This window comes from Leguminivora glycinivorella, chromosome 2 (assembly GCF_023078275.1).
Source record: "Leguminivora glycinivorella isolate SPB_JAAS2020 chromosome 2, LegGlyc_1.1, whole genome shotgun sequence".
NCBI classification, from domain to species: Eukaryota; Metazoa; Arthropoda; class Insecta; order Lepidoptera; family Tortricidae; genus Leguminivora; species Leguminivora glycinivorella.
The window spans coordinates 1,477,751-1,735,469 of record NC_062972.1 but is presented as its reverse complement, the minus strand read 5'-3'; the positions used below and the strand labels follow the sequence as shown (position 1 = coordinate 1,735,469).

At 38.2% G+C, this 257,719-nt stretch overlaps 8 protein-coding genes and 1 long non-coding RNA gene across 9 annotated transcripts; 1 reads left to right on the top strand and 8 right to left on the bottom strand.

The window, feature by feature from the left end:
• Window positions 1-6,497: 6,497 nt before the first annotated feature.
• On the bottom strand, window positions 6,498-34,746 carry LOC125234801 (probable polyol transporter 4). The gene is made up of 16 exons (XM_048141211.1): window positions 34,592-34,746; window positions 33,156-33,317; window positions 30,878-31,040; window positions 30,301-30,422; window positions 28,623-28,857; window positions 22,014-22,140; window positions 21,053-21,333; window positions 20,515-20,642; window positions 12,585-12,704; window positions 10,757-10,918; window positions 10,224-10,386; window positions 9,458-9,579; window positions 8,668-8,900; window positions 7,875-8,047; window positions 7,216-7,344; window positions 6,498-6,656 (listed from the first exon to the last, which is right to left on the bottom strand). The coding sequence occupies exons 1-16, from the start codon at window positions 34,695-34,697 to the stop codon at window positions 6,635-6,637; spliced, it is 2,448 nt and encodes an 815-aa protein (XP_047997168.1). The 5' UTR covers window positions 34,698-34,746; the 3' UTR covers window positions 6,498-6,634.
• LOC125242181 lies at window positions 18,083-22,866 on the bottom strand. Its single transcript, XM_048150901.1, has 6 exons — window positions 22,718-22,866; window positions 22,014-22,140; window positions 21,053-21,333; window positions 20,515-20,642; window positions 19,228-19,281; window positions 18,083-18,400 (listed from the first exon to the last, which is right to left on the bottom strand). The coding sequence occupies exons 1-5, from the start codon at window positions 22,729-22,731 to the stop codon at window positions 19,229-19,231; spliced, it is 603 nt and encodes a 200-aa protein (XP_048006858.1). The 5' UTR covers window positions 22,732-22,866; the 3' UTR covers window positions 18,083-18,400; window position 19,228.
• Window positions 34,747-57,059: 22,313 nt separating the features above from the next.
• LOC125241423 (synaptic vesicle glycoprotein 2C-like) lies at window positions 57,060-121,286 on the bottom strand. Its single transcript, XM_048149907.1, has 12 exons — window positions 121,035-121,286; window positions 85,967-86,020; window positions 67,103-67,264; window positions 66,009-66,153; window positions 64,840-64,979; window positions 64,072-64,316; window positions 63,134-63,336; window positions 62,376-62,496; window positions 61,844-61,979; window positions 61,258-61,417; window positions 58,959-59,086; window positions 57,060-57,152 (listed from the first exon to the last, which is right to left on the bottom strand). Exons 1-12 carry the CDS (start codon window positions 121,048-121,050, stop codon window positions 57,094-57,096), a joined length of 1,569 nt encoding a protein of 522 aa, XP_048005864.1. The 5' UTR covers window positions 121,051-121,286; the 3' UTR covers window positions 57,060-57,093.
• Window positions 107,235-108,072, bottom strand: LOC125241427. The gene is made up of 3 exons (XR_007178742.1): window positions 108,031-108,072; window positions 107,630-107,732; window positions 107,235-107,324 (listed from the first exon to the last, which is right to left on the bottom strand). It is a non-coding gene; the product is annotated as an uncharacterized LOC125241427 (long non-coding RNA).
• A 16,743-nt stretch (window positions 121,287-138,029) lies between the features above and the next one.
• On the top strand, window positions 138,030-169,553 carry LOC125236011 (synaptic vesicle glycoprotein 2C-like). The gene is given in 11 exon segments (XM_048142696.1): window positions 138,030-138,191; window positions 154,458-154,664; window positions 157,802-157,964; window positions 162,898-163,076; window positions 163,712-163,896; window positions 164,784-164,900; window positions 164,903-164,940; window positions 165,454-165,669; window positions 166,439-166,624; window positions 167,174-167,301; window positions 169,025-169,553. Coding segments are annotated over 11 exon segments (1,587 nt in total). The 5' UTR covers window positions 138,030-138,079; the 3' UTR covers window positions 169,081-169,553.
• On the bottom strand, window positions 145,596-148,992 carry LOC125236027. Its single transcript, XM_048142714.1, has 2 exons — window positions 146,849-148,992; window positions 145,596-145,841 (listed from the first exon to the last, which is right to left on the bottom strand). The coding sequence occupies exon 1, from the start codon at window positions 147,452-147,454 to the stop codon at window positions 146,906-146,908; it is 549 nt and encodes a 182-aa protein (XP_047998671.1). The 5' UTR covers window positions 147,455-148,992; the 3' UTR covers window positions 145,596-145,841; window positions 146,849-146,905.
• LOC125236018 lies at window positions 148,995-151,892 on the bottom strand. The gene is made up of 3 exons (XM_048142704.1): window positions 151,813-151,892; window positions 151,623-151,713; window positions 148,995-150,554 (listed from the first exon to the last, which is right to left on the bottom strand). Exon 3 carries the CDS (start codon window positions 150,546-150,548, stop codon window positions 149,187-149,189), a length of 1,362 nt encoding a protein of 453 aa, XP_047998661.1. The 5' UTR covers window positions 150,549-150,554; window positions 151,623-151,713; window positions 151,813-151,892; the 3' UTR covers window positions 148,995-149,186.
• A 1,786-nt stretch (window positions 169,554-171,339) lies between the features above and the next one.
• Window positions 171,340-220,269, bottom strand: LOC125241078 (mothers against decapentaplegic homolog 6). The gene is made up of 5 exons (XM_048149391.1): window positions 219,757-220,269; window positions 205,162-205,215; window positions 185,794-185,874; window positions 180,572-180,744; window positions 171,340-173,242 (listed from the first exon to the last, which is right to left on the bottom strand). The coding sequence occupies exons 1-5, from the start codon at window positions 220,061-220,063 to the stop codon at window positions 172,898-172,900; spliced, it is 960 nt and encodes a 319-aa protein (XP_048005348.1). The 5' UTR covers window positions 220,064-220,269; the 3' UTR covers window positions 171,340-172,897.
• Window positions 220,270-245,639: 25,370 nt separating this feature from the next.
• On the bottom strand, window positions 245,640-256,849 carry LOC125240044 (heterogeneous nuclear ribonucleoprotein H2). Its single transcript, XM_048147878.1, has 8 exons — window positions 256,575-256,849; window positions 255,217-255,345; window positions 254,536-254,700; window positions 252,369-252,507; window positions 248,799-248,962; window positions 248,037-248,173; window positions 246,760-246,867; window positions 245,640-245,866 (listed from the first exon to the last, which is right to left on the bottom strand). Exons 1-8 carry the CDS (start codon window positions 256,690-256,692, stop codon window positions 245,759-245,761), a joined length of 1,068 nt encoding a protein of 355 aa, XP_048003835.1. The 5' UTR covers window positions 256,693-256,849; the 3' UTR covers window positions 245,640-245,758.
• Between the last annotated feature and the right edge of the window lie 870 nt (window positions 256,850-257,719).

Below are 257,719 nucleotides of genomic sequence, written 5' to 3'. Positions count from 1 at the left end.
TCTAGTTATGGTGGCATAGTAGTATCTATTTACGCATCGTTACATGACAATATTGTTCTTTAAGGTATGTTTCTTATCATGTGGATGGGAAATGAATAGAAATATTTTATTCAAGGACCTAGCAACAATGAACTACAATGTAATGACTATGTGCGAAGTTGTACGAGAACCTATTAATTAGACCTTAGCTTGATGAACCAATTAGCTACTTACACTAAAATTTATTATTTTGTTTATCAAGCATAGATTTAGTCATGTTTTTCTATTCCCGAGTAAAACTGATTGTAAATAAGGGTCATTCATCTATAAGCCGTCGTTTTATCCTCCAACTAACTAAAAATATAGTGTAACTGTAACAGTATTAATTTTGCAATGTTGTGTTGGGGAAACTAAAAAAATAAAGGATAATCCAAAAGTTCATATTTTGTTTGTAATTACGCTAACTCGACGCGTTTCGTGCTTCGAGCTTTTGAGTTACAGAGCCAGCAGCAGTTGTACGGGATAGGAGCAGTTGTACGGGCCAGCAGTTGCAGTAGAAAATCTACGAATTGGAGTGGCTGTCTTCGCCTGAAGCCCCTCCAAGAACATATTTGTGCAGTCAGCATCTACTACTTCGGCAGAATAAACAAGTTCAAAAACATCTGAAGAGGATCTGGATAATGAAGAATGAGACGTGGGTAATCGTTTGGTTCAGGATATTTGTGGCTGGTGAAATGTAAGATGAACATGTTACCATTTTGTAGTTAGAATACCTAAGTTAAGTGGCATAGCGTGTAGTAATTTTGATTAAAGCAATTGGCGTAACTAATTTAGCGTAAATTAAAATACATTTTGCGTAAATTTAATTGCAATTTGGCGTAAATGATTAAGCGTAATTTTTAGAGCATATAAGGCGTAACCAAGTGTAATTTTTAGAGCATATAAGGCGTAACTTTTATGGTTGGAGTAATGTGGGATTGGTTTTTGGTGATTGTGGATGGCCAGTGCATGTGCGGGGCTATGGCTTTTTTTTGAACAGCAAGTCATGGTTTCGTATGTGTAAGGGTTTATTCATGACTATCAGGAATTAATTCTAACGTTGCTCTGACTATATTTATTTTTAGCGTAATTTGTCTCAACCAATTACGTTAAACATTAAGCGTAAGCGTAAACTTTAATTATAAGTTATGTTTTGTAGTATAGTATACTATGTAGATTTTTTCAATATAAAGCACAATGCAATAAATATTTTATTAAAAAAGGAAATGGGATTAACTTTTTTTACTGTCAATATTTTGATTGTTTGCAACTTTGTATTAAACTGTATGAAAGAGCGAGTGAGGAAGAATAAAAGATGATTGAATGGAACATGTATGATATGTGTGTACGACTCAGATGATGTATGTTATGTGTAGATGTAAGAGAGGATGGATGAAAGAATTGATGTATGATTTTGTATGAGAGAGTTTATTAAGAGTTGTTTACCATCAAATATTGACAACAGTTATTGTTATTTGCAAACGGGGAAAAGGGGAACAAAGATGTGTTATCAAGAGAATATTGGTGTTAGGTTAAGGTCATACCTTTTATAGGTAAATTCTTTTTGATAACACAATACTCTACAAGAAGCTATCACTATTCGTCCGTCACACTCTCTATGAACGAGTGGGTTTGCAGAAGGAGTGTTTTGATTTAGTTTGCTTAACCTATCTTAGGGGATCCGGGGTACCGGGCTGCACAGCAAGCACGTGGAAAAAAAAAAAGAACCATGTGTTTGAACTGCAGTGACGTGGCGGTCCTACCTTTGGAGAGAAATGTGTGCCTCTGATAGACAGTTTTGGTTATTGCTATTTAACTGAAAAGCTTTCTATAGAAATGATTTTTTTTAAATCAATTGCATTGTAGATTAGTATGGCATTTTGCAGCCGATATACATCCAGATATGTATAATTTTTATAGTAATTTTTCATCGTAAGTAGGATTATGATAATAATAACTTCCACAAAATAAAATAAAGTTATTATTAATGTAATAGCAAGGCTGAGGCTGTCCAGGAGTTCCTTCCTGTCCATTTGTAGTACCAGTAACTCGGTCGAGACTTTCAAATACTTTTAAGGATGTCTTCTACATTTTTAACTGACCATTTGGCTGACTCCTGAGCTTACGTGATGTGGGGTGGTCAAGCATGTGAATTAAAACACATGTTTGAATTACTTCGTGTCCATCTATCCTGACGCTAACCTCAGATAAGGAATCTAGAGTTCGTTTGGGTTCCACACGAATAAAAAAAAATCGAGTGGAAATCATTTGAGCCATAACGTAATATATATGAATTCAAAATACTTCTAGCTTTCTTGCTTGGAAATAGAGTACTACATCACGCCAAGAAAGAAAGGAACCGGTTGTCCTGTGTGGGTTATTGACTGGAGTTATTGCCACTGGGAAAAAGTGTTGGAGGTTACCGCAAAGGTTTTTCCATTCTTTATGAGGAGGTTTTCGTTGTTTCTGGACATCTGGGCAATGTAGGTGGTGGAATCTCAATGGCTACGGTCGTAGATTCCGGATGAAACGCGAGGACTTTGCTACATAGGGCTCACTTGCCTCACAACCAAGTGTCGCATGGAGGGTGGAAATTCTGTCTGAAAACAATTGGACTCATGGGTCATAATTCTGTGGGTTTATAATTTCATGCCGGATAATTTGTTTCCTTTCTAGTATTGGTCACTTTATGCATCACATATACATCAAAGGGTTAAATAACAATATCTGATTTAGAGGTGGGAACATTTGTGCTCCGAGTCAAGGTTTACGAAACCTTTCCTCTGTGACAAATGTTGGGGGCAATTGTGACGATCCGATAATCTCGTTTCGTACAAACCTATGCATGCATAAATATAATATTATTTTCATTCCAAATAGAAACATCATTCAAAACATCGGTAGCAAAAGTTCTAGGAAACAGGTCGAAACTCGACTTGGCGTCAGGCGATGGTACGCAGCCAATCACGATCGAGATGAGCGCGTCGGCGCTGCAGGGTGCGCGTCGGATGCCCATATATGGTAATACAAGCGAGCAGGGTCGTCGGGGCTCCGGGGGGACGCTAGCGTGGCAGGTTCGGGCGGGGCCGGCACCCGAGCGGGCTATATAAGCCAGTACACGGGGCGCAGGGGGATCATTCAGGAACGAGTCGCGGGTCGAGGCAGCCACGGGGAGATCTCTCCAAAGATAAGAAGGAGTCATGTGAGTTCTTTAATATTTATCACTGTTTTTTCTTTGTGATTTCATTATGATGATCTATTGTGTTTTGTTATATGACTATTTTGTGGTACTTTGAAACATAACTGATTTATTAAGGGTTTTTATTATACACTTTGAATAATCTATAGATTTTAAATAATTCTCTGAAATTCTGGAGCATATTATATTATAATTTTATTACAATGCTTATCTGCATGTTTTCTGTGTATGAGATCCAAGGGTCTTCCATTAATTCCATTGAATGCTGAAGCAAACTAAATTATTTTATATGAGAACTTATTACAATGTTAATTATATGGCTATTTATACAAGCTTTTGCTTTAAATGGACTAAGGTTCTAAACAACTTCAGAAGAACAATGCTTAACTGCATGCTTTTGTGTTTGAGATCCAAGGGTCTTACATTAATTCCAAGGAGTTCTGAAGCAAACTAAATGATATTTTATGTGTTAATTATATGGTTATTCTGTACAAGCTTTTGCTTTTAAATGAACTAAGGTTCTTAACCAACTTCAGAAAAAGCTGAAGTCAATTATATTTTATTTATTCTTCAGAAATAAAAGATTATCTTATTTCTGGATATTTGATAATATTGTGATATTATATTTTTATTATTTATTATATCTGTAGAATGAGCTGCTAATGGGGACTATATCTTTGGAGGTTTAATTGCTGAAGTATATGGGATAGCCGGGTTTTGAGAAGCTTAGGGACTAGGTTCTGTCGGGAATGCCAGTTTGAATTAAATATTTTTATTTCGGATTTGTTTTTGATAAATTAAAGAGACTCAGGTCTTTTCTCTTGCTACTTGGCATTGAAGTTATAATGCTTGTTTGGGCAGGAGGTCCAGGCTTGAGTATATCAGCTAAGCGTAACGTGACAGTTGAGGCAAGTTTTGTATAGCAATGCGTACAAGCTTACCACATACAATGATGGCCATTAAATGGAATTGTCTTGTTCAAATATAGTAATTGTAGTCTTCATTTGTCGATATGTTGGAGGAGAGTCTGGGGTTCTATGGTTTATAAAGTTCAAAATTTTTAAGAGAACCGGTTGATAGGTTCACATTCCAGAAAAGATGATTCTAAGAAAGGATCCAAGACCTGGTATTTTAGATGACAGAATAGGCGACCTTACCTCATGCGCAAACCAGGAGGTATTTGCCTAAATAAAGCCCTGAACACAAAATAAAACAAAGGGTTCTTGGAATTCTTGAATTGCTGAGAGTTTTCCTTTAATTATCTTTGAATAGTATTAATAGTGAAGTTGTATTCTCGTTCTCGCTGATTCTCACTGATAATATAAAATAGAAATAGAATTCCAATTTCTTATTCGATTCAAAGAAAGAATTGAACTGGCAAATAGCTCTACGTTGATGGTCCAGTCTCGTATGTATTACCGACTATGTATTGTAATTCATACTAAGACGCGTTGGGGATAAAACACCTTTAAAAATAAAATTCCTAAAAATTTGACAAATAAATTGAAATTTTCACCTTAATTATTGTATTTTATTTCTTTCTACTTCACAAGGTGTATATTTGACTTTGAGAATTGAATGAACATGTTGGTTGTAATAGCTCTATAAAATAAATTATGTATCGGTACTCATCTATAGGGAATATCAGAATAGCGGAGACTATTATTACCTAGGAGGTAGAATTTCTAAATGTTAGGGGAATATCCAGTGTGTTGAAACTTCCTACACTTGAGAAAAGGATTTGTGGTTACTTCGTACAGCTTAGGCTTCCTACCTTTACTAAACGATCACATTTTATTATTTTTCTTATGGCCAAACGTTTTAAATGCAGAACAAAAACAAACAAAATAAATTGGGATTAAATTCAGGGGTAGTTATTGAGCTTAATGGGTCTTGGGTTGTTAAATATATGGGGTGCTTGTGGTAGAGTATAGGCTAGGGTAGGTAGGTCACCTTTTGACTGTTACAAGGCGATGAAAACGAACAAGAACGGATCATTTCTCTAAATTTAGATCTTAGGATATTCATGATCTGTGGTGGATCTTAGGATGTCAATAAGTGCAAAAATGGCCTATTTTTGAGCTCATGATTGTCGCTCTCAGTCGGTAGTCCAAACTCGACCCGAGATCGAACCCGGATAGAACCTGACAGAAGTAAGTAACTCGCTGATGAATTAGGCGGTGAAGACGTAGAAACAGACATGGCAACTGGTCATCATGTAGGAACCGAGGAGGTTGATGGAAATCAGGAGCTTACTCTTGCCACGATCATATTGAGACCACTGGATAAATATATCATTGTTTAGTCGGCAGTACTTACTGAAGATAAAGACGATAAAGACGTAGAAGTAGACATGGTAATTGGTCATCATGTAGGAACCGAGGACGTTGTCATATTGAGAGCACTGGATAAATATATCATTGTGTAGTCGGTAGTACTTACTGAAGATAAAGGCGATAAAGATGTAGAAGCAGACACGGAAACTTGTCACCATGTAGGAACCGAGGAGGTTGATAGAAATCAGGAGCTTACTCTTGCCAAAGTCATATTGAGAGCACTGGATAAATATATCATTGTTTAGTCGGTAGTATTTACTGAAGATAAAGGCGATAAACACGTAGAAGCAGACATGGCAGCTGATCATCATATAGTAACCAAGAAGGTTGATGTAATCAGGGAGCTTCCTAACACTACCAAACACTGAGAGCACTGGGTAAATATATCATTGTTTAGTTGGTAGTACTTACTGAAGATAAATACGATAAAGACGTAGAAACAGATATGGCAACTGGTCATCATGTAGGAACCGAGGAGGTTGATAGCTAGCAGTGAGCTTCCGCGCGCCACGATGATGCTGAGACACGAGACCATGCCGCTGAGAACATAGTCACAGATTAGATATCCATTTTCATAAGCGATTTAAAAAAGTCAAGAAAACGCCTTTCACTTTCCAAGTCATGGATTTAAAAATAAAAGTGTACAAAACGCAAGAACTTTTAAAATGGTCATGGTTTTCGAGAAGAAATGCGTCAAGTTTTGTTTAAATCAACCTTAAAAGGTTTCTTTAGAATATAGTTTTCTCCCTACACTCAGCATCACTGTCAGTAAAACTTTTTTAGTGCTCTATCAACATGTTTACCAGATATCTAATCCCTAACCCTCACCGGTAAGATGTTGGATACAGCTCAACAAAGTACGCCAACACAATCCCAATGCCAAGCCCTGTGCTCATGACCATAAGGAACAGCACGAAGCTGGCCATCTTCTCCGTGGCCACGACGAGACCAACTCCGGCTACAACGCTCGCAGCCAGCACCAAGGCCAGCATGAGCTTCATGCGGGAGAAACGGGACATCAGCACGTACAACAGAGCGAGGACGATGGAGACTCCGAGGGTGAACACGACGGTCAGGTATTCTACTTTTGAAGAGCAGGCGGTCTGCGGACAAAAGTAGAATGTTAAATGCTGGATTATCTCTAACTTAATGGTGGAATAACTTAGCCTCCTTTTTGAGAGACTGGCCAGCTGTCGCTCAAAACCAAGAGGAATGGAAGAAGAGAGAGGAGGCCTTTGCCCACCAGTGGGACTCAATAGGCTTATACTCAATCTCTAACTTTGTGATGGTAATTGGACCTTCTTCTTTCAACCAGCTTCAGAGCAGCAGAGCACGCCTGGAGAATTGAGAACTTCTGGAAAGAAAAGTTTGGAGATACCTAGATAAAAACAATCTCTAATATATTTTTTCAGCTAAGGTATTCGTTGTAGTTAGTCAGACATTATTTCTTAGCGACTTGCCGCGAGCTGCTAACGGCTAATGTATAATATGTCTTGTTAGCGTAGTTCCTGCTGAAGTTCTACTTGTCTACCTAGGGGTTGAATACTGCTGCTGGTGCCTTCACTGGATAGGATTAGTGCTAAGTAAGTATACAACGGGATCTCGAGCAGACACCATGACGCTCTAGCGTAAGTTTAGTCCAATGATTTCATTCTGACTTACTGGCTGACCTCCAGCATTCTGCGTGCCACCGTTTGAGCTGAGGATGACGTCACACACGCCGCCGGCGGCCGCTTGTCCGCAAGTACCGCATTCGCTATGAATGGGAGCCACATCAGCATGCTGTTGTTGCTGCGGGTACAAATTATTTATTAATTTAAGGCCCGCCTGATGAAAAGCGGTCACCGTAACCTATGGACGCCTGCAACTCAAAGAGTGTCACATGCGCGTTGCCAAACCATTAGAAACTTGTACGTTCCCTTTTGCTGTGTTAAATACACAGTAAAAAGGAGTGCACAAGTTCCAAGGAGGGTTCGGATTGCCAAGGACTCAAAGGACAATAGACGGAATAAGTCAGTTTATTGCACATAAAAATGTACAAGTGGCTGACTTAATGCTTCACGTTGTTCTCTCCCAGTCAACCGAAGTTTTGGATTCGGCCACAGGTCTATGACTAATAAAACCTTTTTAAAGGAGTGCTGACATTCAAGCAATAAGGAAACATTGTGGAGCATCTGTTAACTTCGGAATAATAATATATTAATCTAGGATCATTTTTATACTTCGAAAATTCGAATAATCTATAAGGAAGAGAGGGTACTTATCAAGAAAGGTACACTATCGATGTCTGGCAAGTCCAGTGCTATATGAAAGATACGTACACGCTGTAGATCACAGCAGTAAGGTAGTACAGTTGCAAGGTCCTCCACAGCATTGGAGGGCGAAAAAGCGGCGCAGTTTGGTGCCAAAGAGACCGCAGCAGTGGCTGTTCTTGTACCGGGGCACTGCCTTCATTTAGGATCAGCTTCTTTACCTGGAAGTGTTCAGCGAATTTCTTTTTTTTATTATTATGAATGAGCTAGGCGAAGACGTGGCCTACAATGGAGCGAGCTCGCCTTGTCGGCGCCTGTTCACACTTGAAGGTTGCTGGGTTATAAGAGCTGGGAGATATACGCGGGCCAGGAATTTCACTCCTTGGCATTGCGTATAAGAAAAGAAGAAGCAAAGTGTTTCATTGTTATTCTTTGTAAACTTGTTGTACTTACGATCAGGATTACTAGAGCTTATAGAACATCACTTATAGGCTCGACACTTCACTAATTCTTTGAAGATATTTTTACATTTGTATTCAGTTGTAAATACATGAGGTCCAGTGGGGATTCTATATCTGTAAGATCAGATAAAACACATATCTTATTCTTACAGATATAGAATTCATATATTTGATGAACCTCGATTTACAAAGCTATCTTTGGGTCTAATATCCCTGTTGGGTGAACCAGATTGACATCTTCTACATGGACGAATTCGCAGAACTTATTTTAGGCACACTAATATATAATTTTACATTTCATATTAGTTTAATTTGTGTTATGTGTTGTATTTTAATATGGGCTCAAGGTCTGAAATGATATATATATAATTATTTTAATAGACAAGACAAGTATAGCTTACAGGATAACGATATTTCCCGCCATTCCTCTTCCAAATCTTCCTCATCAGTTCGATCGCCTGGTCTTCCCTCCCAGCGTTGGCCAGGAACTTGGGGCTCTCGTAGAAGCAGTGCAGCGTCAGCGCGCAAATGCCCAGCGGTAGCGCCAGCGCCAGGGTCAGGAGACGCCAGGGCACGAAGCTGATGAAGCCCAGGTCGATGGAGTAGTTCATGTTTAGGAGGAAGTAGGCTATCGCTGGAATGTTTTTATAGGTGGTTTTTTTGATTTCTGGGGGGTTAATACCATGAAGTAGTAAAGTTTAGGTAGAGAGAAAGGGACACAGATATATAACTGCTGTAGCTCTGTCTCTTTCCCTCAACCTAAACTTTACGGCTTTAGTTCTTAACGATAACCTGCTGGGCTCTGTCATACGTAGTTAACATGGCAGTTCGTTTATGATCAAAAAACTGGCGCTGTAGTACTCTTTAATATGGAAGACCGATAGACAGAAATTACTGCGATACGAAGCATAATCGATTGGTTACTTGTCTGGTAATGTCTGGCCTGGTCATTTTTAGCTTTTATACTTTTTAAAATAGTAGGCACAAACACATTCAGACAGTCTTCAGATGGCCAGTTATGAAAGTCACTCATAGTAAGTATTAGTTGGGTCAACGAGATCCAGAAAATTGCGGGTCACAACTGGATGACACTAGTCCGGGACCGGGAAAATTGGCGTACTAGAAGAGAGGCCTATGCTCAGCAGTGGGCGATAAAGGGCTGATATGATGAGTGCACACAGGCAAACTTACGAAAGTAGTAAGTGGGTCCGAGCATGAGCACGCTTGTCATGACCAGCATGTAGCCGCCACGCACGTCCTGCCCGCTGGACTCTCCTAACAGCGCGTATGTCACGGACTGTGCGCAGCTGCAGCTGAAATGTAACACTGTCGTTTATAGATGTCGCTAGCTGATGGACTTTGGTTTAGTTTATGGGCTAAGGATGTCAGTTGATAGAGCAAATGGGAGTAAGAAGACATAGTAACAACATGCCCCGTAGCCGAATGGCATTTCTGCGACGCCAGAAATGCAGTCTGGCTCTGTCGCGTCAATACGCAAGAGCGATAGAGATATGCTACGAAAGAGATATCATCGTGACCATTTGTGCGCTCGGCTACGCACAGAGAAATGTAACACTAGAGTCTGTTCGGAAAGTGAAGACTGAAGAGTCGTGAAATGTATGGAGTCCAATACCTTCCACAACTCTTCACTTTCCGATCAGACTTTATCCTTCACGAGTGTCACCAGCTTTGGTCATGGGCTTTTGGTAAGGCGATGTGGCCGATGTCAAGTAAGTTGATAATGTTGATATGGCCAATGGGAGGGGGAAGATATACATTTAGTTACAAAATTATACGAAAATAGTGGGTCCGAGCATCAGGGTTCCGGTGATGTGACTACTGGCTAACTCTTATGCAAAGAGTAGTATAAAATATCTTTTATGTCAAAAAAACTGCTCTACGGCCGGATTGGACAATGAGAAAACGCTCTTACTTTGAAATTTCAACGACTACTTACCAACTGGTGCTCAAAAACTTGAGCACAGCGAGAACGATCCAGTTTGGAGAGAGAGAGCTGACGGCCGTGGCCACGAAGCTGATGCTTAAAGCTATGAGGAGGCACTTCCTGCGGCCCTGGGTGTCACTGAAGTAGCCCCATGGGTACGACATTATTATTGGCCCTGAAACCATAATTAATATCAATATCCTGTAATATCGTTATTGCGTCCACAACATTTTTGATTTTTTTTCTTTGGCTGAAGACCTTAAAGGCCGCAAATATACACTTGTGGTTACATTTTTGAGGTATTTGAGGTCAAAACGCTGGAGCCATGGGGACTAAGCGCGTCGGTTGTACCAAGATTTAGCGGCGCGCCTTATTGTTGTTGCAAAATAAAATGATTTAAAAACAAGCTATGGCAACTTCCAAGCAATCTTTAGGGAGCAGAAGTAAATTAGTTCTTCCAGCTCAGAGCTTGGAATGTCTTTGGATTCAGATTAAAATATTCGTAGGTTCTGCGTCGACCATAAATAAATCTTACTTGGTCTTACCAATAAAAGGCATGGACATGAGAGTGTTCCGCTGACTCGGCGTGAGTTGGAGGTCGCACTGGCTTCCAGCGACTACCACGGAGAATCCAAACATGTCACACACCATTGATAGGACTGTAAGGCTGAGAACAGCCATTAGACCGTAGGTGTAGCTGCCGTTCCCTATATCAGAAAAGAAAATAAGGACCGATACATATGGATAAAAGAAAAGGTTTCAGGTCGTGTCATACCAGAAGGTGAAGTAGTTGGTAGGACTGAACGAGTTGGAGATTGCTCCACCGACAAGAGCTCTTACGTTTGAAGAAGACAGACGGACTGCAACTCAACTGCTACTTTTATGGGAACTGTACGCCACCTGTAACGTTGGCGTGTAACTCTCATACAAGTAAGTAATAGTTGAATCCGTTCGTCTATTCGGTTCCTAAAATATGACAATCACTTTATTTACAGTCGCGTTTAAATTAAAATACCTTTAAGAAATTGCTGCTTTCTTTTTCTATTTTATTTAGACCTAAATCGCTTCGGCATTGTCTATTCATTAGTCAAGAACTGGCCACTTATTATGTTACGTGTTAATATCGTGACAATTGTCAAGTCACTTTAAGTTATATCAACGATGAATACCAAACCCAATTTCTATTTTGAAATTAATTAATTTTTTCTACTCCCGTACCTACTGTTATTCGTGAGTTACAAGGTCGTGCATAGAACGTTAAAACCCTACATAAAAGATGTCAGGACAAGTCTATCTAGTCTATACCCTGAAAACATTTAGTAGCAGTCGCACGATATAGCTGTTTTACAGTTCAGTAAATACATTGCTACCAACTTAACAAACCAATTCGCAGAGTCGAGACTCCTTCGTTTTCTGCTGCGTTCATTGGCGACGCGTCGAATCGCATTCAAATGTATAGAACTCGATTCAACTCGGCTCGATTCGTCTTAGTGGCCAGGCTTCAAAGAACCATACCATAGACAGTTTTATTTTCATGTTTGCACTCAAACTGCATATTCAAAATGGTAGGCGGACCACCTAGATAACTAAGATGACTGAAAGTAGGTATTTGTTGAATTTATAATTTTCTTTCAAAATAAGTGCTTGGTCGTAGAAAAAGTATTGTATGCAACGGTGTTTAACTGAGTCAAAAAATGCTCGTGGCGTCTTTATTAACAATTTTCGGCTTCGCCTCAAATTGTTACCCACGCCACTCACCTTTTTTGACCTCTTTTAACCACCAGTTGCATAAAATACTATAACATATGAGGGCTTTTATAAAATGTCTAAATATCTAAATTCACCTGTTGTGATATACCTAACCCTCGTTTTCGGGTCCTGCGTTTCCAGTACAGGCACCCTGATGATCGCTGCGTTGTCGTGTAGACTAAGGTTATTTGTAATTATAAATGTATTTAAAGTGTGTTGTGGACAAAATCGGACATTCAGTGTTGTGAGTGTTGTGTTATGTCTTGCAGATATTTCACAATAATTATTGGATGCCACAACACAGCAATATTGTTCACGGGCTCACTGAATATAAGGTAAGCGTAGGCTATAGTTATCTATACAAGTGGAATACAATAGGGTATTTTCATAATAGTTAAAACAGTTTCTTTCAAAAACTGGCAAATCAATGCACCTACTAATTTAAAATTTATATGAAAACAAATGACGTCTTGGTCAACTCATTCACTTTGTTATATTTTAATCCGATTTCTTAAATAGAAATTGGGTTTAAACATGATTAGTCCATATTTGTACTATTATTATCTAGTGCTTTAGGTATATCGTGCATAGTGTGCAAACTTTCTCATTCTACAGATACCTTACCTGCCAGAGTAATAGCCTCTTCATAAGTATAAACTTCATCTTCTTTCTTCCCAGTCACACTGCAAACTCCAAAATCCTTATTCTTATCCGTATTATAATCGTTCACATCCGCGGCAAACGCTTCATTGGTCGCCATTATGATTAGAACTAATTACTATTTTACTTTAGTTTTAAAGTTAGGTAATTCTTTATGTTAGAAATCGTGACTGAAGTGTGGTTGTTATTCTAAAAGTAATATACCTTTATCGATATTGTTCTTTGGCTGCATCATTTCTAGGAAGGAAAGAGATTTTTACATACCTACTTGCCTCCTAAATCTGAAGTGGTGGTAGATTGATGAAAACGAGTAAATAAAAACACTGCTTTTTTATGCAGAAGCCAGATCTCAGAATGCAGGTAAAAATTGTTATCATAATAGGTATTGTTTACTAGATTCACGTTTTAGTTTTAAAATATCGCTCCTTGAAAAACATAGTGACACTATCCAAAAACAATAGGTTTTTAGTTAACAACGCCATCTAGGTCGCGCGTTCATAACGAACGCAATGCAAAGACACCTATCAATTTAGCTCGCTTAGAGGCGACAGGGGGCGCTAATGTCACTATGGCGAATAGTGGAAATAGACGCGTGGGGGACGGGAACAATGTCATGTTTGCAATAATGACCTGGACGCCGATCAAAATGTAGTGAACTCTAAGACGAAAATTGTCATTTTGTGTTTAGTGACGGTGTTCCGCGAGATTGAATGGTAAGTATGACAACTTTCTTATGGAACATTGTATCAGTCCTTAAAGTGTCACTTTGAACTTGTAATAACTATTCAATATTGAGTTTCATTTTAAAGTAACAGTGTCATTTTTGCTATAATGACACTAGTACTTTAACAACTCTAAACGTTTTGAGATAGGTATAGTGACACTGTGCACGTAATGACGGTTTGGCTTTAAACTATTAGGCTTAATGCAGGTTAAAAATAAAGTTGTACTGTACTTTTACTTAAAATGACGTTATGGTCTTAACTCGCTAAAAAGAATTTGCATGAATGAATCGTCATTATCTGTTTAGTGTCATTTTTGATTGTATGAATTACCATAATTACGCTTGCAAAGAAATGGAATACCGCTGTTATGAGTTTAAAGCCACTTTAACTGGTAATGGTAGCTTTAAGCGCGTTGACTGATTATTGTCACTTTAAGTTTTATGTCATGCTTTGCGGTAATTAAAATTACAAAACAGTTAATGATTAACATGATTAATTACCTTCTAGACATATTACGTTTAATACCATTGTTCCATTTAAGTTTAGCACATAAACCTACACAATTTTGATAAAATCCTATGAAAAAGACATTTTACTCTATTTTTTTGTAAAATAATAAATGTAAAATCATTTTTTACGAAGTAATTGCTATTTTGTGATCTACAAAGACACAATTATTAATTTAAGATACAATATAAAAAATATGATTGCTAGTGGATAAATTTCTTGTGCATTAATATAATTAAATTATTAGCCATAAATAAGTATATTTGTTTACAGTAAAAAATTGCTCAACGATATTCAAGGCTCAAAAATTCAAAGCAATCATCAATAGTATAAACACACCAGCATCTACAGATCAGTAGATCACCTATTTGCTACATCGCCACGAGCATGCACATTTCAAGCGGCCGACTAAACTTCGCATAAGTTAGGGTATACCACGTTCAAAAAAAAATCGCACCTCGCGCAAAATCGTTTCAAGCAAAAATATCTCTAATCTTATTGACTGTAATCTATCAATATTTGTATTATTTCAAAGTACAATTAAAGCCCTTTAAGAGAAAATGTGTACAACTTTCTTAAAAACAATAATCGCCAATCTGCCGTGGTTTAAAAAAAAAAGGTATTGATGCGATTTTAATGGGACTCTAGGTGTGCTACCCCAGGCGGTTTTTAAAGGAGCTGTAAAGGTGTCATGTGGATCTTTTGCACTCCAAAGGTCACTGAGGACGAACGCCTGCAGAAAAAAAAGCCTTGAAGGCAATAGGGGTAAAACACCAGAAAAAGCAGCTCAAGTGGTACTGCTCCTAAACGGACTACGGCAGTAGCAAGTTGCTGAACGCCTAAGCATAATCCGTTTCCGGGTGCGACGAGTCTTGTTGGGGTTTCTGGAGACCAGTAACTATATCAGGAGGCCTAGATCTGAGAGAAGACGCTGCACCACCGCTAGAGACGACCGGTACATTGTATCGGCCTCTTTGCGGAACCGCTGTCTTATCGCTCCTGAGCTGCAGATACTGCTTAGAACAGCTCGAAGAACTGTAGTGAGTGTCTTCATGATCAGAAGAAGATTGAGGGAGAAGAAAATGTTACCCCGAAGAGCTGACAGGGGCTACCAATTGAAGCCAGAGCCAATACCCCAATCGAATTGCCATAAGGCTTAAGGATTGAACGTTGCAGCAATAGAGGAAAGTTTGTTCCCCAACGAGACGAAGGAGATCATTTATACCAACTATAGACGCAAAAGGGTGCACAGGAGTCAAGGAGAGCAGTTTACACCAGTCTTCACCGAAGAAACAGTCAGTTACGTGCATGTTCTGGGACGGCATTTCCATCGACGGCAAAACGGATCTCGTCTGTGTTTCCCGCACTGGCTGTGGTCGGTTTGAGGGGTCCTTAACTGCAGGCAGTTACATTATGGAGATCTTAGAAGAACGCATGGTCTCGTACGCTGAGTTTTTTGGACCTGATTTCCAATTCATGCACGTCTACGCCCGTTGCCATACTGCCGTGATAGTGCGGGACTCCCTGCATGAGGTCGGAATGCACCGTAATGGAGTGGCAGCAACGAGCCCCGACCTGAACCCCATCGAACATCTCTGGGATGAGTTAAAACGGCTTGTTTGGTCACGGGATCCTGCTCCAGCCACCCTCAACGAGCTAGAAGCCGTAGTTATTGAGGAATGGGAAAATATTCCTCAAAAACTGATCGTAACACTGATCAGCCCCTCTAGCACAACTTGTCTTGTCGCGCGCGAGTCCATACTTGAAGTCGTGCTTAATGTATGGACTCGCGCTAAAAAGTCTGGTCCATAACTGATCGCATGGAAGCTACACGAAGGGCCAGAGGGAGGAACACTGGGTTTTAAGGTTAGTTTTAAGTCATTTTTTTCGATATTTGTTGATTTTATTGCGTTTGATTTTTTTTTAATTTTAACCTGAATGCACTTTGGTTACTTTTTCCTGACAATATTAATTTTTTGTATAAAATGTCATGAATTTTATGGATATTAAAATAAATGTATTACTAACGCAAATGTCAAGATTGAAAGTGATTTTTGTTTCTAATATTTTTTTAGGTATATTTTATTGTTTCAGAGGGCAAGCCAGGAGTGTTTCTAGTTTTTAAGGGCAGTAATGCTAAATAGATACAGGGTTTGAGACCGAATGTCATTTAATTCAATAAATTTTAATGTATATACATAAAAGGTGGTTTGATTGCTAATTATTCATTGAAATAAAAGGTAAATTTCATAAAAAACTGGCTATAGTGTCATTTTTCCACAAAGTAAAACGAAGATATAAAATTGTCATGTGTCCCTAAACAAAAATAAATGGAAAAGTGTCACTACCATTTTGTTTAAGCTTAATTATCTTAGAAACAAAATAAAAAAAATACAATTTACTATTATATCTATCAGGTTTAGTCACAAAACTAACAAGAACTGCCAAAAAAATTACAAGTTTGTTGTAAAAATGGCAATTTTTGACAATTCAAAAATTTCAAAACTTTAAACCATTGTACCCAAAAAAGACGTTTTTCATTTAATGACACTATGTTTTTCAAGGAGCGATATGATTTAAATATGGCGTAGGTATACATTTATTGAGTCTATTTAATTTTAAACGAGTGGTTACGACTGTTACGAGTTCGGGTGACACTAATAAATGGTGGATTTTATTGCGGTCATAAATAAATAAATATTGGGGACACCTTACACAGATCAACTTAGCCCCAAACTAAGCAAAGCTTGTACTTGGGTGCTAAGCGACGATATACATACTTAAATAGATAAATACATACTTATATACATAGAAAACATCCGTGACTCAGGAACAAATATCTGTGCTCATCACACAAATAAATCTCCTCACCGGGTTTCGAACCTAGGACCACGGCTTAGCAGGCAGGGTCACTACCGACTGAGCCAGACCGGTGGTCGTCAATGAGCCAGGCCGGTGTGGTGTTTTATTATTGTATTTATTACTTTTCTACTTATTGTTATCTATGCATTTACTTACAGATTTTTATTGCTCTACCATCTCACGATTTGTGGCGTTCATAACTGAAGGGCTTTTTAGGGTTCAGTCAACTAGGAACCCTTATAGTTTCGCCATGTCTGCCTGTCCGTCCGTCCGTCCGTGGATAATCTCAGTGACCGTTAGCAATAGAAAGCTGAAATTTGGTACCAATATGTATATCAATCACGCTGACAAAGTGGTAAAAAATAAAAAGTGGAATTAAATGTTTTTTTAGGGTCCCCCCCCTACGTGTAAAGTGGGAACTGATTTTTTTTTTCATTCCAACCCCAACGTGTGATATATTGTTGGATAGGTATTTAAAAATGAGTAGGGGTTTACTAAAATCGTTTTTTGGTAATATTTAATATTTTCGCTCCTTAAGGAAAAACAAGTGCCCCCCCCCTCTAACTTTTGAACTATATGTTTAAAACATATAAAAAAATCATAAAAGTAGAACTTTATAAAGACTTTCTAGGAAAATTGTTTTGAACTTGATTGGTTCAGTTGTTTTTGAGAAAAATACGGGAAACTACGGAACCCTACACTGAGCGTGGTCCGACACGCTCATGGCCGGTTTTTTGCTTCTAGAGCAGTAAGGATGTTTTCATTTGGAAACCCAACAGAAATTCGTTCTTATTGCTGATTAGAACTATGACACTTTTGTTTAGGAACACCACATTTCATTGTTTTTATATGAATACCAGAGATCCTGACCGAAATTTTATTAGTCATTGGCAAATTTATCACCAAAAAACTACACTTATTGAGGAATTATCTCTTTGTTTTGAAAACAACATACATAATTATATATCACAATTTAAAATACAAAACGATTACCTAGTATTTTAATACGATTCTCATGACAACAGTTTCCTGTTCGTCCCGTACTTACATCAAACAAGTTAGGTATATCCCATAGCAACGAATTTGGTTGTCATACCAACTGGAGCAACCGGTACCTACTATGCGAGACCCCACAAACGTGACCAAACAATCCCCTTCTTACCCTTCCAATATCACCATACGTGACAAAACATCCGGGGTCTTTTACGGTTTTTCTCAAATGTGCTCTGATAATAACCTGAAGGGTTTAATTTCAGCAGCGAGCAACTGTTTAGTAATATTTAAAACATTATTTATTTATGACTACTGTCCCGATTTTGATGATTTCATATACTTATGTATGGAGAAAGATTAAAGAAAAAGTCGATATCAGATATGATTTCAATATTTATTGCCTATATCATCCTATTTTATTCAGGTGCATATATCTTCATAATGAACCTGAAGCATGAGTAGCAACAAACAATCTATAGACTGAGCAACTAACAAACTTTCTATACAATATTTGTATATTGATATTATTGATGTTTGTACGTTTGATAAACATCCACCAACCGTTTTCGGCGCGCGAATTCATATACAATTTTAGTTACAATGCAGATTGTAGAGTAACCAACGTTTCATCTCATACATTAATTTATACCGCAATGGAACTCGTATGCGACTTTTCGCATTGAAGAAATGGGCCTTAAGGTGAAATACCCCATAATGGACGGTGATGCCATTATGGACAAAAAAACACAAATCCTTAAAAATAAGTATCTAAAATTAGTTTTTAAAAACTGACGGCTATGTACCATAAACTATAGAGTTATAGAGCTGTTTCATTTTGAAGTTTCAATTAATTCGGTTATTTCTGAAGGATTTGGCGACAAGATAAAATTCATCAGTTCACTGAAAAAAATATCAAGACGAATTCTTTGTAATGTCGCTAAGAGAGTTGAGTTCATGTATAAAAAAATAAAAAAATAATACTCTGTGTAAACTTGAATGCGTTTTACTTACTGCATTAAGCATGAGATCAGGTATAAAACATACTAGTTTGTTGCTCCAAAGATATAAAGAAATGGCGTTATTTTGCGAGTGTCCATTACTGGAACCGAAAAACTGCCTACCTCCTATGATGGACAAGGAACAATTTACAAAACCAAAATTTACAAAAAACAATCCTATGTGAAAATAACTCAAACTAATTGTATTTATGGTATATAAAATTGACTCATTGAGTATCAGTTGGCTTTAAAAGTAAAATTTTAAACTTATTTCACTGTCCATAATGGGGGATCCATTACTGAAGAACTGCCGTCCATAATTGGAGGAAAAACACCTACTTTTAATTTGTTAAGTATGAAGAAACTAATAGGAGTATCCATTCTGCAATACGCTTGAAATGTAAAAGAAGGATAGGACATTCAAGATTTAACACGCTTAGCGGTAGAATTTTTACATTTATGAGTGAAATATCAAAAACAGGCGAAAATTTTTCTTAAACTGTCCATGATTGGGTCCGTTACCTTAAGTCTTCTTTTTTGCGTCGGAAGGCAGAAAGAACGATGCGATGATGCCGCCTGTAACAAGATTTATTTACAATTATTATCCTCCGCACAGTGCTTAATATCCATACTGATATTATAAATGGGAAAGTGTGAGTCTGTTTGTTTGTCCGTCTTTCACGGCAAAACGGAGCGACGAATTGACATGATTTTTTAGTTGAAGGGATGGAGAGTGACATAGGCTACTTTTTATCTCTTTCTAACCCCCACATCCCTAAAATGGGGGGGGGGGGTTTCTATGATAGTAGTATACAGTTATGTTATAATTATTTATATTTATGTGTATTTATTTATATTTATCACATATTTATCGTATTATTAAAGTGAATAATTAATAATTAAACAGCAGCAGCAGTCAGCTGTCGCTTTGTTGGTGGGTTGAGGAATGGCCGTCATCGAAACACGTAAAAACTATTGTAAATTCACTCATCGCCACCCGTTTCATCATTTGTCAGATAATAATTTAGAAGCTGATGAACAAAAATAAACTTAAAAAAATAAATAAAACCGCCTTCAAAAATAAGCGCATTACAAAACACGGAGAAACTAAAAAGCAAAATATGGCTATATTTCCGAGCTCATATAACCCGGCAACCTTCAAATCAAGAGTGAACAGGCATCTTCTGGGCGAGCTCACTCCATCGTAGGCCACGTCTTTGCCTTTGGCTAGTCTGTGGCCAAGAGTAAGCCCATTTATAATTAAAAAATATATATATTATATATATAATAAACCTTTGAATTCAGATTTCTTATCGGATTGCAATAATCTAAACATCCAAATTATAAACAAATCAATTATTTTTGTAGTCAGTACCAGCCCTGTTCTTGTCTTGCTATTGCCTGTTTGCCCCACCCAACCATACGCAAGCTGGCCCCGACTCCAAAAATAATTGATTTGTTTATAATTTGAATGTTTAGATTATTGCAATCCGATAAGAAATCTGAAATCAAAGCCCGCGGTCTATTAGTCTTTTTGGACTCTAGACTCTCTAGAGATGTACCTACGTGTACACATGGAAATATTAGGAACCAGATCATAACACACGGACAAACATATATTTCTATTTGCCATATTCTAACCCATTCGCCATTGTGTGCAATTTTTAATTGCGCAAATTTTTTATGGATAAAATCAACAGCGTCCTCAAGCGGAAACTTACTGGAACCAAAAATATATGCTTACGTATTTCGTGACATTTACGCTATTCTAGGTTAAGGTCTTATGGAAGTTTTAGACAAAAATCTTACTCAAGATGTAGGCTGTGTATGCGTAGAAGCACTGGTGGCAGTTGGTCATGATGTTGGAGCCAAGGATGTTGATGGCAGTGAGAGCGCTTCCCCGCGCCACGATCACGCCCAGACACGCTGCCATGCCACTGAAAACATGAAAAAATAAATTGACAAACCTATTCCTTGATACTTTTACCTAGGTACCTAAAATATTATTAAAATACAGGTAAAAATAAAAGCACTACAGTGAATTGAGTTTTTCTAAAAAAATGGTCGCCAAAATGAAACTGTAATAACCTCATGGTGTTTTTGACAAATTTGTGAAACGAAGATTTTTATAATTTTTTTGTGTACAGTTCCACTCCAACTTCCCGGTTCGCCGGGGCGCCTCTCAGAGACGCTCCGGGCCTTCAGCCCTACGCGGAACTGGGCCTTCAGCCTTCGCTGAGTTTCGAAGCTCCGCGTCGCGCCTCCTCAGATTTTTCCATATACAAACTTTTTCTCTAATTTTTTAAAGATTGGATGTACTGGTCTAAGTAGGTAGGAAAAAACTCACCGATAAGACGTGGGATACAGCTCAATGAAGTAAGAGAACACAACTCCGCTTCCAAGCCCCGTGGTCATAATCCCAAGGAAGAACAGGAAGCTAATCGTGTTGTTTGTGGTAAATATGATGACGACACCGGACGAGAAGGCCACAGTCAGGACGGTGATCAGCATCAGCTTCATGCGGCCGGCGAAGCGGGACATGAAGACGTTGATGAGCGTGAAGGATAAAGAGTGCGTGATGCTGAATAAAGTTGTGAAGTAGTCGAGCTTGGAGTAGCAGATGGATGTCTGGAAAATAATGAAGAATGAGAGACTGCTCTTTATAATTATATGGATTGCTGCTCTTTATAATTATAAGAATATGGAAGGGTGAAGGGTATTCGTGGTATTTCCCTTTTCCCGAGGAGCATGCACAATATACGTGTACACATCGTACAGTACACGTAGAAGATTAAGAAGATTTGTCTATGAACTGTAAATTTTCTACGTATGTGTGTCGTCGATACGGGTTTAATTTGGTATGTATGTAGGTACTGAATGAAAAGTGTCATTTTTCTTCCCGCAAAAATGCCGGAAGTATTTGCACGGTAAGATATCGTTTCGGCTCGTCCATTCGAACTTATTGGAAGCCGGTTTTTGAGAAAATTGCATGGTGAAAATTATAATCTACTAGCTTTTGCCCGCAGCTTCGCTCGCGTTAAATTCGAAAATTGAAGAATTCTCCATACAAACTTCTACTCCCCATTTTAGGGAAGTGGAGAGTTAGAAAGAGACAAAAAGTAGCCTATGTCACTCTTTATCCCTTCAAATATCTTCACTTAAAAAATCGCGTCAATTCGTCGCTCTGTTTTGCCGCACACTTTCCAATTTATAATATTAGTATGGATGATTGCCTGATTATTGATTGGTATTCAGCTTCTTTTATTGCTCTACATTTCTATTTTTTACACAGTATGTTATTTACTTACTTGTTGGACGTGAGAGGCGTCTTGCGAGCGAAGGATCATGTTGCAGAGCCCACCCTGGTCTGCAGAACCATCATCTGTCAGATAGGTGTTCAGCAGGAACGGGTACCACATCAGCAAACTGTTGTTTCTGTAAACAAGTTGCTCATCATTAGCACGTTAAGGGCCGGTTGCATCAAACCGTCTGTCACCGTTAAAGCGTTCGTTAAATTTTATTGTATGGGAAGTTCCATTGACGTCTGCTGCGTGACGATGATATGTTTGTCAAATGTGGTTGATGCGGCCTCGAAAGACTCCTATTGGACATATAGGTCATATAAGCTTTTCCCAAAAGCTGCAGTGGTTGGACATGCACTGCTTTGAGAAAACAGTTATTTGTGGTCATCTCTCTTGACGCTTGCTGATTGGTCCGTACTGGCCTCGTCTTATTTTCCCCTGGAATCCGATTAATATTCAAGAACTACTCTGAACGACAGCACAAGTAGTGTCAGTAGTGTGCCTTATTATGTAAATCCTTGCAAGATTCAGTTTTGGCCTCAGCGACAGGATTTGGACTGGCTATTGAGAGCGACGGTCGTGACCACTCTGGTGGCTGAGGTAGCCAATTTTCGCAGTGAATCTACGACCACATTCACGACATGTCAGCACCCCTCCGATGGAATTATGGTTTATGACCACAGGTGGTCGGGCTAAACCCTAATACATACACGGCATAAAGCATCGCGGTAATGTAGTAGAGTTGCAAAGTCCGCCATAGCAGCGGGGGGCGAAAGAGCGGGGCAGTCTGTGCCCACAGAGATTGAAGGAATGGGAGCTTTTCCACCGGAGCGCCGGAGTCTTCGTTCAAGATTATCTTCTTTACCTGAAATAAACACATAATGCTTAAATTCACAAGGTGGAGATGAACATGTGCCAGATCAAAACGAAAAAATCAGAACAGAATTGAAACTCGGAGCGTCAACCTACTTGAATAAGAGGGACTCAAAAACTGATAATCTGTACATGAATTCAGATTTCGTAAAATTAGAAGCAGAAATGTTTTTGGATAAGTACATATAAACTATAAACACTACATACAAAGTCGCTTCCCGAGTTCCCGCTGTCTGTCTGTCCCGCAACGTTTTCCTTAGTTTTTTAAAACTACGAACCTATCTTATTTTGATGCGTTTTTTTTTAATGGAGTGATCCAAGATATAGGGTATAATATCCTTGCGAAGCCGGAGCGGGTCGTTAGTGCGGGAACCTATGACACAAAACTACGACATTCACAGGAGGTATTGATAGGTTCGAAAATTACCATTTTTAGTTTTTTTAGGGTTCCGTACCTCAAAGAGGAAAAACGGAACCCTTATAGGATCACTCGCGTGTCTGTCTGTCCCTCTGTCACAGCCGATTTCTCCGAAACTACTGAACCGATTTACTTGAAATTTGGCACACGTATGTAAACCTGTGGCCCAAAGACGGACATGTAATTTAATTAAATTAAATTTAATCACAGGGGTCACTTTTGGGGGGGTAAATTGAAAATTAAAAATCAAAGTTGTTAAAACTATATTGTGTTACATATCAAATGAAAGAGCATTTTATCAGCATCTGAAATATATTTTTTTTATATTTTTTGTTTTGGTAATTTAGAAGTAATTTAAGAAAATAAGCAAAAAATTACCATTCCCCCCCTTATCTCCGAAACTACTTAGCGTAAAATTTTCAAAAAAATACACGAGATAGCCCTCTACCTGTAGATTACAGGAAAACCTATTAGAAATCTACAGTCAAGCGTAAGTTGGACTTAAGAGAAAAAAACTCAGATTACGAATTTCACTCATTGCCGCTGCAAGTAGTTACTAAACGTCTTAAAATTGTGTAAGCGAGTTGGACAGGTATAAAGAAATTCATTTCTGTCTTTTTCCTTTTAGAACTTGTTCAAGTTTTTTTCATTTGTACAAAATGACTTAAGTTCCTATTAAAAAGGAGGCGCTTAAGACCGTTTATAAATTGACTGAGCAAAATTTTATTCAAATCGGTCCAAAAAAAGGTGTCTGTTGACGAAAACATAGAATTTGTGCCACCGAAAGCCCAAATCTGAAGTCCATTTTGCTCTATCTCTTATCGTTTCCGAGATATATACGTAGTCTTGAAAGTGCGAAACGTTAACTTTGCCATCATAGTCGTTCAGGCGCTCATGAGTTCTTTGTATGGAAAAGTCGAAAACCGACTCGCACTTGACCAATGTTCATAGAACGTTGTGGTTTTTTTTTATTAGCAAAAATGACTTAAGCGCCTTCAGAAGTGCAGGTGCTTAAGACCGTTTGTAAGTTAAAGTTAGCTGTGATGGCTCAACGAAGAAAGAAGATTTCAATATCCTACTTATACATATTTCATTAATTTAACTATACAGTTTTATTACTCAAGCCAAGCGTTACGTTAGCTATTGCTATTGAAAGGAAAACTTGTGTATAAAGTTTGAAACAAATTATGGGACGCGTCTGACGACCGCGACTGATAAGCCGATGGCTTGCGTGGGCGACGGTCGCGCGACGGCGTTGCGACGCATACGAAATCAAACCTTATCGATATGGAAGTAGACGATGCGATGAGACGTGACGGCGACGGTCGCGCGACCGTCGCCCACGCAAGACACGGCGTAAGTGTGCACAGTCTTAAAACATTCAGGGCCTCAGATTGCGGTAGGACACCATCCGATTCATCCGAACGCTCAAGGCCACGTCCACGGTTTATGTCCAATAGTTTGCACAATTCAGTGTCATATTCATTATCTAGATCGCGGCAGTGGACGGCGTTCGTCGCGTTTTTAGGTGATTATCTGATTATCGATGGATTATCGCATCGATCTAAACTACCGCGCAGCAGCGCGAACTGAATTAAAATAATGTTGGTTGCAATAAGACGTAGATTTGTTTAAAAATATGCACACCTGCCACCTGCGGTAATAAAATTTTATGGCTTGCGCGATGATCACATTTATTAATGTCATAACCGCCAATTGCTTGCATTTGAAATTGAACTTTAATTACTAAGAAATAACGTTGTTTTTGTAAAAAAATTAAAGTAGTTTTTACTACATTGCGAAGTTTTCGTTTGTAAACTAGACGCACACATTTGCAACTAAGCGATCGGACTGTAGGTGACAGTGTATCTAGCCTCGTGGCGCCGAATGTACTTTCTAAAGTACATAATGGTTTCAATGGAATTTTAACTCTCATGTAAACAAATAAAATATAATTTCTTTTGTTTCTAAAATTTTTCGAATAACTGAAATTGAATTCAATCTCAAGTACAATAAGAATCAAAATTCCCTAGCAAAAATTTTGTATGGTGGGCGCCACGAGGCTAGGGAAGTTTAAATCGATGTTATCGCATCGATCTACTGAGGGGGGCGGTGCCTACAGCAGTTGTAGTTGTATGCATACCTAGCTCACGCACACAGACGCGTCCACTGGCGCCGCGCCGGTGTCCGCGTGCGCCATCGATCTAAACTACCTAGATGCACCATCACGGCTTAGAATGTGTCCGCAGCAAATTGTGCTTGAAAATGTTCTAAGCACAATTGGGCGGTCAGTAGCGCTTCATCCGCCATGTCGGCAACATGCCTAAGTGCTCCGTAAAAAAGTGCAAAAATAACACCTTATATACGTTGAAAAAGGATGACGTATCGTATTTCCGGTAAGTAATTGTTAATAATTTTATAATGTTATGCATTTGTGGTCAAAATGGCTTCCTAACTTACAAAAAACATTTATTTTCTAGAATAATTAAAGTAAATTCCTTGATTTGGTCTTACGCAGTTTGTCTCTTTCTCTCGCGCTATACTAGTAATGAGCGGACGGCGACAAAAGATGGATGAAGTGGAACATAGTTAAAAATGGAATGATGGAGTCGCTAATTTATATTTTTTGTAAAAGAAGCCTATTTCATATTAATAATGTATGTATTTATTTATTATTATGGACCAATAAGTCTGAAATAAATGATTTCAATTCAATAATATTAATACATATCTTATAAATTACTTTAATTATAAAAAGAAACAACCCGGGAATAGCAAATTCGTTTTTAAGTAATAAAAAAGCTTTTTATTCCAGATTCCCAAAACAAGACGTTGAAAGGGAAAAATGGCGCAAGATTATAGCTGAGGAGCGGAGAGAAGATTTACCCAAACAAAGCTTTGAAAGAAATTATACGTAGAATAATAAATTAATGTCATCGTTCAATTCTTCTTTGTTTTAATAGCTACTTAATTCATATTCTCCAAGTGCACCCTCACACACACCACATACAATCCCTCAACTGTTTACCTTCACATAATCGCTACACATACACTCACTACACGCACACACACACACACACACATATGTCATATATATACATACCTACACACACACAGACATATATATATATATGTAAATAAAGCCTTTTTGCTACCTATTCAGCCTACAACTCTTGTGAGTGTCTATGACATGGCCATGACTTTGACAGCTGTATTTTTCACATAAAATGTCAAAGGCTTTATTCTATAAATAACGTTACATTGTAAATCGTTTAAAATATAAAGATTGGGAATAATAGCATTAAATGTTGTTTCTCTTTTTTTAGGTAAGTGTTTTGGTTGTTACATGTTCAATGTGCATTATAATTTAAATATCTTTGTTTGTGCCTAATAAAACATTCTCTTTTTTTAGAGCAACAACTTTCGTTATTATTTTAGAAGAAGATAACATATTATATATATAATATATATATACCTCAGTTGACTCTATTTAATAATGCAAACATTGCAAAACGTGGAGATATTAATCAGTTCAGTTGCAATTGTCCCCCAGTCCAAATTGTCCCGCCGTACCTTATATATTTTTTTGTTTGAGATAATATCAATAAAAATATCGTACAGTAAAAACTCATTTTTTTTCGCTTAAAATACGCAACATCTCGAAAAATGTTATACCAAACGTTTTGTTCCTTAAGAAATTTTCTATCTAATAGGATTTTTTAAAACAGTTTTTCGCAAAAATACCGCAAATTTCCTCATTCTCGCCTTTCATCTCATAGCGCGACTCCCATGATGCCTCTGTCCATCCTCGTTCCCAATGTAAAAATGGCGTTTAGATTGTTGCAGCGCAAACGAAATTAAACTTAAGTTGGTTGCAATAAGACGTAGATTTTTTTAAAAATATGCACACCTGCGATCTGCGGTAATAAAATTTTATGGCTTTCGCGATGATCACATTCATTAATGTCATAACCGCCAATTGCTTGCATTTGAAATTGAACTTTAAATACTAAGAAATAACGTTGTTTTTGTAAAAAAATGAAAGTAGTTTTTACTACATTGCGAAGTTTTCGTTTGTCAACTGGACGCACACATTTGCAACTAAGCGATCGGACACTTTTGAGTGCCGAATTTGTAGGTGATAGTGTATCTAGAGAAGTTTAAATCGATGGCGTGCGCTCTCTGCAATGTCTCTGCGAATATGCAGAAACCACATGGTGGTCTGTGGCAGAAACTCAATAGACATTTTTAGGGTTTTTATAATAAGTACGTGAAGTAACATGGTAAATTAAAAATGATCATTAGATACTTATTTGCGGAGGTGTAAACAATTTCCTTCGTTTTGCCATATATCAATAATTACTTATCTATATTAAATTCATTAATCCGTGTACATTACATTTTTACAATTAAGTGTATTAATTATACTCATAGCTGGGCACCGTTAATCAAATAGTTAACTTCGATAATCGCTAATCCGTTACTATAAAAGTTAACTTCGTTAATCGTTAAAGCGATACATTTCAACAAATTTAACGGAAGTTAAAGTTAATCGATAATCCGTTAATCATGATAAAAAATAATTTTACTGTAGCTAGTTGCATCAGTTATCAACTATTAATTTTTTGGGTAAGTTTATTATGTTACTGTAAAAGACCGAAGTTCGCCAAAATCTCTTGAAAAATCCCAGCTGCCAATTGGTAATAGCGAAATGTTAATAAATATTGTTCTCTTTGGACTTACACCGACGTTGGTTCGGTAAATCCTAAATACAACAATAGATAATGTATTTACTAAATAATATTTATTTAGTTAATTTCCCGCTAGAAACTTGCGTTATACTATTCTGTATACTTTTTCAGCTACCATAACCAAATTTGGATTAGATTAAAAAAACCTTTAAGTAAAACTTAGAACCTTTCAGATTGTTTTACTCACCCTTTCTGATGTTTACCATACTTACTTACCCCGTTATTCATAAACGTACACTAAAGTTATCAAGCCGATAAAGTTCGTTTGTCCCTTTCCGACGTATCGGTGTGATAGAAAGGGACAAACGAACTTTATCGGCTGGATACTTTATGTTGAATTTGGTTAACATTATAAAAGACCTCACGCAAGCTGTGCTAATTAGTTCGCGAATTCGTCGAGAGGTGGCGCTAAACACAATTATGCTCATTAGAGAACCTATACTTCTAGCCTAGCCCAGTCTTTAGAATTATGTGAGTAACGTAAAAGTTTTGTAGGTACGGAACCCTCGGTGGGCGAGTCCGACTCGCACTTGGCCGGTTTTTTTATAAAACAGTGTTTGGTCGTAAACTTACAGGATACTCATCCTTGCCACCGTTCCTCCTCCATATCTTCTGAAGCAGGTCCACCGCCCCTGGTCTTCCCGCCCAGCGTTGGCCAGGAACTTAGGGCTCTCGTAGAAGCCCAACAGCGCCAGACAACAGATCCCCATAGGCATGGCCATCACCAGCACCAGCAGACGCCAGGGCATGAAGCTGATGAAACCCAGGCTCAAGGAAAACTCCAAGTTTAGGATGAAGTAACCCGCCACTGAAAGGTTTAATGTTAGACAGGTATAGTACGAAATGTTCTTCCTTCGTGTTTTCACGGAAACTTAACAACGTGCTAGTTCGGTCAAAGTTAGTATTTCTTTTTTTTTAATTATAATTGGGCTTACTCTTGGCCACAGACTAGCCAAAGGCAAAGACGTGGTCTACGATGGAGTGAGCTCAGTGAGCTCGCTCAGAAGATGCCTGTTCACCCATGATTTGAAGGTTGCCATGTTATATGAGCTCGGAAATATACTTAGGCGCCGGAAAGGAATTCCACTTCTTGGCAGTGTGAATAAGAAAAGAAAAGAAGCAAAGCGCTTCGTGCGAATTCGCGGAGTATCTACAAAGTAAGGATCTTGTACTGAGACTGATTGAAAACTAAACACGACATAACATTGAAATAACATGACACGTTTGACGTTCGTGAGTTGCCGTGAAAACACGAAGGAAAAATATTGAAAATACCAATGACTTTGGCTGAATCAGATTTTATTTCTATCTTCTTATCAATGTCTTTGAACATGTTAAAGGTATAGTTATTTGCATAAATTTTATCACAACAGACAGATGAGAGTAGTTAGTTAATACCTACAATTTCATCAAGATTGCAAAGTTCTTTCATACATATTCGAGCATGTTGACTTTCCAGTTTTATTCATTCATAAAAACGGTTATATAAATATAATTATGAATGTTTAGTTAGATAAGTAATTATAATTATAATCAGTGTTCCTCCACGTACAGGGTAAGCTGTGCGACATTACGTTTGCAATTTTTTTGTATATGTAAATACTGATAAGAGTTCATAAGAGTGTTAAAACCTTGTACACAAAACAAAATTGTTCAAAGTCATGGTCTTTTGTCGGTGATAAGATAATTAACCGACTTCAAAAAAAGGAGGAGGTTCTCAATTAGACTGAATTTTTTTTGGTTGGAATGGTATCACATAATTTATGCCAAAAGGCGTAGGTAATAGGTATAGACCATATCATGTAGCCAGAGTAACCAAACGCCTTCTAGAAGACCAATTGGGTAATCGCAGAGGCAATGGCAGACCCAGACTCAGGTACTTGGACGGCGTCGAACAGATTATTGAGAAGCGGGAGAGGAGATATTACAGAAGAAAAGCGAGCGAGAGACTTGCTGGACCAGGCTAAGTCCAACCCACGGTTGTACCGCTTCCGATGATGAGCGTTTCAACCGTTTTGACTTCGGTGGCAACACTTTCATCCCGTAAGAATCATGAAATTTTGTTAATTTAAGTAAATTCAAGTGGGACTGACTGGGCAGGCCACGTCTGCCGCATGCATAAGGATAGGTGGGCTAATAACCACCAAGCGGATGCCGACAAAGAAGCGGGGACGTGGCAGGCCTAGGCGAAGATGGCGGGACGACTTCGACACCTTTACCAGATTCACAGTTTACGTAATGAACAGTTTACCGAAGTAGCAGGTGGGTGTGAGCATTAGCACGCTTGTCATGAAGAGCATGTAACTTCCGCGCACGCGTTGTGAGCTCGACTCGCCCATCAGCGCGTACGTCGATGACTGCGCGCAGCTGCAGCTGAAAAGGAAAGGTTTTATTACAACACTTTCGCAACCAAGTACCCGCCTCGTGGGCACTCATGAACTTTGCTCAGATACCGGTAATCCCGCTGGACAGATTCTCGAGGCGAGGCGGGCGGTTATAAATTACGACCGGTTTCTGACATAGTGCGCCATTTTTTGTCGGGTAGCGAATGTGTTAAATAACTAGCTCCTGCGTACGACTTGATTGTGTGATTATGATGATTATTGACAAAATTTTCCTGTCCCGTACAGACTTTATTATTTCATTTAAACTTCGTTAGTTTCTGATTTCAATTATTGTTTCATACAAGCGGGTGTGACCAAGCACTTAATGCATCAAGTAGATATCATTTCAAATCTAATTATTAAAAATTAAAACGCATCTCAATACATCAGCCAAGTCGCTGTCATGTAAATCAATGTCAGAATAAACAAAATCAGCAGTCTTACCAACTGGTACTCACAAATCGGAGTACAGCCAGCACGATCCAGTTTGGAGATAGTGCGCTGACGACCGAGGCTAGGAAGCCACCGCTCATTGCCAGAAGGAGACATTTTCGTCGTCCCCGCGTATCGCTGATGAAGCCCCATGGGTAAGACATGACTACTGGACCTGGAGACACACGTGAATTTCTTTAGTTCCTTTCTAATTGACACAAGATAAATTATCTTCTATTGAAAATATTTTAACCTTTGCTATTTTAAAGTAGTCACACTACACTTCTAGTCCTTGGCCACGTGGTGGGCGCTACTAAGTAGTCCTTGGATAGTAGATTATTCATGTGAGAGATAATTTCGACTGCAGCAACTGTGACCTGGGTGGCCGAGCGGAAGTAGGCATCTGTCGTGATTGCAGAGTACGCTGGTTTGATTCCAGCCTCAGGCACCAGAGGCCTTGGTCACTTTTTCTTTCATATGTGTAATTTTGGTTTTAATTCTTTAGTTCCTATTCGTTTTACTACCAGTCTGGCCTAGTAGGTAACTATTTGCCGGTGAAGATAATAATTCTGGGTTCAAATCTTGGTAACTGCACTTTATATGATAAACATAGACACATAAATCTTGAATATGACTTTTTTGAGTGCCCGCAAAGCCTCATTGTTGTTTTGCGGTTCCTGTGATTTGTCTCCTACGGAATCGATTTAACCGTTTAGTGAAGTTTGCTTGAGGTGGCCTTCTTAACATAGCCAGACTATCTGGTTGCTAGTTAATTGTAGATCGAATATAATAATCTCAACCGATGGTTTCATCGGTAAAGTAAAGGTGCAAATATTTGTAAACTTTATTGCACAATGATTACACTTAAATGCAGTTAAAAACAGTTAAATGCTTTCTTGTTCGAAAAATGTTATTATTCTGTAGAGGAATTTTTAAGTATCAATGTAGATTAAGTAATTGTGACATTATTACTTTTTTTTTCTATTTGAATTCAATTTTAATTGCATGTTATGTGTTTTTGTTATTGTAGTTTTAAGTACTTTTAAGTACCTTTATATAAGATTTTTCACACACAATGTAAATTGTTCATGAATAAATGACTATGACAATGACTATGACGATGACTTACAAATGTTATCTCGCACCGGTGTATATAAATATCTCTCCCGGCCGTATCCGACCATGGTGACTGTTTTCAACTCCTTTGTTGATTACGCTGATGTGCTCGCATGTGGCTCACGTAGCCGATTTTATTTGCGAAAACCCGTGCACACGACGGGCATGACAGCACACCGTTAAAATAATTATATGGAATAACCGCAGGTGGGCGGGCCTTCAGCTCATCCCGTCGGATATCCAGTTCTAAAAGTCGACGGGACTCAAAGTCATTTGTTTTCTTAGCGACAAAAGATCTCCACCCAGGGCGGTCGGCGGCTTGCTTCTCCCAGAGAAACGGGTCAATGTCACAGCTCTTCATGTGGCGTTTAAGCACATCTTTATACCTGAGGAGTTGCCCGCCATGCTTTCGCTTGCCCTCCTCTAGCTCCGAGTAAAAGATGCGCTTAGCCACCCGACCCTCAGCCATTCTTGAAACGTGGCCGCCCCAACGAAGTTGTCGTCGCATAATATAAACTTCGATCCCACCTACTTTGGCTCTCCGCAAAACTTCGGTGTTCCGTACACGATCGGACCAGCTGATCTTTAAGATTTTGCGAAGGCATTTAAGGTGGAATCGGTCTAATGCGCGGATGTGGCGACGATATACGGTCCACGTTTCAGAAGAAAAATGTCTTTTCATACTTAGTTAGGTGCATGACTAAGTAAGTGCGTTGAAAATCTGTCCCTGTCGTGGTAGGTACTCCAAAATGAAAATCTTAAACGACATTGGGTCTAAACTCCCAAGTATTATTTCAAATTAATTTTGGTCTTACATTCTTGGCCACGAGTGTTGAACAGGTTCGAAGTCGGGATGTCTCAATTTTATCATTATTATATTGCCATCATCAATAGTAATGCCACATAGTTCATATGCACAGGTAAGTCCCAGTGTATATTTATTTACCAAGTGATCTTAATACAAAGATGCCTTACCTGCCAAAGTGATTCCCTCTTCATAACTATAGACTTTATCATCGCCTTTTGCATTATGTTTGCCAATTTTTACTTCGATTTCAGGGAAGGCTTCATTTGTGGCCAATCTGTCCCTGTCGTGGTAGGTACTCCAAAATGAAAATCTTAAACGACATTGGGTCTAAACTCCCAAGTATTATTTCAAATTAATTGGTCTTACCAAGAAAAGGCATGGAAATGAGTACATTCCTCTGGCCAGACGTGAGCTGTAGATCGCACTGGCTTCCGACCACTATCACGGAGAAGCCAAACATGTCACAGCCCATCGCCAAGATGGTGAGGCTCGCCACCGCCAGCAGTCCGTATGTGTAGCGGCCATTGCCTAATAAGAAGAGAAAAAAAGTCTCTTAAGACGCAACAGGAGGGGTCAATTCTCCATACAAACGCTCTCGACTATTTTCTCCCTGGTTTTTGAAGATAGAGCAATGATTTTTTCAACATAGATAATAATTATTTTTATCTGTGCCGGACCGTTTTGATTTTTTTGATATTCTTATTTTTAAAGACGTTAGAGCTCATCAATAATTTCCAAAAAACAGCCTTATTGATTATGGCGCAAAAAAGGTGTGCTATTCCAAATAGGTAACAATTAGCCAAAAAAATAAACGGTCGGACCCAGATTATTTCATTGCTATTCAGATTCTCAAATTTCGTTACGATTTATTAAGTTTTGAATGAGGAAACAGTCGAGGGCGGAACCTCGATTTCAAAGATTTTTAGCAGTTGTATTTTAACAGAGTTGTTTTCTTAATGGACTTTTTTTCGATTTATCTAGTTAATAACACTATTATGATTAACTAAAATTTCCATATTGGAAAGGGGGCTCCTTTCCAGTTTAGCATTTACGCTCCTGTTGCGTCTTAACACATTCAGAACCAGCAACCCGCTTCTTAAACGCTGATTTTTATATATACGCAATTTCGCATGTTGAATTATGTACGCTTGTGCTGCGAAACACGTGCTGGAACTAAATGTAAATAAATGAATAAATAAATATTATAGGTACGACATTCTTACACAGATTGACTGAGCCCCACGGTAAGCTCAAGAAGGCGTGTAGTGTGGGTACTCAGATAACGATATACATAATATACAAGCAAGTACTTATGTACATAGAAAACGTCCATGACTCAGGAATAAATGTCTGTGCTCATCACACAAATAAATGCCCTTACCGGGATTCGAACCCAGGACCGCGGCTCAGCAGGCAGGGTCACCACCGACTGAGCCAAACCGGTCGTCAATGTGTTTAGTTTAGTCTTTAAATATGGTGGGCTTCATCTTAGATTGACTCAGTGGGCTTGATCAGAAATGACTAATGTGAATCGCCACCAGTCATAAAAAATATATACATAATTGAGCAAAGCTACACTTTTTTTTGAAATAATATATGTAGAGATGAGGTTTCCCTATGCAAATCAAAATCTTCAACATTCTTGGCCACGAGTGTTGAACAGGTTCGAAGTCGGGATGTCTTAATTTTATCATTATTATATTGCCATCATTAATAGTAATGCCACACAGACAGTTCATATGCACAGTTAAGTCCCAGGTTATATTTATTTACCATGTGATCTTAATACAAAGATGCCTTACCTGCCAAAGTGATTGCCTCTTCATAACTATAGACTTTATCTTCTCCTTTTGCATTATGTTTGCCACTTTTTACTTCGTTTTCAGGGAAGGCTACATTTGTGGCCATTTTATTGACAAAAACACCAGTTTTAATATATGTAAGTAGCTGTATGTAATGCCCCTGAAGAGTCGTATTCACGACTACATTGATATTACTCTGCGAATATTATTTAATATGTATTGTATTTAGATTGTTATCACTCGTCACTATTTACATTACCTAAACATAATTTCTAATTGTGTATTTAAATATGTATTTGAAAAGATAACGTCGTTGAGATTTTTGGGAGACTTAAGAATTTGAAATAAATATATTTTCAGTACAGATGGTGTTTTTTTACGCACTAGTGCGATAAGTGGTTCATTATAGGTACGCCAGGTTGAAACTTTGGAGGCTCATCTGTACTGAAAAACGTCGTACGATACACGTGCGAAAAGGAAATTCGTAACTCGTGTCGATTTAAAACACTCCCTTTGGTCGTGTTTTAATTTATCGCCACTCGTTTCGAGCTTCCTTTTTTACGCACTTGTATCGTAATGTACTAATTTATATTTTAATTATTTTTGTTTTATAAATTGATATAAGTAGTTTTTGTACACACTGTTAGAATATTTTTCAATTCTGCTATCTAATCAGCATGACGAACTCGTGGTATCATTTGAGTTCAAGTAGGTCTCGTGCCGATCCCGCAGATCTTGTTCTAGTGCCTTTTGGCAGGCCTACGTCACTCGCTCGCGGTCGCGCGTTAAGACGCTACGGGATCGAAAATGCTAAAATGGAAAGGAGTCCCCCTTTCAATTTTGGAATTTCAGTTAAATATACTAGTGTTAATATTGTCTTCGGTTACCGCGATAGTTACTCATGAAATAAAACTATGGAAACGGATTAAATCGCGTATAATGAATTTAAAATTTATTTATTTTCCTGAGGCCTGTGAAATGTCAAACTCCTCTACAAAGCGCGGGAGTGTACAGGCTAGACTGTGAGTGCGGCCTGTCATATGTGGGACAGACGAAACGAAGCATTTCCACACGGGTGAAGGAACACATAGCGGATGTCAAGCACCGTCGGCAAAGGTCTGCAGTCTCTTAACATGTCATGGATAAAGTCAATCATGCTATAAAGTTTGACAAGCCTCTGGTTCTCGCTAAGGAGAAGCGATATATACCCAGAATGTTGCGAGAGGCCATTGAGATCAAGAAATATCCAAACGTTAATAGAGAGGATGGCTTTACTTTACCACCGGCTTGGGATCCAGTAGTACATCTGATAATGGAACAAGCACGACGAAGGCTGTGAGGCATTTGTGTTGTATGGTGTTGGACATTTGCAGTTTGTTTCTTTGTCAATTTTGTGTAGATTAATTGGTTTATTATTTTTTAGATAAGATAAGATAAGATAAGATGTTTATTTGTATAAGTCATGTACATAGGATCTTAAAATTTTACAAATAGCTTCCATGACACCCTGTCAGGGCACACAAATTACTTATATCTAGCTTAATACTAAGTTTCAGGCCACGTAGTTAGTTAATAATTTGGATATGTGGAATTGTTATATAATAATTTTTGGTAATAGCATAATATAATTCGAGTAATACGATTTAGGAATAAATGATTTCAATTAAATTCAAAATACATGTAAAAAAAAAATCGTTTTTTTGGAAATTTTAAGTTAGGTACTAAAAGGTTTCATCATTAAAAAACTCCTCCACTGAGTAGTAACATTTGTGTATGAGAAAACTTTTCAATTTCTTATGGAATAAATTGTCATTATTTTCTAATTTGATGTCATCAGGGATTTTGTTAACTATGCGGATACATAAAAAATGGGGACCGTTTCTATATATAGCCAAGTTCGAGTCAGGTGTTTTTAGCTTATTTCTATACTGGCTTCTTGTTTTATATGTGTCTACTTTAGCCTCAAACAGGTCAGGGTTTTTCCGTGCGAAGATAACGGCCTCCATTATGTATATACCCGGCAGTGTAAGGAGCTCGTATTGTTTGAAAAAGGGGCGGCAGCTATTAGGAATCCTTATATTTGCTAAAATACGTATACATTTCTTTTGAAGGATGAAGAGGTCCAGGGCATCAGTACTGGCTCCCCATAAGACCACACCATATCGGAGACTAGAGTATATGTACGCGTAATAGACTGAAAGTGCAGACTCATAATCTGTATTTAACTTTATTACACTAAGCGCGTATATAAACTTTGTCAATTTCGTCTTCGTATTCTGTATATGAGCCTTCCAGTTGACCCCCGAATCTATGAATATGCCTAGTAATTTGAATTCAGTGACTTCCTCTATTTCCGTGTTGTTTATGTTTAGGTTTAATTCTAAAGGTTTTTTCTGTGTAGGCTTAAATTGTATTATTTTCGTTTTCTTAATATTTATTTCAAGGTTGTTATATTTTAACCATTTACTAACTGAGTTGAAAGTTGACATAAGTTGAGAGTTGCATTCTATACTATCTGTAGCGCTAAACAAAAGGGAGACGTCGTCGGCAAACATTATACAAGTTATATTCGGATCTAGAATTTTTGGCAAGTCGTTTATATATGCCAAAAATAGGGTACAGGCTAAAATAGGGTACAGGCTAAAATACTAATTTTGTTAATGCTAATTTTAACAGAGTAATGGTAAAATTTTTTTGAATATTGTATAACTAGCTTTATTAATAGTGTGTGAACCTGCCTTAGAAATCTAGATTATTTGTGGTCATGGTTCGTTAATATTTCTTGTAAGTGGGTAGCTTTTGCACATTTTAATTTTTCCTCAGTCACCCGTTGACCACGAACGCTGTAAAGAGTTCGAAACGTCGGGATGTATTTTAAATTCATTATACGCGATTTAATCCGTTTCCATAGTTTTATTTTATACTAGTGTTATTAACTAGATTTATCGAAAAAAAAATGTCCATTAAGAACAACTCAGTTAAAAGATCTTGCAAAAAAATCTTTAAAATCGAGGTTCCGCTCTCGACTGTTTCCTCCTTCAAAACTTATTTAAACTGAACGAAATTTGAGAATCTGAATAACAATGAAATAATCTGTGTCGGACCGTTTAGATTTTTTGGCTAATTGTTACCGATCTTTAGTATCACACCTTTTTTTGAGCCATATTGAAAAAGGCTGTTTTTAGAAATTTTTGATTGGCTCTAACGTCTTTTAAAATAAAAATAGCAAAAAAATCAAAACGGTCCGACACAGATAAAAATAATAATAATCTGTGTTGAAAAAATCATTGCTCAATTTTCAAAATCCAGGAAAGAAATAGTCGAGAGCGTTTGTATGGAGAATTGACCTGTATCGTATTGTCTTAGGTACCTTACCTACCCGCTAGCAGTTGTCTCGAGGTATCAAGTGGCCGAGGGACGCCACGCGTCCGCCTGTGTAGTTGCGTGGCAGTGGCACGTACCTACTATTCTTCTGAGTTTTACGCAGTAACTTATTAGTAGTAGGTAGTTAAATAAAGCGTAGGTATTTGTCGTTTTGCGGGCAAGTGAAGGATCTGTTACGTTAGTAACTTATTAAACTGTCACTGTCGTGATTGGACTGTGACAATCTCTAAATGTTTTTCAGCTTTGCGTTCTCTATATAAGCATGTCGCGAAGGTCTACAGCTCACAGAGCCACTAGTTAATAATCTGTTCGAGCTTCGGAGCCGAGCGAAGGCCGAAGGCCGAGCTCCGAGTAGGGCCGAAGGCCCGGAGCGTCCCTGACCGGCTCGCCGGCGGACCGGGAAGTTGGAGCTTAAACACGACCCAATAGTAAAAGTGTCTTAGAGAAGCGAAACGACGGGTCGGAGGCCGCAGGCCGTAGGCCCGTCGTGAGCTTCTCAAGACACTTTTACTATTGGGTCGTGTTTAAGCTCCAACTTCCCTACAACCCCCACAGTAACTACGCGGAGGGCCTTCGGCCCGGAGCGTGTCTGAGAGGCTCCAAAGCACGCGAAGGCCGCAGGCCGAGCTGCGGGCAGAGTGCTCCCAAGCACGCGAAGGCCGCAGGCCGAGCTGCGTACAGACAGTGCTCCCAAGCAAAACAATAATAAAAAGTGTCTTCATAAGCGTAGCGGCGGGCCGAAGGCCCGACGCGGAGCTTCGAAACCCAGCGAAGGCCGAAGGCCGAGCTCCGCGTAGGGCCGAAGGCCTGGAGCGTCCCTGATCGGCGCGCCGGCGGACCGGGAAGTTGGAGCTTTTAACACGACCCAATAGTAAAAGTGTCTTTTGGGAACGCCGCGCGGCTCAAGGAGCCAGACTGCGTTTCGGTAGTGTCAACAATTGTCATTTTGGCTAGGCCGGCTGGTCTGCTTCCTTTTCTCTATCTCTTCGGCCTCGAATGAGCTTTTTTTTTAGAGATGACGATAATGTAACGAGTCTACTACTAGGTGGCATTAAAGAGAGATACGTTGCTGTTTAAGTAAATATCATATTTATAGTCATCATCATCATATTAGCCCTATATCGCCCACTAGTCCCACTACTGAGCATAATAGGCCTTTGATAGTATATTCTTTGTAGGTTTTCTCTTTACTTCTTCTTTTTTTTTTGCCTCGGAAGGCAGGAAAAACGACAATGTTTTTAGGGTTCTGTAGTCAACTAGGAACCCTTATAGTTTCGCCATGTCCGTCCGTCCGTCCGTTCGTCCGTCCGCGGATAATATCGGTAGGTAACCGTTAGCACTAGAAAGCTGAAATTTGGTACAAATATGTAGGTAAATCAATCACGCCGACAAAGTGGTAAAATAAAAAATAAAAAAAAATGTTTTTTTATATAGTGTTTTTTTTTCCGTTTCAACCCTAACGAGTGATATTATATTGTAGGATAGGTATTTAAAAATGAACAGGGGTTTTCTAAAATATTTTTTCGAAAATGTTCATATTTTCGGAAATAATAAGGTAAAAAGTTAAAATAAAAAACGGAACCCTACACTGTCCCCCCTCTTGGCCGGTTTTTTTTATTTCAACTAACTTTTGAACCATTTATAACCGATCTTTATATAGATTTTCTAGGAAAATTATTTTCAGCTTGATAGGTTTGACAGTTTTTGAAAAAAATACGGGAAACTACGGAACCCTACACAGAGCGTGGCTCGACACGCTCTTGGCCGGTTTTTTGAAATGTACATATTTACACACATTCGGCTACGGGGCCAGGTGCCGTAGCCGAATGGCATTTCTGCGCTAAAAGAAAACGCAACGCTGCGAGAGGTAGTTTGGCTCTGTCGCGCCAATACGCAAGAGCGATAGAGATAGATATCTACTAGCGTTTCGTTTCGTGAGCGTTTGTACCATTCGGCTACGCACCCTGGCCTGTGATACGCTTGAGAAATCCTGCGCAGTATGGTTTCAAATGAATTAGTATTTAACCCCCGACGCAAAAACGACGGGGTGTTATAAGTTTGTCTGTCTGTCTGTTTGTCTGTCTGTCTGTCTGTGTGTGTGTCTGTCTGTGGCATCGTCGCTCCCGAACGGATGAACTGATTTTGAGTTTTTTTTTTCGTCTGAAATCTGAGTTAGTCGGGAGTGTTCTTAGCCATGTTTCATGAAAATCGGTCCACTATGTCACGGTCGGGGGTTTTTCAAAATAATTTTGTGGTTAGGTTATGTATTACAGTTTTTATGTGAATAACAACTTCTTGACAGTCGCATACGAAAAGTTAAGAGACATGGGCTATCTTATCTTATCTTATCTTAAATCTGCGGGGGCCCTTACGGATACACTTCGACCCATCGGGATCTTTTGTGCAATTACCCCCTACGATCCTAAGATCCTTCAGCTATTCAGGAGCTTCTCGACCATCTCCACGTATCGGATGATGAGGCTCATGGGTAGCTCTCTGAAGTCCTTCGGTGCCAGGTAGCCTGCTCCAAAGTTCTTCATTCTTTGTCTGGCGAGGGCGTGACATTCACACATTAAATGTCTGACGGTCTCTTCCTCTTCGCCACACATGCGACAATCAGTGTTGTCCGCGTGTCCCATCTTGGCCAAAATTCCTTTGACCCCGTAATGGCCTGTGAACACCCCCGTTATAATTTGGAGTTGTCTTTTGCCTAGCTTCCCTAGCTTTTTGCTCCATCCAGAGTCTACCCTCTGCATAAAGAGCTTTGAATGCTTCAGACCAACCAGGGCATCCCACTCTTTTTGGTGACTAGCCTTTGTTTGGTCTTTCATAGCCATTCTGATGGTTCCTTGTGAAAGGCCCACATAGGGTTCCGGACCTATGAAGTTGTCTTCAGATCCGGCCTTGGCAAGTTCATCAGCGTTTTCATTGCCAATGAAGCCTTCGTGCCCCGGTATCCATACCAGTTGCACCTTGTTTTGCCTTCCAAGCTTGTTAAGAGCTTGGATGCCGTTTAATACCAGTCTAGAGGTAACTCTGGGCGATGTGAAGGCTTTGAGTGCCGCTTGACTGTCGCTGAGTATATAGATAGTCTTACCTTGGATTTGTCTAACTATATTCTCATGTACACAGGCAATTATTGCATATGTCTCGGCTTGGAAGACCGTGGCATAATTGCCCATGCTGATACTACCACTGTAGTCATTTGCATAAATGCCTGCGCCCGTACCAGATGCCATCTTGGACCCGTCTGTATACCAGATGATGGTGTTGTCATCAGGGGTGGGTGTCTCCAGACCCTCCTTCCATTCGGCTCTAGTATGGACTTTGGTTTTGAAGTTTTTGTGGAAGATGAATTTCGGTTGCATTTTGTCGCAGCCCATACTCATCAGCCTTCCCATAGAATTGTTGTATTCCATGCTTGTGTGTTTAGTCTTCGGCATGCTATCGCTCCAGAGGCCTGTTAAAGCCAGCCGGTGTAGCGATTTCAGTGCCTCAGACTGTATCACTAGATGTAGCGGCGGGAGATCCAATAGTACCTCCAATGCTGCTGTTGGCGTCGTTCTGAACGCACCCGTTATAGCCATGCATGCTGTCCTTTGTACCTTCATGAGGACATCCTTGCATGTGCTCAGTAATGTCCTTGGCCACCAGGCCAGGCTTCCGTACAGGATTATAGGTCTCACCATCATGGTGTAGATCCTAGTACCTTTGGGTTTAAACCCCATGTTTTGCCGTAAGCTGACCTACACATTCCAAACACTCTAAGTGCCTTGGCTGTGGTCAGTTCGACGTGTCTTTTCCAGTTCAGTTCTTTGTCTAGTGTTACCCCTAGATATTTCACTTCATTGGAAAGTTCAAGTACCCTTCCATAGAGCCTTAGTTGCTCCATGCCAGTAAGGGCCCTTTTCCTGGTAAACGGTACTACCACTGTTTTGCCTGGATTGATGGAGAGTTGTTGGTGGTTACACCACCTCTCCACTTGCCTCAGTGCTGTATTCATGATTTCTGACACCGTTCCCGGGAATTTCCCGTTTATGAGTATCACTAAATCATCTGCATAACCCACTGTATATACTGGGCCCTTATTTAGTTCTTCCAAAAGTGAGTTCACTACCAGGCTCCATAGAGTCGGAGAGAGAACCCCACCTTGTGGACAACCTTTTGTTGCTGTGGCTAGTAATTCTTCCCCCATGAGGGAGGACTTAATTAGCCGGCTGTTCAACATATTACCTATCCAGCGGCAGATGGTAGGTTCTATGCCATGTTTGAGTGCAGCATTATTGATTGCACCATATGTGGTGCGATCAAAGGCACCTTCGACATCCAGAAATGCAGCAAGACATAGTTCTTTGTTTTCTATGGCCTGCTCCGCTCTAGTTGTCACCAGGTGTAGTGCTGTCTCCGTGGACTTGCCCGGCTGGTATGCACATTGCAAGCGGTGTAGTGGATGTCTCTTGAGCGGACCATCCCTGATGTGTCTGTCCACCAGTTTCTCCAAAGTTTTAAGGAGAAATGATGATAGACTTATGGGCCTATATGATTTGGCTTCTGTGTAATCCTCTTTGCCTGGTTTGGGCAAGTATGTTACCTTTACTAACCTCCATGCACGTGGTACATGTCCGAAGGCAATACACGCTTTGTACAGTCTACTCAAGTGGGGTATAAGTACGTTAGCGCCTTCTCGTAGTAGTATGGGGTAGATTCCATCTGGCCCCGGGGCTTTATATGGCTGAAATGTCGATAATGCCCATTGTATTTTGTTGTGGTCTACTACCTTTTTCGACGTGTCCCAATTATGCCTGGTCGTGCGAGTGCACTGTTCCGTAACACTAATTGGTTCATCGTCTGGTACACTCTGATTTATTATCGAGCCTGGAAAATGTGTGGCACACATCACCTTGAGGGTCTCTAGCCCCGTTTCAGTCATTCCACCATCACTCCTTCTAATAGAGGTGAGTGGGACTGACTTCGTTGTGGCTAGTGCCTTCGTGAGTCTCATGCCTTCCGGAATGGAACCGATTTGATCGCAGTGGTTTTTCCACGCTTTCCTTTTCGCTTTCCTCACTGCCTTGCTATACTCTGTGAGTTTTCGCGCGTAGAGCTCAAAATCATTACTTCTTTTGGCATCGTTGAAGACAGCCCTAGTTTCTTTCCTGAGTTTTGCTATCTCCGGATTCCACCAGGGTACCTTCTTCGCCAGGATTTTCTTTTCCGGGCAGTTATTTGTCCAAGCCGTATGAACGGCTTGCCCTATTTTGTCAGCTTCAAGTTCTATGTCAATAATAGAGTTTAGCTTACCATTGGGGTTTCCCAGGTCCACCTTAAGGTCATCCTTGAACGATAACCAGTTGGTATTCCTGGGATTCCGTTTTAGTATAACTTCTACTTTGATTTTAGTGGTATACCTAAAGCATATATATCTATGGTCCGATAAAGAAATCTCCCCAGAGACATGCCATGAACTAACTTTATTACTTGCGTTGTTGGACGCTAGCGTTATATCTGGGCTATATTTTTAAACAAATTTTGTACACCCGTATTTTTACACTTGACTATACGGAGTAATACGGTCGTGAAGAAGATATCTCTTAAGAACAATGACTATGGTTTAAATATTTATTTATGATATGAGCATGGAAAATAATCCTTGTGTATACTTATGAAAGAAAATGAAAGAAAACTTTATTTTTAAAATCAGTCATCTAATCTACTAATACATTTCAGTGGAGTGAATACAGCTAGTTCAGTGACTGTATTGCACACTGTTTTATTATTATTACAGCATTCAATAGTAGGAGATAATGGTACATTCTACAACAAGGGGAGGAAGTTGAATATTACTAATGAGAGTAAGTTAAGATTTAAAGTCTCTAGTTAGTAATATTCATACTCCCCGAGTTACACACAATGTTTTTCATCACACTCGCAATGTAAAAAATATGTAATTAGATGTAAAAAAGTTAAGTACGGTACAAGAAATTTCATTATTCCCTTGGGAGAACGATTTTTCTATAACTCACGTTCCGCCTGCGTGCAATAGCACATTTAAAGTGCGGGTGTGATGAAAAAGTATGCGTCGTACTTTTGAACGAAAATTGTATAAATGTGTACCTACAGACTTGACTTATTGGAACCTATTAGGTTGGCAACAGACAGTCATAAAATGCATAATCTGAAAAATCATAATCTTATTAAAATCTGATCGAGTACACGGAGTTCTATACAATTTCGCAACTGTCCACACATACACTCTTATTTTTTATGATTATGAATTTTCAGATTGATCTGACAGATTGTATACAGCTCTTTTATAAAGATTATGAATTTTAAGACTGTCTGTTGCCGGCCTTAGAGAGTGTTAAGAGGATACGGTAGCGAAAATGCTAAAATGGAAAGGAGCCCCCCTTTCAACTTGAGAATTTTAGTTAAATATACAAGTCTTATTAACTAGATTTATCGAAAAAAAATTGTCCATTAAGAACAACTCAGTCAAAAGATATTTCAAAAAAATCTTTAAAATCGAGGTTCCGCTCTCGACTCTTTCCTCCTTCAAAACTTAATCAATCAGAACGAAATTTGAGAATCTGAATAACAATGAAATAATCTATGTCGGACCGTTTAGCTTTTTTGGTTAATTGTTACCAATCTTGAGTATCACACCTTTTTTTGCGCCACAATGAAAAAGGCCGTTTTTGATTGGCTCTAGAGTTTTAAAAAAGCAGAATATCAAAGAAATCAAAACGGTCCGACACAGATAAAAATAATAACAATCTGTGTTGAAAATATCATTGCTCTATCTTCAAAAACCAGAGAGGAAATAGTCGAGAGCGTTTGTATGGAGAATTGATACCTACCGTATCGTCTTAAAGATAAAGACCATGCGACCAGTCTGCTCGATTTCCTGCTAAATTAAATAAATAAATATTGTGTAACATAGCAAACCTCCATGTTGCAGCCGTCGCGCGCACTGGCCGCTGAGGAAAAAATAGATAAGCTTGTCTTTTGTTTCTCAGACGGAAAATTTTCACTTCGCTGCAAGGAAATTACTACTAAATTACTTGAAATTAATTATATTCAAAATATATGATTTGTGTCTGTATTTAAAAAAAACAGTGTATTTGGCTGCCTTCTTATGCAGGTACAGTCAAGTGTAAAAATATGGGTGCCTGCAACTTATCAAAAATATGTCCCATAGCACTTTATGTCGGCGGAATAAGGTCTCGGTACATATTTTTGAGCGGATAAAATCGATACGTATTTTTGCACTTGACTGTACGCTGGCTTCATTAATATCGTGGATGATATCCAGCTATTGTCAGAATAAAGTTGAAAGATCGTATTGTTAAATAAAATCTGCTAACAGATTCCTTCAGCAATTTTTTCTGTAGATTTCTCTATCGAAAAGTAACCAATGCCAGGTAACTAATACAGTATCAACTTAATTCCTGTTAAAGTAGATATTTGGAGACACGTCTACATTTTCATTGTTTCACAGGAATCGTAAAGAAATTGCCTTAAAAATATGGTATAATCTTGGTTGCCAGGTAGTGTTGAAAATTATTTAAATGCAAGTTTCGTCAACAGAAATCAAGATTTTGACAGCAGTTTGTCGCCGAATTATTTTCAGCGTTCATTTTCATTTTATTTATCTAGTTAGTTGAGATTTGCTTTTAAAAATGATTTTAAATATAATAATTTTGTGATTCTGGCAATTTGAATGGTGGAATGTATACTTAATACAAAGTAGACTAGAAATTATCCAAGAAAAAGCACTCTGAATTTGTCTAATTTGTTACGAATCAGTCCTTATGTCATTAATTATTATAATTATGTCAATAATTACTGCCGTGGCACTGGATCTTGAGTAGTCTCATGTGCTCTGCCTACTCCGTTTAGGGAATATACGCTTGAATTTAGGTGTACCTATATAATATTAATATTTTATACAAATGTCACATGTTTGAAAATAAATGGACAATAATAATAAAACGAACCATTAAGTTCGTACATTATTATTCAAGATTTTAGAGGTTATTATTGGGGGTAATTATTAACCTTATGTAAGGCTATTTTATCGATAAAAGGATTGTCGACGTTTTTATTTTGTCATGCACTTATAACTTGACGTTCGTGCCAGAAAAATATCTAGGTATAATAATATACAAATACATAGAAAACATCCATGACTCAGGAACAAAAATCTGTGCTCATCACTCAAATAAATGCCCTTACTGGGATTCGATCGAACCCAGGACTGTGGCTTAATAAAATTCTATCCTTATCTCGTAAAAAAAGAAATCTAGAACTCACGCTCGATCGCCCAGGGGGCCGATTTTTGAGTCTCACGGCGTTCGAATTCAGAAAATTGTCACTGAAAATAATAGGCAATTCACCGTTTTCAACCGGTATTTTAGTGACAGTGAGACTCAAAAATCGGCCCCCAGAGCGCGTACGTTGCTGACTGCGGGAAGCTATAGATGAAATGCCAATATTATTTTTAGCGAAAAAAAAATTGAGTATTCCATACATCCCGACTCACGACACGTGAAGCCGCTCATTTCTATGGAACAACCAATTTTTATTCGCGGAATCAGCATTCGTCCCAATATGATAGAAGTTGTTCTTTAGGAGCATTCCACGAAATGGTCAACCGATGTCCCGTACAAGCGCGAATTTTCTGACAATTGGCTGGTATAAAAGGATCTTAATCTAAGTCAAACAAAGAAAACGAAATCTAAATCGGTTCATCCGTTTCGGAGCTACGATGCCACAGACAGACACACACACACACACACAGACAGACAGACACGTCAAACTTATAACACCCCGTCGTTTTTGCGTCGGGGGTTAAAAATGATCGCCAGCTTTACAATCCGCAGATAAAACCGCAACACACGCAAGCTAATGCGTTTGTACGGGACAGTCCATGGAATGGTCCATTATGACTACAGAATATACACCTAGGTAATCAGTAATCAGTAATCAGTAATTTTTATTGCTTCCATAGGTAGTACAAGGTGTTAGTGTTACATTTTGTTTGCTCAGCTATGAAACCCTGTAGGGCACTGCAATATGACTTAAGAGGATACGGTAGCGAAAGCGCTAAAATGGAAAGGGGCCCCCCTTTCAACTTGGGAATTTTAGTTAAATATACAAGTTTTATTAACTAGATTTATAGAAAAAAAATGTCCATTTATTTATTTTATTTAATCGTATGGCAATAAATATTCAAATACAGAGAATTCATAAATCTAACTCCAGAGAATTAATCCACTTTATAGCTTCGTCTTTAAGTTCTATCAGGTCTTCCGGGGGGCCTCCAGTGTATCGAGTAGATGGGCACTCTAGGAGAATGTGTTGTATACTTTGTTTCTCGGCACCACAGTGACAGGCAGGAGAGTCCACCCAGCCACAACGATATCTATATAAGGCGCAGCGACCGTGGCCGGTTCGTATTCTATTTAAATTACACCATGTGCGCCTCGGTAGTTCCATCCCTTCCATTTTATTCTGTGGAGAAATTTCCGAACCAAACTTTCCATCCATCTCAGTAGACCATTGTTGCGTCCACACCCGCATAGCGTTGTAGTCTTCTTGAGTGAGAGTTGACGCGATACTATAGGGAGGATTTCTCGACTTCAGGCGAGTTTTTATCGGGTGTATGAACTCGTCGTGAATTGGAAGGTTTGGATTATTCCTGATTTTTGTCGACTCCTTCATCAGCGCGTCTTTCCTTCGTAGATCAGGTGGCAAGATCCCGCAAAGAACTGGGAGCCAGTGACAAGGGGTAGACCGCAGTGTGCCGGATATAAGACGCATAGTTTTATTCAGCTCGTAAAAGTGTCTTTTGGGAACGCCGCGCGGCTCAAGGAGCCAGACTGCGTTTCGGTAGTGTCTACAATTGTCATTTTGGCTAGGCCGGCTGGTCTGCTTCCTTTTCTCTATCTCTTCGGCCTCGAATGAGCTTTTTTTTTAGAGATGACGATAATGTAACGAGTCTACTACTAGGTGGCATCAAAGAGAGATACGTTGCTGTTTAAGTAAATATCATATTTATAGTCATCATCATCATATTAGCCCTATATCGCCCACTAGTCTCACTACTGAGCATAATAGGCCTTTGATAGTATATTCTTTGTAGGTTTTCTCTTTACTTCTTCTTTTTTTTTGCCTCAGAAGGCAGGAAAAACGACAATGTTTTTAGGGTTCTGTAGTCAACTAGGAACCCTTATAGTTTCGCCATGTCCGTCCGTCCGTCCGTTCGTCCGTCCGCGGATAATATCGGTAGGTAACCGTTAGCACTAGAAAGCTGAAATTTGGTACAAATATGTAGGTAAATCAATCACGCCGACAAAGTGGTAAAATAAAAAATAAAAAAAAATGTTTTTTTTTATATAGTGTTTTTTTTTATTTCAACCCTAACGAGTGATATTATATTGTAGGATAGGTATTTAAAAATGAACAGGGGTTTTCTAAAATATTTTTTGAAAATGTTCATATTTTCGGAAATAATAAGGTAAAAAGTTAAAATAAAAAAGTCCCCCCCCCCCCCCTCTCTAACTTTTGAACCATTTATAACCGATCTTTATATAGATTTTCTAGGAAAATTATTTTCAGCTTGATAGGTTTAACAGTTTTTGAAAAAATACGGGAAACTACGGAACCCTACACTGAGCGTGGCCCGACACGCTCTTGGCCGGTTTTTTGAAATGTACATATTTACACACATTCGGCTACGGGGCCAGGTGCCGTAGCCGAATGGCATTTCTGCGCTAAAAGAAAACGCAACGCTGCGAGAGGTAGTTTGGCTCTGTCGCGCCAATACGCAAGAGCGATAGAGATAGATATCTACTAGCGTTTCGTTTCGTGAGCGTTTGTACCATTCGGCTACGCACCAGTGGCCTGTGATACGCTTGAGAAATCCTGCGCAGTATGGTTTCAAATGAATTAGTATTTAACCCCCGACGCAAAAACGACGGGGTGTTATAAGTTTGACGTGTCTGTCTGTCTGTTTGTCTGTCTGTCTGTGTGTGTGTCTGTCTGTGGCATCGTCGCTCCCGAACGGATGAACCGATTTAGATTTAGTTTTTTTTGTCTGAAAGCTGAGTTAGTCGGGAGTGTTCTTAGCCATGTTTCATGAAAATCGGTCTACTATGTCACGGTCGGGGGTTTTTCAAAATTTAATTTTGTGGTTAGGTTATGTATTACAGTTTTTATGTGAATAACAACTTCTTGACAGTCGCATACGAAAGACAGAGAGAGAGAGAGAGAGAGAAGAGAGAAGAGAGAGACATGGGCTATATTTTTAAGCAAATTTTGTATATATACGGAGTAATACGGTCGTGAAGAAGATATCTCTTAAGAACAATGACTATGGTTTAAATATTTATTTATGATATGAGCATGGAAAATAATCCTTGTGTATACTTATGAAAGAAAATGAAGGAAAACTTTATTTTTAAAATCAGTCATCTAATCTACTAATACATTTCAGTGGAGTGAATACAGCTAGTTCAGTGACTGTATTGCACAATGTTTTATAGTAAGGCGGCGGAATTGAAAAAAGTCGTCTAGTTTTGAAGTTGATGTGACTGGAGAGTATACTGCTGACAAGTGGTATCGTTGTGAGCGGTAGACTTTACTGAGTACGAAATAATGACTTGTCGCATTCTCAGACTGTGGGGGGGTTAACTATGACGTCACAAAGATCGCGGTCCCGGGTTTCAATTTTTTGCCAATTTGTCTAGAACCCTTTATCCAAATTTGAAAAGTGAGGTGTCGATTGAAAGCGTATAACATGCTGATTAAGATTTCTTATATCTGAAATGTATAGTTTTGTTAGTTATTTTTTAATTAACAATAATGCAAAAAATACTTTTTTTTTACTCTCTTTTTTGATTTTTGTGACTCAAAAAGGCAATGAAAACGGCCACTTAGCTAAAAAATATGTTTTATAAATCATTTAGCTACATTATTAAGCTATCTGTTGCTTTTGAAATTTCTACGATCGGATAATAAATAACCAAACTACAAGAACATACCTGTAGGCGGGGAGTACCGCTTGACACGCGTTCCCATACATTCGGCGTCTACCAAATTACACCTCGCGCAAAATTCGTTTCAAGCAGATATACCTCTAATCTGATTAATCGTAACCTATCAATATTGGTATCATTTGAAAGTACAATTAAAGTCCTTTAAGAAACAATGTCAACCATTTTCTTAAAATCAATAATCGCCAGTCTACGGTGGTTACAAAGAAAAAAAGCGGGGATGCAATTTGACTGGTTCCCTAGGTTTGATACCCTAGACGAGTTTAAAAGGGGAGGTAAAGGTGACATATGGGTTGTTCTCTGGCCTGAAAGCTACACAGAGGGCCAGGGGAGGAAAAACTAGGCTTTAAGTATAGTTTTAAGTTATTTTTTCTTTTATTTGTTGATTTTATTGTGTTTAATTTTTTTGTAATTTTATCAAGAATACACGCTGGTTTCTTTTTGTGAAAATGCCCTTTTTTATGAGAAATGCGATGAATTTCATGGCATTTTCCGATAGAGACTAAAATTAACTTTCAAATAAGGCCACATAGTCATACTTTTACTTATATAATATTAAGGGTAATAGCCCCGGCGAAGTAGTGCAAGCGGGACAGCAGTGTAGCAATCCATAGACCTGACTTCACTGGTTCCTCAGTGCCACACATAGTCTTACGAGGCGGCCTGCGTGCCCTGCTCTCTAATATGTGGGTCAATACTGCTTCAACGCAAACGATTGAGATGTGTGATTTTTTTGACACTGAGTGTATTTGCAGGAGCTGCATGTACTTAACAAGTGTACCCCAACAACTATTTCATATTTATAACGCAATATTAATAATAAATATGCTCTTAATCTTATCTTGACTTCTGTTGAATAATTATGTTTTGAGAAAAGTGGCTAAAAGTGATGATTATAATTACTAAAACATTATAGGTAACTTCATTTTAGTGATTTAATGTGTATAACGACCGAAGTCCAATCGTTTTGATTTTACGATTACTTTTTAATACCTACTGGATCAAAAAACCGCACCTCTAAGTCATTTGAGTTCAAACGGTATTACTTGGTATTACCCTTAATATTATATAAGTAAAAGTTTGATTTGACTATGTGGGCCTTATTTGAAAGTTAATTTTAGTCTCTATCGGAAAATGCCATAAAATTCATCAGATTTCTCATAAAAAAGGGAATTTTCAGCAAAAGAAACCAACGTGTATCCTTGATACAATTACAAAAAAATTAAACACAATAAAATCAACAAATAAAAGAAAAAATAACTTAAAACTAAACTTAAACCCTAGTTTTTTCTCCCCTTACCCTCTGTGTAGCTTTTAGGCCAGAGAACAACCCATATGTCACCTTTACCTCCCCTTTTAAACTCGTCTAGGGTATCAAACCTAGGAAACCAGTCAAATTGCATACCCACTTTTTTCCTTTGTAACCACCGTAGACTGGCGATTATTGATTTTAAGAAAATGGTTGACATTGTTTCTTAAAGGACTTTAATTGTACTTTAAAATGATACCAATATTGATAGGTTACGATGAATAAGATTAGAGGTATATCTGCTCGAAACGAATTTTGCGCGAGGTGTAATTTGGTAGACGCCGAATGTATGGGAACTCGTGTCAAGCGGTACTCCCCGCCTACAGGTATGTTCTTGTAGTTTGCTTATTTATTATCCGATCGTAGAAATTTAAAAAGCAACCGATAGCTTAATAATGTAGTTAAATGATTTACATAACATATTTTTTAGCTAAGTGGCCGTTTTCATTGACTTTTTGTGTCACAAAAATCAAAAAAGAGAGTAAAAAAAAAGTATTTTTTGCATTATTGTTAATTAAAAAATAACTAACAAAACTATACTTTTCACATTTAAGAAATCTTAATCAGCATGTTATACGCTTTCAATCGACACCTCATTTTTCAAAATTGGATAAGGGGTTCTAGACAAATTGGCAAAAAATTGAAACCCGGGACCGCGATCTTTGTGACGTCATAGTTAACCCCCCCACAGTCTGAGAATGTGACAAGTCATTATTTCGTACTCAGCAAAGTCTACTGATCACAACGATACCACTTTTTAGCAGTATACTCTCCAGTCACATCAACTTTTTCCGAGACCCTCTCGCCGCTCTACTATTATCATTATTACAGCATTCAATAGTAGGAGATAATGGTACATTCTACAACAAGGGGAGGAAGTTGAATATTACTAATGAGAGTAAGTTAAGATTTAAAGATTTAGTAATATTCATACTCCCCGAGTTACACACAATGTTTTTCATCACACTCGCAATGTAAAAAATATGTAATTAGATGTAAAAAAGTTAAGTACGGTACAAGAAATTTCATTATTCCCTTGGGAGAACGATTTTTCTATAACTCACGTTCCGCCTGCGTGCAATAGCACATTTAAAGTGCGGGTGTGATGAAAAAGTATGCGTCGTACTTTTGAACGAAAATTGTATAAATGTGTACCTATAGCCTCCTTCATGCATTAGAAGGGCGCCTTAACTGCCCTGTCACTGAATACTGGGTGGCAGTAGTGACGGGCAGGAATAAATAAATTTCTGCGCAATTGTGTTGTTAGTTTGTTAAGTGTACATAGTCTTAGTTTTAGTTTTCTTTAGCTAGTTTGTAGTTATACTAACATAGTCGGTAAGGATTTTTGTGTAATTGTATCTACTAACCTATTATGGATCGTACTATGGTCTGAAATAAAGATTTTTTTTTTTTTTTTTATAGACTTGACTTATTGGAACCTATTAGGTTGGCAACAGACAGTCATAAAATGCATAATCTGAAAAATCATAATACAGTACACGGAGTTCTATACAATTTCGCAACTGACCACACATACACTCTTATTTTTTATGATTATGAATTTTCAGATTGATCTGACAGATTGTATACAGCTCTTTTATAAAGATTATGAATTTTAAGACTGTCTGTTGCCGGCCTTAGAGAGTGTTAAGAGGATACGGTAGCGAAAATGCTAAAATGGAAAGGAGCCCCCCTTTCAACTTGAGAATTTTAGTTAAATATACAAGTGTTATTAACTAGATTTATCGAAAAAAAATTGTCCATTAAGAACAAATCAGTCAAAAGATATTTCAAAAAAATCTTTAAAATCGAGGTTCCGCTCTCGACTCTTTCCTCCTTCAAAACTTAATCAATCAGAACGAAATATGAGAATCTGAATAACAATGAAATAATCTATGTCGGACCGTTTAGCTTTTTTGGTTAATTGTTACCAATCTTGAGTATCACACCTTTTTTGCGCCACAATGAAAAAGGCCGTTTTTGATTGGCTCTAGAGTTTTTAAAAAGCAGAATATCAAAAAAATCAAAACGGTCCGACACAGATAAAAATAATAACAACGTTGAAAATATCATTGCTCTATCTTCAAAAACCAGAGAGGAAATAGTCGAGAGCGTTTGTATGGAGAATTGACCCCTACCGTATCGTCTTAAAGATAAAGACCATGCGACCAGTCTGCTCGATTTCCTGCTAAATTAAATAAATAAATATTGTGTAACATGGCAAACCTCCATGTTGCAGCCGTCGCGCGCACTGGCCGCTGAGGAAAAAATAGATAAGCTTGTCTTTTGTTTCTCAGACGGAAAATTTTCACTTCGCTGCAAGGAAATTACTACTAAATTACTTGAAATTAATTATATTCAAAATATATGATTTGTGTCTGTATTTAAAAAAAAACCGGCCAAGAGCGTGTCGGGCCACGCTCAGTGTAGGGTTCCGTAGTTTTTCGTATTTTTCTCAAAAACTTCTGAACCTATCAAGTTCAAAACAATTTTCCTAGAAAGTTTTTATAAAGTTCTACTTTTGTGATTTTTTTCATATTTTTTAAACATATGGTTCAAAAGTTAGAGGGGGGGGGGACGCACTTTTTTTCCTTTAGGAGCGATTATTTCCGAAAATATTAATATTATCAAAAAACGATCTTAGTAAACCCTTATTCATTTTTAAATACCTATCCAAAAATATATCATACGTTGGGGTTGGAATGAAAAAAAATATCAGCCCCCACTTTACATGTAGGGGGGGTACCCTAATAAAACATTTTTTTCCATTTTTTATTTTTGCACTTTGTTGGCGTGATTGATATACATATTATTATTATTATTTATTAATCAGGCAGGCAGTTATAACAACTGATAGTTGCCTGTATCCAACAATTCTTTCTTAAGATGTGTTCTTTAAATTTGTTAAGTAGTTATCTAGTCGGTTCTTAAACTGGTTAACATTCAGTGCTGAGATCACGTCCTCTGGTAGTTTGTTCCATGTTTTGACCACTCTGTTGCTGAGAACGGACGGACGGACGGACGGACGGACGGATGGACAGACAGACATGGCGAAACTATAAGGGTTCCTAGTTGACTACGGAACCCTAAAAACAGTGTATTTGGCTGCCTTCTTATGCAGGTACAGTCAAGTGTAAAAATATGGGTGCGTGCAACTTATCAAAAATATGTCCCATAGCACTTTATGTCGGCGGAATAAGGTCTCTGTACATATTTTTGAGCGGATAAAATCGATACGTATTTTTGCACTTGACTGTACGCTGGCTTCATTAATATCGTGGATGATATCCAGCTATTGTCAGAATAAAGTTGAAAGATCGTATTGTTAAATAAAATCTGCTAACAGATTCCTTCAGCAATTTTTTCTGTAGATTTCTCTATCGAAAAGTAACCAATGCCTGGTAACTAATACAGCATCAACTTAATTCCTGTTAAAGTAGATATTTGGAGACACTTCTACATTTTCATTGTTTCACAGGAATCGTAAAGAAATTGCCTTTCAAATATGGTATAATCTTGGTTGCCAGGTAGTGTTGAAAATTATTTAAATGCAAGTTTCGTCAACAGAAATCAAGATTTTGACAGCAGTTTGTCGCCGAATTATTTTCAGCGTTCATTTTCATTAGTTAGTTGAGATTTGCTTTTAAAAATGATTTTAAATATAATAATTTTGTGATTCTGGCAATTTGAATGGTGGAATGTATAATACAAAGTAGACTAGAAATTATCCAAGAAAAAGCACTCTGAATTTGTCTAATTCGTAACGAATCAGTCCTTATGTCATTATGTCATTAATTATTATAATTATGACAATAATTACTGCCGTGGCACTGGATCTTGAGTAGTTTCATGTGCTCTGCCTACCCCGTTTATATATACGCTTGAATTTAGGTGTACCTACATAATATTAATATTTTATACAAATGTCACATGTTTGAAAATAAATGGACAATAATAATAAAACGAACCATTAAGTTCGTACATTATTATTCAAGATTTTAGAGGTTATTATTGGGGGTAATTATTAACCTTATGTAAGGCTATTTTATCGATAAAAGGATTGACGATGTTTTTATTTTGTCAAGCACTTACAACTTGACGTTCGTGCCAAAAAAATATCTAGGTATAATAATATACAAATACATAGAAAACATCCATGACTCAGGAACTAAAATCTGTGCTCATCACTCAAATAAATGCCCTTACTGGGATTCGATCGAACCCAGGACTGTGGCTTAATAAAAATTCTATCCTTATCTCGTAAAAAAAGAAATCTAGAACTCACGCTCGATCGCCCAGGGGGCCGATTTTTGAGTCTCACGGCGTTCGAATTCAGAAAATTGTCACTGAAAATAATAGGCAATTCACCGTTTTCAACCGGTATTTTAGTGACAGTGAGACTCAAAAATCGGCCCCCAGAGCTCGTACGTTGCTGACTGCGGGAAGCTATAGATGAAATGCCAATATTATTTTTAGCGAAAAAAAAATTGAGTATTCCATACATCCCGACTCACGACACGTGAAGCCGCTCATTTCTATGGAACAACCAATTTTTATTCGCGATTTCAGCATTGGTCCCAGTATGATAGAAGTTGTTCTTTAGGAGCATTCCACGAAATCGTCAACCGATGTCCCGTACAAGCGCGAATTTTCTGTCAATTGGCTGGTGTAAAAGGATCTTAATCTAAGTCAAACAAAAAAAACTAAATCTAAATCGGTTCATCCGTTTCGGAGCTACGATGCCACAGACAGACACACACACACAGACAGACACGTCAAACTTATAGCACCCCGACGTTTTTGCGTCGGTGGTTAAAAATGATCGCCAGCTTTACAATCCGCAGATAAAACCGCAACACACGGAAGCTAATGCGTCTACTACAGAATATACCTAGGTATTTAGTACTCTAGTCCACTTCTCAAAAACCGATGATCATATCGTAATCGTAGCTTGCTGGCTCTGTCACGCCAATAACTACAGAAGAGCGATAGATACAAAAATATAATCGTAAGCGATTGTGGTGTCACCTAGGTACCGAACACCTGTTTTGATTTTGCGAAGTTACTATTAAATTATTAAATCATTCTTATCGGTTTCTGTTTGATTTGAATTTAGTTACTATTGTTTCAGATTGTTAGGTATTTACAAACTGCTGCCGGTGACGACAATTTTGTTTATAAAAGTAAATTGAAAATCATAATTATTACGATATTTTATTAAATATTTATTTGGAATAACAGTTCAGAAGAGCCACCAAACCTTCGTTGCGTTGTTAACGTTGCTCAAGGAGTAAACATGGGAAAATGTATTTAGAGTCTTCTATACTAATAGACGTTTAGGTATATAGACTTTCCCCCTTATTCATAAACGTTCACTAAAGTTATCAAGCCGATAAAGTTGTCTTCTGTATCTGTGCTGTGGCCAAATGCACAAACGCTCACGATAATATCTGTTTCGTAGCTATCTATCTCTATCGCTCTTGCGTATTGGCGCGACAGAGCCAGACTGCATTTCTGTCGGCGTCTGGAGTCGACGATTGCCAGTCGGCTACGCCGGCTGTGCCCAGCAGTGGGACGTATATAAATAGGCTCAATTATAATTTATTAAGTAGAGACACTACTATACTGAGGCCTTAGTCACTATTTTATATTGCATTTATTTAAGTTTGCAATTTTTTATAAGTTGCATCGGTACCGGGGTGGGGAATAAAATAACGTATTACTATAGACATAGAGTTTATTAACAAATACAGTTACTGCGGCCGCTCTGGCCGTGTACTCTTTGGAAGTATGATGCAGAGTAGTCCGCTCGCTGCAACAAACATAAACAATTAATAATACGAGTAATAATTAGGCAAAAGGGGCTTTAGCCTGACGAGAGATATATGGCTACGCGCCATCTTGCGGAATTTCATTAGAACTATTTTCTTCGTACAATATTGAACTGTCACTCCATCATACACATAATTATTTAATGACATTGAGATTCATATTATCTTTTTCTTCTGTGATAATTTGATATGTTTTCTCTGAAGAAGAACGACGTATTATTAAGCAATAATATAATTTATTGAAATTAATTTCCATGGAGTACCTAGTCTGTTCATATTCTTTGATGAATACTTTTGCATGTTAAATTGTATCTTGTTATTTAATGCATGTTAATTATAATATGTAATGTTTTGAAAAGAAGTTGCCCGCCGAGTTTCTTGCCGGTCCCATAGTGGATACCCCCCTCCCAACTGAGGGGGGACTGAAATCTTCTCGAGGCTGAGGCGTAGGGTTAGAGCCGGCGTAGCTTTATTTGACGTTCATATGCGCATTGTAATATGGCTTCTTGAAAAATAAATATTTCATTTTCATTTTCATTTACAGAATAACAGCGCCCTCTTGACAACAATTACATATTTTTGGCCAGACTTTAAGTAGCTTTAAGAAGGCTTCGATATCTCTTCTCTTCATTTAATCCAGTTTAACTGTTGCGAGGCATCCTAAAATTACTAGCTACGCGCGTTTGACCAAATATATGTGAATGAGAATTTGTTACGATAAGGACGTCGCATTGTGTAGCACGGGAAAGATGCACAGTACATTGTTCAACAGAGAACGTAATCCTTGAGACTGTATCGCATTTATCATATACATGACTAAGTTGACTAACATAGATATCGTTTAAATCAGAACACTCCTGCTAGATCCGTGTAAATATTTTAGGAAAATAATTTTGAAAGATGCGATGTGACTGTGCTATAAAGGTGGTCGCAGGCACCTTCACACCTAGCTTTCGCCATAAGTTCTTAACGGTTTAAAATACGTTACTCAATAGCTTAAACGTCACAGAATATGTATGTTGAATATTTTTAGTTCTGATAGGTAAGTAACCGTTTGTTTGTTTGTTCACATTCTCTGTTGCATACCTACCTGAGTACAGTTGACTGTATGATTTTTTTAAAGTAAAATCCGATACCTATATCAGGCCTCAGTCACTCGCTCGAGGTCACGCGTTAAGCACCTAGAACCTACCCGCTAGCCGTGCGTTCGAATTCGAACGCACAAGTGGCTGGGGGCGCCACGCGCCCGCCTGTGTAGTCGCGCGGCACATACCTACTATATTTTTTCTGAGTTTTACGTAGTAAGGTAGTAACTTATTAGTATTAGTTAAGTTTGCGAGAAAGTGTAACTTATTAGTATAGTATGAATTTTCTGAGATGAACGTTTCGCTTTTGCCGTAATCTGTTAAACAAAGGTATTTGTTTCTATTATTCACGGCGGCTAGCTCCCGTTTCCACAGCACGTGCTAAAGTCTCACTGTTGTTAAAAAGCAACTATCATGATAGCAATAAGGTTCAAATTTATTAAACACTTTGCAGTATGCAGGTAACTTTTTTTGAAGATGACAAAACGTGCTATCTCCGAAAGGGCTTTTTATGGATTTGAACCTTATTACTATCATGATAGTTGCTTTTTAACTACACTACACTGAGACTATAGCACGTGCCGTTTAAACGGGAGCTAGCCGCCGTGAACAATAGACACAAAGGCCTTTGTTTAACAGATTACGGCTAAAGCGAAAAGTTCATCTCAGAAAATTCATACTATAATCTGTGCCTATACTTACATATAAGTAATGCCCCGAAGATATATATAGGCACGACGCAATGCTGATCCACTAGTGCCCCAAACACCACATTACCGACTATGGCCCCGACTCGACCGCACATCACTGCCACCGCCATTGCTGTTGCTCTGTAATACATGATTAGAAATATTAGTCCCTTGCTTGCCCTCTTTTTTTTTTTTTATTTATTTAAAGAAATCTCTGAGTCTGTCGGATGCATCCGGAGAGATGGGCCAAGGTAGCGACCGAATGGGTGCCACAAATTACCAGAGGCCGAGGTAGACCAAAGATGAGATGGCGGAAAGACCTGGACTCATTTTGTGGCGGCTGGCGAGAGCATTGACGAGTGGCGGAAAACAGGGGAGGCCTTTGCCCAGCAGTGGGACACACTATAGGCTATAAAAAAAAAAAAAAAAATTAAAGAAAAAAAAAACACAGTTACATAGTACAGTACCTTAAATTAAATTTTCGCCAAACTGTGAGACAGTTTGTTACCACGTACCACCAGTTGTGTTTATACCACGTCGGCGGCAAACAGCCTCTTCAATTCATTTGTAGAACTTATATTTGACGACCGGTCTGGCGCAGTCGGTAGTGACCCTGCCTGCTACGCCGCGGTCCCGGGTTCGAATCCCGGTAAGGGCATTTATTTGTGTGATGAGCACAGATATTTGTTCCTGGGTCATGGATGTTTTCTATGTATATAAGTATTTGTATATTATATATATCGTTGTCTGAGTACCCACAACACAAGCCCTCTTGAGCTTACCGTGGGGCTCAGTCAATCTGTGTAAGAATGTCCTATAATATTTATATTTATTTATATTTATATTTATCTTGACCGGGATATAGACCGTGATTACCTTTACATACCGAGATTGGTAAGAGAAGCCATTGAGATTCACAAATATAAAAATTTCAATCGTGAGACTCTAATTTGTAGAAGACGAATAAGTTCCCCCAAACAACAATACACAAAGACAGTGCCCCCGTGCTCAACAACGTGTAGGTATGTACAGAAGAAGATCTCTTCAGGGCTTTCTCTTGAGGGTTTGAAGTGGAAAAGCATTGGCAAACGAAAATTTAATAGATCCCTTTACACGAAGAAGAAAAGAGAATTAGGTAAGGTACAGCGGGACAAATCTCGACTGGGGGGCAAATGTAACTGGTCCATTTTTTCCATGTTTTACAATGTTTGCATTATTAAATAGAGTGTCCACCGGTTATATATCGTAGGCGTGTTCAGTGGATACATGTAGAACTCAAGATCATAGTGTAATAATGGAAAAAATGGATCAGTTACAATTGCACCCCAGTCGAGATTTACCCCGTTGTACTTTATGTATTTTCCTTCTTCTCTTACCTTACCTTTATCTCTCTATCACCAATTATCTCAACGTTTACTTGCAATAGTTTTCCATTTCTACCCTGGTAACTGGTAATATCACCGCTTCGTATCACACCCTAATACTACCCTGTAGGTCATCCACTTGTTAACTTTTTACTATACAATAGGTATTTATTTGAAAGGACATAGGAAAGAAAACCATTCTAGGGTTTGATAGCCTAATTTCAGCAGTTAGTTAGCATAAGATGGAAGAACTGTTCCTTTTTGTATAAAATCGTGTCGATACTTACGCAATTTTGGTGGGGAAGCTCACACAAATGACGATGACGCAGAAAAGTACAGCCTCCGTGCAACTAACGATGGACTTGCAGTTGCATGAGAGAATCAGGTTCTTTACCAACAAGCTCATGCCCAGAACAAATAGTTATAATGGAAGAACTGTTCCCAGTTGGTTTAAAACATGTCGATACTCACGCAACTTTGTGTTGAAAATCTCTCATGTGAGGATCAGGTGCCGTAGCCGAATGGCATTTCTCCGACGCGAAACGAAAACGAAACGCCGCGAAAGATAGTCTGGCTGTGTCGCGCCAATATGCAAGAGCGATAGAGATAGATATCTACGAGCGTTTCGTTTCGTGAGCGTTTGTGCCATTCGGCTACGTACCCAGGTTCTCAAGCGCAAAGCCGACCGATTCTCATGCCAATCTTAGTCATTTAGATGGGAAAACTGTACTGAGAGGTGTTTCAATATGATTTAAAGATACTTACGCAACTTTAGTGGGGAAGATCTTACAGATAACGTAGAAGAGAACCACCTCTGTGTAGCTGACGATGGTCTCGAATATGCATGAGATTATCAGGTTATCAAGCGTAAATCGGACGATTCTCATGCCAATAATAGTCATAGATGGAAAAACTGTACTGAGAGGTGTTTAATATGAAGATACTCACGCAACTTTAGTGGGGAAGATCTCACAAATGACACAGAAGAGAACAGCCTCTGTGCAGCTGACGATAGACTCGAAGACACATGAGAGGATCAAGTTCTCTAGCGCGGAGCGCACCAAGCTCATACCCAGGACAGCTAGGCCTGAGCTCATTAACATCAGAACTGGAAAGGAAAATGTTTTTAGAATACAAGTGCGACAAAAAAAGTAGTAATTACTTATATTTTTAAAAAGTGTTATTTAAGGATCCTCTCTCATTTTATATTATATGCAAAGTTATCTTTTAAAGCCCGAGTACAGACAACATGCTTGAACTCTTGCGAATGAAAAAGATGATGATATTGATGATTCTCTAGAGATGGCCGTTTGATATATGAGGTCAAGTTGCGGAGCTGTTAAGACATAAATTCAGAATGTACATTTTACAACAGACAAGTAAGTTTGCGGATTTTTTTTCTCCTGTTTAAACTTCATAATTATGACCAAACCAAATACTAAAATGTAAGTTGGGGTACAAATTACAAAAGCAACTAAATGTCCTTTTGCCAAACGCTTCATAAAGCTTAGTCTGCATCTTTTTGTATCCTTACCAAGCATCACTTTCTTCCCAATCATGTTGATAAAGACACCCACGCCCAGTGCTACGGGCACGCAACTCAGCGCGACCACCAATGTGTGCTGGTATACTTGGGATGCGACCGTCTGCTGACAGTTACCGTCTACTGCCTGAAAAGGAAACATTAAATATCATCATCCTCTTGTCTTTATCCCAGTCAATTAGGTTGGCGCAGCAAGTCTTGCTCTTCCATAAAGCTCCATTACTCGTCATCTTATCATTAGCTTGCTTTCATTTTATATCATGTCTCACAAGTCACACAATCTATCCACCTCTTCCTAAACAAAATGATACAAACAACATGAAAGTAAGTATTTAATTGCTAATTGCATACGGTGCATGGAATGTAAATCCATTATGATACAGGTGCAGAATGTAGGAAGTTTGAAATACCTATTCGCACCTGAAACGCTTTGAAAGTAAGACCTTGAAGGACAAAATCTTCTTGAACTTGTATTTTTTAGAGTTATTGAACTGTAGTAGATTAGTACGTCAGTTGATCTTACCTCAATATGTGAAATATTGGCGGACACCTCACAGACGCCAGCGGGGACGTCAGGGTTGGCAGCTGTGAACTGGCTGAACCGCTCGAAGAGGTCCGGGAACCACATCATCAGGGTGTAGTAACTGGAAAAAGAACGGGACGTGTGAGCTGTGGCCCTTAGCAAGTATATATTCAATTTTAACTATAAAACTCCCGTGAGACTCATACATATTTAAAAATATTTTAAGCGGGTTACTCACGTATTAAGTCGATATAGCGTTCGACATGTTTTTTAAGTATATATTCAGTCTAAAAAGCTTTAAAATAAAATACACGAGTAGGATATCTGGCGATTCTAGGACACCAGCCTACCACTCTACTGACGAAACTACTGAAACTTGTCCGCTGATCCTAAGATATTAGATTAGAGCTGCGTGCTGATAACATGGAGTCGTTCCATGTATTTACTGCCTAACTGAGAGTCGGAACTTGGTATAAGCGACGTGCCTTAAAAAATGATGAATAAATTGAGAGTCAGGAGAGCAAATGAGGGCTGGTTTGGTACCTCTTCCCCAAGAAAAATGGTTATTCTTATCTGAACATGAGACCAAAGTTCACAGAGTAGCAGATGATGAGCAGGCCGATATAGGGCTGGGTGGTGAGCATCTTCTTCCGGATCTAGAAGTTCTGCCAACGCTGACTCCGGGTCAGGTTCACTTTGGTCTCCTTTCCGTGTTTGTCTTAGGCCACTACCTCCTCAAGAAAGTTGTTTACTCTTACCTGAACATAAGCCCAAAATCCACAAAGCAGCATAAGATAAGCAGGCCAATGTAGGGCTGGGTGGTGAGCATCTTCTTGCGGATCCAGAAGTTCTGCCAGCGCTGCTTCCAGGTCAGAGCTGCTTTGGTCTCATTGCCGTTGTTATCTGCTGTCACGATCTCTTCCTCTTCGTCGCCTTCGCCAGCGCTTATCATGGATTCCACCTGGAATCCCCATCGCTAATTTTAGAGCTGGCGTAGCTACATAAATTTATTAGAAACTAGTCAGATAAGAAAATTACTCGTTTATGATAAGAACAATATATGTATATTAGCTGTATTTGTATTTCCGCATATGCTGCATTCTTATCTTATAGCACTATAAATTTCAACAATGTGAAATGAATGTTTTTGTGTTCAAATATAATGGCTTACGAGGCGACTGCGTTGGCTGGGGCATGTGCACAGGATGGAACCCTCCCGTTTACCACGCCGTGTTCTTTTAGGCGAAGTAGCGAATGCCAAAAGAGATGTTGGGAGACCATTGCTTCGCTGCAAAGACTGAGCCAAGAGGGACATGGCAGCCTTTAAAATCGACTACCAAAACTGGGAGAAGCTTGCGGAGAAGCGGACGGAGTGGCGAAAGTGCGTTGGAGATGGTCGCAAGTTCGTCGATGAGACCTGGTTTGCGGCACTTGCTGACAAAAGGAAAGAAGACACCATAGCGAAACATCGCAATCGGTTGCAAGCTTCCCTTGTCAGATGTGTGGCAAAATGTGTCGCTCTCGCATAGGTCTCTTTAGTCATCAAAAGCGATGTCTCTCGGACATTGCACCATAAATCGTCTGAAATAGCCGCTAAGGCCATTGATTGATGATAATGGCTTGAAACGTCCAAGTTTAAATATCTTCTCTGATTGAAAGTCACACAACATATACGAGTATATAGATAGATACCAACCGGGAAATCCTTAGAGTTCATCCTAGTATTGACCACAAAGATCTTCTGCAGCACCTGCAGCGCCCTCTCCGGCTGGTTCACATACAGCAGGAACCTGGGACTCTCCGGGAAGGGCAGCAGCAGCAGCACCACCAGCAGACTCGGGATACCGCAGGCGGCCACGAAGACCCGCCACTGGTTGAACTTGAAGCTCTCGGAGTATGCCCAGATGAAGCGCGGGTCTTGGATGATGACCCAGGCTATGCCTGAAAATTTACAGACAGTATTCAAATAAAGTTCAAATGACCTGGATTGAAGTCCAGAGAGTTGTGAATCTGTAATTTTATAGGGCAGATTATCTGGCGCGTTCTGTGGAACCTGATAAGCATAAGACGAGCTCTTGTTTGAAACAGTCGCGGACGTCGTGGTAAGGCAGAAATCATACCATCTCCTCTTTGAGAATCGTATTGTTAACATATCTAATGTTAGCACCATAACTCCTAATTTACAGCTACAGTAATCAAACGTTGTATTACTACAAGTACCTATCAGCTGTCTAGCTTTAACAGCAATACTGGGAAAGATCTTACAAGTAAAGTTTATAAAAGAAACTTGCATGGCAGTACTTACTATATATCCAAGCGTCCAAATCATCTCAAGTCTGCACAGCATGATGTTTCGATGCCGAAGAGACAGGATGTTTCCGAAGTAGGGAACGATAGGCCTAATGAGGTTGATCATGTCGAACCCCAAGAGGTATAAAAAAAAAGTTTTTTTAATCAAACTCACATGGCAGGAGTATACATCCAAGCGTCCAGAAAACCTCAAGTCTGCACAGCATGACGTCCCGATGCCGTAGAGACAGGAAATCCCCGAAGTAGGGGAAGATGAGGCCTGTGGCGCCGATGATTCCGAACCCGGAGAAAAACCTGCAAAAGGCCACGTCTACAAACAATAGGTAAACGGACTGCTGGGGAACTTGGACTGGACAGAGCCAGAACACTTTGCAATCTGCTGTTTAATTTCGAGAAACTTCAGACACTTTTCCTTTGGAGCATAAGTAAATCATACGAGTACCATCAGGTCTTGCATCGCATCGGTGACCACCAGGTCTAATGTTGGGTCTTACGTCTTATAAAACCTCAAGTAGTTACGTAATATAGTGCGCGGGGTATCCAAGAAATAATCTTTTCACCACACCAACTGGTAAAGGCTTTCTTTGATATTCGAAAACAGATAGCAAAATTGCATTTTATCCACAAGGGGGCAAAGTAATTTCATACAAATTTTAACTCGATGTCTTAATCTGGCTGCTAGATTTTACCTATAAATGATGATTTTGAAGCATAAATATTGAATAAATTGATGGATTTAATTTATTTTGATGTTTTATAGTCAGTATTTTGTTCGTTTTGGTGTGGTGAAAAATGTTGTGTTTCACTCGGTGGCAAAGTTTGTTTACCCTTCGTGCCTTGATACCCTCGCAACGCTCAAGATTCCACTTTTTGAACCACTCGCTACGCTCGCGGTTCAATATGGCACGTGCGGTTAAACAACTACTTTGCCCCCTTGTAAAACAAATAACTATTTAGTGTCATCGCATTCGCAATAAAAATATTTCCACAACGCAACGGCAATACGCAACGATTTTGTAAAAAAAAAATTTTTTAGTTATTTTTAGGGCTACGTACCAAAAAGGTATTATTAAGTATTAGTACCAAAAATCCAGCACAGTCAAAGATTGCTGTAGCCTTATAGACTAGTCAGAATGGAGGGACGCGTTTCATGTTGCATATGAATCATACTGGCAATGTATCCGGCAGAGTTCCTATCATATCCTTGATGGTTGACTCAAGATTAAGAGCGTCAGTGGAAGTGAAGGTCTAAACCACGCTGAGCGCACTGAGGTTACGATAATGGCCTAGTCAGGATGTCTAAGTAGAAGCCTCAATAGATACCTGCAGGCCAGGAAGGCGGGGTAACTCTGGACCACGCTGGAGATGAAGGCAGCCAGCGCGTCCAGCAACAGGGCTCCGATGATGGCCTTCTTGCGCCCCCGGGCATCCGCCAGGTTGCCCCAGAAGTAGGAGCCCACGCACATTCCTGGAACACAATGTTCATAATTATCATTAGCTTACCGAAGGACCTATCATCATCAGTTTCATACTAATCACGTTGTTATTTCTATAAGAGATACACGTACATAGATAGTAACTTAGTACTAGCCACCATTTGTTTGATAACCTGTTACTACTGGTGGTAACCTATAATTGGCTGTTTGTTACTAGGGTTATATTATTTATTCTGAATTGTAAGCTGTTGGTTCTCCAAATAATAAATAAATAAATAAGTTCGCTACGACCTCCCATCGTATCGAATTTAACGTCCACCAATTTAATGAGGTTCAAAAGAATACAAAACACACATCAATAGATGTATTTGTAAAATCCGAATTTGTTCAGATAAGTTCTGTTAGAATCTGTTTTGACCAAAGGGGTGTTTTGGCCACCGCGGCCACAGTATAATAAAGAATACTACCGTACCGCGCTAACTCCTTGACACTGCTGGGTTGCTATCCTCAAACATATCGACGCAGAATAGGCTTTCGCCGATCAAAAATCGCTCGTTAGATGAAAACGCTTACGCGTCGTCGTCACTGAACGTATGTTCAAGTTCATTACTAAAGAGCGATTTTGGTCGACGAAAGCCGATTCAGTGCTATTTTTGAGGAGCCTTAATGCACTACAGCCAAGACGTGCCTATAGTAAGATATTTTTATAGTTATATGGTGGCTGTGAGGCTGCCTTGTCCTTGGACTTGAGCTGGAAGTCGCATTCCACGGCCGGCAGCTCGAAGCTCAGGGTTGTGGTGCTGTCTCTGTCTCTCCCAGTATTTGAAACTACAAGTTGCCTATGAGTGGTGTGGCTGTGAGGCTGCCCTTGTCTTTAGATTTCAGCTGGAAGTCACATTCCGCGGCCGGCAGCACGAAGCTCAGGGTGGTGGTGCTGTCTCTGTCACTTCCTACTATTTGCACTGTGTTGGAGCTAGTTACCTATGAGTGGCGTGGCTGTGAGGCTGCCCTTGTCTTTGGACTTGAGCTGGAAGTCACATTCTGCCGCCGGCAGCACGAAGCTGAGTGTTGTGGTGCTGAGCGCGCATACGGCGTATACTGCGCCGCATGACAGCAGCAGCATCCATTGGAAACAGCCGTAACCTGTGGAAAAAGAAATTTATTCGTGTAGAAAATAAATAAGTACATGTAGGTACATACATACATACAATCACGTCTGTATCCCATAAAGGGGTAGGCAGAGCACATGAAACTACTAGAGCTTCAGGGCCACTCTTGGCAAATAAGGGGTTAAAAGAAAACGAAATTGTGGCATTGCAGTGACAGGTTGCCAGCCTCTCGCCTACACCACAATTTAACCCATATCCCATAGTCGCCTTCTACGACACCCACGGGAATAAAGGGGGTGGTGAAATTCTTAACCCGTCACCACACAGGTACCTACATTACTAGCTTTTGGCCACGTCTTCCCTAGAATTAAATTTGAAAATTGCGGAATGCTCCATACAAACTTCCACCCCCCATTTTAAGGAAATGAGGGGTTATAAAGAGACAAAAGGTAGCCTATGTCACTCTCCATCCCTTCAACTATCTCCACTTAAAAAATCACGTCAATTCGTCGCTCCGTTTTTCCGTGGAAGACGGACAAACAAACAGACACACACACTTTCCCATGTGCGTTCCTATCGCATTTACATATAGTGCGAAAACGACGGCCGGAGGTTTTATCGTTCATTCGGTAGAAATAAACTTTCCTTCTGTTCTGAACTTCTGAAGGAGAACCATTATGAGAGTGTATGTAGCGCCATAAAAGTGCCAAAAAGATGTATTGGAAGATCACGAAAAAAGTGAACTTGAAGATCAGCTGCCTTTTGTTCCGATCACAGTCTGTTGTTATTTTTCTTGTAACGTTTTCACATTTATTCTATTTAACTATTTGACCACTTTCTTGTATGTGGTGTATTTCTTCTGTCTGTTACTCTCCGTGAATCTTTCTCACTTGATGGTCTCATCGGAAGATCAGCGCTGGAAGTCACCAGAAACACGTTGAGATGAGGCCATTTCGTGGCACTTCATTCCTTTCTGTCTTGTTGTTATTATGTGTATTTTGTCTTGCATGTGTTCACGAATAAATGTTTATTGTATTCTATACATACATACATACATAACCACGCCTGTATCTCATAAAGGGTTAGGCAGAGCACATGAACTACTAAGTTTCAGTGCCACTCTTGGCAAAAAGGGGTTGAAAGAAATCCAAATTGTGATATTGTAGTGACAGATTGCCAGCCTCTCGTCTACGCCACAATTTAACCCATATCCCACAGTCGATTTATACGACACCCACGGGAAGAAAAGGGGTGGTGAAATTCTTAACCCGTCACCACACGTATTCTATTCTATTCTTTTTGTTAGTCTACGGTAAAATTTGCACATACATTTTAATTTGAGTTCGGCGAGATCGGAGTTTAATTTGCCGTTATTATAATTGTCAACAAACATATTATGTTAAGTACGGGGATGGATTACGAGTGAAAAGCTTACCTACATCATTACTAGATTATAAGTTTAGACCTTTTATGGAAATAGTACATCAACAGAAACTTCACATTCTATTATTTTGACGTCGCAATTTGTCTTGAATCAAACCGACCGCAAACATGCCTGACCTTGTCCGGCCCCGCCCGCCATTTATTAATTGGATGAGCGTTGTGACTAAATCCCATTTGGTTCTGCTGACTAGCTTCGCGGTCATTATCAGAAACCACTAAAGATACCTGTGTTTCTCCTTCATACTTACATAAGCCTGAATTTATGAACAGTTTGCTCAACAGGCTACTAGACTCATATCGAATTTGGCACAATAAATGATTGTCTTCTGTAGTATTTGACATAAAAAGATTTTGAGTATTAAAAGACTAATGACTACGTATTTTCGAATAAAAATGTGTGTAGGTAATCTTTTTTTATTATTTTGGCTACGGAAAACGCTGTCAGCGATGTAGTGACGTCATCGAATTCGAACTTACTTCATGTCAAAACAATCATTGACATAATGAACTTCATACCTCATACTTAAACGTCAAAAAATGTTGTTTTCGAGTAGAATGACCTGATGCACAGATAACCTATAGATTAACATGACTGTGTTGTTTTCGCCTGATTAGCTTTCTCTATCCGCGGTGGCCAGGGTACTTAAGTAGCCAAGTGCACAAACTCTTCGTTATATCGATCGTTCTTCCGTATTTGTGCGACAGAAACAGACTGTGTTTCAATCGTTGTTAGCGATTGTCGTTTCGGCCAGGCGGGCAGACCAACTTTCGCAAGACCGCACAAAATAGTTCGCACCCCGTTTTCCTCTACACCGTGTTTTTATTGAATTCCGTTAACTTCGGCATGTAGGTCCATTACAGAAAACAGAATAGCATAGTTAGTTTTTTTTTTATTTCGTAACATTTTTCTAAAAACACCATACACCTGCGATAGATGTTACATCAATTGCTGTTAAGAAACGGGCTTTCGGTGTTCGATATGCGATTGACATGGCATAGCTATGACACTTAATTGGTGTGACTTAAATTATAAAGCCCGTTTCTCAACAGCAACTGAAGTAAAATCTATCGCAGGTGTATGGTTTTTTTTTAGAAAAAAATACAAATTTAAGAAAACTAACTATACCTACCACTCTGTTTCCTATAGAATAGAATAGAATAGAATAAACTTTATTTTTAACAAGCAGAAACGTCTGCTAACGATTCTAAACATTGCAAATGATGCGGGTTCAAGTCCCGCCGGAAGCGTAAATTTTTCCATTTTTTCCTTTAATATAAAAGAATAAACTTTATTCGTAAACACACACAGAAGAGAAAAATATTACAAATAGGAACACATAACAACGAGAAGGTGCCACGAAATGGTTTAACCTCAGCATACTGCTGGCGACTTCCAGCGCTGATCTTCCGGTTAAACCATTCGGTGAAAAACAATCACGACAGGTAATATAATGGACCTAACTATATGCCGAAGTTAACGGAATTCAATAAAAGCACAGTGTATATCCAAAACAAATTTACAAGATAGGCGTCGGATGCTAAATATTACACAAGCAAACAAACAAACTGCCCACGTGCCACGACTTTGGACTTTGTCACCGGCGTCTATTTTCGCGCGTGACGCCGGGACGGACAACATATAGTTATATATATACGCCGTGACGGTAAGACAGACGGACGTATATTTATATATAAACCGCAAGGTTACACTAATGGAGTTCCCGCCCTGTTGTTTCCTTCCGTGCACTAAAAATTAGTGGATCAATTGGTGATTAATGTAATATCATTTGTGGTGGTCAACAGTTTTGATTGTACTCAGGCTCATGTCAGATGCCAAAAACACATGCGATTTTGTATAGTTACATTGCGAACTGTTCAGTTTACATACAATAATTTAACGCAATAATCAGATATTGAGGTTTTACTTCAAGTCGGGCTAAAGGGTCAGGTATTCAGAAAAAAAAACCTATCTTTTTTTTTTATAAACTGGCCAGTAATTGACCTTAGTTGCACCTGATGGAAAGTGACGACAACCTTATGTGTATGTATGTATCAAAGACATATATAACTCCGTATAGACAGATAAAGTCTAAGAAAAAAACGTACCTCAGTACCATACAGAAAAAGGTACGCTGGCCTAGATGGCATTACATCTTTGGGGTACGCTCAGCTAGGTGGCGCTAATATTAATATTTGACATTTTAACACATATCAAGCTAAGAATATGGGCCAAATAGTCAAAACTGAGGTTCAAGTTTTAAGCCTGTGTCAAGAGATGGCAGTCTATGCACGGTGATTACACATTTTACTTCGACAGTACCTCTCTATAATACTCGATCCTCTTTGGTATGTATTTACCACACACGTATTGATTTCATTTCGGAACACCACTCTAGCTATAATATATAACTTTGTTTCTAACGACTCATCCTCCATTCCCCGTTTATTTGTACCGACACATCATAAACCTACTTTATGTGCCCCTTAATGACCATCATGTACCTACAGCCAACGAATTAAATATACTTATACGGACAAAGTGCCAAAATTATGTATACACGACTTGCTTAATCACCAACTAATCCACAAGTTTTTAGTACACGGAAGGAAACAACAGGGCGGGAATTCCAAAAAGCGTTGGTGGCTTACTGATAAGAGCGTGCGACTTTCGATCCGGAGGTCGCGGGTTCAAACCCAAACTCCTACCAATGAGTTTTTCGGAACATATGTGCGAAATGACATTTGATATTTGCCAGTCGCTTTTGTGCTGAAGGAAAACATCGTCAGGAAACCGGAGTAATTCCAATAAGGCCTAACCCTTGGGGTTGGAAGGTCAGATGGCAGTCGCTTTCGTAAAACTAGTGCCTACGCCAAATCTTGGGATTAGTTGTCAAAGCGGACCCCAGGCTCCCATGAGCCGTGGCAAATGCCGGGTTAACTTGGAGGACGATATGCGGTAAGGTTGTAGATACTTATTTTTGACACTTTTTCTGCGTCTATATTTAACACGACTGTGCATCGATATAATTAAGTAACTGAACATTCATAAACTTTGTTAATGGGGCATAAGATCTACTAAAGGTCAGTTACTTCTACCATCATTAATACAGTTTGATTGACTTGTGATACACCCTAATTCTTGGAGATAAAGACTACCGATGGGTAGTTGTATGTGTTTCATTACGGGTGTAGAGATATTAGGATACTTGGGAGTAATAAAATGGGTTTGGAATAAACCAGCTGAACGTGTGGAATTGTACTGGGATGTAAACTCATTTGGTTAATTACGAGTAAAAATAATTATCGGTACTGTAAGTTTTAGTGCGTTTTCAACGCCGAGTGATATCGGATGTCGGACGAGCATATCCCATAAACAGGCGCCATTCTTAGTTGAACCACCGACATCCGATATCGGATCGGATAATGTGAAAACGGCCTTACGGTTCAATATCGTCACTACTTTTAAAAAATCTCGTATCTCACACTGCTCCTCAAAGACAAAACGTAAAGTATACATTTATGCATTCCATGTACTTAAACATTTTTCCCTTCATATACAGAAGAAGAAACTACAACGCAAAAAAGTGGCGTATCACCGTGTTTCTGCTTCAGACACCCCAACTGATTTTTATTCCACAGGTGGAAATCATCATTTTTAATTTGATGATTTTATTTTTAAATTGAAATTTAACTTTCTTCAAGGTCAAATTACTTTAACTCTACACTCAATAAATAAAATGCTTTCGTACCCGCTGTTATTAAAGATTAATTGTGTACGTGTTTGAACTAGTGAGGGGAAAATAATTATCGGTCACTGTAAGTTTTTAAACGTTCACATATCTTCATTGGATGTGACGCAGACAAATTTCCTAACATAAAATACAAGGCGCCATCTTATGGAAACTTTTTCCATTGAAATCGCACAACGTCACAACTCCGCGGAAAAAATAATCGGATCGGATAATGCCAGTAAAACGGCCTAAATACGGTTCAAAGGTATCAACCTCACTACTTTGATAAAATGTTGTATTCAACTGTAGAATGACAAAAATAACTAATAATACAAATGCAAAAAATTTATACATCAAGATTAGCTCAATCGATTCTACTCATTTACAAAGAAGATACAAGTTTTTTGTTAAAGTAGTGGCGATATATAGAATGCGGAATACACTACGAAATGTCGATAAGGTACAGTGGGGAAAATCTACTGGGGGAAAAGGCTATATTTAAAATAAAATATTTTATGCACTGTACGAAATAAAGCACACACAATTAGAAGAAGAATATGGACAGTACTAGTTTATTTTTAAACATAATTTCTATTTAATAAGTCAAAGAGAAATATATAAAGTAAATGAATTGACCGTGACGTCACTCCTCAGTATTCCATAGTAATTCCATATTAGCAAATCGTTTTGACAGTTCTTAAAAAGAAGCTGATTTGACTAGTAGGAAACTAGCCTATTGTAACTAATCCATTTTTTCCATTATTACACTATGATGTTGAGTTCTACATGTATCGATTGAACACGCCTACCATATATAACCGGTGGACACTCTATTTAATAATGCAAACATTGTAAAACATGGAAAAAAAATGGACCAGTTATATTTGCCCCCCAGTCGAGATTTGCTCCGCTGTACCTTAGCTAACTTTATATGAAATTTTAAATGAAAAGAGAGTAAAGTTAAAATATTTGTATCATATGTTTTATATTTCATTTATCTACTGGCTACAACATCAGGAAGAAAATAAGGACAATACATCAAATAAAGAAACGAAAAATTCCACAGTAAAATATAATTTTCGGTAAGTAATTTTTTAGAGGAATTTCGTGGCGATTTGTCAAGGATGTCTATGGTTATACATGTCATATTTAAAAAAAATATTGTTATCGGCCCCTCTATTTAGTCATTTTCGAAGTTACTTTCTTACTTATAGGTACATACCTATACTACTATGTCATATTTTCTTGAGTGTAATATCTGCCTGCCTAACCAATGGAACAATCGCTTTTGCTTCGACGAGACGTTTTGCGATTCTTCTATAAGTAATAGAGTGTTTACATACATATAATCACGCCTGTATCCCATAAAGGGGTAGGCAGAGCACATGAACTACTAAGTTTCAGTGCCACTCTTGGCAAAAAGGGGTTGAAAGAAATCCAAAGAAAAATTGCCGAGAGATGGGACAGTGGCCTCATAAAGCACTGGTCCTCTCTCCACTTATCCCTAGTACCTAAGTTAGTTATTTAAGATTATTTTGAAGTTAACCATAGTTTTGTTTTAGGTTAAGTTATACTAACAAAATATGGACCTTGTTTGTCTGAAATAAATGCATTTTATTTTATTTATTTAGTAAGAAGAGTAAGTAGGACCTATCAGTTGCGTTTCGTTCGTTACAGAGCGTAAGCAATAAAAGTACCTACATACAGGATGATTCATGAGTCGTGAGCAGGAGTGACAGGGTACTGGGGAGGGTCACGCTGAGCAACTTTCATAATGGGGCAACACTGAATTGTGATTATTTTTCTTAACTATGACTTAATTGATAAGTACTTAATTGATAGCTAATTATCAATTACGTTCTAATTATGACTTAATTGATGATTAACTATCAATTAAGTCATAGTTAAGAAAAAAACAATATCACAATTTAGTGTTGCCCCATTATGAAAGTTGCTCAGTGTGACCCTCCCCAGTACCCTGTTCACTCCTGCTCACGACTCATGAATCACCCTGTATATCACCTACGCCGACTGGAGCTATTCTATTATCATCACCTTAATTGTATTGCTCCCTTGACAACTAATTGTAAAGTTCTATTACATTATATGTGCTCTAATACTCTATGAATTTGTGATGAGAGTGAGACATGGTTTGCTGCACTCGCTGATAAGAGACAGAAGCGACGCCAAGGTGTTTCAGCGCCGATTTCCGCAAACTTCTCTTGTCAGTGCTGCGGCAGACTATGTCGGTCTCGCATTGGTCTATTAAGTCACCAAAAAAGGTGCCTCTCGAGTGTTACACCATAAACCGTCTGCAATAGACGTTAAGGCCAATGAATACTCTATGCATAGCGCATGCGCTAAAATTTTTAAAATCATTTATTACTTAAATGCATCGAGAGAAGCGATCATGAAAGTTTTCCGTTTGTCGGGGCAATGGCCGCGCCTACGCGTACGTGACACTTCAGGCGCCAGGCTTCAAAAATATCAGATAAATAATGACACTGCACACACTTTCAAAAACAAAGAACAATATTTCACACTTTGAACTATGTTTTATTATTACTATTTGTTTCTCCGTTTTTAAACTTTCGGGTCTTTCGAACCCGGTCATTTATAAGGCATGCTTGGGAATATAGATCCAACACGTAGAGGCCGTTTGGAGATATTTGATGTCATATAGAACGCCTGCTGGAATCCATTCACGGGTACATGAATAGATACCCGTGAACCGGTTTCAGCAGGCGTTGGAAACTATTGTAAATAAAATAAAATGGAGGGAATAGTTAGGTCTATGGATTGAAGTTGTTATTATAGTTATAACAACTGATAGTTGCCTGTATCCAACTAAGTATTCTTTCTTAAGATGTTTCTGTACGTTTGTCACAGCTTATCTGGTAAGAGTTTTCAACTCATCTGTTCGAAGGTTAGCTTGAAAAAGGGAGAAGTTCGCCTTTGTACTTCTATTACTATAATCTTTTGTTAACACCGTGTACTAATGTGACGCAAAGACGGATGGAATTTTGTTCCGTCCACCTACATTATTAGTAAAAAAACATTTTACTAATAAGTAGACAAAAATGTTAACTTTTATATTGTATGTGTTGTACACTTATGACACTATGTAAATCATTAGTAAAACCGTTGTACTAATAGCCGCTTAGATAATACATAAGTAAGAGACACTTGCACCAACGAAAATGATTGGTTAACCCACCATTTTATATCGAATTTGACAGATGACAGCCCACTAACCATGAGCTAAGTGGTTGGTACAAGTGGACCTTAGGTACCTATGCAATTTAATAAAACCGACTCCTTTAAAAGTCATACTTAATTTTCAAAATGAAGGCAAGTGAATGACCCAATATAAATAAATAATTAGCCCCTACAGAAATTTGGGCGGAAAAATAATAGAACTCATTAAATTATGTATTATAACCTATTTTTTAATGAATGACACATTTATTTCACTAAATAATTTATTTTACACTCATTTATTTCAGTCGTGGGATGAAAGGAACAACACTTTATTAGCGAGCAGAGTGATATGCTAAAATTTGCTTATTTTTGTGTATACGCCACAGGTCAATGACCTTTCATAATATTTAATTTATAAATAATATATTTTTTTGCTTTTAATTTATACAAAATGTGTATGTCTTCTACCTTTACCGATTCAGCTTTATGTTTTTTTAATAAATTAATAGCCAATGAACTACTTTTGATAACAAAAAAATATATATCGCATCACATATGTAATGTACGGAGCCAGTGTAAGTATGATTATTTTTCTTTAATTTCACAGCTCCTCTAATTACTCTTTGCATTTCCAATAAATAATTAAATAAATATTATAGGACATTCTTACACAGATTGACTCAGGGTCACGGTAAGCTCAAGAAGGCTTGTGTTGTGGGTACTCAGACAACGATATAAATACTTATATACATAGAAAACATCCATGACTCAGGAACAAATATCTGTGCTCATCACACAAATAAATGCCCTTACCGGGATTCGAACCCGGGACCACGGCGTGGCAGGCAGGGTCACTCCCTTCCGACTACGCCAAACCGGTCGACGGTCGTCTAATACTAAAGTAAACTGTCAAAGTAATTACTACATACTACATTCCATTAGAATGGGATTTAAGACGACGCAATTTCAAAACGAAAGTCAAGAATAGCCACTAATAGCAATAAAAAGAGCAGACAATGAAAAAGTACGTTAATTGAAGGAAAAACAATTGAAACATAACATCGTTAAACTGATGATTGCCAGCGACTATGTACTGTACGGCGGGTGTAAAGTAACTATTATACTTCTGAGTGGGGTTCCGTATAGTCTCGTAATACTCGTGTATAGGTATCGTCAAGTTTTTGGTAAATTATTAAATATACACAGCTACACTTGCTAGTTATCGAAAAAACAGGGGGCCCGCTCGGAACTTTAAGAAATATCAGAATCATAAAGTACAGTAGAATTCTACAGTTGTCAGTGTGAAAAATTGCGTTGTTATTTTTTTTAATGAAATAGGCAGTAAACGAGCAGATGGGAAGCAGTCATCGCCGTCCATGGACATAAGCAACATCAGGTTAGCCACTTATGCGTTGCCGACCTTTGAGAACCCTAAATACCTGCTTCTTGAAGAACCCCATGTCTTAGCGCAAGGGGAAAACCAATTGAAACGCATAAAATATTTGAAATAACTGTAACAAATATTTGGCATAAAATATTTGACATAATAGTGCAAGTCCTCAAAACTAAAACATAAAATGAAGAATATTTTTGGTATATCTTGCAGTTGGTAATTCAACTATCGGTACAAAGTTTATACCTACTCAAATTTTGCTGTCATTTAGAACCCACATATTTTTGCTGTTCTCGCCACCGTCACTTGTACTGGACCTGAAGAGATTTGAACCATCTATTCACCCTAAGCCACTGTAGAACTATGTCATAGTGACGTTATAAATCAGATTGTATAAGAAATATCTTACTGCTCATTATTTTGACATGGTTGTAGAGTGGCCTAGGGTTCCGATCGGTTGACTGAACGCCTGCTACGCGAGCTACGCCGTAGCAACGCTACGGGTCTACAGCCATATATGGAATTCTTTTTTCGAATTGATATTACACAAAGACGACATATTTTGAATATTTAAACTTTTCGACGCCATTGACTTGATATGAAGCCAGAACATTTCGTGCCCCGCACGCCACGATTTGATATCAAGTAGAAAAATTTAAAGAAAAAAGCACCTCTAGTTTGACAGTCGTTTACTTGCAATTTTTAACTCGGCGATGGTGGCCAGCTATTTTTTTTTTGACACGGCGGGGAATACAAATATTAGAATAAATAATTTCAAATAACAGTTACACCGAAAGAAATTCAATAGAAATGATTCTTGTTTCTTTGGATTTTTACCTTTGTTGACTGATACATATCTAATTATATGCGGATCTCTAAATAGCTTGCGCGGTTATTTTCGCCTGACAGTGCGCAGTTGTTTGTAATTGCTTCAAAATACGAGCGGCTGCTTCGAGCTCTGCAGTTTTTGCGTTAAGGCTCAGTAAGTTTGAATTCTTCTTACAAACTTGCTAAGCGTCGTAGGTCGTTGTGCTATACCCGGGGTGGTGTAACATCATGTTTTGTTATGGTACGTTTCTTTAAAAGAGAGTTTCTATTCATACTGATACTAGCTTTTGCCCTCGGCTTCGCTCGCGTTACAAAGAGACAAAAAGTAGCCTATGTCACTCTCCATCCCTTCAACTATCTCCAGTCAATTCGCCGCTCCGTTTTGCCGTGAAAGGCGGACAAACAAACAGACACACACACTTTCCCATTTATATATTAGTATATCGATTATAAATGGAAAATTGTGTATGTCTGTTTGTTTGTCCGTCTTTCACGGCAAATCGGAGCGACGATTGGCGTGATTTTTTAAGTGGACTTAGTTGAAGGGATGGATAGTGACATAGGCTACTTTTTGTCTCTTTCTAACACAAGCGAAACCGCGGTCAAAAGCTAGTAAGATATATTTTGACAAATCCGCCGGAATAAAAATTTTTTTAATCGCCACGCTTCCAATGACATTATCACACAAGAGGCTGAGGAGCGGGACAGGTGGCGATCTCTCATTTCGGAGGCCAAAATTCACTTTGGATCATTGCCAAAATAGTTAGTTTTTAACCCCCGACGCAAAAACGACGGGGTGTTATAAGTTACACGTGTCTGTCTGTCTGTGTGCGTGTGTCTGTTTGTGGCATCGTAGCTCCCGAACGGATGGACCGACTTTGATTTAGTTTTTTTTGTTTGAAAGCTGAGTTAGTCGGGAGTGTTCTTAGCCATGTTTCATAAAAATCGGTCCACTATGTCGGGGCTTTTTTCAAAATTTTAATTTTCTGGTTAGGTTATAGTTACCTAGTGTAGATCAGTTTGTTTCGAGTGTCAACAGGCTTATCGGTCTTAATTTTTAACTGGTCTCTGCTTCAACCCTTTTCCTAGTCGCTCGTATTTTGTATGTAAGAGTATGTGGCGCGGGGTTTTTCATAATCGCCGGGGCTTCCCCGTTGGCGCCACGTTGCCAGTCTTCGATGTGTGATTATTGATTAATTCATTGCTTGGATTCCATAAGGTGGATAAGGTACAGTCAACCAATTGGAACCACTCTACAACCATGTCAAAATGACAAGCAGTAAGAGATTTCTTACAATCTGATTTATGACCTCACTATGACATAGTTCTACAGTGGCTCAGGGTTCCAATTGTACATACTTGGTTGAATAAAATAATGTTGAACAAGTTTGACTTGTGCTCTACCATTTGTCGCTTTAAAATAGGATACTCAATAAGGTAAACGGCACGGAAAATGGTTTTCACTCTACGGAGAAATTAAACATCGCTTCAGAACGGTTACGAAAACGAAATTACGATTTTTTTTAGATATTTTGCCTATACGATTGGTACAGTGACTTGAAGCGCTGGTGGCCTAGCGGTAAGAGCGTGCGACTTTCAATCCGGAGGTCGCAGGTTCGTACCCCAGCTCGTACCAATGAGTTTTTCGGAACTTATGTGCAAAATGTCATTTGATATTTGCCAATCGCTTTCAGTGAAGGAAAACATCGTGAGGAAACCGGACTTATCCCAATAAGGCCTAGTTACCCTTCGGGTTGGAAGGTCAGATGGCAGTCGCTTTCGTAAAACTAGTGCCTACGCCAAGTCTTAGGATTAGTTGTCTAAGCGGACCCCAGGCTCTCATGAGACGTGGCAAATGCCGGGATAACGCAAGGAGGATGATGATGACGATTGGTACAGTCAGCAACACATCTGAGATTTCAGACAAAGTGCCAGAAGAAGTGTTCTGTATACATACTTTTGGCACTTTGTCTGCATTCACATCTGTGTTGTTGACTGTACATTTGTACAGTACAGTCAGAGTATGTTGAATAGTATGGAGTACAGCCATGGACTGACTGTTGTTTTTGCGTGGGCGACGGCTTTTAGCTAACGAAGGGAGCGTCCCACCATCGTGGGCTCGCGCCGTCACGTGGTAACATCCTAATCATGAGGATCATGTTTCGCGAGTCAATATTATTGATGGCTCGTCAATAATTTAGCGATTAGGAGGTAAGTATGTACAGCTTTTGATGGAATAATTTTTCAAAATAATTCAGCCTCTGTATAGCGACGTTTTGTATACCAGTCACGGGTCACCTTCATGTATAACTAAACAGCTATACGCGCCTTTCTGAAAATATTTAGTAAAGCCTACACAAGATTTTCATAGAACTTCACCGAAACTTCTGCCTGATACAACAATTATCAAACGCCGTGGTAAGACCTGGGTTTTACCACTTTTACCAAATCAATGTCGATGTAAGTCCGAAGTAGGTAAACAACAAATATTTCTCACATCGAGTATTTACCAATTGGCATCGGTAAGACCTAGAATTTACCGGTAATATCTAGGTTTTACCTTACTTTGGGCTTTTAGAATAACCTGAAGATATTTTAGTATAAATAGTAAATTACTTCACAAGAATAATAAACTAAAATATAAAACTGATTGTGGTTTACATGCATGGTAATGACGATGACAAATACAAATATTAGATTTAAAATGTTAATAATAATCCATATTTTTTTTTGTCCCACGTTGGCCAGAGTCGATCACTGTTGATTTTTTCATTGCGGTTGAAGTCTGCATTTATAATTTGCGATTAGATTTAAAATCCATAATTCAATCCGTCTCCGAGTTTCTGCTTTCATTTTCCTTATTATGATACTATTTCCGTCTGAGCAAAGTCGCTGGCTGCCACATTTGAGAGAGAAAATGAAGTGAAATACAACGTAGACTAAACCAAAGTTTCGTCGAAAGCAATTACTAGTAGTAAACAAACGAAGGATAGCTTTCAACTGTCTGGTCTTGACTTTGATCTTGGCCTATTATTATAACCGGACACAGTTATCTTGTGTCGATTGAGCTGCATATTTTGTTCATGGGCCGGCTAATTTTTTGACAATATATAATTCTACGGTTAAGAGCTTCTACCGTGAGGTTTCGACGTTTAAGAATATGTTACTATTGTATAGAAAATTTTAACAGCGCCTGTAAACGATTAACGTACTAGAACCAACCGAAACATACATTTTCCGAATTTTGAGTGAACAGTCAAATAATCTCACAGCCCCACCTTCTCCGCATCTTGCCCAGCAGTCTCCATAATCTATATACTCGTACGCCGACAACCCAAGAGGTGTTACATGCCTAACATACAGCAAACTCGTCGAACTCCATTCGTTTTTATCCAAAAGGGTGAACAGGCATCTTCTGGGCGAGCTCACTCCATCATAGGCTACGTCATCTCTGACTTTGGCTAGTCTGTGGCCAAGAATTTATAAGCTCATTTATAATAAAAAAAGAAAAAAAAACGATTGTCATTTTTCCACGGGCGGTAGTACCTACGTAAAATAGTAGTACGTACTTACTATCTCATACGTTTGATATACGACTTTGTCCACGATGTTCGCATGCACCTACAACGTGTCTATAAAGGTGATGACCGCTCGTTACCTTGTTTGCGAGCTAGTAACGAAGTCCGTAAGGTCACAGCCAAGGGCCGCCGAGGTTACGTACTGGCGAAATGGCCGTTTCGCACGGGGAGGAAATTTGCTCGTTGAGAAATCATAGGACAGGTTGATAAATAAACTAGATGATTTTTTTTAAATATTATAAAGTTTATTTCGCACTTACAAATGTTTTTTTCCCAAATAATGAAAAGGTACGAAACAGCCTGTTAGAAAATATGTAACAGTTAAATAAACGTTGTTTTATAAAGGAACTAGCTTTTGCCCGCGGCTTCGCTCGCGTTAGAAAGAGACAAAAAGTAGCCTATGTCACTCTCCATCCCTTCAACTATCTCTACTTAAAAATCACGACAATTCGTAGCTCCGTTTTGCGGTGAAGGACGGATAAACAAACAGACACACACACTTTCCCATTTATAATATTGGTTAGGATATGGTAAATAATATTGAGGCTTTGGCCATGAAGCTTTTAATTTATTTATTAACAATAGATATTTTACGTGTTTTCTATTTATCTTCAGCAAGAAAAGTCTCTGAATTCAATTTATTTTATGATGTCTATAGTGAAACCTTAATGCATAAGTGCCTATTTAAAATGCACTTTTTCTAGAGAACCACTATTTCTGCTTTAAATATTACATAAATTACAGTCCACGATTGTTGACCTCCAAACTTTTTGCGTCGCAACTAACAACTGAATGTCATTTAGTTGTTAGCAATCAGTAAAGTTTATTAAGGAAGATAGCGACATAATTGTCGCGGGGCGCCATTAGCGGCCACGGCCAGGGTGTGGCGAGGCCACGGAGTGGAGAGTAGTTGAGGGTGTGACGGGGTAATTTCAGAAGGCCGTGAGAGGCTGCAGCCGCGGACGTAGATGATGCCTAATCTTATTTAAGAATGAATTACGACGGCTTCGGCGACGGCTTCGGTTTCGATATTCTTAAAGGTCCACGCTGTTTCACGAGCTAAGAACGTTGTACAAGCGATCGTCAACTTTGTATCAAAACCAGTTCAACAATTTTCTAAACGTTTTTTAACTTTTGATTAGCAGAAACGTCTGCAATCGATGTCACTAGGCGTAGGATATTTTTATTATAAATGGGCTTACTCTTGGCCACAGGCTAGCCAAAGGCAAAGACGTGGCCTACGATGGAGTGAGCTCGCCCAGAAGATGCCTGCTAATGGTTTAAAATGCCTGCTATGGGTGAAAAATTGACCTAAGTGGTGGAAAATTTCGCTGGCTTGGTTGGTCTTGGTGGTTCAGAGCGCTAGAGCATCGATCCAGAAACGATTCAAGTTTCACCCAAGGAAGACATTTTTTACTTTTTAATTTATTCTAAGCCTGCTTTTCTAAACGGTTCCATTGTACGTCCGTCGCTACAGCCACACCTCGGACACTGGCGATCAAATATATGAAAGAGGCGCGTTCCTAGCACACAGTCTAATGTCGTGTAGGTGAGTGAAATATGACAGGTCAACTGTTCGCGTTTTTGACAAGCGGTAACTGTGAGGTAACCGAGAGGGGGTAGCCGGCACTTTCACCGGGGAGCGGGAGTGGCCATACTGTACGATAGTACTCTTAACTATACTGTGCTACAGCTAACATTGCTGTATGTTTTCTAGATCCTACTACACGTAGGTAACTGATTTTATTTTTAAGTTTTTTATTTTCTATACGACAGCAGACGACCTGTTAGATCAGTTTCCCCATGGCAACATTCCCTTACTTAATAGACGATAGTTTATGTCTACCTTGACCGATGCCTGAGCTCTTCCTTTTTAGTACCGATCCTTTCAAGTCATTGATGGTCAAGGAAAATATCCGTCTACGTCCATATAAGTATGTTTTGTGCCTTTAACGAAATATGAAGTTCCTGTTTCTAGTAATTTATGCTTTTAAAGGCACATTGTATTTTAATAAAGGTACAACTGATATAACTTGGGCGATCTTATTAGACGCCTGAGTTGAACGATATAAAAGATAAGGACTAAAGACAATCTTATAAAAATAATACACGCGCGAAGATGATGCAAGATGGTTTGGATTATACAAAGATGGGTGATTTTATGGTAAGATCAATACGGATAAATGTGCCGTACGGAATTCCATATGGATGTCTGGCCTTTTACTAATATTGTCGAATGGCACAATCGCTCACGAAACGCTCTTTTACTATGAAACGAAGCGCGAAATAGATATCTATCTCTATCGCGCTTGCGTATTAAAACTACAGAGCCAGTCGGCGTATCGCTTTCGTTTTCGGCGTTGATCCCATAGAAATGCCATTCTCAGCTATCGGGGCCTGGCCTTTTACTAATATTGTCATTAGATGTTTTTGTATATATATCTATCTGTATATTTTTGTTTAACAATTGACGACCGGTCTGGCTCAGTCGGTAGTGACCCTACCTGCTGAGCCGCGGTCCTGGGTTCGAATCCCGGTAAGGGCATTTATTTGTGTGATGAGCACAGATATTTCTTCCTGAGTCATGGGTGTTTTCTATGTATATAAGTATGTATTTATCTATTTAAGTATGTATATCGTCGCTTAGCACCCATAGTAAAAGCTTTGCTTAGTTTGGGGCTAAGTTGATCTGTGTAAGATGTCCCCAATATTTATTTATTTATATTTATTTAAATTTTTGTTTACTATGAAACTGTATATTATAGACTCAATATTATTATAAACGAAAATTACAACAATAAATTTCCGCCTACATTGTATATTACTGACTCTGTAACTGTGTCTCTTTTGTTTCCTTCATGTACAATAAAGCTTATACATACATACATACATAAATTTCTCTGATACTCGTAAGTAGGTTACATTAAGATCATAATATATATGTAATGAACTATTCATAAGAGCTTGTAATTAGGCCTACATGAATAAAGGTTTGAGTTTGTTTTGCGAACTCGACTGCTACATTTGCTACTTGCTATAGTAAATATGTAAACTTATAATGAACACAGATTTTTTTTTTAAGAGGCTAATTCCGAACCATAGAACACTTGCAGCAAGGTTCGATTGCAGAGTGTATCGATGGGCAGGCATGACACACTTACCCATTTTGACCAGTATTTATTGATAGGTAACCTTTTTAGTTTTAGTGAAATTAAAGAATCTGAAGACCTGCGAGTATTCTCAAAGAACCTTAAAAGTTATTTGGCTACGAGACCATTTTACAGTCTTGATGAGTATTTTGCTAAATTATATGACTAATTACTACTTAAATTACTGCTCGTATCATTGAATCATTTAATGAAATATAATTATACAGTTCTTAAAATTTAAAGCTATAAATGTGACATCTTTAGGTTAGTTAGGTCAGTTATCACCCTTTTGTCAATTTATGATATCCTTGATTTCATTTTGAATGTTATGCATGATTTAGGCTGTTTATTTTACTGTATACAATTTTGCATGATACTTGTATATTATTAAAGCAAATAAAGAAATGAAATAAATTGAAGTATTTCAGGTAATAGGCTACTTGACCCTTTTTTAAAGTCTGTCTTATATGATTAAGTATAAGTATTGTCCAATTAACCGAAATAAAATGTTACGATATTTTATTACGACCTAAGAACAGCAAAAATAGTTATTTGTTTTACAAGGGGGCAAAGTTGTTGTTTAACCGCACGTGCCAATATTGATACCCGAGCAAGCGAAAGATTCCAATATTGAACCGCGAGCGTAGCGAGTGGTTCAAAAAGTGGAATCTTGAGCGTTGCGAGGGTTTCAAGGCACGAAGGTTAAACAAACTTTGCCACCGAGTGAAACACAAAAATTTTCACCACACCAACACGAACAAAATACTGACTATAAAACATCAAACTAAATCAAATCCATCAATCTATTCAATATTTATAATTCCAAATCATAATTTATAGATAAATTCTACCAGCCAGCTTAAGACATCAAGTTAAAATTTGTATGAAATTACTTTGCACTCTTGTGGATAAAATGCAATTTTGCTATCTGTTTTCGAATAGCAAAGTAAGCCTTTACCACTTGGTGTGGTGAAAATATTTTTAAAGTATACTTTTTCGTAATCAGGCGAAAACAACACAGTTATGTTAATCTAGAGATTTTCTGTGCATTAGGTCATTCTATTCGAAAAAATATTTTCTGACTTTTTAAGTATGAAGGCATAAAGTTCAATATGTCAGTGATTGTTTTGACAAGCAGTGAGGTTCGAATTCGATGACGTCACTACATCGCTGACAGCGTTTTCGGTGGCCAAAATAAATGAAAAATTACACACATTTTTAATCGAAAATACGCAGTCATCATACACTTTTAATACCTAAAATCTATAAATATTGGTTTATTATGTCAAATAGTACAGAAGATAATCATTTATTGTGCCAAATTCGATATGAGTCTAGTAGCCTATTCTAGGTAAGTAGGTAAACTTAACATGTAAGTAAAATAGGCTTTTATAAACGATGTTGTGTACTTACCGGCGTGGTGCAGCGCGGTCTCGAAGGGCGCCCGACGCACGCGCTCCTTGATCTCTGCCAACAGACGGATTTAGATCAGCAATGTGCCAACTCGCCGGGCACAACATGCCCTAACACACGGGACAACGGGAATCTTTCTGAGCGAGTTGTAGATATACCTCTTATACCTTTAAGCGAGCAATTCTTGTATATTTATTTATCTAATATACCGACGATCTCGGAAACTGCTCTAACGATTTCGCTGAAATTTGTTATGTGGGGGTTTTCTGGGGTGAAAAATCGATCAAGCGTATCCTTAGATTCCGTAAAATGCGAATTTTCGAGTTTTCATGCGTTTTTCTTTCGAATTAGTGAACGTAAAATATGGTCGTTAATTTCGCCGGCCGCGCATCGGCACCGCGTTGTTCAGTTGTAAGAGGTCGCTCTAATGTTCGCAGACAGATCGCAGGTGTCAGGGTTTCGAATCCCGGGCAGAAATTAAGTTTTTGTTTTTTTTTTTGTATTTAATTATAAGTTTTTTTGTATCTAAAGACGTGATATAATAAAATAGAACCGAGCGAAGCTCGGTCGCCCAGATATTGGTAAATAATAAGTTTTCAAAGTAAGGTATTGTTCAACAGATGGATTTAGCTCAGCAATGTGGCGGCGGGTAAAGCCGGGTACTCACTAGCGAGCTGTAACTGTAACCGTTGCCTGCTCTGTTACCAAAAAACATACCCGCCGACAAGCCCTACACGAGACAAAAGGATAATTTACTAGCTACATCAGTTGCTTGTTTTAAATTGTTCTTTGAATTATGCTATTCTTTGCAATGCAAGATACAGGATTATATCATAGATTAAATACAAGAAGATTACCGCCTAAGAACGCGTATACACTACACCACACATAGATGACGCCATGAAAAAAAAAAGGCTTGTAGCTTTCGATTATAGCTTTAGATGGCATTAAGTGTCACTTTTTTTTCCTTTAGACATAGATTTATATTATCAAAAAACGCGCCTTTTTTTTAAATACCTATCCAACAATATATCACACGTGACGCCATCTATATGTGGTGTTGAGTGTATACTTACGCGTTCTTAGGCGGACGGACGGACGGACGGACGGACGGACAGACAGACATCGCATTTTAATGTATGGGATGGTATGATCTTCTTATACATATTTAATCTATGATTATATGGAACGATGTGTGTTACGCCGTGGCTTGCGTGGGCGACGGTCGCGCGATGGTCGCGTGACGGCGATGCGACGCATACGGAATCAACCTTATCGATATGGAAGTATGAGACGCGACGCCGTCGCCCACGCAAGACACGGCGTTATTTTTATGTTTTTTCGCTGTTATATGTTTTATTTTGTACAATAAAGTGTATTACTACTACTACTACTATATTGCCAGTTCGGGCACGTCTATAAATATTATATATATATATACATAACATTGCACCTAGAATATGAAAATACTATATGAATAATATGTGCATATTGTCTAAAATTGTAACGCCGCCCCGGTGTGCGATAGCAACATCGTCACGCCGAGTCGCAGGTCGCGGGCGTCGCGGTGCTATTTCCACTCACGCGCATCTCGGCCAAGTGCATGGCTTTTCACTTTTATAGCTAACGGCTTCATAAAAAAACTTAAAAGGACGTCCACATGTCAACTGCAGCAACATTACAGACGGCTTAATAGGATACAAGACTTTTATTTTTTGATACTGCGTCGGTGGCAAACAGGCATACCCTTCGCCAGATGGAAAGCGGTCTCCGTAACCTATGGATGTCTGCAACTCATCGGGTGTCACATGCGCGTTGCCGACCCATTAGAAACTTGTACACGCCTTTTTGCTGAGTTCTTATTTCTAAGGAGACTTTTAATCAGCTCCTTTTTATAAGCTTTTATTCAACTTGCCTTGTTAGTATGTTAGTTTGGGTCAAAACGTAGAAGCCCATTGTTGATTGACCCACTTCCCGGTTTCCGATTGAGCTGAAATTTTGCACACATATGTAAATCACGTGACAATGCAATATTATGGTATCGTGGAGCTGATCTGATCATGGAGCAGAAAGGTGGTCATAAGAACTCTGTTAGGGATTCTTAGAAAAGTCTCGGAGAGCAGTAGATGACTGGTGAAAGAAAGGTACAGTCGGCGATAAAAGCTTGTGCCAAAAATATTTTTTTTGTAAAAAAAAAAATATTTTTACTTTAAATTTTACCTGAAGCCTTCTAAGCAAAGAGTTTTAGACCCCAAACAGGGGCGGCTCACTCCGCGATCCTTTCGCCGCGCTACAAGTAACATGCCGGCGGCCGCGAGTTCGCGGCCCATTCAGTGGCGACGACCTTCGCGCGGCGCAATAGAATTCAATGTCACGGCACGCGTGCGGTCCGTTTGTTAATGTAGGTAAGAATTTAGAATGGCGGCGTTTTGTGAACATCAAAGGAGTGAGCCTTCTGTACTTGTACTATTATATATTCTGTGCCCCAAAGCAGAAAAAAAAGCAGAGACAGAAATCTTAATCTAGTTCTAACAATCTGAAATGTGCTCAGGGATTTGTAATTTTGTATAATGAACGATTGTTAGATAAGGTACAGCGGGGCAAATCTCGACTGGGGGAAAATGTAATTGGTCCAGTTTTTCCATATTTTACAATGTTTGCATTATTAAATAGAGTGTCCACCGGTTATACAGAGTGGGGCCTGTAACAAAGGCGAAGAATTGAACTCTAGGCTATTCTCCTTATACTGATCAACATTTGTTCGGCGACTTTTAAAAATAACTTGTATTTTGATTTTTATCACCCTTGAAAGTTTTTTCTAAGAGGTAATGTACTGCGAATTCTGTTAAGTCTAAAGTGTGACAGACAACGTCAATGACAACAATAATGGCGTACATTGAAGCTAATATTTATTTTGTATGAAAAATTAAAAATTTAAAGACTTCATAATTTTTAAAAGTCACTGAACAAAATAAATGTTGATCAGTATAAGGAGAATAGCCTACAGTTCAATTCTTCGCCTTTGTTACAGGCCCCACTCTGTATATGGTAGGCGTGTTCAGTGGATACATGTAAAATAAGTCATCATAGTGTAATAATGGAAAAAATTGATCAGTTACAATATCCAAACATCTCTCCGTTAACTCTTTGCGGAAAATACAGACACAACCATTGGCGGAGCGGATGTTATGAAAACATCCATGCACTATTCCGTCTTCAAAACATTTAAACAGAGTTTCTTATGGAAGTATACTTCATTGACTGCATACCTAGCTTACAGACATTTTGAGCAATCATCATTATCATCATATCAGCCCTTTATCGCCCACTGCTGAGCATAGGCCTCTCTTCTCCCGGCCCTGGGCTAGTCTCATCCAGTTGTGACCCGCAATTTTGAGTAATATTACTCATCGAGAAAATTCCCGCAAAAATACCTACGATATGAAAGTGATGGGTTTCATAATTAAATCATTCGATTTTCTACTTTTTTTTTTAATCAGCATCGATCTATACTGGTATCTAAAAAAATCTTTCGATGTGAGCAGATAGTTTTGATTATGTTAGATTAAACATGAATTAACTTTTATATCTATTTTAAATTAAAGTATATAATTCTCAATGCTATATTTTTAAGATATCAAAGACAAAGTGTCTTGTCAAGAGGTTTCATATAACATACATACTTATTTTACAAAGTCACAGATCTACAAGATAACTACAAATCACTAAGTAACAAAATGACAGTAAGTAAAACCTCAATAACAATGACAGACTAGTACCTACCACGCCACGATAGTACTCTTTATTATACTGTGCTAGTACCTACCTATTATATTTTCGTAGATATGCAAGTAATGCAAGTATGCAACCAACAATTTTGTTTTCCCCGCGGTCGTTTTCGTAATTATTATAATTGTCAACCATACAAAGTTGTACTTTATGTAAAAAACAAATTAGTATTTTAAATGTATTGTTATATTGCTTAAACATGTATTTATTTCATTTCCCACAGAGTTTTATGTCATGACGACTAATGTTACATTGTTAAATGATGTTTTGCTGAAAAGCAAAAGTTTGAAAGTCATTTAGGAAATACAATTTATTTTTATTGATGAAACTAACGCCTAAAGAGCGTGGAACTTCCACGCTCTTTAGACCGATCTATGGATATTTTGTGTCCTTGCGGCATCTGTTACATCTTTCTAATCATTAAGTTCAATTTTATAAATAAAATATCTATCAATTAGTTGTCATCTATCACATTCGTAGAAAAGTGTTGAATAAATAGTGTATGACTGATATTAAGTAGTAGAAATCTTTTGAGCGTCTCAAGTCTATCAAAGTGGCCATAGAAATGTCATTAAATTAAACTCATGTATGAAAATGATTAGGTGCGTGTCTTTTCATTCGCATTCGTTTTCCAGTCCGTTCTTACTTTTCGATTACGATTACTACGTTTGTCGATAAACGAATTCTTTCCTAACTACGGCCACAGAATATATAATAGTACAAGTACAGAAGACTCACTCCTTTGATGTTCACAAAATACCACCATTCTAAATTCTTAACTACATTAAACAAAGGGACCGCACGCGAGCAGCCGACATTGAATTCTATTGCCCCGTGCGAAGGTCGTCTCCACTGAACGAGCCGCGAACGCGCGGCCGCTGCATGTACTTGTAGCGCGGCGATATAATCGCGAAGTGAGCCGTCCCTGCTGCGGCCCAGTTTACCCCCACAGTCCTATCATTTCGCTTACGCTTAAAGATTGCTGAAGTGCGCAAAAGAGAAGCTGTCATGTATAATGATCATCCTATGAGTGCAAAAGAGTTCAAATGAAAAAACGTGACCATTTTTGATGACAGGCAGCGGCCGCTAGCGGCCTACTCAATTTAAGTTAACGGATTAATCGGACCTTTCAGTACAAAAAGTTGTATTTAGAGGATACAGTGGGTAATTTCCGTTTCGATAAAACAGTTAGAAAAGCAAATTATTCACGATATCATACATAATTTCTGAATTTAATACTCTCAATGACACTTGACATTGGTCCAGTTTTGGTCTCACTTTTGATATTCGACAGTTGTTCTTTGTCATCCTACTTTTTAGTCAACAATAACTTTACCGCAATTGATGTTATTATAAAATTTTCGCGTCTATTCATGCTCTTTCTAAAAATATAAGTTTCATTGGTATATGATAATATATAACCATATAATTAAGAATTTTGTTTGGCAGGGGTTATCCTCCAGGTCGCATAAACGGGCGCTGACCGTAGTAAAGTATTCAATATTTTTGAGGTCTTATTTTACGGATCCATATGTGAGAGGTATCGTTTGAAAGATAATTAAACCTACTATAATTGTTTACACATAACTATAGTATTAAAAGTAGCTGTTTACATAATATTTGAAAATATGTGTTTTTTATCGAGCATGAATCGCACAAGTACTGGTAAAAAATGCTTCTAAGTCAATAAACAATAACGTTACCGCAATTGATGTTATTATAAAATTTACGCGACTATTCATGAGCTTTCTAAAAATATAAGTTTTATTGGTAAGTGATAATATAACCATTAAATTACGAATTTTGTTTCGTAGTGGTCACTCCGCTGGTCGCATAAAAATGAGCGCTGACCGTAGTAAAGTATTCAATATTTTTAAGTTCTTATTTTACGGATCCATATGTAAGAGGTATCATTTGAAAGAAAATTAAACCTACTATAATTATTTTTGAATAACTATAGTTATAAAGGTAGCTGTTTACAAAATATTTGAAAACATGAGTTTTTTTTCGAGCACGAGTTGCACATATACAGATAAAAAATGCTTCTAACTTAATAAACCATAACTTTACCGCAATTAATGTTATTATAAAATTTACGCGAAATTTCATGCGCTTTCTAAAAATATAAGTTTTATTGGTGTATGATAATATATGACCAAGTAATTACGAATTTGGTTTAGCAGGTGTCACTGCGCCCTGTCACGATATTGGGTGCTGACTGACGTCGCCAAATTTTCTACGTTACTCAGATCCTATTTTACTGATAAATTTGTGAGAGGTATCATTTGAAAGCATATTATGCGTACTATCTTTATTTCTAATATTTCAAGTCGAAACTGTAGAAGTTTACAAAATATTTGATTAGTAATATGTGTATTTTACTGTGCATGAATAGCATTGGCATTGATAAGACACGCTTCTAGCTCAATAAATTATAGTTTTCCGCAATTGAAATAATAACAAAATAAACGGAAAATGTATGACTTACACAAAAAATAAGTTTGGTTTGTATTGCATAAACAATTTATTTGAATTTGTTCAGCTCACCTACTGCGCACCATCATATAAATGGATGTCCACCGTCGTTGCCTTTTTTCATGATTTTTCAGATTTTATTTCACTAATCGTATATTCATAATAAATATAATCTATCACGTATCGAATTTACTTATATACTTAATTGATCAGTAAAATAAAATCTGTAAAATGATGAAGAAATTAAGGCAACGGCGGGGGACATCCGTTTATATGACGATTGACCGTGCGCAGTGGGTATGGTGGACAAATTAACATTAATTGTTTAAGCAAATCTAACAAAACTCATTTTTTGTAAAGGCCATACATTTTGCGGTTCATTTCGTTATTATATCAATTGCGGAAAAATATAATTTATTGAGCTAGAAGCATGTTTCACTCGTATCAGTGCGAATGCTATTCATATACAGTAAAAATACACATATTGTCAAATATTTTGTAAACTTCTAACACTCTACAATTACGACTAAAATTATTAAAAAGTAACGATAGTACGCATAATATGCTTTCAAATGATACCTCTCACAAATTGATCGCTAACATAGGATCTGAGAAATACATAAAATTAGGCGACGGTTAGCACCTATTTACGTCACGGGGGTGCAGTGACACCTGCAAACCAAATTCGTAATTACTTGGTTGTATAAAAACATACATCAATAAAACTTATATTTTTAGAAAGCATATGAAATGTCCTGTAAATCTTATCATAACATTATTTGCGGTAAAGTTATTGTTTATTGGTCATGCACCAAGATACAATCTTAAAAATTATGAAAACGGCAACGAAAATGGTCATCCATGTATATGACGGTGCGCAGTGAGTATGATGGATAAATTAACATTAATTCTTTATGCAATACTGACAAAACTTATTATTTGAAAAGGTCATACATTTCGCCGTTTATTTTGTTATTATATCAATTGCGGAAAAAATATAATTCATTGAGCTAGAAGCATGTTTTACTCACATCGGTTCCAATGCATATTTTCAAATATTTTGTTAGCTATACTACAGTTACAACTAAAATTATTGAGAACCAATGATAGTACGCATAATATGCTTTCAAAAGATTCCTGTTAAACAAAATAGTATCTGAAAAATATAGAAAATTTGGCGACGGTCAGCATCCATACGTGGCCGGGCGCTGTGGCCCCTACTTAACCATATTTGTAATTACTTGGTTATATAATATCATACACCAATAAAACTTATGTTATTAGAAAGCACACGAAATTCCGCGTAAATCTTATACTAACATCAATTCCGGAAAGTTGTTGTTTATTGATTAAGAAGCCTTTTTTACCAGTAGGTACTTGTGCGACTCATGGTCTATAAAACACATATTTTCAAATATTTTCTAAACAGCTACCTTTATGATTATAGTTATTTATAAAAAAATATAGTAGGTTTAATTAGCTTTGAAACGATACCTCTCGCATATGGATCCGTAAAATAGGACCTCAAAAATATTGAATACTTTACTACGGTCAGCGCCCATTTCTGCGACCGGGCAGAGTGACTCCTGCTAAACCAAATTCGTAATTACATGGTTATATATTATCATATACCAATGAAACTTATATTTTTAGAAAGAGCATGAATAGACGCGAAAATTTTATAATAACATCAATTGCGGTAAAGTTATTGTTTATTGAGTTAGACGCATTTTTTCTAGTACTTGTGCAATTAATGCGCGATAAAAAAACACATATTTTCAAATATTTCGTAAACGGTTACTTTTGTGAGTATAGTTATTTAAAAACAATTAAAGTAGGTTTAATAGGATTAGCCACAATTGCGAATTTAATTGCGAGCGCGAATTCTCTCGGCAATTTGTCATCGCTGAAAATAACTCGTTAATTTATTATTTTTTTATGATTCGGCATTCAGTACCGGTAAGATCTAAGGATGGCTGAGGCCTTGATCTCCAGTTAAGAAAAATAAGAGCATTGTTGTTTTTAGAAATTCAATGTCATTCGCTGCTAGTGTCAAAATACACGTGATGGAAATACATATAAGTAAATGATTTTATTCTATGTATTGTTATTTTCGTAAGCATTTAACAAAGTAAAATAAAAACATAGAAAATAAACAATATAATAAGTATTGAATGCTAGGGCAAGTTAGGTAGGTATAGATTAGATTTCAGGGTGTGGGTTTATCGGCCAGAAAATTCAAAATTCTATAAAATTGGAATTATAAAGGATTACACATGACTCTTAAAGCCGTAATCATAATCACTAATTGAGCATATAATTGTTTTCGTTTCGTAACAGTTGATTATATTTGCCCCAATTTTAATTTTGGCTTGCCGTCCTTAGAACTTGCACACTCCTTTTGTTACAAGTTACACTTAGTGTACAAGTTTCTAATGGGTTAGCAACGCGCATGTGACACTCCTTGAGTTGCAGGCGTCCATAGGTTACGGTGACCGCTTTCCATCAGGCGGACCGTGCACTTGTTTGCCACCGACGTGGTATTAAAAAAAAGCAGTGAGTAGTATCACGCAGTGACAGCGTTTGAGAAATACTGTACCTAGCCAAACCGAACCGAACCTGGCTTGGTGTACCCCAACTATCACTAGATTTATTTTAATAATTGCCTGCTCCGTTAAACGGTTACAGAAAATAAGATTTTCATAAGAAAAGGAGAAAGATATCGATTTTTTTGAGCTGAAGTTATGTCATAAGTAGTAAAACACTTTGTTGTACCAGAAAATAATACAACACACAAGAAAAAGAGCTTATTACTAGTACAAAAGCGAACTTATCCCTTTAAGAAATCTCTTCCAGTTAACCTTTGAGCAATTGGACATATATATATTTGAGTAATAAATAAGTAATGAGTTTTTTACTTAATTTGTAAATTATATAGGTAGTAGGGGATGAGAAAGCATCGAAGGGACAACCGGTTGAAAGGGGCGCACTATAGTATTTTATAAAACGCTCACAAATTTCACAGACTCATCAGCTTTGTGTTATTTTTATTAATCCAGAAATTTGTTATTTGGAATTTTTCCACATATTCCTACCACTTCAACTTAAAATGTTTGTTATTAATTTTGATCTCCTAATATGCGCAACTCATAAATCTAAAGCTGCAGCCGGCGTGATAAGCATAAACTCGAAGCTTTTCGCACAAAATTTTCGAAACCTTGATGTATTATATCACAGAATATATAATAGTACAAGTACAGAAGGCCCACTGCTTGCCACGAAATGCCGCCTTTTCAAATACCTACAAAATTCTTACAAAGAAACGAGCCGCACGTGCGCGGCGTCCGGTGATAGGTTACCAATGGATTCAAACGAATTAATACTCACATAAAATGTTATACTATTATATTCAAGTCTTGGGTACTTTCTAGGTATATATACTGTATTTATATATTTTTGTTCAAGTTCCAACATCACAAGCCTTATTGAACTTTTCCGTGGGACTTAATCAGTAGTAGATCTGTGTAAGAATGTCTTATGGTATTTATTTTATTCAATATGTCTATTTAACTAAGTATTATTAGCCATTCCACACGCGGACATCGCTTAAAAAAACCTCGCGACGTAAAATAACAATAGAAAGTGCGAACGTGCATTCCGTGAGAACGCGCGCCACCCCTGAGTAGACCGTGAACTCGCGGCCGCCAGGATGTACTTGTAGCGCGGCGATAGAATCGCGGAGTGAGCCGATACCTATCTGTCCCTGAATTTTGCCTCCTTCCCTGTTATCGCACATGATAACGTGGTAATGATGAGCCTGCCGACGTCACGGTTCGCGGGCAGTGGCCCGGAGTTATCTATGTAATAACATGCGCTGTCGATGTCGGTGCGATATCTCAACGAGTACTAGTACGATTAAGGGAAAGTATTTTTAGAATAGAATAGAATAGAATAGAATAGAATAGAAAAGTTTTATTCTTAAACACACAGACAATAAACAATACTTATGAATGACATAGGAGAATAAAGTGCCACGAAATGGCCTCACCTCAGCATATTGCTGGCGACTTCCAGCGCTGGTCTTCCGGTGAGACCATTAAGTGAGAAAAATCACGGAAGACAACAGACAAAACTTAGCTTAGCTTTTTAGTTTAGATTATGATATAATCATTGTTTAACCTCCTGGATCTCTGGAAAATTTTTGTGCTTTTGAATTTAGAACTTTATTCTTGTGAAAGTTCAAACCTTATGTACTGGTACGAGGGCACCAGGATCCAGGAGGTTGTTCTTGAGTTTTGTACACATTTTTTAAAGACGCACACAACACTCACAATCGTGTCGTGCGGTGGACAATAAACATTGAGCAAACACGGGAAGATCAATTTTATTTGTCTAACTACCCTGAACATTTATAAAAACGAATATCGGGTAGTTTGGTATTGTTTACATCTCCATTGACATTTCGCTGGACGTCAGTCTTCCGCGACCACGGCTAGTGCAACGGTATCCTTCCAAACGTTGGGATAAACAGGTAAAACATGTGACGGATGCTTTATTTGATAAAATTGGAAGCATGATACGTTCGCGTTCAACCCGTGTGTGTCTTTAGAAAATATAATAATTGTATAGGTTGATATTGGAGTTGTCTTACACAGATCGACCTAGCCCAAAAGGATACATAGCTTGTAATATGGGCGCTATGCGACGATTTACATGGCGATAATATAGGTGGCCCCATTTTTTTAATACGTCGTAAAAGAAAATTGAAAAGGATGATCGAAAAGGATGATTTTGAGGTCAATTTTAAATAAGAAATACCTATGAATGTGAAGGTGTCATGTGAAGGAGTAACCTGAATCTTGTTGCAACTCAGATTTAGTAAAATGAGGAGTTCGTCTTCAATAGGTCATATTTATCTATGAAAACCTTACAAAAATAAGCTCTTTTGTAATTACTTTGTGCAACTGCAACTCAGTACAGAGAAACCTAGGCAGTGTTCTCGTACCTACTCGTATCATCATAATCTTATAACGTAACCTAGGCATTCGTATCAGGATGGTACTGATTAGTCGGTTCGTTGATCTATTATCGATCGAGTAGACTGCGTAATATATACTGACTGAGTTGCATAGAACTTGAGAAGGTTTACCTAATTTCATGTGTAAGGTACAGCGGGGCAAATCTCGACTGGGGGGCAAATGTAACTTATCAATTTTTTCCATGTTTTACAATGTTTTCATTATTAAATAGAGTGTCCACCGGTTATCATCAAAATCATCAAAATATTCTTTATTCAAATAGGCTCACAATAAGCACTTTTAAATTGTCAACAGTGTACAATATTCATCTTATTCTAAATATCAGAGCAATTTATAGGTGCAATAAACAATATTGTTTTAAAACTACATTGATTTAATAAAATGATATCAATCTAAATTGTATAAAAAAAATACTAGTCTAAAAACTGAGGGGGGACTGAAATCTTCTCGAGAATAAATTTTGACTTCATAATTGTCAAAAAAAATAAATATTTCATTTTCATTTTTTTCATTTTTTTTTCAAACTTCTAGAATAAATTCTAAATGTCAAAAAAATTGTATAAAAATACATTGAATTATCAATATCATCATTAATAAGCTATATAATTAATGGTTTTCAGCAATACTTATCCCACGGTGTTTCATCATTCATGTAGTCTTGAGTGCTATAGTAGGCTTTAGAGATCAGTATACGCTTTACATAACGGTTAAATCGATTAAAAGGCAGTTCAGTGATGGCATTAGGAAGTTTGTTATAAAATCTTACACAATTACCCATGAATGATTTTTTAATTTTATGGAGCCGAGTGAAGGGCACTGCAAGCTTATGCTTATTTCTAGTGTTTATATTATGTACATGATTTCAATCACAGGTCATGAAAGTTGATAATGATTAGTAGTATACTTTCTGGATGTGTTTAATGTAGCATTTAGAAACAAAAATGATATTTTACTGCGTATTTGATCTACAAAACTAACTAAAACCCTTTAACAAAAAAATATCTGCATACCTATACTAACCGCAATACATAACTCTTCGTCGCTAACTAGGTATCAATAAAATTATTCCTATATCACTTTGGAACACGTGCAGTCATGCAGATGTTACTATTGAGAAGCAAAAACGTACGTGCTGAGCTGTCTTGGACATTAATGCCTAAGGCGTACGACTTAGTAAACAAAACAGTTATGACCTTTTTCTTATGCATGTAATTTAGCGGCTATCCATTGTTACTTGTCGCTCTTTTGTAGCCGTTTTGTCGCTCTTTTGTCGCTCTTTTGTCGCTTAATTGTCGCTCAATTGTCGCTCAATTGTCGCTTTTTTGTCGCCAAATTCTGTCGCCATTTGAATCTATAAAAGGGTCGGAGCGAGCCGACGCGTGTCATTCTTACAATATCCACAAGACTAACAGTGTCTCTGGCTTTCGTGTGTTATACTGGTGAGTGAAGTTGTTCTGCTATTATTTCTCTGTTTGTTTTTACTTGGAATTTATTCTAAGTGATTGTAAACTTTGAAATTGTGTCTCTGTTTGATTGTGCGGGGACAATATCGTCGTACAGTTGAACCTAGACCTGTGGTGGAATTGCTTTACTGTCAGTTGTGGGGTTATTTTAGTGTTCTATTTATAGTGTAGTGTTACATTTAAATTAATGTGTATAGTGAAGTTTTCTGTGCTTTGTTTCTTGAGTGCCGTCAAGCAATACAAAGACTGGGTCGATGTATGGCTGGTGCTTGGAGATAAGTCTGAGTTTGGTTTTATAGGGAGTAATTCTTGCAAAACTAAGCTTAGATTATAGCACGTAAAGGAAACTTCACTCGTTTGTTTAGTTGGTCAGTAAAATTGAATTTAGTAATTTTCTATGGGGTTATTTTGTGAAAGTTATAAGCCAGATCATTGTTTGTGACAGACTGTTGTCCGGCTAGGCGCTTCTTCCCTTACGGTGTCAAATAAGAGGCGTTTAGGGGTCTTTTTGTTCCAAGTGGAGGGCTTGGACGCTTTTTTATACTTACAAAAGCGTATTTTCTCACCGGTCTCAAAGAGTCCAACTGTTAGATGGAAGTGAGGACTTTCACGATTGACGAAAGGCATTAGGAGTAATCCTTGCTCACTGAAGTCGGCAGTATTTGAGGCTGGGGTCCTATATATATTTATATTTATTTACTCGGTGCTCTGGTCCATGCTGGCGTTGGTCGCTGGGGATTTCGGTTGTGATCGATCCACATCTAAGTAAAGTTGATCGCAGCTGGGTCTCTCATGTGGCTGGTACTGGTGTGTCCTAGAATACTGGATATATACACGGATAGGGCGATCTACTCTCTGCTACCCTAGCCCGCGGGCAAAAGCAGAGGGGGGGATAAGAACACAAGCCTATAGGTTGCCTATCTCAGCTTCGCTGGCTGAACTGTACAGCTTATGGTAGGGATACACTTGTGCATATTCTGAACATTAGATCTATGGTAAGTGATGGTCTGTGTTTCAGATATGCTAGAGTAGGGAAAACGATAGGACTAGGGTAAAGTCACACACTATTTCTATGAAAGTAGAGTTCTTTTATGATTGGTCTTGGAATATAATTGGTCAACGTGTATTGTGGAGAAATAATTTAACTACTACTATTTATATGGTTTAAATGGACTTTAAATGTGGTGTTTACTATCTTAAAATAAGTGGTAGAACTGGTAATTTATAAAATCTCTTATTACTTAATTTATCTGAGTGAAATTAATAATTGTGGTAGCAATTTCTGATCTTTCGGTGTGGCTGCGGGACACTTAGTGTTGCTAACTGGTTTTAAAGGTAAATTCTATCAAGATGGTTAGGGAAACAAACTATTCTTTGGAATAAAAAGCATAGGTTTGTTATAGGGCCCAGTGGCATGCGAGCGCCGTCCACTGATGGAAAGTCAAAAGCTTAGAAAAGTTAGTAGACTTAGTTCTTATAAAAGTTAGCAACTGCTCGGTGTTTCGATAAAACATTAGAAAGATCGAGAAGTTATGGTCTATTAGCAGTATTGGGGAACGGGGGGTTTAGCTAGGGACAAGAAACAAAACAAAAAGGGGGTTAGTTTGTAGCAGAGATGGGCATCAATCGATTGATTTTTTAGTTAACTAATCAATCGACTAAAAATATCAATCGTCATTATTCAATCGCGATTGATTTAGTTACGATTAAATTAGTTGTGGGAATGTTCGACTAACAACTAAATTAGTTTTAGTTTCAATCGACTAAATTCCACGAATAAATCATTAAAACTACACAGTCGGCCGTTTTTGCATTTATATCTTATTTGTAACTACAAGTAGGTATATATATAACATTGGAGAATGCACAGGAGAATTTTGTGGATTATTTTGAAGTAGATATATTCGACCGATTGAGCTAAAATTACGTATACACGTTTAATTTGTAATGCTTGAATGACAATGCAATATTATAACGATATATCGGTAACGAAAAATAGCGAAAAACTGCAGTGTTCACAAGTAGCAAACAAAACAATTAAGTATGTTATTGCAATACTTTAAATTATACGATACTGAGTAAATCTTAGACATAGAAATTACCAGTATTTTGCTGTCTCTGTCGATAGTAAAACTCTTTTTAGTGGCACGTGGTGACAAAACATTGGGCTAAATGACTAATCCTACTTACCTGGAAATAATTTCATTTTGGTGCAAGGGCCGACGCATCTTCTAAAAATAAGACGTTCTATTGAATCAAACATCTGCATATTGTTTATCTATTATCTACGCGCACTATTTTGTTGTCATTAAAATATTTAAACCTCTTTGTAATGTAAAGAACTCTCAGCGTTAATTATTGTTCATCTTCCTTGCAGCATTCTACATTCAAATTTATATAATGGCAACAACTAATTTCACGATATTTGGTATATACTATACACCATGTTTTTATTGAATTCCGTTAATTTTAAGGGAAGGTTCCGTAGGTCAAATACAATGAATTGCTCTAAAAAACTAGCGACTTAACTCTTACGGTTGTAGAATTATTCAAAAAATAAGTGTGTGTGTGGATTGAGTGAGCACCTTCCGAAAATAAAAAAAAATATGCTGATCATTTAGTAAAAGTTCTAAAACAATTGTAAAACGAATCTCTGAATTTGTAAAAAGATAAATCAAAAGATACAGCCATTAACATGTGCTCACTCAGTTCTCACAAACTACCAACGAAAACAGTGAATATATTCATTTAACATATAATATTTATATACTAACATTTAGTAAAAAATAGGCCAACCTACCTCTATAAATATTAGATCACCTAGTGACGTATTAAATTTTTTACAAATAGTTTCTTATGCTCACTCAATCCACACACTTTTGAAAAGCCGAATTTTGATGAAAAACATAAGATTTAGACCGCTATTATATGTGTATAGTTTAGTAAAAGTGAAATGGGAATTTGTAAAATACAAAACGAACCACTAACGTGTCAGGTTTTTTATAATAAATTTTTGTAAGTGCTTACTCAGTCCACACGTTTTGAGAAAGTTAAAAATGTAAATATCTTACGATTTGTAGCACCTAAGACACTCGAAAGTACTTCAACATTTAGTAAAAATTTTTACTAAATATCCACCATCTAATATTTTATATTCGTTGTCTGGTTTTAAAGATATTCAGACATAACTTTTCTCATACAAATGTATCAAGTAGAGTGACCACACTATGTCGGCTCCTGATTTGCCCCACCTTCCCATTGTCATATTGAGATTGGGGAGTTTCCTTCGTTCAATTTTGATAATATTAAACTAATACCATATTAATTCTCCATCTGCAAACTGTTTTTAGGTTATGTTCTTGGCCTAGTGATGATGTGTATTGTGTAATTTTTATCGACGTCAGGATAATAACCATATCGACATGCATGCATTAAAAAGGACATGAATAATAATTGGTAAGAAACAAAGAATATAATACTTCACTAGTAAGAAACCAGAACCTGGTAATCTAATCGCGCTAACAGATGAGCGTACCGGATTTGTAAGTGGGAGCGAGAAATAGTTATTCTTTTCTCGCTCCCACTTACAAATCCGGTAAACTATTATTAAAATTGAACGAAACTCCCCAATCTTAATATGACAATGGGAAGGTGGGGAAAATCAGGAGCCGACATAGTGTGGTCACCCTACTTGATACATTTGTATGAGAAAAGTTATATCTGAATATCTTTAAAACCAGACAACGAATATAAAATATTAGATGGTGGATATTTAGTAAAAATTTTTACTAAATGTTGAAGTACTTTCGAGTGTCTTAGGTGCTACAAATCGTAAGATATTTACATTTTTAACTTTCTCAAAACGTGTGGACTGAGTGAGCACTTACAAAAATTTATTATAAAAAAACCTGACACTTTAGTGGTTCGTTTTGTATTTTACAAATTCCCATTTCACTTTTACTAAACTATACACATATAATAGCGGTCTAAATCTTATGTTTTTCATCAAAATTCGGCTTTTCAAAAGTGTGTGGATTGAGTGAGCATAAGAAACTATTTGTAAAAAATTTAATACGTCACTAGGTGATCTAATATTTATAGAGGTAGGTCGGCCTATTTTTTACTAAATGTTAGTATATAAATATTATATGTTAAATGAATATATTCACTGTTTTCGTTGGTAGTTTGTGAGAACTGAGTGAGCACATGTTAATGGCTGTATCTTTTGATTTATCTTTTTACAAATTCAGAGATTCGTTTTACAATTGTTTTAGAACTTTTACTAAATGATCAGCATATTTTTTTTTATTTTCGGAAGGTGCTCACTCAATCCACACACACACAAAAAATAAATCAAACATTTTTTTTTTTGGAAATGTATTTAAACCAGTCAACCGGGTACTTTTATTGTGTTTTATTAATGTTATTTTACTAATGCACAAACAAAGTACCCATTTTTTATTTACCCTTAGATAAGAGAAATTTAATCCAATTTCAAAGTGACTGTAGTAGCAAAATAATAGTTAGAACACCGATCTAACTCCTTAGAAATGGTTAAAATATCTTAAGTAGGTAATACATGATGATATGTTTAAACATTCGTTAAGATGTCCTAATCAGTCTGTCAACATTAGTTGCGAGAAATAAGTCTAACTAATTAGTCGATTACAAAATTTAGTTGTCCGAAATCAATCGGCAACTGATTTAGTTGCAACTAAATTAGTCGCGCTCTATACAACTAAGATTGATCATTCGTGGTTTTCAATCGTCAGTCGCAATTAAATCTTGTAATTTTAATCGTTAATCGTTAGTCGATTACATTTTGCCCATCTCTGGTTTGTAGATAGATAGCCCTTCAGGCTTACTTGCTTAGGATCCTGATAAAGTGGTTTGATCAGGTCAGGGGTCCTATTCCACATCGCAAGTTCGTACCCAAATCAGGACCACTAATAAGGCGTAGTGGATGATTAACAAAATATTTTTTAATATTTATTTCATGTATGTTTCACTCACTAACTTTTATTCTAAAAATTTCTTCATTACGTCATTAACTTTCTCACATATAACTTTCTAGGCCTAAATCTGATAAAATACTCTTCTATAACACTATATTATTATGCTACAATAACCTTTATTCTTCTTTAAAATATAAATAAGTAAAAATTTAAATATTAGTCAAAAATACAGCTGATACTCATTAAAGGATCTGTGTTATTGCGGATCACATCGAAGGGTTCTACTTATTCACGCTAGACGATCACAAGGCCAAATTTACGGGATATATTTAAAGGGGGGTTAGCTATACTGTTGGTTAGTCAAGTAAGTAAGTAAATAAGTAAGGTGAGCGGAGGATTAGTTACATTTGGTTCCGTGACCAAGGGATCTAAGATGTGCTCTATAGAACACATCTTGGATACCAAGGTTTACAAATAAATAATAGCCTTACCAGGCTACATTTGTTGTTGTGAAAACGAGTGGGTGTGCTGTATTTCTGACTTATTTCATCTCTAAATAAAACTCATATACCTAATATTTTTATTCAATCGCTATTTCATAAAAACAAAAATAACTTTATTGTTAATAAACACGTCTGTAGTATTTTCGTCCATTGTTAATTCTTGCCGCGTTCCGAGCGAAGTCATGCATCGATGCAGAATCGATTGTATGTTCATCCCCTATTTTTGGTATCTTCTGAAACATAAAATAATAAAATTAAATTAGCATAGTAAACTATGACAAAATATATTTCTAGTAAATTAGCTCATAATCGCAGTGGTTGAACTAAATATTGTCCCGATTAGGCAATTTTAGCACCATTCGGGTTGCATTGTTACGTAGCAATTGTTGGCATTGGCGCATCTTGACGTTCCCTTGCGCCTGTGCGTAGTAATATTATTTATTCTGTGTCTTAATGTATGTTTTATGGCTGTTGTATAGGCAGGGCAAGTACTGGAAATACTAGGTACTTATATAGAAAATACCCATGTATCTAAAATAATAGGAAGCGCGGAGCTGTAGCACTTTAGAAGAGTTTGCCACCTCGTGACCGGAATTGGAAACATAAGTGTGTACACAATGTACAATAGTAATAGAATTTCATGTTAAAACAAATAGTTCTCTATATGCCCAGTACATTTTCTTAGCAGGTTCTGCCATCTTCAGGGTTATTTTGAAAGCTAACATCACGTTTGCACTTCACACCGGAGATCGGATAGCTTCGATGCTGTTTTATATAGTCTATGGACACTCTGATATGTATATTCTTAGTAGGCGCCTGTTATACAGAACTTCATTCATAGGCAGGATAACTACTAGTTAGGCCAGTAAGTAGGTCGCTAACATAGTCTAGATGTAAGATTATTTTCCTAAAATAATCCAGGATACCTAAGCCCTAGATTTAAGACCTAGTAATACAAGAAGATAGGCTTTAGTCTAATGGCTATGGGGGCGCGATTATTCGTTGTCGCGCTGAAGTACAATATTATATGGGGCGTCCCGCCATTTTTCTATGAATACTGAATAGCTACACGCATGTGATACTATGACAAGTACATCCTTCGATGGATGGTTTGTTTGCATTTTAGTTGTCACGCTATAATCTACGTATTGTCTCACAGGATTTCATACATCATACAATAAATTGACAAAGTTTTTATACTGAATATTTTCACTATGAGAACAAATGTCTGTCTGTTAAGATATAGGTATTAGTCATATGTATGTATGTATGTATAAGCTTTATTGTACATAAAGGAAACAAAAGAGACACAGTTACAGTCAGTAATATACAATGTAGGCGGACTTATCCCTTAATGGGGTCTCTTCCAGTCAACCTTTGAGGAAATGAGTAGAAGCGAATTAACGATGAGTGACGAATTCAAAAATGTACAACCACTAAAAGAATTAAATGCAAATTTTGTATACACATGGTAACAAATATATACATATACAATTACATTAATACACCAACACATACATATTAGGACTAATTTAAGTTCATTAGCTTATAAGTTGTCATACATTTTCATACTACATCGTTGGTAAACAGGCATACGTCCCTCTTGATGGTGAGAGGTCACTGTAGCCTATATCTGCCAATTATTTCAATAAATTAAATCCACTGTACGAATTTCAACTTTCTATACGTATATATTTTTACTGTAGTAATACAAATAAGTATGTATGTATAAACAAGATTTTCAATAGCTTCATATGACATGAGTTCGTTATCTCACATGATAAGCTGTAGGCTAGTCTAAAATAGTAAGTGTAAAACCATACAATCATTATGTTCGGTAGATTGTGTACACAGCTTTTATACAATATTACACAAGTCAGGAGTATGCCAACATACTGTACTTCATTACAACCATGTCAAACATATCCTACGAAATATTAGAATTACCAGCATCTGGGAGGTCGTACCTCGCCATACCCTAACTCCACCACTGCTTGATCATTGTCACAATTGCTTAATGAATTTCATGAAAATTGATTGAAATTTGTAATATTCCTGTTAAGTAGGCATAAATAATAAGCGCTATTATCATTATAAAACCATATTTTACTGAGGTTCAGAAATAGTATGTGGTATGTGGTACGCATTAAGTATGTAAACTTACCTAACATGACCGGGTCCAGTCTGATTGTCGGATTACTTTGTTACTAGTAGTGCAGATTAGTGAGTCCTCAGTACACTGAAAGGAAATAGTCAGACATTAGAAATTTTCATATATTATAGAATAAGAAAAAGGGTATTGTTTAGAGTGGGGTTCTGCCAATTGGGAACAATATTATTTTACTTATCTACTCACGGGGGCGCGTCGCTTAATTTTTGGAACTAAGACACGCCCATGAGAAATATTGTGTCAGAAAAAACAACGCATACAGCAAAATGTACAAAAGGAAATTAAAAATAAAAAAGTTTGAGAACCTCTGCCTTATAGTACATTTTTCCATGAGTTAGGACATAGATGAGTTAATAATAAGTTTACTTAGCCAGTAAAGTCAGTATAAGTTAGTTCAAGTTCAATTTTCACTTCATCGCTTATAGTTATCGCTATCCCTCGCAACTAAATTTTCTAAATATAATATTATTAATGCAATGAGCTATTAACTTTTAAATTAGTACGAGCTATTATAATAAAATAAAAGTACCTTTCGTTTATATGAAGTCAGTAGATATATGGAAGACGGTCCAACCTGAAGCGTGGCCTCTCGGGTAAAACCTGAAATTGTATATATGAAAAGATTGATTAAAATAGGGTGTATGTATGTTTAAGGAATCTTATTTATAAATACGTATCATTAAGATTGTTTATATTTATCTAGTTCATTCACAGTTAGAAACAAAAAGGTACCATATCCATTTTTCCAAGTAATGCAGTTTTCCTGCCGAGTTGTGTTACTTACTAAGTAGGGTTAGTTAAGTCAAAAAGTAGCTTTTTAGTGGCAATGACTTTTGTACTTACTTGGAGATAGTGTTAAGACAGGGTATAGTCCATAAAGGACACACCGGAAAATTCCTCAGTCCACCTGCACATTGCCGACGGCTGGTTGATGTTCTTCGAGGATGGTTACCCATTTCATATACTGAAAATTAATACATACATTGTTTAAACTCAATGTAGCAGAAATAAAATCTATGCTAAGTCTGGATTTTTAGTCTACATAATTTTATTTAAGTATCCAAAAATACAAAATTAAAGTTTTGACAAGTTTCAATGCCTATTTTTAAATGTCATGACATTCATTTGAGGTCCTACAAATATTGCTTTCCATAATCCATAAGCTTGAGAAATTTTATTGGTTGGAACGGAAACAACATTACAAGTTCCAAGTACAGTTAGGAGACCTAGGTCAAGTAAATTAGTCAAAGATATAATTTTAATGCTTACCGGTTAACCAAGGTATGTTCAGTTTCTGTGGGTATTGTTTTCCATGGAATTTGTGGCAGATGTGTGGAGGTGTCGGGCATTGTGAGTTCCAATTAGATGTTGACTGAAAAATCAAACAACCATATAAACCTCTTTGAAAGTAGCAAATATATTTTGACAGTTAGGACTATTTCACGTACATTTAGAATATTTAAGATCCTCTTAGGCAATGTGAAAGTCAGAAAGTACGAGTAACGTGGGGAAATTTATTATCATTAACTTATCTGACGACAGAACAATGAAATAAGCAACATTTCACCAATATATTCGGTCTAGTCGTTGTAGTTCGCAAGTATGTTCTGCTGGGTTTCGAAAACGACGACTAGTTTGAAAACACATCAAATAATAAAACAAAAGCTTACCTTTCATGCAAAACTGCTTTTGAAGTAGGCAATTAGTTCACTTTATCAATTGAGGCATAGCCCGATAAGACATCCTTTGCATGGGCTGTTTGCTCATTAGATCATGAGTATGAGCACTAAATTCTTCTATCTTGATGAGAAACACAACAAAACACATGTCCATTGCATTCACGTTTTTTTTTTTCCAACAATAATGTCATGTCAATTTCGTAACCTCACTTTCGCTAACGGAAAATTACATTGCAATTGCAGTTCAGAGTTCAATTTGATAAAACAGGCTCACTTTGTCGACAAAATTATTTAGAAGTAACGCGTGTTTAGGGCAAATAATGTTTTGTTTGCATTTTCTTAGTTTGCTAAATGACAAAATGGCGAATATGGACGGTTCATGACCGGCGTCGGCGCAGAATTGCCTGTCGTATTGTTTAAGCAGATTAAAATAAAGCGAATATTTAAATAATTCTAGTTGTAGATCACGTAATTAATAATGAGCTAAAGAAAACAAAAATGGATCTGCCATTTTTTCGCGAACAAGCGGATTAGCGGTAAGCATGACATAGATTAGAGAAAATAATTTAACCACAGATAACATATATCTTCGCCAAAAGGTGTTCTATCGGTGACATTACACAAACTATCATTGTTTTTAAGTTGGTACGCTTGATCGGTCATACAATTTTCGACAAAAGATATTCAGTAATTCAGTAATTTATTGTCCGGTGTTGTCATTTACAAAACTTTACTTCATTTTTCTCTACTTCATTATAGTAAAATTAATACAATAGATGTATTTAAATACAAAAGATTTTGTTAATTTAATTTTCTATTGCTTAAATCACATCAAACTATTCAAGTTGTGTAGATTTTGAACGGTATTTTGTAAATAGGGCCTAACACATGTCCCCTTACAAGTGCGGTCCGACCGTCTGTTAGATCCTTAAAGAATCTCACAATATATTTTTAATGTGGTCACACTTTTGTAAACCGATGCGCACACGCGATTTCCTACGCATTGACAAATTTACACGATAGTTTTCGTTCGATTTCATTAAATTATGAAAAAAAAAAAAAAAACAATTATATATTTCTAATAACTAGTCAAATATTTGAACATTATGATAGGCTAAATTTATGATATCAAATAATTGTTTTGTTGATTTAATGTTTGTGACTACTAAAAACACATTAGTGTGTTTACAATGAAAATACGCCCATGAGGACAATTGTAAAAGAAAAAAAAAACGGTTAAGGATGACAATATTGACAGTGACAGTTCCTTACGAAAAAAAATCTGAGCGCGAAGTTATTAAATTTTATTTAAGAAAACCGATTTCACTGAAATTATAGTGTTGTGTAGCTTCCAATAATTAGTATAGTTGATTGTGTAGAAGCACGTGTGATTTTTAGTGACGTCTTATTATCAGACGAAGAGAAATGTGAACTACGGTTTGAAACGAAGAGCTCTGTTAGTGAAAACATAGTAATTTCAATTAGTTTTAGGCTATAATTAGTTAGTTAAAAAAGGTGTTAGTGCAATAGTGCAAGACTTGAGTACATGGAGACAGAGTTAGCGACAGTTTGGACGCGAAAAACATGAAGTGAACATTGAGATATTTCGTGGGACGTTCGAGTTGAAGTACCCGGCTTTTGATGTCAACTAACGGAGGAGTAAGAGTTTTTGAGCCTGGTCTCATACCTGCTCATAGGACCAATGTGTTACTGAAGATTTTCAATATGATTATGTTGTTAGTGGTGCCATATTATGCCACACTAAACAGAAGAATGGAACAGAAAATGCCGATCAAGAAAAATACATATATGTAAGTGTTCAAAACCCCAGTTAATTTACCCTATACTAGTTTTATTGAGGAAACAAGACGGAGTTTTATAGTCTGCAGTAATTTTTGAGTTAGAAAAATTAAAGTCACTTAGCGATCAGACATCATACTTGAGAAAAAAAAAATAATAATAATAATTGTAGGTGAACGTAAATGAGACGTACGTCTCATATGGTTAAAGTACCTAGATGGTCCTGCAACCTTAGTTGGCATATTTTTTTTTGGAAAATATTTTAACGCTTGTGATTTTTATTTTATCTTTCCCTCTGTTTATTGGAAGTCTTTAACTTAACTTTAGTTTTAACCTAAGATAGATTCTTACCACAGCAGTGTTCTGTCATTGAACATAGTGGATCAGCGAGGACGGTGGAGACATGCGGTGAAAACTTCAGTGTGTGTTTAAGTGCATGCTTAGTAACGCTAGTGAAATAACAAGTGTTTATGATATTCGATTTATGCAATATTTTATTTTTTGACCAATGATTGGACAAATAAGGACTAGCCAACTTTAGAGATGAAGAAATATTCATTGGTTTCAAGTTACTTGCTGTGTTCAAAAATAAGTAACTGGATCTTTTGCGGTTATGCTGATTGTGATCAAGTCTGCAGCGTGTCTTCGGAAGAGGTTTCATGGTGTCCTGGGTTATGACACCGACTGAGAAGAGAATAGTTTGGAAAATTTTGAAATATTACCAGGAGGCCAGCAGGATCTAATCATCATCATTAGCTACTCAAGAACCCATCATAGAACTAGCCAAGTATGAAGGAGAAAAAAGGAAGAGAGACACCTTTGACCAAGTTCCTCAACCCATTGTCGTGTTTGTTAACAATTTGCTAAGTTTGCTGCAACTGCAAATGTAATGAAGAAGGAATAAATTGCCCGAGGTTACAAAAGACTTTCGGGGCATGTTATACAATATTGAAGACATAGAATAGGACAATACAAGTTTTAAGCTCGTTTCAAGAAAAAAATCATTATTTTGTTATATTATTATTCAATCAAATAAAAGTATTTTGAACCTACTTATGCCATCATTTTGTATTTTATCATAAGGCAATTAAAACCAAAATAAAATTTTGCAGATAGTTTAAAAAAAAAAAGGAATATATTTTATCAAAACCACATCAAATTTGATGTTACATTATATTTTACAAAAAATATCAATACCAAATCAAAATTGATGATACATCATATTTTGCGGGAAAAAATTGAAAATATGAAAACCACTTCAAAACTGCAATTACTTTTTTTTGCAAAATTGTATTATGCGTTTATTATGAACATTACATGATGTGTAATGTAAATTTTATGAATACATTGGTTACAAGTCAATGACCTTTTAGTAAAGAGTTTTCTTTAATTGCGGCATACTTATGTGGAACATTATTATATTTTCTTTCTTATCATCATCATCATTATCATTATTTGAAATACGTTATGAATTCTTGTAAATTTTATTGAGATTCAGTGTTATTATTATAAGGGTGGTAGAAGTCAAAATTTTGTCTGAAATTAATTTTATTTCTATAGTGATCTATGTGGTAAAGGGCTTTATTGGCTAGCACATCGTATAGTTTCTCTGTCACTTAGTAGTTTCGTCCCTAGGATTATAAAATGGTGTATGGTGGATGTAAATTTATAATACGGATTTTTTTTATTATCTAGATAAAGAAGTCGGTTCATTATATGGACAACAATTTTTTTTAAAATCTTTATTTTGTAAGAAGAATGTATTGGATATACATTGTATGGTTATATTATTTTAATATAACAATAACTGGACATCATAGTATCTAGTCTACCTGGGGTAGACATTAGAAAATTCAGAGCGGTGGATAAACTATTTTTCATTTTAGTTATTACAGTTAGCAGTGATATTTATTATTTATTATTTATGCGTTATCATTTATTACATTATATAGGGTGGTATACTGTACGAAATCGGTAGGCACCAGTGCAGATCCTCGTTTCCTAAGCATAACTCGGTCAGTATTTTGTCCTACAAAGATTGGAGTAGGGAGGGCCACTATTTTATTTAAGTGACTGTACTTACTTTTATAAAATTTTTGCATTTTGTGCTATCGATGTTGCATTATGAACTGAAAAAAAAAAAAACAAAGACAGGGAAATTGAAAGTAGGGTAGTGAACTTACAGTAATTGACTCTAGTTAAAATGTGAACATAAAATATAATATTTTGTTTCGTACGAACATTTTATTTTTAGTATGTGCATCAAACAATTTTCACACATTGTCAAATTTGTTTGCGGTTAGTAATTACTTTATAAAATTAAATATAAATGTATAAAATGAAACCTATCATAAATAAAATTAATTTTCTTTGCTTTCGAGTCAGGGTAGAGTGGAGTAAAATGGGATACGTGAATTTTGAAGTTATTATGTTATTTTATTTCCATTTTTATTCTTTATTTTGATTACTTTTAAAAGCGTTGGCTTTCTGTTGAGATCGAGTGAAAGAGCGAATGAGGAAGTAAGAATGGTTACATTGTGTGTGTGTGTGTGAGTAATTTAGAGATGATGAATGTTTATAGATGTAAGAATGTTTTGAATGGGATGAATGACTGAATGATGTGTGTCTTGAATGATTTTTTTTTATGGAATGAGTGGATTGATACGGACAGACAGCGCTGGAAAGTGGTCAAAACTAGTTTGGTCGGAATTTGCGGGAACAAACAAGGGGGAATTTTGGGAACACATTAGTCATAAAATTCTTATTGGTTAGGTTAAAATCCAATGGATTCGACCCATTTCAAGGGTAGTTTTTTGTGACTACTACTACACAAGGTAATAAGACCCATACGAAAACCACACACCTCATCTTGAATGGGATGTATTTGACAATCGACATAATTAAGGGCCGATATCGTCTAGTGAGAACGAGGCTCTTTTCAATATTTGGTTCCTTGTTATGTGTTCAAATATGTGAAGTTTAGTATTATCAAATCATTTCTTCATTTGATCATGATATGGTACCGAGTTGAGGTACATGCTTATGTCATTTAAGGTTTGTTTTATAAAAAAAAAAAAAACACACATCCAAACAGATCTTAAGTCAGTATATTTTATTCAAGTATGAGACATGCGCCAAAACATGTGGCTGGAGTGATTAGGTAGAGGAATTGGTTTGAGTTCCGACAATGGAGATTGAAGGCTCTGGACTTATAATGAGAGCTCTAAAGGTTTCTTCGTAATTGCGTGGGAAGTTATTGTGAACTCGTTGAAATTATTACGATAATTATTCCGGTCCAACAGTGTGGATGGAATGAATATTCGCCGCGACCGGGGAACGAGCTAGCAAGAACGGGTTAGTAGGACCTATCAGATTCACAACCTGGTATCCCTGGCGATGCGTGGACTCTGAGGAAGGAGTTATCATGGTTCATTGTCGAGATTCTGATGAGCTGATTTCAAAACTGAGTCGCTAGCAGTTGCATAGTATTGGAAAACACACCACACTATTAGAAATGGGGGGATATTTCCGACTGATCTAGAAATATTTTTCTTTTATTCTTTTATTCAGTTTTATTGCTTCTTTTGCTAGATCAGATTGCAATTTTTTACAAAACTACTTTGTATTTTGTAAAAGAATTCCAATCTGGGGGCGAGTTGTAACAGAACAAGCGTCTATGACGAGGAAATGGACTCGTTATTACATATAAAACTTACGGCGAATCAACTTTTCCTTGACCAACTTTTTGGTGCATATTTCCTTCGGGATTTCATTGAATATTTTAACAAATAATATCTTTGATGGTTGATCACATGTTTAGTTACGTCATCACTGATAAAATTCACTATTATTAAATGTAAAACAGGTTGGAAAAACGTATTTATCAACAAACTACGTTCACATGGACGAAATACTGACACTGACAGTTGTCAGCTGCGTAGCGTTCCGATATTATGTCTTGATTTCAATCACAGGTCATGAAAGTTGATAATGATTAGTAGTATACTTTCTGGATGTGTTTAATGTAGCATTTAGAAACAAAAATGATATTTTACTGCGTATTTGATCTACAAAACTAACTAAAACCCTTTAACAAAAAAATATCTGCATACCTATACTAACCGCAATACATAACTCTTCGTCGCTAACTAGGTATCAATAAAATTATTCCTATATCACTTTGGAACACGTGCAGTCATGCAGATGTTACTATTGAGAAGCAAAAACGTACGTGCTGAGCTGTCTTGGACATTAATGCCTAAGGCGTACGACTTAGTAAACAAAACAGTTATGACCTTTTTCTTATGCATGTAATTTAGCGGCTATCCATTGTTACTTGTCGCTCTTTTGTAGCCGTTTTGTCGCTCTTTTGTCGCTCTTTTGTCGCTTAATTGTCGCTCAATTGTCGCTCAATTGTCGCTTTTTTGTCGCCAAATTCTGTCGCCATTTGAATCTATAAAAGGGTCGGAGCGAGCCGACGCGTGTCATTCTTACAATATCCACAAGACTAACAGTGTCTCTGGCTTTCGTGTGTTATACTGGTGAGTGAAGTTGTTCTGCTATTATTTCTCTGTTTGTTTTTACTTGGAATTTATTCTAAGTGATTGTAAACTTTGAAATTGTGTCTCTGTTTGATTGTGCGGGGACAATATCGTCGTACAGTTGAACCTAGACCTGTGGTGGAATTGCTTTACTGTCAGTTGTGGGGTTATTTTAGTGTTCTATTTATAGTGTAGTGTTACATTTAAATTAATGTGTATAGTGAAGTTTTCTGTGCTTTGTTTCTTGAGTGCCGTCAAGCAATACAAAGACTGGGTCGATGTATGGCTGGTGCTTGGAGATAAGTCTGAGTTTGGTTTTATAGGGAGTAATTCTTGCAAAACTAAGCTTAGATTATAGCACGTAAAGGAAACTTCACTCGTTTGTTTAGTTGGTCAGTAAAATTGAATTTAGTAATTTTCTATGGGGTTATTTTGTGAAAGTTATAAGCCAGATCATTGTTTGTGACAGACTGTTGTCCGGCTAGGCGCTTCTTCCCTTACGGTGTCAAATAAGAGGCGTTTAGGGGTCTTTTTGTTCCAAGTGGAGGGCTTGGACGCTTTTTTATACTTACAAAAGCGTATTTTCTCACCGGTCTCAAAGAGTCCAACTGTTAGATGGAAGTGAGGACTTTCACGATTGACGAAAGGCATTAGGAGTAATCCTTGCTCACTGAAGTCGGCAGTATTTGAGGCTGGGGTCCTATATATATTTATATTTATTTACTCGGTGCTCTGGTCCATGCTGGCGTTGGTCGCTGGGGATTTCGGTTGTGATCGATCCACATCTAAGTAAAGTTGATCGCAGCTGGGTCTCTCATGTGGCTGGTACTGGTGTGTCCTAGAATACTGGATATATACACGGATAGGGCGATCTACTCTCTGCTACCCTAGCCCGCGGGCAAAAGCAGAGGGGGGGATAAGAACACAAGCCTATAGGTTGCCTATCTCAGCTTCGCTGGCTGAACTGTACAGCTTATGGTAGGGATACACTTGTGCATATTCTGAACATTAGATCTATGGTAAGTGATGGTCTGTGTTTCAGATATGCTAGAGTAGGGAAAACGATAGGACTAGGGTAAAGTCACACACTATTTCTATGAAAGTAGAGTTCTTTTATGATTGGTCTTGGAATATAATTGGTCAACGTGTATTGTGGAGAAATAATTTAACTACTACTATTTATATGGTTTAAATGGACTTTAAATGTGGTGTTTACTATCTTAAAATAAGTGGTAGAACTGGTAATTTATAAAATCTCTTATTACTTAATTTATCTGAGTGAAATTAATAATTGTGGTAGCAATTTCTGATCTTTCGGTGTGGCTGCGGGACACTTAGTGTTGCTAACTGGTTTTAAAGGTAAATTCTATCAAGATGGTTAGGGAAACAAACTATTCTTTGGAATAAAAAGCATAGGTTTGTTATAGGGCCCAGTGGCATGCGAGCGCCGTCCACTGATGGAAAGTCAAAAGCTTAGAAAAGTTAGTAGACTTAGTTCTTATAAAAGTTAGCAACTGCTCGGTGTTTCGATAAAACATTAGAAAGATCGAGAAATTATGGTCTATTAGCAGTATTGGGGAACGGGGGGTTTAGCTAGGGACAAGAAACAAAACAAAAAGGGGGTTAGTTTGTATTGTAGATAGATAGCCCTTCAGGCTTACTTGCTTAGGATCCTGATAAAGTGGTTTGATCAGGTCAGGGGTCCTATTCCACATCGCAAGTTCGTACCCAAATCAGGACCACTAATAAGGCGTAGTATTTTTTAATATTTATTTCATGTATGTTTCACTCACTAACTTTTATTCTAAAAATTTCTTCATTACGTCATTAACTTTCTCACATATAACTTTCTAGGCCTAAATCTGATAAAATACTCTTCTATAACACTATATTATTATGCTACAATAACCTTTATTCTTCTTTAAAATATAAATAAGTAAAAATTTAAATATTAGTCAAAAATACAGCTGATACTCATTAAAGGATCTGTGTTATTGCGGATCACATCGAAGGGTTCTACTTATTCACGCTAGACGATCACAAGGCCAAATTTACGGGATATATTTAAAGGGGGGTTAGCTATACTGTTGGTTAGTCAAGTAAGTAAGTAAATAAGTAAGGTGAGCGGAGGATTAGTTACAACATCACAGTTTTTCTTAAATTTACAAATGTTTTTATGTACATACATAATATTCTCATAAATATATTGACAATGCACTGTCATTATATTAATGTCCTTAAACTTATCTCTAAGTGAGTCTCTATGGTTCATTTTGTATATTGCTCGAATAGCCCTCTTCTGCAGAACAAATATGGTTATATATGGTAGGCGTGCTGTTCAGTGGATACATGTAGAATTCAAGATCATAGTGTAATAAGGGAAAAAATGGCTTAGTTATAATTGCCCTCCAGTCGAGATTTGCCCCGCTGTACCTTATGTAACTTGAACAGGTAAATTTTTTTGGTCAATTATACATTAGATTGGTCTTCATAATATTTGCACTAACATCCGAGTCAACTCAAAATTTCCATCATTAACAAAACAACCATAAAATAAACATATAAAAGCCGCTAATTCCTAAAACCATCTGTTTCCAGTTCATACAAGTCCAATCCATATTTGCCGCAATGTTTTTTCTGCTCGTTATCGAACGCCTAACAAGACTGTAACAGCGACGGATACAAAAATAATGATGTGTCAAAAGGTGCCCGTCTAGCATCGCGATTTTACCCAAATGTTTCCATTACATTGCGCTCTCGGTTAGCAAAACTCATGCAAGGTTGACACAAAGCGCGTAATCTATATCAGATATGCGCGGGTGTTCGTTTCTATAGACCTGGACGCGCCATAGTTCCCTTATAACATCGCCTTGGCATTGGTGTCGGACTGTCGGTATGTTATGCAAGAATAGAATGAGAGGACCTTGCCCGTTTGTTGTGAGTTTACCTGATACACTGATGTATTGTTGATAAAAATAAGAGTAAGAATCCGATTCTTATCTATAACACTTTGGTACGGTTTCAATCTGGTTTTGATAGGACCCAGATAATTGCTCTTGGTGCAAAATTCATTATGCAACCCGGCTTGATAAAATTCGCAATAAATTTGCACCAGTTGTTAAGGAAATCACCGAAAGCCGCTTTAGATGGTACAGATACGTTAAAAGACGCAACGAGATCACGTCGTACAAATCGCACTAAACCTGCCGAAACAAAACAGAGGCAACGGCCGCAAACCATCGACTTGTGGCCCATTTCTCAAAACTGAAATTACAAGCGGAAGTCTCTTTCCAACTTCTCATATTAGACATTGACAACCACTTGTAAATTGTAGCTTTGAGAAATGGGCCCCTGGGGCCCGTTTCTCGAAAGGTAACAAGCCTTGTATTACAAGTGTGTTTCCATGACAACCCATACGATTTGACAAGTTCGCGCACTTGTAATACAAGGCTTGTACCTTTCGAGAAACGAAGATAAGAACAGAACTCAAGGAAGTCCAATTGCCAGAATCGACAACCCAAGCAAGATACAATTTCTTGGAGCAAATATGTGAGGAGGCCCGACCCCAAGTAACGGGAACAGGGTACGTAACCGAATGGCACAAACGCTCACGAAACGAAACGCTCGTAGATATCTATCTCCTATCGCTCTTGCGTATTGGCGCGACAGAGCCAGACTACCTTTCGCGGCGTTTCGTTTTCGTTTCGCGTCGCAGAAACGTTCGCGAAGGAAGAAAAAGGTGTAAACCTGATTATGCGTGGTAAAGTACTTAAGTAGAAATTATAAGAGAGTGTAAATTTTATAAAATTATCATCAAATTACATAGCGATCTAGCAATCAAGGCAATGATGACCATGAACCCTCAGACTGTCCACCATGTAAGGTTTTGTGTAGCGCTAAGTTCGTATTTTGTCCAGAACCGTCTGGTTGATATCGGCTAACCCCGAATACGCAGCCGATATCGCGGTGATTCAACCCGTGTTGTGGCGGGTGTTATGTCAACAATAACACTACTTGTTTACTGTGCAAATTGATAATTTGCTCAGTTTTAAGCTTTTGAATCTATATTGAACAATAACAAGAACTTACAGGTGGATCCTGCAGAGATACAAAAATATGATCAGACACATAATCGACTAATATGTGGTTTTAAGTTTTTTATTTGCTATCCTATGTGTTATGTTAGTATGTCACTGGTAGACGAAACCGAAAAATGACAAAGTAGCTAAGCGCAGGGAAAGTTATTTTCGGCTGAAAGAAAAAAAATACTCGCAGTCTAGTTACTCTACTACGTCACACGCTACGAGTGTAGCCTGATTTCCCTGATCGTAGCGAAAAACGCCTACAAACAATGTTGGTGAGAGTACAACGTTGACTATTCGTGGCAAACGAAACGATAACGATAACAAAAACCGGCCAAGAGCGTGTCGGGCCACGCTCAGTGTAGGGTTCCGTAGTTTTCCGTATTTTTCTCAAAAACTACTGAACCTATCAAGTTCAAAACAATTTTTCTAGAAAGTCTTTATACAGTTCTACTTTCGTGATTTTTTTCATATTTTTTAAACATATGGTTCAAAAGTTAGAGGGGGGGACACACTTTTTTTCCTTTAGGAGCGATTATTTCCGAAAATATTAATACATATTATCAAAAAACAATTTTAGTAAACCCTTATTCATTTTTAAATACCCATCCAACAATATATCACACTTTGGGGTTGGAATGAAAAAAAAGTCAGTCCCCACTTGACATGTAGGGGGGATACCCTAACAAAACATTTTTTTCCACTTTTTATTATACCACTTTGTTGGCGTGATTGATATACATATTGGTACCAAATTTCAGCTTTCTAGTGCTAACGGTTACTGAGATTATCCACGGACGGACGGACGGACAGACAGACATGGCGAAACTATAAGGGTTCCTAGTTGACTACGGAACCTTAAAAATTGATTAATGAATAATGATTAATTATTACAATAAAACTATTTGAATATCTGTATGCAGCGTGCAGCGGGCCCTGACAATAACATAATTTATTAGATTAAACTTTGCATGTTGAGGAAGCTGTAAGCTTATAAAATAAACTTGTAAAATAAACAATATCCCATTCACCCGTTAATTGTTGTATACATCCAGGAGGCTGCACGACCAATTGAGTGTAGCTCTCAATAAAGTTTATTAACGCATCAATAACGCTTATCTATCGACTGTTACGTATTTTTATTTGTAACTAACCCTTTAACTATCGTGATGCGAATTTCTTTTACAACTTTTACACCTAGGTTTTATATGGATGTGGAATAATTGTGGAAATATTTTTTTTCCATTCGTAGTCTGCGAAAAAACAGAGTATTAAGTAATTCGTATCACAACGTGCTCTTGAAAGCAGTATGTTACATTACAAATTGGTATGACATCAAATCTTTACTCGCCTGCTGGTATTCGAGTTGGGTCGTTCAGTAAGTAAGTCTCGTTTATGAGCAAAATAAAAGAATAACGAGCATTTGACCACCCGAGTTCATAATTTAATAATTTATATTGTGTGAAAAATAGGAAGTAAATGTAACTATGATTTATTATTCAAAATCGCTGAATAAATGTTACGGTCAATTTGCTCGTATCACAGGACCCGCTCGGTATCTACGCCTAAACCCACAGCGCAAAAACAAACTTTTGATTAAAATAATGCGATAAATTCAAGAAAAACGCGAACGTTTTAAATTTCAACCAGACGGTGCCAATACTACATATAACGGCGGCTCTGCCAGAGCTTCCGATGCTTCTACCAAAACCCGTGTTGTGTGGATGTCATATTCTCACAAGTGTTGCGTGAAATAACATTTATGTGCGTTAGAATCATAGGTGCGCTACGATATAACAACAGAATGTACGAGTACAGATATGACCTATCTACATTCCAAAGTTTTGCAAACTCGCTGTCTTTGAACCCACACCCTTCAACTTATCTTATCCATTGGCATTGTTTTTGTTTTCCTTTTAATTTACGCAGTAGCATTAACCTCCTTTTTTATCGGTCGGTTATTTTAAGAGCAAAAGATGTTTTCTTCTTTAAACTCTAATGTAAAAATAGAAAACAGCAAATAACAAAAAAAATAAAGAAGTATTCAATAGGTGAGTGTGTAATTTGGGAAATAATTAATAATGACAGATATGACAGGAATAATGACTCTTTCTCGTTGGAATTTAAAATATAAACTTTTCCGAAAAATTTTGCGAAACACTGCTGTAAAAATTTTAAATAATTCTTGACACCTAATTTGGGTGATTAAAGTACCTTCAAATAAGCGGTTACCGTAGCCTCCAAACGCTAGCTACATCTATTACAGTATGATACGTGCGCGTTGTCTAGCTTTTAGTTCGATTTGATCCCAAAATTTTATCCGAAAACTTTTGCATGAAAAGTATGAATTATATTTCAAATTTTCTGCTTCTAATATTATTAATAGGCATGTCATGTTAAAACCACCAACTTTTAAAAATTAGTGGTAATAAAAAGTCATAGAAAAAATTAAAACAATATTAACTTCTGCAACGTGCACAGAATAGACGCCAGTTCTCGCGAACGTTCTAAAAAGTTCCAAGAATAAAGACTATGATAAAAAAAATACTATAATTTAAAAAAAGATACATACCTCCTTGCTCTTCCATTGCACTAAACACAAAATCACAACACTACTAAAAAACTAAACTTAAAACCTAATATCACACCTGAATAAAATAAATTAAAACAACAAATGTCACTCAACGTCTTTTCAATTTGAGTCAAAAGTTTATCCCATTTGTTTTTAATTTTATTTTTTTATTTATTAGTGAAGCTTGAGTCGTATTTTGAACCTTGGCAGCATTGGTCAGACGTGTGACGCGAGCGAGGAATCATTGGCAACTGGCTTGACCGCAGCCGATTTGTTATTACTAGTATCTGTTCGTACGAATTTTCGTACTGACCATCGCATACTGACCATAGTGAATTAAGAATAAGTAGTAGGACGACTATTTTAAAAAACAAAAAATGTTTAAGACACATTGTGAAAGCATAGAGCAACCAACCAGCAACAGTCAGTTTATACAAAAAATATATTTGGATTTAACACTTTAAGTTCTCGCGCTTTGTACACATATTTAAAGTCACACACAGGTCGAACGCGATTAATTAACATTATTTTTACCTTTTTTCCCAACGTTTCGGCCAGGTTGCACTGGCCGTGGTCGCGGGAGGGGAAAAAAGGTAAAAATAATGTTAATTAATCGCGTTCGACCTGTGTGTGACTTTAAATATATTTGGATTTATCTAACAATCAATATCGAATATTGTCACTACATATACTAAATAGGTTATTTGGAATATGTATGATAGAATATGTTAAATTAGGTATTTGGTACATCTTCGTTTACGTTCAACCCCTTAGTTGCTAAAAGTACCTCTGGAATTTGATTAGTTTCATGTGCTCTGCCTGCCTCTTCTAGGAATACAGGTGTAAGTTTATGTATGTAGTATAACTACATATGAGTTTAGGACTTCTTAGTACTCGTAATGGGCATATCTTTATATTCTTGTCTGTTTAATTTTTCATCCAAATGTGGGAATTTTTTACTTTTTCTACTCAGAATCATGAGCTCTTTCGATTCCGCAGGAGACAAAAAATGTCTCACAATTTTTTTCCACTGAGTTACAATTTCTCATACAACTTGCTTGGTCGTAACTCAGAGGAAGACAAAAAATGTACCTATGGAAATTTTGGGACATTTTTTGTCTCCTAGCAGAATCGAAAGAGCTCATGATTCTGAGTAGAAAAAGTGCAAAAATTTCCAGAAAAATAAAAAAGTGAAATCGACAACAAAGTAAAAATATGCCCTTAATGGTATTAATTGTTATTTGTAATCATCCAGTAGATAACTGTCCGTTATTACATTGTAGTGTAGTTCGTGTAAAGACAGCCACAAATGAGGACGCCTAATAATAAACTTTAATTTCACACTTTTATTTATAGCGAGTTAATGGACCAGCGAGATGGCCTGACGATGTTTAACTAGTACAGTTACGGGCGATAATATAGTTACGTTAACGGAGTCAGAGTTAATCGTAACCAGACATAATTTATCTTATACTTTTAAACGAGCAATTCTTGTATATTTATTTATTTACCGACGATCTCGGAAACCGCTCTAACGATTTCGCTGAAGTTTGTTATGTGGGAGTTTTCGGGGGTAAAAAATCGATCTAGCGTAGCCTTAGATCCCGGAAAACGCGAATTTTCGAGTTTTCATGAGAGTTTAGTCGTTAATTTCGCCGCGCGCGCATCGATTCCGCTTAGCTCAGTCTTCGACTTTAATGTAAGATAGATCGTAAAATCCCGGCCATTAAGTTTTTGTTTTTGTCTTTTTTTTTTTTGGTAATTTTTCTTTTTATCTAAAGCCGAGCGCGCGCATCTTGATTGGAAAGGCGCCCGTGGTTCTTAGCTCAGACTCTTACGACGTCCTGTTCACTCTTGTCTAATGTAAATATAGCCGCAGATAGATCGTAGGTGTCAGGTTATCCACCAAGTAAGGATGGAGACCCCGTGCCAGAAATTAATAAGTTTTTGTTTTGTAAAACACCGTCTTTTTTTTGGCCGTTAGCTTCTTGTCGCCAATCATTCCTACTAAAAGAGTTTGGTATTTTGAGCCGTCCCATGGCTGCAATACTCCAGACGTGATATATTAAAAGAAGCTGTCCAGCGTGTGAAGCTCGGATGCCCAGCTTGCCGCAGTTTGTGCTTTAGACTCATAGGTGGGGGAAGAACTTCCAACCGAGGAGTTTTGTCTTGGTACAGGCACCCCAGATAATCGATGTTTTGCCGAAAACAGACACGCGCCTTGACCAGTTGGTTCTTCATTATACGAAACAGAAATTTAATCTTACCCCTCAAGAAAAGCCCTTCAATCTTTCCCCACCTCCTCACCACCACCTCAAAGAATTTTGAATGATTATAAATACATGTGCCTTTAAAATTCGAGTAGTAGTAACTCTTCATGGATCCTGTTCTAACAGTTCCATAGCTCCGTCCCTCTCTCTTAACCTAAACTGAACGGCTTTAGCACTTCATGGTAGCCCCCCTGATCTTCATCAGCAGTTCCACTGCACCTAATGTCACTGTTTTCTGGACGTAAGTGCAAGCTGTTCTTAAAAAAAAAAACCAAAGTCACTGCAGTTCAGATATGAGGAGTTCCGTTCTAACCATCATCAGCAGCTCCACTGCACCAAATGTCACTGTTCTGTACGTAAATGCACGCTGTTCTTATAAAAACACAAAAATCACCATATGTAAGCCTTTCAGATTTCAGGAGTTCCCTCGATTTCTCCAGGATCTCATCATCAGAACTGGGTTCTGATAAAAATTGGACCAATCTATGCATATATATTCAACCGAAAAAAAAATATTCAAAATCGGTCCAGTAACGACGGAGATATCGTGGAATAAACATAACATAAAAAAAAAATACAGACGAATTGAGAACCACCTTCCTTGAGGTTTGGGTGCGGCGGTTAAAAATGGTAACGGAATGGAAAAAACCTTATGACACTTTTTTTCTCCTATTATGATTGAAAGAGCTCGGGAAACCACATAAAAAATTCCAAATCCAAAAAAAAGTAAGGTGGGCAACTTTGAAAAAAAAATGGCCCTTCTTCGTCTAAGACCGTACATACTCTCTGTCAAACAAGTCTGTCAGTAAATAAGAACAAAGAAAACTATATGCATCCTTTTGTTTAGGGTGCTGGAGAAAAGGATACCTATAGTTTACATCTGTCCGCGATTATTTCGATTAAGGTAAAGCGGGGCAATTCTCGACTGGAGGGCCATTGTAACTGATCTATTTGCTGTACGGTCCGGTTTTGGCTGACTGAACCTTACACATATTAATATTGTTTTAAAAGAAATTCTTGCAATGATTGTAGAATTGTTACACAGCGACCACAGCGTAGGTGCGAATATGTATGTATTTTACCTATATAAATATTTATACTGGGGAAACTTCATACAACCCACATAGCCAGTATCTCGACTCGACGCTATGGTCGGTAGGGTAAAAAGTACTTCCTTGCATTATCGCTTACAATTTTTTCCATTTTGCTTATACTTATTGCAAACGTAAACATATAAAAGGCAAGCAAACAACGATCTTCTTACAGCACATTGAATGTAATAGTTTACGGATGCAGGATACTCGCCGATGCCTACTTACTAATACCTTCCCACTGGGCCACCTGCATTTTACACTGCCTAAATATCGATTGCCGACCGATTATTCCGACCCCAATCCCTATTCTTATCCCCGTCCCTATCTCTATCTTTGTCCCCGTCCCCGTTCCGTCCCTGTCCCCGTCCCTCCCCTATCCCTATCCCCGTCCCCATCCCCTATTTTTATCCCTATTTCTATCCCTATCCCGATCCCGATCCCGATCCCTATCCCCACCCCTACCCCTACCCCTACCCCTACCCCTACCCCTATCCTTATCCCAATCCCAATCCCAATCCCTATCCCTATCCCTATCCATATCCCTATCCCTATCCCTATCCCTATCCATATCCCTATCCCTATCCCTATCCATATCCCTATCCCTATCCCTATCCCAATTCCTATCCCTATCCCTATCCCAATCCCAATCCCAATGCCTATCCCTAACCCTATCCCTATCCCTATCCCAATCCCAATTCCAATCCCTATCCCTATCCCTATCCCTAACCCTATCCCTATCCCAATCCCAATCCCAATCCCAATCCCTATCCATATCCATATCCCTATCCCTATCCCAATCCCAATCCCTATCCCTATCCCTATCCCTATCCCTATCCCTATCCCTATCCCTAACCCTATCCCGTTCCTGTCTCTGTTCCTGTCCCTGACCCTGTCCCTGTCTCTGTCCCTGTCCCTGTCCCTGTCCCTGTCCCTGGCTCTGTCCCTGTCCTTGCCCCTGTCAAATTATCATGCTAGGAGGTGAACTTTGAAAAATCCTTTCTTAGTGCTCCTCTAAGGAACTTCCGTGTCAATTTGAAATCTCTTGAACCAGAAGTAAAGATAGAAACTAAAGCTATACTTATGGCTATTTTGGATATTTTAACCCCATTGCACAATAACAGGGGAGAAAATTTCTTTTCCACCTCATTAGATTTAAAAATCGTTGTATTTATCGTGATCAGCGACCCGATAAACCATAAAAACGATACCCATATTGTGTTTTTGACTTTACCCCCTTTGCACCCCTTTAGGGGTCAAATTTTCAAAAAACCTGAAACATGTATTTAGTCATATGTCTTTAGGAATCCTCCTGTGAAGTTTCGAATAAAATAGTCAAACTAATCTTGTTTCCCCATACAAACTTTGAACCCCCATTTCACCCTTTTAAGAGGAGAATTTTGAAAAATCCTTTCTTAGTGCTCCTCTACGCCATATAAGGAACCTATGTGCCAAATTTGAAATCTCTAGGACCAGCGGTTTCGGCTGTGTGTTGATATGTCAATCAGTCAGTCAATATCTTCTTTTATATATTTATAAACCCCATTGCACCACAACAGGGGAGAAGGTATTTCACTTCCGCCTCGTTGGATTTTAAAAAACGTTGTATTTATCGTGATCAGCGACCCGATAAACCATAAAAACGATACCCATATTGATTTTTTGACTTTATCACCCCCTTTTCACCCTTTTAGGGGTTAAATTCTCCTCCCACCTCTGGTGTTTCGGGTGTCCATGGGCGGCGGTGATCGCTTACCATCAGGCGACCTGTCTGCTCGTTTGCCTCCTATCCCATAAAAAAAAAAAAAAAAAAAAAAATTTCAAAAAACCTGAAACACGTATTCAGTCATATGTCTTAAGGAATCTTCCTGTGAAGTTTCGAATAAAATAGTCAAACTAATCTTGTTTCCCCATACAAACTTTGAACCCCCATTTGACCTCCTTAGGAGGTGAATTTTGGAAAATCATTTCTTAGTGCTCCTCTACACTATATAAGGAACCTACGTGCCAAATTTGAAATCTCTAGGACCAGCGGTTTCGGCTGTGTGTTGATATGTCAGTCAGTCAGTCAATATCTTCTTTTATATATTTTTTTGATATTTAAACCCCATTGCACCACAACAGGGGAGAAGGTATTTCACTTCCGCCTCGTTAGATTTTAAAAACGTTGTATTTATCGTGATCAGCGACCCGATAAACCATAAAAACGATACCCATATTGATTTTTTGACTTTATCACCCCCTTTTCACCCTTTTAGGGGTTAAATTTTCAAAAAACCTGTTTCTTATAGTTTTTGAAATCTTAGGACCAGCGGTTTCGTTGCTTGATTGTCACTCAGACTTCTTCTTTTATATATTTAGATGTAACTATACCTACTGTTTAATTCCTATATTTTATCTATGTCTGGTAATGAAATAAACTTTTTGTATTTGTATTTGTATAGTTTTCTTTGTTCTTATTTACTGACAGACTTGTTTGACAGAGTATATAATGTTACTCATCAGCCGGTCTATCATGTTTCCAATTTTATCACTTATCCACGCGGATAAGACAACTGTCACTCACACACTGGCATACTTACCAAAGCGTGACGGATGCTTTATCCACGTGGATAAGTGATAAAATTGGAAGCATGATACGCCGGCAGGGTGGATGATAAACAGGGTCAGAGCTGGCGTCACGGGGTGGACGGCAAACAGTTCTGTTTGCCGACGTCCTTCGCACTGGCCTTGCCTTGGACGGCTAATCGAAATCTGTCTTTAGTATCACTTAATTGCGTATCAGAATTCGGAACGCTAATTTGCTATAAAAATACCATCAGCAGGGCAATCATGGCACGTAAGTGCGATATGACGGCCTGATATTTTATCGTCTATCGCGCGACCATGCTTCCCGTGCTGATGTTTTATCATTTATCGCGCGACCATAATTGCGTGCCAGGTATCAAGAACGATTTAATACTGACCTGACAAAACCCATACAAAAAGGCGTAAGTACCCTGAACTGTATAGACCTTTTAGACTTAAAACTAGATGGCGCTGTTCGCAGCCTAGAAGTGGCCAAAATCATTCTTTCCCCAAATATTTTTGCGTGTTTTTATTTTCTATAAGAACAAATGACATTTTTTTTATTTTAAAATCATGATATCACGTCAATACACATTTTGCAAAAAAATAAATTTGTATGCATCATCAGTGTAGTTATGATAGTATTTAATAGGTGGCGCTAAAAAATCGAGGTACGATTCTTAGTATGAGATATGTAAATCCGTACTTCCATACTAATATTATAAATGGGAAAGTGTGTGTCTGTTTGTTTGTCCCTCTTTCACGGCAAAACGGAGCGACGAATTGACATGAATTTGTAAGTGAAGATAGTTGAAGGCATGGAGAGTGACATAGGCTACTTTTTTCTCTTTCTAACGCGAGCGAAGTCGCGGGAAAAGATAGATATCCTATATAAATAATGCAAGGTATGTTTTGTTTTTGATTGCGTGTCAAGACGTTATTTTACCTTCAAATTACTAGAAGATATTAATTATTTTAGTTTTCAATAACAGATGCAGGATTAGATCTGCGGGCGTAGCACACTAGTGGGATGAACTTTTTTTTTAAATATATTTTATCGCATGCGTTCCTGTCGCACTTACAAATAGTGCGAAAAGGACGGCCTAACGCTATATCGTTTATCACGCGACCGTGCTTGCCTGCCAGGTATAAACTTAAACTGAAATAGATACCATACCGCTGAGTCGTGGCGGCAGAGGTGGCGTAGAGGTAAGCACGTCAGCCGCGACAGGAGGATGCGTAACCGAAACGAAAACGAAACGCCGCGAAAGTTAGTCCGGCTCTGTCGTGCCAATACGCAAGAGCGATAGAGGCAGATATGTACGAGCTTTTCGTTACGTGAGCGTTTTTGCCATTCGGCTAGGGGGCCTGGATTAGTTATCGATTTGATCTGTCAATGACAAAGGTGACGTCATTTTTGAAAGGAATATTAAGATTAGATTCATAACTAAATACAAATTGTATTCTCATTAGACTTATATTGACTGGGATATAGACCGTGATTACCTTTTTGATTTTTGTCGAGCTCCCGATATTTCGACGCAGTTGCATGCATCATGATCGCGGAAAACTGACGAAGGCGGGTGGATGTCAAAAAGGTACTAATATCCCGGTCAATATAAGTCTAATGAAAAGAACCGACCGAACCGAACCGACCGAACTCAAATTGTATTCGGCTTAAAAAATAAGAATGGCTGACTGAAAACACTCAATATTTTTTAAGAAACACTTATCAAAAGCGCTAGTCATTTGACTTGATTTACTCGTAATTTGATATTTTTTAGCGGTTTCACTAAAATAGAGCAAAAACTGATTTATATTTAGTCAGGTTTTCCATGCTGATGGAAAATCAAGGCCATTTAGCTTAGTAGTAGTGGTACCTACCTACTTTTTACTAATTTTGCGTTTAATTAGGAACTAGAAAATATTAATATCCGGGTTCGATCCCGGTAAGGGCATTTATTTGTGTGATGAGCACAGATATTTGTTCCTGAGTTATGGATGTTTTCTATGTATATAAGTATTTATATATTGTATAGATCGTTGTCTGAGTACCCACAACACAAGCCTTCTTGAGCTTACTCAGTCAATCTGTGTAAGAATTAATGTACGTATAATATTTATTTATTTATTAATATTTGATAATTTTGACACATCTAGTTAAGAATATGGGCCAAATTGTTAAGGCTGAGGTTCACAAGTTTTGATCCCGTGTCTAGACTCGATCTTGCTGTCAACGATATTTAAAAATAAGAATTACCTACGAACAAATCAATTATTAACTGTCGACCCAAAAACGACGGAGTATTTTCTGGTTTTTATGTCTGTCTCTCTGTGTGTGTGTGTCTGTGGCATCATAGCTTTCGAACGGATGATCCATTAAGTACGTTTTCACATTATCCGATCCGATATATGGGATGTCGAAAGGATTTCAAAGGCAAAAAAATCAAAGATGGCGGCTTAAATGTATGGGATATCGGTCCTACATCCGATATCGGATCGGATAATGTGAAAACGCACTTAGATTTCGTTTTCTTTGTTTGAAAGCTGAATTAGTCGGGAGTTTCCTTAGCCATGTCTGATGAAAATCGGTTCACTATGTCGGGTTTTTTTTTTTCAAAATTTATTAAATCACCTTATAATTACTTAGTCTTCATATCTGCACAGCTACCCTAGGGCTTTATAAAAATACAAGGGAATGTAACTGACACCATTCAAGAAAGTAATGGAAAATACAGCGCCGCGTGACGCCTGGAACCCATTAGCAGACAAAGGGTTAAGAATAGGATTATTCTGCAATCTGAGTGCTCGGGTTGCATTGACGTCATTATCGAAGACATCTGAGTATCTAAATATGTAAAAGAAGAAACTGACTGATTGACTGACTGATATGTCAACGCACAGCCGAAACCGCTGGTCCTAGAGACTCCAAATTTGGCACGTAGGTTCCTTATACGGTGTAGAGGAGCACTAAGAAAGGATTTTTCAAAATTCACATCCTATGGGTGTGAAATGGGAGTCCAAAGTTCAACGTTTTAACCCTTAAATGCATGAATTATTCTTTTAACGAGATATTAATATATGTGATAGACAATGGTTTTCTGACTCTGGGAAAAATAATAAAAAAAATATTTAAGATCGATTTTTATACTAAATCAGTGTTAGAAGTTAAATAGGCCAAATATTATTTATATAAATATATCGTAATTGATAAGTTTTATTTAAAAGAAATGACTACTATTAAAAAGGTACACTATTTGTGGAACCCCTATGATAAAATAATTAATCATAAAATAATTACTAACTCTGAAAAAATCTGCCCAAATCATTTACTAAAAATCGCCATCATCCAGTTTTTTCAAACTTTTCCGCCATTTTATTAAAGGGTTAATAAGATTAGGTACTTTTAATACGCGGGCGAAGTCGCGGGAAAGGCTAGTGTACTATATAAATGTTTTTCGATTTTTATATTTTGGTATTTTCTGTTTGCCTAAAATACCCACCTTTTAGAGTAAATCGTGCATATGATTTGTACGGGGAACCATCCAAAACTGCCTAAAAATTACTAAGATACATTATTTTCAGTATATTTTTTTAAATTCTGTTTTTCTACACATCATTTCAAATGTAACATGTTGGTGTTTAGTGTGCGAGAGATGCAATTTTTTACGGACAATACTCAACACTCAACATTTTACTTCGTTTCATGACTTGTAGGCTGTGTTTTCAGAGAAAGGAACTAAATACAAATTTTTGGCATAGATATGTGTTAATGTCTGCAAATTGTTCAGGATACTTTTCAATCTTTCATAAATAAAGTGGAAAATCCATACTAATATTACAAAAGGGAAAGTGTGTGTGTCGTTTGTTTGACCGTCTTTCACGGCAAAACGGAGCGACGAATTGACGTGATTTTTTAAGTGGAGATAGTTGAAGGGATGGAGAGTGACATAGGCTACTTTTTGTCTCTTTCTAACGCAAGCGAGACCGCGGGCAAAAGCTAGTGTAATATAAAAGACACATGTTATGTTTTGAACCTAACACTTGGCAAGTTACTCCACGCGGTCGCCGCGTGCTCGCACCAATCAGCATTTGTACAGATTCTTATTAACACTAATATAGAGCTCTAGGGTTGAAACTTTTACTTCTTGAGAATTTCTAGAAAACTCATCACCCTCCTTGCGTTATCCCGGCATTTGCCACGGCTCATGGCAGCCTGGGGTCCGCTTTTGACAACTAATCCCAAGATTTGGCGTAGGCGCTAGTTTTTACGAAAGCGACTGCCATCTGACCTTCCAACCTGACGGGAAACTAGGCCTTATTGGGATTAGTCCGGTTCCCTCACGATGTTTTCCTTCACCGAAAAGCGACTGCCAAATATCAAATGACATATCGCACATAAGTTCCAAAAAAACTCATTGGTACGAGCCGGGGTTCGAACCCGCGACCTCCGGATTGAAAGTCGCACGTTCTTACCGCTAGGCCTACCAGCGCTTTCTAGAAAACAATAATCATGTCCTTTTTAATGCTTGAATGTCTAACGACGGTGATTATATAAAAAAAAACTTTATTTATGCAAATTTTAATAACAACACTAATTCAATTACAGGATTTCACAGATAGAGGTTATCTAACTACGTATACTTGATTTTTAAGAATGTTATTTCATGAAAGTTGAAAATGACAATAATAACTATACCAAGAAGAGAACTCAATGACTATTACTAAACGAATGTAGCTAAAAAGCAAGCGTATTGTAAACTAATCAAACATTAGTCGGACGTCGCCTCTCTAACGGAGATAACCTAAGAGATTTTATGGTGTATTCCTTGGCGATAAATTATTAATTTGTCTACCCTAGCCCATCATCAGTAGCATTGTTAGCTGTTAGATGCTAAGGAACCCTTTGAGCAATAGCCTTTTCTAGCGCCTAATCAGTCAGGTCTACCATTTTTATAGTACCGTAATAAGTGCATCGTTTTTACTAGGCTCAACTATGAGTACTACATATAGTATGAATTTTCTGAGATGAACTTTTCGATTTTGCATCTTCATCATAAGGCCTTTGTTTCTATTATTCACAGATGATTAGCTCAGCGTCTCCAATGTGAGAGCAAAATCTCTCGTCACTATAAAGACCTATCATGATAGCACATGAACGTCCGATTTATTAAACAGTTTGCAGTGTGCAGGTAACTTTTTTTGAAGATGACAAAACGTGTTATCTCCGAAAGGGCTTTTTATGGATTTGAACCTTATTGCTATCATGATAGTTGCTTTTTAACTTGCACGTGCCGTTTAAACGGGATCCAAGGCCTTTGTTTAACAGATTAGGGCAAAAGCGAAAAGTGCATCTCAGAAAATTCATACTAAAATTTATACTACATATAACTAAATCCTTTTGGCAGCCCTGATTGGACTTTGATCACGGTCAAAGTCCACATCCAAGCCTCCCAACTTATTTGCGACTCCCCCATCTCCTAATTACCACGTTTTAAGGCCTATTTTAGCTTATTTCCTTTCACTAATAAGTTGGTACAGATGTTAGATAGATGGACAATCGCAATTCAATAAGAGCGCCCGAGGTATTCAAAAACATCTGTACACGTTTCTGACGCTTAAGGAATAAAGGCGTGTTCAGATGTTTGTGATCACCTCAGGCGCTCCGATATATCTGTTGGCGACTGAACAACGCATCACATAAAATGGCCAAGGTTTCGCTCGCATCAATGAACACAGCGTGGACTTTGCTTTATTGAGATTTGTTCTCGCGATCCACTTGAGTTGCGATGTGTTGTGGACCTTCAAATGTAAAGTTATAAGGGTTATTTAATAATGAAGTACGAATGAAATATTACATGTTTAGATAAATAGATCGTATTTGTAGTCAAGACCAGTAAAATGATTTTAATGATATAAAAGATAAAATGAAAGTTGCAATCATTAAAATATCTCTAATAATTTTAATTTTAGCGGCATTAGCATCCCATAGGAAAATCATATATTTCTTCAATCTCTTTATGGTTCAGCGTCAGAATACAATTTTGTCAGGGAAAAAAATATTTGTTTATTTGGTTTTGTATACTACGTCGGTGGCAAACAAGCATACGGTCCGCCTGATGGAAAGCGGTCACCGTAACCTATCCGCAACTCAAGGAGTGTTACGTGCGCGTTGACAACCAATTAGAAACTTGTACTATCGTATTTCCTTTTTGGTTTTTTAAATAGTCTTCTTATGGTTTTAGCGTGTACAGTTGCGCACAAAAGTGGGCAGACGTCCAAACAGTCGTGTAAACAAGAGCGTTGGACTTTGGCTACCGATGGCTCGCGGGAAAGAATGTTGTTTTGCTTTATCCGATTTGTCAATTTAGAAATGTTGCATTACTATTTGTCATATGTTTAATTAATAATTAGCCTTTGCCCGAGTTCTTGCACGTGGTAGTTTTTTTTACATGTGTCCCTGCACCAATACTGTACACTTTTTCTTATGGGCCATTTTTTTGAAGTTTTTTTTTGGATTTGGAAATTTTTATATGGTTTCTACGCAGCTCGCAGCAGCATCGCGAGCTCTTTCAATCTTAATAGGAGAAAAAAAGTGTCCCAAGGTTTTTTCCCATTCCGTTACCATTTTTTCATACATTTTGTATGGCGGTAACGGAATGGAAGATCTGAAAAATGTATGGAAATCTTGGGACATTTTTTTTCTCGTGTCAGGATCGAAAGACCTCGCGATTCTGAGTAGGAATCGCGTAAAAAATACCCATGTTACAAAAAAAATGGGGTGGACAACTTTGAAAAAAATGGCCCTTATACTGTGCTAATAGGCAAACGTTTTCACAGGTCTTCCGCCGGTCTCCGATCACTTAGCAATCGCAAGATGACTGCAGGGGTCGATTTTTGTATTTCAACCATTCGATTGATAAATAGCGTTGCTCATGCTTATTCCATAATTTTTAGAAATGTAGAGTCGTAAAAATTATTATTTCTCTCTCTCTCTCTCTCTCTCTCTCTCTCTCTCTCCCTAGATGCAGATATAGATAGGTCGTATCACCATTTTGGTCTGATGGTGCCTTGGGTAATCTGTTATGCGTGGAAGAACGAATATTTATTGACACAATGATTAACCTTCATTGAATTCCAAAACATCATTCTCATTGAAACTAAAAAACAAATATAAAAACAAATATTTGGAACTGCTAATTCCCGAATTACCTAACAACGTCCTCTCTATGTATTTTGTGCATCATGCAACTTTATTTTCATTTCTCATGGTCAAGTCGTTGTAGTTATAGAAAATGTGCAGAAACTTAACTTTTTCGCGTAATATTTCGATTTCTGAGCACATTTAAGGAGCCTGCAACGCGCAAGTAACATGTATTGAATTACTAACTTCTATAGGATACTTATTACCAAATACATATGTAACTCCGTATAGACAGATAAAGTCTAAGAAAAAAACGTACCTCAGAACCATACAGAAAAAGGTACGGTGGCGATACACCTTTAGGGGACGCTCGGCTAGATGGCGCTAATATTAATATTTGACATTTTAACACATATCATGACCACCCGCGAGGGCCCCGCCACTCAAGGGTAAACTTTTTCTGTCATTTTATCGGTCGGTATCCTTGCCACTCAACAGCTTTTTATTTCAAGTCCGGCTCCCGGTTACCTGCCTCTTTACGTGCGGTCGGCTCCCGGATTTCGCCACCTGAAGGGATATCAAGCTAAGAATATGGGCCAAATTTTCATAACTGAGGTTCAAAAGTTTTAAGCTTGTGTCGAGAGATGGCAGTCTATGTACTGTGATTACACATTTTACTTTGGCAGTAACTCTCTATAATACTCGATCCTCTTTGATATTACTAACAGCTCAGGGTGGCTAGCCGAATGGCACAATCGCTCACGAAACGCTCACGAAACGAAGCGCTAGTAGATATCTATCTCTATCGCGCTTGCGTATTGGCGCGACAGAGCCAGCGGCGTATCGCTTTCGTTTGGCGTCGGAAAATGCCATTCGGCTACGGGGCCAAGCGAATGGCCGCGAAAGGTAGTCTAGCTTTGTCGCGCCAATACACAAGAGCGATAGAGATAGATACCTATCTACTATTAGCGTTTCGTTTCGTGAGCGTTTCGTGAGCGCTACGCAGAGCTACGCACCCAGTACCGGCAGTACGGTTGTTTGCCACAAGCGAGCCACTCCCCAGCCACGCCTCCGCCACGCAACTGCGACGCAACGCAGAGTAAACATGGTCGTAATGTGACACCGTTCATGTTTACTTTATTTAGCGTGTTTACAATAATTGTAATTGTTGTAACTGTTTTTGTCAACAACTACGCTACTGGTTTTGCACTTGGATTTGCTTTGATTTATATTACACATACATAAAGGGGTGCAGAGCACATTAACTACTCAAGTTACAGTGCCACTCTTGGCAAAAAGGGGTTGAAAGAAATCAAATTGTGACATTACAGTGACAGGTTGCCAGTCTCTCGCCTAGGCCACAATTTAACCCATTTTATTTTGATTTATATCATAACTTATTTTTACTAGTCCAAATACGTTTAAGAGGGCCTTCCGCGAATGCAACGGCTGTGGAATGAGCTCCCTGCGTTTGCGTTTCGAGTTTGTCTTATGAAATAATTGGAGCATAGATATAAGGTTGTTAGTTCCCGAAACCAAAAAAATTGAAATGTTACAACTAGGTATAAGTATACAAATACATCAAAAACGGCACAAATGTATACAGGTTTTTTTATACTACGTCGGTGGCAAACAAGCATACGGTCCGCCTGATGGAAAGCGATCAGCATAACCTATGGACACCTGCAACTCCAGGAGTGTCACATGCGCGTTGCCAACCCATTAGAAACTTGTACACTCCCTTTCGTGTAGGTACTTAATACAGCAAAAAGGAGTGTACAAGTTCCAAGAAGGGTTCGGGTTGCCGACGACTCAAAGGACAATAGACATAGGTTTTAATTTTAACATAACTTTCAAAAAATATTCTGACAGGAAAATACCAAAAAAAATTAAGCTTCCATATTGGGCACAGTGTTTTACTGTTGACGAAGCCAATTTTTGCTACGAATGTGCGGCCACACTCGCGGCAGGTCAGAATATATCTCTCCCCTCCTATATACCCCTCCGATATAGTTGTAAGTAAGTAGCCACAGGTGGTCTGGCTTTTAGCTCATCGCACTTAGCGTCGAGTTCTGTACGCCGCCTAGATTCAAACTGACTTAACCATGTACTTATTTACAATTTATATTAGTAACTACCTCAGACCTAATTACCTACTATTTTCCATTAACCAATTTTACAAAAAAACATTATTTTTTTTAATAGGCATTATAGGCAACTCTATTTTTCTATATATTTATTTAACAGACAAACAGACAGGCAAAGTCAAACAGACATCAGTAAACATGCCGCATGTGATCTGAAACCAAGATCACATTAACACGATATTTATGTAAATATTTGAGGTTTGTATTAATAATTTCCCCTGCTGTGTACGGGCACAATCGAATGTTGAACATGTTTGCGGAGCCAGATATAGCGGGGCGTAGTGAAGAGAGAAAAGGCAGCCAGTTATATACAATGCTTTACCTAATTACGTATACTTAAATAATAAATAAATAAATGTTATAGGACTTTCTTACACAGATTGACTGAGGCCCACGGTAAGCCCAAGAAGGCTTGTGTTGTGAGTACAACGATATATATAATATATAAATACTTATATACATAGAAAACATCCATGACTCAGGAACAAATATCTGTGCTCATCACACAAATAAATGGCCTTACCGGGATTCGAACCCGGGACCGCGGCGCAACAGGCAGGGTCACTACCGACCTTACCTACATCTGTATCTACAGTATCTAATTTTGTTCGCAATTCCAGTTGATCTTTTTATACCACATGACAAACAGGTATACAGTTATTATTTATTTATCGTATGGCATTACATGTCACTGCATTATACAATTAAAAATTAAACCTAAAAGTCTTAAAATAGTCCACGGCTTTCCCAGTTAAGGTTTTGAGCTCTTCAACGTTGCCATTGAATATACAGTCAGCCTGATGGAAAGCGGTCACCGTAACCTATGAACGCCTGCAACTTAGGGGGTGTCACATGCGCGTTGCCGACCCATTAGAAACTTGTACACTCCTTTGGCAGAACCCCATACTGTAGTTCATCGGGAATACCTCGGCAGCCCACAGAATACCTCATTCCACAGCCGGAGCGTCCGCGGGAGAAAATTACAAAATTCAGATATTTTTAATTTTAAAAAGATTGAATTTCGATTCAAATTATTGATGGTTTTGTCTGATAGTCTAATGCTCAATAGGAAAATATTTTTCTCAGATTTTAAGATCTCGTCTGAAATGCAATACAGTCGTCAGTCATGTTGCGCAAGCATTTTACCGACCAAATGATTTGAATTCAACAGTTTTTGCATAATATTGCAGTTTTAGTAATTATTATCGTATTCTGTAATTAATTAATTTAATTTTTTTGTTTTTTTTTTATCATGTGGAAACGTGTGCGAGAGATACTACATATTTTTAAATTAAAGGAGTCCGGAGGTGTAAAATATGAATTTCACTTTGATTTGAAGTGCAATACTAATTTTATTAATATTACTGTATAATATATCTTCGTGTTAAATTATTTACTTTCTATCCTGTTTCTGGGCGACGGTAAAAATATTTATTTTAATATGCTGTATTAGGGCCGAAAGTCGCATCACCATTATTTTCATCATATCGAGACTCTCCTTTCGGAATTACCCGAGCATTTCTATCATTCGGAATTACCCTAATGCACCTTTCTACTTTTTGTTTTGAATGGTTGTAAGATTTGTTTTATATCGTGCAAACATCAACAAATTACAAAACAACAAACAATTGCGTGTACTACTTTTCTCACTTCACTACGGACGGAGGAATACTGGCAAACTGACTGTTCACACGAAAATCCCCGAGCAAACATTCCAGATACAGTCTCGAGATATAATATACCGCGCGATCAGCTGTGATCTCATTGCCTCCAAGAATGCCTAGGGACAGTTGTATCAGGACTAGATTCAGTTTTTGCTGACACGATGGTGGCTGGGAACGACGTGGAGGCTTCGGGGAGGAAGGAGGAGATCCCTCACGACCACCTGTTCATGGTGACGGGGTTGTCGTCGTCGAATTTGGAGAAGCTGGCAAATGGTGAGTGTTTACTTCTGTTTCGAGTGTTTTGTCCTTGACGATTAAGGCGTTCATGTCATGGCTCTTTCACCTTCATAGAAACAGTAGCCAAGTAAAGTTAGTGTTGTTCTTACCGGGGTGTAAAGTAGCCAAACCTCTTAAGGTGCAGTGTGTGTAGGTTTGTGATTCGTCCTTGGAGATCTTTAGGATTAAGGTCAGGAAGGCACCTCCTCCTTATTACCTGGGAGTAAAGTAGCCAGTTGTTTAGTTTTTTGTCATCGAAAATTACGTGAAATTTCGTTTTTGGGAGCCACGGATGCTGCAGGACACCATTACTGCAGAGACTTTGTTAGTGCAGGCTGCCAACAAGGCACCTCCGCCTTCTAGAAACATAAGCCAAGTAAAACTAATGTTGTTTCTACCGTTGTACAAGGTAGCCAGATATCAACTGCGTGGTGTGAGGGTTAACAACGACATGAAAGAGATATCGTCAGGTGAATAATCTGTAGACCTCTTTACATTCGCGTTGCCGACTCTCATAAGTTCTCTTGTTGAGGAATGGCAACCGTACCCTATTCGTGGAACACAACACCGCAGTTTTATAAAGCTAAGGTTTTCTCTAATGTTGAGATACTCTCACAGTTTGGCTCTGCTCTGAGTCTAGAATAACATCAGTTGTTCTGTTCACTACCACACAGACATTCATGCAATGCCCATACCTCTTTTTGGGATACAGTTTAAAGACAAACTCGGGCCAAAAACTGCTTCCTGTTGATGATAAATCATATGTTTCTGGAGAACGGGCTTATTGTGTTTGTCATGTCTAATGCAATATGATGCAATTTATGTAGACTGTTACATTTCAACTATCTCTAGCGAACAATAAGGGTATTGGTCTGTAAATATTTAGGTACTCTACTTATGTAGGTATGCTATGTTTCTACTTGATGCCTCAATAATAAAGAAGATTGATTATTGCAATTTAAGTAGTAACATTATGTGTATAGTGAACAGTTATCTTCAGGGGGTCGTTAGCAAGCTGCAATAATGACTCAAGACCTATGATAACGAAAATACACATAAAGTGAACGACCCGATTCTGACACTGAAGGTACCTCAAGGCCCAACCGGGAATAGCAGCCATGGATGCCGTGGCTTGACTTTTAAAACTCGTAAATTAACCATGATGATACCAATGAAGTATTTTTATAATATAGCCTGTAAAATCATCATTGTGTCGCAAAATGTATCATAAATTCTGTTGACAAAAATTTAAAACTTCGAATGTTTTGTATATCTTTTCTGACAGATTCTACCTCAAAAATTCATACTTGATTTGGATTTGCTGGATTACAGTGTCTTGTTCCTTTACCATTATTATAATTAGACTGTCACTTTTACTTTATTCATCTTTTTCAAATAAAAAAATATTTTATTTTTATTAAAAAAAAAAAATATTTTATATTTATTTCAAATAATTTACACGGCATCACAGCATAAGTCTATACACCGAATAATTAAACTAATTACAACTATGATTACAGAATATGAATTATACTACATAGTAGTGTAAAATAAAAGTTACAAAAGTAATAAATAAACAAAACCTCAGACAATTTATTTGTAATAATATAGAATGTCCTGAATATTGTAAACCGTCTTCCCTCAATTTTATATGAATGGCATACCTAAGTCTTTTAATCACCTCACCTGTACAGCAGCCAGAAGTGCCACAACTATTTTCTTTGTATCCCACTGCTGGGCAAAGGCTCTCCCTGTGATTTCCACAGCTCCCGTTGGTGTGCTATTTCTGGCCAATTAATCATGAAGGTATCAAGGTCGTCCCGCCATCTCCGTCTAGGCCTGCCACGTCCGCGCTTAATTTGAAGCACCCACTCAGTGGCTATACTAAGAAAGTTGATAATATTGTGTTCGGCTAACAAAGTTGCTCAAAATTGTATAAAATTCTCAATTCTCATCTTCTCTTCGACATGTATGTATGACCACGTCCGCGTCTGCACAAAAATATCCGCAGAAAATCGTCAACAAGGTTAAGTACGTTAAATAATTGACCCATAAAGTGTACATCAAAACAAAATACGTCCCAGACTGGTCTCCTCATAATGATTATTGCTGTCTCTTACACACATTTGTATAAGATATATGAGTGAAAAGGATAGATTGAATGATGTTTGGGTGGTTTCAGTGGTTGCTCTGGCGTATTGCCAGGCTATAAGGTAACCATATTATTCTATGTAGGTAGTTTTTCAAAGGTGAGTATTTGTTTTATAACTGACCAGTGTACCATGAGCTCTGGTTCTTTTTACAAACTAATGGTAATCATACAATTCTTACACTGGTTTTGTTATTATATGAATCTACTTGAATTTTCAAGCGTTTGCAATGAAAATGAGCGAATGTCGTTCTCGCGCTTTATAGTCGAATGATTATTTAACGTTAAAGTATTTATAATTTATAACCGAAAGTGCCCATTTGGTGCAGGTTGTGACGTCAAGGAAAATATTTATGAGAGAATTTAATTACTTCAAATGAGACGGTTTGACTTTTTATTAGAAATTAAAACGGCCATTTGGTAATTGTTTTTTTTTGCGTCTAGACTTGCTTATCATCATCATAATTTCAGCCATTAATCGCCCACTGCTGAGCATAGGCTTCCCTTCGTGTACGCCACTTATCCCGGTCCTGGCCTGGGCTAATCTCATCCAGAAGTGCCCCGCAGTTTTTCTAATGTCGTCCACCCAACGAGCCAACGGATTCCAGGCGCTTCTTACATCCGTTAGCGGCGACTAGCATATATCATCAGGCTAAATTTATTTTACTTTTAAAGCGTGGACGTTTTGGTATCGTTGAGTTTATTTTACTCGATATAAACGTAATTAATTTATGAAAATATGAATAATGAAAAAATTCTGTTATAATACCACAAATTAGAATAATACATGAAAAAAGGAAGTCTGCACGTATATTTTTCATACAGATGTTTTTCGAGGTAACTATTATTATACAAAAAAAACATCTGTATTTTTATACTTTTTTTGACATTTATCGAATTACGGTAGTGGCCATCCATTGTACTCTAAAATCTGTGATAAATGTAAGTAATGTTAATTAATGAAACTACTAATAAATCAATATTTTACTTGTCATGTAAGTAGGATCATAATTTAATGTAAGGTTTTTTTTGGACTTTGCCTACAAACTGTCACCTACCTTTTAATTAGAGAGGGCAATGCCTGCAAGGACAATTTATAATTTAATTATAACACACTACATAACATTGTATAATTATCTAGAATAAACAAATATGTAGGTATACAGTCAAATTATGTATTTGCACTGCATCACGCTGCATCTAATGCAAATATATATTATATCATGTCAAGGGAGGTATTAAGTGGAATTAAAGATAAATAACACAACAGGGTCGTTGCGAATCAACAGTTACTTTGTTATACCTATAATCATTTAAGTACTAGCTATTGCCCGCGACTTCGCTCGAGTTATATTCGAAAATTGCCAAATGCTCCATAAAAACTTCCACTCCCCATTTTAGGGAAGTGGGGGATTAGAAAGAGACAAAAAGTAGCCCATGTCACTCTCCATCCATTGAACTATCTCCAGTTAAAGAAATCACTGTGATTCGTCGCTCCGTTTTGCCGTGAAAGACGGACAAACAAACAGACATACACGTTCCCATTTATAACATTATATGGACTATGGATTAGTGACACTGAAATCTGAGGTTTCATGTGCTCTGCCTAGTGCCTACCCCTTATGGGAATATTGACGTAAGGCACTTATTAAGTATGTATATATATTTATGTACCTATAATTATTAACTGGGAGTGATATGTGATAAGTACAAATTAACCCGGAGCCTGATTCAGGTTCATAACTTTTTATGGGATCGGAATCGGGTACCATTGAGTATCAGGTAAAGATCGATTAGCCTTTGTATGTGTCTTTAATTGTTTATTTATTTTTAGGTCCGTGTTGTTTTAGTTGGTATGTTTTAGCTAAATTTTTCAATTAAAAATGTCTACGCAAATCAACAATAGTCCTTATCAGTCAAACGAAACCAAGAAAGTTAAGTAAAGATTACATTATTTTTCCCCTCACTAGCTCGGAAACACGTGTTTTGTCCTTTAATACCAGCGGGTAAAATATCATTTTATCCACTAACCTGGGTAAAAAATAATTTGACCTTGAATAAAGTCAAATTAACTGCTTTAAAATTGATAAAAGTAGGTGAATCTAGTAATAAAGATGTTTTACCACCTGTGGAACTACTGGTAAGCAGTGATAAACGCATTTTTTTTGTTGTAGTTTCCTCGCTATAGTGAGGGGTTCGTTTTGTGTTACACTCGGGTGCAAATGTATTTTACTTCTCGTGTGTTAAAATACAAGTTTGCCCCCTTGTATAACAAATAACTATTACAAAGTAATAATGACATCTCTTATTACGCATTAAAATGCAACAAAAGAGTCAATCCGATTAAGAGTTCAACAGTATCCGGGCAACCACCGATTTGGCGGCGACCTCTGTTTGGCTCAGTACGTCTTATCAGCAGAGTGGATTGACCTAGAAACCCAGAGGGAGATAGTTTTCACTAATAAAAGCAGAAGCTGGTAGAAAGCTTCTGGAATTATAGTATACTAGCTTTTGCTCGCGGTTTCGCTCGCTTTAGAAAAAGACAAAACGTAGCCTATGTCACTCTCCATCCCTTCAACTATCTCCACTTTAAAAATCACGTCAATTCGTCGCTCCGTTTTGCCGTGAAAGACGGACAAACAGACACACACACTTTGCCATTTGTAATATGGATTATAATATGGATATCCTTGCATAATCTTTATTATTGATTGCTACATGAATCCTGAATGTTATTAAATGATATAAATATTAAAATCAATACATAGGAAGTGTAAACCACCTTTCATATATGTACCTACTGTTGTTGTTGTGTTGTTTAGATATGTGGTTTAAAACACATATCTAAAAAGTAGGTAGTTTAAATATGACACAGTTTGCAATCTGAAAATATATTTTGGATCTGACAAGTTTCGAGTTACAGGCAGCAACATTGTTTGAGCCGAATTTTCCTGTCCATAATGTCTATATATAACCGCTGTATTTTTTTTTATACTACGTATAACTGCTGTAAGCTAGTAAGCTGTGTTAAGTATACAGCAAAAAGGAGTAAAACTTTTAACCGTCTTGTCTTTTTATGAGTAGGGTCTAATTTTGCGGTCTTCTAACGAATTTGATAAGTAGGTGGATTTTTTTAATGTAAGTTCACTTCCTATGATTTTATGTAGGACTAATTTTCTTATAGGCTAAAATATTTTACGTGTAGTGGTCAATACACTTTATAAACAGTATTGTGGCATCTTGAAGTATGACTCACACTCAGATGCTGACAACACGTGAATAATATTTTTATTTTCGCACCGATTCGGGTGAAGCTGTCTAAATGCACGTTTGTATTTGCAATGCGATTTTTTAATAACAGATCTGTTTCCCTAAGGAAGTATTTGTCTTGGTGTAATTTAACAATTGTTGCTGCACTATTGTTTGTATATTTTTTACACTATTGCCACATCTCGGACACTAGCGATCAAATGTATAAAAGGGGCGCGTTCCTAGCACACAGTCTAAGCTCGTGTAGGTGAACGCGTACCACGCTTGAATGAGTGAGATATGACAGATTAACTGTTCGCGTTTTTGACAGGTGGTAACTGAGAGGTAACCGAGAGGGGGTGGGCGGCGCTTTCAGCGGGGAGCGGGAGTGGCCATACTGTACGATAGTACTCTTTATTATACTGTGCTATTGCACTATAATAGCAGCACCTACATTACGATACAGGTGCCGAATTCGTTTTTCGCACGTGTATTGTATGAAGTTTTTCAGTACAGATGGCCCTTCGAAGTTTCGACCTGTTAAGAAATCAACGACTTCTCGCACTAGTGCGATAAAAAAGCACCTCTGTTTAATAATTGTTTATAAGTAGTATCTTTGATATACACATCAGAATAATGTTTGTGTAATCAGAACCACGCTCAAAGTGTATAAGAGACTTTAAAGATTACACAATATTGTACACAATGTGTAATCAGAATCATGCTTGTTTGAATTGGTTTTGACACGACCTTGACGACTGCCTCGGTGATTTGCGAAAATATCACGCACAAATATGACTTTCGTTTTATTTCATATCACAGCTATTTACAAGATTATATATCAGAGAACCATTAATGTATGTACACATCTATTTAAATGGACTTAGTTACGCAATAACGTTCCAATCCACATGAAATTGTCATTAAGTTTTAGACCTTGTATGAAAAATAAAAGTCTTTCATTTCAATGACAATTTTAGATGGATTGGAACGTTTCTGCGTAACTACGTCCAAATCTGATCGTACTTGGTTCAAATTTTCTTACAATTTTTGTCCAAAGGCTTTGCATTCTTAAAGAAAGCAATGTAGAATATATGTATCCAACCATGTACCTATAACGTTGAATTATAATTATATCGACATATTTTATAAATTACAGAAAAAAAATTGAAAAATTCGCACCTTCGACAGGGCTTAAAATGACCAACTTAGCCACCGAGGCTTGATGGATGCGTGCGAATAATTCCATGTCTTTCAAATTTCTAAACGCCTTAGGCCGTTTTCACATTATCCGATCCGATATCGGATGTAGGAAGGATGTAAAATGTAAGATTTATGCGCTTCCAGGTCTTCATTTATGTATTTAATAGATCATTATTACTAAAAATCGATATAAAACGCAAAAAAATGCGGATTTAATGCCGATGGCACTCTCCTACAACAGTTTTTGTCCGAGGCACCATGGAACTGCCGATATCGGCAGGACGATTCCAACATTTTTTGGCATGCCGGACCCCCCGCCAGTTGTCGGCCGATAATATTTGTTTGTGTGCGTATATAATGTATATATACGTTTGTAGTAGTGTGCGTGACAAAAATGGCGTCTATTAAACAGCTGCTAATGATCGAAATTCAAATTAGTTGAAAATTCCCATTGAAAAAAAAGGTTGTAATGCATCGGTCCGAATTGCGGATACTAGTTTTTTCATCTTTTAGTAGATATAGTTGAATGTAAAATTATTTATTTTGCCTGACACTCTGAGTATTTTTTATGCTCGTTATCTTAATTTTACAATATAATATTTAGGATATAGTGCTTATAATTATTAAATATAAACCATTTTTTAAATATTTTTTGATACAAATCATACTTCATTGATTTGGAACAATGCGTTTTATCGGACCGACATCCGACACTATCGGAAGCGTTTATCGGATGTAGGATGTCGGTCCGACATCCGATATCGGATCGGATAATGTGAAAACGGCCTTAGGGTTGTCGCCACCCCTCTCCTAGCCGCCTACGGTACATTTACGAGTCCGTAAAGGAGAAGGATGGCAACTTATTTGTGTGTGTGTGGTCAATATATATACTGACCACCAAACAGAATGCATGGTATACATACCTGACATTTCTATAGATGATTCCTCATCCACGCTCACGCTGTCCCAACCTTCTCGGGGCCAGGTGAGCCTCTGATCTGCTTCGCTTGCTTTTATGTTACGGCGGCTGATTGTCACTCCGTGATCTGTGGGTTTTAAGTGCTCATGAATATGGTATTCTCCTAACAACCGTCCCTTAGAACATACATCATCGTCATACTACTCATACTAAGGATTGATCTTATTCAACCAGACAGGGTACACCAAATACATCTTCCTCGGACGCCTACACGCCCAAGTGGATAGTCGAGACGTACCGCCACACTACGGCACGTCTGTCTGGAGCTCGGCGGGTGTGAGGACGTGCTGAACTGTCAACACCCTCGTACCTATCATACCGACTCTTCTGGAGAACTCGTCTTCCAGGATTGATAACAGTGAGGGCCGTCGGCGTACCTCTCGACCCCCGGCGACCTCGACCCCCGGGCTGAGCCAGGTACGCCGCCGACGTGCCCCTCGACCCCCGGCGACCTCGACCCCCGGGCTGAGCCGAGCACGCCGTGGACTTGCACCTCACCCTCTGGCGATCTAGTCTTACCAGGATTGAGAACAGTGAGCCGTCGACGTACCTCTCGACCCCCGGCGACCTCGACCCCCGGGCTGAGCCAGGTACGCCGCCGACGTGCCCCTCGACCCCCGGCGACCTCGACCCCGGGCTGAGCCGAGCACGCCGCGGTCTCACCATGATTGAGCATGCATGCTTATTCTAAGTGTGTCTACCTGTCACTTACCGGCACCTTTAGCGTGCCTTGTCTGCTTGCGCCTCTGGAGAACTAGTCTTCCAGGATTGAGTACCATACTTACTATTTAGATAGACAACTCGGCACCTAGTGGCACCTTTAGTGCGCCTTGTCTGTTACTAAGATAATCGAGGTAATAGCCTTTAGTTAGATATGGAAACAATTGTAAGAGATACCATTACACCACTGTGAGCCACCAAGTATAAATAAATACTTAGCTTTAGTCGTCTCTGCAATATCTGGATAGCACGTGGATCACTTCACTGTGTGTTACACTTTTAAGTACTGGCGCGTTTCTCGCGCCTCGTGGAATGTCTACGTGGCACGTAGTTTGACAACTTTGAGATACTTACTATGGCTCCACCCAGAGGGCGCCGCCAGTGTTGCCGCAGGGGAATATTCTTGGGGCTCTATAGTTTCGCGTTGGTCGCGACACTCCCCACTACAGGCAGCAAAACTGCGACTAAGTTGCTGGTCCACTCCTTAATCTTCTCAAGAGCACGAAGCGCCGCTGCTCTCTTAGGTCTGGACTCGTCGTGATGTTCAGCCGACGCGATGTTCTCTAGGTGGTGCGTTTCAGGATCAGTGTTCTCGCAGAACGTCATGTCTTTGACTGCGAGTGGGTCTGGTTCGGGTATGGACTTAGGCTCAGGCTCGTGTAACTGACTAGATGCAGGCTCTAATAAGACTGAATCAGACGGTATTTCTTCTGACTCGTTTAATTCTGTTAATTGATAAGATTTCTGCTCAGAAGTCTTAAGAACGTCGTTAGTGGATTCTTTCATCACGTCGTCCCTTCTTGTTGGATGTGGGACGTCAGGAACCTGTACAGATTCTTCTACGCTTTCTTCATGTGACGTTTGTTTACACTGTTCCAACGTACGTAAAAGGAGAGCTGTAATTGACTCTCTCTTTAGGAAGAGCAGGGGTTTCTGGTAGTCTATAAGGTCCTCCATCATGTTTCATACATTCAGGGCATCCCTTTAATATCCGTTGGACTTTACTTCTTCCTTGAGGAATCCAATACATTTCTCTTATTTTATCAAGCGTGTGGCTGACACCTACATGTTTGTTCTCTTGATGAGTTTTCATTATAATTTCCTTCGTGAAATCTGACTCTTTTGGTATGAGTATAGGGTATCGTTTGTCGAACGACCAGTTTGCGTTTTTCATACGACCTTTGCATCTCAATAGGTCATCAATGTCCTTGAATACTCCTAAGTTTCGACTTAGATTGGTTTCTTTTCCTTCTACCTCTAGAGGAAAATATTTAGCTTGAATTTCTTTTAATTTATGAAGCTTGTCGTCTGTTGACTGATTATTTCCTATCACTTCATTTGGTGTTATAATTTCCTCCGTTTTCATCGGGTTGACATTAACAACTGGATCTTCTTTATCGACCATCTCTATGTCTTCTTGGAACCCAAGACCCTCCCCTGTCAGAAGAGAACTGGTTGGCTCACTGCCGGATGTGGTTGGCCATTTCTGTGGATCTTCTGTTATAAACTGCGGACCATTCAGCCATTTCTCCTTATCCTCCTCTGCACGAAGGGGTCTTGTGCCTACATCTGCTGGGTTCAAGCTTGATGGTAGATATCTTATCTCCAGGTCTTTGTTTGTCTTGATTTCTTCTATTCGTCTGGCAACGAAGGGAGGAAGTAGTTTGTTAGACTTACACCATTCGATGACAATCTGACTATCGGTCCATAAGACTTGTCTTACTATTTTCTGTTGCAGAAACTTAAGGACGAACTTCATCAGTCTACAGCCTATCAGTACTCCCAGAAGTTCTAGACGGGGTATCTTGAGGTTATCTTGATCCTTGGTTGGTATCAGACGGGATTTACCCATGATAAAGCTTTTCTTCGAGCCACAGACTAGAAACACCGATGCTGCGTAGGCTTGTAGTGAAGCATCTGTGAAGCAGTGCAGTTGGTAATTCGCTTCCGTTGGTGTCTTCATGTAACATCTATCCACCGATACCTTTCCTATGACTTCTAGGTTCTGTCGGATGATGTTCCACTCTTCTGTTAGCTCGCTTGATAATGGTGAGTCCCAAGATACTCCGGCCTTCCAAAGTCCTTGCAGAAAAAGTTTAGCTGATAATGTATGAGGTGCCGCGTAACCGCACGGGTCATAAATTGATGCGATAGTCTTCAGTATTCCTCTTTTTGTGACTGCTTCCTCTTGGAGGTTGGGCTTCAGCTGGAGGGTGTCCTTTTTTATGTCCCACTCTAAGCCAAGTACTTTTATCTTGTTTTCTTTACATGTATCAGGGACCATCTTCATGAATTCTTCGGAGTTAGAACTCCAATCCCTGAGTGACATTGAAATATCTTGAAAAGATCCTTTTAAACTTTTGTAAAGCTCTATTGCTTCAGCTGTAGTACTACAGCCTGAAACAAAGTTGTCTACGTATATGTCATTCGCTTTCTGCCTGACATGCTGATCTTCTGCATTATTTAAATGTTCTTTAATAGTCGCATTCAGTAGAAACGGTGAAAATTGTCAAGAGACTTTCTTCTTCGACTGGAAGCTTCAACTCCTTGGCCGCTTGAAATGTGACATAAGAACGTTGAGACCCTGGGTCTAAAATTAAACGGTATTTACACAATACATTATTCTTATCACCTAAGGGGTTAGCATAAACAACAGCTGTCTGTAGAGTGGTGATTCCTCTTTCTGAAATAGTCAAGACTGTTTCTTTGTTTTGGGATCCTTTGGAAAATTTGAAGGGCATAAGGCCATGTTGTGCCTTTCCTTTCCTGGGCAAAGTCTACAAGTCCAGTTTTCCTTACAGTCCTTTACAAGATGATTCTTCCTAAAGCATATAAAGCATCTTCCGGTCAACCGCTTCTTTCTTTCCTCTAAAGTAGAAGCGTCCTGGCACGTATAATTGCGGTGTTTGCCGTTGCAGAATATACAACCTAAGATTTTCCCTTTTTCCTTTGGGTTAACAGTTGCAGATCTGTTAGCAGATGTTGCAACATTAGATACGCTCGGTTTGCTTCCTTTTTTGGGTTCATTGGCCCTTTGAAATTTTCCTTTTCTATTTAGTCCTTTTCTATTAATACTTCCTTGATAATGTTGAGTATTTGAGGTATTATTTCCCTGTTGGAAATGATGCATTCTCTTCGCACGCTTTGCGTTCACATGCAGGGTACCGACAGTGCTGTCATCTACCTCATGTGATCGTTTCCTTCCAGCAATTCTCTCTGCATCTTCCTTTGCAGTGATAATTTTATTCAATTGTTCCCGGAGTTCTTGTGTGGACTCATTCTGAATTTTCAACTTTATTTCGTATATTAAATCCGAAGGAAATTTCTCCAAAATCATGAAACGAAGATGGTTGTGGTTGGTGTTTTCGCCAAGAGACTCTAGGATTTTAAGATTGCGCTCCACCTCGTTGAAAGTTCTTCTACAATCTTCTGCGCTGCTTTTTGCCGCTTCGATTTTGTATAATGTAGCATAGTGGGCATCAATCAGATGAGCTTTCTTGCCAAAACGTTCCTTTAGTAGAGTGACCGCTATCTTATAGTTTCCGTTAGTGGTAGGCAGGCCATCAATAGCTTTCTTAGCATCACCCGTCACTGAAGTTTTAAGATAAGACAGCTTGTCTACATCAGGTAAGTTTCTTGAGTCGATATTGCTGCTAAAACTATCCCAAAATTCGCACCAGGAAAGCACATCCCCGTTATAAACCTGTAGTTGGAGTTTCGGTAGTCGACAAGAGGAATTCACTTCAGGCGGCTTTTCCTGGGTCTCACGGGATACGGTGACTTGGTCGATCTTCGCCTTGAGTTCTGCTAAAGTCTCTTCTGCTAAAAGCTGCTGGCCACTAATCAAGAAAATTTCATCTGATGCAGGAGTTGTAGCTAAACGAAAGTATTCTGATAAATTAGCGTTGAGCCTATTCACTGCAGCTTGCAGTCTGTTATAGACGACCTGAGCCTGTCCTATGTTTTCTGACCGAACCGTACTGGGTATTGTTTCCAATTCAGCACCAATTTTTTCACTGGTGATTCGAAGTCTGATTAAGAGAATCTCGTCCATCTTGTCCTGGAAGGTACAGAAATATATACTATAAACTAGTATCTTTTATTAAAACTCTTATTGGGAAAAGTCTATTTAATTATCCTTCACAAGGATAGGTTTCTGACATTTTCTTTAATTATTTTAGAATGCTACTAGAAATGAGGAATTGTTTATTTTTTATTAATCTATTCTTATTATGGAAAACAACACTCAATAGTTAAAAGTAACAAAAGATTAAAATTTAATTTAATTTATGAGGACTCTTATTTGAAACTTTAATACTTTCACTTTAAAATTAATTTAATTAATGAGTTCTTTTATTTCCAAATTTAAATTATTTCACTTTAAATTGAATATCACTAAAGAAAATTGGAATATCTGTAAACATAACATACACACAGACATGTTATTGAACTCAAATTTATGTTAAGACTTATCACTTCTTATCAGTGCTTGTCAGTAACGTTGACGTTTACACGCAGGTAACTATAATATAACTTTGCACTGTCACTTTCACTCATTCAGCTTACTCATTTGTTTTATTTTTGTATTTAATTTGTATGACGTATTTTAACGAACACTATTGACACAAATTCACTTCTTATACTAAACCTGTAAAGAAGATGTTAATTCACATATACACACAATCAACATAAAAAAAAACTTTCTCAAAGTTCTTTAAGGAATAAGTAAACAACATTGTGAGTTCAGGAAAAATATGCGAGATATGCATAACATAATATCTCACGATGTTAAAAGCTTCTCTAAACTTTTAAAGAATACTAGAATTCGCCATTTTGACTCCGCTGCAAATACATTTCTTCATCCAAGTTAATCTTCGCCAATAACAAGTACAATGTCAAAATATTCAAGATATCTCTAATAAAACGTAATACGGATGTTAAAACTTGAATATTGACTGTAATATTCTTACTTAACTAACTTTATTTCTACTTTAGAACTTTAAACACGCCATGTTTCTTTGCAAAAACCACGAGGTCGTTTTCGCTAACTTTACGGCAAATTAGCTGACGATTGGTTTTTCTTTGAACAAACTTCATGTGATGACGAAGTAGTTATTTAAAAACTTACCGAGGAATTTCTTTTCTCTTTTCTCGTCTAATCCGGTGGTATGTGTCGAGTCCGTGATGGTTCACGGAGGCCGGTTCGTGTTTTTGTCTTCCTATGACGTAAAATACACATATTTTCAATAATCGTACTCATTCACCAATTTAATTCTTCTATAAAGCACTTGAAATTGTACAAAACAACTGCATCTTACCTATAAACTGGATGCAAACTTCTTGGGAACCAGCGCTGTTGCAGCTTCTCCGTAAACAAAGTTTCAAAGTAAAGCGTATTCACTACGGGAATTAGTGTTGCCAGCCTTAGTCAGAACTCCCTGATTTCTGACATATTTAACGAATAAACTAACCGTAACTTGTTTCTTCTTCGGTCCTTTTAGATGCATCGTTATTACTTTTATACAAATACTTAATACTAAAATCTTAATTCTAATTAAGTTTAACACACATGTATCAAGTAAAATTCAAAGCGGAAAATTCCTCTGCCCCTTCTTATTTTACGCTTGTCTTATAAGACTTATAAGATATACCTGCAGTATACCATAGGCTAGTGCTTCTCTTCTTATCCCTGAAAAGATCTTCTAGCTTATATACTAATCAATCCAATATAATTACGAACACAAAGACAAATTTCTTACCGACTTATATCTATACACAGTTCAGTATGACCGTTTGACTTAATTACACATTCATCTTATAAGAAAATTCTCATTACTGCCTTCCAAGTCGAATCCGTTTGTAAAATAATTTCTTCTCTTCACTGAAGTTATCCGGTTAATCCTTTCGAGTCGTAATTTTCTCCCGACATTTCGGGTAATCTTCTTACTGTAACTGTAGCAACACTACTTCGTGCTATGGCCGCCGCGATGGCGCGATGGCCGCCATGTTTCGCCTTTGGCCAATCAGAGACGTATTCGTGACGTATCCCGGAAGCAACTGAAGCAACTTTGTTCAATAACATGACCTTTTATTTTTGAATAATGAATTTTTAATTTCATAAATTCGGACGAATACTGAAATCTTCATACTTTTATTTTTTAAACATTATTTATAACAATTGAGCCTTTTTTCTTATACGGGGAATAAAATGTATCTTATAAGTAAGTAAACCATCCTTTAGCCGAGAGAGTACGCCATGATGTATTTTCTCATATCCTGCCGTATTACACAGTCAATGAAATTACTTTATTCTTAAAAGTCTTCACTTATTGAGCTCTTGAAGTAACTTTCATAACTAAATGAGCCAAAATTGATGTTGAACCAGACCCTGTAATTATATGATTCCGCACGTGTACTTAAAGTACAAATCTTGCAATTTTTGTTACTATTGACACACACATGTTATTTTTCTTAGAATAATACGTTTAATGTTAGGATAGTATACCTTGCATTCATTTTAGGTTATGCCTTGATTCTATATCTGTTCAATCCCAGCATCTCCACCATTGTCGCCACCCCTCTCCTAGCCGCCTACGGTACATTTACGAGTCCGTAAAGGAGAAGGATGGCAACTTATTTGTGTGTGTGTGGTCAATATATATACTGACCACCAAACAGAATGCATGGTATACATACCTGACATTTCTATAGATGATTCCTCATCCACGCTCACGCTGTCCCAACCTTCTCGGGGCCAGGTGAGCCTCTGATCTGCTTCGCTTGCTTTTATGTTACGGCGGCTGATTGTCACTCCGTGATCTGTGGGTTTTAAGTGCTCATGAATATGGTATTCTCCTAACAACCGTCCCTTAGAACATACATCATCGTCATACTACTCATACTAAGGATTGATCTTATTCAACCAGACAGGGTACACCAAATACATCTTCCTCGGACGCCTACACGCCCAAGTGGATAGTCGAGACGTACCGCCACACTACGGCACGTCTGTCTGGAGCTCGGCGGGTGTGAGGACGTGCTGAACTGTCAACACCCTCGTACCTATCATACCGACTCTTCTGGAGAACTCGTCTTCCAGGATTGATAACAGTGAGGGCCGTCGGCGTACCTCTCGACCCCCGGCGACCTCGACCCCCGGGCTGAGCCAGGTACGCCGCCGACGTGCCCTCGACCCCCGGCGACCTCGACCCCCGGGCTGAGCCGAGCACGCCGTGGACTTGCACCTCACCCTCTGGCGATCTAGTCTTACCAGGATTGAGAACAGTGAGCCGTCGACGTACCTCTCGACCCCCGGCGACCTCGACCCCCGGGCTGAGCCAGGTACGCCGCCGACGTGCCCCTCGACCCCCGGCGACCTCGACCCCCGGGCTGAGCCGAGCACGCCGCGGTCTCACCATGATTGAGCATGCATGCTTATTCTAAGTGTGTCTACCTGTCACTTACCGGCACCTTTAGCGTGCCTTGTCTGCTTGCGCCTCTGGAGAACTAGTCTTCCAGGATTGAGTACCATACTTACTATTTAGATAGACAACTCGGCACCTAGTGGCACCTTTAGTGCGCCTTGTCTGTTACTAAGATAATCGAGGTAATAGCCTTTAGTTAGATATGGAAACAATTGTAAGAGATACCATTACACCACTGTGAGCCACCAAGTATAAATAAATACTTAGCTTTAGTCGTCTCTGCAATATCTGGATAGCACGTGGATCACTTCACTGTGTGTTACACTTTTAAGTACTGGCGCGTTTCTCGCGCCTCGTGGAATGTCTACGTGGCACGTAGTTTGACAACTTTGAGATACTTACTATGGCTCCACCCAGAGGGCGCCGCCAGTGTTGCCGCAGGGGAATATTCTTGGGGCTCTATAGTTTCGCGTTGGTCGCGACAAGGGTGGTCTAAAAACGTGGATTATTTCACTTAAAATTTATATCTCTTCTTCCAGTACCAGAACCGCCATCAGACTTCGAAACCGCCATCGCCGCGACGGGCAACGGGCGCTTCAATGTGGCCCTGATGCTGTGCACCTTCCCCGCCTTCTGGAGTGCCGTCTCCGTCACCAGCTCCACATCCTACATCTTCACCAGGGCCCAGTGTGATATGCAGCTCAGCTTGCTTGACATGGGCACTGTGAACGCCATCACCTATGGAGGTATGAACATAACTTTCATCGTCTATACTATCGTGACCTTCTGGAGTTCCGTCTCCGTCACCAGTTCCACATACTACATCTTCACCAGGACCCAGCGTGATATGCAGTTCAGCTTGCTTGACATAGGCACTGTGAATGCCATCACCTATGGAGGTATGTATCGTTATATCACTTACATTAATACATTGTATACACTTACCAACTTTAGGTAGTTCATTCTCCATCACTAAATCCAAATTTACCAGGGCTAATGTGATATACAGCTTAACATATGAGTACTTGACATGGGCAATGCAGACACCCTAACTTTTGGCGGAATCAACCATCATATCAACACTAGCTAATTAGTTATTACCTTATATTTTTAGATTTAAAACTTGGATTTCGCATGCTTTTCAATGCTTGTCTATTTAACAATTCATTTTTATATTTCTAAGTAATGGAAGTGGCTGGAAGTGGATTAAGTGCGTTTTCACATTATCCGATCCGATATCGCATGTCGGACTGATACCACATATATTTACAAAGCCATCTTTGACTTTTTCCTTTGAAATACTTGCTACATCAGATATCGGATTGGATAATGTGAAAACGCACTAACGGCCCAGCCACGACATTGGTCTAAGCGCGGCAGCGGGTAGCGGCAGCCATACGTGCGAATGAAAAGTCCCATCGCTGTGTCTCGCTCCAATGTATGGCCGCTGCTCACCGCTGTCGCGCTTAGACCAATGTCGTGGCTGAGCCGTAAGGCTCACGAGGCGTGCCTCAGGGTTCAGTTATAGACCCTACTTAATAAAAAGGCAAGTGAAGGGAATATAACGTTTATCGAATCAAACCAATATTTTCTTATTCCATCTCCCACAGGAAAATACAATAAGGATACTTCACTTACAAGAGTAGATAACGATATCGCAGCAATGCGAAATATATCACGCGAGCAGAGACACGCGAGCCAGAGATAGCGTTATTAATTGATACTTGTGGACGCGGTGTTGTGACTGATGAGTACACAGTGTAGATGCATCAACGAGACGGGGGTCATGACCTTTGGCCTGTTTATGAAAAAAACTTTTTATTTTGCTGATTTTTTTTGCTTTATTAACCTGCTGACGGTAAACAAGTACATATATTTCCCGCCAGATTAGGAAACACATGGAAATCTATGAGTGTTACATGCAGATGGCTGCCATATACCTACCATTTTTGAAGAACTCCGTACTGTAAATGTAGACCCTCGAGAAAACCTCGGTAGATTCTACAGCCGGAGTGTTCGCCAGAGGAAAATCCTCTTAGACCGCATAATGAGCAATCTGTCTGTCTGTCTGTCTGTCTCTTTAGTCCGTCCGTCCGCCATGTCTGTCCGTCCGTCCGTCCGTCCGTCCGCGGATAATCTCAGTAACCGTTAGCACTAGAAAGCTGAAATTTGGTACCAATATGTATATCAATCACGCCGACAAAGTGCAAAAATAAAAAATGGAAAAAAATGTTTTATTAGGGTACCCCCCTACATGTAAAGTGGGGGCTGATATTTTTTTCATTCCAATACCAACGTGTGATATATTGTTGGATAGGTATTTAAAAATGAATAAGGGTTTACTAAGATCGTTTTTTGATGATATTAATATTTTCTGAAATAATCGCTCCCAAAGGAAAAAAAAGTGGGTCCCCCCCTCTAACTTTTGAACCATATGTTTAAAAAATATGAAAAAAATCACAAAAGTAGAACTTTATAAAGACTTTCTAGGAAAATTGTTTTGAACTTGATAGGTTCAGTAGTTTTTGAGAAAAATACGGAAAACTACGGAACCCTACACTGAGCGTGGCCCGACACGCTCTTGGCCGATTTTTTGTTTTTTTATCTTCATCAGGTCAGTACGATGACTCTGACATTGACAATATTGTTCGTCATGCAAGGCAACACCGGAAAGTTTTGCAAGCCAGCGTATGAGTGACGCTCAAATCCTCCGGTAAACGGGCTCGACGCCTGTTGACAAATTTAGAAGTCGTGTGACGTTAGCAGCGTCAGCTACGTTGGCTGACTTTAAAAATAAAAACCAGGAATTAATTTTGTGATAAAGCAATAGCTAAAAAATATGATCATTGTAATTTCTATTTGCGACTTCATGTGCGAGGAATGGCTAAAATTTCTGTTGCAAATTTCATTTAAATTTATTTAGGAGTTTAAGTGGGCAGGGATAACGGACAAAAATACTTACAGAGTTACTTGTTAATACCTATAAGATTAATTCATAAAAGTTGGCGCGATTATTGTATTTCAAGCAGATAAAAAAATCATTGAAAAAAGTAATTTATGTACCAATGGCGGCTGGTGAAAATGTCTGCTAGGCAACACTGAGCAAAAAAAACCTACCTTAAAATTAGGTGCTTTACTAGTAATCAATTTTAGGCAAGCCGGTGGGAATCGGCTTGTATGGACCAGCCGCTGCTGAATTTATGTAAGTAGGTACTTATTAATGTTTTTTTCAAGTCTATGTAAACAAACTTTATCTGACTGTTGAAAGAAATGATAACCAGTGTAATTTTCAATTATAAATAACAAAAGAACATTTCAGAGCAGGAGTTCAAGAACTGTTCACCACTCGAAAACCTATTAATAATTTAAAAAAAATATTGGGGACAATTCGGCACAAATCAGTCTGTCTCAGGGACTCAAACAATGTAAATTTTGTACTACATAATATGTAGGTCATGGTATACTAGGCGTCGATATATGTACATATTTGTTTTTCATAAATACATACATATACACAGATAATGCTCATTTAATCACTCAATCATCATGAGTACAAAAATAATTGCCATTACCGGGTTTCAAACTGAGGACCTTCCGCTTCGTAAGCTTAGCCAATACCTACTAAGTGTTACTAGGCTAGCAGGTCGTAAAGTAAATATTGATTGTTACTAATATCATAGAACTTTATTATCTTAGTTAAATAATTATGTAGCCGATGTTAAGTAAACGAAGTAGCGAGTCAACACAACAATATGGTGGTAATTTGCAAAGTCACATAAAGTAAATATAAAAACTAAATCATAAAAAAGCTAGCTATTCTGTTTTATATTTAGTCTTCCATCCCATGCTTATACGCATCGTTATATGCAACCTTCTGTTCCAGGGATGATCTCATCGGCCATGATCTGGGGATTCCTGTCGGATACTCTGGGTCGACGCCGCATCATGGTGTGGGGCTTCTTCTGCGCGGGGCTGGTAGAAGTGGCAGCCAGCATGAGCCAGAACTTCCCCATGCTGCTGGTCACCAGGTTCGCCAGCGGGTTCCTGTAAGTTTCTGTCTAAACCACTGAGATACAGTTCTTTTCCTAGTTCGGGTGTACGTAATGCACGTAAGATAAGTAAACGCATAATGTAATAAAGGTTTTTTCAATCAATTATTTTTATTGATATATAGGTACCACGTCGGTGCCGCTGTGGTGTGGCTGCCGGATGGAAAACAGTCACAGTAACCTCTAGACTCTAGAGTCTACCCTTTAAGATCCTGCCGGCGTATCATGCTTCCTATTTTATCACTTATCCACGTGGATAAAGCATCCGTCACGCTTTGGCAAGCATGTCAGTGTGAGAGTGACAGATGTCTTATCCACGTGGATAAGTGATAAAAATGGAAGCATGATAGGCCGGCTGAACGCAACTTTTTTACTACCCCAGTGTAGAAAATTGTTAAAACCCCAGAGAACTTAAACCTGCGACTTTTGGAAACCGTTCATTCCCACACATCAGCGCTCTGTAGCGATTGTACTATTTAACAATTCGCGAGATCAATTCACATTTCTTGAGCGATTTCTTGAGTGAAATACAGAACATAAAGTGAGACAAACCTCTGATAATGTTTGTGTCCCTGTGGATCCTCAGTGCCAGGCAGGACAACGGTTTTGTAGAAAAGGGCGATGTTCGTCGCAAAACACATCACAGTCACCATCACGAACAATAACACTGGTAATTTTTACGAAACGAACGGGCGACACGACGCGGAAGCGGCATCTCTGCGTGCGAAGCATCTCTGTACTGCCAGTTTATCAGTGATCAGTGTAATTAATTGGTGCAGTGTCATAAATGCTTTTTTTTTTAAGCTAAATGGAGGGTGGATTTATACTCACCGTCACTTCAGTTAAGATAAACTGTACATACTGGAGGCAAAATTCGTCGGCTCACGTCAGCAGGGCGCTGGCGCAGTTGTGAAAGGCTGGGTGTAGGATGTGATTGCGACGCGCAGTGCGCGGGTTCAAATCTTCAATTTGACATGACTTTTTGTTTTTTTTTTTAATTTAGGTATCTTATTGTAATTTATTGTAAATATGCTTTGACATGATTGTTTTTTTTTGTTTGTTTTTTGTTTGTGATTTGTAATTTTATTTTATTTTTATTCTAGGTGACTAATTTATAGATACCAACCTACTTTTTACATTTATTTATTGCCATTGTATTGAATTTTGATTTCATTTGTGATTTTTACGGGTGCGATTTTTTTTTGTAATGTTTTTAATTGATATTAATTCTGAATTTATTTTGTGACATTTCGGTTTTTTTTTTAACTTATCACTGTTGTTTTTTTTTTTTCTTTCGCTCCTGTTAAAGTTAAATAGTATTGTTAACGGCAAAAAATCTGGAAAAAAAAAACCTTTGATATATTTTTTTTTTTGCCAGTTCTTTTTACCATTATGAGTAGCCCGTCTAAAGTCACCTGTCCCTATTGCCCGGGTTCTCCTAAACTTTATGTTGTGCCTAGAGGTCTAAACGTCCATATTACAAAGGTCCATAGGGATGTTGCTTCACAGGACCGAAATACCCTGGGGGTTCCTGGGCCCAGCGCAAGCGCTCAAATGCCCACAAACAACATCAGCAGTTCTTCGCGGGTGGCGTCTACATCTGCTCCTCAGGTTTGCCTGGATACATTGGGCGAACTTAAAGGGAAGGTCAATGTTTTAAAACATATTCCTAAAGGGGCAAGATGTTTGGTTGCGGGGAAATTGTGTGAGGTCATTGACAGGTGCATACGGTCCAATGCTGTTGAAGACTGGTTTACTCTGTTGACGTTCTCATTTTCGGTACTTAGGGTTCCTGAAAAAGGTACGAAATCGTTAACGTCTAAAGTTAAAGAAAACGTAGACTGTACAGCATTGTTTTTTCCGGAGAATACTTCGCGGAAGTCAAGGTCTTTGGTGCAAAATATAGAAAGTAAGGTGCACGATGGGGACCTAAGAGGCGCAGTTCGCTTACTTTTGTCAGATTCATCACTAGCGCCTACCAATGAGGAAACTGTGACGTCTCTCCGCGAGAAGCATCCAGCACCTTCTAGACCACTCGTAGTGCCCCCTGCGCCAGAGGTTCCGGTTGATCCCATAACAGTGACAGTGCCAGAGGTAAAGGAGGCAATAGCGGGTTTTTATAATGGATCGGCGGCCGGGTTAGACGGTTTGCGTCCGCAACACTTAAAAGAGTTAACGTCTTGTACGTCGGGCAGCAACGGTCCTCGTCTACTAGAATCGTTGACGAAGTTGTGCAACTTTCTGTTAAGGGGCTCGCTTAACCCTATAATTTGTCCCTATATGTATGGCGCGTCACTGTGTGCCCTTGCGAAAAAGGATGGGGGTATCAGGCCCATTGCCGTGGGATGCACAATTCGACGCCTTGCAGCCAAGCTTTGCTGTCGGGCTGTTAGGGACCGAATGGCAACTTATTTTCGGCCTGTTCAGATAGGTTTTGGGACCGCGCGGGGATGTGAGGCAGCGATTCATGCCACTCGGGCATATGCACTCGCGAATGAAGGGTCAGATGCGGTTATTCTTAAAGTAGATATTAAGAATGCGTTCAACAGCGTTGAAAGAGACGTCATTCTAAATGAAGTAGCGAACCAGGTGCCCTCCTCTTTCCATTTCTGCACCAATGCTATTCGACACCGAGCAACTTACTTTTTAATGGGACCACCATTTCGTCGCAGGTTGGTGCTCAGCAGGGTGATCCGTTAGGACCTCTTATATTTTGCTTGGCAATTCAGAAAGTTGTTTCTTCTCTGGATTCACCCCTAAATGTTTGGTACTTGGACGATGGGACTATTGGGGGTAGTCCAGAGACAGTGTTGAATGACCTTCATAAACTCGTGCCAGCGTTGAGGGAGATAGGTCTGGAGGTGAACCCTGCTAAGTGCGAGCTTTTTTGCTGCGACTCGTCTGTTGGTGTACGGACAGATTTTGAAGAGGTGTTGCCCGGCTTGCGGTACCTTCAGAAATCTTCTTTGTGCCTTTTAGGAGCGCCAATTTTTCCTGAGGGTGTCGGTGCTGCACTTGAAGATAAAAGGTTAGCGTTGGTTCGGGCCAAGGAACACCTGGGAAACTTGTCTGCGCATGTTGCGCTTATTCTGCTGCGGAACTGTTTTGCTGCACCGCGTATAATGTACATTCTAAGAACAGCTCCAACCTGGTTGTTTCAATCTGAAGTCGCAGCGTTAGACGAGACAATCAAGGGGGTGCTTGAATTCATCTTGAATGTACATTTGGATGAAACGCAGTGGTGTCAAGCAGCCCTTCCAGTCCGTCACGGTGGGTTGGGAATACGGCGCTGTAGAGAGTTGGGAGTGGTGGCATTTCTTGCTTCGCCTCACGGGACATTGGGTCTTGTTGCTCGGATCTTATCTAACAATGGTGACATTACCCAGGTACCGTTTGCTTCGGAGGCGTTAGCCAAGTGGACTACTTTCTACGGTGGCGGGGATCAGCCCGAAAATCCCATTGTGCAGAGGGGCTGGGACGACATGTTGTGCAAGAAGGCTGTTGCAAACATGCTAGAGGGAGCGGTGGGATCCAACTTGGCCCGCCTTAAAGCCGCTTCTAGGGTTGAGTCAGGGGCGTGGCTGCACGCATTACCTTCCCCGTCACTAGGCACGCTTTTGGACAATGACTCCTTAAGGATCGCGGTGGCCTTGCGATTGGGGTGTAAGGTGTGCGAGGCGCATCGGTGCGTTTGCGGGGTCATGGTTGAGGAAGACGGTCACCATGGTCTCAGCTGCTTGAAGTGCGCGGGACGTTTCTCGAGGCATCATGCTATCAATGATGCGATCCGCCGGGCTTTGGTGTCAGCCAACGTTCCTTGCGTTTTGGAACCTCCAGGGTTGTGCCGCACGGATGGAAAGAGGCCTGACGGTCTGACATTGGTTCCATGGCAGAAGGGTCGGTGTCTCTTATGGGACGCGACGTGCGTCAGCACGTTTGCGCCGTCCCACTTGAACCTTACGGTTAGGTCTGCAGGGTCAGCCGCGGAGTATGCGGCCAAAATGAAGCATGCCAAATACTCTGCCCTGGAACCAATGTACGACTTTGTGCCAGTCGCAGTCGAAACTGCGGGACCTTGGGCTCTGGAGGCGAAGGAGTTCATAAGGGATTTGGGCCGGCGGCTAAGGGACAAGGGATGTGACCCTCGGTCCGGATCGTACCTGGTCCAACAGATCTCATTGGCTATTCAACGTGGTAACGCTGCCGGTGTGATGGGGACATTTGAACCGGGTACGATTCGGGACGGTTTCATTTAGCTTAAAGTTATTATTTTATGTGTGACGAAGCCTGTTGCGGATATCATCATTGGTTTGTTTGACGAAGCATGTTGTTGATTTGGATTTGTGGCCACATGACGAAGCCTGCGTTGCGGATGAATTTTCGCATGGGAGTAGTGTTGAGTACTGTTTTATTTTAAGGTTGGAAGTGTAATTTTTGTACATGTTGTAGTAAAAGTATAGTATTCACATTTGATCTGTGTCTGACTTAGAATTTTCATTGAAGTGACTCACTGTTATGAGCTACTTATTTCTATTGACATTAAAATATCAGAAGCGGTAAGAACGTGCGACTTTCGATCCGGAAGTCGCGGGTTCGAACCCCGGCTCATACCAATGAGTTTTTCGGAACTTAAGTATGTGCGAAATTTCATTTGATATTTGCCAATCGCTTTTCGGTGAAGGAAAACATCGTGAGGAAACCGGACTTATTCCAATAAGGCCTAGTTACCCGTCGAGTTGGAAGGTCAGATGGCAATCGCTTTCGTAAAACTAGTGCCTACGCCAAATCTTGGGATTAGTCATCAAAGCGGACCCCAGGCTCCCATGAGCTGTGGCAAATTCCGGGATAACGGTAGGAGGATGATGATTAAAATATCAGAAGCGGCGATGTAGCTACTCATGTTCTCAAAATCTCTTCCTTATCTTTTCAGTTTCAACGGCCCGTTTGCCGTCCTGATCTCGTACCTGGCGGAGATGCATCGCAAGGAGCTGCGCGCGCGCGTCATCCTGCTCACCAGCCTCTTCTACACATTCGCTAACTCCACCCTCCCCCTACTGGCCTGGGGGATGCTCACACACGACTGGAACTTCCCCATTACTGAGAACTTTGGTGAGAATCACAAGTATTTTGTACGTCCATGCTTATTAGGTACCACATTGAGAGTTTTTAACTTTTTACCACATTGCCCGCCTCCTGCTCGCCTGTCAAGATCACACAATGACGTTAATACTTATTTGTTATACAAGGGTGCAAAGTTGTATTTTAACGCCGAGTGTGGAATTGAAAAACGAACAAGTGAAAGGATTCTATAATTGAACCACGAGCGAAGCGAGTGGTTCGAGAATAGAATCCTGAACTTGCGAGTTTTTTAACACACGAGAAGTAAAATACATTTGCACCCGAGTGTAACACAAAACATTTCCCCTCACTATAGCGAGGAAAGTACAACGCAAAAAGCGCGTTTATCACTGCTTCCAGTAGTTCCACAGGTGGTAAATCATCGTCATCACTAGATTCACTCACTTTTATCAACTTTGAAACAGAAAAAATGACTATATTCAAGGTCAAATTACTTTATCCACTAGTGGATAAAATGCGATTTTACCCGCTGGTATTAAAGGACAAAACACGTGTTTCCGAGCTAGTGAGGGGAAAATTATATTATAACTACGAGATATATTGGATCACCTTCGTATATTACTGAGTTTGAGTGACATAACATTTGACCCATTTTCTGTACTCAGTGATCCACTCGTGGAACCTGTTCCTCCTGGCAACAGCCCTGATGCCAGTCCTAACGGGTCTGGTCTTCCTCTGTCTGCCGGAGAGCCCCAAGTTCCTGATGTCCCGGGGCCGCAACGAGGAGGCTATGGAGGTCTTTAGGAGGATATACAGGCTCAATACGGGAAAACCGAAGGAGGATTATCCGGTAATTATCATTTATTGGAATCTTGGCTGTTTGCCGCAGGCCGAACTACGTGTTAAACAAATTCCCTAAACATTGATAGTCTCTGGCCACGTAGCAGACTAAAAAGCAATGGATATATCTATATGATGATGGATGGATTGATATGAGCGTAAATAGGCAAACACGAGAGCATATGCACAGGATTTCATAAAGTGAAGAGAAAGGACACGAAGTTAAATAGGCGGACACTGGCAAACGCCTTAGGGATAGCGCTAAGTCAAAAAATTATATTCCTGCACGGGTAGTATGGTCGCGCGATAGACGATAAAACATGATGATGACAGATGTTTTATCATTTATCGCGCGACCATACTTGCAAGACACTAGTAGGAAGAATCACTGACTCCCGAGTCACAGGCTTGACCTAGTTCGGGAGGCAGAGGCTCAACCCCTTACCTAATTGTGTTACAAACCTAATACATAAGTATGTTTCGTGTTACTATCATTATATATGAAATGTAATGTATGGTTTAAAGCAATAAAATATTTTTTATTAAAAAAAAAAAAAAAAAAAAAAGGCGGCAATGCATTTTACGCTCCTCCGCGCACACGGATGCAACAGTTGCTCGGCGACATTTTTTGTCTCTGTCGTCTAAGGAGTGACGACAGAGACAAAAAATGTCGCCGTGCAACTGTTGCATCCGTGTGCGCGGGCCCTTATAGAAAAAATAAATTCGCGCCTTTTTTAGTGACAACATTTGATTGACCCTATTTTTTTTAATTTCTCCCATAAGAGAGTTTTCTTCTTAACCCTATAATGTCTTTTCTGACATTTTTTTCATCTGATATTTGCAGATTAAATGTCTTTTAGGACCTTTTTATTTCTATTATTCATCTGATTTTTACAGATTAAATGTCTGGTGGAAGAAAAAACAGAGAAGCAAGCGAGTGGCGTGGCAGCTCTGAGAGGAGGGTGGGCACAGTTGGCCCCCCTCTTTGGGATGCCCCACGTCAAATGGTTGTCATCTATATTTTTTGCGTCATTTACATCGGAACTATGTTTGGGTAATATGATAATATCCTATATTTTTTGTTGGTACTTATTGGCTCGTTGGTAAAAAGCGCGGAACACTTCTGTCTGAGTAAGACTAGCCCAGGACTCAGCATTGGGTCACTGGAGGCTGAAATTACAATAATGAACGGTTTACTTTTCCCTTTTCCCTGCCCTTGTGTAATTCTATCCGACTGGACTTCTATTTTGATTGCCATACATTCTACATGCATTCAAGGCGATATCGCTAAGGAATCTAAGAATGCAGTCGTATTTCATGTTTATATGTACATCATATCCTTCCACCTCCAGAACCACTAAGACCATGCGGATAGGAAAGGAACTAAATATCTACCTAATAACTATTCTGATGTTATGTGTTATGGTACCTATTTTAGTTTATATTTTGATGTTCTTGTAAAATGAAATGTGTTTAAAATAAAATTTAATTCATTCATTCATTCATTGATTCATTCAATTATTCATCTATCCATTTATTCATTCAATAGTTGTTCATTTACTTACAGGTCCAACACTCTCCGCCTCTGGTACCCCCAGCTTGCCGCCATGATAAACTCCGACTCCTCAGAAAGCCTCTGCTCCGCCATAGCTCCTTCCAACGTCACTATCGTTGAAGAAGGTTGCCAGCCCATACAGACAGACATGATGACGTATATGCAGAGTGTAATAGTGGGCGCCGGGTCTGCTCTAACTTATGGAATAGGAGGGATGTTAGTCAACCGGTAAGCATTTTTGGACCAATTGAGGCGAAGATGTAACCTAAAGCGAGCGATCTTGCCTAAAAAATGGCTGATCACCCTTGATTTGAAGTTGGTATACAGATTTCTATCAAGGTACATGTACAGAAGTCTGATAGCTCATCATCAAGACTCTTCAGAGAGACAAAGCTTATATTACCGCTATAACAGAAGAAAGCCAGCCCATACATGGTAATTGATGACGTACAGTGAGCGTACGAAATGGCATGTAGAAATTATGAATGAACTAGCTTTTGCCCGCGGCTTCGCTCGCGTTATAAAGAGACAAAAAGTAGCCTATGTCACTTCCATCCCTTCAACTATCTCCACTTAAAAAATCACGTCAATTCGTCGCTCCGTTTTGCCGTGAAAGACGGACAAACAAACAGACACACACACACTTTCCCATTTATAATATTAAATATATAATATAAGTAAAAAGTATGGATTCTTGATAAATTCGCCTTGAATTTTTTGCAGCTTACTGTTTGTAGATGTACTTACGGCTTTGGAGAAATGCTATTTAATCGAACAATCCTTAGAAGGATCTTGTATTCCGCAGGCCTGTTTATTTTTGTTTAGGGTTTCACACATTCTTACTGAAAAATCATAAACAAAAATACTTAGGTACTCGTACGAAACTATTTAGTAACTACTCTTCTATCATTCATACCCAATGAACCTAGGAGCGCCCATAAAATTACCCTGTACGAGTATCTTTCTAGTTTCATCAGAATCCATATTTAAATTCCAGTTGTGGCAAGAAGCTAGTGTCCGCAGCGTGCAGCATCACCGGCGCAGCGATTGTCATCCTGATGCCGTTCCTGGGCAACAGCGCTGATGCTGTGGTGGCTCTGATGACCACGGCCCTGGCTCTAACGTCGCTCAGCGGGGCTGCGCTGTCCAGCATATGTGTGGACCTGTTCCCTACTTCACTCAGGTGTTTACCTTTTTATCATCGCATCGCCACGCCACCAAGCATTTTTTTCGTCGGGATCGCTCGGAATTCTGAATCCCAAACACGTCCAGGGTGGCTCGAATGATTCGCTCACGAAACGCTCACGAAACGAAGCGCTAGAGATATCTATCAAACACGTCCTTTCGTTTGTCGGAGAAATGCCATTCGGCTACGTAGCCGAATGGCATTTCTGCGACGCGAAACGAAAACGAAACGCCGCGAAAGATAGTCTGGCTTTGTCGCGCTAATACGCAAGAGCGATAGAGATATCTACGAGCGTTTCGTTTCGTGAGCGTTTGTGCCATTCGGCTATGTACCCAGAGGTGTAATTCGATACCTATTCGAGATTTATTTTGAAAAACGCCCTTTTATGATAAGCAACAATGTACTTTTTTAGAAAGTAATAGTAGTAGTAAACACTTTATGGTACAGAACAAATTACAAGTACAGAGAATAATTATAACGGTTATGTACAAAGGCGAGCTTATCCCTTTAAGGGATAAAAAGTCACAAATTGTCTGTCCATTATAGGGTGATGGCAATGGCGACATTCCTGATGTTGGGGCGTGTGGGCACCATCACGGGGACAGTCACTTTCCCCGCCCTCATCGACTTCGGCTGCCTTCCGCCTTTCATCACCATCTGTGCCGTCCTGGGTGGTAAGTATTTGTGATTCTGTCTTTTTTTTTTTCATATTATTAACACACTTTGGGGGATATAGAAAAAGTATAAGTTGGGCCAGTTTTCTGTCAGTGTCGCATAGGGGTTGATGATTCGGTTAGGGCCATTTGCACCACCCGCTTAACTCAAGGTTAGTGGGCTGTCAACTGTCAAATTCCATATAAAAGAGGTGGGTTAATCTCGGGTTAACCCTCCATTTTCGGTGGTGCCAGTGACCCTTATTGTATATCGAGTATCCCAGGGTTAGGTCCAATAATAAATTCCAACACACCGAAAAAAATATTATCCTTATACCTATTTGTATTCGAGGACACGTCCTTTTTCGCAACATAATTAATTGCCAATAATCGCAATCCTTGGAGTAGTCTGTATTACATATTTCAACTTGCTAACATTAGAATGTCAGGGATTCCCCGTTTAATAACCATTTTCATGAGCAGCGACATCTAGCATTCCCTCTAAACATTACGTTGTAATATTTTGTTCCTTACCTCACTATAATAGGGTATGATTTGATTTGTAACAAACTATTAAGTTCGACGTCTTCCTGTATGCTTACTAAAGAACAGTGAGTTCAAAAGAAATACGATAGATGGCACTATTCTTTATCCTAAGTTTAATCTTGGTAGTATAGGGGTAGGATAATTTTTTGCAACTGTGATATAAAAATGGGATGGGAGAAAATTATTTATCAGTGTTATAAGGGCACCTTCGAACTTTCAATGAAGTTTTATATCACTACATAGTATAAAACTAAGTCGCTTTCTCTGTCCCTATGTCCCTATGTATGCTTAAATCTTTAAAACTACGCAACGGATTTTGATGCGGTTTTTTTTAATAGATAGAGTGATTGTAGAGGAAGGTTTACATGTAGGTATAGTACCCGTGCAAAGCCGGGGCGGGTCGCTAGTTAAATATAAATGGTAAAGTGTATTATGTCTGTTTGTTTGTCCTTCTTTCACGGCAAAACGGAGCGACGAATTGACGTGATTCTTTAAGTGGAGATAATTGAAGGGATGGAAAGTGACATAGGCTACATTTTGTCTCTTTCTAACGCAAACGAAGCCGCGGGCACAAGCTAGTTTACTATAAACGCGATATTGGTGCGTGACATTTTCATGCCTATGTATAGACAGATAAAGTCTAAGAAAAAAACGTACCTCAAAACCATACAGAAAAAGGTACGGTGACCTAGATCGCGATACACCTTTGGGGAACGCTCGGCTAGATGGCGCTAATTTATTAATATTTGACATTTTAACACATATCAAGCTAATAATCATGCTAATAATATGGGCCATATTGTCAAAACTGAGGTTCAAAAGTTTTAAGCTTGTGTCGAGAGATGGCAGTCTGTGCACTGTGATTACACATTTTACTTTGACAGTAACTCTCTATAATACTCGATCCTCTTTGCTATGTATATTACGTGGCAGTCAGTACCTACCTACCTATGTATTGCATACCCAGCCGGCGTATCATGCTTCCAATTTTATCACTTATCCACGTGGATAAAGCATCCGTCACGCTATCACGCTTTAGCAAGTATGTCAGTGTGAGAGTGACAGATGTCTTATCCACGTGGATAAGTGATAAAATTGGCATCATGATACGCCGGCAAGTATGGCGGTAAAAAGGTCATCTTAGCCAATTAGTCATATATTTAGTACCCATTTTAAAACTTAAAACTTCTTTTTTCAGTTTGTGGTGTCGCTTGTTTCCTCATGCCAAATACAACGTTGAAGAAACTGGAATGAAAATGTATCTACATAAGGCTTTACTATATCATCGAAACTAAATACAGGTTTATTGACTACCTAACCAATTTTTGTACCAATTTTGTATTATTTCGGCCTAGTGTTCACTATTTTAGTATTATGGATATAAAAACTGTTTTAGTATTATGGATATAAAAAAAAACATTCAGTCGAATTGAGAACCTCCTCCTTTTTTGAAGTCGGTTAAAAATAGGGTCAAGTACTTACTGCCTGAAATTTCTAGTTTGTGTTCTGTGTATTTTGTTAGGTATTTGTAGTACCTACTCGTATTTAGCCTAGGTTTGTGATAATGTGTGATAGGTATATCAAATTTGTGTAAATATTTATGTGTCTAAGAAATCTTGTCATTCCTATATTTTTTCATTCCATTTTGTAAATATATTTATTCTATATAGTATTTTGTAAGCGTAATGTCTAGGTTAGGGCTAAAAGTAAAGAAAAGTCAAGTTTAAAAATAATCTGTTCTTTTATTTTATTCCATTTTGATCTCAGGCGCTCACAACTTAATCAGGGATAACAATTACTACCTATCTACATTATTTAAAATTTATATTATTATTTTTTATTATCAACATATTTTTAAGTAATGTAGCCCCGTGCACTTTGTGCGAGGACTTCAGTCCATTTAAATTAAGTCTGTACTTGATCGGTATTTTCAAATCAGTGCAGACTTATCTTAGACGGTATACATTGTTTAAAAATACGTGTATTTGTTAAGGCGTACATCAGTCTAATGCAATGACTAAACAGCACAATATCAACATGTTCAATCAAGAACGTTCGGTCCTATTGTTAAGCCAGGGATACCCTGTCAGTTTTGTAACGATAATTAAGCATGAAATTACAATAAAAATATATTTTTTTGTGTTAATTAAATTAATCTTTAATCTTTAAGCGATAATCTACATTCAGAATGTGAAAAAAAGTAAATTTTTAGATAGATTTTATGCATCATTGGCGTCACAAAACTGACAGCGAGTTAATTTTTGTTAACAACTTACGCTAATTGGGCGATCCAAATCATGCGCGGATCCAGGGGGGGGGGTCATGGGGGTCATGACCCCCCTGGAGCCTAAGTTGGCCATACAAATAGACCACGTGCCCCCCCCTCCCTGGGCGGGCCTTTACCACGTGACCCCCCCCCCCCTGGGCACGAAGCTGGATCCACGCTTGATCCAAATTCTGAAAATGCCCATCCTACCCCACGACGTCGCTGACGACACGTGTGATAGAACTGATAGAATGTGTATCCCTGTCTTTTAAGGGTTAAGTTACATCTATAAGCATCGAGCCGCATTTTATGTATGAGAAATCGCTCGTTAGTATGAGCAAAGACATATATAACTCCGTATAGACAGATAAGGTCTAAGAAAAAAACGTACCTCAGTACCATACTGAAAAAGGTACGGTGGCCTAGATGGCATTACACCTTTTGGGGTACGCTCAGCTAGATGGCGCTAATATTAATATTTGACATTTTAACACATATCAAGCTAAGAATATGGGCCAAATTGTCAAAACTGAGGTTCAAAAGTTCTAAGCCTGTGTCAAGAGATGGCAGTCTATGCACTGTGATTACATATTGTACTTCGACAGTAACTCTCTATAATACTCGATCCTCTTTGGTATGAAAATGCTTACGCATTGGAAATCTGGAGGCATGCGTCAGGCATGTTCATACTAAAGAGCGATTTCTCATTGTATACAGTGTGGATCGATGCTGATAGATGTGACGACCCTAAATCGACATTATGCTTCAAAACATTTTGTGACCGCGTAAAAAAGCGTTCTAGATAGGCACATAATTTATATGGAGACTGACATTTCCATGGCTCATTACCTATTACTGGCATCATTACCATTATAAATAGTATTTTAAAACGACTATTGCATTTCGTAAAACTATTGAAAAATATTAAAAAAGTTATTTAAGTAAATTAAACCCTTTAACAATTCATGTTTGACAAAAAAATGATTTAACTATTTTAAAGATAAATATTGGTCATTAGTACATAATTTCAAGATTTTATTTTGGTCAATAAAAATTTAGTTAAGTATGTGTAAATAACTTAGATGTGGTAGCGTATTGGTTCAGGATGAAACAATTCATATTGAGCAGTGCTATTTTTTAAAAAATATGGAATTCGCAACAATGTTTACAAGTAGCCGCTCAGTTTTAATTCAGTGGACAAATTGCAACTTTAAAAAAAGAAAACTTGGCAAAAAAGTAGGTATGTATTGAAAAATACGTTTTTTTTTGTTAATGGACCGGATACTTGTAATTTACATCTACGTAAAAAAACTTCTCTCTACCGAATCGACCAAAATGCATCGTATGAATTGTTAGAATACTAAACTGTAAACATTGAAATCATTTTCATCTTGCACAAAGACATTTCAAAATGAATTACAATAATCAATCGTTAAATCGGTATCATTACCGTCATCATGGAACGGTAACGGTGGTAACAGTGGCGTACCCAGAACGGGCACCTTGGCCGAGACGGCAGGCGGACGACGAAGCAAGACCTTTAAAGACTAGATAAACCTTATTGTCATCGACTCACTCGGTCCTAAAGCGTGTTATGTATATATTTTACCCTTAAATTCGAGCTTTTCCATTCAAACATTTGTATAACTATGTAAAGACTTAACTTTATAGGCCAGTGAAATTGACAGTAGTATCCTACTTAAATTTTGGATTTATAGGTACTTGAATACAACGCAAGGCACAATGTTTATTCCGTAGACATTACCTATCTATTTTAAATCATTTTATTATAAAATTGGCAGATCTTCGTAGATTAAGAGTAGTGTCACGTCGGTTGACAGGAATGCCAGCGCGGTTCAGTGACATCGCCATGGTTCCCGGTGTCTCTCGGCTCGAGGCCGCAAAATGCTTACACAGCCTTCACATTTTTAAACAAACTATCTCGCAATACATAAGTGTCAATTACTGTACAAAAAGAACTTTATACACTAACTCTTAAATAATTGTACAATCTAAGGTAAGGCATATTTTAAAATATAAATAGTTTAATTACATATTTATAGTACATAATTGTAAGTATTAATTTATTATTTACAGTCTCGCGTTGTCTTAAGTCGAGTGCTATACATAATACAATCCTTACAATTGTATAGGTGACTATACATGGTGCACACAGCGTTGACAGTAAGGCCTCATAAATATCATGACTTTCAAAAGTGCCACGTATTCACCTGCGTCTACAAATATATCAGCTCAACGCGATCAACGACAGTATCTCGTGTCGTGACGACGATGTTATCGTGTTCTTAAAAACAGGAAAATCGAGACAGTACATAACTGAAATGCATTTCATACACACAAGTTAAAAATGTCAAGTTGCCTACAACTTGTTCTGGCCAAGATATTTGTTCTGGCCAAGTTACTAAAGTCAAATTATCACTGATATATTCGTAGATGCAAACATGTGATACAAAGCACTGCTCACAGAAAACGCAACAACCGATAGAGGCAATAAGACGCACTCCACAAAAAATTGGCTTCTCCAATTTCAGCGAGTTACTTCACGAGAAAATGGCGCGACACGGTAATGACTCAAAGTGACTATGGTAATGACATGAAGTGAAACAATGTAGTAATGGCTATGAAACGTGGCTCTTCTATCGTCCCGCGTCTCCCGTGAGAACACATTCACACAATAAATTCATTAAAATCACTGGTTATAAGGCCTCCCACATAAACCTGTTTAAATTTTAACATCACATAAATAATTGGTTAAGTTCATAAACGTTTATACAAGCACTAGGGTCAGCTGGGGGGCGCGAGGAGTACTTCGAGCCAGCAGGGGCAGGCCGTGACGTCACGGCGGGAGTACTTGGGGCCCCAGCCCTTGGCGAAGGAGATGCGGACGGAGCGCGGGTCCACCGGGCCCACGTGGGGGAGCGAGACCGCGGGGGGCGGCGCGGCGGGGTCGAACACTCGCAGGCAGTGCCCTGGAGGGACCCGCCACACGAGCAGGGCCCGCGCTGCGGCTGCGTCCAGCGCTGGCGAGCTGCAGAACACGGGCTGCTGACTGCGGTTGTACAGCCACACGCCGTCGGACTCCAGGGAGAGAGTCACGCCCAGACCGATCTTTGATCGGATCTTCTTCACCTGAAACCAAATAAATATCACTCGTTAGTTAAAAACCTAAAAACGAAGACTGTCTTTTAGGTTGTACAGTCGCCATCAGATTTATCTGAGCGGAAAGGGGCCTTCTTAACGCCTATCTGATGGTGACGACTATACAGTCAACCAATTGGAACCCTAGGCCACTGTAGAACTATGTCATAGTACTTATAGTGAAATCGGAGTCTAAGCATTAAGGTCATTAAATTAAATGTTTACCGTTCCTACTACGTCTGTGCGAGTAAATCTATAATTTAATTTTAATTATTGAACCTAATTAAGTACGCTAATTGTGTGTCATTTTAAGTAGCTACCAAATCAATATTGCTAATGTGATTAATTGGTTATTATTTGTGCCGTTTGTATATCCGAGGTCTTTATAGAGAGAGTACGTCGTAGACGTCGCATCGGACCGATAGATGGCGCCATCGTTCGTTGTAAGTCGCTCCGGCGTCTCACCGCCGCGATGTTGGTAGTCCCGTTTTTCCCCACCTGCAACACAAGGCCCCCCGCGCCCCGACTCGCCACCAGCCACCCTCATTGTTTCGTCGAACGCCGAAGTGACCGGTTGTCGCGTATTCCGTTCGAACATTTTTACAGCATGGTGTCTCGAAATTAATCTTTTAGTTTCTATTTCCTTGTTATTTCTGGTCAAACCAGAGTTATTCGTGTTTTTATTTAAAAAGTGGCTTATAACGTTTCGGAATTATGAAATTTTTCAATTTCATCCGTCAATTCTTTCTTCCCTTTTAATTTGCGCTCGTTCGTCTTGAATAATGAGATATATTATGCCTCGCTAGCGATCATTATTCGTCTTTCGGGGTTCTCACTATAGAAATGAACGAGCGGTGCTTTATGATTCTACCCACTTTTTTGTAAGAAAGTTCCATGCTGCAAAAATCGTTACCGTTAATCAGTTTTCTTTTTAAACTATTCGCATTTCCGAGACTAAAGTAGGAAGTGTTATCCGCGTATTAAAAGTTTCGCGCGAGAATATAAGCGGTAACGTAGGTAAGTTGCTCCGCCGGGGACCACGTGCTCCGGGGACCACGTGCTTCGCGACCGCGTGCTGCGCGACCTGCGGGCTGCGGCGGCGGCGGCGGCGGGCGCGGTGGAGGAATACCGCGCTTCAAGGAGGTTTGAATTTCTCCGACGAATGGGTGAGCAGATTCATATTATTTTAGAAAGAATATGTTCGGTTTCCGATTCGGTGCGGAGGCCCCAAGCCACGTGTCGGCGCCGAAACTTACTGTAGCGCTGCGATAGCGCCGCTGACCGCGGCAGTGTTGTCCGCCGCGTCGGCGCCGCCGAGGTTGCGTAGAAGTTGCCTCCTCGTTAACGATGGCCATCTCTGCGGTGCCGCCGAACAACGTTGTGGCCGCCGCATAGGCGTCGCGTGCGACGCTGTAAGTATGTCTGCTGCTGCCCCGACGCGAGCGCCGTGCCGTTAGTGATCAGTCGTCAATACGCAGGCTACCAGCGCGGCTACCTTCTGCCCCCGCCACAACGCCGCGAGCCTGCTGAAGCTGTCCACCAGTATCGCTGGCCGCCACGCTTATGCTGGCGCCTCGATGGTGATGCAGAGCGTTCGTCCGCCGTGACAACGCCGCGATCCTGCTGAAGCTGTCCACCAGTATCGCTGGCCGCCACGCTTATGCTGGCGCCTCGATGGTGATGCAGAGCGTTCGTCTGCCGTGACAACGCCGCGATCCTGCTGAAGCTGTCCACCAGTATCGCTGGCCGCCACGCTTATGCTGGCGCCTCGATGGTGATGCAGAGCGTTCGTCTGCCGTGACAACGCCGCGATCCTGCTGAAGCTGTCCACCAGTATCGCTGGCCGCCACGCTTATGCTGGCGCCTCGATGGTGACGATGCAGAGCGTTCGTCTGCCGTGACAACGCCGCGATCCTGCTGAAGCTGTCCACCAGTATCGCTGGCCGCCACGCTTATGCTGGCGCCTCGATGGTGATGCAGAGCGTGCGTCTGCCTTGACAACGCCGCGAGCCTGCTGAAGCTGTCCACCAATATCGCTGGCCGCCACGCTTATGCTGGCGCCTCGATGGTGATGCAGAGCGTTCGTCTGCCGTGACAACGCCGCGATCCTGCTGACTGTCCACCTGCTGTAGCTGTCCACCAGTATCGCTGGCCGCCACGCTTATGCTGGCGCCTCGATGGTGATGCAGCGAGCTCATCTGCCGTGACAACGCCGCGATCCTGCTGAAGCTGTCCACCAGTATCGCTGGCCGCCACGCTTATGCTGGCGCCTCGATGGTGATGTAGAGCGTTCATATGCCGTGACAACGACGCGAGACGCGACCCTGCCGAAGCTGTCCACCAGTATTGCTGGCCGCCACGCTTATGCTGGCGCCTCAGTGGTGATGCGGAGCGTAATACTGTTAACCGCTGCACAGGCGTCGCAATCCTTCTGCTGCGTCTGCCGTGACAACGCCGCAAGCTACTTGAAGTTTTCCACCGGTGTCGTCGGCCGACACGCTCATGCTGGCGCCTTGATGTCGCCTCGATCGCACGAGGTAAGATTGCAGACGCGGCGACCTTCATCGCGCCACCGAGCGCAATACTGCGGCTGCCGCGAAGGCGTCGCTAATTTTCCTGCCGCGTTTGCCGTGACGACGCCGCGAACTCTGTTGATGCTGTTCACCGATGTAGCTGACTGCCACGCTGGCGCCGGTGCCTCCCGCGCTGACGGCGGCGACCTCGAGAGGGCCACCGAGCACGATACTGCGCGACGCGACAGGGCATCGAGACGCCTTTCGAGCTGACGACGGCCGTCTCAATCTCACCGCCGAACATAACAGCGTCTGCTGCAGTGACAAGCTGGTAAGATTGCTGATGTGGGCCCTTGGTGCTGCTAGCCGCCACGCTGATAACGCCCGTCGCGCCTAAGATGTCACGCTCACCGCGAACACTGTCTTCCCCTACAATGGTGCCACGACCACGACTATCCAGGCTCCGTCTGCTACGGTATCGTTGCAGACTCTATTGCTGACCAGGCTGATACTACAGCTGACATCCCGTACACTATGGTATCCACTCTTCTCTTTCCAGTTCCCGCGAAGTACGACTGTATTTACACTCTATTTTGACCAAGGACTCCTCCGTCGCCGAAGTGAGAACAGATAAATTCTTAAGATGCTACGTCCTAACGTGGTTTGGAGACCCATAGTTGAACGAGGTAAGACGTCAATAACCGGACGAGGAGCCGCACTGCTGCGAGGGTGTCCTGACGATGTTCGCGAGCTATCTAATCGGAGAGGCGCCTCGCGAGAAGACCCTGTGATTCCTGTACATCGCTCATTGTGTAGGTCAAAGACATCGTAAAGGTTTGCGGAATTAAAAAAAAAAATCCCTTTCAGAATGTCCAGATCTGAATTCGAGCCAGCGTCCTGCATCCTGAGCGTGCGTCTGTTTACCGGGCGGACACCAAAACCGATCGGCAATCTGGCCGCGGGGGTTCCAAGTACACGACGATTTCCCGGAGGCTTGTGGCGCCCCCTGTCCATTCGAGAGATTAACTTATTCGCCGAGCCTCTAATAAACAAATTGGGAAAAATAAACCTGCTTCGCCTTAGTGAACTTCAGATTCCAGCTCAAAGCGAAAGGGGCCAGGAACTCAGGAGTACTTCAGTAGTTATCATCTGGCTCGACTATACTCAATTAATATAGTGCTTGATTCGATCGTAGAACCTGATTTCATAAATTTCACAACTTTCGTGGTCTACAGAGGAAGGTTGCACCGCTGCAGTTTCCAGCATTACCTCGTACAGCTGCCGATAGCTGTAGGCCAATCGCCCCTGTTTTGCTTGCATCTGCAGCCCGATAAGACCTTCAATAATCGGAACATTGTACGAAGTAAAGCTCTTCCGATGGAGAATAATCTTCAACAGGCGGTGGCGCTGGCGACTGAAGTGACATGCAGCCGGCTTAAGGTTCGCATAGCACTATATGCTATGCACAGTTCAGTTGTATGTTATGTTATGCTGTACGATGGCAGGACTACATCTCTTCTGTTACGAGTAACTACGACAGTAACTGCTGACTCCAACAGACTGTCGTACGAGGTCAGTATGCACCCCCTGGGAGCCAAGTAAGTGACCTTCGGTGACCTCGCCTTCTTCTGCTTCGCCCGTCATCGTACCTCTTCGTCTGCGAGAGCCCTGCATTACGCCGTACAACGGTACGTATTAAGCCTCCGCCACACATAAAGCGCATTCCGCTTCGCTATCAGCGCGCTGAATGCGCGCGCATTCCGCTTGCGTCCCGCGCGCGTTGCGCTCGCAATCCGCGCTCGTTAGTTCCCGCTAGCGCCCACTGGGCGCAACGCCAGCGTTAGTGCGGTGCACCGCCATTATTGCGCTCCGCCTACGCTCTTAAAGCGCGCATGTGTGGCGGTGTTAAATTCACCCCTTGACCTGCTACCACGACGTGTTCAGCAACCACCAGCGATGCGACACTGACGTCTCCACCTCTCAGTCTACTCTGTCGACCTTCATTGCACGAAGTAGAAATCCGTCGCATCGGGTTTTGGATTAGGTAATGGATTACCCTAAGAGTCAATGACTGACTTAAAGAAATCGACTGATACCTCCGTCCAGTGTAGTAGCAATCGACAGCGCTCGTACTTTTCATCTTCTAGGCTAGTCTTACCGAGCGATCGGTATCCTCAAATGCCCTCACTAAAAAGAGTTCAGAGTTCAGGAGTCTCGCTTGCAACCGCGCTCGCTTGACGCGAAATAGTCTGATCGAAAATACCAGTATTGTAACAAATAGCCCTTGGGCACGTGAGTGATGACCTTTTTCTGTGTTTGATATGGACGTAAGACGTTGGACTTTAAATAGTCATATCAAAGCTAATATTGATTTAGATAATTTTTACGAAGGGTTGACAAAAGCAGTATCAATTACGTTACCCTGCTACAGTACAGATAGTTACACTACTTTTACAGTTAATTTCCACACTTTGTGTCTGAAATTGGGTTTATAACCTGATAAAATAACGTGTCTGTTAATAATAATAGTGTATCTAAGGTTTTTGTATCTTGTTCAAGTCAGCCTCGCCTACATCTTTTTTTTTTTTTTGTTTTGATCTGCGATGTATAATAATGTCATTTCTCTAACTATTCGCTGACTAAAGCTAAACGTCATCACGAAAATCTCTTTATGCGTTTCTGGCACCGAGATATTCGCGGATCGAAGGCTATTTCGACTGATACATCTGTCAAATCGGTTCAACTGATTCACTTATTCTTCTATGCTATGCCAATAGGGCTACCAAAGGCTTGCGCGCCAGCTGACTCGCCACCAGGAGATAATAAACAGGTCTCTATAAAGACCTCGGATATACAAACGGCACAAATAATATAAAAATTTTACCTTCCAATAAAATTTGTATTATTTTGCCTGGTATATCCGAGGTCTGAGTGATGCCTTCCTGGTAGGCTTAATATACCGTCGGCACTTCTCCTCAACAATGAGGGTGGCTGGTGGCGAGTCGGGGCGCGGGGGGCCTTGTGTTGCAGGTGGGGAAAAACGGGACTACCAACATCGCGGCGGTGAGACGCCGGAGCGACTTACAACGAACGATGGCGCCATCTATCGGTCCGATGCGACGTCTACGACGTACTCTCTCTATAAAGACCTCGGATATACCAGGCAAAATAATACAAATTTTATTGGAAGGTAAAATTTTTATATTATACTATTGTTATATTATAATTATAATAGATAATGTAATTAAAATTTTAATTTGCTGATGTAAATGAGACGTCATCGTATTTCGAAAGATATTAAAATCAAGTACCTATAATTGTAGATAAATTAATATACCCAAATTATTAATTTTATACCGGATATGGGCCAATATTGTACCAATAGTGTAGCACGGAAAATTATTCGTTTTCATCTGAGAATATTTATAATAAATTTTACACACAGTTATATACAAATACACTTTATTTAGATACAAGTAAATAGTGATAGGAGGGCACATATTATGATAAAAGGCACTAAATCTTTATCAAACTAAATTTAGCACTGATTTCAATACTCCGCGTAGTGAGCCTTGATAACCTTTGGATCACTAGAATCACTCTACAAGTCTACACGCCCCTTTATTTTGTAGACTGGCGTTATGTCTAGAGTTTAAAACTGTAAAATCGTAGATATTCGTTTTTACAGCATAGTTTTAGATCCCAACATTTGAAAAAACGTGTACACTTAAAATAAGAGGTACACTTTAATATTTCGAAACACGCTGACAGTTAAGTATCTACTAACCCCCTTATTCATAAACGTACTTTAAAGTTATCAAGCCGATAAAGTTCGTTTGTCCTTTTCTATCACAACAATACGTCGGAAAGGGACAAACGAACTTTATCGAACGTTTATGAATAAGGGTAAGTATTTATTTGGTTGTGCCAATAGGTAAGGTATAGGTAGATGTTCATTGTGCTACTGTTGGACACAGCACAGACATTCTCTCACGGACTATACTTGCTGTCAAGCAAACTGACGACCGAGGCAATAAAGCCCCTGAGCTCGCGTTATGTTTCCCAAAAAGACAACGGCAGACTGCCCCACAAGGATGGGGCGCGCCCCGACACAGCTCCCACAGCGCCCAGCGCGGAAGGGGCCACTCACGTCACGCCCCAGCAGGGGTGTCGATCGAAGACTCACCACCACCATGTAACCCAAAGTATTGTCGAAAGAATACAATTCCATAAAACTGTGTTGATGGCCAGCTATTTAATAGATTTACTGTAGTTTTATTTAATTAGACACCAATCTGCTATAGGTGCTTACATGTCAGTTACAGACACCAGCAGACATTTGCCACCGGTTCAAAAGACCCGAACGATTACCTTGATGTGATAATTGGCGACCATTTACTCCTTAGATGGCTACAAATGTGCTTTAATTGCGTAATTTCTTCATTCTTCAGATATAACACCATTAGATAGAACAGATAAAGTGCGTATAAACCAGTATAAACGCAATGTATGGCAGCTATTTTAATGAAATCCGTCAAGCTCGAGAAAATACTGCCAATTTGTTAACCAAGTCATGAAAGTTTGTCAGACACAACTTCGCTTTCTTAGCGTCTTCAGAAGTATTAGATCAATTTCATACCTATGTATACCTAGCAAATCTAAGCTTTAGTCTAGCTAGAAGAGAAGCCATTGGTTTCACCACTTAACTACAAGCCTACTGACGGCCTCCAGCGTGTCGAGCCAGAGAATACGCCCATCGCTCCGAGCCAGCACCATATTCATACCATACAATATACATGTGACATACCTGATCAGCCTTAGTAGCATCCTCTAACGCGTCAAGGCATAGCCCCGCGCGACCGGCGCCAGCGCCGCCAAAAACGTCGACGCAACGCACACGCACGCCGAACTGCCGTCCGACCCGCCGGGCTAGCTCCCAGTACGCTAGCCGACACCATTCTGTGTCCCATGTGCCGCGTTCTGGAATTGAGAGAAATACAATTAGTTTCTAAAATATTTGAGCTCACTGAAGCATCGGAATCGTGGGTATTACAGAATAAAAATTACTAAATTGAAACCATTTCAAGATCACCGACATATTAGTGCCGTATGAGTCAAATCGTACCGTCTTGTCTATCGTTCTTCGGTACCTATTGCGACAAAGACAGGCAACTACGATGCACTACAGGGCGTGAACGATTAAGCTCTTGTCTACGCAGCTTGTATCTAACCCTGTTTGACTCTTTCTAACACCATTTAAATTGTGTTTGTTAAAATATCTATGGAACTTTTGTTGCTTCGCTGTGGTAATTATGGACATGATCACATCATTGTTTATTTGCATTTGTTATTCCGATTATTTGTTTCTTGTCAACAGCTGTTCAGCGACGTGACGAATGATTGTCATCTTGGCTACCACTTCCGTCCCATTTTAAAAGTTTTTCAGTAAAACCGACAATTTTCACCGAACTATTATCATGTACCTAATAGTTACAACTGTACAAGTAATATTTTTCAATACAGAAATCTACATTGCCGTGTTTCTTTTGCATTTCAGTGATTAAAACTGAACTTCGGGCAAATTCATAAATGCAATTTTGGGGGCGAGCACATTTTTCGCACAAATCGCGAAGCGTCTGGCTAAGTGCGTTTTCAAATTATCCGATCCGATATCGGATGTCGGAAGGATTTCAATAGAAAAAATCCAAGATGGCGCCTGTAATGTATGGGATAACGGTCCGACATCCGATATCGGATCGGATAATGTGAAAACGCACTAACGTGACAGGTGACCGAAAAACTGGCGACTTCCTCTCACATCACAGCGGAACCCGGATTGACTCCAGAAATCATTAAATCAAAAGGTTCCCCAAGATATGGTAGTGCTTCGTAACAAACGACTACAACCCACCACAAACACCTAATGTTACCCACTAGATATGGCGAGTTTTGTAACAAACGTTTGTTTGTAACATGATCACCAAAACTAAAAAATACTCCAGACGTCATCAAACTAAATAGCCTAGTGTTCCCAGCCAGCGTAACAATCGTTTATGATAATATCGTTACTAGCTCTCTCTATCGCTTCGTATTGTCGAGATATAAGCTCTAGTGAAGTTGGCTAGGCAGTTCCCCGGTAGATATGGTGGTGGTAGTCCCACGCCGCCGTCGTGGCGCCGGTCGCGATCGATCGTCAAGGTTACACACGTGCTGGCCTGGCTTCTGGGCGAATCGTGGTGTAATTCGCGAAAAACGTTTGACCCAAAGCTTTTGGAGCTTTTAGACCTGCAGGCGTAGCACACTAGGTGGATAAACTTTATCGCGTCGGTGCGTCCTTATCGCACTTAAAAAATACGTCATATCGTTTATCACGCGACCGTTCTTGCCTGCCTTTGATAACCATTCTAGCTCGGAACAATAAAATTTCTGCGATTTTGTCAAAATCCGGGCCGTGAAATAGTAACGAAAACCCGCCGGGTCAAAAAGTTTGGAGGCTGTTTATGTGACACTAGTTCGCAAAGTAGTTAATTTTCTTGTCAAGCCAAATCTTCAAAAGGTAATTATGTAGTGCAATAATTATGTAGTACAAACAATACACGGACAAAAAGGAAATTCGTAATTCGTGTCGATTTAAAGCACGCCCTTCGGTCGTGTTTTAATTATCGCCACTCGCTTCGAACAATTCACGGATATTTTTATAAATACTGTAAAATTTAAAAGTAAAATTTTAGTTATTTCACCAAAAATGAACCGCCTATTACGATTATTATGCGAGATGCATCGATCTAAACTACGTTTAAATCGATGGCGAGATGGCGCAGATTACATCAAAACCAATATCACATTTTAGTCCAAATTCCTCTCCTATTCTCGTCCACGTATCTTCACCTAGTTGCATTATCAACTAAGTTGAGTGCGAGGCCGTTGCTCCTAGATTTAACTTTAAACCGTGTTGACGTTATCTGGTTTATACCGGGTTGTAAAGGACCACTTACATAATAGATAAATTATAAAGCAGGCGTTCGGTCAATGTTTGTTGGTACACTTTTGATATGCCACTTCGCCGGTGGCAAAGCACGACTGAAGTGTTTTTGCCTCATCATCATCCTCCTTGCGTTATCCCGGCATTTGCCACGGCTCATGGGAGCCAGGGGTCCCCGCTTTGACAACTAATCCCAAGATTTGGCGTTTGGGTTTTACGAAAGCGACTGCCATCTGACCTTCCAACCCGAAGGGTAACTAGGCCTTATTGGGATTAGTCCGGTTTCCTCACGATGTTTTCTTTCACCGAAAAGCGACTGGCAAATATCAAATGACATTTCGCACATATGTTCCGAAAAACTCATCGGTACGAGCCGGGGTTCGGACTCGCGACTTCCGGATTGAAAGTCGCACGATCTTACCACTAGGCTACCAGCGCTTCTGAAACTTTTTGCTGAAACCGAACGTTCGGTCCTGTAGTTTCAGTCGATCATGACATTTATGCCAAAACCAAGGAGAAAAAACAGTTTCAGCAGTTTCTTTGGTTAAGTTCATACTACTGTTTCGGAATATGTTAGATGAGATTTTATACGCCCGTTAGCATGACTTGATCCGCGCCTCTCTTAACTCCACAGACCGGAGACCGTTACATATCAATATCACAAAGAAATACAGACATAAACAGATGGAGAAAGATTGTAAAAGGGAAATATTTGGAAAGGGGAAGTCAGGACCTTCAATAGGCTACTTGACCCTTTTTCAAAGTATGTCTTATATTATTAATTACTGTCTAATTAAACCAAAAAAAAATAGTACCATATTTTATTACGACTTAAAAACCCGCAAAAAAAAAATTTTAAGTTTATTTTTACGTGATCAGGCAAAAACAACATCAGCCATATTAATCTATAGAATATCTATGACATGACGTCAGTATATTTAGAAAAAAATATTTCACATCGTCACACCCAAGAATTTTATATATATCTCTGGATAGTGCGTGCCGACCAATGAGTTGAAGCCAGGTTCATTCACCTTTACTCCTATGTTCTATCTCATTCCAACACTGTGATGTATTGCCAGATAAGTTAATAAAAAAAACGTATAAAACATTCTTCAATCAAATTGACTTACTTTTCTTTGTATTATACAAAAAAAAACTCAATCAAAAACCTTATTTCTCCGGTATTTACCTCCTGCGTACTATGGGAACACTAATAATAAAAAAATATGCCCGATATGTCAGAATTGTCAAAATTCATTCACCGATTCAGAGATTTATTTTGCAAAATAAACGTTTTTCGACGATTTACTTAAGTTCTGAGCTATGTATTGCATAGTGAACCATTGTGGAAGTAAATGGAAACCGAAATCCGACGTAAAATTTCACAAGTAAGTACTTATTTTACCAAAATGTTCATAAACCTCACTGGCAATAAATTTTCTTCTATTTTGCTTGTAATCTTGGTTAGTTCTTATCATTATATTGGTTTCATTGTCTCAAATTATATCAAAATTCCCACGAATAGGTTTAGAACGATAAATATGACCTTTAAAGAAAAATAATGCTATGTGTGGTTTTACGACTAGGGTGACCAATCTTTTTTCTTGCATGGTATTTACTCTTATTGAATGGAGCTAAATCTATCAACTTGGTACGGTTTCTATGTTCATAGTTCATATCACAGTATAATAATACCAACTTTATATAATTTATGTCTTTACAATTAACATGAATAATATTAAACTTTTCAGTGTTCCAAAAGATGAAGGAAGGAGGCAGCATTGGCTGTTGGCTGTCGATTGTACCGATAAAAGGAAATGTTTCAGAGCGTTCGACAATTTGCAGATTTGCACTTTAAGCCTGAAGATTATGACACAGAAAGAAATTTTAAAAATCAGTCCAGTAACGACGGATATATCGTGGCCTAAACATTAAATTGAGATAAATATATACATGCGAAGAGAATTGAAATACGTACGAATTGAGAACCACCTTCCTTGAGATTTGGGGCGGCGCTTAAAAATAAAGATACTGTTTTAAAACGTCCTAGTATTTCATTATTTCCCCATTGACAAATACTTCACTTATTTTTGTGGCTATTCCCACTAGTTACCACCAAGTTTTTACCTGTCCTAACTACTGGGATTTCCCCCACATTGTTAATTACCACACCGGGGGTTGATAGCTACTGGGATTAGTTTCCCCAGTAGTTACTACCAAAATATTATTGTGATGACCAAAACACTAAAATATATATTCCATTGCATGCTTTAATAAACACAGGTGTCAGTTAGTAAAAGACAAAAATATGTAACTCCGTATAGACAGATAAAGTCTATGAAAAAAACTTACCTCAAAACCATACAGAAAAAGGTACGGTGAGCTAGATGGCGATACACCTTTGGGGTAGGTACGCTCAGATAGATGGCGCTAATATTAATATTTGACATTTTAACACATATCAATATCATATCAAGCTGAGAATATTGTCAAAACGGAGGTTCAAAGGTTTTAAGCCTGTGTCGAGAGATGTAATACGTCAAATTCCGCGGGATATCCCTAATGTATGCTTAATCATGGACACCCTAAAGAAAGAGATGCATGACCGGCGTGACGTAATTCAAGGTCAAATTTTCTGGCTTCAAAGTAATGTTCGGCGTGCAACATCCATGTATATAAGATTCTTGGTCACACCCGTCAACCACTATGAATTTTAATACAATAGAGGTTGCTTCTATGGAGATCAGATTACTACCTCTAATTTCCATAGTTGATCTGAATTATGTGACGTCACTCCATTGGCCAACACCGTTTTCGGAGTCCATAATTAAAAAAAAACATACACACATCTTTAATTAAAAATACGCAGTCATCACGCACTTTTAATGCCCGCAAGCTATAAATATTGATTTCTTAAGTCAAATACTACAGAAAACAATAACTTGATGTGCTAAATTCGATACGAGTCTAGTAGCCTATACTGAGGAATAGGTACGATGCAAGAATGAAAGATGACATAGCAGACAAGATTGTAGGATATTTACCTTCGCCGTCGGTGGCGAGAGAACCCGCGGTTAGCCGCTCGTGGTCCGTCCTCCTCGCGTCTGCTGTGCTCTCTCCGTGGTCTGAAAGCAAACATACATCCATACTAAATTAATTTTTATTAAGCAGAATCGTCTGCTAACGATTCTAAACATTTTTATATTAAAGGAAAAAATTGAAAAATTTACGCTTCCGGCGGGACTTGAACCCGCACCATTTTTGCAATCCGTGCAATGCTCTTACCAATTGAGCTACGGAAGCCACGCCGGACCTCGCAAATCTTTCCATGCCTTTCCTTTTTGTACACACGTCTTGGGGTGACGTCTAGCGCCATCTACCGACAGACTATTACATCTTGTAAATTAATTTAGTATGGGTTAGCACATTGTTACTGGTGAATTCTCAGTATAACTTGAGACTCCAGTGCCGTTACAAACATACATCGTTAAAAAAAGGGCATAATCATAACATAATTCATAATCAACGAGGACTGTGCGGTGTGTGTGAGGCCTGAGTGGATGCTCGGCGCGGAGCGTTCGGAAAGGCGAGCAAGCGTTCAAATTCAAACAATCTAAATAAAAGAGGATATTCGCAGTTTTTTCAGAAAATCATTTTTCGAAAAATGCTATCCGATAGAGAATTATAATTCTACTTCTCATATTTCTTAGAGCCACCTACCATATATTCTGATTATTCTCCAGTACCCAAAGGTTGTCTGGAAGAGATCGCTCTTAAGCGATAAGACCGCCTGTTGCTACATATGTTTAATTTGTTTTGTTTCTTGTGTATTACTTGTAAACTATGTGAGGTGTGCAATAAAGAGTATTGTATTGTATTGTATTGTTGTATGTATATAAGAAACAATAAATGTTGAATACATGTTTTCGAAATAAGGCATATAGACAGCAGAAATAAAATAAACTCTATTTTTTTTTGTATGGGACCCTAAAATAGGTATTAGGTATCTTGTTTCTCAGAAAGAAACTATTAGAGGTCCCGTCTTCTACCTTTCAAGACTTTGTTTTTCTACTTTTATAGAGTAGGAAACGATAAGCAGATTTTCGCATACATCATGCGCGACTTCAAGCATGGACTCGCGCGCGACAAGGCAAGTTGTGCTAGAGGGTCAGAGCCGGTCTTTTGGATGAGCACATGGTTTCAACAGTAGGTGCGCTCTTTTTTAGAGGTTCAAACTTCTAAAAACTACTGGGAAATTGTATCGGTAGAGCGGGCACGGAAATAAAACAGTTCATTCTAAAATGAAAACTAGGAATAATGTGGAAAAACGCAAAGGTACAAGGTACAGTATAATACGCGTTTAGGAATATTTGGTTTTAGATGACATCTACGAGTTCATGGTCAATATTATTTGAACCAAAATATTACTTAATCGACTTGACACTATGTAGCAAAACCGGCCAAGAGCGTGTCGGGCCACGCTCAGTGTAGGGTTCCGTAGTTTTCCGTATTTTTCTCAAAAACTACTGAACCTATCAAGTTCAAAATAATTTTCCTAGAAAGTTTTTATAAAGATCTACTATTGTGATTTTTTTCATATTTTTTGAACATAGGGTTCAAAAGTTAGAGGGGGGGGACGCACTTTTTTTCCTTTAGAAGCGATTATTTCCGAAAATATTAATATTATCAAAAAATGATCTTAGTAAACCCTTCTTCATTTTTAAATACCTATCCAACAATATATCACACGTTGGGGTTGGAATGAAAAAAAATATCCGCCCCCACTTTACATGTAGGGGGGGTACCCTAATAAAACATTTTTTTCCATTTTTTATTTTTGCACTTTGTTGACGTGATTGATATACATATTGGTACCAAATTTCAGCTTTCTAGTGCTTACGGTTACTGAGATTATCCGCGGACGGACGGACGGACGGACGGACGGACGGGCGGACGGACGGACGGACGGACAGACAGACATGGCGAAACTATAAGGGTTCCTAGTTGACTACGGAACCCTAAAAACGTACAGCAATAAATCAAGTTATGAGTCACTTTATAAAGTTTCATTTAGGCACTTACAGAGCCTCTTTATGGCTTATGCCTTTATCAATGACTGATTTTAATATGCTCTAAATTATCATTCAAAAAACTCAAGGAAAAATTTGGGCACCAAAAAAATATATGATCATATATCGACTATAGGACCTGTTTTGAAATGACATCACATATGGACACCTGTGAAAAGGTAGACTAAAAACAAAAGAACAGTGACTCTAGGATATTGTACTTAATTAGTATTGCATAAGATGGAGATTAGATTGGTCTTGATTGTGGATTTGTGTTCTTATTGGTAATGAATGTGTGCGTGCACGCATACAGACGCGTTGTAGACAGTTTTATAGACCGCCATATACTTGTCTTGTTTGGAACTGATGAATGATTTTTGAGAGGTGATTTTTTTTATTATTCTCGAAAATCTGGAAATGACTACGGCTCTGTCTGTGAGAAAATGTAAACACTACACTTTCCCTTTCTATATAAAACCTATAGGTATTACTGGTAGGTATTATTTACACATACCTACATATAGTTATACTTTACACAAGCATATATCATATTTTTTAATATTATACTAAAGAAATAACTTAAAAAGGAAGAGCAAATATGAAACAATAATACAATAATAAGTAATATCATTTCAGAAAATATTATAGTTTTTATTTTAATTATATCGATATCTTAATAATCGATAAAAGTTGGATGATAGCGTTACGTATTTTGTACCTAAATTATAAACGAAAAATGTTCCTTTCATATTCATATTTTTAATAAAAAATCACGCAAAAAGTTATGTTTCTTCTATACATCAAAAAATATAAAAACATAGTATATATTGGGCTTATACCACAGTATATAATGAAGAAACGTACACAAGTATATTAGCATTTAATCGGCCAAACGAAGGTCATATACTTATATACGTAGCAATTATGTAAACCGGACCACACCTATTCTGCCATAATACCAAACAATAATGAATTAAAACATGCTTTGATACTGATACATATCTTAATTTATAACATAATAAAAACGTATGATTAAAATCCTTGGAATTGACTATATTTAAGGTAATATTGCGATTTTAATGATAAATTTTGTAATTCTTGAGTCAGGTATAAAAAAGAGATCTTTATCATTTTGTTTGTACCTAGTGTACCTACCCTACAGTGAACAATAACCATAGAAACTAAAATAGATAGAGCAATATACCATTTTATCTCAAAATTAATTACAAAAAAAAACTTATATTCCTCAATAGGTATTTTTATTATTCTTAAAATAATGTAAGACTGACCTGTTTACACTAAGATTTTTCTTTCACACTGGTGGGAGACTTCCGAGGATAGGGATACGTGGAAGAGTAAGAGGGAGGCCTTTGCCCAGCAGTACAATGTCGGCTAATAATAATAATAAAATAATAAATGTAACTTAGGATCTAGTCATCATTTTACAAATACAAAAATGGGCTAACCAAGTAACCACATTCTATTCATTGCTAAAGTAAAATGTGGAATAGTGCTAACATTTCATGTACTAATGCTATGTTTTGAGATGCCAACACGTGTAACTGACATAACGGAGGAAACTGTTGTAACAACATACTCTCTGTTTTTAACTCTACATTGACTCTACATAATAATGGGCGCTGGAATGTCACACTTGGGGCTTTGAGTTCACCGAAACGAGATTTAGAAAGAAAATTTTCTTCGAGATAAGACTGATAGGACTTTTTGTTGAAAAAAAAAACAAAGTTATAAAAGAAAAATCGTTATGACTACAATAAAATACTTTGTTAAATCAATAAACTTTGCGTAGCATCTTAGGTAGGTAAGTATAGTATATTATTTCTTTCAAAATTACTGCACCGATAATTTTTGCGTACTTTATTAAATCAGTGCTTTGAAATGCGTTTTTGACCAGGATTGTATGGATAATTTTATTTGAGTAAACATTATGTACTACTTCTTAAATACGAATAGGTGTATTAAAGCCTGGTCAGATGTAGGACTACCGCCAAGAGGGCGCTGTTATTTTGATGTATGCAGTGACAGTTCAGTTTAGTATGAAGAAAATAGTTCTAATGGAATTCCGCAAGATGGCGCGTAGTCATATATTTCTGTTCAGGCTTTACTTAATTACTATTTGTTAGGTTTAAGATATCGGGTAGATGAGATCTCCCCGCCAGCCGGCTGCGCAAGGCAACTGATCGTCAGTCGAAATATACCGATACGTGAACTGGGGGCCGATTTTTGAGTCTCATGGCGTTCGAATTCAGAAAATTGTCACTGAAAATAATAGGCAATTCACCGTTTTCAACCGGTATTTTAGTGAAAGTGAGATTCAAAAATCGGCCCCCTGGCCGTGTCTCATTTCTCGGCACCACTTTTCCTCCAAAATAACACTATATTATTGCCGAATCATGCTGCTGTTAGCGACACTACATCAGAGCCACAGTATAATAAAGAGTACTATCGTAGTCAGAGCTGTCATTCTTTAAAAATAAGTGAAAAAAATCTCAATCAAATGAAAAGGCGTAGTTTAAAAATCGATAGATTAGACGATGAAAAACTAGAGAAGAGTGATGTACCGGGTAGCGTAGCGGGAAGTGCAATAAAAAGCTACGTGGGCATTCCTCGGTCGGTGTCATTGAGCTTTCAACTATTCGGCGCCTGCGCAAGCAGGGCTGTCACACGCATTGACTAATTGAAGAGCTAGAAAAGCTTTTGTGACAATTTAATAATTCCGGGATTTTTTCCTGATGAATTTTAGTTCTTTTCAAAATGTGTGAGCTTTGAAATTTCGTAAGGATTATTGTATACCTACAGATGTACAATTTGACCAAAAAGAATAGAAATTAAAAAGTGACAACATTGTAGTGTCATCCCTTTCAAATCAATATGTGCGAGAGAACGGGACGACATCGACACTATGATAAATTTCTACTTTTTAACATCTCGTGTGCCGGAACGTGGATCCACGTTCGTAGGTATTGAACTCAAATTTAAAATTAATTAGAATTCAATATCTACGAACGTGGATCCACGTTCCGATACTAGAGGTTGATTACTCTTTTTGGTCTGATTATACCTATGCTAAAGCAAAAGCAAAAGCAGCAAAAGGATATGTACAAGTTTCTAATGGGGTGGCAACGCGCATGTGACACTGTTTGAGTTGCAGGCGTCCATAGGTTACGGTGACCGCTTTACATCAGGCGGGCCGTATACTTGTTTGCCACCGACGTAGTATTTAAAAAAATGCTAACAAAGTAGCAATTCTGGAATAAAAAATAATTTTGAAAAATCTAATAGGCACGAAGCTATAAGTAATTTCTCTTGCCTCGCACCCAGTACGTAGGTACTGGGGTTTATCTGATCATAATTGGGTCTAGATGTACCCAATCTAGTAGGTGTAGTGTACAAGTACAGTATGAACTGCAATTATTTACGTACCTATTTAATTTGTGTATTTTAATTCGGACCTAATATCGGACAAAAAGCATCAAAAGCTAAGGCGCGCCATCCCTGAAAGCAGCGTGTGAATTTCCGCGCCGTGGTAGCGTCAACGACAAACGATAAGCGAGGAACGCATATATCGCTGGCGTTAGAAGATATACATAATATGATCGACAATTATGTCACTTCCAGCCACTTCAGCACAACTTGCCTTGTCACGCGCGAGTCCATACATCAAGCGCGACTTCAAGTATGGACTCGCGCGCGACAAGGCAACTTGTGCTAAGGAGGCTGAGGTCGGTCGGTTCTCTAGGTGAGATTTTTTATATTTAGTTTTAGCATTAATTTTTTTTTATTATTTATTGTTATAATGCCGAAAATTTATATTACCTACATTAGAGAATTTAAAAAAACTGAAGTAATTTAGAGTAGGTATGTTGTTTTATCCAAACGTATACAAAAACAGTAAAATAAATAAACTAGATTAGGTTTTGATTCATAACTAAAGTCAGTCTTTTGAAACCTACTGAGACGAGACTATGGCCTTGAATTTAAAAATATACCTAGCCTTTAATCCGTCAGTCTAGGCAGAAATGTGTGAGCTTAGTTACACATATGCAGACAGCAAAAAAGGGCTTTTAGATAAGTCCCATAATAATGATACCTACATACTTCGAGACAAGTTCAAAACTGTAAAGTCGCCGTCAATAGAACTTGTGAACAATGTAAACAAACCTTGTAGTCAAAATGTTGTTAATTTTCATTCTTACTCATCAGATACTGGCTAAATCCATGTGTTATTTAAACAATTCATATCACATTATGATCCTCAACCTTTAAAATAATAAAATTGTGCTAGAATATTGATATTTTATACAACGGTTTGTTTACACTGTTGACAATTTCTATTGACGGCGATTTTAGGCATTTCATCCATCATGGTGTTGATAGCTTTTTAGAGATTTTCGATGAAGTATTGTAAAAAATATGAGAGAAAAACTATTTTGATATGCTCCTAAGATATAATAATTAAAAGTTAAACATACCGGGCATAGTTGCCAAAATAGTATCAAAACAATTAAAAGAAGTTAATATCCATGGTTACTACCATGATCGCAATAAATTATTATGAATTATATCCAGAAAGTTGCGAAGCAAAAGAGGAACTACCTTTGTATGAAAAGGCGGTTGATCGCACGTTTGCCCTTTCGTCTTAATCAAATATTTATATTTATTTTCTAGGTGTTTTTAAATAGTTTAACCATTTTCTTCAGTAGGTACCTATAACAAACATACATAAAATCACGCCTGTATCCCATGAAGGGGTAGGCAGAGCACATGAAACTACTCAAGTTTCAGTGCCACTCTTGGCAAATAAGGGGTTGAAATAAAACGAAATTGTGATATTGTAGTGACAGATTGCCAGCCTCTCGCCTACGCCACAATTTAACCCTCCTACCTATAAGACCACAAAAATGTACACAGATTGAACTTTTCACCCCATAAGTTGTAGTAATCACGGTAATGCACAATTTTGTCGAAACCGGGGTTCGGCGGTTTGTTTCAGGTCGTAAATCAGCTGTGACGTGTTAAATCGACCACACCTCGGACACGCGACCCGGAGTAAAGTTCCGTTTTAGCAATCCGTCGACAAATGGTTGAACAGAAACTTTTGTAGAGAAAATCAAAACAGACTAACGTTCTTTTAGGGTGGAATCACATCAGAATCAAGCTGCATTTGATGTATGGTAAAACGCTCTTTATATGAACATGCTTACGCATACTCAGATTTCCGATGCGTAAGCGTCTTCATACCATACTAACAAGCGATTTCGCATAAAATGTGGCTGGATGCTAGATGTGACCACTCTTAGGCCCACTTGCACCAACCACTTAACTCAGGGTTAGTGGGCTGTCATCTGTCAAATTCCATATAAAATGGTGGTTAACCTTCGAGTTAAACCTCCATTTTCGTTGGTGCAAGTAGCCCTTAAGAATTAACTAACCTCCACTACAAATAAAACACGGTTAATCCTTTCAAAGTAAACAATTAAATATAGAATAACTAGCTGTTGCCCACGGCTTCGCTCGCGTTATAAAGAGACAAAAAGTAGCCTGTGTCACTCTCCATCCTTTCAACTATCTCCACTTAAAAAATCACGTCAATTCGTCGCTCCGTTTTGCCGTGAAAGACGGACAAACAAACAGACACATAAACTTTCCCATTTATAATATTAGTATGGATATACTCAAGAGTAATAAAAACGGGTCACTTAAGAGCGTTATAACATTTCGGCGTCGGGCGAAATTAGGTATTTCACCCGCCGCGCGAGCCCAATATGCCGACCCTTTCTAGCACGTCTTATCACTCGCTCGCACTACGATAATGGACAAAACAATCTTGATCCTTTCTATGGAATTTTGATAACAACCACAATCTACTATCTCGATATAAACTTTTGATTTCTAATAAACATTATTTTGTACGAAAATACTAGAATGTAGCGCAAAATAATATCAATTATGTTAAAATTTATTTAAAAAAATAATTATAAAAGTAGATCCCATCCCAAATATTTGCTTTTGTTATATGAAAATTACTGTAATGCTGTATTATGATTACCTCTGTAATCCATTCCTTTGGAATCGGTATAATATAGATTCCTGTAATATGGATTCCTCGGTAATCAAGTACTTAAGTATTTTGAATCCCACTTTACTTCGATTCCAGGCTTATTACTTTACTTCTTTATGTCACTCAAATTGTTTTTGGTTTACATGTCATTCTAGCATTTTCACTTTCACATTTCAAGTGCATATACCACGAGTATAGGTTTTCGGGTGTGCTGATTTAAAAATTAATGACCGATTTGGAATCTGTCATTGCTGACTGTCACTTTGACACAAAAGTCGTCATGGGTGTCGTAAAATAGGTTTTAGGGGTGCTGATTCCAAAATTAATGACCAATGTGAAATCTGACATTGCTGACTGTCACTTTGACACAAAAGTCGTCATGGATGTCGTCAAATAGGTTTGCAGGGGTGCTGATTCCAAAATTAATGAACAATGTGGAATCTGACATTGCTGACTGTGACTTTGACACAAAAGTCGTCATGGGTGTCGTAAAATTGGTTTTAGGGGGTGCTGATTCCAAAATTAATGACCAATATGGAATCTAACATTGCCGACTGCCACTTTGACACAAAAGTCATCATGGATGTCGTAAAATAGGTTTTAGGGAGTGCTGATTCCAAAAATAATGACCAATGTGGAATCTAACATTGCTGACTGTCACTTTGACACAAAAGTCGTCAGGGGTGTCGTCAAATAGGTTTCCGGAGGTGCTGATTTGAAAATTAATGACCGATTTGGAATCTTGACATTGCTGACTGTCACTTTGACACAAAAGTCGTCATAGGTGTCGTCAAAAAGGTTTCCGGGGTGCTGATTCCAAAATTAATAACTATTTTGGAATCTCACAGTGCTAATTGTCATTTTGACACAAAAGGAATCATGGGTGTAGTCAAATAGTTTTAGGGGTACTGATTCCAAAATTAATGAAATGATTTAAAAAGTCATGACCGATTTGGAACCTGACATTGCACAGTACCCCTGGAAACCTATTTGACAACACCCATAACGACTTTTATGTCAAAGTGACAGTCAGCAATATCAGATTCCAAATTGATCATTAATATTGAGATCAGTACCCATGAAAACCTATTTTACGACACCCATGACAACTTTTGTGTCAAAGTGACAGTCAGCAATGTCAGATTCCACATTGGTCATTAATTTTGGAATCAGCACCCCCTAAAACCTATTTTACGACACCCATGACGACTTTTGTGTCAAAGTGACAGTCAGCAATGTCAGATTCCAAATTGGTCATTAATTTTGGAATCAGCACCCCTAAAACCTATTTTACGACACCCATGACGACTTTTGTGTAAGAGTGACAGTCAGCAACGTCAGATTGAACATTGGTCATTAATTTTGATATCAGCACCCCCTAAAACCTATTTTACGACACCCATGACGACTTTTGTGTCAAAGTGACAGTCAGCAATGTCAGATTCCACATTGGTCATTAATTTTGGAATCAGCACCCCCTAAAACCTATTTTACGACACCCATGACGACTTTTGTGTCAAAGTGACAGTCAGCAATGTCAGATTCCACATTGGTCATTAATTTTGGAATCAGCACCCCCTAAAACCTATTTTACGACACCCATGACGACTTTTGTGTCAAAGTGACAGTCAGCAATGTCAGATTCCAAATTGGTCATTAATTTTGGAATCAGCACACCCTAAAACCTATTCTACGACACCCATGACGACTTTTGTGTCAGAGTGACAGTCAGCAACGTCAGATTGAACATTGGTCATTAATTTTGGAATCAGCACCCCCTAAAACCTATTTTACGACACCCATGACGACTTTTGTGTCAAAGTGACAGTCAGCAATGTCAGATTCCACATTGGTCATTAATTTTGGAATCAGCACCCCCTAAAACCTATTTTACGACACCCATGATGACTTTTGTGTCAAAGTGACAGTCAGCAATCTGAGGTACTACATATTTGTAATCTGAAAGTAATCAAGTCAATAATTTCAGTTATTTTGAATCGACTATGATTCCGAATTATTGGTAATAGTAATTATTGTATGAAATGGATAACAGCAATTTAAGCAGATTGTACAGATTATTTATATACTAAAATAACTTCGATAACATGTAGATTTTCGGAGAAATGATCACTTGTTTCAATGTATTTTCAAGACAAAATTGAGTTCGTTTTACTTTCAATTTCTCAATTTCAAAGGATTAAATGATAAATATTGTTTAATGGGCCTTAAGTACAAGATATTTGGAACTTAAATTTACCTCATTTATGAGAGTGAGCTTATCAAGTTGTTGATAATAAGAGCTCCGAATTCTGTGCTTCACGCGGTTTTTCCTAAACGAGCATCAGGAAAACAATCATTACTAATTGAAAAAGCTTTTTTTTCCATATGTTTTTTAATTAACCGACAGTTAATAAGATGTTCTAACTGAAACAAGTACTTTCACTGTCTTTTAGTATGAGTAAAGTGTACAATTTTGTCGATAAATATTGTGCATTTTACAATATATCGCCTTTTTTTGTCATAGCGCTCTTAAACGTTTTTACCAAGTGACTCGCTTGCATAGTTATTGGGTGTATTATGGGGTATGATAAATAAGCTTGAAAGTGCTCTTAAAAACTTAGAAATCTGTTTCCTAATAATCGTCACTGTCAACGGAAGGTGAACCTTAAACAACTTCATAATTAGAGTCGAGATTTGTACAGATAATGGCAGGAAGATTATAAATATGTTTAATTTTGAAAAAGGTTTTTTATCTAATGTTCAAGTTAATGTATCCAGCCATATTGAGCCACAAAATGTTCTAAACAGGATGTTATTTTTGTGTCGTTCATGTTTATTTTACATATTAAAAAAAAGTTTGTTACAAATCTTAATTATGGCAAAGAACATGAACTCTATGTTAACAAACTGACAGTCATTTTAAGATTTATCTTAGGTATTATATGTGTAATATCTAACAATCCATACTTAATATTAAAATTGAAGGAAAGGAGGAAAAGGAAAGTGTGTGTGTCTGTTTGTTTGTCCGTCTTTCACGGCAAAACGGAGCGACGAATTAACGTGATTTTCACGTGGAGATAGTTGAAGAGATGGAGAGTGACATAGGCTACTTTTTGTCTCTTTTTAACGCGAGCGAAGCCGCGGGAAAAAGTTAGTAATTCATATTTTCAACGAAAACACAGAAGCAAGTATACAGTGGAAAGTGTAGGAACAGAAACCAAAACATTCTACGAATCTTTTATATCCTCACATACTCTAGCTAGACAATCGGTGAGTCGTGTGTCCATAAATACAAAAATGCCCCTAACCGGCTGATAATTACTCTTTAGTTAATTCTTAAAATAATTAAAATAAAAAATAATTTGTCAAGTGGTATATTTCGTAGAGCGCAGAGGATGTTTTCTATCTACAACTATACTTTGTAAACAGTATATCAATGGGATTCTCATCCTCCCACAGTATATTAAACACAAAAGTGTCTTTAACCTGCTATATGAATTGAACTCTTATCCCAAACAAAAAAATACAAAAATCGCATGTGAGGAAGGGCGTAGGAACATACCGGCGCCTCGGTACCACGATAGCATTAATGGACGCTTATCACTGCCGATACGAGAGCACTTAGTAACAGGACCTAAACTCACACACACAAAAATATTCTTTGAAAATACAAGATACGACTCAAAATGGCAGCGTAAGCATTAAAAGACGTTGGTAAAACGGTTCAAAATAAGACTGAAGTTCGAATTCGAATTTCAAAACTCGGAGATGTAAATGAATGAATTCGGAGAAACACATGTGAGAAGACATTTTGATTATGCGGGTGTTTGAGTTGAATCTAGACTTTAGTGCATTGATTTAAAGGGGATGATGCTAGCATTATAGATGTTGTAGATTCTTATGCATTCGAATTTTTCAAAAATGAACTTTATGAAGTTTTCTTTAAGAGTGTTTATGAACGCTTTTGTTTTAAGCTTGTGTTTCCAGTATTTGTTTAGTTTTTTACTCTCGGATTCATTCAAAATCAACTCTGACTCATTGTTTTAAAGCGAATGGTAAACGCTTTGATTTTTATATTGTCATCAAGTAATGGAGTCGAAAGGAATTTGGGAGAAAAAAAAAATAAGGTCCATTGAGAGGAAACCGCGTCCTATCTATTGAATCAATTAGTTTTCGGAAAACGATAGCGCTAAGTGTTTTATTTGTTGGGACTTGTTTTGAAACCTAATCTTTTTTATGTTAAAGGCTTTGCCTTGATCTGAAGTAGGTACAAATTTCTTGAAAATATCTAAAGTTACGTCATATCATATCTTTATAGAGGTCCAGATTTTGTTATTAAAAGGAATACCTTTTAGCACTGTCATTAGCTGAAAATAAAATTTAAATGTCCAAAATGTTTGGATTTTTAAAATCACTCCGAATAACCTTAGCGTCACGAGTCACGACCGCGTTTTATAATTTGCCAGCTAAAATTTTACTCTGTCAAAACCTAATAGGGGATATTTTTTTTTTTTATGTTCTATGTAGGACGCGGATCGCCAGGAGGTTGATCCTGCTTGCTCATCATCCTCCTTGCGTTATCGTGGCATTCGCCACGGCTCATGGGGGCTTGGGATCCGCTTTGACAACTAATCCCAAAATTGGGCTTGGACACTTAGTTTTTACGAAAGCGTAGTTCTGACCTTCCAAGTCTTCCAACCCGAAGGGTAACTAGACCTTATTGGGATTATCCCGGTTTCCTCATGATATTATTATTTTCCTTCACCGAAAAGCGTCTGGCAATTATCAAATCACATTTCGTACGAGCTGGAGTTTGAACCCGCGACCTCCGGATTGAAAGTCGCATGCTCTTACCGCTAGGCCACCAGCGCTTTTTTTGTTAAGCCTGCTTGCTATTCGTAAAAATATTATTATTACACTCCCTTATTTTACTAGAAGACGTTAACAAAATGGCAAATCGCGGCGGCCAGGGGGCGAAAGGGGAAACCCTATGATAAATCCAGGTTTCCCCGCCAGCTTACGGGATTTTCCTCTGTTTGTCTGGCTCGATTGGATAAGTACACTCAAAAACAACTAAAAAGGGTTGCTTTGCTATTGAGATTTAAAAGGTAATATTCTTATTTCTTTTCTGCACTTATAATGTAGACCAGGTGATGATCGGACCGATTCGAATTTTAATATAATTCAGAAATTGGCTTAAATACGATATGATTCGGATATTTAAACGTCAAAAATAACGTTTTTGTTTGAAGCGACCTGCGTTTAAATCTGGCGGTATAACGAATGCGAATATTTGCAATTAAGAGTCCTAAATTATTGCTCGTGATCTCTTTATTAGAATGAAGAATGACTTCACACAAAATTTCTGAGTAGTTGCACACACTTTTCATTTTCCAAAAAAAAAAAAAACATAAAATATCAAAGAACATTTCATATTTCTAAACATTCTAGTTGGATTTTTAAAGGACATGAGGAATTCAGGACATTACTACGTTACCGAGGTTTACCTAATATTGTCTTCGAGTACCTACTTAAAGTTTTCAAAGCCAATGCGAAGACTTATCCATAACTATACTCAAACCAAAATGTCAACCTCTTATTTGAAACTAATATACTTATTTTCGTTTAAACTTGTCAGTAAATAAGAACAAATTTTGAAAACTATATGCATCCTTTTCTTTAGGGTGCTAGAGAAAAGGATACCTATAGTTTTCTTAGTTCTTATTTACTGACAGACTTGTTTGACAGAATATAATTCGTTACCAGGTACCTACATTAGAAGACCACCGTCCACGGGCCTCGAGTCAAAAGGTAGATAACCAAAATCGGTACCAGTGCGCCGGCGCAGTGGAATCCGGCTCGGTGTTCCGATAGCTTAGCGAGAGAAGGGTTAACCAGTGTAACCTCTGTATATTGCAACAAATCACATGTATTTTTAGTTATTTTATGCTAAAATTAAACTTAGGACTTGAATGATACGAGAACAATTTTAAACCCTGGAGTAGAGTTATCTGTTATACAAGGGTGCAAACTTGGATTTTAACGAGTGTGGAATTGAAAAACGAGCAAGTGAAAGGATTCTATTGTTGAACCAATTGAAAATTTGCCTATATTCAAGGTCAAATTACTTTGTCCACTAGTGGATAAAATGCGTTTTTACCCGCTGGTATCAAAGGACAAAACACGTGTTTCCGAGCTAGTGAGGGAAAAGTAAATTATCTACTTCAAGAGAGGTGCTAACTGATAGATCGAGTGGCGTGGCGCCGAAAGTCTAGCCGAGTGAAATAAATTTGATCTCCAGAAGATGGCCGCGAAGCTGCCCTGTCCTATGTCATTAATACAATTAGACAAAGACGTGTCATCTATCTCGCGGCGACATACTCCCGCGGCCATCATGTGCTAGGCCTCCAGAAGAGAAGCTGTCCCTACAGACAAAAATAATAAGGTCAGGTTTACAAAAAAAAAATTTAGCAAGTACGGTATATTTATTATTTTCCGATCTACCTTGACCAAAGTTAATTGCAATCTGGCTGAAATGTCGAAAATACAAGTAGGAATAATTACGCTATTTTATCATAATCGACCCAAAGTTAATGTTTAAGCTACACCTTAAAGCTCACATTACACCCAGCCACGATATTGGCCTAAGCGCGGCAGCGGTGAGCGGCAGCCATACGTGCGAATGAAATATCCCATCGCTGTGTCTCGCTCCAATGTATAGCCGCCGCTCACCGCTGTCGCGCTTAGACCAATGTCGTGGCTGAGCCGTCAAAGCTCCACTGGTCACCATCCCGCTCGATCCATCGGGAATGCGTATTGCGTACTCGGGCGGCGCCCGCGCTTCCCGGAACACTCACTAGAGATAGCCCCAGTCGATAACAGCCACGATAAAAAATATAAACGCCCTCATTTATTTTAAGGGTTGATCGAGAGTACCTACTGACGTCTCGGATCATCTATTTTATACATTCCACCATCGATTAAGGACACTGAGGTACATTTTTTTTTCTGAGAATTGTAGGGGAAGTTTAACTAAGTAAATTACATTTTTAAGTCAAACCATGAAAATGAAACCTTAGATAGGCCCAATCGATAAAAAGTAGGACAAAAATTAAACTACCTATTTCATTTACTTATTAAGGATAGTTTCTCTAGAAGTTCGCAGCTAAGAGCAACAATATTTTATTATAGGTAACTTATGATTATTAAGATAAGTACCTACTTTCGATTTAAAACATCTTGTTATTACTATTCGAGAGGTCACATCGGTCAACTTTGCTTTGAATACATGTACAATTGTACATGTAAGTAATTGTTATACACTACTATCTCTGCGTGTACCGTTGATACGATAAAATAAAACAATCAACAATATACATTTTGCATTACTGCATAGTTATTACAATCCATACTAATATTATAAACGGAAAAGTGTGTGTGTCTGTTTATTTGTCCGTCTTTCACGGCAAAACGGAGCGATGAATCGAAGTGGAGATAGTTTAAGGGACGGCATAGGCTACTTTTTGTCTCTTTCTAATTCGAGCGAAGCCGCGGGAAAGGCTAGTATACAATAAATACCCTAAGCTCTCGTTTCTAAGTTCCATTCACGATGGCGCTCGAATTAGACAAATCTATTAAATCTAACCTTAATTCATTACAATTCGACCCAAGGGACGCGTCTTCCTGAATGACACGGTCTATATGTCATTAAACAATTATATCTAAAATGGCGCCTGCGCGTTCTGTAGATCGCTGAGACGAGTGAATCACGAGCGATAGCTGATAATGCTATCGGTGCTAATTAAATACTCGCATGTCCATCGACAGGCTATTCAACTAATTAGAAATATGTATACAATATATAAGTGCTGACGAACTTAGTATTAAGTATGTAATGTAATGATTAGGTAGTCCACTGACTAATGTAATATTAAACCATGTCGGCAGCGGGACTATGCCACTGTTGTTATCACCATAAAGCCAGCAGTGTGCGTAGCCGTATGCACAAACGCTCACGAAACGCTAACGACAATATCTCTTTCGTAGCTACATATCTCTAACTCTATCGCTCTTGCGTATTGGCGCGACAGATACGCCGCTGGCTCTGTCGCGCCAATACGCAAGCACGATAGAGATAGATATCTACTAGCGCTTCGTTTCGTGAGCGTTTCGTGAGCGATTGTGCCATTCGGCTAGCCACCCTGGCCCCGTAGCCGAATGGCATTTCTCCGACGCCAAACGAAAGCGATACGCCGCTGGCTCTGTCGCGCCAATACGCAAGCGCGATAGAGATAGATATCTACTAGCGCTTCGTTTCGTGAGCGTTTCGTGAGCGATTGTGCCATTCGGCTAGCCACCCTGATCAGAAATATTACGACTACGCGCCATGTTACGAAATTTTATTGGAACTATTTTCTTCATACTAAACTGAACTGTCACCGCTAGTGATGTGCAAGTTGCGGAAACTTTCCAAAAAAATCCTTAATTACTTGAAAAATTCACGCAAGTTTCACGAAAAATAAAGGAAATTTAAATTTATGAAATGGAAAGTTTCCATCCATACAATTGTCCATTGGAAAGTTTCCGAAGTTTTCCTATGTGAAAAATTCAGAAATTTGGAAATTTTCCGTCGGCATATCAGTAGTCACTGCATACATCAGAATAACAGCGCCCTCTTGACAATAGTCATATATACCTGGGCAGGCTTTAATTTCATAAAAAAATACATTTATAAATACATACCATGTGCACATTTGCACAATCTATGTCATCAAAATCGCCGACAAGATAGCTTGGTATGACTACGATAGTTTTTCGTACTTCCGTAAATATATAAAACGTATGGAACAGCTACTTTTGTTACCATTAGAAAAAATAATCAGGTAGCTTATTTAATCACGGGGAAAAAATTTAATAGGTGCCCAGAAGTGGCCTAAATAAGTACTGAAGAAGAAGCCTAGTAGTATCGATAATAGTATCAAGATTAGGATTTGGGTCTAAGTCCATCGCGTCATTGGTCTGACGTCTGACACCAGTGACACCCGGATATGACGTCACATAGAAAACGGAATTTTTCTAGCCAGATAAAAGCAATATCTGTAATATCAATATCCTTGTTGTATTTATTCGTAAACATTGGTCCTAATCAACAAAACGTAACAGCAATTTAAAAAATAAAAAATATTTTTGCCAGAGTCGAGCTTAGATATTTTCAACGCAATTTTCAGATCGCACGAAATCATGTAAGTAATAGAATTTCATTTAAAACAGAAAAGATTCCATAAAAAATTTAACTGTAAGAAAGAAAATTAATTATGCTTTACTTTCACACTTTTGTTTTGATTTCACAATTTTTACGTTCATATTTAAAACAAAATATCAAATTTTATAAATATAGGCAGCATCTTTGAAACTACTATTTTTTTATGCAATCTAAACAAAAACAAGCTCATGGATTTTTAAAAGAAAAATATCATTTTAATAAAGAATTCTTGCATGGTTAAAAACTTCATATTTAAGCTTGCATTCGCCAACAAACTGTCATTCAGTTTGGCGAAAATACTATAATTAGAATAATACTGTGTAACCTTTTTTGAGTAAATAAATAAAAAAAAATAGTAGGTAGGTCCTAGATAATAAAAATGCTCCTGACCTAAATCGAAACCATCGTGATCAAAAGTGCATCAGTATCGACACTGTCTCATCCCTACCGCGCATTCCAGCGGTCCGCCATCTTAAAACTACATTATTAATGTGTGCTGCCCCGGTAAACATCAAGTGGCGTTTTTAGGCAGGGTTGCCAGGCATACATGTATACTGAAAAAAAAAGTTGTCTGTGCTGAAAAAGACGAGTGTATTGGATCCCATAAGTTTCATATCTCTTCTCTTTCTCCACAAACTTGAAACGGCCGCATTTAAATGCATCGCATACCTGTAAATGCTAAACGTGGCGACTGGCAACAGTTTTGTATGGAAATTGATTATGTAATGTACCTAGTACCATTTTTATTATTTTACTACAGTCGCACTGTACGCTGTCCATACATACATACATACAATCACGCCTGTATCCCATAAAGGAGTAAGCAGAACACATGAAACTACTAAAGCTTCAGTGCCACTCTTGGCAAATTAGGGGTTGAAAGAAAACTAAACTGTGACATTGCAGTGACAGGTTGCCAGCCTCTCGCCTACGCCACAATTTAACCCATATCCCATAGTCGCCTTCTACGACACCCACGGGAAGAAAGGGGGTGGTGAAATTCTTAACCCGTCACCACACAGGCTACGCGGTACGCTGTCCAATGACAAAAATTCGCATAATGCCGTTCCCTTCCAGAATTTAAGGACGAAAAACTACGATAGGTGTATGATGTCATCATGTCACCCAAAAATTTTAGTATTTCAATAAAATTTATTGGTGTTTAGCTTTATTGCCGTAAGAAAATGGTTCTAAAATAGTTTAATTTCCTTTTCCATTTGGAACTATCACAGAAATACTAAAATTTAATATGATTTTTTGAGCAATGGAGATGAAATCTTTATATGTATGTATTTCAATATAATCAATATCTATTTCACAAGTAGGTAATTTAAAGGTTAATCATGGTACCATAAGGTTTGACTCTCAACCGCTGAAACCACTTCCGCTGACCTGGCAACCCTGGCGGTAACGTCAGTTTTTACCTAGGCACCACGCTGGGGCCGATATATTTGTTTTTAATCTACTCGGTGCAGGGATGTGTCAATCGCTTTCGGGAAAAGGCACGTGGGAACGGAGGATATAAATTATTGACGGAAATGGTGAAGATGGGTACAAATAGGCGACCGATCGTGATATATTGCATTTTAATGTTTTTAATAGAACATCCTCCTGACTTCTAAGGCCAAGGCCAGGCAAAAATTTTGACTTTTTTGACTTGTCCAGAAACTAGAGTTTATTTTATTTATATGTTTATAACACCTATATCACCAACCAAAACTGTACCATATTCTCAGAAATAAATGATTATGATTAGACGTCGTCGAAATTAGATAGATTGATAGAAAGATTTATTTATTTCTCCTTGAAAATAACATGGTATTTTAAGGCAACAAAACAACTCGTTTTAGTGTAGGATAAAAATTGGATCAACATGCCACAATACACAGAGAATAAATGCACACAGCACGTATTATGATGATATGATTATAATATATTACTTAAATAGTTTTCAAAAGTTGACATTTATAATATTATATCAATATAAATGAAAACTCACCCTTAGTTTTAACGTCATCCATCGCGTACGGCGTGTATGGCGGGGGAGGGGTTTCTGTAACAAACATACAACATTATAATATAACATATAGGTTCTTAAATATATAAAATTACCAATAACTTATTGATTTAAGCGTTTCAATTACAGAATAGAAACTTTAGACTACCAATGGCAAAAGAAAATAATTCCTGAAGCATCTAGACCATTTAAAGGAAAAAAAAACTAGAATGATTCACGGTTATTTTCATTAAACTTATAAAAACCGTGATTACCTTTTTGATTTTTGTCGAGCAACCTTCAAATACCAAAGGTAATCACGATCAAGCCAAACTCAAACAAGATTATGCAAATAATTAATAATTAATCAGTTTTAAAAACAATAAAAGTTCTAATTTCAAACTGGCCCGACCAGTCGGGCCAACCGCGTTACGTCAAAAAAAGAACGTTAAACAAACATGGCGGCCAGGTAGGATTCCGACCGTAATTACCCGCCGGGAACCGAACCTTGATCCTCAACGTATACTTTGATCCAGTAAAATCTGGGGAACTGTCATTTTCATAATTTTGATCGTTGGAGTTGAATTACAGAAATAATTTTGGAAAAGTGGTGTTTTTTGTCTTTGGAACTATTATAGTGCGCTTAAGGTTTCTGATTGGTATCTAATATGTGGACATGGTGTGTGTTTATATGTTAAAGAAGTTTTTTATTTATTAGAAATATACCCTTATTAGACCCTATTCAATGCTTCTTTTGTTTTTAAATTATGAAGAGTTGAAGATTTATCCAATAACTATCATAAAAATAGTCAAAATCTTCAACATAAAAATAATATCTGATCTTCGAACGCCAGATTTGACAACAAAATAGGTCAAAAATAAGTTAATAATAAAGAAAAAAAACACGTAATTTTTCAAAAAATACATATTTCACAATAATAATCAGTCAACAACGAAACCTCGATATATAAAGTGTTTACAAGGAAAGGTAGATATTCTCTCTCAAACAAAGGACGAGCCAGAAATTGTCAATTTTGAACGCCAAGCACGCAATCGATGATTTCCAATTTGGCGCCACCGGGTACGTGTCGCCAATAGTTTGGGTTCCGCGCATTTTATCAATGAACCACATCCAAATATAAAAGTAAACATAACATAGGAATCTTGGGACCAAATGTGTATCGTACCTACTATACTACGTACGTACCAAAGGGGGCAGAAAGCCCTGGAGGCAAAAAGCCCATCTCTAAATCTGGACCCGAATTTTTTTTTATTTGCGTTATTCGATGGACGACGGACGGCTACAATTGTCAGTGACATATGTCGAGCGACAATTGTCGATGACAGGTGACAAATTACAATTTTATAAAATATTTTCTATAGAATTGCTTACAAACATGACAGGCATTTTGCTACAATTGTATGTATTACAATTATGTTGTGAAACAATAATTATTATTTCTAGGCGACATATTTGTAGAATTGTCGGTGAATCTCGACAGGAGGATTAAGATGTGTCGAATTGTGTGACAATTGTAGTAATTTGTGGTTGACAAACGCGTTGTTCAAAATGGCTGCCCATGCGAGTAGTATAGTGACACTATTAGTGATAGTGACAGTAATTCCTACCTATATACTTAGGTTTTCGTACTTAGTTAGGAGTTCCTGTTACTTCGCCGTCGATATAAGTTTCAATAATGCTACGTAAATATGAAATTAAATTTGTAGCAAACTACGGATATCTCAATTTATTTTATCATTGTATCATCGGCAGCAATGTTAGTACCTTATTACAAGGGCATAAAGCCTACCGATGATTAGTTAAGAGTGTTGCTGTTAGTAAACGCTATTGGCCCCTTCGTAACATTATTAGTACTTAGGTATATTTTTGAGATTTCTCTGCGTTATATGTATTATTATACTAAATTGTGTTTTTAAACTTATGTATCATAAAAAATACTACATACCTATGTAGAAGCTATCATTAATATTATTTTGTACAAATACCCTCAAATTAATTTGAGCGTTTTTAAATGAACGAGTTACCTTCGTATTTAGGTACACCGAATTCCAAATTCAAATATTTTTAGTTTAGTTAAGCATTTTAACTATTAGTTTAGAATAGTTTTAATTTGTTTTACTTGTTATTTGTATATTTTTATTGTAGTAATGGTCAATGTTTTTACTTTTTCTTCTTTTATTCACGTTTATAAGAAATAAATTTTATATATCTTAATAATTAATAATTCAAACTTATTAAATACTTAGTACAGTGCCAAGTTAGGTATATATCTTAGATATTTCTATTTCTTTGCCATACACCCGTTTCAATCAAACGCTGAGCTATTCCTTTATATTTAAGTTTTAACTTTCATTGCGGATGTTAATTTGTTATCAAATTTATCAAATAACACGAATTTGCGGTCGGAAATCAATTTTAAGATAGTCATCTTTCTTATTATATCCATACTGCAATATTGTTTTTGAAATAAAATACTAACACATAACCAATGCCTACTTGATACACATAAATAATGTTACCGAAGAAAATTATATAATGGTGGGAACGGATTTAGGTAATGAATAGTTTTAAATAAGTTTTATCGAAGTTAACAAAGGCATTTATATTTATAGTCAGCCAATAAACATAAAAATATCCATTAAATAAATTTACTTATTGCCATTTGAGTCAACTACTATTAACAATTTTATACATTTGTCCCTATGGTTAGTCGTGACAATTGTATTCTACAATTGTCGCACCTGATGTCAGCGTGGTGAAACCAATAATTCTACATATGTAATATTTTGTGACAATTGTCGCACCTGTCACCTATATGAAATTGGGGCCAGGTATAAATAAATGTCTAGTATTTTTTTTACGTTTATGACCATTTTAGTTCATTCCAAGTACATAATGCAACGGGATACAAGGTTCTGACCATAGAGTATATTGAATAGCATCATATGATACTGACCATGACGCTTTAAGCACTTATTAAAAAAATATGCAAAAGGTAAGGAACCTTCAACCATCTCAGAAAGTAAATGCACGTACCGTACTGCATTGGAGATTCGACAATACGAATACAAATTAAATTATACAATTTTTTTTTAATTCAATGGAATGCTTTTCGGCCTCAAAACAACCTTCTAAAGAGTTCTTTAAGACTAAATATTAGGAAATCGAAATTAATCTTGAAATTGACGTGATAATAGTTTTATTCTTAAATATATTAAAGAAAAATTTGAAGAAAAGTGTAAAAATCTATCTATTTATCTATTATATCCCCGTTTTTGACCATATTTGAGTTTAATAATTCTGCCAATCTTTCCAATTTTGTACCAGTTCCGATATTTTCTACTGTAAGCCTAAAATGTTAAAGAAAAAATATTTAAATTCCCTAGTTTTTGCAACAGAACTAGTTCGCGTTCCCAGCCTGTTGTTGGGACAACTGCACGCAATAAAACAATGTGAGTCAGCGACTGAAAGCAGAAAAAGACGAAGTAAATGACCCTAAACGCATCATGTTATAAATAATATCAGTTCTAACTCGGGAGCTATGTGTAGTGCGCAAGTGTTGCTAATGCTTAGCGAGCGTTATTTAGACAACTATTGTTTTGAGCACGATGATGAGATTTATGCATAGGTACCTATGCCTAAAGCTATTAGGGAGAAGCATCTCCCAGAAAGAACTGGTGTAGAATCGTCCGTCATTCATCGTGTCCGCGATTGGTCTGCCAAGAGTAATTCGCGGGAAAAGAAGAAGACGCTTAAAGTTCTTCTATATTGTCAGCAAGCCCAATTACTTTTGAGTTGATGATCCTATAAAAACCAATACTTTTTATTTTGAAGAACTTCATACTTTACTCGAGAAAACTCGGTGGGAAGTTCAGTCTACATCAGCCAGAGAATTCGCGGAAGGAAATTCCTATAGAACCAAACTGTATTTTTTATAACACTTGAATTTTATGGTTCAAGACGACACCACCGGGACCAAATTAAGTTCATCAGGCCTAACGAGTTGGGTCGCTCGCTCATAGCGTAGCAAAGTAGCAATACAATGTACCGACATAGTTTTGAAAGATCTCAAAGTTATGTTACGCTGGTTGCCCAGATCTCTCAGTCAAGTCTCGTAACCAATAAGAACGGAGCCCACAGTTTAGAGGCGAAGCGCCGAGGTTGCCGAGCCCGCGTATCGTACGCTCAACGAGATCGCCAGTACACATAGTAATGTATAAATACAAAGTGGCGTGACTGAAATTTCTTCTCAAACTATTACGTCATAACCACCAAATCGAACCTAAGGAAAACCAACTGTATAATAGTGGAATTAAGCGCAATTTTAATCAAGTCTTAATTACAAGTCATTAGCTCATGACTTCAAAGCGCGTGGCTGTTTAAAATGAATTGAAACTAGATAAATTCAAGGTTTAAATTGCAGCGCGCGCGTGATATATCGTGTTTCAATTATTGAAGGAATCAGTCAATGAAGAATGGGTTCTGTTTAATTTTAGATAGAGTTTGAATTAGATAGGCGTCGATCGGAATGCTGGCTGATGAGAGAGAACGGTGGCGAGTACCCGAGCTCGGCATGTGTAATTAATCTGAGCATTGAATCTGTACAATAAATACCGCGGCTGTCCTTCGGCGGCGACTGGAGAACAGGGTACGTTGCCGAATGGCACAAACGCTCACGAAACGAAACGTTCCTAGATATCCATCTCTATCGCTCGTGCGTATTGGCGCGACAGAGCCAGACTACCTTTCGCGGCGTTTCATTTTCGTTTCGCGTCGCAGAAATGCCATTCGGCTACGGCCCCGTAGCCGAATGGCATTTCTCCGACAAAACGAAACGTAGTCCGGCTCTGTCGCGCCAATACGCAAGAGCGATAGGGATAGATATCTACTAGCGTTTCGTTTCGTGAGCGTTTCGTGAGCGTTTGTGCCATTCGGCTACGCACCCTGGTCAATCTAGACTCCCTTATTGCTTTATCGATGGAAAACTGCCCGGTGGTAACCTTTTGTAGATGAACGTTGCGTTATTATTTAGTTCCTGAGTCATGGATTTCTTTAATGTATGGTATATATCGTTGTCTGAGTACCCACAACACAAGCCTTGTTGAGCTTACCGTGGAACTCAGTCAATCTGAAGAATGTCCTATAATATTTATTTATTTATATTTATTTATTTAGTTCCTGATTCTTATAAGTAAAATAAAATAGTACCTACATCAGGATACAAGAACGACAAAATTTGAAACGAGTGCCGACAAATAAACACGACCGAAGGCCGAAGGGAGTGTTTCAATCGACACGAGTTACGAATTCCCTCTACGCACTTACTTACACGTACCATCAGCAACACTGTTAGTTGTACCTACATACATTTGTAATCCTTATAACTAGAGCATCGAGTCTACCGATGGTTAGTTAAGGGTGTTGTAGTACGTTTTTAGGAACCCTTATAGTTTCGCCATGTCAAAGTGCAAAAATAAAAAGTGGAAAAAAATGTTTTATTAGGGTACCCCCCCTACACGTAAAGTGGGGAGTGTTTTTTTTTTCATTTCAATCCTAACGTGTGATATATTGTTGGATAGGTATTTAAAAATGAATAGGTTTACTAAAACCATTTTCTGATAATGCTCATATTTTCGGAAATAATCGCTCCTGAAGCAAAAAGAAATGTGTCCCCGGCCCCCTCTAACTTTTGAACCATAAGTTTACAAAATATGAAAAAAATCACAAAAGTAGATCTTTATAAAACCTTTCTAGGAAAATTATTTTAAACTTGATAGGTTGAACAGTTTTTGAAAAAAATACGGGAAACTACGGAACCCTACACTGAGCGTGGCCCGACACGCTCTTGGCCGGTTTTTAGTACCTAATTATGGCCCTTTGTAGTTTTGACCTGACAAGAAATGCCCTTGGTAGGTACTTTGCGAACTAGTACCGAAAAACCACCATTATTTATGTACTTCTTCTTCTTCTTCAACCTAGCGTTTTCCCGGCCTAGCGCCAGGGTTGCTTTCCTGCTCAGCCTTCTCCATTATTTATGTACTGAAAAAGATTATTTTAGTAGCTAGGCAAATCGGAATTAATGAATAAAATCAAACTAGAGATTTAAATTCAATAAAAGGAACACGATAGGTAAATACAGTGACTAATCGACTAAGAATACTTACGTCAGATTTTGAAATCTTTTGTATGTAAATAAATGAATTTTGTGTACATTACACATACGCGAATGTTGACTAAGGCAAGAACGTGTGTTACCTTTAAATATTTTATTAAAACGTTATCTTAAGATGTGCTTTAAATAAATTCACTGGTGGTGCTGAATCAGTATTTCTAAAAAAAATCCATAAATCAAATAGCACACAATTTTTTTGAGAAAATATTAAATAATTCACAGCTACCTAATGATTTAGAGTAGTATTTAAGTCTTAAAACACTTAAACATTTCAAAATTATACCATTTGTCTTAAAAGCGAAAATAAATGTTAAATCACAACAAAATCCAGGCTCAAAAATCATAATATGCAAGAAATCTCGAATAAAATCGGTATGTAAAATAAACAAATAATAAATAAAGTTTAAAATGCTATAAATCAGAGACAGCGGGCTAAACATTGTGGCGTTTGGTTCGCGGGCAGTGTCTCAAGGACAACAGGAACGAACAAATTCACTTTTAAAGTCTAGTTTTTGAATTTACTTCATATATTATTTGCCTTTTTGCTACATTAGGTACTTACCAATATCAATATTAATATGTATTACTATGAGTAAGATTTTGGTAGAAAACATCTTAAATTGAAAGAAAAATACCAATGTCTTAATTGTCATAATATATATAAACCAAATACTTACCTTACTATTTCATCTGAAATAAATGAATAAGGTGTAAAAAAAAGTTAAATACAAATGTTTACTTCAATATACGAAACATGAAGATGCGTAAACTTCTAATGATAATTCACCGTCCGCAAGACAATACAGTAGAAAGGAAGAGGCAAAATAATCGAGTAGAAAGGAAGGTGAAACCGCCACGGTAAATTAAACAATAACGCACCCCACCTAAAGCTTCTAAAATTCAAAAAACGAACGCGTGTGAATCGCTCGAAATAGCCCGCCCGAATTATAACGGTGGCGCCAGCGTCGGCGCCGGCGCCCACGCGCTGCCTGTAGTGTAGTGCTGCCACCTGTCGGACAGCTGCGTCTAGCCTAGATGCATGTCTGGTTCCAGACTTTAACGACAGCTCATTTTGTCGGCAGTTCAAATGAGTTTATATTTGAGTTCAGCTTTTCAACGCTAAGATTTACTTGTAATGGAATCTGTGACTTCCTGGAAGTCTGATAGCCGGAACAAATAGACAATTCCAACTTCCAACAATGGTATCATTGAAGGAAACTAGCTCAAATGTTTATAGAATTTGCTCAGAGAATTTAATTTCGTGTAGATAATATCTTAAACAGAAAATGATGAGAAGATAATAGAATTCGATTTAAACTTGAATCATCAAAATTCTTGATAAACTTATTTACAAGAAGAAAGACGCCGCTAAAGAATCTCAAGCCGTTCATCACCTAGCATCGCACTTTGATTTCCAGCCAGATTATTACGTGCACAATCTGAAATATTACAGGCCGGCTGGTCCAAGTCCAAAAATTCGCAGGGATCGTTGACTCTCGGCGATAGAATGCAGCCGCTAGTGGACCTTGTCAACTTGTCAGCACACCGGAAACGTTGCATACGGAAGTTTGACGTCATATTAAGCTAAAGGTTAAGCTATTTTGGATCAGCTTAGACGTAAACATTGTAAACAACAGTATAGAAAAGTAAGATTCTAAGCATGAACACAGCTATCGTCGCTTGACGTCTGTAAATTTCTTCAATTGTGTCGATCGCATGCCGTAGTGACAGCAACGCATGTAGTTGAAAGAATTTTGGGCATCCGCTATTGGAAGATGCAACAAAAAATGTTTAAGTATTTGAGCTTCAGAAAACTATAAGCAATAAACGGATACGATATAGCAATCCACATATGTAATCATGAAGGAAGGCTCGTAAAGAACTCGATTAGAAATAAATGATGCCATTAAGTTACGGGATGAGGTAAAGTTACAGCCAAATGCTCTATAAGGAGACAATTGAAATTCTCCTCACATGGCCAGTACGACGTAAGACGCCAGGAAAAAGTTAATTTATGCCCGTTCGGAATAAAACTGCAATTCCTGGCTCCTTTGAATTTTAATGCCAAACTAAGCAAGTTTCACGTAGAGATGTATTACTAATTATAGTCAATTAGTCTCTACATTGGTGGAGTGACCGTTTTGGCGGTTCTTTAGAAGAAGAATTAATTAACAGTCATTAGTAAAACACCAAATGAGCAGAAATATTGTTTTCTTGTGAATTTTATAGTGGGAAGAGTGATTGTGGAATCTTAATCATTAGGCAAATACGCTGTGTGTAATGTGCAAATTCTTGCATATCAATTACGGGAATACATAACTTTTAACTTTGTGTTTTGTGAATGTATACTATAGTTACCTGCAGCAATGGCCAATAATATAGATAGTTAAACGCTTATATTTCTATTCTAACACTAGCAGTTCTTAGATATGATTCTGATATCGTAAATTCCGGATCTTATGGTCGTATTTAGCGATTTATCAAACGTTTCAGTTCAGGTAATAAATACTTATGTTAGTGCCCGGTGCGCTATTCAGTGTGCTTTAATGGGGGTCAACTATTTATTATGTTTAATATCTTTGTTAATAATAATGATAGTAAATGATATAACCTAATCATATTGTTGACCAAAGCTGACTTGTATTTGACAATATAATAATACTCGTACCTAAACATCATGACGTTAAAAGCTAAAAAGAGAAAGTATAAATATCGTAACAGACAATACCAAATGCGCAGGAGCGTCTCCTTAAGCAAAATCCCTATTTCAATGCCTTCTCCTAGGTCTCTCAAGTTCTGCCGATAAGACTAATATAGCTTGATGTAGTGTGTGGTCTGTTGGTTTTACGAGCTGTCTCAAGCCCCTCCGATCGCTTTGCTAATAAACACGATATATATTTATTTTTTCCAGTTTCGCAAGCACGGGAGCAACCGGTTCCGCTCAGGCGCTTGTCAATGGGCCTCGCTCAATGGTTCTCTAAACATTCGACCGATAAACGTCTAGAAAACCATACAGTTTTAATACCTAAACTTTAAACAAACGACGCCAGACTTCCGCATAAAAGAGTCATAAACAACGTCGATAATAAGACAGCCATTCACAAATCCAACAAAACCCAAAAACATCAGACAATCGAAAAAAAACCAATCACGAAAATCGAGTTGAGCTTACGCAGTGTGGTGAGCGTACCTGCGCCGACGCACCCCCCTCCGGCGGGGCCCCCGCCCCCCGGCGCGAGGGGGGAGAGGGGCGCAGGCGGCCGCGCGGCGCGCTTGGCGCCGGCGCCAGCCAGCCGACAAGCAATTATGGCTAAATAAATATCGGCCATGCCGCCGCCGACGCGTCGCTAACAGATGGATTCTTATACGGTTATATCTAGACGACATCATTAAATTTTGGCTGTGGTAATGGCCAGGTGAAATGGCGTGTGGGCACGGAATCACTTGTAAATGGTGGTTACGAGACGATAACGTCGCCGGCTAATTGCCTGAGTAATGGACACCGATGCTGTTGTATCGGGATTAGCGGGCGATGTTTGTCGGTGAGGCAGCGTCGCGGCGTCGGCGCCGGCCGATAAGATAACGATCCCACGTCGCGCTGACGCCGGCTCTCATAAGAACACAAATAAAGGCCGCCGACACCGAGATTGGCGCCGAAACGCGAATAAACGCCTTGAGCATAAACTTACGGTACGTTCGAGCGATCCGTGCGAGAGTTTTGAATTTACGAATTTATGCCTGCAATAAAATCGCGGAAAATGTTGCAAACGCGGCAGGTGCACACGTAACTGCTGTAAGTAAAGATGGTGAAGTGAATCTTTTACAGACAAGTTCATCTCAGTTTTAACGAAACACGATGACATAATAATTTAAACGGCACTGCCAAAAGCCGGGATGACAAATGATAGTAGTCGGGGCAAAAAACAGAAACAAAAGAACGGCGGTTGAAAAAGTGCACGCAAGTCGAAAGAATGACGATTAAGACGGCGTCGACGGTATATTTAGCGGCGTCTGTGGGAACCGCCGCGAAAGTTGACAAAAACAGCGGCGGCAGTCGCGAGCCTCGCGTCGCCGCAAAAAACAGCGCAGGTGAGGTCCGCCGACAACCGGCATTACCTCCGGATGTGCTCACTGTGCCCATAAAGGAAATTTGATACAAGATTACAGAGACGATTCCAGCTGGACAAAGCTAGACGCTAAATCACCAAGATACAGACTATAAATCAACCATACCCGTCAATAATTCAATGAAATTAATAAATATATCGCTCATGATTAATGTAAAGATACTAGCCGGGCCACCTTTTATAGAAGCTAAAAACTTGAAAGTTTATTGACCACGCTATCAGATTATTCTCACGGACAAGCGTCTATATGGAGAGGCATTAAGTATTTCCTCGGCTTTCTTCTTAATTAATATGCTAACAGGCATTGTCAACACACCTACGTGGCTCCTAAGTACTACACGCGGTGTGGGAGGCGGCTGAGCGTTGATGTCATGGCCACTCAACTTACAAACGTTTCTGTTGAGATTGACATGGCGGATGATTTTGGAATTGATTTTTGGACATTTACATCTAAATTTTTCGTTGTATGAATTATATCAGCACCTAAGAAAACACTTTCATAAACATGCAACAGCCGGCGTATCATGCTTCCAATTTTATCACTTATCCACGTGGATAAAGCATCCGTCACGCTTTAGCAAGTATGTCAGTGTGAGAGTGACAGATGTCTTATCCACGTGGATAAGTGATAAAATTGGCAGCATGATACGCCGGCAGGAGACCTAGCTAGGTTAGAGGGCAAAGGTTAAAATTGTTGTTAAATTTCGGAAAATTCCTATTGCAATATAAATGATCAACTATATCGAAGGCTTACACGAGATCCAAAATAAGGAAGACGCAATTGAACATTATTATGTAAACAGCTAGAACCCTGAACCGAAATATATTGAAAGCAATTTGGTTCATGAGTATGCCGCATTCCTCACCAATGAGAAACAAATGAAATACGTTAACATGTCAAACGATTATGTCGCATATTTAGTCCGCATGCCAATTTACAATGTCGTCACATTAAAGGAATACAATATTACTGACATATTTATTGAGGAGGTAACAAGAAAAGTTAGTAATATCAACAGGTGAAAATAAAAATTGGAAGCAGTTGAGTATGACTAAATTATATATAAACTAAAATGTAGTAGTTGCGAGTCAAAAGTCAAATTGTTAATTTGTTTTTCTAACGCTTTAACCTTGTGTTTAAAACTATATATTTTATTGTTAATGTTTTAATTTTTCAATTTATTTTGTTCAAGCTTGCGTACTAATATGAACTACACTACATGAGCACGTGCTGAGTTTTACAAGTTCTTTATCTTGTTATTTTGTAAAAAGTACATTTAGATATTTGGTAAAGATTTGATACAGAATTGGATAATGCATGATAGAGTGAAAAAAACAGTGATTACATAAAGCAAAAAGAATAACAAAAAGCAAGATTAGCCTCTAATGTCTTAAGAAGTTAAGTTTAAAATTAAAGAAATATCTGGATTTCTTTTAAAAGAAACCTTTTTATTTAGTACGCTTGAAACAAAAACCGATCGACTGTAAAGTACAAGCCCGTCTCAACATGGTAGCATTTTTTAAAACAAAAAAGTCGTGTACAGTCAAGTGCAAAAATACGTATCGATTTTATCCGCTCAAAAATATGTACCGAGACCTTATTCCGCCGACATAAAGTGCTATGGGACATATTTTTGATAAGTTGTACGCACCCATATTTTTACACTTGACTGTACAAAGACGGGCCGCATTTTCTTGGGCCGGGAATTAAAAACTTGACTTGGCAATCTTGGCATGCATTGTGGACAAGTTGTGCTGTTTTAATTTTGTGCCCGTCGTCTTCAATTGGCATTCCTGACATTAGTTTAGCTACTATATTTCAAGGAACTTGATGTAACGCCGGCGCGACCTTGCCTGCTATCGCCGGGTGACCCTCGCAGATTAGCCGATTGCAGGGTTACCATGCCGTTTGTATGGTGATGGTGACTAAACCATACTGTACAATTATAAATACTACTTATTTACGTTAAAAAATGATCTCGGAAATATCGAGACAAAAGTAAGAATTCTTGACATTCAATTTGAAAAATTCTATTTTTTCGTTGCAAACGGCAGATCTGCTGATACTGCTATTTATGCTAAAGTTAGCATAAAAGTATCCTCTTTTAGAAGTGACAGTTATTTGATTGTTTTTGGTTGGATATGGTAGGATACCCTATCGGAAAAATTCGCGCAATTGCTATACGAAAAGGCTGTCTCATTGTAATTTAACTGATTAATTAAGTAGTCGGGTGTTTTTGCGGTTCTGTCCTAACAGGAATTTGTTTACACATCAGCGTCTACTTCATGTAGGATTCGCAGTGTCATCTATACATTTAATTATGACGAAGAAAGACACAGATATATTTCCGTTATCATTATTTGCAGTTGCATTGCAGAATCTGCTTCTTGATATCTACCTTGTCTTGAAGTCTTTTTGTTCAGAATTGAAGGAAGAACGTGGATTGAGAATATGGAGATGTTTAATTTGTTCAGGTACCTAAAATGGTACCGTCGTCGTTCTACCTCTATAATGGTATCTGCCTAAATTCAATTAAGCTGAAGAACCGTGACCTTTTATTAAGGCTGACAGAGTCTTGGCTAGATTAAGGAAGAAGACAAAATGTGTCTACTAGGTACATACTTATGGGAGAGAATCTTTGGAGCAAATAAACTTAAAAGTGGCAAATGTCTGCCTTGGGTAAAACTTGAACTCACGGCCTCTGGCCTCTGGATCGTATTTTAGGACTTTTGTGTAAATAAATGTCCCAAATTGATACAATGAACTTTAACCGAATAAGAAAATCTAAGTTAGAGAATAGAAATGGAGGTCATCTGTAGCACAGAAACGTTGTGAATCCATGACACTATCTGCTGATGCTGCTTAGACGGATTCCTTTTGATTTTTCTCAGAATTTCTCTTAGCATAGGTATATTAAAAGGAATGCAATGTAAATACATATGTCTTCATTATTGCACCAACATTGTTAGTGTTTGTTTTTTGTTTACGTGGTGTCATATTCGTGTCAAATGAAATCAACAGATTCAACGATTTAGCTTGTTTTAAATTTGTCTTCTTTTAGGTAGCATGAGTAATAATGTGTGCAACAGTAAAACTAATAGAATGAAGTTAAATTGCAGTCATCAGCTTAATACTATGAATGGCGTGGTTATAGTTGATACGTAGAAACGTGAGAATCTAGAATTTGATGATAAAGGAGTTCCAACAAATAATGAATGGAAGGAACTATTTAAGGAAATTATGATGAAATGTTTTGATATCGTAGTACGATAAATTGTTAGACAATTTGAGACACGTGGTGGTTGTTGCTGATATCGAATTTGGTCAGTATAATGAGTTAGTGTTTAATGTAAGTTGAATTTGATAAAGTGTTATAGAAGCGTTGTCATATATTTTGATAAATAATACTTATGCGTCGAAATTACTAATGGGCGTCTAATAAGTGAAATCTTATACGAAATATTTGAATGAATCTCCGGACATCACTTAGATGATGGTTTTTGCTGGGTTGTAAACATATTGTTCTAACCGAGGCATTCAAGAAGTGCTAACATGTTTTTAAAAATTTGAACTATGTCAGTTAGATCTAAAAGTATGTACAATCATTGATAACAGCTTCTCAGTAACAATTATGTCCATAAGGTTTGAAAAGTGCTTTAGTTTTTGACGAGTAAACTCCTGTTCTAACATGATTATGACTAGATGGCATTGAAAACGATATAATCATAAAAACTGGACCCTTTGGATTTTGTTTCGAAGTTTTAGAACACGTTCAGACGCTGATGTAAGCCGCTAAAAATAGACGCGCACGGAAATGTTTACTATCCCTCATAGATACAACCGAGTAACTACCAGTAATCAATGATAAAATCATTTCGAAGATAAATGCTACACTTTGGAATATAGGTTTTTAGAGAACACATAGCGGAGTAGTAAATGAACGAAGGCAGCTTCCAAAATTAGGATGGTATTCGACGCAACTGCTAAGTAACCGGCTACATGTCCTAGGAAGTCCTAAAATTTACATTGACGATGGCAACACTCAAAACAACCAAATTAAAGAAAGCAATGCTCGATATGACGTCACTATAACGTAACGAAGCTGATACAGAGACAAACAGTAGTGATAAGTGGTGATAACGATTTGCACTGATACCGATGCAACAGCAAGCACGTGAAGAATAATCCAGGGAATATGCTATTTCAACGCAGAACACAGCACTGAACACTTCACTGTTTACTTCACTTGTTGCTCGGGTCAACGCCCTGCACGTACCGGGTTCCGACAGTCTGCTCCAATGGTGAGGATTGCAGCAGTTCTGTTCCCGGCACACGGGAAGCCGTCTCAGCTCGTTGAGGTCCCTCAGGTCGGGGAATCTGAACAGTCTGGTCACAACGAGTTTGAGATTGGGGTCCGCCGGCACACATTCTGCAGCGGGCGGGGTATCCAGGGCGCGTGAGAGTCTCCTGAGAGTGTCATCGGGTATGTGGTTGGCGCCGGCGGCTGCTAGCCGCCGCCGCAGCGCGCGTCTCCGGAACATCACATGCCGACAGCGCTCACGAGGCGCGCGACGGCCGCGCATCACCCGCGCACGACATAGCTCGCCGCGTGCGCCCGCTCGACTGCCCGCCGCGGCCACTGACGCGGCGCCGCGGTGTTGCCGCCCTCTGCTTTTTAATGCCAGAGATAATAGTTTGAGTTTCAATGTCTACGAGTTGAATTGACGCCGCTTGAACTGGAGCGACCTTTTATGTCCCCAAGATTACTGGCTTTGATCTCGACTTTTAGCGACGGCTATAATGACAACAGTGTAACTACTAAAAAAAAGGTATAAATGGCCATTTGTGCACATGTTTTATAATATTATTGTCTTAACGTATTTCAGCAATTTGTTTCTCTTAATTTATAGGCATTTATTTATAATAATTTCGGTTAATAAAATTAAAATATCATTAATTTACAAATCTCTAAATCATTATTCGAAAGTAGATATTTTTTATGTACATATAATAAATAAAATTAATTTAAATGCGTTCATATTTACTGTAACAATTACGATTATGTAAGTAATTATCAAAATCGTAAAAGGAGTTACATATATATCCATAAAAATTATAAGTTAAGTTTTTAAATGCATAATATTGTCTTCGGTTACCGCGATAGTTACTCATGAAATAAAAATGTAAATTCATTATACGCGATTTAATCCGTTTCCATAGTTTTATTTTTAATGAGTTTATATGTTTTTTTGTATTGATTTGTATTTTATTTACTTTTAAAAACATGTTATAAAAACCTAACTTAAGATAAGGAGATTTAATAGACATTTGATAACTTTAGATAAGTTACATACTTAAATGCAACTATAGTAATATTATAAACTAAAATAGGTACTGATATAGATAGTTATATATTAATAGTAGTGTAACTACTTAAAAATATATTTAATAAAATAATTTAATAGTGATATGTATCATGTAAACCGCCCTACAAAATAATTCGTAGCTCCTAACAGAAGTATCAAAACCATTTAAAAAATCCCAAGTCTCCCCAAGCCGCCTGTCGCTGGCCACCCCGCGGCGGGGGGCGGCGCGCGGGGGGGCTGGCGCCACCGGCGGCGTCAGGTGCCTACTCGTGTGTGCGTGAGGCGCCACAACTACTACTAGATTATACGAACAGACATGACTCTTTGTATACTGAATCTTGTGAGCCTCTGAGAGGAAACTTAAATTATTCGTGTCTCTGAAAATAATGGTAAAAACTTTGGCTTGATTTCCACAGCGAAAATGGCCAGAGAAGTGGTGGTCGAGTGCAGATGCTATGGTCTGAGGTTCGAGTCATAGTATGGTGGGGTGATACAATCGGCGGCGTCAGGTGGGTGCGTGAGGCGCCACAACTACTACTATATTATACAGAGTCACTTGGTGTTGTGAGCCTCTGGTGAGAGTCAAGTCACAGCGTGGACGGCTTGAAAGTTGTAAAGAGAGTTTTGTTTTTTGAGAGTCATGTCTAGTCTTCTCAAACCACGGGGAGCTAAAAAGGAGGGCTGACGCCGCCACGCTCGTATGTACGTGAGACACCACTTCATGATATGTAAGTAGAGGTAGAATGTGTTGAGTGTTTTGGTCTGTTAGGGAAGTAGGCTCATTTATCGTGTAGCCTTGTAGCCAAACAACGAATTTTGATAATCAAAAGGCAGAACTGGACTTTACTCTGACTTGTGATTAACATCTGGATGGAAATTTTCCAAACTCGATAAAAAAAATTAGTTCAGAAACCCTTATTAATAAAGTACCTCTTCCTCCCTGCTTCAAGTGCAATCAGGTCCTTTTGATTCAAAATTAAGAATCGCTACTGCTATCACTATCTATTTTTAAATAATCAACACAACCTGTGCCTAATTTACGAAGCATCTAGCCCACCGCCTTTGTTATTACTCTGCGTGTAGGCACAATTCGCAGTCGCCTCTACATTGTGCCTACTCTTTGACCCTTGTCGTCCGGAATGCGCGGTAAAGACACATCAAGTTAATAAATACCGGCGCTCCTGAGCGCGGCTCGACCTAATGTCGTTTCTAGGAACTTAGGCTTTTTGGGGTTTAGCTAAAGATTTTAAAAGTAAAGATAAAGATTAAGCTAGGCTGCAAATATTCCGTGCCAAAAAGGTACAAAAGGAACCCTAATGGTGTGACTCTGTCCGTCTGTCTGTCTGTCACATTACCAAACATTTCCAGAACACTGGAATAGTTGAACATTGTTAAACTCTAAAAATTAAAAGTCTACATTGTTACAGTGAAACTTCTAATTCGATAGCGTTAAACGTTAAACGCTCAGTGTTCCCAAATAGAATTTTGAAAAAAAAAATAACACATTGCTAAGTTTTACTTCATCCGCGCAGAGGGATTCCACCACTTCCACGCACTATTTTATTAAAAAATATTACGTGTAACTACTTAACGGGTTCCCTACGCCAATGACCTTCGATTTGAATCCATTAATATTATGATAGGTAGATATAAATCTTTTTTTTAATTTGGTAAATACGAAGGAACATAGAGAATTGAAGAACCGATGGTTGATTCTCTCTTCTCTTCTCTTCTTGATCTTATAATATAATCGGTAGTACTGTTGTGCCGACGGAAAGTTTCCAAAATTCTGAAATTTTCACATAGCAAAACTTCGGAAATTCCCCATACTTTGTATGGACGGAAACTTTCCATTTCATAAATTTAAATTCCCTTTATTTTTCGTGAAAGTTTCGTGAATTTTTCAAGAAATTTAAGATTTTTTTGGAAAGTTTCTACAACTTGCACATCACTAATCGGTAATGCAAATTTAAGAAATACAATTCAAAGCTTTTCAAAAATTAATGAAAATCACGGGTAGCTCTTTAACGGCAGAACTATCAAAACCACGGCCAACTTATCGTTGTCTAACTCTAGCTCTGTATTCATAACAACCTAAAGCATCGATCGCAGTATTCACAGTAAAAATAAAGAGATTACCTACTTACCTTTAAACGAAAATATAGGTACACCTAAGGACTTTAATATTTGAGCCATTTAGGTGTCCCGACGAATTAAAGATCTCCTCCTTTTTTGAAGTCAATTCAAAATGAGCTAAAAGTGGCTCAGCATCTGAAGTCTCTGACCGTACACAAAATACGCAATGACACTCGCGATCCAAAGAACTGGCCCACTTTGGTAGTGCCCGAAAGTTCCGACAAAAACGGACTGCAACTGCTGTATCGGAACTGCAATGACAGCGTTCCAATTAACTATGGTTACAGTTCACCTGTGCCAGTCCTAAGCTTTAAGACTCGTCTTTACGTAATAATACAGGTAGCTAAATAGGTTGGCTGCGACCATAAGGTCGTTATGTTCCTTCTAGGAACACTCTTGGCGCTATTAGGTTTTTTAAGAATTAGTGACATTAGGGAACGCAATAATGCAATTCATTTGAAGTTTCTCAATCATCCAGATTTTGGCCAATTTCATATTAGATAATGAGAGACTAGATTCTGTTCTGCGCGGGACTTTTTCTGCGTGGTAACTATGATAATAAGTATTTGCGTTCGCACGTTAATATAGATATCGATTCTATTTTATTAATTTTGAACGATTTGACATGTTTTGATACGATTGAAGTCCAGTCACACTGATTGATGTGTGCAAAATAAAGTAAAAGTCAACTTTTGCCGAAGTCGTGTCAAAACTCGATCCAAGCTTGATCAAGTTGTTAAGTCTGAATAGGACATCGAACCTTACGAGAGTCGCGGTGTAAGTTTATCAACTTTTGAAGAGTTCGGCCTCTTTATGTGCCTACTTATCTAAATCTTACGTCCCACGGGTAAATATACCGTATGGCGGTTAGCGCTTGCTATTAGTAATGACGCTTTACTAACCAGGAGACGTATGCGTTGACCGCCGCATTAAGGTAGCTTTTCCAGAGGAAAGTCACAAATAATCGTGTCATGAGTAGGTGATGATGTATAGTGACGTCAATTTTGTATTGGGCTTTCTATGCTATTTAAGGTGTATTTATATAGTAAAACTACCGCATGTAGACGAAAACTAGCAAAATAATAAAAAAAAAGCGTAGAAATGAGTATACAATTTTATTTAGTCAACATCCGGTCATAATATGAATTTGTCTATCTTTGTCTGTTATTAAATATCAGCCATATTACTAATAAATAACAGTCTTATCTTAAGCAGAATATCATAAGTCGGAAAAGCTTATAACATTTACTGAGTAAATATTAATTAATGATACCTAATTATTTAGATACCCATTTATCAATAATGTTATACATGGTTGATTAGGAGCGGAAACTTGGCATGGTGCCAGTTTCTTTTAAAATTGGCGCCCAACATGGGGCCAAATAACTCATTTGTTTTATCTTGCTTCTGGTTCTTATCCGTATCCGTATGTATTTTAAATTACGTACTAAATACATACATATGGTTATCAATAAACGAATTATTATACCAGTACCTTGGTTCACTCCGCATAACATTCTATAAACATCAGCAAAAACATCACAAACAACATCACAGTCGAAAATCCTCAATAATTTACAAATGTCCAATTTCAGAAACTTCATTTAAGAACTAAATTTTCCGAAATATTAACATTCCATTTGCCTTAGACTCACATCCAGGCCATAAGAGTTTAAAAATAAACTTATAACTTTTTAAATATTGTCGCGCGAAATTCGTAGAGTGGAAGTCAAAATGGCGTGCGCTCCGTCCGGAGGCTGCGAGGGAAATGGCGGGAAAAGCTGTGACAGCCGTATTTATGGAGTGGTTGAATGAATGAATCCTTTAGAAGCTGTAAAGTTTGCTCGTTAAACAATTCGCAAGTTGTCTGTGGTCGTTGATGAGTTTTGTTTTGTTTTACCATATTGTTTTTTATTTCTTGGATAAAAGTATTGAAGGTTTGCTGAAGATTTTATTCCAAGACATTTTAACTAAATTGAACATAGTTTGCTATAATTTATTATTGAATTTATAACTGAATGAATTTGTAACTTTATTCAAGGAACGATTATCTTTTGCTTGTGTAATAAATGTACCTACTAATGTAGACGCTTCTAGGTATTGTAATAAAGTAATGATATAATTGTTAATTTTTTAATAAACGATGATGGCATGGCGATGATAATTGTAATGAACAACAAAAATAAATTCTCAAATAATAAATTACAATTTAGCAAACTATTTCTAAAAGCTACTTTGCTTCTAAAAATCACGAGGCGTCATTTATTTACTAGCTCATACAATGCCTGTTTTCCACAACAAATGGAGCACGTAATTAAGTATTTAAGTAAGTAGATATAATAGTAAGTTGGAAGACAACAAACAAGAAAGACGTAGGTGACTGGATGGCGCGGCGCTCCGGCGCCTCCGCGCGGCGCCAACCGAATAAATCCATACAAATATCGACAAATAATTAAACAACCATATTAGAAAGGGTAGATTCGATGTGCTACTGTTGTTGAGTAGTTGTGATAGATTTTTATTAATTTTGAGAGATGAAGGAAACTTTGATTGCCGCCGCGACGGCGCGGCGTCGCCGTCGGTAGCATCTCAGCGCCGTACCTACTACGTGTTATTGGCATTGGGTAGTTAATGTATTATAATGTGATGTTCTTATATTACATTGATATTCAGAATTGAAATAGTAATTCTTAAATTTAATAGGTACACTATTTAATAATTTATTTTCTTTTCTATTTTATAAAAAATAGATACTTACAGTTTTTATTTTTATTTATATATGATAGTACCTTTAGGTAACTTTTATTAAAAATATTATTTTTTTATATACAAATTTGATATGTTTTATAAAATTTGATTATTTTTCTATTCGGGACACTAAAAATCAAAGACGTGATTTTGTGGCCTATTTGAGCATTTCTTTTTTTTGCCAATATTTTTTTTTTATTGTTTTAGGGAATTTTAGGTCAATTGTACTCAGAATCACGAGTACTTTCAATCTCACTGGGAGACAAAAAGTGTCCTAGAATTTCCATACATTTTTGTTACTTTCCTCTTTTGTTACCCCATACAAAATGTATGGAAAATGGTAACAAAATAAGAAAAAATCGTATGGGATATTTTTTTTAACTACTAGGATTGAAAAGGCTAGTAATTCTGAGTAGAAATAGCATATTTTTTTTTCAAAAATATCACACTTCATAAAAGTGGCAAAAACAAAAAGAAATGCTCATTTATTATTTATTTTAACAATACTTTTTTTAAAAGCCATTCTAATAATTATGTTTGTATTATGATAATATTGATAATATTTAAACAGCACATTTATAAAGTTAGCTATAAATGTCGTTAGTAGTATTTTAGGATTTTTAGGGTTATAAATAAAAAATAATCACCGCTATCGGCTGGACTTTTAGTAAATAGAATACCTAACTTATCATTTTAGTTTTTTTTTTATATTTATTCAGTAGTATGGCACAAAATAGGCACAATTTTTTTTTCTTTTCTTAACCATTATCTAGGTATGAGCTCCTTAAAACTGTCAATTTTTGAAAAATCGTCATCCCCCACTTTTTGCTTCATACATTGCTCCATATCTTGAAAAATATTTATCAAATATTTATCTGAGACAATAGTTTCTTAAAAAATCTTGTAGACCATTCAATTACTTTTCAATCTTTTCATAATATGTGTACATATGCTTATGTGTCATGTACCGTTGAATAATTATAAGACTTTAAAAAAATTTCAATTTTAGCAATTATTCAGTGAATATAACAATCAAACTAATTTACAGTTTTATCGTGGCATAATAAAAATAATAAACATTTTTTTATGATATTTTGAAAAACATTAAAATATACTTACTTACTTTCAATTCTTACAAATAAATATTTACCAACTTTGCCTTTTGTGTTCCTAATTACCTACATATAAATGCAAGAAAAGTTTTCAGAGTTCCCTAACCAATAATAACAGTATGTATTACAACTTATTTATTTACAAATCTTACAACCGTGTAAAAAGAGCTCAGAAATGATGACAAATGGCGCCACTAACTGCTATGATAGTATTTATGATCGATAGCATCATGTCAGGGCGAAGAAAACAGCGGTGACCGAGCGGCGCGGCCGCGCGGAGCCGGCGCGACCGGCCCGAGCCGCCACCCGCCACTGAAGGCGGCACGTTCCGATACTTATACGAAAGTTTTTTTTTTTTGTAACAAAATTTCTACTGTAAATCCATACTAATATTACAAATTATAATAAAAAAATAAATGGAAAAGTTTGTGTGTGTCTGTTTATTTGTCCGTTTTTCACAGCCAAACGGAGCGACGAATTGACTTGATTTTTTAAGTGGAGGCAGTTGAAGTGATGGAGAGTGACATAGGCTATTTTTTGTCTCTATCTAACGCGAGCGAAGCCGCAGGTAAAAGAGTGACATAGGCTACTTTTCTAACGCGAGCGAAGCCGCGGAAAAAGCTAGTGAGCTATAAAAGATAAAATATATGGGTTTTAAACACTGTTAATGGAATATTTGATGAGGAAGAAGACGTTTTGGAATGACTGTTTACTAACTGACTATAGCGTACCAGTATTCGCTAATGCGAGTTTAAAATGACAAACGCGACTGTTGTTATAGAGAGTTGTTGTTATACCCATCATAAAACATGATATTTGGAATAATAATGAAAATTGAGACATTCGGTTCGATTCGGTACTTATCTCTGACTTATTCACACTCATTCAAGAAAATCCAAAAAGTAAAACACCAATTCATAGCCGGAAATAAATTTAAAATGATTACAGAAAGTGTTAAATAAATATTATTTGCCAAGATTGGCTGAAGCTTTAGTAGTTTCATGTGCTCTGCCTACCCCTTTATGGGATACAGGCGTGATTGTATGTATGTTAAATAAAATATCTTTACTTTATAAGTAATCAAATTTTTAATGGCTGACCACAGAATCGCACCGTGTGCATCATGCAAACATAAACAAGAGCGAGGATAGGTTCGGAAATACTTATAACTAATAATCACGTTCGGAAACAGAAAGTATCCGAACGGCCGGTTGCATCCGCCATCCGCCGCGCCGGCGGAGTCGCACGCCTGAAAAATTATCATCTCCGGCCGGACCGGACCGGGCCCTAACTTACGTAACGTGTGAATACCTCTTAAGTAGTAAATAATGTGAAGCCAAACAATGTGGCTGATTTGCTATTACTAAATCATCCACATTGCTATACTAACTTTATAACACTAATAACTTTTCTAAAATATAGACAAAACTGTACAGCTTGCGGTCAGAAATGTCAGTTTATAAGTAATTATTTTTTTCTATGTATTATCAAGGACAATAAATGTATAGTGGGACTGACAAAGCCCATACAGAAAGTGTACCCCTAAAATGTATGGGCTTTTTAGGGATAAAGCTAGCTAGATGGCTTTCATTTCATTTCATTTATTTGTTGTAGTCATGTACAATAAAATTAGGATGTTACATAATAAGGTACAAGTAAGGCCATGACACCCTGGAAGGGCATGCAACAGAAACTTAAAACTAGACTAAAAGCTAAACTTTAGGTATTTTTATACATATAATAACAATTAATTTAATGATTTAATTTGATTACATTCAATAAATGCAATTCATTTAATATTCTAATATTATTTGAAAGATTATGGTATGCTATCCAAACTATTGTCATTAAGGAAATCCTTAACCGAGTAATAGCATTTATCAATTAGTAATTTTTTAAATTTGCTTTTAAATAATTCATTTCTAGGTTCTAATTTGATTGTATTAGGAATTTTATTAAATATCAAAATGCATTTATATTGGGGACTATTTTTACACATTTCTAAATTAGTTTTTGGTAAAAGGAGTTTATTCCTGTATTGCGGTCTAGTATTTTCCTTATCTCGTTTTAATACGAATAAATCTGAATTTTCCCGGGCAAAAAGCGCAGCCTGTAATATATAAATGCAGGGTAGGGTTAACAGCCTGTATTGGATAAAGTATGGGCGGCAATGGTCACGGCTCACGGCGGCTTTGTTTCGCAGCCTGGAAGAGACAAAATCATAATAATTATTTTCCCCAAATATTTTTGCGTGTTTTTATTTTTTATAAGAACAAATGACATATTTTTAATATCATGAATATCCCGTGGAGCGTCCTATAGACAGACGATGTCTATAAATAGTATATAATTTAGGGGGGCGGGCGCTCCACGGGATATCATGATATCACGTCAATAACTCAATACCTACACATTTTGAAAAAAAAGGCGAGATTTGCCCCGCTGTACCTTACCTGAAAAATTATCATCTCCGGCCGGACCGGGCCCTGGCCGTTTTCACATTATCCGATCCGATATCGGGTGTCGGACCGACATCCTACACCCGATAAACGCTTCCGATAGTGTCGGATGTCGGTCCGATAAAACGCATTGTTCCAAATCAATGAAGTATGATTTTGTATCAAAAAATATTTTTAAAAAGTTTTATATTTAATAATTATAAGAACTATATTTCAAATATTTTATTGTAAAATTAAAATAACGAGCATAAAAATACTCAAGTGTGTGCAGGTAAAATAAATAATTGTACATTTAACTATATCTACTAAAACATGAAAAAATTAGTATCCGCAATTCGGACCGATGAATTACAATATATTTTTTTCAACAGAAATTCATCATTAACAGCTGTTTAATAGACGCCATTTTTGTCACGCATACTACTACAAACGTATACCTACATTATATACGCACACATACAAATATTATCGGCCGACAGCTGGCGGGAGGTCCGGCATGCCAAAAATGTCGGAAGCGTCCTGCCGATATCGGCACTTCGATGGTGCCTCGGACAAAAACTGTTGTAGGAAAGTGCCATCTGCATTAAATCCGCAATTTTTGCGTTTTATATTGTTTTTTAGTAATAATGATCTATCAAATACATAAATAAAAACCTGGAAGCGCATAAATCTTACATTTTACATCCTTCCTACATCCGATATCGGATCGGATAATGTGAAAACGGCCGTCACTTACGTAACGTGTAAATACCTCTCAATTGTAAATAATACTATCAGAGAGGGCGCCACAGGCCAAGAATATGCATTTCTGCTGCTGTTACTGAAGTAATTCGACCCTATAGCCACCGTGACCATTGCTGGCGTTATGAATGAAATCCTATAAAATTTTGTTCAACAATTTCACAATCCAGCAGGGTTAGCACATGATTGCCGCGAAAGTATGTCGCCGCGAGATAGATTAACCGTCTTATGTCATTAATACTAAAACAGTTAGAAGAAGACGTTGTGATGTATCTCGCAGCGACATACTCTCGCGGCAATCATGTCTTAGGCCTACAGTTAATACAAATGTACTACAATAATAATGATTATTATATTATTTAAAATACTTTTATAACCTAATACAAGTTTGCGTAGCTGATCTACGACTGCAGCTACGCCACAGAATGTATTGCTACCAAATTGCTACGAACCTATTAAGAACACTACATACATACATATTATCACGCCTGTGGGATTTAAGGGGGTAGGCAGAGCACATGAACTACTCAAGTTTCAGTGCCACTCTTGGCAAAAAGGGGTTGAAATAAAACGAAATTGTGACATTGCAGTGAGAGGTTGCCAGCCTCTCGCCTACGCCACAATTAAGAACACTCATTTTTAATTTTTAGCAGCAGCTACTAGACTAAGTTGAAACCTAAGATTTTACATTTTTCCATTAATTTTCGCGGTAGCAAGAGATAAAAAGTAGCCTATGTCACTCTCCCATCCCTTCAACTATCTCCACTTAATAAAACGCGTCAATTCGTCGCTCCGTTTTGCCGTGAAAGACGGACAAATAAACAGACACACACTTTTTCCCATTTATAATATTAGTATGGATGTACTAATGATATACCATGAAATAAAACTATTTATAATATTAGTATGGATGTACTAATGATATACTTATCAATTATCATCCAAATCATGGCACTAAAAAAGGCAAATTAAAAAAAAAATAGGACTTATCGGACAATCGTCTTCTACGTCTACGACTAAAATGCGTGCCTTCCTAAACCTTGACGTTGGCGGCCCATGACATTTAAAAATTGATTGAAAATGGGACGACGGTTTAATTCCCATAAAAAAAAAATTGTTTGGCCACTTACTTATTTCATTATTCTCATTAGGAAGTCAATGTTTGCGAGCTGATTCCTGTCCCAATCATTTGGCTATCGAGCCAACGGTGACCAACACTTTTAAAGTTTTTGAGTTTGTGAGTATCAACCTAAATATCTATGTGCTGGGAACGCGCCTGTTTCATACATTTAATCGCCAGTGTCCGAGGTGTGCCCACGGTAAGCTGAAGAAGACTTGTGTTATTGTTACTGTGAAATTTATTATTAATCTTATGTGGCGCCGACTAGATTATGTACAGACTTTCTGAAAGGTTAATTACAACGTCATCCAGTTCCTTCACATTGTAAGTTGACACTGTAGATTTTATCTGTAACGTCAGTAACGCGTGTTTATAATAAAACGCACGCCGCGGCGGCGCCGACGCCGGTCGGCGCGGCGCGCCGGAGCGGCGGCCGGCGCGGGGCCAGGGAACTAGCGGGGAGACCGCTCATTAAGCCGACGTTCACTTGTCAAACGCGGAGTCGAGCCGCGTCGAATCTAGTCCTCCATACATCCATACTAATATTATAAATGGAAAAGTGTGTGTCTGTCTGTTTGTCCGTCTTTCACGGCAAAACGGAGCGACGAATTGACGTGTTTTTTTAAGGGGAGATAGTTGAAGGGATGGAGAGTGACATAGGCTACTTTTTGTCTCTTTCTAAAGCGAGCGAAGCCGCGGGCAAAAGCTAGTTTACTATAAGCGGTGAATTGGATTCGACGCGTTGTCAATGGATGCAGTTTGGTCAGACTGTAAGAAGGCGAAATATTGAAATTCGACTCTGCTAGCGTAGGATATCAGCCTTTATAGTATACTGCCGATGCCGGCCTAGCCGGTGACAATTGTTGATGCTACGGCGATAGAAACACAGTCTGGCTTTGTCGTGACACTAGAAGAGCGATAGGGAGAGCTACGAAACGCCTACGATTTTATCAGTTAGACACCTGGGTGCGTAGCCGAATGGCACAAACGCTCACGAAACGCTCACGAAACGAAACGCTAATAGATATCTATCCTATCCGACTTGCGTATATCGCGATCAGATTAGCCGGAAAACGTTCGATTTCGATAGGCGTCGGAGAAATGCCATTCGGCTACGGGGCCTGTGCCCAATAGTTTTTTAGGGTAAATTTGCATTGCATATTTTTCAGTAATTAAACGCTTGGTGTGGTGTCTTAGAGTGTTGGAATGTAAGGATGGCGCCTATAGTATGTAACATATCGGTCAAGTGCAATTCCCGTTAAGTTTGTACATTTGGATCACGTCTCCGATTTGGATAAAAATTGGTAGGAAGATCCACTAGGTCTCCCAAAATGTCCTAGTTTGTATGAAACCTTCCTTTTTTGTAACTAGATTTCTATACATTTTCGGTAACAAAAAAGGAAAGTTTCATACAATCAACCTAGGACATTTTGGGAAACCTAGTGGATCTTGCTCAGCATCATGGACTCTATCAGCCTACCAATTTTTATCCAAATCGGAGACGTGATCCAAATGTACAAACTAAACGGGAATTGCTGTCCTACATCTGGTATCCGGGTCCTCAGGTAATTTGAATAATTACGCTCTTATTTATCGACTTACTATTCCGCTCCGCTAGTCATCCCGCCGGTTTCGTAGGCACGCCGCACTGCCCAATAGTTTTTGAGTGTTTGGATTGCATAGCAATGGTGACACTGTTTAGGGGAGCCTTATCGACCCCCTCAAGTTTGGGCAGTCATTGACAAGTAAACAAGACACTTATGACTGTTGGCCCTGTCTTTGTATGGGCTTCATGTATTTTCTATGACAATATGTGTTTAATATGCTGGCACGTGTTTGTTTTATTTACTTGTCCTCTAGCTAGTAGCTATAGGTACCCCAGATATTGAAACTTGCGAAAATAAAATCATTTAATACTTATTTGTTAAAAGACAAGTGCATGCAGTTACTAAGTGAATACGGTGTCTGCTATCTATCATAACTGTTTGCATACATTGTACAACATAAGAAATTATAATACAATATAACATGACCCGGAGAGAGTTTAGCAAATTAGTAACATTGAAAATTTGAATGCTTTGAATATGTCGAAATATATCGTGGTCTGAGTACCCACAATTTTGAGCTTACCGTGGGACTATGTTAATCTGTATAAGAAGTCCTATAATATTTATTTATTTATTTATTTTATTTCATAAGGTACAATAACATGACATAAGCAGTATACATTTTAGTAGTATAAAGGAATTGATAACTATTAACTAATGCCTATATCACAATAACAATTGTACACAACATTTTATTTTAAACAATTTATGCCGATACTACATATTTATAAGCCTCTATCAACAAGCAATCTTTATTTACATGAACATATTTATTCTATTTTTATATTTTATTATAATTATATAAGAAACTATTTATTAAAATTCAATCTAACATTGAACGGGCGAATTTTTGAATCACGACGGCTATGTGATAATAGTTATTTGTTATACAAGGGGGCAAAGTTGTATTTTAACGCCGAGTGTGGAATTGAAAAACGAGCAAGTGAAAGGATTCTATAGTTGAACCACGAGCGAAGCGAGTCGTTCGATAATAGAATCCTGAACTTGCGAGTTTTTTAACACACGAGAAGTAAAATATATTTGCACCCGTGTGTAACACAAAACTTTTCCCCTCACTACAGCGAGGAAACTACAACGCAAAAAATGCGTTTATCACTGCTTCCAGTAGTTCCACAGGTGGTAAATCATCTTCATTACTAAATTCACCTACTTTTGTCAATTTTAAAGCAGTTAATTTGACTATATTCAAGGTCAATTTACTTTACCCACTAGTGGATAAAATACGTTTTTACCCGCTGGTATTAAAGGACAAAACACGTGTTTCCGAGCTAGTGAGGGGAAAAAATTGTTTTGGGTTTAAAGGAAGAAGTTTCTTCCATAAAACTAATGCCTTTTGCATATTGAAAGACAACAGACGACGATGATGATTACACATTTAGTTACAATTTGAACAGTGACCCACTTCTTTAAAACAAATCGTTCAGCTTTATTCAAATCGCAAAAGCTCCTAATGTCCTTATGAATATCGCATCAAAACCCGATAACCGCGATGTATGCGCGTGAGTTGCGAGTTCGGGTCGTTAATCAGCGCACACCGTTTATGAATCATGGAACACCTAAGTTGGGTTTAGGTACACTTAGCTTCTGACCGCGTTTTCGTTTGCATAGAAGTCGTTAAAGGATCTATATTAAATTCTATTCAAATATAAAAATTATCTTAAAATGTATGTAACGTGTAAAAGTGCCCCTGTGGCCTATTTGCTAAATAAATAATTTGGAATTGAATTTTTGAAATTTGAAATTTTGAAATTTGAAATTATTTCTCATGAAAATTTCCAGTAGTTGACGGATATTTTGAAAAAGCGCTGGTGGCGTGGAATAAAAGCGTGCGACGTTCAATCCAACGTTGCGGGTTCGAACCCCGTCGCGTACCAATGCGTTTTACGGAACGTGCGTGTAAATGTCATTTTATATTTGCCAGTCGCTTTTCGGTGATGGAAAACTTAGTGAGGAAACCGGACTAATTCCAATAAGGCCTAAGTTACCCTTCGTTGGACGGTCAGATGGCAGTCGCTTTCGTAAAACAAGTGCCTAATGCCTACGCCAAATGTTGGGATTAGTTGTCAAAGCGGACCCCAGGCGGGACCCTCGTGGGAATGAGCCGCGGCGAATGCCGATATGACGCGAGGAGTATGATGATGACGGAAATTTTGAGAAAATATTCTGAAAAAAAAAAAATGAAAAAGTTTATTATATAAATTAACAATTACAGAAAATCGCGACCCTGTGTCCTGAGCTATTCTACATTGCTAAGTAGGTATAGGCAGCTAGGCCCCTTGATACATTTATTTGTTTATTTAATCTTTATTGCACAACAAGATAAGGTACAAATGGCGGACTTAATGCCTCATCAAGGTATTCTCTTACCAGTCAACCAATGGGCTAAACCAGAAAGATTAAGTAAGTGCAGTATCTTAATAAAAAGAAGGAAAAGGAAACTGTAACCTAAACTATGGATAGATGAATATTAAACTATACATATTCAAGATAAACTTACATAATATACGTAATAAAAATAAACATATATACCTATACCTAGTGTGAATCATTAAGATGACGATGAAGAAACTTTGTCAAGGAAATACTTGCGCAACATGCGCTTGAATGCGAATTTGGTCTGTGCTTGTCTAATTGAGAGAGGAAAAAAGTTCCAAAGTCTAATTGCCTGGACAGTAAAAGAGTCTGTATACATCTGTAGTTCACCTAGTTAAATAATTGTAGTAGGTAAACATTATCTGTCGCGTTGTGGAGGTAAGACAGTATGTTGGCGCCCGTGTATTTGGTCGACGGCGCGCCGGCCCGCCGCCGCCGCCGCGGGTTGCCGGCGCAAGCCACGAGATGTAGCTGGTGATTTCTTGCAGGTCGAATATTAGAATACGCTCGGCTAGGCCAGTAGTCCCATAATGACATAAGTATATTCTCCAATTGACAAAGCCAGATTCTTACCTCTCAAATGGATTTTTTATGAAATAAGTGATTATTATAGTAAGTATTATAGAGAGTTACTGTCAAAGTAAAATGTGTAATCACAGTGCATAGACTGCCATCTCTCGACACAGGCTTAAAACTTTTGAACCTCAGTTTTGACAATTTGGTCCATATTCTTACCTTGATATGTCTTAAAATGTCAAATATTAATATTAGCGCCATCTAGCCGAGCGTCCCCCAAAGGTTTTTTTTTATTTGGTGCTTGGTGAGGGTCAATCGGCCCTCGCTAGGAGTACGGGCGGCCGTCCCCCAAAGGTATATCGCCATCTAGGTCACCGTACCTTTTTCTGTATGGTTTTGAGGTACGTTTTTTTTCTTAGACTTTATCTGTCTATACGGAGTTACATTAATTATGTCTTTGGTAAGTACAGTCAACCAATTGGAATCCTAGGCCACTGTAGAACTATGTCATAGTGACGTTATAATTTAGATTGTAAGAAATCTACTGCTTGTCATTTTGACATGGTTGTAGAGTGGCCTAGGGTTCTAATTGGTTGACTGTAGGTACCTACTGTAGGTACTTCCTAGATAAATGTGTAGCTTCCAGCTTTTCTTCGCTCGCGTTAAATTCGATACTTGCGGAATGCTCCATACAAACTTCCACCCCCCATTTTAGGGAAGTGGGGGGGTTAGAAAGGGACAAACAGTACCCTATGTAACTATCAATCCCTTCAACTAAGTATCTCCACTTAACAGATCACGTCAATTCGTCGCTCTATTTTACCGTGAAAGACGGACAAGTAAACACACTATTACACGTTGCCAGTGGACGGCGATTTGGGGCAAATCTTTTATTTATAGTTTATATTTTAGTTTTAGTGTGTTTTAAGTTTAGATTTTAGTTTTAGTTTGTAGTTTTATTTAAGGACCTATTTTATTGTTTTCTTTATTTATTTTCCTTCTTAGGTTAGGCTGTTTATAATATGAATATAAAAGTAAAATACAGAAACACATACAAAACAATATAAAAAACATATAAACACATTATAAAAAACCTAACCTAGGGTGCCGCCAGCAGCAGGGCAGGGCCCAAGCTACCGGTGGTTAGGGCTGCAATTACCACTATTACAATATTATATTAAGTATCGATTATTTATATAATGATACCTAATGTATATTTCTCACCCGCCACTGCCCGTTGCTTGGGCCACCCCCTCAGCCCCACTAATGATTGCTCATGATTTATTTGGGAGCCCATTTTTATAGCCCCCGATTTCGGGGGTCCGGGCGAGCGGCGCCCATTGTCTTTGTAGGGGGTAACGTTAAAACTAGAGGTTAATAACGTTGTAAAGCTAATGTCAACAAGCCTACCTAGTAAAATGAAACAGTTTTTTCACCACACCAACTGATGAAGGCGTTCTTTGCTATTCGAAAACTGATAGCAAAATTGCATTTTATCCACAAGAGTGCAAAGTAATTTCATACAAATTTTAACTTGATGTCTAAAGCTGGGTGTTTAAATTCACGCATAAATGATAATTTTGAATCATAAATGTTAAATAAATTAAAGTACCTACTTTATTCATTTTGATGTTTCACAATTCATATTATTTTCATAGTGTTGGTGTGGTGAAAAATTTTGTGTTTCACTAGGTGGCAAAGTTTGTTTAACCTTCGTGCCTTGATACCCTTGCAATGCTCAAGATTCCACTTTTTGAACCACTCGCAATATTGTAATCTTTCGTATCAATATTGGCACGTGCGACGTGCGGTTAAACAACAAGGGGTTAACCCTTGTAAAACAAATAACTATTTTAAACGATCTGAATCCTCATAAGAGTCATAAGCAATAAAGAGTACTATCGTACAGTATGGCCACTCCCGCTCCCCGCTGATAGTGCCGTCCACCCGCTCTCGGTTACCTCACAGTTACCGCCTGTCAAAAACAGTCGACCTGTCATATCTCACTCATACAAGCATGGTACGCGTTCACCTACACGAGCTTAGACTGTGTACTAGGAACGCACCTCTTTCATAAATGTCCGAGGTGTGCCATAAGTACATGTGACGATTTTCTTGTAGGCACGTATAATAGTAGGTAATTATTATAAATATTATAAGGACATTCTTACACAGATTGACTGAGGCCCACGGTAAGCTCAAGAAGGCTTGTGTTGTGGGTATAGACAACGATATATATAATATATAAATACTTATATACATAGAAGAACATCCATGACTCAGGAACATATATCTGTGCTCATCACACAAATGAATGCCCTTACCGGGATTCGAACCCGGGACCGCGGCGTAGCAGTAGTGGCGTAATTACCACAGAACTTTATTTATATAGAAGAAACAAGTTCATCTATTTGTATAGGGGCCGAGCGTGTCAAATTTTGTACTGAAGTTGTTTCTTGCCTGTAATTTTAAATATGTCTCAGGCTCTTGATTGTTCATAATTTTTGAGTTGTTGCAATTGAATATCACGTAACGAGGCATATTTTATGGTTTGATTGACTTCAACTTACAAAAATTGACGCCCGAAAGCTGCAAGCTGCGATTAAAGACGGACAACTCAGTGGATTTCACCGAGTTCATTTGACACGCTAAGTAGATACGTTTGCTTGATCTATGGTATATATGACATCTGTGGTAATTACATACGATACAAGTGTGCTAAAGAGGAACGGTGCGACACGAAACGCCGCAAAATGTAATCTGGTTCTGTCGCGCCAATACACAAGAGCGATAGAGATAGATAGCTACGAAAGAGATATTATCATGACCTTTGTGCATTCGGCTACGCACACAGGCCTCCGTCCCTCGCTCAAAGTCGTTTAATTTTATTTGTGTGACAACTAGGAAATGAAATATTTTTTCGAATTTAATTGGGGTGTCCTGGTGCCGATGGCATTTTTGCGACGCAAAACGAAACGCCGCGAAAGGTAGTCTGGCTCTGTCGCGCCGACACGCATGAGCGATATATCTACGAGCGTTTCGTTTCGTGAGCGTTTGTGCCATTCGGCTACGCACCCTGATACTCCTGCTTGGGGATACGGAATAACTTACCGAATTACTGTGCACTGGTGCTAGCGCCGAATGTCTTCACTGGTTTTCATTTGTGAGTGTGTACGGGAAAACGTCCCACTTTGTCGATTGCTATAAAGCCGCTTTGTCAGTTTATTCATACAAAGATACAAGTAAATCTCGCCTTAATGGTAACCGACAAAGTGGGAACGTTTTACTAGACACATACTTACATACATACATATAATCACGCCTGTATCCCATAAGGGGTAGGCAGAGCACATGAACTACTAATTTACTAAGCACACTCACATTTTAGTGGGATTCCTTTAGTATTTCTTTAGTTGGTATTTTATTAGAAGTAATCTTCGTAATAAATTCGTTTTCTTCTCTATTAACCATGAACAATAGAGCTGTTATTTATTAACTTTTAGTGTCACTTTACTTTTTATTTTTTACAAAAATCCTCCATGTCGAAAACACCTGACAAGGAGATCAGAATATAATAGGCGAGACGACTAAAAAAAACTAATTAGTCCGTCAGTTAGATTATCAAAAATTTTAGACGTATTTTTTTTCTCGTAAACGATGGTACAGTGCGTTGAAGTTTCGCGTAACGTCACGCCTAGGTACAATTTTTACTTAGAAATGACGTCAAAAGCCCCCGCTCCGGAACTTTGATGCTCTATATCTTTGTATATTTTCATTAATTAGAAAAAGCGAAAAATATGTGCTCAGTATTTTTGGACGACCTAACTGACGGACTAAACAGAATGCCATTTTTTTATGTAGTCGTCATATTTAGTATTTTACCAGAGTTAAAGGAATACAGGGTAGGGAATTAGGGATGCAATGTATGGAACTTCTAATCTCTATTCTTGACGATGCAGACGATGTTTGTGCTCGATAGTGATGTGCAAGTTGCGGAAAGTTTCCAAAAAAAATCTTAAATTTCTTGAAAAATTCACGAAACTTTTACGAAATATAAAGGGAATATAAATTTATGAAATGGAAAGTTTCCATCCATACAATTGTCCATACAAAATGTGGAAAGTTTCCGAACTTTTCCTATGTGAAAATTTCAGTTTTGGTTCTCAAAAAGTTTGCACATTGCCACATCAGCAAATTTTAACTGATCCTATTTTGTTAACAACATTTAGTAATATCAGTCGGGATAATTATTATAATTAAGAAAATATAAATACAACTTACTAAAATCTCAATTCATGAAATAAATCTTGGTAACAAAAAAAGAAATAAAAAAACGAATTTAACTTTTTCCTTAATTTTTGTAAAAACTTTTCGAGATCTGTTGATACCTAGTCTAATACCTATTACCTACGCTAGTCTGTAACCGCCCTTAGTGCGTTTTCACATTATCCGATCCGATATCTACACCGGTCAAATCTTACATGAAAATCGGCTAAAAAAACAAAGTGTGATGTAAAGCTGGATTTTTGGTATGTTATTTAGAGTCCTTGGGGGAATGTAAGACTACATTTTGCAAGCAAAAAAAAAGTGTGCTAACTTCGTAATTTAAAAAAGAAAGGAAAAAAAATCGGACATTTTTTGATCTTTATTTTTTTATTAAAAAACTATGCGTTTTTGGTCAAAAGTTGCTGTGTAATGTTGAAAGCGCATTAAATTTCAAACAGTTTGACATCTTTTTTATCAATGTCCGTCAAATAGTTTTCGAGATATGAAGCGTCAAAAAAGGTTAATTTTTGACGCATTTATAAAATGTAGCGTTTTGCCAATATTTTTAAACAAATATCTGCAAAATACCTTATGATATGATATATATTGCAATATAACATTGTATAAAATTTATTTTGCTTTAGTTTTAGTGCAAATAAAGGTCAGTAAGACGAATAGTTACTTTGGTAAACAAAAAAAAATCTATAAATAGAGAAGCCAAGAGTCTGGTAGATTGGTTAAGGTAAAATAGTTTACGCCACAGACCAACCCCTATAGACATCTATTACAAGACGACTCGCGGTGGCCAGCCTTCCTAGTATTTGCACTGATATAAGCGCGGGCGCTCGCCGTGCCCGATCAGTATCGACCAAGTAACAGACCCGAAAGCAGCGCGTGTTTTTCGCACAAAAAAATTGGAAAAGGGTATTTTGATGCCTTAAAGATGTCCACCTGTAGTGTGAAATGGTGTGGAAAGGTAACAAGAAGCTCAAATTTAAAAACAGACGGCATTACATTCCACAAATAAGTCATATTTATAATTTATTCAGAGCCGGCATAGGTCAACTTACATTGGCCACTTACGCGTCAGTAGAGGGACAGTCATACTTCTGTCCCTTTTCATCTGGCGCGACAGCCCGCCGTCCTTGAAACGGCCAATCACAGCGCGCTTAACACATTCCCCGCCCGCTCCTCGCACCCCAAACACTGGTGACTCGTATCGCGAACCAAATATACAAGACTGCCACTCTATAGGAGGTTCTCTGTGGTTTACGCTAAAAGTTTTAGGTTGAAAGTGCTATCTATTCGATCTTACTTTCTTTGATATCCGTTTATCTGAAAAAATTGTCTAAGCTAACTTTGCATCGATTTGACTATTACTAATGAAGAAATAAAATACAGTAAAATTTTGAAGTTTAGTAAATTAGAAAAATAAAACAGAATTAGTTACATTTTACTTTTCCTTTTTGAGGGTCCTGGTTCTGCATCTTGATGGCACAACTCCTGTAGTGATAGAAAGTCCACTTGAGTTGTATTTGACCACCAATTGCTGTGGAATAAACTACGGGAACGGAAAGCGCCCACGCCAATTATTAAGATACTGGAGAAGTGGTATTCCCAGCAGAAGAACGTAGTAAGATGGAAGTCAACTCTGTCCACAGCCAGCGGGCTAAACTGTGGCGTGAGACAAGGAGGCAGTATGTCTCCGGCTCTCTTCAGCGTGTACATGGATGGGCTGTCGCAGGCTTTGACCAGTACCGAGGTTGGCTGCTCCATCAATGGACAAATGATAAATCACATCGCATATGCAGACGATATGGTCCTACTAGCACCATCTGTGGGAGCTATGCGTAAGTTACTTGCAGAATGCGAGAGATACGCCAGCCAGCATAACATGAGATACAATCCGGACAAGTCTGAATTTATGCTCATGGAGGCAGCACATATGCCCACACATGTACCACCTCTTTTGCTTGATGGAGTTCAATTGCGGAGAGTACACGAAGTCAAATATCTTGGCCACATCTTGTTGTCCAGTTTAAAAGACCAGGAGGACATAGAAAGGCAGAGGCGAGCCACCGCAGTAAGGGCAAACATGTTGGCTAGAAGATTCGCCAAATGTAGTGACAGCGTTAAAAGACAGCTGTTCCTCAGTTTTTGTACAAGCGTGTATACTGTCGAGTTATGGTCCGACTACACCTGCGCGGCTGTGAGAGACCTGCGCGTGCAATACAACACATACTATGTACTGATATTTCGTTAAACGGAGAATACTATGATTCGGGCACGTCCACGACAACGCTCGTGAGATTACATCGATGTTATTGACCCTCAGTGATATGCTTTAAAAACCAGTCCGTACAAGAACAATTTCGGAACAATATACATACATACATACATACAATCACGCCTGTTTCCCAGAGGGGTAGGCAGAGATCACGGATTTCCATTTACTACGATCCTGACAAATCACTTTCGCTTCACACACTTTCATAACGTTTCTCATACACGCTCGTCGGTTTCGAGTACTTCTGACCTGGCCTTTTTGCAATATTTCCCCGATTTGAACAAGAAAAGTTCGCCTAGGTCTTCCACTTCCAACTGACCCTTCCACTCTTTTTTCATATACTTTCTTCGTTACTCTCCTCTCATCCATCCTCTCTAGAATCATCATCCATCTTTCGGAACAATCTGATTCAATTACTTAATGAGGGTTTTCTACTCGTAAATATTTTTTTCCGCCAAGCGGCGATCCTGAGGTCTTTCTGACCGTAAACTTAACTTACTAAATAAATGTTGATTTGATATACGCAAATATGTGTCTGAGTAATACTTGAACAGCTCCCAAATAATAATAATTCGTTCTCCGCTACGCCTCCTGTAAATATATGTAAACTATCCCATTTGGCCATTACCATCCACCGATTATTTCTGATCCAGTTATACTAGACTTATGATATAATCCTATTTTTTTAAATAACTGGCACTCTTTTGGTCTTAAATGAAAGCTAGTGAAATTTTCTACATCTTTATTTTACAATTTATGTAATAGACTGAGTTGTTTTGCTGATATCTGTCTCAAAATATTAGCAAAACGAATATTTTCATAGAAAGGGGAAAATGCTCTTTTTTTGACGCTTCATATCTCAAAAAATTATTGACGGACATTGATAAAAAAGATGTCAAACTGTTTGGAATTTAATGCGCTTTCAACATTACACAGCAACTTTTGACCAAAAATGCATATTTTTTTAATAAAACGGCAAAAACCAAAAAAAGTCTGATTTTTTTACTTTTTTTTTAAATTACGAAGTTACTTAGACGTGGAATGAATGGATTGAGGATGTACAAGTTACTCAAATAAAATCACGTTTTATTTATAAATCATATGTAATATAAAATTAAGAGTTAAAGCTAGATGACATAAAATACTTCATCGGGTGTGATGAAAAATTCGACCAATACATTTTACCACTAAATCATATAAACCTAGTCTTCAGCACGGGTAGCATGGTCGCGCGATAGACGATAAAATATCAGGCCGTCCCTATCGCACTATTAGTAAGTGCTTCATTTATCGCGCGACCATAATTGCCTGCCTGGTTACATTTATTTTGTAGTCAATGAGGAAAACTGACATTTTATCCCGCCAGGCGGCGCCTGTGCAAGTGTCTAGGCATGTCACTGTCATTCATATGTGAGAGAGAGAGAAAAGAAATATCATCTTCTCGCTCTCACGTATGAAATTCTTTATCTGTGCAATGGACTAATAGGGTAGTGCCATCTGTCATAACCTTTCGAGTGTGCCTCCTCATTGCATACATGACATGAATTAATACGAGACAAGCTGCAAATATGACAGCTGCGGACCTAGCACACCAGCGTGATAAAACTTAAACGTCCTTTTCGCACTATTCGTAAGTGCGATAGGGACCGATCGGTGCGATAAAGTTTATCACGCTAGTGTGCTACGCCCGCTAATGTAGATGGCGCTGAGCGAACATTAAGCCATGGATACACTAGGGGACAAATGTGTCGGTGACAAATCAATCGAATTCACTTGAGATATCTAGAGGAAGATTTCGCACAACTTATGTTATCGCCTTATGTTGCCAACATTGTGCAACTTCGCGCCACTTCATCCGATAGTTCTCTAATGTATTCCCAGCTTTACTTAGAGTATTTTTATATTTTATACCTCAGTCTGCATTCAATGAAAAAGGGTACAAATATCAAATTTTCGTATAAAACGTACCTATTACATACTTATTATAGTTTATTGGAATATTCCATCACACCGGGACCCCATTCCATAAAATACAAATTACAATTTAATTTCTGTGAATTGGCAACACTGTCTGGCTAAAGCCTGTGATACACGTGCCTATAGCTTGCACAACCGGCATGCCAGCTGCGTATAAAATGACTGACAAATGGACTGACATGCAAGTTTGAACGCGGTTGGCATGCCAGTTGCATATGCTACAAACATGTGTATTGTTAGCTTAAAAATAAAGACTGGCCAAATTTCCTGACCGATGTTGCCAGTAAATTGTAACTTATAAAATCGGGCCCAGTTATTTTGACAGCGAATCATCTGCCGTGGAAGGTGCCCTCTTGGCAATTACATATAAAATGAGTAAGAAATCAGTATCTGACTTAAAATATCTTAAGAAATCTGAACCTTAACCGGTATAAAATATCGTTCATTTTGGGAAGGTTAATGTAACGTTATTTTAGTCTTCAAGCGCGTTTTAAAACTATAGTTGAATGTTATAAACTTCAATATCTGTTCCCTGTGTTATTCGATATCGTAAATATTTGTAATCATTTAAGGAACTTAAAAAATTTATAACTCTGGTAAGTGTAATCTAATCCAGCAAAAATAATAGAAAAAGGACAATTTCAGTGCAATTTATCTGTGCCTACTAGAACTGCCAGAGAGAAATATATTTTAATTTTTGATAAATAAATCAATACTGTAACTATTTAATATTCTAATTTTATGGTCTATTTCAAATCAAATCTATAAATCTTTAGATACAAAACATGCCGAATATATGGGTTTGGAGATATACAAAGTTGTTACAGAGGTAATAGACAGTGCGAATAGTACATAGTACCATCGGCAAGACTGTTAGCTGTATGCTTGTAATCCTTATTACAAGGGCATAAAGTCTAGATGGTTAGTTAAGTGTTGCTGTTAGTACTATGGTTCAATTGACAATTGACTTGTAAATAACTATTAATGCCTTGTTAAAGAATTGGCTTTGAAACTTATAAGACCTGTCTGTCTGTCTGTCTGTTGTCACCACTGTCTGACATTTCTGTGCTGTGTTTCTGTGGCATGATAATAAACCGATAAAAAAGCTCAGCTTAGCCATCAATATTTCTTTTTATTTTTGTGGTTAGGTTAAAGAGGCAAACGTGAAAAACAGGCAAATTGTGTAGTAACTGAATGTCAAAAAAGTGTCTTTTTTTTGGCGACATCTATTGTCATACAAAAAAGTCGCCCGTGGGCGCATACCCATGTGTTGGTCAAACCTTCAGGTTCTGTCTTTTACATAGATGTATGAATATGTAGAATCGGTCAATTTCATTTTTTTTTGTAAAAATCTATAGTTCTTGATGTGTCTTTAAAATTCCCGTGAGACGTTTGCCTGACATATCCAATTTTCGAGGATCTTGAGGTATAAACATGAAAATATCTTTAGTATGTGGCAATAGAGTTAAATTTATAAAGTTACGTTAACCGGTGGTCTTTACGTTAATTGGCGAGTGGAATAGTGGACCGTAGCGTGTGGGGTCAGGGTTCAGTTCCTGAAGTTGCGGTTTGGCTTGAAGCCGCCGCCGCCGGGCGCCGACTTCAGGAACAGCTCGATGTAGCGGTGGTCCATGTTGTTCTTGTCGCGACGCATGGCCTGAAGAATAGAAATAATGTGATTTTAAGGAAACTTAAGCGACCTCAGCAAGAGCCATTGAGATAATTTTTCGTTAATTGTTTAAATTAGAATTAATTAAGTATTTATTTAGTATAGCTATTTATTTCCTTTATTTATTTTGCTTCTTAGGTTAAGCTTTTTATAATATGAATATAAAAGTAAAATACAAAAACACATACAAAACAATATAAAAAACATATAAACACATTATAAAAACCTAACCTAGGGTGCCGCCAGCAGCGGGGCAGGGCCCATAGCTATTTATTATTATTATATTATATTAGAATTAATTAAGTATTTATTTAGTATAGCTTATTAGAATTATTAAGTATAGCTATTAATGATGATTTAAACATTGCATGATATTATGTATAACTTGACACAACTTGTACCTACTCAGTAATTAATCAAGAGCAAACATAACTGCCAACAAACTGTTTTGCAGTTTGGCGGTATTTTGTAAACTGTAATATCAATGTAACTATAAAAAAAAAAAAAAAAAATATTGTGCGGGAGATGGACACAATAAAACATGGTCTGCGAGCGATACTACATATTTTTAAATTAAAGGAAAAAACAAAAAATTCACACCTCCGGCAGGATTCGAACCTGCAACCTGCATTGTGGGTGCAGTCGCTATGACCAATTTAGGTTCAAGTTCTGTTGTAGATGTGAATTTTTCCTTTAATTAAAAAAATATAAATGTCAAAAAATATGTCAAAACTTGGGTTTTTCTAACCTTCTTTGTTAGAAAACCCCAAGTTTTGACATATAAAAAATGTAAATGAGTCCAAAAAAGAGAATTTTCTATTCCAATAGTTCAACATTACAATACGATTACGTATGCATAAATCAAAGTACGTAATACCAACCCGCATGGCGTCCTCGTGGCACTCGAATTCGACATCAGCCTCTCCCGAAGGTCGTCCGCTGTTGTCGTATAGAATGTTTATGTTCATCGGCCGGATGGGTTTAAAGAACTGGAAGTAGAAATAGGTCATTATTATGTATTACTAGCTTTAAAAAAAGACAAAAAGTAGCCTATGTCACTCTCCATCCCTTCAACTATCTCCACTTAAAAAATCACGTCAATTCGTCGCTCCTTTTTGTCGTGAAAAACGGACAAACAAACAGACACACACACTTTCCCATTTATAATATTAGTATGGATATTACAGATGTAGTGCCAAAAGATTTTCCTTCGTATTTGTCCGGAAACGTTCGTATTTGTCATGCTAGTTTAGACAGCATCAATGCGTCTTGTACTGAGACTGACTGAAATAGGATGGAATATGGATGTGTAGAGGACAGATAAGAAAGCACATCAAATATTTTATGTAAAGTACATATTTAAAGACATTGTGATTTATATTATCTTTTTCTTCTGTGACAATTTGATATGTTTTCTCTTAAGAAGAACGACGTATTATTAAGCCATAATATAATTTATTTAAATTAATTTTCATAGAGTACCTACCTAGTCTGTTAACATTTTTTTGATGAATACTTTTGCATGTTAAATCGTATCTTGTTATTTAATGCATGTTAATTATAAGATGTAATGTTTTGAGAAGTGGCCCGCCGAGTTTCTTGCCGGTCCCATAGTGGATACCCCCCTCCCAACTGAGGGGGGACTGAAATCTTCTCGAGGCTGAGGCGTAGGGTTAGAGCCGGCGTAGCTTTATTTGACGTTCATATGCGCATTGTAATATGCCTACTTGAAAAATAAATATTTCATTTTCATTTTATAGTCATAGCATGACACGTTCTACGTTTCCGTAAAAATACGAAGGAAAAGCTTTTCACACTACTGTATCGATGTACGTAAGCAACATCTTGTAGCGAAGCCTTGAAATATAACATAACACATCAGGGATGTTGTTAATTAAGAATCGGAAACCTTTTTGCAAAGACGATAACATTTGCATTTATAATCGAATTCAGATTTGACGCCTGCCTGATAATTTTGCGCCTAGAGCATTTAATCACTACTGAAACTCAACGGCTGACCCAGTATGCCACAGGGGTCGTAGTGAAAAATGAAAAACACATTTGTATTTAGATTTCAGTTACTATTTAACGTCATCAAAAATAGACGAAAGAAAAAAAACAATGTTGTAAACTCAGTGCAGACGGATAAGATACTTACATAAGCGACATCTTGTGGTGAAGCCTTGAAGGGCAACCCTCGCATGTGCACGCAGTGGCCGCCGCCGCCGCCGCCGCCTCCGCCGCCGCGTCTGAAGCCGCCGCGCCCGCCGAAACCGCCACCAGAGAAGTTGTCACCTGCGAAAGGTATTCAATTTTACTCTTTTGTTTAAAGCTAATTTAATACTACTTAATTGAGCGTCATAGGTTCAATGCCAATGCTATAGAAAATGTTATCGCTGCGTAAGAATTCACTGGACGACGCTAAGATACCCCCCTCCCAACTGAGGGGGGACTGAAATCTTCTCGAGGCTGAGGCGTAGGGTTAGAGCCGGCGTAGCTTTATTTGACGTTCATATGCGCATTATAATATGCCTACTTGAGAAATAAATATAATTCATTTTCATAAGACAACGCTAGTGTAGGGTATCCATCCGCCAAAACGGTCAGGTACCTTCTAGTTGATCTAAAGCCACCGCCTTCCATTCGTGCACTGACCGACCTCACTGACTAAGCTCAAAAAGACCTTAATATAATTAAACCAACAAATGTAGAAGAGCAAACTTGCCTCTGTTGAACCCGCCGCGACCGCGCGTCGGTCGGCCTCCAAAACGGTCATTGCGGTCATAAGGCGCCGGTCGGTAGCCTCTGGTTGATCTGAAGCCACCGCCTTCGATTCGTGCACTGTACGACTGACCTCATTGACTAAGCTCAAGAAGACCTTCATTTAATTAGACCAACAAATATAGAAGAGCAAACTTGCCTCTGTTGAACCCGCCGCGACCGCGCGTCGGTCGTCCACCAAAACGGTCATTGCGGTCATAAGGCGCCGGTCGGTAGCCTCTAGTTGATCTGAAGCCACCGCCTTCCATTCGTGCGCCGTACGCTCGAACCTCGTCGGCTGAACTCAGGAAGACCTCTATGTATCTGTGGAGGAAGAGGGAGGTTAGTTACTGGTTGGTGATTGTGAACTTTTCGATACGCGAGCCTTGCAACTAGAAAAGAATCATTGAACTGCATCTGTTTAGTTTTTTTTTTTTATATTTAGCGTAGGAGCTAAACTTTAAATTTACAGAATTGATGGAAATATTGAAAAATTGAAATTAATGAAAAGAGATAAACTTCACATAAGTATTGTGTAATAGATGGTAAATATTAGCTTTGGCTCTTGTAACAAATAGTCAAAATATATGTTTATTTAGAAAACATTACATTTGTTTGGTATTAACAGTTTACTTTTTACAATCATTATCTTATGTCAATATTTTAAAAGTGGCCAGGCATGAGTTTTGGGAGCTAACCTTGAAGACATTTTAAAAGAAAAAGGTGATGTTTACACTTTGTTGTCTGTTTAACTACACAGACGTCTATAGGTAAAAGTTTTTAAAATCATGAACCCAAATATGACTTAAGTCATGTAATTGAGATTAACGATTAAGGTTTTAGAGAATAGCTGTTTCCTGTTAGTCAATAGGCCTAATTCATATGTCTATGTCTAACAAAATTATAATTAATTAATAATGTGATAAATTTAAAGTTAATGGTTGACTTCCCAAAACTCACGACGCCCTGTAGAATGATTTTCCATGACTGCTACTAGATTCTAAGTTTACACAATGCAATATTTCTATAATTTCACTTCATTTTATACAATGCAAATCGGTATTTTTCCTCTGATGGTTTACTCACAGTCGTACCTGATGTAGTAGTTATAGCCAAAATGTTAGAACACTCCACAAAGATTTGCCGGTCAAACATTAAATTTGTCAGTACGAAATCGAGAAAGCAATTAACGAACGAATATTTTCTCGTGCGTACATACGAGTAGGTATGTAAGATTCTAAGATTACGGTAGAACAAACAAATTGATTGTTACATACATTTTTAAATTAAATGAAAAATTCACACCGGCAGGCCTCGGGAGGAATTGATTGTTATAATAAAATACCGACTAGGATGACTATAGTAAAACTTTCTGGTCATTTATTCAGGATATTTTGACTCTGTATCATACAAAATATCGAAATTCGAAGTTTTGAAGTTTAATTAAATAAATGTCATATACAAAGAAAAAGAGACCAAGGCTTCCAAGTGTTCAAAGCTAGATTCGAACCAGCGTCCTCCGTTATCGCGACGGATGCCTAAAAAGTTGAAGTTTGTTAAAAAAGATGCATTATGTCGTCTTATATTGCTGACTGATCAGTGTTCACCTGCTTTTTTTAATCATTAGCCGGGTCCACACCACACAGAGCGAGGCACGTCGCGAGGCAATGTGCTCGCGCGGACAACGTCCGATGTAGAGATGCCTCGGCCGAGGCAGGTTGCTCTACCGACCCGGCTATTCTTAAAGGATATTCTTTTAAAACTACTTGCATTTCGTTATTCGTCGCCGTACTGACATGTCCGAAACCTCAACATTACATCAGGACAGACCGTGAGTACCGCCCTTTATTTAAAACTAAACGCTGTCATAGACAACAGTCTTCACCCAGTACCACAGACTATCCCGCCGTTGCTCTTCCCGCCCGCCGCCGCCCCGCGCCCGTCCCTCGCTCGCCCAACCTTCGACAACTCAACAACCAATCACTGGTGCACTGTAATGCTGCCTGTATACTGCCTCTCGTGGGTGTACTAGTCAGCTGCAGCTGCGGTGGCTTTTATAAAGTTACAATTATTTCACATGTCTAAAATGCCAACACTGACCGTAAGTGCGTTTTCACATTATCCGATCCGATATAGGATGTAGGACCGATATCTTATATATATAAAAGGCGCCATTTTGATTTTTGCCTTTGACATCTTTCCTACATATTGGATCGGATGATGTGAAAATTGTCTAACCATCGCTATTGGTCAAATGTGTGACTATTTTAAACATGTAACCCTGGAACCTTATAAAATGGGATCTTGGCCCTTCTATAAGAACATTACTTACAGGATGGGTCAGATATCTCTACAGCTAACTGTACTAGTATGGAGACGAAGCAGTAAGACATTGCGGTGATTTTGCTAGCTATAGATATGACGGGAACAAAGAATATTAATTTGATAATTTGTCGCACATGAAACTGTTTATTGTGCAAAATTTCATGTTTTTTTATTGATGCCGACTTATAATTAAATATACTCAAAACTTTTTTATTGCTTCCACGCGTCAAGTAGGTATTACAATCTCGAGATTTTTATAGACATCTAAGCCAACATGATCATAAACATCCACTATTAGATCCAAGAAGTTATTAAACTTATATACCAACCAAACAAAAACAATTTACTTTTCGTCATGCCCATAAAAATAATATAATGAAAACGAATAAAATCAACGCAATGGCTTTCATAGGCAGCATTACAAGTGCAGTAATTTAAACCAACTTTTTATGCAATAATATATCCCATTTATTAACTAATTTAACTCCAATATGCGTTGGCCACCTTGCTTTAAAGAATAAAAAGTTAGATCCTTTCATATTTTGTCATAGGCTTCAATTCTGTACATTGTTATCGTAAAATATAACTTTGCGTTAAAATATGGGTTCTGTAAAGCAAGGGTCCAAAGAGGGTCCCAAAAATAACCCACTACACCAATAGCCGTGGTTTGGTTTTGCTCGTAATTGGGGGTGGTATTTTAAAACCTATGCCTACCCCTTCAAAGAACGTAACTTGTTCTTACTGTAATATTTTTTTATATGTTTCTAAATATATCTTCAATAGACTACCATTTGGCAAAGGCAGACTGTATTCATGCCAATTTTTTTAACATTATTATTGATATGCTTTTAAAATATACATGACTTCCGAGACAAACTGATTTATCTTTAAATTGTGTGACAGAGTAGTTAATATTTTCATGTCTACTGTCACAACTATTAGACTATCACAAAGTAAAATGTTTGTGTTGTGTTACTCAACAAAACAACACAAGACCATATAAATAGCATCAAACAAAAATAGAAGTAGAAACAAGTCTGTAAGACTTTTTTGTCCTACTTTCCCGTTCTGAATATCTGACTGACATCTAAAAAAATTGCCAAATCTGCTACATCATTTGGGTGAAATCACATCTACCAGCATCGACCCGCGTTTTATGTATGGGAAACCGTCGTTAGTATGAAAACGCTTACGCATATACACATATACGCCTGTTCATACTAACCAGCGATTTCTCATACATAAACTACGACTCGATGCTGAGAGATGTTACTTCACCTTTGACTGCGAATGCCGCTCAGCTTTTATTTCAATCGTTTCCGAGCACATATAGACCAATTTTTGCTCCTTTTTTACCACCCCCTTACGGCCCAAACCCGACGTCAATAAACAACATTCCCCCCACCTGTGTCCTATTTTCTCCCTGTCCCTGGAGAGCGCCTGATCCGCGCTTTCCTTGTCGGAGAAGTGAACGAAGGCTTCTCCGGAGGCGCGGCCCGAGGCGTCCGATAGCAAATGCACCCCGTCAGTAGCGACGTTCAACCCTGAGCCCACAGTGTGTAATCAGATTATATCATGGAGTCACTAGTCTAAGTTACAGCGATGGCGCGAATTGAGAACCTCAACTAGTAATAATAAAGTTCCTAACTAACCCTCTTATTCATAAACGTTCACTAAAGTTATCGAGACGATAAAAATTTGTTTGTCCCTTTCCTGTATTGGTGTGATAGAAAGGGACAAACGATTTTTATCGTCTTAACTTTGGTGAACATTTATAACGGGGTTAGCTTCTTGCGCTCATGTCTTCGCGGAAATGAGAAAATATACGTTCCTTCAGGTGCCATAAGACATTATTCAAGTAACAATATGATCGTGTTTTTTTTTTAATTTTTTTGAAATTTTGACAAAATGCCCGTATTTTTTTTTCGCGCGGTCATCGTTGTAACTTATAAAAGTGGTGTTGCCGTTTATGGTAAGGGGTGAAAAGGTTTGTTAAGTGTGTGTGTGTGAGTGTTATTATTACAGGATAGTTCAAATTTATAAATAGAGATCGTTATCAAGGTGCACTTTTCGTGGCAACCGGTACGGTTGGCAAAAAAAACAAATACTTACATTTAAATATTCACTTTGTTCTTAACTACAATAGTTATTTGTTATACAAGGGGGCAAAGTTGTATTTTAACGCCGAGTGTGGAATAGAAAAACGAGCAAGTGAAAGGATTCTATAGTTGAACCACGAGCGAAGCGAGTGGTTCGAGAATAGAATCGTGAACTTGCGAGTTTTTTAACACACGAGAAGTAAAATACATTTGCACCCGAGTGTAACACAAAACTTTTCCCCTCACTATAGCGAGGAAACTACAACGCAAAAAATGCGTTTATCACTGCTTCCAGTAGTTTCACAGGTGGTAAATCATCTTTATTATTAGATTCACCTACTTTTATCAATTTTAAAGCAGTTAATTTGACTTTATTCAAGGTCAAATTACTTTACCCACTAGTGGATAAAATGCGTTTTTACCCGTTGGTATTAAAGGACAAAACACGTGTTTCCGAGCTAGTGAGGGGAAAATAAATACTTACCTTCTTAGGATTACACATCTACGGTACAAAACCTTTTCCGATGAACTATATATTTTTAAAACAATATAGGTACGTAAATGACATTAATTATGTCATAAAAATACATTACGCGAAGTGTAGACATATTATTTTAATCCAAATAATCAAATGCACTCTAGATAAGACTATCTAGAATTGTTATTCAAGTACCCAGTTCAAGTCAAAAGTAGTGCACGAAGCCAAATCTGTTGAACAAATTTTTGTTATTTATTCAATGTAATTTAGATAAATAATTATAAATATGTTTATATTTCATAATTTGTTAAGTATATAATGTTTTAAATACTTGTGTATTTGTTTTTTTGCCAACCATACTCTGCCACCAATACAGCACGCTGATAACGATCTTTATTTATAAAACATTTGCTTCAAAAATCTGCAAGAATGCTAATGTTACTTTAACATTTTGAACGAAAATTATATTGCGAGACAGAAAACCTACTTTTATAAAAAGAACAAAGAAAAAGAACTCAAAGGTGTTTTGTTAAAATTTCAACAAACGGAAATACGTGAAACCTAGCGTGGCAAGTGTTGTAGGCCCCATCGAAATCAGAAGTGCCAGAACATTTTAGTGTCCATTTCCAACTATTTTTGTATAAATTCTAAAAACGAACGAACGAAATCTAGCGAACTTTGTTCTATAACGTGGAACAAACGGTCCTAATATCCAAAAATATTAAAGTATACTAATGTTTAAAGTGCTACCAATAAACTGAGACAAAATAGTAATCCTAAGTTCTGAGGCCTTCTGTTGTTAAGAAAGAAGTCTTTTTGAGAATATATCAATCGTATAAGTCAGACCCCAGGACGGAAATTAAAATAATTATATCAGTTAAATGGTAGCCCTTAAGTGTTATGATAGTATTATGTATAAACCTTTTCACCCCTTTATTACAGGAGTTACCCCCAAAAAATCCAAGTTAACAGTTTGGTCTTCATTATAAACTTACCATCGAAGAACTGGACAATTTCTTCCTTCGAGCAGCCAAACGGCAGGCCTCGCAGCTTGACAATGCCCATATCGTCAGTCACATGTGGGAGACTGCCGAAGCCATTTTCACTTTGGCGCATGGCGTTCAGAGCCCATTCCATGTCTTGGCGGTCAGTGGAGAAGACTAAAAAATGTGTGGTTTTTGAAATATTATGTGACTATGCGAAATTTATTTTAATCAAATCAAATCAAAAAGCATTTATTTCAAACAAAAGTCCATATTTTGTTAGTAATACATTAACACTTAGATCTAGGGTTAGTAAAGAAACATAAAATTAAAATTAATATAAATTTACACACATTGGGGCATATAGCTGCACCCAATGCCTCAGCAACCGGTCAGCCAGCGTTAATGCAATTTAGAAATAATCTTGGATAACTACCATCAACTGTTATGTTGGGAAACTCATAAAGGAGTGTTTTGCTATGATGGCTGGCAACCAGCAAGTCATGCAAAAGTTATTTTTTTATACAATAGGGGGCAAATAAGCAGACAGATCACCTGATGTAAGCAATCACTGCCACTCATGGACACCCAAAACACCAGAAGGGTTGGAGGTGCATTGCTGGCCTTTAAGATAAGTCTACTCTTCTCTTGAAGACGCGGGAATCAAAAACTATGAGGCTGTATGAATTTTACCTTCAATGTATCTCTTCCCCATATTCTCCTTATCCTTTTTCAGAGCTTCGTCGACATCCTCCGGAGTCTCCACTTCCACGAAGCACTCTCCCGAGGGCCGGCCTGGTCGCACTTCAGTAAGATGGACACCTGACAAAAAAATTGAAACATTACATCATATGATACAACTGCCAGACGAGATCCTGACAGCCTTGAGAAGGCGTTGATCATCGGACCAGTGGAGGGCCATCGTAAAAGAGCCAGATTACCCACACGCTGGTTCAACACAATAAAGAAGGTCACGCGCGTTGGGCTCCAGGGATCCTTTAGGAAGGCAAAAGATCGGCCTGAGTGGAGAGCACTGCAACGTACAGCGACGTATGGTGGTCACGACCCTCAGTCATGAGGTTTCGACGAAGAAGAAGATGATACAACTGGGGTCATTAACTTGTGGATCACAGTCTAGATCCGGAATGCTGATGTATCCAATGTGGACTACATATGGATGTGTCCATGTCCAGAACAGACTGTGACAATCTTGTCTTTAAAATCCAGATCCCTGAAAAAACTAATTCGTGACCCCGTGATTGTTGAATAGAATGGGTAGTCCCTTATGCAGTGAATGCATGAAAACTGAAGTAGCAGTCACTTGAAATGTTGTTTTAAATTTATTTTCATTTACCCCACAACTATTAAAATTTTATTAAAAAGTTTAAAAACCATGTCTAAGTCTCACAAAGTAGTCTCTATTGTTTTCTTAGTGCTCTTTTTGAGATTTTAATTGAACTGACTTCATATAACTTACTAGCTTTAGCCCGTGGCTTCGCTCGCGTTAGAAAGAGACAAAAAGTAGCCTATGTCACTCTCCACCCCTTTAACTGTCTCCACCTAAAAAATCACGTCAATTCGTCGCTCCGTTTCGCCGTGAAAGACGGACAAACAAACAGACACACACACTTTCTCATTTATAATATTAGTATGGATAAGCATAAGACTCAAAAGAATCATGAATTCAAGTCTCATTGAAATCCTATAGTCCTAAAGTTATTTACGAGAGAGAACACAACCTGTACTATCGAGACTAGTGCCCTAACCTAATAAAGGGTTATACCTATACTGATAGCACAGGATAGATAGATCAGCATATGTGACATATTAGGCACCTGCAATTGAAATTTCTGTATATTTACTACTTGTACATTGAATACAAAAATATGCATACAAATTAAGTAATGCGCACTCTCTACAAGTTGCCGGCGTCCTATAGTTTCACTACGCAAAAAGAACAATGGAAAAAAAAACATTGGTGAATTAAAGAAAACAACAATAAGGCAAGTTGTTTTATACAAAGTTTAAAATACAAATAAGTAAGCCCTCACCATCCTTTCCGTTTAGTACATTGACGCCGCTGAGAAAGTCGAGAACGTCTTCAACGGTCGTGGAGAAAGGCAAGCCCCTGAGCTTCACAATGTTGCCGCCGTCGCCAGACCCCAACATTTTCGACACTAAAACTACACCAACAGTTCAGTATTATGCACAAAAAGCAATACTCAGGTACGCAATCGCTAGTCAAGCCACCAATGACATTTAATTTTAGAAATAGAAAATTTTGGCGTCGTCGGCCATCACATCACAACGCGCATGCGTGAACATGAACGTCACTTTAATAGTGCTGCTCTTTTGACGGTGAATGTTAGCTATCGATATCTGGGGACACGGCAGTGCCCCCGAAAAGTCGAGCAAAAAGAGGCTTATTGTTTAAAGCTTAACTTATGGAGAAAAATCTGAATGACCCTTTATTACCTGTGCATTTTTTATAAACACATTTCCATAATATATAAACTAAGAAACTTAGGCTCCCCACAGACAGTCTTAAAAATTCATAATCTTAAAAAAAACTTGTATGCAATCTGACAGTTCAGATCTGTCAGTGTCTTGTCAGTGTCAGTTTGAACTGTCAGATTGCATACAAGTTTTTTTTAAGATTATGAATTTTTAAGACTGTCTGTGGGGAGCCTTAAAAGCTACCCACATGGGGCCAACGGCTGGGCCAACCCTTGGAACAGCCCCTTGGCCAAGCGTATAGAGGGCTACTTGGCCGTAAGTTGGCAGTTGGCGCCAGCGCTGGCCGGCCAACCGACACCAGTCGTCAGAGAGGACAGTAGTGAAAGATTGACGAAAATAATAAGTTTATCTATGCCAATAATAGTGTTGATTTTAGGAAATACAATAAACTTACAAATGTTTAATGTATTTTAACTTCTGATTAGCAGAAACGTCTGCAATCGATGCCACTAGGGCAAATAATAAATAGGGGTTTAATGTATTGTTAATATTTCAGATAATTTAATTTTATTACTAGGTAATTATTTATTAATTAAATGACCTAGAATTACCTAGCCTTTTCCATTCTATGTCCATCTTTTATGCAGAGCCAATGCCAAGTGGTTGGTTCCCCAATGTGTAACAGCTACTCTTATCTTGGCCAAGGAGCTGCTCCAAGGGTTGGCCCAACCATTGGCCC

Excerpts from the sequence above, each read along its gene's own strand:
- LOC125236027 (XM_048142714.1), bottom strand. The coding sequence starts at position 147,454 with ATGATGGAGGACCTTATAGACTACCAGAAACCCCTGCTCTTCCTAAAG.
- LOC125234801 (XM_048141211.1), bottom strand. The coding sequence starts at position 34,697 with ATGGCCACAAATGTAGCCTTCCCTGAAAACGAAGTAAAAAGTGGCAAA. Across the intron at positions 8,901-9,457 it reads CGGACCCACTTACTACTTTC|CGATAGCCTACTTCCTCCTA; the intron begins GTAAGTTTGCCT and ends AAAACATTCCAG. Across the intron at positions 7,345-7,874 it reads ACTGCTGTGATCTACAGCGT|CAACAACAGCATGCTGATGT; the intron begins GTACGTATCTTT and ends TTGTACCCGCAG.
- LOC125236018 (XM_048142704.1), bottom strand. The coding sequence starts at position 150,548 with ATGGACGAGATTCTCTTAATCAGACTTCGAATCACCAGTGAAAAAATT.
- LOC125241423 (XM_048149907.1), bottom strand. Across the intron at positions 63,337-64,071 it reads TGAACTCTAAGGATTTCCCG|GTGGAATCCATGATAAGCGC; the intron begins GTTGGTATCTAT and ends TGGGGATTCCAG. Across the intron at positions 57,153-58,958 it reads CTTCGGGGCATTACTTATAT|CGAGCGGACTACTCTGCATC; the intron begins GTAAGTATAGGC and ends TGTTTGTTGCAG.
- LOC125242181 (XM_048150901.1), bottom strand. Across the intron at positions 20,643-21,052 it reads CTGTATCCCACGTCTTATCG|TGGCATGGCAGCGTGTCTGG; the intron begins GTGAGTTTTTTC and ends TCATGTTTTCAG. Across the intron at positions 19,282-20,514 it reads ATACACAGCCTACATCTTGA|GCGGCATCATCGCATCGTTC; the intron begins GTAAGATTTTTG and ends ATCTTGTTACAG.
- LOC125240044 (XM_048147878.1), bottom strand. The coding sequence starts at position 256,692 with ATGTTGGGGTCTGGCGACGGCGGCAACATTGTGAAGCTCAGGGGCTTG. Across the intron at positions 248,174-248,798 it reads TCGCGGCGGGTTCAACAGAG|GTGACAACTTCTCTGGTGGC; the intron begins GCAAGTTTGCTC and ends TACCTTTCGCAG. Across the intron at positions 245,867-246,759 it reads GCCACGAGGACGCCATGCGG|GCCATGCGTCGCGACAAGAA; the intron begins GTTGGTATTACG and ends TCTATTCTTCAG.
- LOC125241078 (XM_048149391.1), bottom strand. The coding sequence starts at position 220,063 with ATGCGCGGCCGTCGCGCGCCTCGTGAGCGCTGTCGGCATGTGATGTTC. Across the intron at positions 205,216-219,756 it reads GAGCAGACTGTCGGAACCCG|AAACCCCTCCCCCGCCATAC; the intron begins GTACGTGCAGGG and ends TGTTTGTTACAG. Across the intron at positions 185,875-205,161 it reads GGATGACGTTAAAACTAAGG|ACCACGGAGAGAGCACAGCA; the intron begins GTGAGTTTTCAT and ends GTTTGCTTTCAG.